At 40.8% G+C, this 288,358-nt stretch overlaps 4 protein-coding genes and 2 non-coding genes across 16 annotated transcripts; 1 reads left to right on the top strand and 5 right to left on the bottom strand.

Annotated features, from left to right (window-relative positions):
* Positions 1-151,045: 151,045 nt before the first annotated feature.
* Positions 151,046-157,033, bottom strand: Noc4l (nucleolar complex associated 4 homolog). The gene is given in 17 exon segments (XM_041648669.1): positions 151,046-152,344; positions 152,432-152,545; positions 152,764-152,846; positions 152,937-153,097; positions 153,209-153,319; positions 153,494-153,554; positions 153,792-153,903; positions 153,990-154,040; positions 154,331-154,365; positions 154,484-154,583; positions 154,684-154,833; positions 155,471-155,578; positions 156,097-156,203; positions 156,637-156,757; positions 156,840-156,890; positions 156,892-156,985; positions 157,029-157,033. Coding segments are annotated over 17 exon segments (1,584 nt in total). The 3' UTR covers positions 151,046-152,224.
* On the top strand, positions 157,026-164,716 carry Ddx51 (DEAD-box helicase 51). Of its 4 annotated transcripts, none has more exons than XM_041648233.1 (15): positions 157,027-157,354; positions 157,448-157,581; positions 158,188-158,338; positions 158,601-158,746; positions 158,826-158,897; positions 159,056-159,162; positions 159,278-159,386; positions 159,476-159,621; positions 159,725-159,920; positions 160,001-160,116; positions 160,196-160,312; positions 160,458-160,559; positions 160,718-160,781; positions 160,879-161,013; positions 164,463-164,716. In XM_041648233.1, exons 1-15 carry the CDS (start codon positions 157,072-157,074, stop codon positions 164,511-164,513), a joined length of 1,929 nt encoding a protein of 642 aa, XP_041504167.1. In that variant the 5' UTR covers positions 157,027-157,071; the 3' UTR covers positions 164,514-164,716. The 4 variants fall into 4 exon arrangements, with proteins under 4 accessions (XP_041504165.1, XP_041504167.1, XP_041504166.1 ...); XM_041648234.1 differs by lacking the exon at positions 164,463-164,716 and adding an exon at positions 161,216-161,736 and having other exon boundaries at positions 157,028-157,354; XM_041648231.1 differs by having other exon boundaries at positions 157,026-157,581.
* Positions 164,712-267,699, bottom strand: Ep400 (E1A binding protein p400). 7 transcript variants are annotated; one of them, XM_041648224.1, is made up of 54 exons: positions 267,574-267,699; positions 258,647-260,013; positions 257,041-257,151; positions 245,477-245,567; positions 243,653-243,760; positions 242,758-243,143; positions 239,153-239,449; positions 237,965-238,150; positions 234,651-234,791; positions 233,863-233,941; positions 232,327-232,376; positions 231,757-231,814; positions 229,463-229,552; positions 227,093-227,200; positions 225,949-226,139; positions 225,586-225,763; positions 221,759-221,895; positions 219,676-219,845; positions 218,978-219,152; positions 218,735-218,871; positions 215,629-215,815; positions 211,132-211,298; positions 209,673-209,842; positions 208,508-208,750; positions 206,741-206,905; positions 205,345-205,503; positions 204,064-204,158; positions 203,352-203,623; positions 201,537-201,739; positions 201,241-201,410; positions 199,542-199,738; positions 195,547-195,658; positions 195,094-195,237; positions 188,249-188,407; positions 187,973-188,056; positions 187,433-187,570; positions 187,135-187,179; positions 186,895-187,048; positions 186,243-186,484; positions 185,929-186,102; positions 183,341-183,477; positions 183,163-183,219; positions 180,466-180,544; positions 180,003-180,353; positions 178,372-178,417; positions 178,187-178,296; positions 176,524-176,731; positions 176,200-176,411; positions 174,272-174,493; positions 171,956-172,151; positions 171,364-171,488; positions 170,743-170,889; positions 166,962-167,039; positions 164,712-166,462 (listed from the first exon to the last, which is right to left on the bottom strand). In XM_041648224.1, the coding sequence occupies exons 2-54, from the start codon at positions 259,976-259,978 to the stop codon at positions 166,190-166,192; spliced, it is 9,546 nt and encodes a 3,181-aa protein (XP_041504158.1). In that variant the 5' UTR covers positions 259,979-260,013; positions 267,574-267,699; the 3' UTR covers positions 164,712-166,189. The 7 variants fall into 7 exon arrangements, with proteins under 7 accessions (XP_041504158.1, XP_041504161.1, XP_041504159.1 ...); XM_041648227.1 differs by lacking the exon at positions 208,508-208,750; XM_041648225.1 differs by lacking the exon at positions 257,041-257,151.
* LOC121446681 lies at positions 199,953-200,085 on the bottom strand. The gene has a single exon (XR_005974112.1). It is a non-coding gene; the product is annotated as a small nucleolar RNA SNORA49 (small nucleolar RNA).
* On the bottom strand, positions 235,663-235,764 carry LOC121446666. The gene has a single exon (XR_005974099.1). It is a non-coding gene; the product is annotated as a U6 spliceosomal RNA (small nuclear RNA).
* A 3,637-nt stretch (positions 267,700-271,336) lies between the features above and the next one.
* Positions 271,337-283,690, bottom strand: Pus1 (pseudouridine synthase 1). 2 transcript variants are annotated; one of them, XM_041648468.1, is made up of 6 exons: positions 283,613-283,690; positions 282,768-282,978; positions 279,949-280,086; positions 276,918-277,020; positions 272,049-272,740; positions 271,337-271,628 (listed from the first exon to the last, which is right to left on the bottom strand). In XM_041648468.1, the coding sequence occupies exons 2-6, from the start codon at positions 282,966-282,968 to the stop codon at positions 271,581-271,583; spliced, it is 1,182 nt and encodes a 393-aa protein (XP_041504402.1). In that variant the 5' UTR covers positions 282,969-282,978; positions 283,613-283,690; the 3' UTR covers positions 271,337-271,580. The 2 variants fall into 2 exon arrangements, with proteins under 2 accessions (XP_041504402.1, XP_041504401.1); XM_041648467.1 differs by having other exon boundaries at positions 283,326-283,654.
* Between the last annotated feature and the right edge of the window lie 4,668 nt (positions 283,691-288,358).

Raw genomic sequence — 288,358 nt, 5'->3', positions numbered from 1 at the left:
AAGTCTTGGAGAGATTAGGGATACAAGGGTCATACCTAAATATAATAAAAGCTATATACAGCAAGCCGACAGCTAACATCAAATTAAATGGAGAGAAACTCAAAGCCATCCCACTTAACTCAGGAACACGACAAGGCTGTCCACTCTCCCCATACCTCTTCAATATAGTGCTTGAAGTTCTAGCAATAGCAATAAGACAACATAATGGAATCAAGGGGATTCGAATTGGAAAGGAAGAAGTTAAACTTTCGTTATTTGCAGATGATATGATAGTGTACATAAGCGACCCCAAAAACTCCACCAAAGAACTCCTACAGCTGATAAACAGCTTTAGTAATGTGGCAGGATACAAGATCAACTCCAAAAAATCAGTCGCCCTCTTATACACAAAGGATATGGAAGCAGAGAGAGAAATCAGAGAAGCTTCACCATTCACAATAGCCAAAAACAGCATAAAATATCTTGGGGTACATCTAACCAAGGAAGTGAAAGATCTATTTGACAAGAACTTTAAGGCATTGAAGAAAGAAATTGAAGAGGATACCAAAAAATGGATGGACCTCCCTTGCTCTTGGATAGGGAGGATCAACATAGTAAAAATGGCAATTCTACCAAAGGCTATTTATAGATTCAATGCAATCCCCATCAAGATCCCATCAAAATTCTTCACAGATCTGGAGAGGACAATAATCAACTTTATATGGAAAAACAAAAAACCCAGGATAGCCAAAACAATCCTATACAATAAAGGATCTTCTGGAGGCATTACCATCCCTGACTTCAAACTCTATTACAGAGCTACAGTAATGAAAACAGTGTGGTACTGGCATAAAAACAGAGAAGTCGACCAATGGAATCGTATAGAAGACCCGGATTTTATCCCACAAACCTATGAACACCTGATTTTCGATAAAGGAGCTAAAAGTATAAAATGGAAGAAAGAAAGCATCTTCAACAAATGGTGCTGGCACAACTGGATGTCATCTTGTAGAAGAATGAAAATAGACCCTTATCTATCACCGTGCACAAAACTCAAGTCCAAATGGATTAAAGACCTCAATATCAGCCCGAACACACTGAACCTGATAGAAGAGAAAGTGGGAAGTACCCTACAGGAGCTGGGCACAGGAGATCGCTTCCTATGTATAACCCCAGAAGCACAGACATTAAGAGCAACATTGAATAAATGGGACCTACTAAAACTGAGAAGCTTCTGCAAAGCAAAGGACACTGTCACTAAGACACAAAGGCAACCTACTGACTGGGAGAAGATCTTCACCAACCCCGCAACAGACAAAGGTCTGATCTCCAAAATATATAGAGAACTCAAGAAACTAGACTTTAAAATGCTAATTAACCCAATTAAAAAATGGGGCACTGAACTGAACAGAGAATTCTCAGCAGAGGAAGTTCAAATGGCCAAAAGACACTTAAAGTCGTGCTCAACTTCCTTAGCAATCAGGGAAATGCAAATCAAAACAACTTTGAGATATCATCTTACACCTGTCAGAATGGCTAAAGTCAAAAACACCAAGGATAACCTTTGCTGGAGAGGCTGTGGAGGAACGGGTACCCTCATCCATTGCTGGTGGGAATGCCATCTTGTGCAACCACTGTGGAAGTCAGTGTTTCGGTTTCTCAGGAAATTCGGGATCAACTTACCCCTGGACCCAGCAATACCACTCCTGGGAATATACCCAAGAGATGCTCTATCATATGACAAAAGCATTTGTTCAACTATGTTCATAGCAGTATTATTTGTAATAGCCAGAACCTGGAAACAACCTAGATGCCCTTCAATGGAAGAATGGATGAAGAAAGTATGGAATATATACACGCTAGAGTACTACGCTGCGGTAAAAAACAATGACTTCTCGAATTTTGCAGGCAAATGGATGGAAATAGAAAACACTATCCTGAGTGAGGTGTCCCAGACCCAAAAAGATGAACATGGGATGTACTCGCTCATAATTGGTTTCTAGCCATAAATTAGGGCCACGGAGTCTACAATAGGTGAACCTAAAGAAGCTAAGTAAGAAGGTGAACCCAAGGAAAAACATATAGTTATCCTCTTGGCTAAGGGAAGTAGACCCAATTGCCGGGGAGAAAATTAGGATCTTGGGGGTGGGGTGGGATGGGGGTAAGGGGAGATGGGGAGAGAAAAGGTAGAAGGGAAGGAGGGGGGACTTGGGGAATCAGGAGAATTGGGATAAAGGAAAGGTGGATAGGGGAGCACGGAACCACAATTCTTAGTTAAGGGAACCACTTTAGGGTGAGCAAGAGATTTGACCCTAGAGGGGCTCCCAAGTGCCCAACATGAGGTTCCCAGTTAGTTCCTTGGGTAGCTGAGGATTGGGAACCTGAAATGACCCTATCCGAGAACAATACTGACGAATATCTTGCATATCATCATAGAACCTTCATCTGGTGATGGATGGAGACAGAGACAGAGACCCACACTGGAGCACTGGACTGAGCTCCCAAGGTCCCAATGAGGAGCAGAAGGAGGGAGAACATGAGCAAAGAAGTCGGGACCACGAGGCGTGCACCCACCCACTGAGACAGTGGAGCTGATCTACTGGGAGCTCACCAAGGCCAGCTGGACTGTGACCGAAAAAGCATGGGATAAAACCGGACTCTCTGAACATGGCGAACAATGAGGGCTGATTAGACGCCAAGGACAATGGCACGGGGTTTTGATCCTACTTAATGTGCTGGCTTTGTGGAAGCCTAGCCAGTTTGGATGTTCACCTTCCTAGATATGGACGGAGGGGGGAGGACCTAGGACTTACCACAGGGCAGGGAACCTGGACTGCTCTGTGGACTGGAGAGGGAGGGGGAGAGGAGTGGGGGGAGGGGTAGAAGGGTGGGAGGAGGGGGAGAAGGGTGGGAGGAGGGGGAGGGAAATGGGAGGCTGGGAGGAGGTGGAAACTTGCTTTTTATGTTTTTTTTCTTCTTTTCTTAATAAAAAAAAATTATTAAAAAAAAAAAAAGAAAACACACCAGTTTCTAACAGTATGTTATATGTAGTCACAAACTTGGCTATAGGAATGTTTTTATCTGTTTTATTATACTTTTTCATAGGCCTTGATGCTAAAAGTGAAGCTTGTCAGCGTTTTTTTCGAGATGTTTTAACTGTATCTTTTACCAAAATACTTATGGATGAGGCACTGAGTGGATGGAAATTTGAAATTCATGTGAGTTTTGTAAAAGGGAGATTTGGTTTTGTATAATGATTTCTATGAGTCTGTTTGAAAAATATTATTGGTAATAATAATAAAGTATCAACTTTAAAAAAAAAAACATTTTCACAGAATACAGAGTGACATCCCACATCATGTATTCCTTTCTGGCTACTATGAAGATATATCCACAGACTCATTGAGGTTATCAGCAGAATTCATTCCCATGTGGCAGTAGGACAGAGATTCTCACTTCCTTACTGTTAGTGAATACTGTCATTGTTAAGAAATGTTTGCATTTCTAGATACTCCCTAGTCTTTTTCAATCACTGGTAAAACCAGGAATAGCACATTAAGTCTTTATCAGACCTTAGATTTCCCTTACCTCCTCATCAACCACATCGCTCTTCTTCTGCCCTCTTCTACCATAGCTCGTGTCTTCTTTTCTTGTTCAACAGCTTATGGGATTATACCATGTACACATCAGTAATGTAAGATATACTCTACGTGAAAGCTGCTGAGTAGAAACCTTAATTTGCAAATCCCCTCATACTAGCACCAGGATTGGTGTTTAACTTCATGTCCATGAGACAAGAATGAGAATGGTTGGGATATACCTTTAGAATTCTTTCAGTAATAGCTAATACATTCTAAGAAATACATTTCTTTTTTTTTAAAGAGGTCCTTAGGCAAAGGTTATAGCTACCTATAATAAACGGTGCTTATATTACTAAAATGAAAATAAGATATAGATTGCATGTATAGTACAAGGATTAAATGAGATAATATAAGGTTTTTAGCTCAGCTACTAGTAATAGATATTTTTTATCTTTGTCTCTTAAGCGTAAATTCCCTGTCCTCAAGGTAGGAAAGACTTGTATTCTTCTATGGATCTGTATCATTTCCACCTCTTTCTGAACACAGTCTTGGGGAGATTATCAGCAAAAACTTCAGCCCATTCCTGGACATTTGTTGAGTACAGTACCTTATCCAGGCAACAGAAATCCTTATGGAATCTGAATCTTGGGAGGAATAATTCAAGCACTAATTGCTTGAATTATACTACCTGACCTATTGCCAGAAGTGACACATGAAGCTGTGCATATGTAAAAGAGCTTTCACTTCCCCAAAATGTTTCGAACTGCAGAGTATTGCTGAAAGAAATAAAGACAAGCTAAAGTAAAAAAAAAAAGTGTATGGATTTCATTAAATGCATTTTTGAGAAACGCACAAGTGTTTTTCTGAAAGGAGAAGCCGTTGTTTGAGATTTGTCAAAGTATTGTCAGAAGTGAGAACAGTGTTCCTGTTCTCTGTCGAATCTTTATTTCGAAAGATAATCATGTTCTTTTGAAAGTGTATGAATTTCAAGAAATGCTTCTGTGAGAAACGCACATGTGTTTCTCTGAAAAGAGAGGCCGTTGTTAGAAGTGAGAACAGTGTTCCTGTTCTCTGTGGAACCTTTACTTCCAAAGATAATCATGTTCTTTGGAAAATGTATGAATTTCATGAAATGCTTTTGTGAGAAACGTACATGAGTTTCTCTGAAAGGAGAAGCCGTTGTTTGAGATTTTTCAAAGTATTGTCAGAAGTGAGTAGAGTCTTTATTTCGAAAGATAATCATGTTCTTTGGAAAGTGTATGAATTTCATGAAATGCTTTTGTGAGAAACGCACAAGTGTTTTTCTGAAAAGAGAAGCCGTTATTGGAGATTTGTCAAATCATTGTCAGAAGTGAGAACAGTGTTCCTGGTCTCTGTAGAATCTTTACTTCAAAAGATAATCATGTTCTTTGGAAAGTGTATGAATTTGATGAACTGCTTTTGTGAGAAACGCACATGTGCTTCTCCGAAAAGAGAAGCCGTTGTGATATGTCAACATATTGTTAGAATTGAGAAGTGTTCCTGTTCTCTGTGGTAGCTTTACTGTGAAGGATAATTACGTTCTATATAAAGTGTATGAATTTCATGAAATGCTATTTTTAGAAATGCACACGAGTTTCTACGAAAGAAGAAGCCGTTGTTTGAGTTGTGTCAGAAGTGATAACAGTGTTCCTGTTCTCTGTAGAAAGTTTTCTTCGAAAGATAATGATGTTCTTTGGAAAGTGTATGAATTTGATGAACTGCTTTTGTTAGAAACGCACATGTGTTTCTCTGAAAAGCGAAGCCGTTGTGTGCTATATGTCAAAGTAGTGTTAGAAGTGTGAACAGTGTTCCTGTTCTCTGTAGACACTTTACGTCCAACGATAATCATGTTCCTTGGAAAATGTATGAATTTCTTGAAATACATTTGTGAGAAACGTACACTTGTTTCTCTGAAAAAAGAAGCCATTGTTTAAGATTTGTCAAAGTATTGTCAGAAGTGAGAACAGTGTTCCTGTTCGCTGGAGAATCTTTATTTCGAAAGATAATCACGTTCTTTGGAAAATGTATGAATTTCAAGTAATGCTTCTGTGAGAAACGCACATGTGTTTCTCTGAAAAGAGAAGACGTTGTTTGCTATATGTCAAAGTAGTGTTTGAAGTGAGTACAGTGTTCCGTATCACTGTAGAAGGTTTACTGTGAAAGACAATCACGTTCTTTTGAAAGTGTATGAATTTCATGAAATGCTTTGTGAGAAACGTACATGAGTTTCTCTGAAAGGAGAAGCCGTTGTTTGAGATTTTTCAAAGTATTGTCAGAAGTGTGTAGAGTTTTTATTTCGAAAGATAATCATGTTCTTTGGAAAGTGTATGAATTTCAAGAAATGCTTCTGTGATATACACACGTGTTTCTCAAATGAGAGGTTTTGCTATTCACTGCAGACGCTTTACTTTGAACGAGAATCATCTTCTTTGAAAGTGTATGGATTTCAGGAAATGCATTTTTGAGAAACGCACAAGTGTTTTTCTGAAAGGAGAAGCCATTGTTTGAGATTTGTCAAAGTATTGTCAGAAGTGAGAACAGTGTTCCTGTTCTCTGTCGAATCTTTATTTCGAAAGATAATCATGTTCTTTTGAAAGTGTATGAATTTCAAGAAATGCTTCTGTGAGAAACGCACATGTGTTTCTCTGAAAAGAGAGGCCGTTGTCAAAGTATTGTTAGAAGTGAGAACAGTGTTCCTGTTCTCTGTGGAACCTTTACTTCCAAAGATAATCATGTTCTTTGGAAAATGTATGAATTTCATGAAATGCTTTTGTGAGAAACGTACATGAGTTTCTCTGAAAGGAGAAGCCGTTGTTTGAGATTTTTCAAAGTATTGTCAGAAGTGTGTAGAGTCTTTATTTCGAAAGATAATCATGTTCTTTGGAAAGTGTATGAATTTCAAGAAATGCTTCTGTGAGAAACGCACATGTGTTTCTCTGAAAAGAGAAGACGTTGTTTGCTATTTGTCAAAGTATTGTTAGAAGTGAGAACAGTGTTCCTGTTCTCTGAGAACCTTTACTTCGAAAGATAATCATGTTCTTTTGAAAGTGTATGAATTTCATGAAATGCTTTTGTGAGAAACGCACAAGTGTTTTTCTGAAAAGGGAAGCCGTTATTGGAGATTTGTCAAATCATTGTCAGAAGTGAGAACAGTGTTCCTGTTCTCTGTAGAATCTTTACTTCAAAAGATAATCATGTTCTTTGGAAAGTGTATGAATTTGATGAACTGCTTTTGTGAGAAACGCACATGTGCTTCTCCGAAAAGAGAAGCCGTTGTGATATGTCAACGTATTGTTAGAATTGAGAAGTGTTCCTGTTCTCTGTGGTAGCTTTACTGTGAAGGATAATTACGTTCTATATAAAGTGTATGAATTTCATGAAATGCTATTTTTAGAAATGCACACGAGTTTCTACGAAAGAAGAAGCCGTTGTTTGAGTTGTGTCAGAAGTGATAACAGTGTTCCTGTTCTCTGTAGAAAGTTTTCTTCGAAAGATAATGATGTTCTTTGGAAAGTGTATGAATTTCAAGAAATGCTTTTGTGAGAAAGGCACATGTGTTTCTCTGAAAAGTGAAGCCGTTGTTTGAGATTTGTCAAAGTAGTGTTAGAAGAGTGTTCCTGTCCTCTGTAGAACCTTTACTTCGAAATATAATCATGTTCTTTGGAAAGTGTATGAATTTGATGAACTGCTTTTGTGAGAAACGCACATGTGTTTCTCTGAAAAGCGAAGCCGTTGTTTGCTATATGTCAAAGTAGTGTTAGAAGTGTGAACAGTGTTCCTGTTCTCTGTAGACACTTTACGTCCAACGATAATCATGTTCCTTGGAAAATGTATGAATTTCTTGAAATACATTTGTGAGAAACGTACACTAGTTTCTCTGAAAAAAGAAGCCATTGTTTAAGATTTGTCAAAGTATTGTCAGAAGTGAGAACAGTGTTCCTGTTCGCTGGAGAATCTTTATTTCGAAAGATAATCACGTTCTTTGGAAAGTGTATGAATTTCAAGTAATGCTTCTGTGAGAAACGCACATGTGTTTCTCTGAAAAGAGAAGACGTTGTTTGCTATATGTCAAAGTAGTGTTTGAAGTGAGTACAGTGTTCCGTATCACTGTAGAAGGTTTACTGTGAAAGACAATCACGTTCTTTTGAAAGTGTATGAATTTCATGAAATGCTTTTGTGATATACACACGTGTTTCTCAAATGAGAAGTTTTGCTATTCACTGCAGACGCTTTACTTTGAACGAGAATCATCTTCTTTGAAAGTGTATGGATTTCAGGAAATGCATTTTTGAGAAACGCACAAGTGTTTTTCTGAAAGGAGAAGCCGTTGTTTGAGATTTGTCAAAGTATTGTCAGAAGTGAGAACAGTGTTCCTGTTCTCTGTCGAATCTTTATTTCGAAAGATAATCATGTTCTTTTGAAAGTGTATGAATTTGATGAACTGCTTTTGTAAGAAACGCACATGTGTTTCTCTGAAAAGCGAAGCCGTTTTTTGCTATATGTCAAAGTAGTGTTAGACGTGTGAACAGTGTTCCTGTTCTCTGTAGACCCTTTACGTCCAACGATAATCATGTTCCTTGGAAAATGTATGAATTTCTTGAAATACATTTGTGAGAAACGTACACTAGTTTCTCTGAAAGGAGAAGCCGTTGTTTAAGATTTGTCAAAGTATTGTCAGAAGTGAGAACAGTGTTCCTGTTCGCTGGAGAATCTTTATTTCGAAAGATAATCACGTTCTTTGGAAAGTGTATGAATTTCAAGAAATGCTTCTGTGAGAAACGCACATGTGTTTCTCTGAAAAGAGAAGACGTTGTTTGCTATTTGTCAAAGTATTGTTAGAAGTGAGAACAGTGTTCCTGTTCTCTGTGGAACCTTTACTTCCAAAGATAATCATGTTCTTTGGAAAATGTATGAATTTCATGAAATGCTTTTGTGAGAAACGTACATGAGTTTCTCTGAAAGGAGAAGCCGTTGTTTGAGATTTTTCAAAGTATTGTCAGAAGTGTGTAGAGTCTTTATTTCGAAAGATAATCATGTTCTTTGGAAAGTGTATGAATTTCAAGAAATGCTTCTGTGAGAAACGCACATGTGTTTCTCTGAAAAGAGAAGACGTTGTTTGCTATTTGTCAAAGTATTGTTAGAAGTGAGAACAGTGTTCCTGTTCTCTGAGAACCTTTACTTCGAAAGATAATCATGTTATTTTGAAAGTGTATGAATTTCATGAAATGCTTTTGTGAGAAACGCACAAGTGTTTTTCTGAAAAGGGAAGCCGTTATTGGAGATTTGTCAAATCATTGTCAGAAGTGAGAACAGTGTTCCTGTTCTCTGTAGAATCTTTACTTCAAAAGATAATCATGTTCTTTGGAAAGTGTATGAATTTGATGAACTGCTTTTGTGAGAAACGCACATGTGTTTCTCTGAGAAGTGAAGCCGTTGTTTGAGACTTGTCAAAGTAGTGTTAGAACAGTGTTCCTGTCCTCTGTAGAACCTTTACTTCGAAATATAATCATGTTCTTTGGAAAGTGTATGAATTTGATGAACTGCTTTTGTGAGAAACTCACATGTTCTTCTCCGAAAAGAGAAGCCGTTGTGATATGTCAACGTATTGTTAGAATTGAGAAGTGTTCCTGTTCTCTGTGGTACCTTTACTGTGAAGGATAATTACGTTCTATATAAAGTGTATGAATTTCATGAAATGCTATTTTTAGAAATGCACACGAGTTTCTACGAAAGAAGAAGCCGTTGTTTGAGTTGTGTCAGAAGTGATAACAGTGTTCCTGTTCTCTGTAGAAAGGTTTCTTCGAAAGATAATGATGTTCTTTGGAAAGTGTATGAATTTCAAGAAATGCTTTTGTGAGAAACGCACATGTGTTACTCTGAAAAGTGAAGCCGTTGTTTGAGATTTGTCAAAGTAGTGTTAGAACAGTGTTCCTGTCCTCTGTAGAACCTTTACTTCGGAATATAATCATGTTCTTTGGAAAGTGTATGAATTTGATGAACTGCTTTTGTAAGAAACGCACATGTGTTTCTCTGAAAAGCGAAGCCGTTGTTTGCTATATGTCAAAGTAGTGTTAGACGTGTGAACAGTGTTCCTGTTCTCTGTAGACCCTTTACGTCCAACGATAATCATGTTCCTTGGAAAATGTATGAATTTCTTGAAATACATTTGTGAGAAACGTACACTAGTTTCTCTGAAAAAAGAAGCCGTTGTTTAAGATTTGTCAAAGTATTGTCAGAAGTGAGAACAGTGTTCCTGTTCGCTGGAGAATCTTTATTTCGAAAGATAATCACGTTCTTTGGAAAGTGTATGAATTTCAAGTAATGCTTCTGTGAGAAACGCACATGTGTTTCTCTGAAAAGAGAAGACGTTGTTTGCTATATGTCAAAGTAGTGTTTGAAGTGAGTACAGTGTTCCGTATCACTGTAGAAGGTTTACTGTGAAAGACAATCACGTTCTTTTGAAAGTGTATGAATTTCATGAAATGCTTTTGTGATATACACACGTGTTTCTCAAATGAGAAGTTTTGCTATTCACTGCAGACGCTTTACTTTGAACGAGAATCATCTTCTTTGAAAGTGTATGGATTTCAGAAAATGCATTTTTGAGAAACGCACAAGTGTTTTTCTGAAAGGAGAAGCCGTTGTTTGAGATTTGTCAAAGTATTGTCAGAAGTGAGAACAGTGTTCCTGTTCTCTGTCGAATCTTTATTTCGAAAGATAATCATGTTCTTTTGAAAGTGTATGAATTTGATGAACTGCTTTTGTAAGAAACGCACATGTGTTTCTCTGAAAAGCGAAGCCGTTGTTTGCTATATGTCAAAGTAGTGTTAGACGTGTGAACAGTGTTCCTGTTCTCTGTAGACCCTTTACGTCCAACGATAATCATGTTCCTTGGAAAATGTATGAATTTCTTGAAATACATTTGTGAGAAACGTACACTAGTTTCTCTGAAAAGAGAAGACGTTGTTTAAGATTTGTCAAAGTATTGTCAGAAGTGCGAACAGTGTTCCTGTTCGCTGGAGAATCTTTATTTCGAAAGATAATCACGTTCTTTGGAAAGTGTATGAATTTCAAGAAATGCTTCTGTGAGAAACGCACATGTGTTTCTCTGAAAAGAGAAGACGTTGTTTGCTATTTGTCAAAGTATTGTTAGAAGTGAGAACAGTGTTCCTGTTCTCTGTGGAACCTTTACTTCCAAAGATAATCATGTTCTTTGGAAAATGTATGAATTTCATGAAATGCTTTTGTGAGAAACGTACATGAGTTTCTCTGAAAGGAGAAGCTGTTGTTTGAGATTTTTCAAAGTATTGTCAGAAGTGTGTAGAGTCTTTATTTCGAAAGATAATCATGTTCTTTGGAAAGTGTATGAATTTCAAGAAATGCTTCTGTGAGAAACGCACATGTGTTTCTCTGAAAAGAGAAGACGTTGTTTGCTATTTGTCAAAGTATTGTTAGAAGTGAGAACAGTGTTCCTGTTCTCTGAGAACCTTTACTTCGAAAGATAATCATGTTCTTTTGAAAGTGTATGAATTTCATGAAATGCTTTTGTGAGAAACGCACAAGTGTTTTTCTGAAAAGGGAAGCCGTTATTGGAGATTTGTCAAATCATTGTCAGAAGTGAGAACAGTGTTCCTGTTCTCTGTAGAATCTTTACTTCAAAAGATAATCATGTTCTTTGGAAAGTGTATGAATTTGATGAACTGCTTTTGTGAGAAACGCACATGTGCTTCTCCGAAAAGAGAAGCCGTTGTGATATGTCAACGTATTGTTAGAATTGAGAAGTGTTCCTGTTCTCTGTGGTAGCTTTACTGTGAAGGATAATTACGTTCTATATAAAGTGTATGAATTTCATGAAATGCTTTTGTGATATACACACGTGTTTCTCAAATGAGGAGTTTTGCTATTCACTGCAGACGCTTTACTTTGAACGAGAATCATCTTCTTTGAAAGTGTATGGATGGTGGCCTGCCTGCACCAAGCGGGGTAGGCGCTTTGTCTGCGAGCTGCCCAACCAGCACGGAGGCCTGATCTTTCGGCGCCAGGAGACCCAGCATTGGGGTGAGTTTCTGGCCCACGGCGCCAGCCTGGGACGGGGAGCTCGGGGGTTTCTTGGCCCCCTGTCCTGCTTGGGCTCTCTGCAGGGCCTCTACTCCCCGGGTGCTGCCTCTTTCTTCCTGGCCCACCCAGCTTCTGTCCAGAGCCCTCCCCACTTCGCCCCCAATGCCCTCTTTTGGCGCGTGGCATCGCCCAGCCCAGCCTATCTGGGCGCTGAGCCCGAGCACCCGGGGCTCCCGGGGGGCAGCAGTTCCTTTGTTTCTGTGGCCTGCCTGCACCAAGCGGGGTAGGCGCTTTGTCTGCGAGCTGCCCAACCAGCACGGAGGCCTGATCTTTCGGCGCCAGGAGACCCAGCATTGGGGTGAGTTTCTGGCCCACGGCGCCAGCCTGGGACGGGGAGCTCGGGGGTTTCTTGGCCCCCTGTCCTGCTTGGGCTCTCTGCTGCCTCTTTCTTCCTGGCCCACCCAGCTTCCGTCCAGAGCCCTCCCCACTTCGCCCCCACTGCCCTCTTTTGGCGCGTGGCATCGCCCAGCCCAGCCTATCTGGGCGCTGAGTCCGAGTACCTGGGGCTCCCGGGGGGCAGCAGTTCCTTTGTTTCTGTGGCCTGCCTGCACCAAGCGGGGTAGGCGCTTTGTCTGCGAGCTGCCCAACCAGCACGGAGGCCTGATCTTTCGGCGCCAGGAGACCCAGCATTGGGGTGAGTTTCTGGCCCACGGCGCCAGCCTTGGACGGGGAGCTCGGGGGTTTCTTGGCCCCCTGTCCTGCTTGGGCTTTCTGCAGGGCCTCTACTCCCCGGGTGCTGCCTCTTTCTTCCTGGCCCACCCAGCTTCCGTCCAGAGCCCTCCCTACTTCGCCCCCACTGCCCTCTTTTGGCGCGTGGCATCGCCCAGCCCAGCCTATCTGGGCGCTGAGTCCGAGTACCCGGGGCTCCCGGGGGGCAGCAGTTCCTTTGTTTCTGTGGCCTGCCTGCACCAAGCGGGGTAGGCGCTTTGTCTGCGAGCTGCCCAACCAGCACGGAGGCCTGATCTTTCGGCGCCAGGAGACCCAGCATTGGGGTGAGTTTCTGGCCCATGGCGCCAGCCTGGGACGGGGAGCTCGGGGGTTTCTTGGCCCCCTGTCCTGCTTGGGCTTTCTGCAGGGCCTCTACTCCCCGGGTGCTGCCTCTTTCTTCCTGGCCCACCCAGCTTCCGTCCAGAGCCCTCCCCACTTCGCCCCCAATGCCCTCTTTTGGCGCGTGGCATCGCCCAGCCCAGCCTATCTGGGCGCTGAGTCCGAGTACCCGCGGCTCCCGGGGGGCAGCAGTTCCTTTGTTTCTGTGGCCTGCCTGCACCAAGCGGGGTAGGCGCTTTGTCTGTGAGCTGCCCAACCAGCACGGAGGCCTGATCTTTCGGCGCCAGGAGACCCAGCATTGGGGTGAGTTTCTGGCCCACGGCGCCAGCCTGGGACAGGGAGCTCGGGGGTTTCTTGGCCCCCTGTCCTGCTTGGGCTCTCTGCAGGGCCTCTACTCCCCGGGTGCTGCCTCTTTCTTCCTGGCCCACCCAGCTTCCGTCCAGAGCCCTCCCCACTTCGCCCCCACTGCCCTCTTTAGGCGCGTGGCATCACCCAGCCCAGCCTATCTGGGCGCAGGGTCCGAGTGTCCGGGGCTCCCGGGCGGGCAGCAGTTCCTTTGTTTCTGTGGCCTGCCTGCACCAAGCGGGGTAGGCGCTTTGTCTGCGAGCTGCCCAACCAGCATGGAGGCCTGATCTTTCGGCGCCAGGAGACCCAGCATTGGGAGAGCCAACATTGGGGAGAGTCAGCGTTTGGTAGGCAAGGAGACCTAATCCGGTAAAAGAAGATCCATAGGGAGCATTTGGAAGAAGAGATGGGCCGACGTCAAGGCAAGAATTCGCCCAACAAGCTGAAAAGCAACATGAAGCTACCAGAAACAAGCGACCTCACAACGGGAGGACAAGAACCCCTTAATCAAGAGGAAGGAGAAAAGATTGACTTCATGAAAGTGATTGACACCCTTAAACAGCATGTAAAAAACGCCCTTATAGAAATGGATGAGAAATATAACAGAAAGTTTGAAGAATTGAATAAATCAGTGAATGATACCCTAGAAAACCAAGGAAAAACAATCAAACAGATAATGGAAACAGTTCAAGACCTGAAAACTGAAATGGAGGCAAAGAAGAAAACACAAACAGAGGGCCGTCTGGACATGGAAAATCTAGGTAAACGAATAGAGACTACAGAAACAAGCATAACCAGCAGAATACAAGAGATAGAAGAAAGACTCTCAGATTCTGAAGATACCATAGAGAAAATAAACACACTGATCAAAGAAAACAGCAAGGCCAACAAACTCTCATCACAAAACATTCAGGAAATATGGGACACAATAAAAAGACCAAACCTAAGAATAATAGGAGTAGAAGAAGGAGAAGAAGGGCAGCTCAATGGTCCAGAAAATCTATTTAATAAAATTATAGAAGAAAACTTTCCCAACCTAAGGAAAGATTTTCCTATGAAGGTGCAAGAAGCATACAGAACACCGAATAGGCTGGATCAAAAAAAAACATCCCCTCGCCATATAATTATCAAAACACAAAGCATACAGAATAAGGAAAGAATATTAAGAGCTGCAAAGGAAAAAGGCCAAATTACTTATAAAGGTAAACCTATCAGACTTACACCTGACTTCTCCATGGAAACCATGAAAGCCAGAAGGTCCTGGATAGATGTACTGCAGAAACTGAGAGACCATGGGTGCAAGCCCAGATTACTATACCCAGCCAAGCTTTCATTCACTATAAATGGAGAAAATGAAATTTTCCAGGATAAAAACAAATTTAAACAATACGCAGCCACAAATCCAGCCTTACAGAAAGTAATTGAAGGAAAATCACTAACCAAGGAGTCCAACAATGACCACAATAACTCAGACATCTAGAGACCCTTCACCAACACAAAACAAAGAAGGGAAACACACAAACTCTACGACTAAAAAAAAATGACCGGAGTTAACAACCACTGGTCATTAATATCACTTAATGTCAATGGACTCAACTCACCTATAAAAAGGCACAGGCTAAGAGATTGGATAAGAAAACAGGATCCAACATTCTGCTGTTTACAAGAAACACACCTCAACCACAAAGACAGGCACCTACTCAGAGTAAAGGGCTGGGAAAAGGCCTATCAAGCAAATGGACCTAAGAAACAGGCAGGTGTGGCCATACTAATCTCTAACAAAGTTGACTTTAAACTTAAATCAATCAGAAGAGATGGAGAGGGGCATTTTATACTCATAACAGGAACAGTTCATCAGGATGAAGTCTCAATCCTGAACATCTATGCCCCTAATATAAAAGCACCCACGTACATAAAAGAAACATTGCTAAAATTCAAGGCAGCCATCAAACCACACACACTAATAGTAGGAGACTTCAACACTCCTCTCTCACCAATGGACAGGTCAATCAGACAGGAACCTAACAGAGAAATAAGAGAATTAGTGGAGGTAATGAATCAAATGGACTTAACAGACATCTATAGAACATTCCATCCAAATAGGAAAGAATATACCTTCTTCTCTGCAGCTCATGGAACCTTCTCGAAAATCGACCACATAGTCGGTAACAAAGCAAACATCCACAGTTACAAAAAAATATTAGTAACCACCTGTGTCTTATCAGATCACCATGGATTAAAGTTAGAATTCAACAATAATGCTACCCCCAGAAAGCATACAAAGTCATGGAAACTGAACAGTCAACTATTGAACCATAGCTGGATTAAGGAAGAAATAAAGAAAGAAATTAAAGTCTTCCTGGAATTCAATGAAAATAAAGAAACAACATACTCAAACTTATGGGACACTATGAAAGCAGTCCTAAGAGGAAAGTTCATAGCACTAAGTGCCCACTTAAAGAAAACAGAGAAAGCTCACATTGGAGACTTAACAGCCCACCTGAAAGCTCTAGAAAAAAAAGAAGCAGACTCACCTAGGAGGAGTAGAAGACTGGAAATAATCAAAATGAGGGCTGAAATCAACAAAATAGAAACACAGAAAACAATACAAAAAATCAATGAAACAAAAAGCTGGTTCCTGGAGAAAATCAACAAGATTGACAAACCCCTATCCAAACTAATCAAACGGCAGAGAGAGAATTTGCAAATTAATAAGATCAGAAATGAAAAGGGGGACATAACCACAGACACAGAGGAAATTCAGAGAATCATTAGATCTTACTACAAAAGCCTATATGCCACAAAATTGGAAAATGTAAAGGAAATGGATACTTTTTTAGATAAATATCATATACCAAAGTTAAATCAGGACCTGGTGAACAATCTAAATAGACCTGTTAGTCGCGAAGAATTAGAAGAGGTTATCAAAAACCTCCCTACCAAAAAAAGCCCAGGACCAGATGGTTTCAATGCGGAATTCTACCAGATCTTCCAAGAAGATCTAATACCTATACTCCTTAATGTATTCCACAAGATAGAAACAGAAGGGTCATTACCAAACTCCTTTTATGAAGCCACAATTACTCTGATACCAAAACCACTCAAAGACTCAACCAGGAAAGAGAACTACAGGCCAATCTCACTCATGAATATCGACGCAAAAATCCTCAACAAAATACTGGCAAATCGAATCCAAGAACACATCCGAAAAATTATCCATTATGATCAAGTAGGCTTCATTCCTGAGATGCAGGGCTGGTTCAACATACGAAAATCTATCAATGTAATCCAGCATATAAATAAACTGAAAGAAAAAAACCATATGATCATTTCATTAGATGCTGAAAAAGCATTTGACAAAATTCAACATCCATTTATGTTAAAAGTCTTGGAGAGATTAGGGATACAAGGGTCATACCTAAATATAATAAAAGCTATATACAGCAAGCCGACAGCTAACATCAAATTAAATGGAGAGAAACTCAAAGCCATCCCACTTAACTCAGGAACACGACAAGGCTGTCCACTCTCCCCATACCTCTTCAATATAGTGCTTGAAGTTCTAGCAATAGCAATAAGACAACATAATGGAATCAAGGGGATTCGAATTGGAAAGGAAGAAGTTAAACTTTCGTTATTTGCAGATGATATGATAGTGTACATAAGCGACCCCAAAAACTCCACCAAAGAACTCCTACAGCTGATAAACAGCTTTAGTAATGTGGCAGGATACAAGATCAACTCCAAAAAATCAGTCGCCCTCTTATACACAAAGGATATGGAAGCAGAGAGGGAAATCAGAGAAGCTTCACCATTCACAATAGCCAAAAACAGCATAAAATATCTTGGGGTACATCTAACCAAGGAAGTGAAAGATCTATTTGACAAGAACTTTAAGGCATTGAAGAAAGAAATTGAAGAGGATACCAAAAAATGGATGGACCTCCCTTGCTCTTGGATAGGGAGGATCAACATAGTAAAAATGGCAATTCTACCAAAGGCTATTTATAGATTCAATGCAATCCCCATCAAGATCCCATCAAAATTCTTCACAGATCTGGAGAGGACAATAATCAACTTTATATGGAAAAACAAAAAACCCAGGATAGCCAAAACAATCCTATACAATAAAGGATCTTCTGGAGGCATTACCATCCCTGACTTCAAACTCTATTACAGAGCTACAGTAATGAAAACAGTGTGGTACTGGCATAAAAACAGAGAAGTCGACCAATGGAATCGTATAGAAGACCCGGATTTTATCCCACAAACCTATGAACACCTGATTTTCGATAAAGGAGCTAAAAGTATAAAATGGAAGAAAGAAAGCATCTTCAACAAATGGTGCTGGCACAACTGGATGTCATCTTGTAGAAGAATGAAAATAGACCCTTATCTATCACCGTGCACAAAACTCAAGTCCAAATGGATTAAAGACCTCAATATCAGCCCGAACACACTGAACCTGATAGAAGAGAAAGTGGGAAGTACCCTACAGGAGCTGGGCACAGGAGATCGCTTCCTATGTATAACCCCAGAAGCACAGACATTAAGAGCAACATTGAATAAATGGGACCTACTAAAACTGAGAAGCTTCTGCAAAGCAAAGGACACTGTCACTAAGACACAAAGGCAACCTACTGACTGGGAGAAGATCTTCACCAACCCCGCAACAGACAAAGGTCTGATCTCCAAAATATATAGAGAACTCAAGAAACTAGACTTTAAAATGCTAATTAACCCAATTAAAAAATGGGGCACTGAACTGAACAGAGAATTCTCAGCAGAGGACGTTCAAATGGCCAAAAGACACTTAAAGTCGTGCTCAACTTCCTTAGCAATCAGGGAAATGCAAATCAAAACAACTTTGAGATATCATCTTACACCTGTCAGAATGGCTAAAGTCAAAAACACCAAGGATAACCTTTGCTGGAGAGGCTGTGGAGGAACGGGTACCCTCATCCATTGCTGGTGGGAATGCCATCTTGTGCAACCACTGTGGAAGTCAGTGTTTCGGTTTCTCAGGAAATTCGGGATCAACTTACCCCTGGACCCAGCAATACCACTCCTGGGAATATACCCAAGAGATGCTCTATCATATGACAAAAGCATTTGTTCAACTATGTTCATAGCAGTATTATTTGTAATAGCCAGAACCTGGAAACAACCTAGATGCCCTTCAATGGAAGAATGGATGAAGAAAGTATGGAATATATACACGCTAGAGTACTACGCTGCGGTAAAAAACAATGACTTCTCGAATTTTGCAGGCAAATGGATGGAAATAGAAAACACTATCCTGAGTGAGGTGTCCCAGACCCAAAAAGATGAACATGGGATGTACTCGCTCATAATTGGTTTCTAGCCATAAATTAGGGCCACGGAGTCTACAATAGGTGAACCTAAAGAAGCTAAGTAAGAAGGTGAACCCAAGGAAAAACATATAGTTATCCTCTTGGCTAAGGGAAGTAGACCCAATTGCCGGGGAGAAAATTAGGATCTTGGGGGTGGGGTGGGATGGGGGTAAGGGGAGATGGGGAGAGAAAAGGTAGAAGGGAAGGAGGGGGGACTTGGGGAATCAGGAGAATTGGGATAAAGGAAAGGTGGATAGGGGAGCACGGAACCACAATTCTTAGTTAAGGGAACCACTTTAGGGTGAGCAAGAGATTTGACCCTAGAGGGGCTCCCAAGTGCCCAACATGAGGTTCCCAGTTAGTTCCTTGGGTAGCTGAGGATTGGGAACCTGAAATGACCCTATCCGAGAACAATACTGACGAATATCTTGCATATCATCATAGAACCTTCATCTGGTGATGGATGGAGACAGAGACAGAGACCCACACTGGAGCACTGGACTGAGCTCCCAAGGTCCCAATGAGGAGCAGAAGGAGGGAGAACATGAGCAAAGAAGTCGGGACCACGAGGCGTGCACCCACCCACTGAGACAGTGGAGCTGATCTACTGGGAGCTCACCAAGGCCAGCTGGACTGTGACCGAAAAAGCATGGGATAAAACCGGACTCTCTGAACATGGCGAACAATGAGGGCTGATTAGACGCCAAGGACAATGGCACGGGGTTTTGATCCTACTTAATGTGCTGGCTTTGTGGAAGCCTAGCCAGTTTGGATGTTCACCTTCCTAGATATGGACGGAGGGGGGAGGACCTAGGACTTACCACAGGGCAGGGAACCTGGACTGCTCTGTGGACTGGAGAGGGAGGGGGAGAGGAGTGGGGGGAGGGGTAGAAGGGTGGGAGGAGGGGGAGAAGGGTGGGAGGAGGGGGAGGGAAATGGGAGGCTGGGAGGAGGTGGAAACTTGCTTTTTATGTTTTTTTTCTTCTTTTCTTAATAAAAAAAAATTATTAAAAAAAAAAAAGAAAACACACCAGTTTCTAACAGTATGTTATATGTAGTCACAAACTTGGCTATAGGAATGTTTTTATCTGTTTTATTATACTTTTTCATAGGCCTTGATGCTAAAAGTGAAGCTTGTCAGCGTTTTTTTCGAGATGTTTTAACTGTATCTTTTACCAAAATACTTATGGATGAGGCACTGAGTGGATGGAAATTTGAAATTCATGTGAGTTTTGTAAAAGGGAGATTTGGTTTTGTATAATGATTTCTATGAGTCTGTTTGAAAAATATTATTGGTAATAATAATAAAGTATCAACTTTAAAAAAAAAACATTTTCACAGAATACAGAGTGACATCCCACATCATGTATTCCTTTCTGGCTACTATGAAGATATATCCACAGACTCATTGAGGTTATCAGCAGAATTCATTCCCATGTGGCAGTAGGACAGAGATTCTCACTTCCTTACTGTTAGTGAATACTGTCATTGTTAAGAAATGTTTGCATTTCTAGATACTCCCTAGTCTTTTTCAATCACTGGTAAAACCAGGAATAGCACATTAAGTCTTTATCAGACCTTAGATTTCCCTTACCTCCTCATCAACCACATCGCTCTTCTTCTGCCCTCTTCTACCATAGCTCGTGTCTTCTTTTCTTGTTCAACAGCTTATGGGATTATACCATGTACACATCAGTAATGTAAGATATACTCTACGTGAAAGCTGCTGAGTAGAAACCTTAATTTGCAAATCCCCTCATACTAGCACCAGGATTGGTGTTTAACTTCATGTCCATGAGACAAGAATGAGAATGGTTGGGATATACCTTTAGAATTCTTTCAGTCATAGCTAATACATTCTAAGAAATACATTTCTTTTTTTTAAAAGAGGTCCTTAGGCAAAGGTTATAGCTACCTATAATAAACGGTGCTTATATTACTAAAATGAAAATAAGATATAGATTGCATGTATAGTACAAGGATTAAATGAGATAATATAAGGTTTTTAGCTCAGCTACTAGTAATAGATATTTTTTATCTTTGTCTCTTAAGCGTAAATTCCCTGTCCTCAAGGTAGGAAAGACTTGTATTCTTCTATGGATCTGTATCATTTCCACCTCTTTCTGAACACAGTCTTGGGGAGATTATCAGCAAAAACTTCAGCCCATTCCTGGACATTTGTTGAGTACAGTACCTTATCCAGGCAACAGAAATCCTTATGGAATCTGAATCTTGGGAGGAATAATTCAAGCACTAATTGCTTGAATTATACTACCTGACATATTGCCAGAAGTGACACATGAAGCTGTGCATATGTAAAAGAGCTTTCACTTCCCCAAAATGTTTCGAACTGCAGAGTATTGCTGAAAGAAATAAAGACAAGCTAAAGTAAAAAAAAAAAGTGTATGGATTTCATTAAATGCATTTTTGAGAAACGCACAAGTGTTTTTCTGAAAGGAGAAGCCGTTGTTTGAGATTTGTCAAAGTATTGTCAGAAGTGAGAACAGTGTTCCTGTTCTCTGTCGAATCTTTATTTCGAAAGATAATCATGTTCTTTTGAAAGTGTATGAATTTCAAGAAATGCTTCTGTGAGAAACGCACATGTGTTTCTCTGAAAAGAGAGGCCGTTGTTAGAAGTGAGAACAGTGTTCCTGTTCTCTGTGGAACCTTTACTTCCAAAGATAATCATGTTCTTTGGAAAATGTATGAATTTCATGAAATGCTTTTGTGAGAAACGTACATGAGTTTCTCTGAAAGGAGAAGCCGTTGTTTGAGATTTTTCAAAGTATTGTCAGAAGTGAGTAGAGTCTTTATTTCGAAAGATAATCATGTTCTTTGGAAAGTGTATGAATTTCATGAAATGCTTTTGTGAGAAACGCACAAGTGTTTTTCTGAAAAGAGAAGCCGTTATTGGAGATTTGTCAAATCATTGTCAGAAGTGAGAACAGTGTTCCTGGTCTCTGTAGAATCTTTACTTCAAAAGATAATCATGTTCTTTGGAAAGTGTATGAATTTGATGAACTGCTTTTGTGAGAAACGCACATGTGCTTCTCCGAAAAGAGAAGCCGTTGTGATATGTCAACATATTGTTAGAATTGAGAAGTGTTCCTGTTCTCTGTGGTAGCTTTACTGTGAAGGATAATTACGTTCTATATAAAGTGTATGAATTTCATGAAATGCTATTTTTAGAAATGCACACGACTTTCTACGAAAGAAGAAGCCGTTGTTTGAGTTGTGTCAGAAGTGATAACAGTGTTCCTGTTCTCTGTAGAAAGTTTTCTTCGAAAGATAATGATGTTCTTTGGAAAGTGTATGAATTTGATGAACTGCTTTTGTTAGAAACGCACATGTGTTTCTCTGAAAAGCGAAGCCGTTGTGTGCTATATGTCAAAGTAGTGTTAGAAGTGTGAACAGTGTTCCTGTTCTCTGTAGACACTTTACGTCCAACGATAATCATGTTCCTTGGAAAATGTATGAATTTCTTGAAATACATTTGTGAGAAACGTACACTTGTTTCTCTGAAAAAAGAAGCCGTTGTTTAAGATTTGTCAAAGTATTGTCAGAAGTGAGAACAGTGTTCCTGTTCGCTGGAGAATCTTTATTTCGAAAGATAATCACGTTCTTTGGAAAATGTATGAATTTCAAGTAATGCTTCTGTGAGAAACGCACATGTGTTTCTCTGAAAAGAGAAGACGTTGTTTGCTATATGTCAAAGTAGTGTTTGAAGTGAGTACAGTGTTCCGTATCACTGTAGAAGGTTTACTGTGAAAGACAATCACGTTCTTTTGAAAGTGTATGAATTTCATGAAATGCTTTGTGAGAAACGTACATGAGTTTCTCTGAAAGGAGAATCCGTTGTTTGAGATTTTTCAAAGTATTGTCAGAAGTGTGTAGAGTCTTTATTTCGAAAGATAATCATGTTCTTTGGAAAGTGTATGAATTTCAAGAAATGCTTCTGTGATATACACACGTGTTTCTCAAATGAGAGGTTTTGCTATTCACTGCAGACGCTTTACTTTGAACGAGAATCATCTTCTTTGAAAGTGTATGGATTTCAGGAAATGCATTTTTGAGAAACGCACAAGTGTTTTTCTGAAAGGAGAAGCCATTGTTTGAGATTTGTCAAAGTATTGTCAGAAGTGAGAACAGTGTTCCTGTTCTCTGTCGAATCTTTATTTCGAAAGATAATCATGTTCTTTTGAAAGTGTATGAATTTCAAGAAATGCTTCTGTGAGAAACGCACATGTGTTTCTCTGAAAAGAGAGGCCGTTGTCAAAGTATTGTTAGAAGTGAGAACAGTGTTCCTGTTCTCTGTGGAACCTTTACTTCCAAAGATAATCATGTTCTTTGGAAAATGTATGAATTTCATGAAATGCTTTTGTGAGAAACGTACATGAGTTTCTCTGAAAGGAGAAGCCGTTGTTTGAGATTTTTCAAAGTATTGTCAGAAGTGTGTAGAGTCTTTATTTCGAAAGATAATCATGTTCTTTGGAAAGTGTATGAATTTCAAGAAATGCTTCTGTGAGAAACGCACATGTGTTTCTCTGAAAAGAGAAGACGTTGTTTGCTATTTGTCAAAGTATTGTTAGAAGTGAGAACAGTGTTCCTGTTCTCTGAGAACCTTTACTTCGAAAGATAATCATGTTCTTTTGAAAGTGTATGAATTTCATGAAATGCTTTTGTGAGAAACGCACAAGTGTTTTTCTGAAAAGGGAAGCCGTTATTGGAGATTTGTCAAATCATTGTCAGAAGTGAGAACAGTGTTCCTGTTCTCTGTAGAATCTTTACTTCAAAAGATAATCATGTTCTTTGGAAAGTGTATGAATTTGATGAACTGCTTTTGGGAGAAACGCACATGTGCTTCTCCGAAAAGAGAAGCCGTTGTGATATGTCAACGTATTGTTAGAATTGAGAAGTGTTCCTGTTCTCTGTGGTAGCTTTACTGTGAAGGATAATTACGTTCTATATAAAGTGTATGAATTTCATGAAATGCTATTTTTAGAAATGCACACGAGTTTCTACGAAAGAAGAAGCCGTTGTTTGAGTTGTGTCAGAAGTGATAACAGTGTTCCTGTTCTCTGTAGAAAGTTTTCTTCGAAAGATAATGATGTTCTTTGGAAAGTGTATGAATTTCAAGAAATGCTTTTGTGAGAAACGCACATGTGTTTCTCTGAAAAGTGAAGCCGTTGTTTGAGATTTGTCAAAGTAGTGTTAGAACAGTGTTCCTGTCCTCTGTAGAACCTTTACTTCGGAATATAATCATGTTCTTTGGAAAGTGTATGAATTTGATGAACTGCTTTTGTAAGAAACGCACATGTGTTCCTCTGAAAAGCGAAGCCCTTGTTTGCTATATGTCAAAGTAGTGTTAGACGTGTGAACAGTGTTCCTGTTCTCTGTAGACCCTTTACGTCCAACGATAATCATGTTCCTTGGAAAATGTATGAATTTCTTGAAATACATTTGTGAGAAACGTACACTAGTTTCTCTGAAAAAAGAAGCCGTTGTTTAAGATTTGTCAAAGTATTGTCAGAAGTGAGAACAGTGTTCCTGTTCGCTGGAGAATCTTTATTTCGAAAGATAATCACGTTCTTTGGAAAGTGTATGAATTTCAAGTAATGCTTCTGTGAGAAACGCACATGTGTTTCTCTGAAAAGAGAAGACGTTGTTTGCTATATGTCAAAGTAGTGTTTGAAGTGAGTACAGTGTTCCGTATCACTGTAGAAGGTTTACTGTGAAAGACAATCACGTTCTTTTGAAAGTGTATGAATTTCATGAAATGCTTTTGTGATATACACACGTGTTTCTCAAATGAGAAGTTTTGCTATTCACTGCAGACGCTTTACTTTGAACGAGAATCATCTTCTTTGAAAGTGTATGGATTTCAGGAAATGCATTTTTGAGAAACGCACAAGTGTTTTTCTGAAAGGAGAAGCCGTTGTTTGAGATTTGTCAAAGTATTGTCAGAAGTGAGAACAGTGTTCCTGTTCTCTCTCGAATCTTTATTTCGAAAGATAATCATGTTCTTTTGAAAGTGTATGAATTTCAAGAAATGCTTCTGTGAGAAACGCACATGTGTTTCTCTGAAAAGAGAGGCCGTTGTCAAAGTATTGTTAGAAGTGAGAACAGTGTTCCTGTTCTCTGTGGAACCTTTACTTCCAAAGATAATCATGTTCTTTGGAAAATGTATGAATTTCATGAAATGCTTTTGTGAGAAACGTACATGAGTTTCTCTGAAAGGAGAAGCCGTTGTTTGAGATTTTTCAAAGTATTGTCAGAAGTGTGTAGAGTCTTTATTTCGAAAGATAATCATGTTCTTTGGAAAGTGTATGAATTTCAAGAAATGCTTCTGTGAGAAACGCACATGTGTTTCTCTGAAAAGAGAAGACGTTGTTTGCTATTTGTCAAAGTATTGTTAGAAGTGAGAACAGTGTTCCTGTTCTCTGAGAACCTTTACTTCGAAAGATAATCATGTTCTTTTGAAAGTGTATGAATTTCATGAAATGCTTTTGTGAGAAACGCACAAGTGTTTTTCTGAAAAGGGAAGCCGTTATTGGAGATTTGTCAAATCATTGTCAGAAGTGAGAACAGTGTTCCTGTTCTCTGGAGAATCTTTACTTCAAAAGATAATCATGTTCTTTGGAAAGTGTATGAATTTGATGAACTGCTTTTGTGAGAAACGCACATGTGTTTCTCTGAGAAGTGAAGCCGTTGTTTGAGACTTGTCAAAGTAGTGTTAGAACAGTGTTCCTGTCCTCTGTAGAACCTTTACTTTGAAATATAATCATGTTCTTTGGAATGTGTATGAATTTGATGAACTGCTTTTGTGAGAAACTCACATGTGCTTCTCCGAAAAGAGAAGCCGTTGTGATATGTCAACGTATTGTTAGAATTGAGAAGTGTTCCTGTTCTCTGTGGTAGCTTTACTGTGAAGGATAATTACGTTCTATATAAAGTGTATGAATTTCATGAAATGCTATTTTTAGAAATGTACACGAGTTTCTACGAAAGAAGAAGCCGTTGTTTGAGTTGTGTCAGAAGTGATAACAGTGTTCCTGTTCTCTGTAGAAAGTTTTCTTCGAAAGATAATGATGTTCTTTGGAAAGTGTATGAATTTCAAGAAATGCTTTTGTGAGAAACGCACATGTGTTTCTCTGAAAAGTGAAGCCGTTGTTTGAGATTTGTCAAAGTAGTGTTAGAACAGTGTTCCTGTCCTCTGTAGAACCTTTACTTCGGAATATAATCATGTTCTTTGGAAAGTGTATGAATTTGATGAACTGCTTTTGTAAGAAACGCACATGTGTTTCTCTGAAAAGCGAAACCGTTGTTTGCTATATGTCAAAGTAGTGTTAGACGTGTGAACAGTGTTCCTGTTCTCTGTAGACACTTTACGTCCAACGATAATCATGTTCCTTGGAAAATGTATGAATTTCTTGAAATACATTTGTGAGAAACGTACACTAGTTTCTCTGAAAAAAGAAGCCGTTGTTTAAGATTTGTCAAAGTATTGTCAGAAGTGAGAACAGTGTTCCTGTTCGCTGGAGAATCTTTATTTCGAAAGATAATCACGTTCTTTGGAAAGTGTATGAATTTCAAGTAATGCTTCTGTGAGAAACGCACATGTGTTTCTCTGAAAAGAGAAGACGTTGTTTGCTATATGTCAAAGTAGTGTTTGAAGTGAGTACAGTGTTCCATATCACTGTAGAAGGTTTACTGTGAAAGACAATCACGTTCTTTTGAAAGTGTATGAATTTCATGAAATGCTTTTGTGATATACACACGTGTTTCTCAAATGAGAAGTTTTGCTATTCACTGCAGACGCTTTACTTTGAACGAGAATCATCTTCTTTGAAAGTGTATGGATTTCAGGAAATGCATTTTTGAGAAACGCACAAGTGTTTTTCTGAAAGGAGAAGCCGTTGTTTGAGATTTGTCAAAGTATTGTCAGAAGTGAGAACAGTGTTCCTGTTCTCTGTCGAATCTTTATTTCGAAAGATAATCATGTTCTTTTGAAAGTGTATGAATTTGATGAACTGCTTTTGTAAGAAACGCACATGTGTTTCTCTGAAAAGCGAAGCCGTTGTTTGCTATATGTCAAAGTAGTGTTAGACGTGTGAACAGTGTTGCTGTTCTCTGTAGACCCTTTACGTCCAATGATAATCATGTTCCTTGGAAAATGTATGAATTTCTTGAAATACATTTGTGAGAAACGTACACTAGTTTCTCTGAAAAAAGAAGCCGTTGTTTAAGATTTGTCAAAGTATTGTCAGAAGTGAGAACAGTGTTCCTGTTCGCTGGAAAATCTTTATTTCGAAAGATAATCACGTTCTTTGGAAAGTGTATGAATTTCAAGAAATGCTTCTGTGAGAAACGCACATGTGTTTCTCTGAAAAGAGAAGACGTTGTTTGCTATTTGTCAAAGTATTGTTAGAAGTGAGAACAGTGTTCCTGTTCTCTGTGGAACCTTTACTTCCAAAGATAATCATGTTCTTTGGAAAATGTATGAATTTCATGAAATGCTTTTGTGAGAAACGTACATGAGTTTCTCTGAAAGGAGAAGCCGTTGTTTGAGATTTTTCAAAGTATTGTCAGAAGTGTGTAGAGTCTTTATTTCGAAAGATAATCATGTTCTTTGGAAAGTGTATGAATTTCAAGAAATGCTTCTGTGAGAAACGCACATGTGTTTCTCTGAAAAGAGAAGACGTTGTTTGCTATTTGTCAAAGTATTGTTAGAAGTGAGAACAGTGTTCCTGTTCTCTGAGAACCTTTACTTCGAAAGATAATCATGTTCTTTTGAAAGTGTATGAATTTCATGAAATGCTTTTGTGAGAAACGCACAAGTGTTTTTCTGAAAAGGGAAGCCGTTATTGGAGATTTGTCAAATCATTGTCAGAAGTGAGAACAGTGTTCCTGTTCTCTGGAGAATCTTTACTTCAAAAGATAATCATGTTCTTTGGAAAGTGTATGAATTTGATGAACTGCTTTTGTGAGAAACGCACATGTGTTTCTCTGAGAAGTGAAGCCGTTGTTTGAGACTTGTCAAAGTAGTGTTAGAACAGTGTTCCTGTCCTCTGTAGAACCTTTACTTCGAAATATAATCATGTTCTTTGGAAAGTGTATGAATTTGATGAACTGCTTTTGTGAGAAACTCACATGTGCTTCTCCGAAAAGAGAAGCCGTTGTGATATGTCAACGTATTGTTAGAATTGAGAAGTGTTCCTGTTCTCTGTGGTAGCTTTACTGTGAAGGATAATTACGTTCTATATAAAGTGTATGAATTTCATGAAATGCTATTTTTAGAAATGTACACGAGTTTCTACGAAAGAAGAAGCCGTTGTTTGAGTTGTGTCAGAAGTGATAACAGTGTTCCTGTTCTCTGTAGAAAGTTTTCTTCGAAAGATAATGATGTTCTTTGGAAAGTGTATGAATTTCAAGAAATGCTTTTGTGAGAAACGCAAATGTGTTTCTCTGAAAAGTGAAGCCGTTGTTTGAGATTTGTCAAAGTAGTGTTAGAACAGTGTTCCTGTCCTCTGTAGAACCTTTACTTCGGAATATAATCATGTTCTTTGGAAAGTGTATGAATTTGATGAACTGCTTTTGTAAGAAACGCACATGTGTTTCTCTGAAAAGCGAAACCGTTGTTTGCTATATGTCAAAGTAGTGTTAGACGTGTGAACAGTGTTCCTGTTCTCTGTAGATACTTTACGTCCAACGATAATCATGTTCCTTGGAAAATGTATGAATTTCTTGAAATACATTTGTGAGAAACGTACACTAGTTTCTCTGAAAAAAGAAGCCGTTGTTTAAGATTTGTCAAAGTATTGTCAGAAGTGAGAACAGTGTTCCTGTTCGCTGGAGAATCTTTATTTCGAAAGATAATCACGTTCTTTGGAAAATGTATGAATTTCAAGTAATGCTTCTGTGAGAAACGCACATGTGTTTCTCTGAAAAGAGAAGACGTTGTTTGCTATATGTCAAAGTAGTGTTTGAAGTGAGTACAGTGTTCCGTATCACTGTAGAAGGTTTACTGTGAAAGACAATCACGTTCTTTTGAAAGTGTATGAATTTCATGAAATGCTTTTGTGATATACACACGTGTTTCTCAAATGAGAAGTTTTGCTATTCACTGCAGACGCTTTACTTTGAACGAGAATCATCTTCTTTGAAAGTGTATGGATTTCAGGAAATGCATTTTTGAGAAACGCACAAGTGTTTTTCTGAAAGGAGAAGCCGTTGTTTGAGATTTGTCAAAGTATTGTCAGAAGTGAGAACAGTGTTCCTGTTCTCTGTCGAATCTTTATTTCGAAAGATAATCATGTTCTTTTGAAAGTGTATGAATTTGATGAACTGCTTTTGTAAGAAACGCACATGTGTTTCTCTGAAAAGCGAAGCCGTTGTTTGCTATATGTCAAAGTAGTGTTAGACGTGTGAACAGTGTTGCTGTTCTCTGTAGACCCTTTACGTCCAATGATAATCATGTTCCTTGGAAAATGTATGAATTTCTTGAAATACATTTGTGAGAAACGTACACTAGTTTCTCTGAAAAAAGAAGCCGTTGTTTAAGATTTGTCAAAGTATTGTCAGAAGTGAGAACAGTGTTCCTGTTCGCTGGAAAATCTTTATTTCGAAAGATAATCACGTTCTTTGGAAAGTGTATGAATTTCAAGAAATGCTTCTGTGAGAAACGCACATGTGTTTCTCTGAAAAGAGAAGACGTTGTTTGCTATTTGTCAAAGTATTGTTAGAAGTGAGAACAGTGTTCCTGTTCTCTGTGGAACCTTTACTTCCAAAGATAATCATGTTCTTTGGAAAATGTATGAATTTCATGAAATGCTTTTGTGAGAAACGTACATGAGTTTCTCTGAAAGGAGAAGCCGTTGTTTGAGATTTTTCAAAGTATTGTCAGAAGTGTGTAGAGTCTTTATTTCGAAAGATAATCATGTTCTTTGGAAAGTGTATGAATTTCAAGAAATGCTTCTGTGAGAAACGCACATGTGTTTCTCTGAAAAGAGAAGACGTTGTTTGCTATTTGTCAAAGTATTGTTAGAAGTGAGAACAGTGTTCCTGTTCTCTGAGAACCTTTACTTCGAAAGATAATCATGTTCTTTTGAAAGTGTATGAATTTCATGAAATGCTTTTGTGAGAAACGCACAAGTGTTTTTCTGAAAACGGAAGCCGTTATTGGAGATTTGTCAAATCATTGTCAGAAGTGAGAACAGTGTTCCTGTTCTCTGTAGAATCTTTACTTCAAAAGATAATCATGTTCTTTGGAAAGTGTATGAATTTGATGAACTGCTTTTGTGAGAAACGCACATGTGCTTCTCCGAAAAGAGAAGCCGTTGTGATATGTCAACGTATTGTTAGAATTGAGAAGTGTTCCTGTTCTCTGTGGTAGCTTTACTGTGAAGGATAATTACGTTCTATATAAAGTGTATGAATTTCATGAAATGCTTTTGTGATATACACACGTGTTTCTCAAATGAGAAGTTTTGCTATTTACTGCAGACGCTTTACTTTGAACGAGAATCATCTTCTTTGAAAGTGTATGGATGGTGGCCTGCCTGCACCAAGCGGGGTAGGCGCTTTGTCTGCGAGCTGCCCAACCAGCACGGAGGCCTGATCTTTCGGCGCCAGGAGACCCAGCATTGGGGTGAGTTTCTGGCCCACGGCGCCAGCCTTGGACGGGGAGCTCGGGGGTTTCTTGGCCCCCTGTCCTGCTTGGGCTTTCTGCAGGGCCTCTACTCCCCGGGTGCTGCCTCTTTCTTCCTGGCCCACCCAGCTTCCGTCCAGAGCCCTCCCCACTTCACCCCCACTGCCCTCTTTTGGCGCGTGGCATCGCCCAGCCCAGCCTATCTGGGCGCTGAGTCCGAGTACCCGGGGCTCCCGGGGGGCAGCAGTTCCTTTGTTTCTGTGGCCTGCCTGCACCAAGCGGGGTAGGCGCTTTGTCTGCGAGCTGCCCAACCAGCACGGAGGCCTGATCTTTCGGCGCCAGGAGACCCAGCATTGGGGTGAGTTTCTGGCCCACGGCGCCAGCCTTGGACGGGGAGCTCGGGGGTTTCTTGGCCCCCTGTCCTGCTTGGGCTTTCTGCAGGGCCTCTACTCCCCGGGTGCTGCCTCTTTCTTCCTGGCCCACCCAGCTTCCGTCCAGAGCCCTCCCCACTTCGCCCCCACTGCCCTCTTTTGGCGCGTGGCATCGCCCAGCCCAGCCTATCTGGGCGCTGAGTCCGAGTACCCGGGGCTCCCGGGGGGCAGCAGTTCCTTTGTTTCTGTGGCCTGCCTGCACAAAGCGGGGTAGGCGCTTTGTCTGCGAGCTGCCCAACCAGCACGGAGGCCTGATCTTTCGGCGCCAGGAGACCCAGCATTGGGGTGAGTTTCTGGCCCACGGCGCCAGCCTGGGACAGGGAGCTCGGGGGTTTCTTGGCCCCCTGTCCTGCTTGGGCTCTCTGCAGGGCCTCTACTCCCCGGGTGCTGCCTCTTTCTTCCTGGCCCACCCAGCTTCCGTCCAGAGCCCTCCCCACTTCGCCCCCACTGCCCTCTTTAGGCGCGTGGCATCACCCAGCCCAGCCTATCTGGGCGCAGGGTCCGAGTGTCCGGGGCTCCCGGGCGGGCAGCAGTTCCTTTGTTTCTGTGGCCTGCCTGCACCAAGCGGGGTAGGCGCTTTGTCTGCGAGCTGCCCAACCAGCATGGAGGCCTGATCTTTCGGCGCCAGGAGACCCAGCATTGGGAGAGCCAACATTGGGGAGAGTCAGCGTTTGGTAGGCAAGGAGACCTAATCCGGTAAAAGAAGATCCATAGGGAGCATTTGGAAGAAGAGATGGGCCGACGTCAAGGCAAGAATTCGCCCAACAAGCTGAAAAGCAACATGAAGCTACCAGAAACAAGCGACCTCACAACGGGAGGACAAGAACCCCTTAATCAAGAGGAAGGAGAAAAGATTGACTTCATGAAAGTGATTGACACCCTTAAACAGCATGTAAAAAACGCCCTTATAGAAATGGATGAGAAATATAACAGAAAGTTTGAAGAATTGAATAAATCAGTGAATGATACCCTAGAAAACCAAGGAAAAACAATCAAACAGATAATGGAAACAGTTCAAGACCTGAAAACTGAAATGGAGGCAAAGAAGAAAACACAAACAGAGGGCCGTCTGGACATGGAAAATCTAGGTAAACGAATAGAGACTACAGAAACAAGCATAACCAGCAGAATACAAGAGATAGAAGAAAGACTCTCAGATTCTGAAGATACCATAGAGAAAATAAACACACTGATCAAAGAAAACAGCAAGGCCAACAAACTCTCATCACAAAACATTCAGGAAATATGGGACACAATAAAAAGACCAAACCTAAGAATAATAGGAGTAGAAGAAGGAGAAGAAGGGCAGCTCAATGGTCCAGAAAATCTATTTAATAAAATTATAGAAGAAAACTTTCCCAACCTAAGGAAAGATTTTCCTATGAAGGTGCAAGAAGCATACAGAACACCGAATAGGCTGGATCAAAAAAAAACATCCCCTCGCCATATAATTATCAAAACACAAAGCATACAGAATAAGGAAAGAATATTAAGAGCTGCAAAGGAAAAAGGCCAAATTACTTATAAAGGTAAACCTATCAGACTTACACCTGACTTCTCCATGGAAACCATGAAAGCCAGAAGGTCCTGGATAGATGTACTGCAGAAACTGAGAGACCATGGGTGCAAGCCCAGATTACTATACCCAGCCAAGCTTTCATTCACTATAAATGGAGAAAATGAAATTTTCCAGGATAAAAACAAATTTAAACAATACGCAGCCACAAATCCAGCCTTACAGAAAGTAATTGAAGGAAAATCACTAACCAAGGAGTCCAACAATGACCACAATAACTCAGACATCTAGAGACCCTTCACCAACACAAAACAAAGAAGGGAAACACACAAACTCTACGACTAAAAAAAAATGACCGGAGTTAACAACCACTGGTCATTAATATCACTTAATGTCAATGGACTCAACTCACCTATAAAAAGGCACAGGCTAAGAGATTGGATAAGAAAACAGGATCCAACATTCTGCTGTTTACAAGAAACACACCTCAACCACAAAGACAGGCACCTACTCAGAGTAAAGGGCTGGGAAAAGGCCTATCAAGCAAATGGACCTAAGAAACAGGCAGGTGTGGCCATACTAATCTCTAACAAAGTTGACTTTAAACTTAAATCAATCAGAAGAGATGGAGAGGGGCATTTTATACTCATAACAGGAACAGTTCATCAGGATGAAGTCTCAATCCTGAACATCTATGCCCCTAATATAAAAGCACCCACGTACATAAAAGAAACATTGCTAAAATTCAAGGCAGCCATCAAACCACACACACTAATAGTAGGAGACTTCAACACTCCTCTCTCACCAATGGACAGGTCAATCAGACAGGAACCTAACAGAGAAATAAGAGAATTAGTGGAGGTAATGAATCAAATGGACTTAACAGACATCTATAGAACATTCCATCCAAATAGGAAAGAATATACCTTCTTCTCTGCAGCTCATGGAACCTTCTCGAAAATCGACCACATAGTCGGTAACAAAGCAAACATCCACAGTTACAAAAAAATATTAGTAACCACCTGTGTCTTATCAGATCACCATGGATTAAAGTTAGAATTCAACAATAATGCTACCCCCAGAAAGCATACAAAGTCATGGAAACTGAACAGTCAACTATTGAACCATAGCTGGATTAAGGAAGAAATAAAGAAAGAAATTAAAGTCTTCCTGGAATTCAATGAAAATAAAGAAACAACATACTCAAACTTATGGGACACTATGAAAGCAGTCCTAAGAGGAAAGTTCATAGCACTAAGTGCCCACTTAAAGAAAACAGAGAAAGCTCACATTGGAGACTTAACAGCCCACCTGAAAGCTCTAGAAAAAAAAGAAGCAGACTCACCTAGGAGGAGTAGAAGACTGGAAATAATCAAAATGAGGGCTGAAATCAACAAAATAGAAACACAGAAAACAATACAAAAAATCAATGAAACAAAAAGCTGGTTCCTGGAGAAAATCAACAAGATTGACAAACCCCTATCCAAACTAATCAAACGGCAGAGAGAGAATTTGCAAATTAATAAGATCAGAAATGAAAAGGGGGACATAACCACAGACACAGAGGAAATTCAGAGAATCATTAGATCTTACTACAAAAGCCTATATGCCACAAAATTGGAAAATGTAAAGGAAATGGATACTTTTTTAGATAAATATCATATACCAAAGTTAAATCAGGACCTGGTGAACAATCTAAATAGACCTGTTAGTCGCGAAGAATTAGAAGAGGTTATCAAAAACCTCCCTACCAAAAAAAGCCCAGGACCAGATGGTTTCAATGCGGAATTCTACCAGATCTTCCAAGAAGATCTAATACCTATACTCCTTAATGTATTCCACAAGATAGAAACAGAAGGGTCATTACCAAACTCCTTTTATGAAGCCACAATTACTCTGATACCAAAACCACTCAAAGACTCAACCAGGAAAGAGAACTACAGGCCAATCTCACTCATGAATATCGACGCAAAAATCCTCAACAAAATACTGGCAAATCGAATCCAAGAACACATCCGAAAAATTATCCATTATGATCAAGTAGGCTTCATTCCTGAGATGCAGGGCTGGTTCAACATACGAAAATCTATCAATGTAATCCAGCATATAAATAAACTGAAAGAAAAAAACCATATGATCATTTCATTAGATGCTGAAAAAGCATTTGACAAAATTCAACATCCATTTATGTTAAAAGTCTTGGAGAGATTAGGGATACAAGGGTCATACCTAAATATAATAAAAGCTATATACAGCAAGCCGACAGCTAACATCAAATTAAATGGAGAGAAACTCAAAGCCATCCCACTTAACTCAGGAACACGACAAGGCTGTCCACTCTCCCCATACCTCTTCAATATAGTGCTTGAAGTTCTAGCAATAGCAATAAGACAACATAATGGAATCAAGGGGATTCGAATTGGAAAGGAAGAAGTTAAACTTTCGTTATTTGCAGATGATATGATAGTGTACATAAGCGACCCCAAAAACTCCACCAAAGAACTCCTACAGCTGATAAACAGCTTTAGTAATGTGGCAGGATACAAGATCAACTCCAAAAAATCAGTCGCCCTCTTATACACAAAGGATATGGAAGCAGAGAGAGAAATCAGAGAAGCTTCACCATTCACAATAGCCAAAAACAGCATAAAATATCTTGGGGTACATCTAACCAAGGAAGTGAAAGATCTATTTGACAAGAACTTTAAGGCATTGAAGAAAGAAATTGAAGAGGATACCAAAAAATGGATGGACCTCCCTTGCTCTTGGATAGGGAGGATCAACATAGTAAAAATGGCAATTCTACCAAAGGCTATTTATAGATTCAATGCAATCCCCATCAAGATCCCATCAAAATTCTTCACAGATCTGGAGAGGACAATAATCAACTTTATATGGAAAAACAAAAAACCCAGGATAGCCAAAACAATCCTATACAATAAAGGATCTTCTGGAGGCATTACCATCCCTGACTTCAAACTCTATTACAGAGCTACAGTAATGAAAACAGTGTGGTACTGGCATAAAAACAGAGAAGTCGACCAATGGAATCGTATAGAAGACCCGGATTTTATCCCACAAACCTATGAACACCTGATTTTCGATAAAGGAGCTAAAAGTATAAAATGGAAGAAAGAAAGCATCTTCAACAAATGGTGCTGGCACAACTGGATGTCATCTTGTAGAAGAATGAAAATAGACCCTTATCTATCACCGTGCACAAAACTCAAGTCCAAATGGATTAAAGACCTCAATATCAGCCCGAACACACTGAACCTGATAGAAGAGAAAGTGGGAAGTACCCTACAGGAGCTGGGCACAGGAGATCGCTTCCTATGTATAACCCCAGAAGCACAGACATTAAGAGCAACATTGAATAAATGGGACCTACTAAAACTGAGAAGCTTCTGCAAAGCAAAGGACACTGTCACTAAGACACAAAGGCAACCTACTGACTGGGAGAAGATCTTCACCAACCCCGCAACAGACAAAGGTCTGATCTCCAAAATATATAGAGAACTCAAGAAACTAGACTTTAAAATGCTAATTAACCCAATTAAAAAATGGGGCACTGAACTGAACAGAGAATTCTCAGCAGAGGAAGTTCAAATGGCCAAAAGACACTTAAAGTCGTGCTCAACTTCCTTAGCAATCAGGGAAATGCAAATCAAAACAACTTTGAGATATCATCTTACACCTGTCAGAATGGCTAAAGTCAAAAACACCAAGGATAACCTTTGCTGGAGAGGCTGTGGAGGAACGGGTACCCTCATCCATTGCTGGTGGGAATGCCATCTTGTGCAACCACTGTGGAAGTCAGTGTTTCGGTTTCTCAGGAAATTCGGGATCAACTTACCCCTGGACCCAGCAATACCACTCCTGGGAATATACCCAAGAGATGCTCTATCATATGACAAAAGCATTTGTTCAACTATGTTCATAGCAGTATTATTTGTAATAGCCAGAACCTGGAAACAACCTAGATGCCCTTCAATGGAAGAATGGATGAAGAAAGTATGGAATATATACACGCTAGAGTACTACGCTGCGGTAAAAAACAATGACTTCTCGAATTTTGCAGGCAAATGGATGGAAATAGAAAACACTATCCTGAGTGAGGTGTCCCAGACCCAAAAAGATGAACATGGGATGTACTCGCTCATAATTGGTTTCTAGCCATAAATTAGGGCCACGGAGTCTACAATAGGTGAACCTAAAGAAGCTAAGTAAGAAGGTGAACCCAAGGAAAAACATATAGTTATCCTCTTGGCTAAGGGAAGTAGACCCAATTGCCGGGGAGAAAATTAGGATCTTGGGGGTGGGGTGGGATGGGGGTAAGGGGAGATGGGGAGAGAAAAGGTAGAAGGGAAGGAGGGGGGACTTGGGGAATCAGGAGAATTGGGATAAAGGAAAGGTGGATAGGGGAGCACGGAACCACAATTCTTAGTTAAGGGAACCACTTTAGGGTGAGCAAGAGATTTGACCCTAGAGGGGCTCCCAAGTGCCCAACATGAGGTTCCCAGTTAGTTCCTTGGGTAGCTGAGGATTGGGAACCTGAAATGACCCTATCCGAGAACAATACTGACGAATATCTTGCATATCATCATAGAACCTTCATCTGGTGATGGATGGAGACAGAGACAGAGACCCACACTGGAGCACTGGACTGAGCTCCCAAGGTCCCAATGAGGAGCAGAAGGAGGGAGAACATGAGCAAAGAAGTCGGGACCACGAGGCGTGCACCCACCCACTGAGACAGTGGAGCTGATCTACTGGGAGCTCACCAAGGCCAGCTGGACTGTGACCGAAAAAGCATGGGATAAAACCGGACTCTCTGAACATGGCGAACAATGAGGGCTGATTAGACGCCAAGGACAATGGCACGGGGTTTTGATCCTACTTAATGTGCTGGCTTTGTGGAAGCCTAGCCAGTTTGGATGTTCACCTTCCTAGATATGGACGGAGGGGGGAGGACCTAGGACTTACCACAGGGCAGGGAACCTGGACTGCTCTGTGGACTGGAGAGGGAGGGGGAGAGGAGTGGGGGGAGGGGTAGAAGGGTGGGAGGAGGGGGAGAAGGGTGGGAGGAGGGGGAGGGAAATGGGAGGCTGGGAGGAGGTGGAAACTTGCTTTTTATGTTTTTTTTCTTCTTTTCCTAATAAAAAAAAATTATTAAAAAAAAAAAAGAAAACACACCAGTTTCTAACAGTATGTTATATGTAGTCACAAACTTGGCTATAGGAATGTTTTTATCTGTTTTATTATACTTTTTCATAGGCCTTGATGCTAAAAGTGAAGCTTGTCAGCGTTTTTTTCGAGATGTTTTAACTGTATCTTTTACCAAAATACTTATGGATGAGGCACTGAGTGGATGGAAATTTGAAATTCATGTGAGTTTTGTAAAAGGGAGATTTGGTTTTGTATAATGATTTCTATGAGTCTGTTTGAAAAATATTATTGGTAATAATAATAAAGTATCAACTTTAAAAAAAAAAACATTTTCACAGAATACAGAGTGACATCCCACATCATGTATTCCTTTCTGGCTACTATGAAGATATATCCACAGACTCATTGAGGTTATCAGCAGAATTCATTCCCATGTGGCAGTAGGACAGAGATTCTCACTTCCTTACTGTTAGTGAATACTGTCATTGTTAAGAAATGTTTGCATTTCTAGATACTCCCTAGTCTTTTTCAATCACTGGTAAAACCAGGAATAGCACATTAAGTCTTTATCAGACCTTAGATTTCCCTTACCTCCTCATCAACCACATCGCTCTTCTTCTGCCCTCTTCTACCATAGCTCGTGTCTTCTTTTCTTGTTCAACAGCTTATGGGATTATACCATGTACACATCAGTAATGTAAGATATACTCTACGTGAAAGCTGCTGAGTAGAAACCTTAATTTGCAAATCCCCTCATACTAGCACCAGGATTGGTGTTTAACTTCATGTCCATGAGACAAGAATGAGAATGGTTGGGATATACCTTTAGAATTCTTTCAGTCATAGCTAATACATTCTAAGAAATACATTTCTTTTTTTTAAAAGAGGTCCTTAGGCAAAGGTTATAGCTACCTATAATAAACGGTGCTTATATTACTAAAATGAAAATAAGATATAGATTGCATGTATAGTACAAGGATTAAATGAGATAATATAAGGTTTTTAGCTCAGCTACTAGTAATAGATATTTTTTATCTTTGTCTCTTAAGCGTAAATTCCCTGTCCTCAAGGTAGGAAAGACTTGTATTCTTCTATGGATCTGTATCATTTCCACCTCTTTCTGAACACAGTCTTGGGGAGATTATCAGCAAAAACTTCAGCCCATTCCTGAACATTTGTTGAGTACAGTACCTTATCCAGGCAACAGAAATCCTTATGGAATCTGAATCTTGGGAGGAATAATTCAAGCACTAATTGCTTGAATTATACTACCTGACATATTGCCAGAAGTGACACATGAAGCTGTGCATATGTAAAAGAGCTTTCACTTCCCCAAAATGTTTCGAACTGCAGAGTATTGCTGAAAGAAATAAAGACAAGCTAAAGTAAAAAAAAAAAGTGTATGGATTTCATTAAATGCATTTTTGAGAAACGCACAAGTGTTTTTCTGAAAGGAGAAGCCGTTGTTTGAGATTTGTCAAAGTATTGTCAGAAGTGAGAACAGTGTTCCTGTTCTCTGTCGAATCTTTATTTCGAAAGATAATCATGTTCTTTTGAAAGTGTATGAATTTCAAGAAATGCTTCTGTGAGAAACGCACATGTGTTTCTCTGAAAAGAGAGGCCGTTGTTAGAAGTGAGAACAGTGTTCCTGTTCTCTGTGGAACCTTTACTTCCAAAGATAATCATGTTCTTTGGAAAATGTATGAATTTCATGAAATGCTTTTGTGAGAAACGTACATGAGTTTCTCTGAAAGGAGAAGCCGTTGTTTGAGATTTTTCAAAGTATTGTCAGAAGTGAGTAGAGTCTTTATTTCGAAAGATAATCATGTTCTTTGGAAAGTGTATGAATTTCATGAAATGCTTTTGTGAGAAACGCACAAGTGTTTTTCTGAAAAGAGAAGCCGTTATTGGAGATTTGTCAAATCATTGTCAGAAGTGAGAACAGTGTTCCTGGTCTCTGTAGAATCTTTACTTCAAAAGATAATCATGTTCTTTGGAAAGTGTATGAATTTGATGAACTGCTTTTGTGAGAAACGCACATGTGCTTCTCCGAAAAGAGAAGCCGTTGTGATATGTCAACATATTGTTAGAATTGAGAAGTGTTCCTGTTCTCTGTGGTAGCTTTACTGTGAAGGATAATTACGTTCTATATAAAGTGTATGAATTTCATGAAATGCTATTTTTAGAAATGCACACGAGTTTCTACGAAAGAAGAAGCCGTTGTTTGAGTTGTGTCAGAAGTGATAACAGTGTTCCTGTTCTCTGTAGAAAGTTTTCTTCGAAAGATAATGATGTTCTTTGGAAAGTGTATGAATTTGATGAACTGCTTTTGTTAGAAACGCACATGTGTTTCTCTGAAAAGCGAAGCAGTTGTGTGCTATATGTCAAAGTAGTGTTAGAAGTGTGAACAGTGTTCCTGTTCTCTGTAGACACTTTACGTCCAACGATAATCATGTTCCTTGGAAAATGTATGAATTTCTTGAAATACATTTGTGAGAAACGTACACTTGTTTCTCTGAAAAAAGAAGCCGTTGTTTAAGATTTGTCAAAGTATTGTCAGAAGTGAGAACAGTGTTCCTGTTCGCTGGAGAATCTTCATTTCGAAAGATAATCACGTTCTTTGGAAAATGTATGAATTTCAAGTAATGCTTCTGTGAGAAACGCACATGTGTTTCTCTGAAAAGAGAAGACGTTGTTTGCTATATGTCAAAGTAGTGTTTGAAGTGAGTACAGTGTTCCGTATCACTGTAGAAGGTTTACTGTGAAAGACAATCACGTTCTTTTGAAAGTGTATGAATTTCATGAAATGCTTTGTGAGAAACGTACATGAGTTTCTCTGAAAGGAGAAGCCGTTGTTTGAGATTTTTCAAAGTATGGTCAGAAGTGTGTAGAGTCTTTATTTCGAAAGATAATCATGTTCTTTGGAAAGTGTATGAATTTCAAGAAATGCTTCTGTGATATACACACGTGTTTCTCAAATGAGAGGTTTTGCTATTCACTGCAGACGCTTTACTTTGAACGAGAATCATCTTCTTTGAAAGTGTATGGATTTAAGGAAATGCATTTTTGAGAAACGCACAAGTGTTTTTCTGAAAGGAGAAGCCGTTGTTTGAGATTTGTCAAAGTATTGTCAGAAGTGAGAACAGTGTTCCTGTTCTCTGTCGAATCATTATTTCAAAAGATAATCATGTTCTTTTGAAAGTGTATGAATTTCAAGAAATGCTTCTGTGAGAAACGCACATGTGTTTCTCTGAAAAGAGAGGCCGTTGTCAAAGTATTGGTAGAAGTGAGAACAGTGTTCCTGTTCTCTGTGTAACCTTTACTTTCAAAGATAATCATGTTCTTCGGAAAATGTATGAATTTCATGAAATGCTTTTGTGAGAAACATACATGAGTTTCTCTGAAAGGAGAAGCCGTTGTTTGAGATTTTTCAAAGTATTGTCAGAAGTGTGTAGAGTCTTTACTTCGAAAGATAATCATGTTCTTTGGAAAGTGTATGAATTTCAAGAAATGCTTCTGTGAGAAACGCACATGTGTTTCTCTGAAAAGAGAGGCCGTTGTCAAAGTATTGTTAGAAGTGAGAACAGTGTTCCTGTTCTCTGTGGAACCTTTACTTCCAAAGATAATCATGTTCTTTGGAAAATGTATGAATTTCATGAAATGCTTTTGTGAGAAACGTACATGAGTTTCTCTGAAAGGAGAAGCCGTTGTTTGAGATTTTTCAAAGTATTGTCAGAAGTGTGTATAGTCTTTATTTCGAAAGATAATCATGTTCTTTGGAAAGTGTATGAATTTCAAGAAATGCTTCTGTGAGAAACGCACATGTGTTTCTCTGAAAAGAGAAGACTTTATTGGAGATTTGTCAAATCATTGTCAGAAGTGAGAACAGTGTTCCTGTTCTCTGTAGAATCTTTACTTCAAAAGATAATCATGTTCTTTGGAAAGTGTATGAATTTGATGAACTGCTTTTGTGAGAAACGCACATGTGCTTCTCCGAAAAGAGAAGCCGTTGTGATATGTCAACGTATTGTTAGAATTGAGAAGTGTTCCTGTTCTTTGTGGTAGCTTTACTGTGAAGGATAATTACGTTCTATATAAAGTGTATGAATTTCATGAAATGCTATTTTTAGAAATGCACATGAGTTTCTACGAAAGAAGAAGCCGTTGTTTGAGTTGTGTCAGAAGTGATAACAGTGTTCCTGTTCTCTGTAGAAAGTTTTCTTCGAAAGATAGTGATGTTCTTTGGAAAGTGTATGAATTTCAAGAAATGCTTTTGTGAGAAACGCACATGTGTTTCTCTGAAAAGTGAAGCCGTTGTTTGAGATTTGTTAAAGTAGTGTTAGAACAGTGTTCCTGTCCTCTGTAGAACCTTTACTTAGAAATATAATCATGTTCTTTGGAAAGTGTATGAATTTGATGAACGGCTTTTGTGAGAAACGCACATGTGTTTCTCTGAAAAGCGAAGCCGTTGTTTGCTATATGTCAAAGTAGTGTTAGAAGTGTGAACAGTGTTCCTGTTCTCTGTAGACACTTTACGTCCAACGATAATCATGTTCCTTGGAAAATGTATGAATTTCTTGAAATACTTTTGTGAAAAATATACATGAGTTTCTCCGAAAGGGAAAGCCGTTGTTTGAGATTTGTCAAAGTATTGTCAGAAGTGAGAACTGTGTTCCTGTTCGCTGGAGAATCTTTATTTCGAAAGATAATCACGTTCTTTGGAAAGTGTATGAATGTCATGTAATGCTTCTGTGAGAAACGCACATGTGTTTCTCTGAAAAGAGAAGACGTTGTTTGCTATATGTCAAAGTATTGTTTGAAGTGTGTACAGTGTTCCGTTTCACTGTAGAAGGTTTACTGTGAAAGATAATCACGTTCTTTTGAGAGTGTATGAATTCCATGAAATGCTTTTGTGACATACACACGTGTTTCTAAAATGAGAAGTTTTGCTATTCACTGCAGACGCTTTACTTTGAACGAGAATCATCTTCTTTGAAAGTGTATGGATTTCAGGAAATGCATTTTTGAGAAACGCACAAGTGTTTTTCTGAAAGGAGAAGCCGTTGTTTGAGATTTGACAAAGTATTGTCAGAAGTGAGAACAGTGTTCCTGTTCTCTGTCGAATCTTTATTTCGAAAGATAATCATGTTCTTTTGAAAGTGTATGAATTTCAAGAAATGCTTCTGTGAGAAACGCACATGTGTTTCTCTGAAAAGAGAGGCCGTTGTCAAAGTATTGTTAGAAGTGAGAACAGTGTTCCTGTTCTCTGTGGAACCTTTACTTCCAAAGATAATCATGTTCTTCGGAAAATGTATGAATTTCATGAAATGCTTTTGTGAGAAACGTACATGTGTTTCTCTGAAAGGAGAAGCCGTTGTTTGAGATTTTTCAAAGTATTGTCAGAAGTGTGTAGAGTCTTTATTTCAAAAGATAATCATGTTCTTTGGAAAGTGTATGAATTTCAAGAAATGCTTCTGTGAGAAACGCACATGTGTTTCTCTGAAAAGAGAAGACGTTGTTTGCTATTAGTCAAAGTATTGTTAGAAGTGAGAACAGTGTTCCTGTTCTCTGAGAACCTTTACTTCGAAAGATAATCATGTTCTTTTGAAAGTGTATGAATTTCATGAAATGCTTTTGTGAGAAACGCACAAGTGTTTTTCTGAAAAGAGAAGCCGTTATTGGAGATTTGTCAAATAATTGTCAGAAGTGAGAACAGTGTTCCTGTTCTCTGTAGAATCTTTACTTCAAAAGATAATCATGTTCTTTGGAAAGTGTATGAATTTGATGAACTGCTTTTGTGAGAAACGCACATGTGCTTCTCCGAAAAGAGAAGCCGTTGTGATATGTCAACGTATTGTTAGAATTGAGAAGTGTTCCTGTTCTCTGTGGTAGCTTTACTGTGAAGGATAATTACGTACTATATAAAGTGTATGAATTTCATGAAATGCTATTTTTAGAAATGCACACGAGTTTCTACGAAAGAAGAAGCCGTTGTTTGAGTTGTGTCAGAAGTGATAACAGTGTTCCTGTTCTCTGTAGAAAGTTTTCTTCGAAAGATAATGATGTTCTTCGGAAAATGTATGAATTTCATGAAATGCTTTTGTGAGAAACGTACATGAGTTTCTCTGAAAGGAGAAGCCGTTGTTTGAGATTTTTCAAAGTATTGTCAGAAGTGTGTAGAGTCTTTACTTCGAAAGATAATCATGTTCTTTGGAAAGTGTATGAATTTCAAGAAATGCTTCTGTGAGAAACGCACATGTGTTTCTCTGAAAAGAGAGGCCGTTGTCAAAGTATTGTTAGAAGTGAGAACAGTGTTCCTGTTCTCTGTGGAACCTTTACTTCCAAAGATAATCATGTTCTTTGGAAAATGTATGAATTTCATGAAATGCTTTTGTGAGAAACGTACATGAGTTTCTCTGAAAGGAGAAGCCGTTGTTTGAGATTTTTCAAAGTATTGTCAGAAGTGTGTATAGTCTTTATTTCGAAAGATAATCATGTTCTTTGGAAAGTGTATGAATTTCAAGAAATGCTTCTGTGAGAAACGCACATGTGTTTCTCTGAAAAGAGAAGACTTTATTGGAGATTTGTCAAATCATTGTCAGAAGTGAGAACAGTGTTCCTGTTCTCTGTAGAATCTTTACTTCAAAAGATAATCATGTTCTTTGGAAAGTGTATGAATTTGATGAACTGCTTTTGTGAGAAACGCACATGTGCTTCTCCGAAAAGAGAAGCCGTTGTGATATGTCAACGTATTGTTAGAATTGAGAAGTGTTCCTGTTCTTTGTGGTAGCTTTACTGTGAAGGATAATTACGTTCTATATAAAGTGTATGAATTTCATGAAATGCTATTTTTAGAAATGCACATGAGTTTCTACGAAAGAAGAAGCCGTTGTTTGAGTTGTGTCAGAAGTGATAACAGTGTTCCTGTTCTCTGTAGAAAGTTTTCTTCGAAAGATAGTGATGTTCTTTGGAAAGTGTATGAATTTCAAGAAATGCTTTTGTGAGAAACGCACATGTGTTTCTCTGAAAAGTGAAGCCGTTGTTTGAGATTTGTTAAAGTAGTGTTAGAACAGTGTTCCTGTCCTCTGTAGAACCTTTACATAGAAATATAATCATGTTCTTTGGAAAGTGTATGAATTTGATGAACTGCTTTTGTGAGAAACGCACATGTGTTTCTCTGAAAAGCGAAGCCGTTGTTTGCTATATGTCAAAGTAGTGTTAGAAGTGTGAATAGTGTTCCTGTTCTCTGTAGACACTTTACGTCCAACGATAATCATGTTCCTTGGAAAATGTATGAATTTCTTGAAATACTTTTGTGAAAAATATACATGAGTTTCTCCGAAAGGGAAAGCCGTTGTTTGAGATTTGTCAAAGTATTGTCAGAAGTGAGAACTGTGTTCCTGTTCTCTGGAGAATCTTTATTTCGAAAGATAATCACGTTCTTTGGAAAGTGTATGAATGTCAAGTAATGCTTCTGTGAGAAACGCACATGTGTTTCTCTGAAAAGAGAAGACGTTGTTTGCTATATGTCAAAGTATTGTTTGAAGTGTGTACAGTGTTCCGTTTCACTGTAGAAGGTTTACTGTGAAAGATAATCACGTTCTTTTGAGAGTGTATGAATTCCATGAAATGCTTTTGTGACATACACACGTGTTTCTAAAATGAGAAGTTTTGCTATTCACTGCAGACGCTTTACTTTGAACGAGAATCATCTTCTTTGAAAGTGTATGGTTTTCAGGAAATGCATTTTTGAGAAACGCACAAGTGTTTTTCTGAAAGGAGAAGCCGTTGTTTGAGATTTGTCAAAGTATTGTCAGAAGTGAGAACAGTGTTCCTGTTCTCTGTCGAATCTTTATTTCGAAAGATAATCATGTTCTTTTGAAAGTGTATGAATTTCAAGAAATGCTTCTGTGAGAAACGCACATGTGTTTCTCTGAAAAGAGAGGCCGTTGTCAAAGTATTGTTAGAAGTGAGAACAGTGTTCCTGTTCTCTGTGGAACCTTTACTTCCAAAGATAATCATGTTCTTCGGAAAATGTATGAATTTCATGAAATGCTTTTGTGAGAAACGTACATGTGTTTCTCTGAAAGGAGAAGCCGTTGTTTGAGATTTTTCAAAGTATTGTCAGAAGTGTGTAGAGTCTTTATTTCAAAAGATAATCATGTTCTTTGGAAAGTGTATGAATTTCAAGAAATGCTTCTGTGAGAAACGCACATGTGTTTCTCTGAAAAGAGAAGACGTTGTTTGCTATTAGTCAAAGTATTGTTAGAAGTGAGAACAGTGTTCCTGTTCTCTGAGAACCTTTACTTCGAAAGATAATCATGTTCTTTTGAAAGTGTATGAATTTCATGAAATGCTTTTGTGAGAAACGCACAAGTGTTTTTCTGAAAAGAGAAGCCGTTATTGGAGATTTGTCAAATCATTGTCAGAAGTGAGAACAGTGTTCCTGTTCTCTGTAGAATCTTTACTTCAAAAGATAATCATGTTCTTTGGAAAGTGTATGAATTTGATGAACTGCTTTTGTGAGAAACGCACATGTGCTTCTCCGAAAAGAGAAGCCGTTGTGATATGTCAACGTATTGTTAGAATTGAGAAGTGTTCCTGTTCTCTGTGGTAGCTTTACTGTGAAGGATAATTACGTTCTATATAAAGTGTATGAATTTCATGAAATGCTATTTTTAGAAATGCACACGAGTTTCTACGAAAGAAGAAGCCGTTGTTTGAGTTGTGTCAGAAGTGATAACAGTGTTCCTGTTCTCTGTAGAAAGTTTTCTTCGAAAGATAATGATGTTCTTTGGAAAGTGTATGAATTTCAAGAAATGCTTTTGTGAGAAACGCACATGTGTTTCTCTGAAAAGTCAAGCCGTTGTTTGAGATTTGTCAAAGTAGTGTTAGAACAGTGTTCGTGTCCTCTGTAGAAACTTTACTTCGAAATATAATCATGTTCTTTGGAAAGTGTATGAATTTGATGAACGGCTTTTGTGAGAAACGCACATGTGTTTCTCTGAAAAGCGAAGCCGTTGTTTGCTATATGTCAAAGTAGTGTTAGACGTGTGAACAGTGTTCCTGTTCTCTGTAGACACTTTACGTCCAACGATAATCATGTTCCTTGGAAAATGTATGAATTTCTTGAAATACATTTGTGAGAAACGTACACTAGTTTCTCTGAAAAAAGAAGCCGTTGTTTAAGATTTGTCAAAGTATTGTCAGAAGTGAGAACAGTGTTCCTGTTCGCTGGAGAATCTTTATTTCGAAAGATAATCATGTTCTTTGGAAAGTGTATGAATTTCAAGAAATGCTTCTGTGAGAAACGCACATGTGTTTCTCTGAAAAGAGAAGACATTGTTTGCTATATGTCAAAGTAGTGTTTGAAGTGAGTACAGTGTTCCGTATCACTGTAGAAGGTTTACTGTGAAAGACAATCACTTTCTTTTGAAAGTGTATGAATTTCATGAAATGCTTTTGTGATATACACACGTGTTTCTCAAATGAGAAGTTTTGCTATTCACTGCAGACGCTTTACTTTGAACGAGAATCATCTTCTTTGAAAGTGTATGGATTTCAGGAAATGCATTTTTGAGAAACGCACAAGTGTTTTTCTGAAAGGAGAAGCCGTTGTCAAAGTATTGTTAGAAGTGAGAACAGTGTTCCTGTTCTCTGTGGAACCTTTACTTCCAAAGATAATCATGTTCTTTGGAAAATGTATGAATTTCATGAAATGCTTTTGTGAGAAACGTACATGAGTTTCTCTGAAAGGAGAAGCTGTTGTTTGAGATTTTTCAAAGTATTGTCAGAAGTGTGTAGAGTCTTTATTTCGAAAGATTATCATGTTCTTTGGAAAGTGTATGAATTTCAAGAAATGCTTCTGTGAGAAACGCACATGTGTTTCTCTGAAAAGAGAAGACGTTGTTTGCTATTTGTCAAAGTATTGTTAGAAGTGAGAACAGTGTTCCTGTTCTCTGAGAACCTTTACTTCGAAAGATAATCATGTTCTTTTGAAAGTGTATGAATTTCATGAAATACTTTTGTAAGAAACGCACAAGTGTTTTTCTGAAAAGAGAAGCCGTTATTGGAGATTTGTCAAGTCATTGTCAGAAGTGAGAACAGTGTTCCTGTTCTCTGTAGAATCTTTACTTCAAAAGATAATCATGTTCTTTGGAAAGTGTATGAATTTGATGAACTGCTTTTGTGAGAAACGCACATGTGCTTCTCAGAAAAGAGAAGCCGTTGTGATATGTCAACGTATTGTTAGAATTGAGAAGTGTTCCTGTTCTCTGTGGTAGCTTTACTGTGAAGGATAATTACGTTCTATATAAAGTGTATGAATTTCATGAAATGCTTTTGTGATATACACACGTGTTTCTCAAATGAGAAGTTTTGCTATTCACTGCAGACGCTTTACTTTGAACGAGAATCATCGTCTTTGAAAGTGTATGGATTTCAGGAAATGCATTTTTGAGAAACGCACAAGTGTTTTTCTGAAAGGAGAAGCCGTTGTTTGAGATTTGTCAAAGTATTGTCAGAAGTGAGAACAGTGTTCCTGTTCTCTGTCGAATCATTATTTCAAAAGATAATCATGTTCTTTTGAAAGTGTATGAATTTCAAGAAATGCTTCTGTGAGAAACGCACATGTGTTTCTCTGAAAAGAGAGGCCGTTGTCAAAGTATTGTTAGAAGTGAGAACAGTGTTCCTGTTCTCTGTGGAACCTTTACTTCCAAAGATAATCATGTTCTTCGGAAAATGTATGAATTTCATGAAATGCTTTTGTGAGAAACATACATGAGTTTCTGTGAAAGGAGAAGCCGTTGTTTGAGATTTTTCAAAGTATTGTCAGAAGTGTGTAGAGTCTTTACTTCGAAAGATAATCATGTTCTTTGGAAAGTGTATGAATTTCAAGAAATGCTTCTGTGAGAAACGCACATGTGTTTCTCTGAAAAGAGAGGCCGTTGTCAAAGTATTGTTAGAAGTGAGAACAGTGTTCCTGTTCTCTGTGGAACCTTTACTTCCAAAGATAATCATGTTCTTTGGAAAATGTATGAATTTCATGAAATGCTTTTGTGAGAAACGTACATGAGTTTCTCTGAAAGGAGAAGCCGTTGTTTGAGATTTTTCAAAGTATTGTCAGAAGTGTGTATAGTCTTTATTTCGAAAGATAATCATGTTCTTTGGAAAGTGTATGAATTTCAAGAAATGCTTCTGTGAGAAACGCACATGTGTTTCTCTGAAAAGAGAAGACTTTATTGGAGATTTGTCAAATCATTGTCAGAAGTGAGAATAGTGTTCCTGTTCTCTGTAGAATCTTTACTTCAAAAGATAATCATGTTCTTTGGAAAGTGTATGAATTTGATGAACTGCTTTTGTGAGAAACGCACATGTGCTTCTCCGAAAAGAGAAGCCGTTGTGATATGTCAACGTATTGTTAGAATTGAGAAGTGTTCCTGTTCTTTGTGGTAGCTTTACTGTGAAGGATAATTACGTTCTATATAAAGTGTATGAATTTCATGAAATGCTATTTTTAGAAATGCACATGAGTTTCTACGAAAGAAGAAGCCGTTGTTTGAGTTGTGTCAGAAGTGATAACAGTGTTCCTGTTCTCTGTAGAAAGTTTTCTTCGAAAGATAGTGATGTTCTTTGGAAAGTGTATGAATTTCAAGAAATACTTTTGTGAGAAACGCACATGTGTTTCTCTGAAAAGTGAAGCCGTTGTTTGAGATTTGTTAAAGTAGTGTTAGAACAGTGTTCCTGTCCTCTGTAGAACCTTTACTTAGAAATATAATCATGTTCTTTGGAAAGTGTATGAATTTGATGAACTACTTTTGTGAGAAACGCACATGTGTTTCTCTGAAAAGCGAAGCCGTTTTTTGCTATATGTCAAAGTAGTGTTAGAAGTGTGAATAGTGTTCCTGTTCTCTGTAGACACTTTACGTCCAACGATAATCATGTTCCTTGGAAAATGTATGAATTTCTTGAAATACTTTTGTGAAAAATATACATGAGTTTCTCCGGAAGGGAAAGCCGTTGTTTGAGATTTGTCAAAGTATTGTCAGAAGTGAGAACTGTGTTCCTGTTCGCTGGAGAATCTTTATTTCGAAAGATAATCACGTTCTTTGGAAAGTGTATGAATGTCAAGTAATGCTTCTGTGAGAAACGCACATGTGTTTCTCTGAAAAGAGAAGACGTTGTTTGCTATATGTCAAAGTTTTGTTTGAAGTGTGTACAGTGTTCCGTTTCACTGTAGAAGGTTTACTGTGAAAGATAATCACGTTCTTTTGAGAGTGTATGAATTCCATGAAATGCTTTTGTGACATACACACGTGTTTCTAAAATGAGAAGTTTTGCTATTCACTGCAGACGCTTTACTTTGAACGAGAATCATCTTCTTTGAAAGTGTATGGATTTCAGGAAATGCATTTTTGAGAAACGCACAAGTGTTTTTCTGAAAGGAGAAGCCGTTGTTTGAGATTTGTCAAAGTATTGTCAGAAGTGAGAACAGTGTTCCTGTTCTCTGTCGAATCTTTATTTCGAAAGATAATCATGTTCTTTTGAAAGTGTATGAATTTCAAGAAATGCTTCTGTGAGAAACGCACATGTGTTTCTCTGAAAAGAGAGGCCGTTGTCAAAGTATTGTTAGAAGTGAGAACAGTGTTCCTGTTCTCTGTGGAACCTTTACTTCCAAAGATAATCATGTTCTTCGGAAAATGTATGAATTTCATGAAATGCTTTTGTGAGAAACGTACATGTGTTTCTCTGAAAAAAGAAGCCGTTGTTTGAGATTTTTCAAAGTATTGTCAGAAGTGTGTAGAGTCTTTATTTCGAAAGATTATCATGTTCTTTGGAAAGTGTATGAATTTCAAGAAATGCTTCTGTGAGAAACGCACATGTGTTTCTCTGAAAAGAGAAGACGTTGTTTGCTATTTGTCAAAGTATTGTTAGAAGTGAGAACAGTGTTCCTGTTCTCTGAGAACCTTTACTTCGAAAGATAATCATGTTCTTTTGAAAGTGTATGAATTTCATGAAATACTTTTGTAAGAAACGCACAAGTGTTTTTCTGAAAAGAGAAGCCGTTATTGGAGATTTGTCAAGTCATTGTCAGAAGTGAGAACAGTGTTCCTGTTCTCTGTAGAATCTTTACTTCAAAAGATAATCATGTTCTTTGGAAAGTGTATGAATTTGATGAACTGCTTTTGTGAGAAACGCACATGTGCTTCTCCGAAAAGAGAAGCCGTTGTGATATGTCAACGTATTGTTAGAATTGAGAAGTGTTCCTGTTCTCTGTGGTAGCTTTACTGTGAAGGATAATTACGTTCTATATAAAGTGTATGAATTTCATGAAATGCTTTTGTGATATACACACGTGTTTCTCAAATGAGAAGTTTTGCTATTCACTGCAGACGCTTTACTTTGAACGAGAATCATCGTCTTTGAAAGTGTATGGATTTCAGGAAATGCATTTTTGAGAAACGCACAAGTGTTTTTCTGAAAGGAGAAGCCGTTGTTTGAGATTTGTCAAAGTATTGTCAGAAGTGAGAACAGTGTTCCTGTTCTCTGTCGAATCATTATTTCAAAAGATAATCATGTTCTTTTGAAAGTGTATGAATTTCAAGAAATGCTTCTGTGAGAAACGCACATGTGTTTCTCTGAAAAGAGAGGCCGTTGTCAAAGTATTGTTAGAAGTGAGAACAGTGTTCCTGTTCTCTGTGGAACCTTTACTTCCAAAGATAATCATGTTCTTCGGAAAATGTATGAATTTCATGAAATGCTTTTGTGAGAAACGTACATGAGTTTCTCTGAAAGGAGAAGCCGTTGTTTGAGATTTTTCAAAGTATTGTCAGAAGTGTGTAGAGTCTTTACTTCGAAAGATAATCATGTTCTTTGGAAAGTGTATGAATTTCAAGAAATGCTTCTGTGAGAAACGCACATGTGTTTCTCTGAAAAGAGAGGCCGTTGTCAAAGTATTGTTAGAAGTGAGAACAGTGTTCCTGTTCTCTGTGGAACCTTTACTTCCAAAGATAATCATGTTCTTTGGAAAATGTATGAATTTCATGAAATGCTTTTGTGAGAAACGTACATGAGTTTCTCTGAAAGGAGAAGCCGTTGTTTGAGATTTTTCAAAGTATTGTCAGAAGTGTGTATAGTCTTTATTTCGAAAGATAATCATGTTCTTTGGAAAGTGTATGAATTTCAAGAAATGCTTCTGTGAGAAACGCACATGTGTTTCTCTGAAAAGAGAAGACGTTGTTTGCTATTAGTCAAAGTATTGTTAGAAGTGAGAACAGTGTTCCTGTTCTCTGAGAACCTTTACTTCGAAAGATAATCATGTTCTTTTGAAAGTGTATGAATTTCATGAAATGCTTTTGTGAGAAACGCACAAGTGTTTTTCTGAAAAGAGAAGCCGTTATTGGAGATTTGTCAAATCATTGTCAGAAGTGAGAACAGTGTTCCTGTTCTCTGTAGAATCTTTACTTCAAAAGATAATCATGTTCTTTGGAAAGTGTATGAATTTGATGAACTGCTTTTGTGAGAAACGCACATGTGCTTCTCCGAAAAGAGAAGCCGTTGTGATATGTCAACGTATTGTTAGAATTGAGAAGTGTTCCTGTTCTCTGTGGTAGCTTTACTGTGAAGGATAATTACGTACTATATAAAGTGTATGAATTTCATGAAATGCTATTTTTAGAAATGCACACGAGTTTCTACGAAAGAAGAAGCCGTTGTTTGAGTTGTGTCAGAAGTGATAACAGTGTTCCTGTTCTCTGTAGAAAGTTTTCTTCGAAAGATAATGATGTTCTTTGGAAAGTGTATGAATTTCAAGAAATGCTTTTGTGAGAAACGCACATGTGTTTCTCTGAAAAGTCAAGCCGTTGTTTGAGATTTGTCAAAGTAGTGTTAGAACAGTGTTCGTGTCCTCTGTAGAAACTTTACTTCGAAATATAATCATGTTCTTTGGAAAGTGTATGAATTTGATGAACGGCTTTTGTGAGAAACGCACATGTGTTTCTCTGAAAAGCGAAGCCGTTGTTTGCTATATGTCAAAGTAGTGTTAGACGTGTGAACAGTGTTCCTGTTCTCTGTAGACACTTTACGTCCAACGATAATCATGTTCCTTGGAAAATGTATGAATTTCTTGAAATACATTTGTGAGAAACGTACACTAGTTTCTCTGAAAAAAGAAGCCGTTGTTTAAGATTTGTCAAAGTATTGTCAGAAGTGAGAACAGTGTTCCTGTTCGCTGGAGAATCTTTATTTCGAAAGATAATCATGTTCTTTGGAAAGTGTATGAATTTCAAGAAATGCTTCTGTGAGAAACGCACATGTGTTTCTCTGAAAAGAGAAGACGTTGTTTGCTATATGTCAAAGTAGTGTTTGAAGTGAGTACAGTGTTCCGTATCACTGTAGAAGGTTTACTGTGAAAGACAATCACTTTCTTTTGAAAGTGTATGAATTTCATGAAATGCTTTTGTGATATACACACGTGTTTCTCAAATGAGAAGTTTTGCTATTCACTGCAGACGCTTTACTTTGAACGAGAATCATCTTCTTTGAAAGTGTATGGATTTCAGGAAATGCATTTTTGAGAAACGCACAAGTGTTTTTCTGAAAGGAGAAGCCGTTGTCAAAGTATTGTTAGAAGTGAGAACAGTGTTCCTGTTCTCTGTGGAACCTTTACTTCCAAAGATAATCATGTTCTTTGGAAAATGTATGAATTTCATGAAATGCTTTTGTGAGAAACGTACATGAGTTTCTCTGAAAGGAGAAGCTGTTGTTTGAGATTTTTCAAAGTATTGTCAGAAGTGTGTAGAGTCTTTATTTCGAAAGATTATCATGTTCTTTGGAAAGTGTATGAATTTCAAGAAATGCTTCTGTGAGAAACGCACATGTGTTTCTCTGAAAAGAGAAGACGTTGTTTGCTATTTGTCAAAGTATTGTTAGAAGTGAGAACAGTGTTCCTGTTCTCTGAGAACCTTTACTTCGAAAGATAATCATGTTCTTTTGAAAGTATATGAATTTCATGAAATGCTTTTGTGAGAAATGCACAAGTGTTTTTCTGAAAAGAGAAGCCGTTATTGGAGATTTGTCAAATCATTGTCAGAAGTGAGAACAGTGTTCTTGTTCTCTGTAGAATCTTTACTTCAAAAGATAATCATGTTCTTTGGAAAGTGTATGAATTTGATGAACTGCTTTTGTGAGAAACGCACATGTGCTTCTCCGAAAAGAGAAGCCGTTGTGATATGTCAACGTATTGTTAGAATTGAGAAGTGTTCCTGTTCTCTGTGGTAGCTTTACTGTGAAGGATAATTACGTTCTATATAAAGTGTATGAATTTCATGAAATGCTTTTGTGATATACACACGTGTTTCTCAAATGAGAAGTTTTGCTATTCACTGCAGACGCTTTACTTTGAACGAGAATCATCTTCTTTGAAAGTGTATGGATTTCAGGAAATGCATTTTTGAGAAACGCACAAGTGTTTTTCTGAAAGGAGAAGCCGTTGTTTGAGATTTGTCAAAGTATTGTCAGAAGTGAGAACAGTGTTCCTGTTCTCTGTCGAATCTTTATTTCGAAAGATAATCATGTTCTTTTGAAAGTGTATGAATTTCAAGAAATGCTTCTGTGAGAAACGCACATGTGTTTCTCTGAAAAGAGAGGCCGTTGTCAAAGTATTGTTAGAAGTGAGAACAGTGTTCCTGTTCTCTGTGGAACCTTTACTTCCAAAGATAATCATGTTCTTCGGAAAATGTATGAATTTCATGAAATGCTTTTGTGAGAAACGTACATGTGTTTCTCTGAAAGGAGAAGCCGTTGTTTGAGATTTTTCAAAGTATTGTCAGAAGTGTGTAGAGTCTTTATTTCGAAAGATAATCATGTTCTTTGGAAAGTGTATGAATTTCAAGAAATGCTTCTGTGAGAAACGCACATGTGTTTCTCTGAAAAGAGAAGACGTTGTTTGCTATTTGTCAAAGTATTGTTAGAAGTGAGAACAGTGTTCCTGTTCTCTGAGAACCTTTACTTCGAAAGATAATCATGTTCTTTTGAAAGTGTATGAATTTCAAGAAATGCTTCTGTGAGAAACGCACATGTGTTTCTCTGAAAAGAGAGGCCGTTGTTAGAAGTGAGAACAGTGTTCCTGTTCTCTGTGGAACCTTTACTTCGAAAGATAATCATGTTCTTTTGAAAGTGTATGAATTTCATGAAATGCTTTTGTGAGAAACGCACAAGTGTTTTTCTGAAAAGAGAAGCCGTTATTGGAGATTTGTCAAATCATTGTCAGAAGTGAGAACAGTGTTCCTGTTCTCTGTAGAATCTTTACTTCAAAAGATAATCATGTTCTTTGGAAAGTGTATGAATTTGATGAACTGCTTTTGTGAGAAACGCACATGTGCTTCTCCGAAAAGAGAAGCCGTTGTGATATGTCAACGTATTGTTAGAATTGAGAAGTGTTCCTGTTCTCTGTGGTAGCTTTACTGTGAAGGATAATTACGTACTATATAAAGTGTATGAATTTCATGAAATGCTATTTTTAGAAATGCACACGAGTTTCTACGAAAGAAGAAGCCGTTGTTTGAGTTGTGTCAGAAGTGATAACAGTGTTCCTGTTCTCTGTAGAAAGTTTTCTTCGAAAGATAATGATGTTCTTTGGAAAGTGTATGAATTTCAAGAAATGCTTTTGTGAGAAACGCACATGTGTTTCTCTGAAAAGTCAAGCCGTTGTTTGAGATTTGTCAAAGTAGTGTTAGAACAGTGTTCGTGTCCTCTGTAGAAAGTTTACTTCGAAATATGATCATGTTCTTTGGAAAGTGTATGAATTTGATGAACGGCTTTTGTGAGAAACGCACATGTGTTTCTCTGAAAAGCGAAGCCGTTGTTTGCTATATGTCAAAGTAGTGTTAGACGTGTGAACAGTGTTCCTGTTCTCTGTAGACACTTTACGTCCAACGATAATCATGTTCCTTGGAAAATGTATGAATTTCTTGAAATACATTTGTGAGAAACGTACACTAGTTTCTCTGAAAAAAGAAGCCGTTGTTTAAGATTTGTCAAAGTATTGTCAGAAGTGAGAACAGTGTTCCTGTTCGCTGGAGAATCTTTATTTCGAAAGATAATCATGTTCTTTGGAAAGTGTATGAATTTCAAGAAATGCTTCTGTGAGAAACGCACATGTGTTTCTCTGAAAAGAGAAGACGTTGTTTGCTATATGTCAAAGTAGTGTTTGAAGTGAGTACAGTGTTCCGTATCACTGTAGAAGGTTTACTGTGAAAGACAATCACTTTCTTTTGAAAGTGTATGAATTTCATGAAATGCTTTTGTGATATACACACGTGTTTCTCAAATGAGAAGTTTTGCTATTCACTGCAGACGCTTTACTTTGAACGAGAATCATCTTCTTTGAAAGTGTATGGATTTCAGGAAATGCATTTTTGAGAAACGCACAAGTGTTTTTCTGAAAGGAGAAGCCGTTGTCAAAGTATTGTTAGAAGTGAGAACAGTGTTCCTGTTCTCTGTGGAACCTTTACTTCCAAAGATAATCATGTTCTTTGGAAAATGTATGAATTTCATGAAATGCTTTTGTGAGAAACGTACATGAGTTTCTCTGAAAGGAGAAGCTGTTGTTTGAGATTTTTCAAAGTATTGTCAGAAGTGTGTAGAGTCTTTATTTCGAAAGATTATCATGTTCTTTGGAAAGTGTATGAATTTCAAGAAATGCTTCTGTGAGAAACGCACATGTGTTTCTCTGAAAAGAGAAGACGTTGTTTGCTATTTGTCAAAGTATTGTTAGAAGTGAGAACAGTGTTCCTGTTCTCTGAGAACCTTTACTTCGAAAGATAATCATGTTCTTTTGAAAGTATATGAATTTCATGAAATGCTTTTGTGAGAAACGCACAAGTGTTTTTCTGAAAAGAGAAGCCGTTATTGGAGATTTGTCAAATCATTGTCAGAAGTGAGAACAGTGTTCCTGTTCTCTGTAGAATCTTTACTTCAAAAGATAATCATGTTCTTTGGAAAGTGTATGAATTTGATGAACTGCTTTTGTGAGAAACGCACATGTGCTTCTCCGAAAAGAGAAGCCGTTGTGATATGTCAACGTATTGTTAGAATTGAGAAGTGTTCCTGTTCTCTGTGGTAGCTTTACTGTGAAGGATAATTACGTTCTATATAAAGTGTATGAATTTCATGAAATGCTTTTGTGATATACACACGTGTTTCTCAAATGAGAAGTTTTGCTATTCACTGCAGACGCTTTACTTTGAACGAGAATCATCTTCTTTGAAAGTGTATGGATTTCAGGAAATGCATTTTTGAGAAACGCACAAGTGTTTTTCTGAAAGGAGAAGCCGTTGTTTGAGATTTGTCAAAGTATTGTCAGAAGTTAGAACAGTGTTCCTGTTCTCTGTCGAATCTTTATTTCGAAAGATAATCATGTTCTTTTGAAAGTGTATGAATTTCAAGAAATGCTTCTGTGAGAAACGCACATGTGTTTCTCTGAAAAGAGAGGCCGTTGTCAAAGTATTGTTAGAAGTGAGAACAGTGTTCCTGTTCTCTGTGGAACCTTTACTTCCAAAGATAATCATGTTCTTCGGAAAATGTATGAATTTCATGAAATGCTTTTGTGAGAAACGTACATGTGTTTCTCTGAAAGGAGAAGCCGTTGTTTGAGATTTTTCAAAGTATTGTCAGAAGTGTGTAGAGTCTTTATTTCGAAAGATAATCATGTTCTTTGGAAAGTGTATGAATTTCAAGAAATGCTTCTGTGAGAAACGCACATGTGTTTCTCTGAAAAGAGAAGACGTTGTTTGCTATTTGTCAAAGTATTGTTAGAAGTGAGAACAGTGTTCCTGTTCTCTGAGAACCTTTACTTCGAAAGATAATCATGTTCTTTTGAAAGTGTATGAATTTCATGAAATGCTTTTGTGAGAAACGCACAAGTGTTTTTCTGAAAAGAGAAGCCGTTATTGGAGATTTGTCAAATCATTGTCAGAAGTGAGAACAGTGTTCCTGTTCTCTGTAGAATCTTTACTTCAAAAGATAATCATGTTCTTTGGAAAGTGTATGAATTTGATGAACTGCTTTTGTGAGAAACGCACATGTGCTTCTCCGAAAAGAGAAGCCGTTGTGATATGTCAACGTATTGTTAGAATTGAGAAGTGTTCCTGTTCTCTGTGGTAGCTTTACTGTGAAGGATAATTACGTACTATATAAAGTGTATGAATTTCATGAAATGCTTTTGTGATATACACACGTGTTTCTCAAATGAGAAGTTTTGCTATTCACTGCAGACGCTTTACTTTGAACGAGAATCATCGTCTTTGAAAGTGTATGGATTTCAGGAAATGCATTTTTGAGAAACGCACAAGTGTTTTTCTGAAAGGAGAAGCCGTTGTTTGAGATTTGTCAAAGTATTGTCAGAAGTGAGAACAGTGTTCCTGTTCTCTGTCGAATCATTATTTCAAAAGATAATCATGTTCTTTTGAAAGTGTATGAATTTCAAGAAATGCTTCTGTGAGAAACGCACATGTGTTTCTCTGAAAAGAGAGGCCGTTGTCAAAGTATTGTTAGAAGTGAGAACAGTGTTCCTGTTCTCTGTGGAACCTTTACTTCCAAAGATAATCATGTTCTTCGGAAAATGTATGAATTTCATGAAATGCTTTTGTGAGAAACATACATGAGTTTCTGTGAAAGGAGAAGCCGTTGTTTGAGATTTTTCAAAGTATTGTCAGAAGTGTGTAGAGTCTTTACTTCGAAAGATAATCATGTTCTTTGGAAAGTGTATGAATTTCAAGAAATGCTTCTGTGAGAAACGCACATGTGTTTCTCTGAAAAGAGAGGCCGTTGTCAAAGTATTGTTAGAAGTGAGAGCAGTGTTCCTGTTCTCTGTGGAACCTTTACTTCCAAAGATAATCATGTTCTTTGGAAAATGTATGAATTTCATGAAATGCTTTTGTGAGAAACGTGCATGAGTTTCTCTGAAAGGAGAAGCCGTTGTTTGAGATTTTTCAAAGTATTGTCAGAAGTGTGTATAGTCTTTATTTCAAAAGATAATCATGTTCTTTGGAAAGTGTATGAATTTCAAGAAATGCTTCTGTGAGAAACGCACATGTGTTTCTCTGAAAAGAGAGGCCGTTGTCAAAGTATTGTTAGAAGTGAGAACAGTGTTCCTGTTCTCTGTGGAACCTTTACTTACAAAGATAATCATGTTCTTCGGAAAATGTATGAATTTCATGAAATGCTTTTGTGAGAAACATACATGAGTTTCTCTGAAAGGAGAAGCCGTTGTTTGAGATTTTTCAAAGTATTGTCAGAAGTGTGTAGAGTCTTTACTTCGAAAGATAATCATGTTCTTTGGAAAGTGTATGAATTTCAAGAAATGCTTCTGTGAGAAACGCACATGTGTTTCTCTGAAAAGAGAGGCCGTTGTCAAAGTATTGTTAGAAGTGAGAGCAGTGTTCCTGTTCTCTGTGGAACCTTTACTTCCAAAGATAATCATGTTCTTTGGAAAATGTATGAATTTCATGAAATGCTTTTGTGAGAAACGTACATGAGTTTCTCTGAAAGGAGAAGCCGTTGTTTGAGATTTTTCAAAGTATTGTCAGAAGTGTGTATAGTCTTTATTTCGAAAGATAATCATGTTCTTTGGAAAGTGTATGAATTTCAAGAAATGCTTCTGTGAGAAACGCACATGTGTTTCTCTGAAAAGAGAAGACTTTATTGGAGATTTGTCAAATCATTGTCAGAAGTGAGAACAGTGTTCCTGTTCTCTGTAGAATCTTTACTTCAAAAGATAATCATGTTCTTTGGAAAGTGTATGAATTTGATGAACTGCTTTTGTGAGAAACGCACATGTGCTTCTCCGAAAAGAGAAGCCGTTGTGATATGTCAACGTATTGTTAGAATTGAGAAGTGTTCCTGTTCTTTGTGGTAGCTTTACTGTGAAGGATAATTACGTTCTATATAAAGTGTATGAATTTCATGAAATGCTATTTTTAGAAATGCACATGAGTTTCTACGAAAGAAGAAGCCGTTGTTTGAGTTGTGTCAGAAGTGATAACAGTGTTCCTGTTCTCTGTAGAAAGTTTTCTTCGAAAGATAGTGATGTTCTTTGGAAAGTGTATGAATTTCAAGAAATGCTTTTGTGAGAAACGCACATGTGTTTCTCTGAAAAGTGAAGCCGTTGTTTGAGATTTGTTAAAGTAGTGTTAGAACAGTGTTCCTGTCCTCTGTAGAACCTTTACTTAGAAATATAATCATGTTCTTTGGAAAGTGTATGAATTTGATGAACTGCTTTTGTGAGAAACGCACATGTGTTTCTCTGAAAAGCGAAGCCGTTGTTTGCTATATGTCAAAGTAGTGTTAGAAGTGTGAATAGTGTTCCTGTTCTCTGTAGACACTTTACGTCCAACGATAATCATGTTCCTTGGAAAATGTATGAATTTCTTGAAATACTTTTGTGAAAAATATACATGAGTTTCTCCGAAAGGGAAAGCCGTTGTTTGAGATTTGTCAAAGTATTGTCAGAAGTGAGAACTGTGTTCCTGTTCGCTGGAGAATCTTTATTTCGAAAGATAATCACGTTCTTTGGAAAGTGTATGAATGTCAAGTAATGCTTCTGTGAGAAACGCACATGTGTTTCTCTGAAAAGAGAAGACGTTGTTTGCTATATGTCAAAGTATTGTTTGAAGTGTGTACAGTGTTCCGTTTCACTGTAGAAGGTTTACTGTGAAAGATAATCACGTTCTTTTGAGAGTGTATGAATTCCATGAAATGCTTTTGTGACATACACACGTGTTTCTAAAATGAGAAGTTTTGCTATTCACTGCAGACGCTTTACTTTGAACGAGAATCATCTTCTTTGAAAGTGTATGGATTTCAGGAAATGCATTTTTGAGAAACGCACAAGTGTTTTTCTGAAAGGAGAAGCCGTTGTTTGAGATTTGTCAAAGTATTGTCAGAAGTGAGAACAGTGTTCCTGTTCTCTGTCGAATCTTTATTTCGAAAGATAATCATGTTCTTTTGAAAGTGTATGAATTTCAAGAAATGCTTCTGTGAGAAACGCACATGTGTTTCTCTGAAAAGAGAGGCCGTTGTCAAAGTATTGTTAGAAGTGAGAACAGTGTTCCTGTTCTCTGTGGAACCTTTACTTCCAAAGATAATCATGTTCTTCGGAAAATGTATGAATTTCATGAAATGCTTTTGTGAGAAACGTACATGAGTTTCTCTGAAAGGAGAAGCCGTTGTTTGAGATTTTTCAAAGTATTGTCAGAAGTGTGTAGAGTCTTTATTTCGAAAGATTATCATGTTCTTTGGAAAGTGTATGAATTTCAAGAAATGCTTCTGTGAGAAACGCACATGTGTTTCTCTGAAAAGAGAAGACGTTGTTTGCTATTTGTCAAAGTATTGTTAGAAGTGAGAACAGTGTTCCTGTTCTCTGAGAACCTTTACTTCGAAAGATAATCATGTTCTTTTGAAAGTGTATGAATTTCATGAAATACTTTTGTAAGAAACGCACAAGTGTTTTTCTGAAAAGAGAAGCCGTTATTGGAGATTTGTCAAGTCATTGTCAGAAGTAAGAACAGTGTTCCTGTTCTCTGTAGAATCTTTACTTCAAAAGATAATCATGTTCTTTGGAAAGTGTATGAATTTGATGAACTGCTTTTGTGAGAAACGCACATGTGCTTCTCCGAAAAGAGAAGCCGTTGTGATATGTCAACGTATTGTTAGAATTGAGAAGTGTTCCTGTTCTCTGTGGTAGCTTTACTGTGAAGGATAATTACGTTCTATATAAAGTGTATGAATTTCATGAAATGCTTTTGTGATATACACACGTGTTTCTCAAATGAGAAGTTTTGCTATTCACTGCAGACGCTTTACTTTGAACGAGAATCATCGTCTTTGAAAGTGTATGGATTTCAGGAAATGCATTTTTGAGAAACGCACAAGTGTTTTTCTGAAAGGAGAAGCCGTTGTTTGAGATTTGTCAAAGTATTGTCAGAAGTGAGAACAGTGTTCCTGTTCTCTGTCGAATCATTATTTCAAAAGATAATCATGTTCTTTTGAAAGTGTATGAATTTCAAGAAATGCTTCTGTGAGAAACGCACATGTGTTTCTCTGAAAAGAGAGGCCGTTGTCAAAGTATTGTTAGAAGTGAGAACAGTGTTCCTGTTCTCTGTGGAACCTTTACTTCCAAAGATAATCATGTTCTTCGGAAAATGTATGAATTTCATGAAATGCTTTTGTGAGAAACGTACATGAGTTTCTCTGAAAGGAGAAGCCGTTGTTTGAGATTTTTCAAAGTATTGTCAGAAGTGTGTAGAGTCTTTACTTCGAAAGATAATCATGTTCTTTGGAAAGTGTATGAATTTCAAGAAATGCTTCTGTGAGAAACGCACATGTGTTTCTCTGAAAAGAGAGGCCTTGTCAAAGTATTGTTAGAAGTGAGAACAGTGTTCCTGTTCTCTGTGGAACCTTTACTTCCAAAGATAATCATGTTCTTTGGAAAATGTATGAATTTCATGAAATGCTTTTGTGAGAAACGTACATGAGTTTCTCTGAAAGGAGAAGCCGTTGATTGAGATTTTTCAAAGTATTGTCAGAAGTGTGTATAGTCTTTATTTCGAAAGATAATCATGTTCTTTGGAAAGTGTATGAATTTCAAGAAATGCTTCTGTGAGAAACGCACATGTGTTTCTCTGAAAAGAGAGGCCGTTGTCAAAGTATTGTTAGAAGTGAGAACAGTGTTCCTGTTCTCTGTGGAACCTTTACTTCCAAAGATAATCATGTTCTTTGGAAAATGTATGAATTTCATGAAATGCTTTTGTGAGAAACGTACATGAGTTTCTCTGAAAGGAGAAGCCGTTGTTTGAGATTTTTCAAAGTATTGTCAGAAGTGTGTATAGTCTTTATTTCGAAAGATAATCATGTTCTTTGGAAAGTGTATGAATTTCAAGAAATGCTTCTGTGAGAAACGCACATGTGTTTCTCTGAAAAGAGAAGACGTTGTTTGCTATTAGTCAAAGTATTGTTAGAAGTGAGAACAGTGTTCCTGTTCTCTGAGAACCTTTACTTCGAAAGATAATCATGTTCTTTTGAAAGTGTATGAATTTCATGAAATGCTTTTGTGAGAAACGCACAAGTGTTTTTCTGAAAAGAGAAGCCGTTATTGGAGATTTGTCAAATCATTGTCAGAAGTGAGAACAGTGTTCCTGTTCTCTGTAGAATCTTTACTTCAAAAGATAATCATGTTCTTTGGAAAGTGTATGAATTTGATGAACTGCTTTTGTGAGAAACGCACATGTGCTTCTCCGAAAAGAGAAGCCGTTGTGATATGTCAACGTATTGTTAGAATTGAGAAGTGTTCCTGTTCTCTGTGGTAGCTTTACTGTGAAGGATAATTACGTACTATATAAAGTGTATGAATTTCATGAAATGCTATTTTTAGAAATGCACACGAGTTTCTACGAAAGAAGAAGCCGTTGTTTGAGTTGTGTCAGAAGTGATAACAGTGTTCCTGTTCTCTGTAGAAAGTTTTCTTCGAAAGATAATGATGTTCTTTGGAAAGTGTATGAATTTCAAGAAATGCTTTTGTGAGAAACGCACATGTGTTTCTCTGAAAAGTCAAGCCGTTGTTTGAGATTTGTCAAAGTAGTGTTAGAACAGTGTTCGTGTCCTCTGTAGAAACTTTACTTCGAAATATAATCATGTTCTTTGGAAAGTGTATGAATTTGATGAACGGCTTTTGTGAGAAACGCACATGTGTTTCTCTGAAAAGCGAAGCCGTTGTTTGCTATATGTCAAAGTAGTGTTAGACGTGTGAACAGTGTTCCTGTTCTCTGTAGACACTTTACGTCCAACGATAATCATGTTCCTTGGAAAATGTATGAATTTCTTGAAATACATTTGTGAGAAACGTACACTAGTTTCTCTGAAAAAAGAAGCCGTTGTTTAAGATTTGTCAAAGTATTGTCAGAAGTGAGAACAGTGTTCCTGTTCGCTGGAGAATCTTTATTTCGAAAGATAATCATGTTCTTTGGAAAGTGTATGAATTTCAAGAAATGCTTCTGTGAGAAACGCACATGTGTTTCTCTGAAAAGAGAAGACGTTGTTTGCTATATGTCAAAGTAGTGTTTGAAGTGAGTACAGTGTTCCGTATCACTGTAGAAGGTTTACTGTGAAAGACAATCACTTTCTTTTGAAAGTGTATGAATTTCATGAAATGCTTTTGTGATATACACACGTGTTTCTCAAATGAGAAGTTTTGCTATTCACTGCAGACGCTTTACTTTGAACGAGAATCATCTTCTTTGAAAGTGTATGGATTTCAGGAAATGCATTTTTGAGAAACGCACAAGTGTTTTTCTGAAAGGAGAAGCCATTGTCAAAGTATTGTTAGAAGTGAGAACAGTGTTCCTGTTCTCTGTGGAACCTTTACTTCCAAAGATAATCATGTTCTTTGGAAAATGTATGAATTTCATGAAATGCTTTTGTGAGAAACGTACATGAGTTTCTCTGAAAGGAGAAGCTGTTGTTTGAGATTTTTCAAAGTATTGTCAGAAGTGTGTAGAGTCTTTATTTCGAAAGATTATCATGTTCTTTGGAAAGTGTATGAATTTCAAGAAATGCTTCTGTGAGAAACGCACATGTGTTTCTCTGAAAAGAGAAGACGTTGTTTGCTATTTGTCAAAGTATTGTTAGAAGTGAGAACAGTGTTCCTGTTCTCTGAGAACCTTTACTTCGAAAGATAATCATGTTCTTTTGAAAGTATATGAATTTCATGAAATGCTTTTGTGAGAAACGCACAAGTGTTTTTCTGAAAAGAGAAGCCGTTATTGGAGATTTGTCAAATCATTGTCAGAAGTGAGAACAGTGTTCCTGTTCTCTGTAGAATCTTTACTTCAAAAGATAATCATGTTCTTTGGAAAGTGTATGAATTTGATGAACTGCTTTTGTGAGAAACGCACATGTGCTTCTCCGAAAAGAGAAGCCGTTGTGATATGTCAACGTATTGTTAGAATTGAGAAGTGTTCCTGTTCTCTGTGGTAGCTTTACTTTGAAGGATAATTACGTTCTATATAAAGTGTATGAATTTCATGAAATGCTTTTGTGATATACACACGTGTTTCTCAAATGAGAAGTTTTGCTATTCACTGCAGACGCTTTACTTTGAACGAGAATCATCTTCTTTGAAAGTGTATGGATTTCAGGAAATGCATTTTTGAGAAACGCACAAGTGTTTTTCTGAAAGGAGAAGCCGTTGTTTGAGATTTGTCAAAGTATTGTCAGAAGTGAGAACAGTGTTCCTGTTCTCTGTCGAATCTTTATTTCGAAAGATAATCATGTTCTTTTGAAAGTGTATGAATTTCAAGAAATGCTTCTGTGAGAAACGCACATGTGTTTCTCTGAAAAGAGAGGCCGTTGTCAAAGTATTGTTAGAAGTGAGAACAGTGTTCCTGTTCTCTGTGGAACCTTTACTTCCAAAGATAATCATGTTCTTCGGAAAATGTATGAATTTCATGAAATGCTTTTGTGAGAAACGTACATGTGTTTCTCTGAAAGGAGAAGCCGTTGTTTGAGATTTTTCAAAGTATTGTCAGAAGCGTGTAGAGTCTTTATTTCAAAAGATAATCATGTTCTTTGGAAAGTGTATGAATTTCAAGAAATGCTTCTGTGAGAAACGCACATGTGTTTCTCTGAAAAGAGAAGACGTTGTTTGCTATTTTTCAAAGTATTGTTAGAAGTGAGAACAGTGTTCCTGTTCTCTGAGAACCTTTACTTCGAAAGATAATCATGTTCTTTTGAAAGTGTATGAATTTCATGAAATGCTTTTGTGAGAAACGCACAAGTGTTTTTCTGAAAAGAGAAGCCGTTATTGGAGATTTGTCAAATCATTGTCAGAAGTGAGAACAGTGTTCCTGTTCTCTGTAGAATCTTTACTTCAAAAGATAATCATGTTCTTTGGAAAGTGTATGAATTTGATGAACTGCTTTTGTGAGAAACGCACATGTGCTTCTCCGAAAAGAGAAGCCGTTGTGATATGTCAACGTATTGTTAGAATTGAGAAGTGTTCCTGTTCTCTGTGGTAGCTTTACTGTGAAGGATAATTACGTACTATATAAAGTGTATGAATTTCATGAAATGCTATTTTTAGAAATGCACACGAGTTTCTACGAAAGAAGAAGCCGTTGTTTGAGTTGTGTCAGAAGTGATAACAGTGTTCCTGTTCTCTGTAGAAAGTTTTCTTCGAAAGATAATGATGTTCTTTGGAAAGTGTATGAATTTCAAGAAATGCTTTTGTGAGAAACGCACATGTGTTTCTCTGAAAAGTCAAGCCGTTGTTTGAGATTTGTCAAAGTAGTGTTAGAACAGTGTTCGTGTCCTCTGTAGAAACTTTACTTCGAAATATAATCATGTTCTTTGGAAAGTGTATGAATTTGATGAACGGCTTTTGTGAGAAACGCACATGTGTTTCTCTGAAAAGCGAAGCCGTTGTTTGCTATATGTCAAAGTAGTGTTAGACGTGTGAACAGTGTTCCTGTTCTCTGTAGACACTTTACGTCCAACGATAATCATGTTCCTTGGAAAATGTATGAATTTCTTGAAATACATTTGTGAGAAACGTACACTAGTTTCTCTGAAAAAAGAAGCCGTTGTTTAAGATTTGTCAAAGTATTGTCAGAAGTGAGAACAGTGTTCCTGTTCGCTGGAGAATCTTTATTTCGAAAGATAATCATGTTCTTTGGAAAGTGTATGAATTTCAAGAAATGCTTCTGTGAGAAACGCACATGTGTTTCTCTGAAAAGAGAAGACGTTGTTTGCTATATGTCAAAGTAGTGTTTGAAGTGAGTACAGTGTTCCGTATCACTGTAGAAGGTTTACTGTGAAAGACAATCACTTTCTTTTGAAAGTGTATGAATTTCATGAAATGCTTTTGTGATATACACACGTGTTTCTCAAATGAGAAGTTTTGCTATTCACTGCAGACGCTTTACTTTGAACGAGAATCATCTTCTTTGAAAGTGTATGGATTTCAGGAAATGCATTTTTGAGAAACGCACAAGTGTTTTTCTGAAAGGAGAAGCCGTTGTCAAAGTATTGTTAGAAGTGAGAACAGTGTTCCTGTTCTCTGTGGAACCTTTACTTCCAAAGATAATCATGTTCTTTGGAAAATGTATGAATTTCATGAAATGCTTTTGTAAGAAACGTACATGAGTTTCTCTGAAAGGAGAAGCTGTTGTTTGAGATTTTTCAAAGTATTGTCAGAAGTGTGTAGAGTCTTTATTTCGAAAGATTATCATGTTCTTTGGAAAGTGTATGAATTTCAAGAAATGCTTCTGTGAGAAACGCACATGTGTTTCTCTGAAAAGAGAAGACGTTGTTTGCTATTTGTCAAAGTATTGTTAGAAGTGAGAACAGTGTTCCTGTTCTCTGAGAACCTTTACTTCGAAAGATAATCATGTTCTTTTGAAAGTATATGAATTTCATGAAATGCTTTTGTGAGAAACGCACAAGTGTTTTTCTGAAAAGAGAAGCCGTTATTGGAGATTTGTCAAATCATTGTCAGAAGTGAGAACAGTGTTCCTGTTCTCTGTAGAATCTTTACTTCAAAAGATAATCATGTTCTTTGGAAAGTGTATGAATTTGATGAACTGCTTTTGTGAGAAACGCACATGTGCTTCTCCGAAAAGAGAAGCCGTTGTGATATGTCAACGTATTGTTAGAATTGAGAAGTGTTCCTGTTCTCTGTGGTAGCTTTACTGTGAAGGATAATTACGTTCTATATAAAGTGTATGAATTTCATGAAATGCTTTTGTGATATACACACGTGTTTCTCAAATGAGAAGTTTTGCTATTCACTGCAGACGCTTTACTTTGAACGAGAATCATCTTCTTTGAAAGTGTATGGATTTCAGGAAATGCATTTTTGAGAAACGCACAAGTGTTTTTCTGAAAGGAGAAGCCGTTGTTTGAGATTTGTCAAAGTATTGTCAAAAGTGAGAACAGTGTTCCTGTTCTCTGTCGAATCTTTATTTCGAAAGATAATCATGTTCTTTTGAAAGTGTATGAATTTCAAGAAATGCTTCTGTGAGAAACGCACATGTGTTTCTCTGAAAAGAGAGGCCGTTGTCAAAGTATTGTTAGAAGTGAGAACAGTGTTCCTGTTCTCTGTGGAACCTTTACTTCCAAAGATAATCATGTTCTTTGGAAAATGTATGAATTTCATGAAATGCTTTTGTGAGAAACGTACATGAGTTTCTCTGAAAGGAGAAGCCGTTGTTTGAGATTTTTCAAAGTATTGTCAGAAGTGTGTATAGTCTTTATTTCGAAAGATAATCATGTTCTTTGGAAAGTGTATGAATTTCAAGAAATGCTTCTGTGAGAAACGCACATGTGTTTCTCTGAAAAGAGAAGACGTTGTTTGCTATTAGTCAAAGTATTGTTAGAAGTGAGAACAGTGTTCCTGTTCTCTGAGAACCTTTACTTCGAAAGATAATCATGTTCTTTTGAAAGTGTATGAATTTGATGAACTGCTTTTGTGAGAAACGCACATGTGCTTCTCCGAAAAGAGAAGCCGTTGTGATATGTCAACGTATTGTTAGAATTGAGAAGTGTTCCTGTTCTCTGTGGTAGCTTTACTGTGAAGGATAATTACGTACTATATAAAGTGTATGAATTTCATGAAATGCTATTTTTAGAAATGCACACGAGTTTCTACGAAAGAAGAAGCCGTTGTTTGAGTTGTGTCAGAAGTGATAACAGTGTTCCTGTTCTCTGTAGAAAGTTTTCTTCGAAAGATAATGATGTTCTTTGGAAAGTGTATGAATTTCAAGAAATGCTTTTGTGAGAAACGCACATGTGTTTCTCTGAAAAGTCAAGCCGTTGTTTGAGATTTGTCAAAGTAGTGTTAGAACAGTGTTCGTGTCCTCTGTAGAAAGTTTACTTCGAAATATAATCATGTTCTTTGGAAAGTGTATGAATTTGATGAACGGCTTTTGTGAGAAACGCACATGTGTTTCTCTGAAAAGCGAAGCCGTTGTTTGCTATATGTCAAAGTAGTGTTAGACGTGTGAACAGTGTTCCTGTTCTCTGTAGACACTTTACGTCCAACGATAATCATGTTCCTTGGAAAATGTATGAATTTCTTGAAATACATTTGTGAGAAACGTACACTAGTTTCTCTGAAAAAAGAAGCCGTTGTTTAAGATTTGTCAAAGTATTGTCAGAAGTGAGAACAGTGTTCCTGTTCGCTGGAGAATCTTTATTTCGAAAGATAATCATGTTCTTTGGAAAGTGTATGAATTTCAAGAAATGCTTCTGTGAGAAACGCACATGTGTTTCTCTGAAAAGAGAAGACGTTGTTTGCTATATGTCAAAGTAGTGTTTGAAGTGAGTACAGTGTTCCGTATCACTGTAGAAGGTTTACTGTGAAAGACAATCACTTTCTTTTGAAAGTGTATGAATTTCATGAAATGCTTTTGTGATATACACACGTGTTTCTCAAATGAGAAGTTTTGCTATTCACTGCAGACGCTTTACTTTGAACGAGAATCATCTTCTTTGAAAGTGTATGGATTTCAGGAAATGCATTTTTGAGAAACGCACAAGTGTTTTTCTGAAAGGAGAAGCCGTTGTCAAAGTATTGTTAGAAGTGAGAACAGTGTTCCTGTTCTCTGTGGAACCTTTACTTCCAAAGATAATCATGTTCTTTGGAAAATGTATGAATTTCATGAAATGCTTTTGTGAGAAACGTACATGAGTTTCTCTGAAAGGAGAAGCTGTTGTTTGAGATTTTTCAAAGTATTGTCAGAAGTGTGTAGAGTCTTTATTTCGAAAGATTATCATGTTCTTTGGAAAGTGTATGAATTTCAAGAAATGCTTCTGTGAGAAACGCACATGTGTTTCTCTGAAAAGAGAAGACGTTGTTTGCTATTTGTCAAAGTATTGTTAGAAGTGAGAACAGTGTTCCTGTTCTCTGAGAACCTTTACTTCGAAAGATAATCATGTTCTTTTGAAAGTATATGAATTTCATGAAATGCTTTTGTGAGAAATGCACAAGTGTTTTTCTGAAAAGAGAAGCCGTTATTGGAGATTTGTCAAATCATTGTCAGAAGTGAGAACAGTGTTCTTGTTCTCTGTAGAATCTTTACTTCAAAAGATAATCATGTTCTTTGGAAAGTGTATGAATTTGATGAACTGCTTTTGTGAGAAACGCACATGTGCTTCTCCGAAAAGAGAAGCCGTTGTGATATGTCAACGTATTGTTAGAATTGAGAAGTGTTCCTGTTCTCTGTGGTAGCTTTACTGTGAAGGATAATTACGTTCTATATAAAGTGTATGAATTTCATGAAATGCTTTTGTGATATACACACGTGTTTCTCAAATGAGAAGTTTTGCTATTCACTGCAGACGCTTTACTTTGAACGAGAATCATCTTCTTTGAAAGTGTATGGATTTCAGGAAATGCATTTTTGAGAAACGCACAAGTGTTTTTCTGAAAGGAGAAGCCGTTGTTTGAGATTTGTCAAAGTATTGTCAGAAGTGAGAACAGTGTTCCTGTTCTCTGTCGAATCTTTATTTCGAAAGATAATCATGTTCTTTTGAAAGTGTATGAATTTCAAGAAATGCTTCTGTGAGAAACGCACATGTGTTTCTCTGAAAAGAGAGGCCGTTGTCAAAGTATTGTTAGAAGTGAGAACAGTGTTCCTGTTCTCTGTGGAACCTTTACTTCCAAAGATAATCATGTTCTTCGGAAAATGTATGAATTTCATGAAATGCTTTTGTGAGAAACGTACATGTGTTTCTCTGAAAGGAGAAGCCGTTGTTTGAGATTTTTCAAAGTATTGTCAGAAGTGTGTAGAGTCTTTATTTCGAAAGATAATCATGTTCTTTGGAAAGTGTATGAATTTCAAGAAATGCTTCTGTGAGAAACGCACATGTGTTTCTCTGAAAAGAGAAGACGTTGTTTGCTATTTGTCAAAGTATTGTTAGAAGTGAGAACAGTGTTCCTGTTCTCTGAGAACCTTTACTTCGAAAGATAATCATGTTCTTTTGAAAGTGTATGAATTTCAAGAAATGCTTCTGTGAGAAACGCACATGTGTTTCTCTGAAAAGAGAGGCCGTTGTTAGAAGTGAGAACAGTGTTCCTGTTCTCTGTGGAACCTTTACTTCGAAAGATAATCATGTTCTTTTGAAAGTGTATGAATTTCATGAAATGCTTTTGTGAGAAACGCACAAGTGTTTTTCTGAAAAGAGAAGCCGTTATTGGAGATTTGTCAAATCATTGTCAGAAGTGAGAACAGTGTTCCTGTTCTCTGTAGAATCTTTACTTCAAAAGATAATCATGTTCTTTGGAAAGTGTATGAATTTGATGAACTGCTTTTGTGAGAAACGCACATGTGCTTCTCCGAAAAGAGAAGCCGTTGTGATATGTCAACGTATTGTTAGAATTGAGAAGTGTTCCTGTTCTCTGTGGTAGCTTTACTGTGAAGGATAATTACGTACTATATAAAGTGTATGAATTTCATGAAATGCTATTTTTAGAAATGCACACGAGTTTCTACGAAAGAAGAAGCCGTTGTTTGAGTTGTGTCAGAAGTGATAACAGTGTTCCTGTTCTCTGTAGAAAGTTTTCTTCGAAAGATAATGATGTTCTTTGGAAAGTGTATGAATTTCAAGAAATGCTTTTGTGAGAAACGCACATGTGTTTCTCTGAAAAGTCAAGCCGTTGTTTGAGATTTGTCAAAGTAGTGTTAGAACAGTGTTCGTGTCCTCTGTAGAAAGTTTACTTCGAAATATGATCATGTTCTTTGGAAAGTGTATGAATTTGATGAACGGCTTTTGTGAGAAACGCACATGTGTTTCTCTGAAAAGCGAAGCCGTTGTTTGCTATATGTCAAAGTAGTGTTAGACGTGTGAACAGTGTTCCTGTTCTCTGTAGACACTTTACGTCCAACGATAATCATGTTCCTTGGAAAATGTATGAATTTCTTGAAATACATTTGTGAGAAACGTACACTAGTTTCTCTGAAAAAAGAAGCCGTTGTTTAAGATTTGTCAAAGTATTGTCAGAAGTGAGAACAGTGTTCCTGTTCGCTGGAGAATCTTTATTTCGAAAGATAATCATGTTCTTTGGAAAGTGTATGAATTTCAAGAAATGCTTCTGTGAGAAACGCACATGTGTTTCTCTGAAAAGAGAAGACGTTGTTTGCTATATGTCAAAGTAGTGTTTGAAGTGAGTACAGTGTTCCGTATCACTGTAGAAGGTTTACTGTGAAAGACAATCACTTTCTTTTGAAAGTGTATGAATTTCATGAAATGCTTTTGTGATATACACACGTGTTTCTCAAATGAGAAGTTTTGCTATTCACTGCAGACGCTTTACTTTGAACGAGAATCATCTTCTTTGAAAGTGTATGGATTTCAGGAAATGCATTTTTGAGAAACGCACAAGTGTTTTTCTGAAAGGAGAAGCCGTTGTCAAAGTATTGTCAGAAGTGAGAACAGTGTTCCTGTTCTCTGTGGAACCTTTACTTCCAAAGATAATCATGTTCTTTGGAAAATGTATGAATTTCATGAAATGCTTTTGTGAGAAACGTACATGAGTTTCTCTGAAAGGAGAAGCCGTTGTTTGAGATTTTTCAAAGTATTGTCAGAAGTGTGTAGAGTCTTTATTTCGAAAGATTATCATGTTCTTTGGAAAGTGTATGAATTTCAAGAAATGCTTCTGTGAGAAACGCACATGTGTTTCTCTGAAAAGAGAAGACGTTGTTTGCTATTTGTCAAAGTATTGTTAGAAGTGAGAACAGTGTTCCTGTTCTCTGAGAACCTTTACTTCGAAAGATAATCATGTTCTTTTGAAAGTATATGAATTTCATGAAATGCTTTTGTGAGAAACGCACAAGTGTTTTTCTGAAAAGAGAAGCCGTTATTGGAGATTTGTCAAATCATTGTCAGAAGTGAGAACAGTGTTCCTGTTCTCTGTAGAATCTTTACTTCAAAAGATAATCATGTTCTTTGGAAAGTGTATGAATTTGATGAACTGCTTTTGTGAGAAACGCACATGTGCTTCTCCGAAAAGAGAAGCCGTTGTGATATGTCAACGTATTGTTAGAATTGAGAAGTGTTCCTGTTCTCTGTGGTAGCTTTACTGTGAAGGATAATTACGTTCTATATAAAGTGTATGAATTTCATGAAATGCTTTTGTGATATACACACGTGTTTCTCAAATGAGAAGTTTTGCTATTCACTGCAGACGCTTTACTTTGAACGAGAATCATCTTCTTTGAAAGTGTATGGATTTCAGGAAATGCATTTTTGAGAAACGCACAAGTGTTTTTCTGAAAGGAGAAGCCGTTGTTTGAGATTTGTCAAAGTATTGTCAGAAGTGAGAACAGTGTTCCTGTTCTCTGTCGAATCTTTATTTCGAAAGATAATCATGTTCTTTTGAAAGTGTATGAATTTCAAGAAATGCTTCTGTGAGAAACGCACATGTGTTTCTCTGAAAAGAGAGGCCGTTGTCAAAGTATTGTTAGAAGTGAGAACAGTGTTCCTGTTCTCTGTGGAACCTTTACTTCCAAAGATAATCATGTTCTTCGGAAAATGTATGAATTTCATGAAATGCTTTTGTGAGAAACGTACATGTGTTTCTCTGAAAGGAGAAGCCGTTGTTTGAGATTTTTCAAAGTATTGTCAGAAGTGTGTAGAGTCTTTATTTCGAAAGATAATCATGTTCTTTGGAAAGTGTATGAATTTCAAGAAATGCTTCTGTGAGAAACGCACATGTGTTTCTCTGAAAAGAGAAGACGTTGTTTGCTATTTGTCAAAGTATTGTTAGAAGTGAGAACAGTGTTCCTGTTCTCTGAGAACCTTTACTTCGAAAGATAATCATGTTCTTTTGAAAGTGTATGAATTTCAAGAAATGCTTCTGTGAGAAACGCACATGTGTTTCTCTGAAAAGAGAGGCCGTTGTTAGAAGTGAGAACAGTGTTCCTGTTCTCTGTGGAACCTTTACTTCGAAAGATAATCATGTTCTTTTGAAAGTGTATGAATTTCATGAAATGCTTTTGTGAGAAACGCACAAGTGTTTTTCTGAAAAGAGAAGCCGTTATTGGAGATTTGTCAAATCATTGTCAGAAGTGAGAACAGTGTTCCTGTTCTCTGTAGAATCTTTACTTCAAAAGATAATCATGTTCTTTGGAAAGTGTATGAATTTGATGAACTGCTTTTGTGAGAAACGCACATGTGCTTCTCCGAAAAGAGAAGCCGTTGTGATATGTCAACGTATTGTTAGAATTGAGAAGTGTTCCTGTTCTCTGTGGTAGCTTTACTGTGAAGGATAATTACGTACTATATAAAGTGTATGAATTTCATGAAATGCTATTTTTAGAAATGCACACGAGTTTCTACGAAAGAAGAAGCCGTTGTTTGAGTTGTGTCAGAAGTGATAACAGTGTTCCTGTTCTCTGTAGAAAGTTTTCTTCGAAAGATAATGATGTTCTTTGGAAAGTGTATGAATTTCAAGAAATGCTTTTGTGAGAAACGCACATGTGTTTCTCTGAAAAGTCAAGCCGTTGTTTGAGATTTGTCAAAGTAGTGTTAGAACAGTGTTCGTGTCCTCTGTAGAAAGTTTACTTCGAAATATGATCATGTTCTTTGGAAAGTGTATGAATTTGATGAACGGCTTTTGTGAGAAACGCACATGTGTTTCTCTGAAAAGCGAAGCCGTTGTTTGCTATATGTCAAAGTAGTGTTAGACGTGTGAACAGTGTTCCTGTTCTCTGTAGACACTTTACGTCCAACGATAATCATGTTCCTTGGAAAATGTATGAATTTCTTGAAATACATTTGTGAGAAACGTACACTAGTTTCTCTGAAAAAAGAAGCCGTTGTTTAAGATTTGTCAAAGTATTGTCAGAAGTGAGAACAGTGTTCCTGTTCGCTGGAGAATCTTTATTTCGAAAGATAATCATGTTCTTTGGAAAGTGTATGAATTTCAAGAAATGCTTCTGTGAGAAACGCACATGTGTTTCTCTGAAAAGAGAAGACGTTGTTTGCTATATGTCAAAGTAGTGTTTGAAGTGAGTACAGTGTTCCGTATCACTGTAGAAGGTTTACTGTGAAAGACAATCACTTTCTTTTGAAAGTGTATGAATTTCATGAAATGCTTTTGTGATATACACACGTGTTTCTCAAATGAGAAGTTTTGCTATTCACTGCAGACGCTTTACTTTGAACGAGAATCATCTTCTTTGAAAGTGTATGGATTTCAGGAAATGCATTTTTGAGAAACGCACAAGTGTTTTTCTGAAAGGAGAAGCCGTTGTCAAAGTATTGTCAGAAGTGAGAACAGTGTTCCTGTTCTCTGTGGAACCTTTACTTCCAAAGATAATCATGTTCTTTGGAAAATGTATGAATTTCATGAAATGCTTTTGTGAGAAACGTACATGAGTTTCTCTGAAAGGAGAAGCCGTTGTTTGAGATTTTTCAAAGTATTGTCAGAAGTGTGTAGAGTCTTTATTTCGAAAGATTATCATGTTCTTTGGAAAGTGTATGAATTTCAAGAAATGCTTCTGTGAGAAACGCACATGTGTTTCTCTGAAAAGAGAAGACGTTGTTTGCTATTTGTCAAAGTATTGTTAGAAGTGAGAACAGTGTTCCTGTTCTCTGAGAACCTTTACTTCGAAAGATAATCATGTTCTTTTGAAAGTATATGAATTTCATGAAATGCTTTTGTGAGAAACGCACAAGTGTTTTTCTGAAAAGAGAAGCCGTTATTGGAGATTTGTCAAATCATTGTCAGAAGTGAGAACAGTGTTCCTGTTCTCTGTAGAATCTTTACTTCAAAAGATAATCATGTTCTTTGGAAAGTGTATGAATTTGATGAACTGCTTTTGTGAGAAACGCACATGTGCTTCTCCGAAAAGAGAAGCCGTTGTGATATGTCAACGTATTGTTAGAATTGAGAAGTGTTCCTGTTCTCTGTGGTAGCTTTACTGTGAAGGATAATTACGTTCTATATAAAGTGTATGAATTTCATGAAATGCTTTTGTGATATACACACGTGTTTCTCAAATGAGAAGTTTTGCTATTCACTGCAGACGCTTTACTTTGAACGAGAATCATCTTCTTTGAAAGTGTATGGATTTCAGGAAATGCATTTTTGAGAAACGCACAAGTGTTTTTCTGAAAGGAGAAGCCGTTGTTTGAGATTTGTCAAAGTATTGTCAGAAGTGAGAACAGTGTTCCTGTTCTCTGTCGAATCTTTATTTCGAAAGATAATCATGTTCTTTTGAAAGTGTATGAATTTCAAGAAATGCTTCTGTGAGAAACGCACATGTGTTTCTCTGAAAAGAGAGGCCGTTGTCAAAGTATTGTTAGAAGTGAGAACAGTGTTCCTGTTCTCTGTGGAACCTTTACTTCCAAAGATAATCATGTTCTTCGGAAAATGTATGAATTTCATGAAATGCTTTTGTGAGAAACGTACATGTGTTTCTCTGAAAGGAGAAGCCGTTGTTTGAGATTTTTCAAAGTATTGTCAGAAGTGTGTAGAGTCTTTATTTCGAAAGATAATCATGTTCTTTGGAAAGTGTATGAATTTCAAGAAATGCTTCTGTGAGAAACGCACATGTGTTTCTCTGAAAAGAGAAGACGTTGTTTGCTATTTGTCAAAGTATTGTTAGAAGTGAGAACAGTGTTCCTGTTCTCTGAGAACCTTTACTTCGAAAGATAATCATGTTCTTTTGAAAGTGTATGAATTTCATGAAATGCTTTTGTGAGAAACGCACAAGTGTTTTTCTGAAAAGAGAAGCCGTTATTGGAGATTTGTCAAATCATTGTCAGAAGTGAGAACAGTGTTCCTGTTCTCTGTAGAATCTTTACTTCAAAAGATAATCATGTTCTTTGGAAAGTGTATGAATTTGATGAACTGCTTTTGTGAGAAACGCACATGTGCTTCTCCGAAAAGAGAAGCCGTTGTGATATGTCAACGTATTGTTAGAATTGAGAAGTGTTCCTGTTCTCTGTGGTAGCTTTACTGTGAAGGATAATTACGTTCTATATAAAGTGTATGAATTTCATGAAATGCTTTTGTGATATACACACGTGTTTCTCAAATGAGAAGTTTTGCTATTCACTGCAGACGCTTTACTTTGAACGAGAATCATCTTCTTTGAAAGTGTATGGATTTCAGGAAATGCATTTTTGAGAAACGCACAAGTGTTTTTCTGAAAGGAGAAGCCGTTGTTTGAGATTTGTCAAAGTATTGTCAGAAGTGAGAACAGTGTTCCTGTTCTCTGTCGAATCTTTATTTCGAAAGATAATCATGTTCTTTGGAAAGTGTATGAATTTCAAGAAATGCTTCTGTGAGAAACGCACATGTGTTTCTCTGAAAAGAGAAGACTTTGTTTGCTATTTGTCAAAGTATTGTTAGAAGTGAGAACAGTGTTCCTGTTCTCTGAGAACCTTTACTTCGAAAGATAATCATGTTCTTTTGAAAGTATATGAATTTCATGAAATGCTTTTGTGAGAAACGCACAAGTGTTTTTCTGAAAAGAGAAGCCGTTATTGGAGATTTGTCAAATCATTGTCAGAAGTGAGAACAGTGTTCCTGTTCTCTGTAGAATCTTTACTTCAAAAGATAATCATGTTCTTTGGAAAGTGTATGAATTTGATGAACTGCTTTTGTGAGAAACGCACATGTGCTTCTCCGAAAAGAGAAGCTGTTGTGATATGTCAACGTATTGTTAGAATTGAGAAGTGTTCCTGTTCTCTGTGGTAGCTTTACTGTGAAGGATAATTACGTTCTATATAAAGTGTATGAATTTCATGAAATGCTTTTGTGATATACACACGTGTTTCTCAAATGAGAAGTTTTGCTATTCACTGCAGACGCTTTACTTTGAACGAGAATCATCTTCTTTGAAAGTGTATGGATTTCAGGAAATGCATTTTTGAGAAACGCACAAGTGTTTTTCTGAAAGGAGAAGCCGTTGTTTGAGATTTGTCAAAGTATTGTCAGAAGTGAGAACAGTGTTCCTGTTCTCTGTCGAATCTTTATTTCGAAAGATAATCATGTTCTTTTGAAAGTGTATGAATTTCAAGAAATGCTTCTGTGAGAAACGCACATGTGTTTCTCTGAAAAGAGAGGCCGTTGTCAAAGTATTGTTAGAAGTGAGAACAGTGTTCCTGTTCTCTGTGGAACCTTTACTTCCAAAGATAATCATGTTCTTCGGAAAATGTATGAATTTCATGAAATGCTTTTGTGAGAAACGTACATGTGTTTCTCTGAAAGGAGAAGCCGTTGTTTGAGATTTTTCAAAGTATTGTCAGAAGTGTGTAGAGTCTTTATTTCGAAAGATAATCATGTTCTTTGGAAAGTGTATGAATTTCAAGAAATGCTTCTGTGAGAAACGCACATGTGTTTCTCTGAAAAGAGAAGACGTTGTTTGCTATTTGTCAAAGTATTGTTAGAAGTGAGAACAGTGTTCCTGTTCTCTGAGAACCTTTACTTCGAAAGATAATCATGTTCTTTTGAAAGTGTATGAATTTCATGAAATGCTTTTGTGAGAAACGCACAAGTGTTTTTCTGAAAAGAGAAGCCGTTATTGGAGATTTGTCAAATCATTGTCAGAAGTGAGAACAGTGTTCCTGTTCTCTGTAGAATCTTTACTTCAAAAGATAATCATGTTCTTTGGAAAGTGTATGAATTTGATGAACTGCTTTTGTGAGAAACGCACATGTGCTTCTCCGAAAAGAGAAGCCGTTGTGATATGTCAACGTATTGTTAGAATTGAGAAGTGTTCCTGTTCTCTGTGGTAGCTTTACTGTGAAGGATAATTACGTACTATATAAAGTGTATGAATTTCATGAAATGCTATTTTTAGAAATGCACACGAGTTTCTACGAAAGAAGAAGCCGTTGTTTGAGTTGTGTCAGAAGTGATAACAGTGTTCCTGTTCTCTGTAGAAAGTTTTCTTCGAAAGATAATGATGTTCTTTGGAAAGTGTATGAATTTCAAGAAATGCTTTTGTGAGAAACGCACATGTGTTTCTCTGAAAAGTCAAGCCGTTGTTTGAGATTTGTCAAAGTAGTGTTAGAACAGTGTTCGTGTCCTCTGTAGAAAGTTTACTTCGAAATATGATCATGTTCTTTGGAAAGTGTATGAATTTGATGAACGGCTTTTGTGAGAAACGCACATGTGTTTCTCTGAAAAGCGAAGCCGTTGTTTGCTATATGTCAAAGTAGTGTTAGACGTGTGAACAGTGTTCCTGTTCTCTGTAGACACTTTACGTCCAACGATAATCATGTTCCTTGGAAAATGTATGAATTTCTTGAAATACATTTGTGAGAAACGTACACTAGTTTCTCTGAAAAAAGAAGCCGTTGTTTAAGATTTGTCAAAGTATTGTCAGAAGTGAGAACAGTGTTCCTGTTCGCTGGAGAATCTTTATTTCGAAAGATAATCATGTTCTTTGGAAAGTGTATGAATTTCAAGAAATGCTTCTGTGAGAAACGCACATGTGTTTCTCTGAAAAGAGAAGACGTTGTTTGCTATATGTCAAAGTAGTGTTTGAAGTGAGTACAGTGTTCCGTATCACTGTAGAAGGTTTACTGTGAAAGACAATCACTTTCTTTTGAAAGTGTATGAATTTCATGAAATGCTTTTGTGATATACACACGTGTTTCTCAAATGAGAAGTTTTGCTATTCACTGCAGACGCTTTACTTTGAACGAGAATCATCTTCTTTGAAAGTGTATGGATTTCAGGAAATGCATTTTTGAGAAACGCACAAGTGTTTTTCTGAAAGGAGAAGCCGTTGTTTGAGATTTGTCAAAGTATTGTCAGAAGTGAGAACAGTGTTCCTGTTCTCTGTCGAATCTTTATTTCGAAAGATAATCATGTTCTTTGGAAAGTGTATGAATTTCAAGAAATGCTTCTGTGAGAAACGCACATGTGTTTCTCTGAAAAGAGAAGACGTTGTTTGCTATTTGTCAAAGTATTGTTAGAAGTGAGAACAGTGTTCCTGTTCTCTGAGAACCTTTACTTCGAAAGATAATCATGTTCTTTTGAAAGTATATGAATTTCATGAAATGCTTTTGTGAGAAACGCACAAGTGTTTTTCTGAAAAGAGAAGCCGTTATTGGAGATTTGTCAAATCATTGTCAGAAGTGAGAACAGTGTTCCTGTTCTCTGTAGAATCTTTACTTCAAAAGATAATCATGTTCTTTGGAAAGTGTATGAATTTGATGAACTGCTTTTGTGAGAAACGCACATGTGCTTCTCCGAAAAGAGAAGCCGTTGTGATATGTCAACGTATTGTTAGAATTGAGAAGTGTTCCTGTTCTCTGTGGTAGCTTTACTGTGAAGGATAATTACGTTCTATATAAAGTGTATGAATTTCATGAAATGCTTTTGTGATATACACACGTGTTTCTCAAATGAGAAGTTTTGCTATTCACTGCAGACGCTTTACTTTGAACGAGAATCATCTTCTTTGAAAGTGTATGGATTTCAGGAAATGCATTTTTGAGAAACGCACAAGTGTTTTTCTGAAAGGAGAAGCCGTTGTTTGAGATTTGTCAAAGTATTGTCAGAAGTGAGAACAGTGTTCCTGTTCTCTGTCGAATCTTTATTTCGAAAGATAATCATGTTCTTTTGAAAGTGTATGAATTTCAAGAAATGCTTCTGTGAGAAACGCACATGTGTTTCTCTGAAAAGAGAGGCCGTTGTCAAAGTATTGTTAGAAGTGAGAACAGTGTTCCTGTTCTCTGTGGAACCTTTACTTCCAAAGATAATCATGTTCTTCGGAAAATGTATGAATTTCATGAAATGCTTTTGTGAGAAACGTACATGAGTTTCTCTGAAAGGAGAAGCCGTTGTTTGAGATTTTTCAAAGTATTGTCAGAAGTGTGTAGAGTCTTTATTTCGAAAGATAATCATGTTCTTTGGAAAGTGTATGAATTTCAAGAAATGCTTCTGTGAGAAACGCACATGTGTTTCTCTGAAAAGAGAAGACGTTGTTTGCTATTTGTCAAAGTATTGTTAGAAGTGAGAACAGTGTTCCTGTTCTCTGAGAACCTTTACTTCGAAAGATAATCATGTTCTTTTGAAAGTGTATGAATTTCATGAAATGCTTTTGTGAGAAACGCACAAGTGTTTTTCTGAAAAGAGAAGCCGTTATTGGAGATTTGTCAAATCATTGTCAGAAGTGAGAACAGTGTTCCTGTTCTCTGTAGAATCTTTACTTCAAAAGATAATCATGTTCTTTGGAAAGTGTATGAATTTGATGAACTGCTTTTGTGAGAAACGCACATGTGCTTCTCCGAAAAGAGAAGCCGTTGTGATATGTCAACGTATTGTTAGAATTGAGAAGTGTTCCTGTTCTCTGTGGTAGCTTTACTGTGAAGGATAATTACGTACTATATAAAGTGTATGAATTTCATGAAATGCTATTTTTAGAAATGCACACGAGTTTCTACGAAAGAAGAAGCCGTTGTTTGAGTTGTGTCAGAAGTGATAACAGTGTTCCTGTTCTCTGTAGAAAGTTTTCTTCGAAAGATAATGATGTTCTTTGGAAAGTGTATGAATTTCAAGAAATGCTTTTGTGAGAAACGCACATGTGTTTCTCTGAAAAGTCAAGCCGTTGTTTGAGATTTGTCAAAGTAGTGTTAGAACAGTGTTCGTGTCCTCTGTAGAAAGTTTACTTCGAAATATGATCATGTTCTTTGGAAAGTGTATGAATTTGATGAACGGCTTTTGTGAGAAACGCACATGTGTTTCTCTGAAAAGCGAAGCCGTTGTTTGCTATATGTCAAAGTAGTGTTAGACGTGTGAACAGTGTTCCTGTTCTCTGTAGACACTTTACGTCCAACGATAATCATGTTCCTTGGAAAATGTATGAATTTCTTGAAATACATTTGTGAGAAACGTACACTAGTTTCTCTGAAAAAAGAAGCCGTTGTTTAAGATTTGTCAAAGTATTGTCAGAAGTGAGAACAGTGTTCCTGTTCGCTGGAGAATCTTTATTTCGAAAGATAATCATGTTCTTTGGAAAGTGTATGAATTTCAAGAAATGCTTCTGTGAGAAACGCACATGTGTTTCTCTGAAAAGAGAAGACGTTGTTTGCTATATGTCAAAGTAGTGTTTGAAGTGAGTACAGTGTTCCGTATCACTGTAGAAGGTTTACTGTGAAAGACAATCACTTTCTTTTGAAAGTGTAGGAATTTCATGAAATGCTTTTGTGATATACACACGTGTTTCTCAAATGAGAAGTTTTGCTATTCACTGCAGACGCTTTACTTTGAACGAGAATCATCTTCTTTGAAAGTGTATGGATTTCAGGAAATGCATTTTTGAGAAACGCACAAGTGTTTTTCTGAAAGGAGAAGCCGTTGTTTGAGATTTGTCAAAGTATTGTCAGAAGTGAGAACAGTGTTCCTGTTCTCTGTCGAATCTTTATTTCGAAAGATAATCATGTTCTTTGGAAAGTGTATGAATTTCAAGAAATGCTTCTGTGAGAAACGCACATGTGTTTCTCTGAAAAGAGAAGACGTTGTTTGCTATTTGTCAAAGTATTGTTAGAAGTGAGAACAGTGTTCCTGTTCTCTGAGAACCTTTACTTCGAAAGATAATCATGTTCTTTTGAAAGTATATGAATTTCATGAAATGCTTTTGTGAGAAACGCACAAGTGTTTTTCTGAAAAGAGAAGCCGTTATTGGAGATTTGTCAAATCATTGTCAGAAGTGAGAACAGTGTTCCTGTTCTCTGTAGAATCTTTACTTCAAAAGATAATCATGTTCTTTGGAAAGTGTATGAATTTGATGAACTGCTTTTGTGAGAAACGCACATGTGCTTCTCCGAAAAGAGAAGCCGTTGTGATATGTCAACGTATTGTTAGAATTGAGAAGTGTTCCTGTTCTCTGTGGTAGCTTTACTGTGAAGGATAATTACGTTCTATATAAAGTGTATGAATTTCATGAAATGCTTTTGTGATATACACACGTGTTTCTCAAATGAGAAGTTTTGCTATTCACTGCAGACGCTTTACTTTGAACGAGAATCATCTTCTTTGAAAGTGTATGGATTTCAGGAAATGCATTTTTGAGAAACGCACAAGTGTTTTTCTGAAAGGAGAAGCCGTTGTTTGAGATTTGTCAAAGTATTGTCAGAAGTGAGAACAGTGTTCCTGTTCTCTGTGGAACCTTTACTTCCAAAGATAATCATGTTCTTTGGAAAATGTATGAATTTCATGAAATGCTTTTGTGAGAAACGTACATGAGTTTCTCTGAAAGGAGAAGCTGTTGTTTGAGATTTTTCAAAGTATTGTCAGAAGTGTGTAGAGTCTTTATTTCGAAAGATTATCATGTTCTTTGGAAAGTGTATGAATTTCAAGAAATGCTTCTGTGAGAAAGGCACATGTGTTTCTCTGAAAAGAGAAGACGTTGTTTGCTATTTGTCAAAGTATTGTTAGAAGTGAGAACAGTGTTCCTGTTCTCTGAGAACCTTTACTTCGAAAGATAATCATGTTCTTTTGAAAGTATATGAATTTCATGAAATGCTTTTGTGAGAAACGCACAAGTGTTTTTCTGAAAAGAGAAGCCGTTATTGGAGATTTGTCAAATCATTGTCAGAAGTGAGAACAGTGTTCCTGTTCTCTGTAGAATCTTTACTTCAAAAGATAATCATGTTCTTTGGAAAGTGTATGAATTTGATGAACTGCTTTTGTGAGAAACGCACATGTGCTTCTCCGAAAAGAGAAGCCGTTGTGATATGTCAACGTATTGTTAGAATTGAGAAGTGTTCCTGTTCTCTGTGGTAGCTTTACTGTGAAGGATAATTACGTTCTATATAAAGTGTATGAATTTCATGAAATGCTTTTGTGATATACACACGTGTTTCTCAAATGAGAAGTTTTGCTATTCACTGCAGACGCTTTACTTTGAACGAGAATCATCTTCTTTGAAAGTGTATGGATTTCAGGAAATGCATTTTTGAGAAACGCACAAGTGTTTTTCTGAAAGGAGAAGCCGTTGTTTGAGATTTGTCAAAGTATTGTCAGAAGTGAGAACAGTGTTCCTGTTCTCTGTCGAATCTTTATTTCGAAAGATAATCATGTTCTTTTGAAAGTGTATGAATTTCAAGAAATGCTTCTGTGAGAAACGCACATGTGTTTCTCTGAAAAGAGAGGCCGTTGTCAAAGTATTGTTAGAAGTGAGAACAGTGTTCCTGTTCTCTGTGGAACCTTTACTTCCAAAGATAATCATGTTCTTCGGAAAATGTATGAATTTCATGAAATGCTTTTGTGAGAAACGTACATGTGTTTCTCTGAAAGGAGAAGCCGTTGTTTGAGATTTTTCAAAGTATTGTCAGAAGTGTGTAGAGTCTTTATTTCGAAAGATAATCATGTTCTTTGGAAAGTGTATGAATTTCAAGAAATGCTTCTGTGAGAAACGCACATGTGTTTCTCTGAAAAGAGAAGACGTTGTTTGCTATTTGTCAAAGTATTGTTAGAAGTGAGAACAGTGTTCCTGTTCTCTGAGAACCTTTACTTCGAAAGATAATCATGTTCTTTTGAAAGTGTATGAATTTCATGAAATGCTTTTGTGAGAAACGCACAAGTGTTTTTCTGAAAAGAGAAGCCGTTATTGGAGATTTGTCAAATCATTGTCAGAAGTGAGAACAGTGTTCCTGTTCTCTGTAGAATCTTTACTTCAAAAGATAATCATGTTCTTTGGAAAGTGTATGAATTTGATGAACTGCTTTTGTGAGAAACGCACATGTGCTTCTCCGAAAAGAGAAGCCGTTGTGATATGTCAACGTATTGTTAGAATTGAGAAGTGTTCCTGTTCTCTGTGGTAGCTTTACTGTGAAGGATAATTACGTACTATATAAAGTGTATGAATTTCATGAAATGCTATTTTTAGAAATGCACACGAGTTTCTACGAAAGAAGAAGCCGTTGTTTGAGTTGTGTCAGAAGTGATAACAGTGTTCCTGTTCTCTGTAGAAAGTTTTCTTCGAAAGATAATGATGTTCTTTGGAAAGTGTATGAATTTCAAGAAATGCTTTTGTGAGAAACGCACATGTGTTTCTCTGAAAAGTCAAGCCGTTGTTTGAGATTTGTCAAAGTAGTGTTAGAACAGTGTTCGTGTCCTCTGTAGAAAGTTTACTTCGAAATATGATCATGTTCTTTGGAAAGTGTATGAATTTGATGAACGGCTTTTGTGAGAAACGCACATGTGTTTCTCTGAAAAGCGAAGCCGTTGTTTGCTATATGTCAAAGTAGTGTTAGACGTGTGAACAGTGTTCCTGTTCTCTGTAGACACTTTACGTCCAACGATAATCATGTTCCTTGGAAAATGTATGAATTTCTTGAAATACATTTGTGAGAAACGTACACTAGTTTCTCTGAAAAAAGAAGCCGTTGTTTAAGATTTGTCAAAGTATTGTCAGAAGTGAGAACAGTGTTCCTGTTCGCTGGAGAATCTTTATTTCGAAAGATAATCATGTTCTTTGGAAAGTGTATGAATTTCAAGAAATGCTTCTGTGAGAAACGCACATGTGTTTCTCTGAAAAGAGAAGACGTTGTTTGCTATATGTCAAAGTAGTGTTTGAAGTGAGTACAGTGTTCCGTATCACTGTAGAAGGTTTACTGTGAAAGACAATCACTTTCTTTTGAAAGTGTAGGAATTTCATGAAATGCTTTTGTGATATACACACGTGTGTCTCAAATGAGAAGTTTTGCTATTCACTGCAGACGCTTTACTTTGAACGAGAATCATCTTCTTTGAAAGTGTATGGATTTCAGGAAATGCATTTTTGAGAAACGCACAAGTGTTTTTCTGAAAGGAGAAGCCGTTGTTTGAGATTTGTCAAAGTATTGTCAGAAGTGAGAACAGTGTTCCTGTTCTCTGTCGAATCTTTATTTCGAAAGATAATCATGTTCTTTGGAAAGTGTATGAATTTCAAGAAATGCTTCTGTGAGAAACGCACATGTGTTTCTCTGAAAAGAGAAGACGTTGTTTGCTATTTGTCAAAGTATTGTTAGAAGTGAGAACAGTGTTCCTGTTCTCTGAGAACCTTTACTTCGAAAGATAATCATGTTCTTTTGAAAGTATATGAATTTCATGAAATGCTTTTGTGAGAAACGCACAAGTGTTTTTCTGAAAAGAGAAGCCGTTATTGGAGATTTGTCAAATCATTGTCAGAAGTGAGAACAGTGTTCCTGTTCTCTGTAGAATCTTTACTTCAAAAGATAATCATGTTCTTTGGAAAGTGTATGAATTTGATGAACTGCTTTTGTGAGAAACGCACATGTGCTTCTCCGAAAAGAGAAGCCGTTGTGATATGTCAACGTATTGTTAGAATTGAGAAGTGTTCCTGTTCTCTGTGGTAGCTTTACTGTGAAGGATAATTACGTTCTATATAAAGTGTATGAATTTCATGAAATGCTTTTGTGATATACACACATGTTTCTCAAATGAGAAGTTTTGCTATTCACTGCAGACGCTTTACTTTGAACGAGAATCATCTTCTTTGAAAGTGTATGGATTTCAGGAAATGCATTTTTGAGAAACGCACAAGTGTTTTTCTGAAAGGAGAAGCCGTTGTTTGAGATTTGTCAAAGTATTGTCAGAAGTGAGAACAGTGTTCCTGTTCTCTGTCGAATCTTTATTTCGAAAGATAATCATGTTCTTTTGAAAGTGTATGAATTTCAAGAAATGCTTCTGTGAGAAACGCACATGTGTTTCTCTGAAAAGAGAGGCCGTTGTCAAAGTATTGTTAGAAGTGAGAACAGTGTTCCTGTTCTCTGTGGAACCTTTACTTCCAAAGATAATCATGTTCTTCGGAAAATGTATGAATTTCATGAAATGCTTTTGTGAGAAACGTACATGAGTTTCTCTGAAAGGAGAAGCCGTTGTTTGAGATTTTTCAAAGTATTGTCAGAAGTGTGTAGAGTCTTTATTTCGAAAGATAATCATGTTCTTTGGAAAGTGTATGAATTTCAAGAAATGCTTCTGTGAGAAACGCACATGTGTTTCTCTGAAAAGAGAAGACGTTGTTTGCTATTTGTCAAAGTATTGTTAGAAGTGAGAACAGTGTTCCTGTTCTCTGAGAACCTTTACTTCGAAAGATAATCATGTTCTTTTGAAAGTGTATGAATTTCATGAAATGCTTTTGTGAGAAACGCACAAGTGTTTTTCTGAAAAGAGAAGCCGTTATTGGAGATTTGTCAAATCATTGTCAGAAGTGAGAACAGTGTTCCTGTTCTCTGTAGAATCTTTACTTCAAAAGATAATCATGTTCTTTGGAAAGTGTATGAATTTGATGAACTGCTTTTGTGAGAAACGCACATGTGCTTCTCCGAAAAGAGAAGCCGTTGTGATATGTCAACGTATTGTTAGAATTGAGAAGTGTTCCTGTTCTCTGTGGTAGCTTTACTGTGAAGGATAATTACGTACTATATAAAGTGTATGAATTTCATGAAATGCTATTTTTAGAAATGCACACGAGTTTCTACGAAAGAAGAAGCCGTTGTTTGAGTTGTGTCAGAAGTGATAACAGTGTTCCTGTTCTCTGTAGAAAGTTTTCTTCGAAAGATAATGATGTTCTTTGGAAAGTGTATGAATTTCAAGAAATGCTTTTGTGAGAAACGCACATGTGTTTCTCTGAAAAGTCAAGCCGTTGTTTGAGATTTGTCAAAGTAGTGTTAGAACAGTGTTCGTGTCCTCTGTAGAAAGTTTACTTCGAAATATGATCATGTTCTTTGGAAAGTGTATGAATTTGATGAACGGCTTTTGTGAGAAACGCACATGTGTTTCTCTGAAAAGCGAAGCCGTTGTTTGCTATATGTCAAAGTAGTGTTAGACGTGTGAACAGTGTTCCTGTTCTCTGTAGACACTTTACGTCCAACGATAATCATGTTCCTTGGAAAATGTATGAATTTCTTGAAATACATTTGTGAGAAACGTACACTAGTTTCTCTGAAAAAAGAAGCCGTTGTTTAAGATTTGTCAAAGTATTGTCAGAAGTGAGAACAGTGTTCCTGTTCGCTGGAGAATCTTTATTTCGAAAGATAATCATGTTCTTTGGAAAGTGTATGAATTTCAAGAAATGCTTCTGTGAGAAACGCACATGTGTTTCTCTGAAAAGAGAAGACGTTGTTTGCTATATGTCAAAGTAGTGTTTGAAGTGAGTACAGTGTTCCGTATCACTGTAGAAGGTTTACTGTGAAAGACAATCACTTTCTTTTGAAAGTGTAGGAATTTCATGAAATGCTTTTGTGATATACACACGTGTTTCTCAAATGAGAAGTTTTGCTATTCACTGCAGACGCTTTACTTTGAACGAGAATCATCTTCTTTGAAAGTGTATGGATTTCAGGAAATGCATTTTTGAGAAACGCACAAGTGTTTTTCTGAAAGGAGAAGCCGTTGTCAAAGTATTGTTAGAAGTGAGAACAGTGTTCCTGTTCTCTGTGGAACCTTTACTTCCAAAGATAATCATGTTCTTTGGAAAATGTATGAATTTCATGAAATGCTTTTGTGAGAAACGTACATGAGTTTCTCTGAAAGGAGAAGCTGTTGTTTGAGATTTTTCAAAGTATTGTCAGAAGTGTGTAGAGTCTTTATTTCGAAAGATTATCATGTTCTTTGGAAAGTGTATGAATTTCAAGAAATGCTTCTGTGAGAAACGCACATGTGTTTCTCTGAAAAGAGAAGACGTTGTTTGCTATTTGTCAAAGTATTGTTAGAAGTGAGAACAGTGTTCCTGTTCTCTGAGAACCTTTACTTCGAAAGATAATCATGTTCTTTTGAAAGTATATGAATTTCATGAAATGCTTTTGTGAGAAACGCACAAGTGTTTTTCTGAAAAGAGAAGCCGTTATTGGAGATTTGTCAAATCATTGTCAGAAGTGAGAACAGTGTTCCTGTTCTCTGTAGAATCTTTACTTCAAAAGATAATCATGTTCTTTGGAAAGTGTATGAATTTGATGAACTGCTTTTGTGAGAAACGCACATGTGCTTCTCCGAAAAGAGAAGCCGTTGTGATATGTCAACGTATTGTTAGAATTGAGAAGTGTTCCTGTTCTCTGTGGTAGCTTTACTGTGAAGGATAATTACGTTCTATATAAAGTGTATGAATTTCATGAAATGCTTTTGTGATATACACACGTGTTTCTCAAATGAGAAGTTTTGCTATTCACTGCAGACGCTTTACTTTGAACGAGAATCATCTTCTTTGAAAGTGTATGGATTTCAGGAAATGCATTTTTGAGAAACGCACAAGTGTTTTTCTGAAAGGAGAAGCCGTTGTTTGAGATTTGTCAAAGTATTGTCAGAAGTGAGAACAGTGTTCCTGTTCTCTGTCGAATCTTTATTTCGAAAGATAATCATGTTCTTTTGAAAGTGTATGAATTTCAAGAAATGCTTCTGTGAGAAACGCACATGTGTTTCTCTGAAAAGAGAGGCCGTTGTCAAAGTATTGTTAGAAGTGAGAACAGTGTTCCTGTTCTCTGTGGAACCTTTACTTCCAAAGATAATCATGTTCTTCGGAAAATGTATGAATTTCATGAAATGCTTTTGTGAGAAACGTACATGTGTTTCTCTGAAAGGAGAAGCCGTTGTTTGAGATTTTTCAAAGTATTGTCAGAAGTGTGTAGAGTCTTTATTTCGAAAGATAATCATGTTCTTTGGAAAGTGTATGAATTTCAAGAAATGCTTCTGTGAGAAACGCACATGTGTTTCTCTGAAAAGAGAAGACGTTGTTTGCTATTTGTCAAAGTATTGTTAGAAGTGAGAACAGTGTTCCTGTTCTCTGAGAACCTTTACTTCGAAAGATAATCATGTTCTTTTGAAAGTGTATGAATTTCATGAAATGCTTTTGTGAGAAACGCACAAGTGTTTTTCTGAAAAGAGAAGCCGTTATTGGAGATTTGTCAAATCATTGTCAGAAGTGAGAACAGTGTTCCTGTTCTCTGTAGAATCTTTACTTCAAAAGATAATCATGTTCTTTGGAAAGTGTATGAATTTGATGAACTGCTTTTGTGAGAAACGCACATGTGCTTCTCCGAAAAGAGAAGCCGTTGTGATATGTCAACGTATTGTTAGAATTGAGAAGTGTTCCTGTTCTCTGTGGTAGCTTTACTGTGAAGGATAATTACGTTCTATATAAAGTGTATGAATTTCATGAAATGCTTTTGTGATATACACACGTGTTTCTCAAATGAGAAGTTTTGCTATTCACTGCAGACGCTTTACTTTGAACGAGAATCATCTTCTTTGAAAGTGTATGGATTTCAGGAAATGCATTTTTGAGAAACGCACAAGTGTTTTTCTGAAAGGAGAAGCCGTTGTTTGAGATTTGTCAAAGTATTGTCAGAAGTGAGAACAGTGTTCCTGTTCTCTGTCGAATCTTTATTTCGAAAGATAATCATGTTCTTTTGAAAGTGTATGAATTTCAAGAAATGCTTCTGTGAGAAACGCACATGTGTTTCTCTGAAAAGAGAGGCCGTTGTCAAAGTATTGTTAGAAGTGAGAACAGTGTTCCTGTTCTCTGTGGAACCTTTACTTCCAAAGATAATCATGTTCTTCGGAAAATGTATGAATTTCATGAAATGCTTTTGTGAGAAACGTACATGTGTTTCTCTGAAAGGAGAAGCCGTTGTTTGAGATTTTTCAAAGTATTGTCAGAAGTGTGTAGAGTCTTTATTTCGAAAGATAATCATGTTCTTTGGAAAGTGTATGAATTTCAAGAAATGCTTCTGTGAGAAACGCACATGTGTTTCTCTGAAAAGAGAAGACGTTGTTTGCTATTTGTCAAAGTATTGTTAGAAGTGAGAACAGTGTTCCTGTTCTCTGAGAACCTTTACTTCGAAAGATAATCATGTTCTTTTGAAAGTGTATGAATTTCATGAAATGCTTTTGTGAGAAACGCACAAGTGTTTTTCTGAAAAGAGAAGCCGTTATTGGAGATTTGTCAAATCATTGTCAGAAGTGAGAACAGTGTTCCTGTTCTCTGTAGAATCTTTACTTCAAAAGATAATCATGTTCTTTGGAAAGTGTATGAATTTGATGAACTGCTTTTGTGAGAAACGCACATGTGCTTCTCCGAAAAGAGAAGCCGTTGTGATATGTCAACGTATTGTTAGAATTGAGAAGTGTTCCTGTTCTCTGTGGTAGCTTTACTGTGAAGGATAATTACGTACTATATAAAGTGTATGAATTTCATGAAATGCTATTTTTAGAAATGCACACGAGTTTCTACGAAAGAAGAAGCCGTTGTTTGAGTTGTGTCAGAAGTGATAACAGTGTTCCTGTTCTCTGTAGAAAGTTTTCTTCGAAAGATAATGATGTTCTTTGGAAAGTGTATGAATTTCAAGAAATGCTTTTGTGAGAAACGCACATGTGTTTCTCTGAAAAGTCAAGCCGTTGTTTGAGATTTGTCAAAGTAGTGTTAGAACAGTGTTCGTGTCCTCTGTAGAAAGTTTACTTCGAAATATGATCATGTTCTTTGGAAAGTGTATGAATTTGATGAACGGCTTTTGTGAGAAACGCACATGTGTTTCTCTGAAAAGCGAAGCCGTTGTTTGCTATATGTCAAAGTAGTGTTAGACGTGTGAACAGTGTTCCTGTTCTCTGTAGACACTTTACGTCCAACGATAATCATGTTCCTTGGAAAATGTATGAATTTCTTGAAATACATTTGTGAGAAACGTACACTAGTTTCTCTGAAAAAAGAAGCCGTTGTTTAAGATTTGTCAAAGTATTGTCAGAAGTGAGAACAGTGTTCCTGTTCGCTGGAGAATCTTTATTTCGAAAGATAATCATGTTCTTTGGAAAGTGTATGAATTTCAAGAAATGCTTCTGTGAGAAACGCACATGTGTTTCTCTGAAAAGAGAAGACGTTGTTTGCTATATGTCAAAGTAGTGTTTGAAGTGAGTACAGTGTTCCGTATCACTGTAGAAGGTTTACTGTGAAAGACAATCACTTTCTTTTGAAAGTGTATGAATTTCATGAAATGCTTTTGTGATATACACACGTGTTTCTCAAATGAGAAGTTTTGCTATTCACTGCAGACGCTTTACTTTGAACGAGAATCATCTTCTTTGAAAGTGTATGGATTTCAGGAAATGCATTTTTGAGAAACGCACAAGTGTTTTTCTGAAAGGAGAAGCCGTTGTCAAAGTATTGTTAGAAGTGAGAACAGTGTTCCTGTTCTCTGTGGAACCTTTACTTCCAAAGATAATCATGTTCTTTGGAAAATGTATGAATTTCATGAAATGCTTTTGTGAGAAACGTACATGAGTTTCTCTGAAAGGAGAAGCTGTTGTTTGAGATTTTTCAAAGTATTGTCAGAAGTGTGTAGAGTCTTTATTTCGAAAGATTATCATGTTCTTTGGAAAGTGTATGAATTTCAAGAAATGCTTCTGTGAGAAAGGCACATGTGTTTCTCTGAAAAGAGAAGACGTTGTTTGCTATTTGTCAAAGTATTGTTAGAAGTGAGAACAGTGTTCCTGTTCTCTGAGAACCTTTACTTCGAAAGATAATCATGTTCTTTTGAAAGTATATGAATTTCATGAAATGCTTTTGTGAGAAACGCACAAGTGTTTTTCTGAAAAGAGAAGCCGTTATTGGAGATTTGTCAAATCATTGTCAGAAGTGAGAACAGTGTTCCTGTTCTCTGTAGAATCTTTACTTCAAAAGATAATCATGTTCTTTGGAAAGTGTATGAATTTGATGAACTGCTTTTGTGAGAAACGCACATGTGCTTCTCCGAAAAGAGAAGCCGTTGTGATATGTCAACGTATTGTTAGAATTGAGAAGTGTTCCTGTTCTCTGTGGTAGCTTTACTGTGAAGGATAATTACGTTCTATATAAAGTGTATGAATTTCATGAAATGCTTTTGTGATATACACACGTGTTTCTCAAATGAGAAGTTTTGCTATTCACTGCAGACGCTTTACTTTGAACGAGAATCATCTTCTTTGAAAGTGTATGGATTTCAGGAAATGCATTATTGAGAAACGCACAAGTGTTTTTCTGAAAGGAGAAGCCGTTGTTTGAGATTTGTCAAAGTATTGTCAGAAGTGAGAACAGTGTTCCTGTTCTCTGTCGAATCTTTATTTCGAAAGATAATCATGTTCTTTTGAAAGTGTATGAATTTCAAGAAATGCTTCTGTGAGAAACGCACATGTGTTTCTCTGAAAAGAGAGGCCGTTGTCAAAGTATTGTTAGAAGTGAGAACAGTGTTCCTGTTTTCTGTGGAACCTTTACTTCCAAAGATAATCATGTTCTTCGGAAAATGTATGAATTTCATGAAATGCTTTTGTGAGAAACGTACATGTGTTTCTCTGAAAGGAGAAGCCGTTGTTTGAGATTTTTCAAAGTATTGTCAGAAGTGTGTAGAGTCTTTATTTCGAAAGATAATCATGTTCTTTGGAAAGTGTATGAATTTCAAGAAATGCTTCTGTGAGAAACGCACATGTGTTTCTCTGAAAAGAGAAGACGTTGTTTGCTATTTGTCAAAGTATTGTTAGAAGTGAGAACAGTGTTCCTGTTCTCTGAGAACCTTTACTTCGAAAGATAATCATGTTCTTTTGAAAGTGTATGAATTTCATGAAATGCTTTTGTGAGAAACGCACAAGTGTTTTTCTGAAAAGAGAAGCCGTTATTGGAGATTTGTCAAATCATTGTCAGAAGTGAGAACAGTGTTCCTGTTCTCTGTAGAATCTTTACTTCAAAAGATAATCATGTTCTTTGGAAAGTGTATGAATTTGATGAACTGCTTTTGTGAGAAACGCACATGTGCTTCTCCGAAAAGAGAAGCCGTTGTGATATGTCAACGTATTGTTAGAATTGAGAAGTGTTCCTGTTCTCTGTGGTAGCTTTACTGTGAAGGATAATTACGTACTATATAAAGTGTATGAATTTCATGAAATGCTTCTGTGAGAAACGCACATGTGTTTCTCTGAAAGGAGAGGTCGTTGTCAAAGTATTGTTAGAAGTGTGAACAGTGTTCCTGTTCTCTGGGGAACCTTTACTTCCAAAGATAATCATGTTCTTTGGAAAATGTATGAATTTCATGAAATGCTTTTGTGAGAAACGTACATGAGTTTCTCTGAAAGGAGAAGCCGTTGTTTGAGATTTTTCAAAGTATTGTCAGAAGTGTGTAGAGTCTTTATTTCGAAAGATAATCATGTTCTTTGGAAAGTGTATGAATTTCAAGAAATGCTTCTGTGAGAAACGCACATGTGTTTCTCTGAAAAGAGAAGACGTTATTGGAGATTTGTCAAATCATTGTCAGAAGTGAGAACAGTGTTCCTGTTCTCTGTAGAATCTTTTCTTCAAAAGATAATCATGTTCTCTGGAAAGTGTATGAATTTGATGAACTGCTTTTGTGAGAAACGCACATGTGCTTCTCCGAAAAGAGAAGCCGTTGTGATATGTCAACGTATTGTTAGAATTGAGAAGTGTTCCTGTTCTCTGTGGTAGCTTTACTGTGAAGGATAATTACGTTCTATATAAAGTGTATGAATTTCATGAAATGCTATTTTTAGAAATGCACATGATTTTCTACGAAAGAAGAAGCCGTTGTTTGAGTTGTGTCAGAAGTGATAACAGTGTTCCTGTTCTCTGTAGAAAGTTTTCTTTGAAAGATAATGATGTTCTTTGGAAAGTGTATGAATTTCAAGAAATGCTTTTGTGAGAAACGCACATGTGTTTCTCTGAAAAGTGAAGCCGTTGTTTGAGATTTGTTAAAGTAGTGTTAGAACAGTGTTCCTGTCCTCTGTAGAACTTTTACTTAGAAATATAATCATGTTCTTTGGAAAGTGTTTGAATTTGATGAACTGCTTTTGTGAGAAACACACATGTGTTTCTCTGAAAAGCGAAGCCGTTGTTTGCTATATGTCAAAGTAGTGTTAGAAGTGTGAACAGTGTTCCTGTTCTCTGTAGACACTTTACGTCCAACGATAATCATGTTCCTTGGAAAATGTATGAATTTCTTGAAATACTTTTGTGAGAAATGTACATGAGTTTCTCCGAAAGGGAAAGCCGTTGTTTGAGATTTGTCAAAGTATTGTCAGAAGTGAGAACTGTGTTCCTGTTCTCTGGAGAATCTTTATTTCGAAAGATAATAACGTTCTTTGGAAAGTGTATAAATGTCAAGTAATGCTTCTGTGAGAAACGCACATGTGTTTCTCTGAAAAGAGAAGACGTTGTTTGCTATATGTCAAACTATTGTTTGAAGTGTGTACAGTGTTCCGTTTCACTGTAGAAGGTTTACTGTGAAACATAATCACGTTCTTTTGAAAGTGTATGAATTCCATGAAATGCTTTTGTGATATACACACCTGTTTCTAAAATGAGAAGTTTTGCTATTCACTGCAGACGCTGTACTTTGAACGAGAATCATCTTCTTTGAAAGAGTATGGATTTCATGAAATGCTTTTTTTTCCGAAACGCACATGTGTTTCTCTGAAAATAGAAGCCGTTGTCAAAGTATTGTTAGAAGTGAGAACAGTGTTCCTGTTCTCTGTGGAACCTTTACTTCCAAAGATAATCATGTTCTTTGGAAAATGTATGAATTTCATGAAATGCTTTTGTGAGAAACGTACATGAGTTTCTCTGAAAGGAGAAGGTGTTGTTTGAGATTTTTCAAAGTATTGTCAGAAGTGTGTAGAGTCTTTATTTCGAAAGATTATCATGTTCTTTGGAAATTGTATGAATTTCAAGAAATGCTTCTGTGAGAAACGCACATGTGTTTCTCTGAAAAGAGAAGACGTTGTTTGCTATTTGTCAAAGTATTGTTAGAAGTGAGAACAGTGTTCCTGTTCTCTGAGAACCTTTACTTCGAAAGATAATCATGTTCTTTTGAAAGTGTATGAATTTCATGAAATGCTTTTGTAAGAAACGCACAAGTGTTTTTCTGAAAAGAGAAGCCGTTATTGGAGATTTGTCAAATCATTGTCAGAAGTGAGAACAGTGTTCCTGTTCTCTGTAGAATCTTTACTTCAAAAGATAATCATGTTCTTTGGAAAGTGTATGAATTTGATGAACTGCTTTTGTGAGAAACGCACATGTGCTTCTCCGAAAAGAGAAGCCGTTGTGATATGTCAACGTATTGTTAGAATTGAGAAGTGTTCCTGTTCTCTGTGGTAGCTTTACTGTGAAGGATAATTACGTTCTATATAAAGTGTATGAATTTCATGAAATGCTATTTTTAGAAATGCACACGAGTTTCTACGAAAGAAGAAGCCGTTGTTTGAGTTGTGTCAGAAGTGATAACAGTGTTCCTGTTCTCTGTAGAAAGTTTTCTTCGAAAGATAATGATGTTCCTTGGAAAGTGTATGAATTTCAAGAAATGCTTTTGTGAGAAACGCACATGTGTTTCTCTGAAAAGTCAAGCCGTTGTTTGAGATTTGTCAAAGTAGTGTTAGAACAGTGTTCGTGTCCTCTGTAGAAACTTTACTTCGAAATATAATCATGTTCTTTGGAAAGTGTATGAATTTGATGAACGGCTTTTGTGAGAAACGCACATGTGTTTCTCTGAAAAGCGAAGCCGTTGTTTGCTATATGTCAAAGTAGTGTTAGACGTGTGAACAGTGTTCCTGTTCTCTGTAGACACTTTACGTCCAACGATAATCATGTTCCTTGGAAAATGTATGAATTTCTTGAAATACATTTGTGAGAAACGTACACTAGTTTCTCTGAAAAAAGAAGCCGTTGTTTAAGATTTGTCAAAGTATTGTCAGAAGTGAGAACAGTGTTACTGTTCGCTGGAGAATCTTTATTTCGAAAGATAATCATGTTCTTTGGAAAGTGTATGAATTTCAAGAAATGCTTCTGTGAGAAACGCACATGTGTTTCTCTGAAAAGAGAAGACGTTGTTTGCTATATGTCAAAGTAGTGTTTGAAGTGAGTACAGTGTTCCGTATCACTGTAGAAGGTTTACTGTGAAAGACAATCACTTTCTTTTGAAAGTGTATGAATTTCATGAAATGCTTTTGTGATATACACACGTGTTTCTCAAATGAGAAGTTTTGCTATTCACTGCAGACGCTTTACTTTGAACGAGAATCATCTTCTTTGAAAGTGTATGGATTTCAGGAAATGCATTTTTGAGAAACGCACAAGTGTTTTTCTGAAAGGAGAAGCCGTTGTTTGAGATTTGTCAAAGTATTGTCAGAAGTGAGAACAGTGTTCCTGTTCTCTGTCGAATCTTTATTTCGAAAGATAATCATGTTCTTTTGAAAGTGTATGAATTTCAAGAAATGCTTCTGTGAGAAACGCACATGTGTTTCTCTGAAAAGAGTAGCCGTTGTTTGGTAAATGTCAAAGTATTGTTAGAAGTGAGTACAGTGTTCCTTTTCACTGTAGAAGGGTTACTGTGAAAGATAAACACGTTCTTTTGAAAGTGTATGAATTTCATGAAATGCTTTTGTGAGAAACGCACAAGTGTTTTTCTGAAAGGAGAAGCCGTTATTGGAGATTTGTCAAATCATCGTCAGAAGTGAGAACAGTGTTCCTGTTCTCTGTAGAATCTTTACTTCAAAAGATAATCATGTTCTTTGGAAAGTGTATGAATTTGATGAACTGCTTTTGTGAGAAACGCACATGTGTTTCTCCGAAAAGAGAAGCCGTTGTGATATGTCAACGTATTGTTAGAATTGAGAAGTGTTCCTGTTCTCTGTGGTAGCTTTACTGTGAAGGATAATTACGTTCTATATAAAGTGTATGAATTTCATGAAATGCTTTTGTGATATACACACGTGTTTCTCAAATGAGAAGTTTTGCTATTCACTGCAGACGCTTTACTTTGAACGAGAATCATCTTCTTTGAAAGTGTATGGATTTCATTAAATGCATTTTTGAGAAACGCACAAGTGTTTTTCTGAAAGGAGAAGCCGTTGTTTGAGATTTGTCAAAGTATTGTCAGAAGTGAGAACAGTGTTCCTGTTCTCTGTCGAATCTTTATTTCGAAAGATAATCATGTTCTTTTGAAAGTGTATGAATTTCAAGAAATGCTTCTGTGAGAAACGCACATGTGTTTCTCTGAAAAGAGAGGTCGTTGTCAAAATATTGTTAGAAGTGTGAACAGTGTTCCTGTTCTCTGTGGAACCTTTACTTCCAAAGATAATCATGTTCTTTGGAAAATGTATGAATTTCATGAAATGCTTTTGTGAGAAACGTACATGAGTTTCTCTGAAAGGAGAAGCCATTGTTTGAGATTTTTCAAAGTATTGTCAGAAGTGTGTAGAGTCTTTATTTCGAAAGATAATCATGTTCTTTGGAAAGTGTATGAATTTCAAGAAATGCTTCTGTGAGAAACGCACATGTGTTTCTCTGAAAAGAGAAGACGTTATTGGAGATTTGTCAAATCATTGTTAGAATTGAGAAGTGTTCCTGTTCTCTGTGGTAGCTTTACTGTGAAGGATAATTACGTTCTATATAAAGTGTATGAATTTCATGAAATGCTATTTTTAGAAATGCACATGAGTTTCTACGAAAGAAGAAGCCGTTGTTTGAGTTGTGTCAGAAGTGATAACAGTGTTCCTGTTCTCTGTAGAAAGTTTTCTTTGGGGGGCTGGAGAGATGGCTCAGTGGTTAAGGGCACTGCCTGCTCTTCCAAAGGAACTGAGTTCAATTCCCGGCAACCACATGGTGGCTCACAACCATCTGTAATGAGGTCTGGTGCCCTCTTCTGGCCTGCAGGGATACACACAGATAGAATATTGTATACATAATAAATAAATAAATAAATAAATAAATAAATAAATAAATAAATATTTAAAAAAAAAAAAAAAAAAGAAAGTTTTCTTTGAAAGATAGTGATGTTCTTTGGAAAGTGTATGAATTTCAAGGAATGCTTTTGTGAGAAACGCACATGTGTTTCTCTGAAAAGTGAAGCCGTTGTTTGAGATTTGTTAAAGTAGTGTTAGAACAGTGTTCCTGTCCTCTGTAGAACTTTTACTTAGAAATATAATCATGTTCTTTGGAAAGTGTATGAATTTGATGAACTGCTTTTGTGAGAAACGCACATGTGTTTCTCTGAAAAGCGAAGCCGTTGTTTGCTATATGTCAAAGTAGTGTTAGAAGTGTGAACAGTGTTCCTGTTCTCTGTAGACACTTTACGTCCAACGATAATCATGTTCCTTGGAAAATGTATGAATTTCTTGAAATACTTTTGTGAGAAATGTACATGAGTTTCTCCGAAAGGGAAAGCCATTGTTTGAGATTTGTCAAAGTATTGTCAGAAGTGAGAACTGTGTTCCTGTTCTCTGGAGAATCTTTATTTCGAAAGATAATCACGTTCTTTGGAAAGTGTATAAATGTCAAGTAATGCTTCTGTGAGAAACGCACATGTGTTTCTCTGAAAAGAGAAGACGTTGTTTGCTATATGTCAAAGTATTGTTTGAAGTGTGTACAGTGTTCCGTTTCACTGTAGAAGGTTTACTGTGAAACATAATCACGTTCATTTGAAAGTGTGTGAATTCCATGAAATGCTTTTGTGATATACACACGTGTTTCTAAAATGAGAAGTTTTGCTATTCACTGCAGACGCTTTACTTTGAACGAGAATCATCTTCTTTGAAAGTGTATGGATTTCATGAAATGCTTTTTTTTCCGAAACGCACATGTGTTTCTCTGAAAAGAGAAGCCGTTGTCAAAGTATTGTTAGAAGTGAGAACAGTGTTCCTGTTCTCTGTGGAACCTTTACTTCCAAAGATAATCATGTTCTTTGGAAAATGTATGAATTTCATGAAATGCTTTTGTGAGAAACGTACATGAGTTTCTCTGAAAGGAGAAGCTGTTGTTTGAGATTTTTCAAAGTATTGTCAGAAGTGTGTAGAGTCTTTATTTCGAAAGATTATCATGTTCTTTGGAAAGTGTATGAATTTCAAGAAATGCTTCTGTGAGAAACGCACATGTGTTTCTCTGAAAAGAGAAGACGTTGTTTGCTATTTGTCAAAGTATTGTTTGAAGTGTGTACAGTGTTCCGTTTCACTGTAGAAGGTTTACTGTGAAACATAATCACGTTCATTTGAAAGTGTGTGAATTCCATGTAATGCTTTTGTGATATACACACGTGTTTCTAAAATGAGAAGTTTTGCTATTCACTGCAGACGCTTTACTTTGAACGAGAATCATCTTCTTTGAAAGTGTATGGATTTCATGAAATGCTTTTTTTTCCGAAACGCACATGTGTTTCTCTGAAAAGAGAAGCCGTTGTCAAAGTATTGTTAGAAGTGAGAACAGTGTTCCTGTTCTCTGTGGAACCTTTACTTCCAAAGATAATCATGTTCTTTGGAAAATGTATGAATCATGAAATGCTTTTGTGAGAAACGTACATGAGTTTCTCTGAAAGGAGAAGCTGTTGTTTGAGATTTTTCAAAGTATTGTCAGAAGTGTGTAGAGTCTTTATTTCGAAAGATTATCATGTTCTTTGGAAAGTGTATGAATTTCAAGAAATGCTTCTGTGAGAAACGCACATGTGTTTCTCTGAAAAGAGAAGACGTTGTTTGCTATTTGTCAAAGTATTGTTAGAAGTGAGAACAGTGTTCCTGTTCTCTGAGAACCTTTACTTCGAAAGATAATCATGTTCTTTTGAAAGTGTAGGAATTTCATGAAATGCTTTTGTAAGAAACGCACAAGTGTTTTTCTGAAAAGAGAAGCCGTTATTGGAGATTTGTCAAATCATTGTCAGAAGTGAGAACAGTGTTCCTGTTCTCTGTAGAATCTTTACTTCAAAAGATAATCATGTTCTTTGGAAAGTGTATGAATTTGATGAACTGCTTTTGTGAGAAACGCACATGTGCTTCTCCGAAAAGAGAAGCCGTTGTGATATGTCAACGTATTGTTAGAATTGAGAAGTGTTCCTGTTCTCTGTGGTAGCTTTACTGTGAAGGATAATTACGTTCTATATAAAGTGTATGAATTTCATGAAATGCTTTTGTGATATACACACGTGTTTCTCAAATGAGAAGTTTTGCTATTCACTGCAGACGCTTTACTTTGAACGAGAATCATCTTCTTTGAAAGTGTATGGATTTCAGGAAATGCATTTTTGAGAAACGCACAAGTGTTTTTCTGAAAGGAGAAGCCGTTGTCAAAGTATTGTTAGAAGTGAGAACAGTGTTCCTGTTCTCTGTGGAACCTTTACTTCCAAAGATAATCATGTTCTTTGGAAAATGTATGAATTTCATGAAATGCTTTTGTGAGAAACGTACATGAGTTTCTCTGAAAGGAGAAGCTGTTGTTTGAGATTTTTCAAAGTATTGTCAGAAGTGTGTAGAGTCTTTATTTCGAAAGATTATCATGTTCTTTGGAAAGTGTATGAATTTCAAGAAATGCTTCTGTGAGAAACGCACATGTGTTTCTCTGAAAAGAGAAGACGTTGTTTGCTATTTGTCAAAGTATTGTTAGAAGTGAGAACAGTGTTCCTGTTCTCTGAGAACCTTTACTTCGAAAGATAATCATGTTCTTTTGAAAGTGTAGGAATTTCATGAAATGCTTTTGTAAGAAACGCACAAGTGTTTTTCTGAAAGGAGAAGCCGTTGTTTGAGATTTGTCAAAGTATTGTCAGAAGTGAGAACAGTGTTCCTGTCTCTGTCGAATCTTTATTTCGAAAGATAATCATGTTCTTTTGAAAGTGTATGAATTTCAAGAAATGCTTCTGTGAGAAACGCACATGTGTTTCTCTGAAAAGAGAGGCCGTTGTCAAAGTATTGTTAGAAGTGAGAACAGTGTTCCTGTTCTCTGTGGAACCTTTACTTCCAAAGATAATCATGTTCTTCGGAAAATGTATGAATTTCATGAAATGCTTTTGTGAGAAACGTACATGAGTTTCTCTGAAAGGAGAAGCCGTTGTTTGAGATTTTTCAAAGTATTGTCAGAAGTGTGTAGAGTCTTTATTTCGAAAGATTATCATGTTCTTTGGAAAGTGTATGAATTTCAAGAAATGCTTCTGTGAGAAACGCACATGTGTTTCTCTGAAAAGAGAAGACGTTATTGGAGATTTGTCAAATCATTGTCAGAAGTGAGAACAGTGTTCCTGTTCTCTGTAGAATCTTTTCTTCAAAAGATAATCATGTTCTTTGGAAAGTGTATGAATTTGATGAACTGCTTTTGTGAGAAACGCACATGTGCTTCTCCGAAAAGAGAAGCCGTTGTGATATGTCAACGTATTGTTAGAATTGAGAAGTGTTCCTGTTCTCTGTGGTAGCTTTACTGTGAAGGATAATTACGTTCTATATAAAGTGTATGAATTTCATGAAATGCTATTTTTAGAAATGCACATGAGTTTCTACGAAAGAAGAAGCCGTTGTTTGAGTTGTGTCAGAAGTGATAACAGTGTTCCTGTTCTCTGTAGAAAGTTTTCTTTGAAAGATAGTGATGTTCTTTGGAAAGTGTATGAATTTCAAGGAATGCTTTTGTGAGAAACGCACATGTGTTTCTCTGAAAAGTGAAGCCGTTGTTTGAGATTTGTTAAAGTAGTGTTAGAACAGTGTTCCTGTCCTCTGTAGAACTTTTACTTAGAAATATAATCATGTTCTTTGGAAAGTGTATGAATTTGATGAACTGCTTTTGTGAGAAACGCACATGTGTTTCTCTGAAAAGCGAAGCCGTTGTTTGCTATATGTCAAAGTAGTGTTAGAAGTGTGAACAGTGTTCCTGTTCTCTGTAGACACTTTACGTCCAACGATAATCATGTTCCTTGGAAAATGTATGAATTTCTTGAAATACTTTTGTGAGAAATGTACATGAGTTTCTCCGAAAGGGAAAGCCATTGTTTGAGATTTGTCAAAGTATTGTCAGAAGTGAGAACTGTGTTCCTGTTCTCTGGAGAATCTTTATTTCGAAAGATAATCACGTTCTTTGGAAAGTGTATAAATGTCAAGTAATGCTTCTGTGAGAAACGCACATGTGTTTCTCTGAAAAGAGAAGACGTTGTTTGCTATATGTCAAAGTATTGTTTGAAGTGTGTACAGTGTTCCGTTTCACTGTAGAAGGTTTACTGTGAAACATAATCACGTTCATTTGAAAGTGTGTGAATTCCATGAAATGCTTTTGTGATATACACACGTGTTTCTAAAATGAGAAGTTTTGCTATTCACTGCAGACGCTTTACTTTGAACGAGAATCATCTTCTTTGAAAGTGTATGGATTTCATGAAATGCTTTTTTTTCCGAAACGCACATGTGTTTCTCTGAAAAGAGAAGCCGTTGTCAAAGTATTGTTAGAAGTGAGAACAGTGTTCCTGTTCTCTGTGGAACCTTTACTTCCAAAGATAATCATGTTCTTTGGAAAATGTATGAATTTCATGAAATGCTTTTGTGAGAAACGTACATGAGTTTCTCTGAAAGGAGAAGCTGTTGTTTGAGATTTTTCAAAGTATTGTCAGAAGTGTGTAGAGTCTTTATTTCGAAAGATTATCATGTTCTTTGGAAAGTGTATGAATTTCAAGAAATGCTTCTGTGAGAAACGCACATGTGTTTCTCTGAAAAGAGAAGACGTTGTTTGCTATTTGTCAAAGTATTGTTAGAAGTGAGAACAGTGTTCCTGTTCTCTGAGAACCTTTACTTCGAAAGATAATCATGTTCTTTTGAAAGTGTAGGAATGTTGTAGTACGGAGCGGCGGGCTGTGTCCCGCCACCCGGCTAGCTTTACCCGAAATAATTACACGGAAACTGTATTCTTTTAAACACTGCCTGACCCATTAGTTTCAGTTTCTTATTGGCTAGCTTTTACATATTGATCTAACCCATTTCTATTAATCTGTGTAGCCCACGAGCTGGCTTACCAGGAATGATCTTAACCTGCGTCTGTCTGGAGTGGGAGAACCATGGTGACTCCCTGACTCAGCTTCTTTCTCCCAGCATTCCGTTCTGTTTACTCCGCCTACCTAAGGGTTGGCCTATCAAATGGGTCTAGGCAGTTTCTTTATTAATAAGAAATCACTCCCACATCATTTCCCCTTTTTCTGTTTAAACAAAAAAGAAAGGCTTGAACTTTAACATAGTAAAATTACATATAGCAAAACAGTTATCAATCAAGAATTACAGTTACAATATATCTATCTTATCTTTTATCATAACTAAGGAAAACTATAACTATCTATTCATTCTTCAACTCCATCAAAGACTCCAGAAGGATATAATACTACCTAAGTAAACAAGAAATAAGAAAACTCTAGAAATGACAGAGACATCTTGCTGCCTGGACAGTCACCCAAAGTTCTTTTGTATGGTTGGGGCATCCATCTTCAGCCTTCAGGCCCAAAGTATCCAGCAGACATTTCCATGAAGCAGGAAATTCCAAAGACAGTTTAGTCATTATCTGTTGTGTCCTGTAGAATGTCTCGCAGACTCTTTCATGAGTCATGAACCCCAAAAGACCGTCTCACCTTTAGGCAAGTTCAGCAGTCCTCTCTCTGCGGGTTCTCTTTGTCCAGTTTATGCAACAGTCCAGGCAAGAACAGTTTCTTGCCCAAATGGCTATCAAACTCCATAAGGAGCCTCTTCAATGCCCATCTTCCTCTCGAAGTAGATTGGTGCTGCCAGGAGCAGACGTGTCTCATTGTCATGAAAAGTCCTAAGTTATTAAAATATTTTAAATGCCATATTCTGTAGCCTTTGAGTGATATGAAGAATGCCTATCTGAAATATATCTCTATATATCTAGAAAATCTAAATAACATGACTACAAACTTGACTATTATAATTATCCATCAACAACCTATATTTCCTAATTATACATTACATTTTAAAAATGAACTACACAATCACACCTTATTCAAGATCAAAAATACATATACATATAACAAAATTGACCTTAAAACCCATACCAATGCAAATTATTCATACCTATATCATATCCCCCTTTAAATGTAAAAGAACATTTATAAACAATATTTTGGGAACATGGGCGCAGTTTTTCTCTCCAAACTGCTTCCTGCTGAATGGGGGCGTCGTTAATCAGATCATTTAGGGTGTAACCTGTGTGCCAGGTTTATCTCAGTTGCCAGTTGAGTGAAGTAATTTTTTGAGGATGTTCACAACAACCTTTCAGGAGGGCGTGGTCTATCATACCAAATTGTAATAGAAGAAATCCACAGGGTCTGGTCCTCTGTGAAAACAAAAGAAGACCCTCTCCAAAGCATCATATTCTTAAACCAAAATTTTGAAATCGTAATACCCTTATATCCATTCTGGTTTAGCTTAGCAACCCATGTAATGAAATGTCTCTCTGTACTTAGCTCCTTCATAGTCAAAAATTTTAAAGAAAACATAATGTACATAATCCAGACTCTCTGTGAATTTTCCATTTTTATGTGGCTTATTTTTCTTTATTTCTTTTAATCTCTTAACTATCTGTACTCTGTCTCTTTAAAGACTTTACCCTTTTTTTAAGACATTTATTTTATTCTCAATATTCTTATTCTTCTCTCTCTCAAGCCTATGTACATTCATCCAACAATGTGATCCACTGAGGTCTGTTATGTCTGAATCTGTTTTATTGTGAATCTGTAATATTTTTACTATCCAGGAGCATTTCTTAAAATGTTAAGCAGTTCTTAAAAACTTAAGTTGCACCATGTACAGGTAATACGGTACCGCCTGTGTCCTGCCCAGTTGAAACCTTAAATGCGCTGTTTTTATGGTAATTACGGTAGTCTCTGCCTGAGACCAGCACAGTTCAGCATGGCAGAGCTGAGCCAAGCCGCTCCTGCCTCAGAGCCATTTGGTGCCCCTGAGCCACACACAGTTTCAGGCACACAGTAGTCCACATTGCCATCAAGCAAGCCGTAGAGCTTTACTCCAAATGCTCCATTCAAAAGCTCTGTCTCCCACAGGAGCCAGACAGAGATTGCAATGGCGGCACAGCCCAGAAAGCCGGCATTTTAAAACAGCCAGTTTTTTCCTGCTGCTGAGTCAGGACAATTTGTTTGCGGCACACAACCCACAAACAGCAAAAAGCTGTCTTAAATTCTCTCTCTCTCCTTTTTAAGCCCTCTCAGGTTTTACGTGGAGTTCATTAGCATGTTGGGCGCCACTCTGTTGTAGTACGGAGCGGCGGGCTGTGTCCCGCCACCCGGCTAGCTTTACCCGAAATAATTACACGGAAACTGTATTCTTTTAAACACTGCCTGACCCATTAGTTTCAGTTTCTTATTGGCTAGCTTTTACATATTGATCTAACCCATTTCTATTAATCTGTGTAGCCCACGAGCTGGCTTACCAGGAATGATCTTAACCTGCGTCTGTCTGGAGTGGGAGAACCATGGTGACTCCCTGACTCAGCTTCTTTCTCCCAGCATTCCGTTCTGTTTACTCCGCCTACCTAAGGGTTGGCCTATCAAATGGGTCTAGGCAGTTTCTTTATTAATAAGAAATCACTCCCACATCATAGGAATTTCATGAAATGCTTTTGTAAGAAACGCACAAGTGTTTTTCTGAAAAGAGAAGCCGTTATTGGAGATTTGTCAAATCATTGTCAGAAGTGAGAACAGTGTTCCTGTTCTCTGTAGAATCTTTACTTCAAAAGATAATCATGTTCTTTGGAAAGTGTATGAATTTGATGAACTGCTTTTGTGAGAAACGCACATGTGCTTCTCCGAAAAGAGAAGCCGTTGTGATATGTCAACGTATTGTTAGAATTGAGAAGTGTTCCTGTTCTCTGTGGTAGCTTTACTGTGAAGGATAATTACGTTCTATATAAAGTGTATGAATTTCATGAAATGCTTTTGTGATATACACACGTGTTTCTCAAATGAGAAGTTTTGCTATTCACTGCAGACGCTTTACTTTGAACGAGAATCATCTTCTTTGAAAGTGTATGGATTTCAGGAAATGCATTTTTGAGAAACGCACAAGTGTTTTTCTGAAAGGAGAAGCTGTTGTCAAAGTATTGTTAGAAGTGAGAACAGTGTTCCTGTTCTCTGTGGAACCTTTACTTCCAAAGATAATCATGTTCTTTGGAAAATGTATGAATTTCATGAAATGCTTTTGTGAGAAACGTACATGAGTTTCTCTGAAAGGAGAAGCTGTTGTTTGAGATTTTTCAAAGTATTGTCAGAAGTGTGTAGAGTCTTTATTTCGAAAGATTATCATGTTCTTTGGAAAGTGTATGAATTTCAAGAAATGCTTCTGTGAGAAACGCACATGTGTTTCTCTGAAAAGAGAAGACGTTGTTTGCTATTTGTCAAAGTATTGTTAGAAGTGAGAACAGTGTTCCTGTTCTCTGAGAACCTTTACTTCGAAAGATAATCATGTTCTTTTGAAAGTGTAGGAATTTCATGAAATGCTTTTGTAAGAAACGCACAAGTGTTTTTCTGAAAAGAGAAGCCGTTATTGGAGATTTGTCAAATCATTGTCAGAAGTGAGAACAGTGTTCCTGTTCTCTGTAGAATCTTTACTTCAAAAGATAATCATGTTCTTTGGAAAGTGTATGAATTTGATGAACTGCTTTTGTGAGAAACGCACATGTGCTTCTCCGAAAAGAGAAGCCGTTGTGATATGTCAACGTATTGTTAGAATTGAGAAGTGTTCCTGTTCTCTGTGGTAGCTTTACTGTGAAGGATAATTACGTTCTATATAAAGTGTATGAATTTCATGAAATGCTTTTGTGATATACACACGTGTTTCTCAAATGAGAAGTTTTGCTATTCACTGATGACGCTTTACTTTGAACGAGAATCATCTTCTTTGAGAGTGTATGGATTTCATGAAATGCTCTTTTTTAGAAACGCACAAGTGTTTTTCTGAAAGGAGAAGCCGTTGTTTGAGATTTGTCAAAGTATTGTCAGAAGTGAGAACAGTGTTTCTGTTCTCTGTAGAATCTTTATTTCGAAAGATAATCATGTTCTTTGGAAAGTGTATGAATTTCAAGAAATGCTTCTGTGAGAAACGCACATGTGTTCCTCTGAAAATAGAAGCCGTTGTCAAAGTATTGTTAGAAGTGAGAACAGTGTTCCTGTTCTCTGTGGAACTTTTACTTCCAAAGATAATCATGTCTTTGGAAAATGTATGAATTTAATGAAATGCTTTTGTGAGAAACGTCCATGAGTTTCTCCAAAAGGAGAAGCCGTTGTTTGAGATTTGTCAAAGTATTGTCAGAAGTGAGAACAGTGTTCCTGTTCTCTGTAGAATCTTTATTTCGAAAGATAATCATGTTCTTTGGAAAGTGTATGAATTTGATGAACTGCTTTTGTGAGAAACGCACAAGTGTTTTTCTGAAAAGAGAAGCCGTTATTGGAGATTTGTCAAATCATTGTCAGAAGTGAGAACAGTGTTCCTGTTCTCTGTAGAATCTTTACTTCAAAAGATAATCATGTTCTTTGGAAAGTGTATGAATTTGATGAACTGCTTTTGTGAGAAACGCACATGTGCTTCTCCGAAAAGAGAAGCCGTTGTGATATGTCAACGTATTGTTAGAATTGAGAAGTGTTCCTGTTCTCTGTGGTAGCTTTACTGTGAAGGATAATTACGTTCTATATAAAGTGTATGAATTTCATGAAATGCTTTTGTGATATACACACGTGTTTCTCAAATGAGAAGTTTTGCTATTCACTGCAGACGCTTTACTTTGAACGAGAATCATCTTCTTTGAAAGTGTATGGATTTCAGGAAATGCATTTTTGAGAAACGCACAAGTGTTTTTCTGAAAGGAGAAGCTGTTGTCAAAGTATTGTTAGAAGTGAGAACAGTGTTCCTGTTCTCTGTGGAACCTTTACTTCCAAAGATAATCATGTTCTTTGGAAAATGTATGAATTTCATGAAATGCTTTTGTGAGAAACGTACATGAGTTTCTCTGAAAGGAGAAGCTGTTGTTTGAGATTTTTCAAAGTATTGTCAGAAGTGTGTAGAGTCTTTATTTCGAAAGATTATCATGTTCTTTGGAAAGTGTATGAATTTCAAGAAATGCTTCTGTGAGAAACGCACATGTGTTTCTCTGAAAAGAGAAGACGTTGTTTGCTATTTGTCAAAGTATTGTTAGAAGTGAGAACAGTGTTCCTGTTCTCTGAGAACCTTTACTTCGAAAGATAATCATGTTCTTTTGAAAGTGTAGGAATTTCATGAAATGCTTTTGTAAGAAACGCACAAGTGTTTTTCTGAAAAGAGAAGCCGTTATTGGAGATTTGTCAAATCATTGTCAGAAGTGAGAACAGTGTTCCTGTTCTCTGTAGAATCTTTACTTCAAAAGATAATCATGTTCTTTGGAAAGTGTATGAATTTGATGAACTGCTTTTGTGAGAAACGCACATGTGCTTCTCCGAAAAGAGAAGCCGTTGTGATATGTCAACGTATTGTTAGAATTGAGAAGTGTTCCTGTTCTCTGTGGTAGCTTTACTGTGAAGGATAATTACGTTCTATATAAAGTGTATGAATTTCATGAAATGCTTTTGTGATATACACACGTGTTTCTCAAATGAGAAGTTTTGCTATTCACTGATGACGCTTTACTTTGAACGAGAATCATCTTCTTTGAGAGTGTATGGATTTCATGAAATGCTCTTTTTTAGAAACGCACAAGTGTTTTTCTGAAAGGAGAAGCCGTTGTTTGAGATTTGTCAAAGTATTGTCAGAAGTGAGAACAGTGTTTCTGTTCTCTGTAGAATCTTTATTTCGAAAGATAATCATGTTCTTTGGAAAGTGTATGAATTTCAAGAAATGCTTCTGTGAGAAACGCACATGTGTTCCTCTGAAAATAGAAGCCGTTGTCAAAGTATTGTTAGAAGTGAGAACAGTGTTCCTGTTCTCTGTGGAACTTTTACTTCCAAAGATAATCATGTCTTTGGAAAATGTATGAATTTAATGAAATGCTTTTGTGAGAAACGTCCATGAGTTTCTCCAAAAGGAGAAGCCGTTGTTTGAGATTTGTCAAAGTATTGTCAGAAGTGAGAACAGTGTTCCTGTTCTCTGTAGAATCTTTATTTCGAAAGATAATCATGTTCTTTGGAAAGTGTATGAATTTGATGAACTGCTTTTGTGAGAAACGCACATGTGTTTCTCTGAAAAGCGAAGCCGTTGTTTGCTATATGTCAAAGTAGTGTTAGAAGTGTGAACAGTGTTCCTGTTCTCTGTAGACACTTTACGTCCAACGATAATCATGTTCTTTGGAAAACGTATGAATTTCTTGAAATACTTTTGTGAGAAATGTACATGAGTTTCTCCGAAAGGGAAAGCCGTTGTTTGAGATTTGTCAAAGTATTGTCAGAAGTGAGAACAGTGTTCCTCTTCTCTGAAGAATCTTTATTTCGAAAGATAATCACGTTCTTTGGAAAGTGTATGAATTTCAAGTAATGCTTCTGTGAGAAACGCACAAGTGTTTCTCTGAAAAGAGAAGACGTTGTTTGCTATATGTCAAAGTATTGTTTGAAGTGAGTACAGTGTTCCATTTCACTGTAGAAGGTTTACTGTGAAAGATAATCACGTTCTTTTGAAAGTGTATGAATTTAATGAAATGCTTTTGTGATATAAACACGTGTTTCTCAAATGAGAAGTTTTGCTATTCACTGCAGACGCTACACTTTGAAAGAGAATCATCTTCTTTGAAAGTGTATGGATTTCAGGAAATGCATTTTTGAGAAACGCACAAGTGTTTTTCAGAAAGGAGAAGCCGTTATTTGAGAATTGTCAAAGCATTGTCAGAAGTGAGAACAGTGTTCCTGTTCTCTGTAGAATCTTTACTTCGAAAGATAATCATGTCCTTGGGAAAGTGTATGAATTTGATGAACTGCTTTTGTGAAAAACGCTCATGTGTTTCTGCGAAAAGAGAAGCCGTTGTGATATGTCAAGGTATTGTTAGAATTGAGAAGTGTTCCTCTTCTCTGTGGTAGCTTTACTGTGAAGGATAATTACGTTCTAAATAAAGTGTATGAATTTCATGAAATGCTATTTTTAGAAATGCACATGAGTTTCTACGAAAGAAGAAGCCGTTGTTTGAGTTGTGTCAGAAGTGATAACAGTGTTCCTGTTCTCTGTATAAAGTTTTCTTCGAAAGATAATGATGTTCTTTGGAAAGTGTATGAATTTCAAGAAATGCTTTTGTGAGAAACGCACATGTGTTTCTCTGAAAAGTGAAGCCGTTGTTTGCGATTTGTCAAAGTAGTGTTAGAACAGTGTTCCTGTCCTCTGTAGATCCTTTACTTCGAAATATAATCATGTTCTTTGGAAAGTGTATGAATTTGATGAACTGCTTTTGTGAGAAACGCACATGTGTTTCTCTGAAATGCGAAGCCGTTGTTTGCTATATGTCAAAGTAGTGTTAGAAGTGTGAACAGTGTTCCTGTTCTCTGTAGACACTTTACGTCCAACGATAATCATGTTCCTTGGAAAATGTATGAATTTCTTGAAATACTTTTGTGAGAAATGTACATGAGTTTCTCCGAAAGGGAAAGCCATTGTTTGAGATTTGTCAAAGTATTGTCAGAAGTGAGAACTGTGTTCCTGTTCTCTGGAGAATCTTTATTTCGAAAGATAATCACGTTCTTTGGAAAGTGTATAAATGTCAAGTAATGCTTCTGTGAGAAACGCACATGTGTTTCTCTGAAAAGAGAAGACGTTGTTTGCTATATGTCAAAGTATTGTTTGAAGTGTGTACAGTGTTCCGTTTCACTGTAGAAGGTTTACAGTGAAACATAATCACGTTCATTTGAAAGTGTGTGAATTCCATGAAATGCTTTTGTGATATACACACGTGTTTCTAAAATGAGAAGTTTTGCTATTCACTGCAGACGCTTTACTTTGAACGAGAATCATCTTCTTTGAAAGTGTATGGATTTCATGAAATGCTTTTTTTTCCGAAACGCACATGTGTTTCTCTGAAAAGAGAAGCCGTTGTCAAAGTATTGTTAGAAGTGAGAACAGTGTTCCTGTTCTCTGTGGAACCTTTACTTCCAAAGATAATCATGTTCTTTGGAAAATGTATGAATTTCATGAAATGCTTTTGTGAGAAACGTACATGAGTTTCTCTGAAAGGAGAAGCTGTTGTTTGAGATTTTTCAAAGTATTGTCAGAAGTGTGTAGAGTCTTTATTTCGAAAGATTATCATGTTCTTTGGAAAGTGTATGAATTTCAAGAAATGCTTCTGTGAGAAACGCACATGTGTTTCTCTGAAAAGAGAAGACGTTGTTTGCTATTTGTCAAAGTATTGTTAGAAGTGAGAACAGTGTTCCTGTTCTCTGAGAACCTTTACTTCGAAAGATAATCATGTTCTTTTGAAAGTGTAGGAATGTTGTAGTACGGAGCGGCGGGCTGTGTCCCGCCACCCGGCTAGCTTTACCCGAAATAATTACACGGAAACTGTATTCTTTTAAACACTGCCTGACCCATTAGTTTCAGTTTCTTATTGGCTAGCTTTTACATATTGATCTAACCCATTTCTATTAATCTGTGTAGCCCACGAGCTGGCTTACCAGGAATGATCTTAACCTGCGTCTGTCTGGAGTGGGAGAACCATGGTGACTCCCTGACTCAGCTTCTTTCTCCCAGCATTCCGTTCTGTTTACTCCGCCTACCTAAGGGTTGGCCTATCAAATGGGTCTAGGCAGTTTCTTTATTAATAAGAAATCACTCCCACATCATTTCCCCTTTTTCTGTTTAAACAAAAAAGAAAGGCTTGAACTTTAACATAGTAAAATTACATATAGCAAAACAGTTATCAATCAAGAATTACAGTTACAATATATCTATCTTATCTTTTATCATAACTAAGGAAAACTATAACTATCTATTCATTCTTCAACTCCATCAAAGACTCCAGAAGGATATAATACTACCTAAGTAAACAAGAAATAAGAAAACTCTAGAAATGACAGAGACATCTTGCTGCCTGGACAGTCACCCAAAGTTCTTTTGTATGGTTGGGGCATCCATCTTCAGCCTTCAGGCCCAAAGTATCCAGCAGACATTTCCATGAAGCAGGAAATTCCAAAGACAGTTTAGTCATTATCTGTTGTGTCCTGTAGAATGTCTCGCAGACTCTTTCATGAGTCATGAACCCCAAAAGACCGTCTCACCTTTAGGCAAGTTCAGCAGTCCTCTCTCTGCGGGTTCTCTTTGTCCAGTTTATGCAACAGTCCAGGCAAGAACAGTTTCTTGCCCAAATGGCTATCAAACTCCATAAGGAGCCTCTTCAATGCCCATCTTCCTCTCGAAGTAGATTGGTGCTGCCAGGAGCAGACGTGTCTCATTGTCATGAAAAGTCCTAAGTTATTAAAATATTTTAAATGCCATATTCTGTAGCCTTTGAGTGATATGAAGAATGCCTATCTGAAATATATCTCTATATATCTAGAAAATCTAAATAACATGACTACAAACTTGACTATTATAATTATCCATCAACAACCTATATTTCCTAATTATACATTACATTTTAAAAATGAACTACACAATCACACCTTATTCAAGATCAAAAATACATATACATATAACAAAATTGACCTTAAAACCCATACCAATGCAAATTATTCATACCTATATCATATCCCCCTTTAAATGTAAAAGAACATTTATAAACAATATTTTGGGAACATGGGCGCAGTTTTTCTCTCCAAACTGCTTCCTGCTGAATGGGGGCGTCGTTAATCAGATCATTTAGGGTGTAACCTGTGTGCCAGGTTTATCTCAGTTGCCAGTTGAGTGAAGTAATTTTTTGAGGATGTTCACAACAACCTTTCAGGAGGGCGTGGTCTATCATACCAAATTGTAATAGAAGAAATCCACAGGGTCTGGTCCTCTGTGAAAACAAAAGAAGACCCTCTCCAAAGCATCATATTCTTAAACCAAAATTTTGAAATCGTAATACCCTTATATCCATTCTGGTTTAGCTTAGCAACCCATGTAATGAAATGTCTCTCTGTACTTAGCTCCTTCATAGTCAAAAATTTTAAAGAAAACATAATGTACATAATCCAGACTCTCTGTGAATTTTCCATTTTTATGTGGCTTATTTTTCTTTATTTCTTTTAATCTCTTAACTATCTGTACTCTGTCTCTTTAAAGACTTTACCCTTTTTTTAAGACATTTATTTTATTCTCAATATTCTTATTCTTCTCTCTCTCAAGCCTATGTACATTCATCCAACAATGTGATCCACTGAGGTCTGTTATGTCTGAATCTGTTTTATTGTGAATCTGTAATATTTTTACTATCCAGGAGCATTTCTTAAAATGTTAAGCAGTTCTTAAAAACTTAAGTTGCACCATGTACAGGTAATACGGTACCGCCTGTGTCCTGCCCAGTTGAAACCTTAAATGCGCTGTTTTTATGGTAATTACGGTAGTCTCTGCCTGAGACCAGCACAGTTCAGCATGGCAGAGCTGAGCCAAGCCGCTCCTGCCTCAGAGCCATTTGGTGCCCCTGAGCCACACACAGTTTCAGGCACACAGTAGTCCACATTGCCATCAAGCAAGCCGTAGAGCTTTACTCCAAATGCTCCATTCAAAAGCTCTGTCTCCCACAGGAGCCAGACAGAGATTGCAATGGCGGCACAGCCCAGAAAGCCGGCATTTTAAAACAGCCAGTTTTTTCCTGCTGCTGAGTCAGGACAATTTGTTTGCGGCACACAACCCACAAACAGCAAAAAGCTGTCTTAAATTCTCTCTCTCTCCTTTTTAAGCCCTCTCAGGTTTTACGTGGAGTTCATTAGCATGTTGGGCGCCACTCTGTTGTAGTACGGAGCGGCGGGCTGTGTCCCGCCACCCGGCTAGCTTTACCCGAAATAATTACACGGAAACTGTATTCTTTTAAACACTGCCTGACCCATTAGTTTCAGTTTCTTATTGGCTAGCTTTTACATATTGATCTAACCCATTTCTATTAATCTGTGTAGCCCACGAGCTGGCTTACCAGGAATGATCTTAACCTGCGTCTGTCTGGAGTGGGAGAACCATGGTGACTCCCTGACTCAGCTTCTTTCTCCCAGCATTCCGTTCTGTTTACTCCGCCTACCTAAGGGTTGGCCTATCAAATGGGTCTAGGCAGTTTCTTTATTAATAAGAAATCACTCCCACATCATAGGAATTTCATGAAATGCTTTTGTAAGAAACGCACAAGTGTTTTTCTGAAAAGAGAAGCCGTTATTGGAGATTTGTCAAATCATTGTCAGAAGTGAGAACAGTGTTCCTGTTCTCTGTAGAATCTTTACTTCAAAAGATAATCATGTTCTTTGGAAAGTGTATGAATTTGATGAACTGCTTTTGTGAGAAACGCACATGTGCTTCTCCGAAAAGAGAAGCCGTTGTGATATGTCAACGTATTGTTAGAATTGAGAAGTGTTCCTGTTCTCTGTGGTAGCTTTACTGTGAAGGATAATTACGTTCTATATAAAGTGTATGAATTTCATGAAATGCTTTTGTGATATACACACGTGTTTCTCAAATGAGAAGTTTTGCTATTCACTGCAGACGCTTTACTTTGAACGAGAATCATCTTCTTTGAAAGTGTATGGATTTCAGGAAATGCATTTTTGAGAAACGCACAAGTGTTTTTCTGAAAGGAGAAGCTGTTGTCAAAGTATTGTTAGAAGTGAGAACAGTGTTCCTGTTCTCTGTGGAACCTTTACTTCCAAAGATAATCATGTTCTTTGGAAAATGTATGAATTTCATGAAATGCTTTTGTGAGAAACGTACATGAGTTTCTCTGAAAGGAGAAGCTGTTGTTTGAGATTTTTCAAAGTATTGTCAGAAGTGTGTAGAGTCTTTATTTCGAAAGATTATCATGTTCTTTGGAAAGTGTATGAATTTCAAGAAATGCTTCTGTGAGAAACGCACATGTGTTTCTCTGAAAAGAGAAGACGTTGTTTGCTATTTGTCAAAGTATTGTTAGAAGTGAGAACAGTGTTCCTGTTCTCTGAGAACCTTTACTTCGAAAGATAATCATGTTCTTTTGAAAGTGTAGGAATTTCATGAAATGCTTTTGTAAGAAACGCACAAGTGTTTTTCTGAAAAGAGAAGCCGTTATTGGAGATTTGTCAAATCATTGTCAGAAGTGAGAACAGTGTTCCTGTTCTCTGTAGAATCTTTACTTCAAAAGATAATCATGTTCTTTGGAAAGTGTATGAATTTGATGAACTGCTTTTGTGAGAAACGCACATGTGCTTCTCCGAAAAGAGAAGCCGTTGTGATATGTCAACGTATTGTTAGAATTGAGAAGTGTTCCTGTTCTCTGTGGTAGCTTTACTGTGAAGGATAATTACGTTCTATATAAAGTGTATGAATTTCATGAAATGCTTTTGTGATATACACACGTGTTTCTCAAATGAGAAGTTTTGCTATTCACTGATGACGCTTTACTTTGAACGAGAATCATCTTCTTTGAGAGTGTATGGATTTCATGAAATGCTCTTTTTTAGAAACGCACAAGTGTTTTTCTGAAAGGAGAAGCCGTTGTTTGAGATTTGTCAAAGTATTGTCAGAAGTGAGAACAGTGTTTCTGTTCTCTGTAGAATCTTTATTTCGAAAGATAATCATGTTCTTTGGAAAGTGTATGAATTTCAAGAAATGCTTCTGTGAGAAACGCACATGTGTTCCTCTGAAAATAGAAGCCGTTGTCAAAGTATTGTTAGAAGTGAGAACAGTGTTCCTGTTCTCTGTGGAACTTTTACTTCCAAAGATAATCATGTCTTTGGAAAATGTATGAATTTAATGAAATGCTTTTGTGAGAAACGTCCATGAGTTTCTCCAAAAGGAGAAGCCGTTGTTTGAGATTTGTCAAAGTATTGTCAGAAGTGAGAACAGTGTTCCTGTTCTCTGTAGAATCTTTATTTCGAAAGATAATCATGTTCTTTGGAAAGTGTATGAATTTGATGAACTGCTTTTGTGAGAAACGCACATGTGTTTCTCTGAAAAGCGAAGCCGTTGTTTGCTATATGTCAAAGTAGTGTTAGAAGTGTGAACAGTGTTCCTGTTCTCTGTAGACACTTTACGTCCAACGATAATCATGTTCTTTGGAAAACGTATGAATTTCTTGAAATACTTTTGTGAGAAATGTACATGAGTTTCTCCGAAAGGGAAAGCCGTTGTTTGAGATTTGTCAAAGTATTGTCAGAAGTGAGAACAGTGTTCCTCTTCTCTGAAGAATCTTTATTTCGAAAGATAATCACGTTCTTTGGAAAGTGTATGAATTTCAAGTAATGCTTCTGTGAGAAACGCACAAGTGTTTCTCTGAAAAGAGAAGACGTTGTTTGCTATATGTCAAAGTATTGTTTGAAGTGAGTACAGTGTTCCATTTCACTGTAGAAGGTTTACTGTGAAAGATAATCACGTTCTTTTGAAAGTGTATGAATTTAATGAAATGCTTTTGTGATATAAACACGTGTTTCTCAAATGAGAAGTTTTGCTATTCACTGCAGACGCTACACTTTGAAAGAGAATCATCTTCTTTGAAAGTGTATGGATTTCAGGAAATGCATTTTTGAGAAACGCACAAGTGTTTTTCAGAAAGGAGAAGCCGTTATTTGAGAATTGTCAAAGCATTGTCAGAAGTGAGAACAGTGTTCCTGTTCTCTGTAGAATCTTTACTTCGAAAGATAATCATGTCCTTGGGAAAGTGTATGAATTTGATGAACTGCTTTTGTGAAAAACGCTCATGTGTTTCTGCGAAAAGAGAAGCCGTTGTGATATGTCAAGGTATTGTTAGAATTGAGAAGTGTTCCTGTTCTCTGTGGTAGCTTTACTGTGAAGGATAATTACGTTCTAAATAAAGTGTATGAATTTCATGAAATGCTATTTTTAGAAATGCACATGAGTTTCTACGAAAGAAGAAGCCGTTGTTTGAGTTGTGTCAGAAGTGATAACAGTGTTCCTGTTCTCTGTATAAAGTTTTCTTCGAAAGATAATGATGTTCTTTGGAAAGTGTATGAATTTCAAGAAATGCTTTTGTGAGAAACGCACATGTGTTTCTCTGAAAAGTCAAGCCGTTGTTTGCGATTTGTCAAAGTAGTGTTAGAACAGTGTTCCTGTCCTCTGTAGATCCTTTACTTCGAAATATAATCATGTTCTTTGGAAAGTGTATGAATTTGATGAACTGCTTTTGTGAGAAACGCACATGTGTTTCTCTGAAATGCGAAGCCGTTGTTTGCTATATGTCAAAGTAGTGTTAGAAGTGTGAACAGTGTTCCTGTTCTCTGTAGACACTTTACGTCCAACGATAATCATGTTCCTTGGAAAATGTATGAATTTCTTGAAATACTTTTGTGAGAAATATACATGAGTTTCTCCGAAAGGGAAAGCCGTTGTTTGAGATTTGTCAAAGTATTGTCAGAAGTGAGAACAGTGTTCCTGTTCTCTGGAGAATCTTTATTTCGAAAGATAATCACGTTCTTTGGAAAGTGTATGAATTTCAAGTAATGCTTCTGTGAGAAACGCACATGTGTTTCTCTGAAAAGAGAAGACGTTGTTTGCTATATGTCAAAGTAGTGTTTGAAGTGAGTACAGTGTTCCCGTTCACTGTAGAAGGTTTACTGTGAAAGATAATCACGTTCTTTTGAAAGTGTATGAATTTCATGAAATGCTTTTGTGAGAAATGCACATGTGTTTCTCTGAAAAGTGAAGCCGTTGTTTGAGATTTTTCAAAGTAGTGTTAGAACAGTGTTCCTGTCCTCTGTAGAACCTTTACTTCAAAATATAATCATGTTCTTTGGAAAGTGTATGAATTTCAAGAAATGCTTCTGCGAGAAACGCACATGTGTTTCTCTGAAAAGAGAAGCCGTTGTCAAAGTATTGTTAGAAGAGAGAACAGTGTTCCTGTTCTCTGTGGAACCTTTACTTCCAAAGATAATCATGTTCTTTAGAAAATGTATGAATTTCATGAAATGCTTTTGTGAGAAATGTACATGAGTTTCTCCGAAAGGAGAAGCCGTTGTTTGAGATTTGTCAAAGTATTGTCAGAAGTGAGAACAGTGTTCCTGTGCTCTGTAGAATCTTTATTTCGAAAGATAATCATGTTCTTTGGAAAGTGTATGAATTTCAAGAAATGCTTCTGTGAGAAACGCACATGGGTTTGTCTAAAAAGAGAAGACGTTGTTTGCTATATATCAAAGTATTGTTAGAAGTGAGAAGAGTGTTCCTGTTCTCTGTAGAACCTTTACTTCGAAAGATAATCATGTTCTTTTGAAAGTGTATGAATTTCATGAAATGCTTTTGTGATATACACACGTGTTACTCAAATGAGAAGTTTTGCTATTCAATGCAGACGCTACACTTTGAAAGAGAATCATCTTCTTTGAAAGTGTATGGATTTCAGGAAATGCATTTTTGAGAAACGCACAAGTGTTTTTCAGAAAGGAGAAGCCGTTATTTGAGAATTGTCAAAGCATTGTCAGAAGTGAGAACAGTGTTCCTGTTCTCTGTAGAATCTTTACTTCGAAAGATAATCATGTCCTTGGGAAAGTGTATGAATTTGATGAACTGCTTTTGTGAAAAACGCTCATGTGTTTCTGCGAAAAGAGAAGCCGTTGTGATATGTCAAGGTATTGTTAGAATTGAGAAGTGTTCCTGTTCTCTGTGGTAGCTTTACTGTGAAGGATAATTACGTTCTAAATAAAGTGTATGAATTTCATGAAATGCTATTTTTAGAAATGCACATGAGTTTCTACGAAAGAAGAAGCCGTTGTTTGAGTTGTGTCAGAAGTGATAACAGTGTTCCTGTTCTCTGTATAAAGTTTTCTTCGAAAGATAATGATGTTCTTTGGAAAGTGTATGAATTTCAAGAAATGCTTTTGTGAGAAACGCACATGTGTTTCTCTGAAAAGTGAAGCCGTTGTTTGCGATTTGTCAAAGTAGTGTTAGAACAGTGTTCCTGTCCTCTGTAGATCCTTTACTTCGAAATATAATCATGTTCTTTGGAAAGTGTATGAATTTGATGAACTGCTTTTGTGAGAAACGCACATGTGTTTCTCTGAAATGCGAAGCCGTTGTTTGCTATATGTCAAAGTAGTGTTAGAAGTGTGAACAGTGTTCCTGTTCTCTGTAGACACTTTACGTCCAACGATAATCATGTTCCTTGGAAAATGTATGAATTTCTTGAAATACTTTTGTGAGAAATATACATGAGTTTCTCCGAAAGGGAAAGCCGTTGTTTGAGATTTGTCAAAGTATTGTCAGAAGTGAGAACAGTGTTCCTGTTCTCTGGAGAATCTTTATTTCGAAAGATAATCACGTTCTTTGGAAAGTGTATGAATTTCAAGTAATGCTTCTGTGAGAAACGCACATGTGTTTCTCTGAAAAGAGAAGACGTTGTTTGCTATATGTCAAAGTAGTGTTTGAAGTGAGTACAGTGTTCCCGTTCACTGTAGAAGGTTTACTGTGAAAGATAATCACGTTCTTTTGAAAGTGTATGAATTTCATGAAATGCTTTTGTGAGAAATGCACATGTGTTTCTCTGAAAAGTGAAGCCGTTGTTTGAGATTTTTCAAAGTAGTGTTAGAACAGTGTTCCTGTCCTCTGTAGAACCTTTACTTCAAAATATAATCATGTTCTTTGGAAAGTGTATGAATTTCAAGAAATGCTTCTGCGAGAAACGCACATGTGTTTCTCTGAAAAGAGAAGCCGTTGTCAAAGTATTGTTAGAAGAGAGAACAGTGTTCCTGTTCTCTGTGGAACCTTTACTTCCAAAGATAATCATGTTCTTTAGAAAATGTATGAATTTCATGAAATGCTTTTGTGAGAAATGTACATGAGTTTCTCCGAAAGGAGAAGCCGTTGTTTGAGATTTGTCAAAGTATTGTCAGAAGTGAGAACAGTGTTCCTGTGCTCTGTAGAATCTTTATTTCGAAAGATAATCATGTTCTTTGGAAAGTGTATGAATTTCAAGAAATGCTTCTGTGAGAAACGCACATGGGTTTGTCTAAAAAGAGAAGACGTTGTTTGCTATATATCAAAGCATTGTTAGAAGTGAGAAGAGTGTTCCTGTTCTCTGTAGAACCTTTACTTCGAAAGATAATCATGTTCTTTTGAAAGTGTATGAATTTCATGAAATGCTTTTGTGATATACACACGTGTTACTCAAATGAGAAGTTTTGCTATTCAATGCAGACGCTACACTTTGAAAGAGAATCATCTTCTTTGAAAGTGTATGGATTTCAGGAAATGCATTTTTGAGAAACGCACAAGTGTTTTTCTGAAAGGAGAAGCCGTTATTTGAGATTTGTCAAAGCATTGTCAGAAGTGAGAACAGTGTTCCTGTTCTCTGTAGAATATTTACTTCGAAAGATAATCATGTTCTTTGGAAAGTGTATGAATTTGATGAACTGCTTTTGTGAGAAACGCACATGTGTTTCTCCGAAAAGAGAAGCCGTTGTGATATGTCAACGTATTGTTAGAATTGAGAAGTGTTCCTGTTCTCTGTAGACCCTTTACGTCCAACGATAATCATGTTCCTTGGAAAATGTATGAATTTCTTGAAATACTTTTGTGAGAAACGTACACTAGTTCCTCCGAAACAAAGAAGCCGTTGTTTAAGATTTGTCAAAGTATTGTCAGAAGTGAGAACAGTGTTCCTGTTCTCTGGAGAATCTTTATTTCCAAAGATAATCATGTTCTTTGGAAAGTGTATGAAATTAAAGAAATGCTTCTGTGAGAAACGCCCATGTGTTTCTCTGAAAAGAGAAGACGTTGTTTGCTATATATCAAAGTATTGTTAGAAGTGAGAACAGTGTTCCTGTTCTCTGTAGAACCTTTACTTCGAAAGATAATCATGTTCTTTTGAAACTGTATGAATTTCATGAAATGCTTTTGTGAGAAACGTACACTAGTTCCTCGGAAACAAAGAAGCCGTTGTTTAAGATTTGTCAAAGTATTGTCAGAAGTGAGAACAGTGTTCCTGTTCTCTGGAGAATCTTTATTTCGAAAGATAATCACGTTCTTTGGAAAGTGTATGAATTTCAAGTAATGCTTCTGTGAGAAACGCACATGTGTTTCTCTGAAAAGAGAAGACGTTGTTTGCTATATGTCAAAGGAGTGTTTGAAGTGAGTACAGTGTTCCGTTTCACTGTAGAAGGTTTACTGTGAAAGATAATCACGTTCTTTTGAATGTGTATGAATTTCATGAAATGCTTTTGTGAGAAATGCACATGTGTTTCTCTGAAAAGTGAAGCCGTTGTTTGAGATTTTTCAAAGTAGTGTTAGAACAGTGTTCCTGTCCTCTGTAGAACCTTTACTTCAAAATATAATCATGTTCTTTGGAAAGTGTATGAATTTCAAGAAATGCTTCTGCGAGAAACGCACATGTGTTTCTCTGAAAAGAGAAGCCGTTGTCAAAGTATTGTTAGAAGAGAGAACAGTGTTCCTGTTCTCTGTGGAACCTTTACTTCCAAAGATAATCATGTTCTTAAGAAAATGTATGAATTTCATGAAATGCTTTTGTGAGAAATGTACATGAGTTTCTCCGAAAGGAGAAGCCGTTGTTTGAGATTTGTCAAAGTATTGTCAGAAGTGAGAACTTGAAATGTTTTTGTGATATACACATGTGTTTCTCAAAGGAGAAGTTTTGCTATTCACTGCAGACGCTTTACTTTGAACGAGAATCATCTTCTTTGAAAGTGTATGGATTTCAGGAAATGCATTTTTGAGAAACGCACAAGTGTTTTTCTGAAAGGAGAAGCCGTTGTTTGAGATTTGTCAAAGTATTGTCAGAAGTGAGAACAGTGTTCCTGTTCTCTGTCGAATCTTTATTTCGAAAGATAATCATGTTCTTTTGAAAGTGTATGAATTTCAAGAAATGCTTCTGTGAGAAACGCACATGTGTTTCTCTGAAAAGAGAGGCCGTTGTCAAAGTATTGTTAGAAGTGAGAACAGTGTTCCTGTTCTCTGTGGAACCTTTACTTCCAAAGATAATCATGTTCTTTGGAAAATGTATGAATTTCATGAAATGCTTTTGTGAGAAACGTACATGAGTTTCTCTGAAAGGAGAAGCCGTTGTTTGAGATTTTTCAAAGTATTGTCAGAAGTGTGTAGAGTCTTTATTTCGAAAGATAATCATGTTCTTTGGAAAGTGTATGAATTTCAAGAAATGCTTCTGTGAGAAACGCACATGTGTTTCTCTGAAAAGAGAAGACGTTGTTTGCTATTTGTCAAAGTATTGTTAGAAGTGAGAACAGTGTTCCTGTTCTCTGAGAACCTTTACTTCGAAAGATAATCATGTTCTTTTGAAAGTGTATGAATTTCATGAAATGCTTTTGTGAGAAACGCACAAGTGTTTTTCTGAAAAGGGAAGCCGTTATTGGAGATTTGTCAAATCATTGTCAGAAGTGAGAACAGTGTTCCTGTTCTCTGTAGAATCTTTACTTCAAAAGATAATCATGTTCTTTGGAAAGTGTATGAATTTGATGAACTGCTTTTGTGAGAAACGCACATGTGTTTCTCTGAGAAGTGAAGCCGTTGTTTGAGACTTGTCAAAGTAGTGTTAGAACAGTGTTCCTGTCCTCTGTAGAACCTTTACTTCGAAATATAATCATGTTCTTTGGAAAGTGTATGAATTTGATGAACTGCTTTTGTGAGAAACTCACATGTGCTTCTCCGAAAAGAGAAGCCGTTGTGATATGTCAACGTATTGTTAGAATTGAGAAGTGTTCCTGTTCTCTGTGGTAGCTTTACTGTGAAGGATAATTACGTTCTATATAAAGTGTATGAATTTCATGAAATGCTATTTTTAGAAATGCACACGAGTTTCTACGAAAGAAGAAGCCGTTGTTTGAGTTGTGTCAGAAGTGATAACAGTGTTCCTGTTCTCTGTAGAAAGTTTTCTTCGAAAGATAATGATGTTCTTTGGAAAGTGTATGAATTTCAAGAAATGCTTTTGTGAGAAACGCACATGTGTTTCTCTGAAAAGTGAAGCCGTTGTTTGAGATTTGTCAAAGTAGTGTTAGAACAGTGTTCCTGTCCTCTGTAGAACCTTTACTTCGGAATATAATCATGTTCTTTGGAAAGTGTATGAATTTGATGAACTGCTTTTGTAAGAAACGCACATGTGTTTCTCTGAAAAGCGAAGCCGTTGTTTGCTATATGTCAAAGTAGTGTTAGACGTGTGAACAGTGTTCCTGTTCTCTGTAGACCCTTTACGTCCAACGATAATCATGTTCCTTGGAAAATGTATGAATTTCTTGAAATACATTTGTGAGAAACGTACACTAGTTTCTCTGAAAAAAGAAGCCGTTGTTTAAGATTTGTCAAAGTATTGTCAGAAGTGAGAACAGTGTTCCTGTTCGCTGGAGAATCTTTATTTCGAAAGATAATCACGTTCTTTGGAAAGTGTATGAATTTCAAGTAATGCTTCTGTGAGAAACGCACATGTGTTTCTCTGAAAAGAGAAGACGTTGTTTGCTATTTGTCAAAGTATTGTTAGAAGTGAGAACAGTGTTCCTGTTCTCTGTAGAATCTTTACTTCAAAAGATAATCATGTTCTTTGGAAAGTGTATGAATTTGATGAACTGCTTTTGTGAGAAACGCACATGTGCTTCTCCGAAAAGAGAAGCCGTTGTGATATGTCAACGTATTGTTAGAATTGAGAAGTGTTCCTGTTCTCTGTGGTAGCTTTACTGTGAAGGATAATTACGTTCTATATAAAGTGTATGAATTTCATGAAATGCTTTTGTGATATACACACGTGTTTCTCAAATGAGAAGTTTTGCTATTCACTGCAGACGCTTTACTTTGAACGAGAATCATCTTCTTTGAAAGTGTATGGATGGTGGCCTGCCTGCACCAAGCGGGGTAGGCTCTTTGTCTGCGAGCTGCCCAACCAGCACGGAGGCCTGATCTTTCGGCGCCAGGAGACCCAGCATTGGGGTGAGTTTCTGGCCCACGGCGCCAGCCTGGGACGGGGAGCTCGGGGGTTTCTTTGCACCCTGTCCTGCTTGGGCTCTCTGCTGCCTCTTTCTTCCTGGCCCACCCAGCTTCCGTCCAGAGCCCTCCCCACTTCGCCCCCACTGCCCTCTTTTGGCGCGTGGCATCGCCCAGCCCAGCCTATCTGGGCGCTGAGTCCGAGTACCCGGGGCTCCCGGGGGGCAGCAGTTCCTTTGTTTCTGTGGCTTGCCTGCACCAAGCGGTGTAGGCGCTTTGTCTGCGAGCTGCCCAACCAGCACGGAGGCCTGATCTTTCGGCGCCAGGAGACCCAGCATTGGGGTGAGTTTCTGGCCCACGGCGCCAGCCTGGGACGGGGAGCTCGGGGGTTTCTTGGCCCCCTGTCCTGCTTGGGCTCTCTGCTGCCTCTTTCTTCCTGGCCCACCCAGCTTCCGTCCAGAGCCCTCCCCACTTCACCCCCACTGTCCTCTTTTGGCGCGTAGCATCGCCCAGCCCAGCCTATCTGGGCGCTGGGTCCGAGTACCCGGGGCTCCCGGGCGGGCAGCAGTTCCTTTGTTTCTGTGGCCTGCCTGCACCAAGCGGGGTAGGCGCTTTGTCTGCGGGCTGCCCAACCAGCACAGAGGCCTGATCTTTCGGCGCCAGGAGACCCAGCATTGGGGTGAGTTTCTGGCCCACGGCGCCAGCCTGGGACGGGGAGCTCGGGGGTTTCTTGGCCCGCTGTCCTGCTTGGGCTCTCTGCTGCCTCTTTCTTCCTGGCCCACCCAGCTTCCGTCCAGAGCCCTCCCCACTTCGCCCCCACTGCCCTCTTTAGGCGCGTGGCATCGCCCAGCCCAGCCTATCTGGGCGCAGGGTCCGAGTATCCGGGGCTCCCGGGCGGACAGCAGTTCCTTTGTTTCTGTGGCCTGCCTGCACCAAGCGGGGTAGGCGCTTTGTCTGCGAGCTGCCCAACCAGCACGGAGGCCTGATCTTTCGGCGCCAGGAGACCCAGCATTGGGGAGACCCAGCATTGGGAGAGCCAACATTGGGGAGAGACAGCGTTTGGTAGGCAAGGAGACCTAATCCGCTAAAAGAAGATCCATAGGGAGCATTTGGAAGAAGAGATGGGCCGACGTCAAGGCAAGAATTCGCCCAACAAGCTGAAAAGCAACATGAAGCTACCAGAAACAAGCGACCTCACAACGGGAGGACAAGAACCCCTTAATCAAGAGGAAGGAGAAAAGATTGACTTCATGAAAGTGATTGACACCCTTAAACAGCATGTAAAAAACGCCCTTATAGAAATGGATGAGAAATATAACAGAAAGTTTGAAGAATTGAATAAATCAGTGAATGATACCCTAGAAAACCAAGGAAAAACAATCAAACAGATAATGGAAACAGTTCAAGACCTGAAAACTGAAATGGAGGCAAAGAAGAAAACACAAACAGAGGGCCGTCTGGACATGGAAAATCTAGGTAAACGAATAGAGACTACAGAAACAAGCATAACCAGCAGAATACAAGAGATAGAAGAAAGACTCTCGGATTCTGAAGATACCATAGAGAAAATAAACACACTGATCAAAGAAAACAGCAAGTCCAACAAACTCTCATCACAAAACATTCAGGAAATATGGGACACAATAAAAAGACCAAACCTAAGAATAATAGGAGTAGAAGAAGGAGAAGAAGGGCAGCTCAATGGTCCAGAAAATCTATTTAATAAAATTATAGAAGAAAACTTTCCCAACCTAAGGAAAGATTTTCCTATGAAGGTGCAAGAAGCATACAGAACACCGAATAGGCTGGATCAAAAAAAAACATCCCCTCGCCATATAATTATCAAAACACAAAGCATACAGAATAAGGAAAGAATATTAAGAGCTGCAAAGGAAAAAGGCCAAATTACTTATAAAGGTAAACCTATCAGACTTACACCTGACTTCTCCATGGAAACCATGAAAGCCAGAAGGTCCTGGATAGATGTACTGCAGAAACTGAGAGACCATGGGTGCAAGCCCAGATTACTATACCCAGCCAAGCTTTCATTCACTATAAATGGAGAAAATAAAATTTTCCAGGATAAAAACAAATTTAAACAATACGCAGCCACAAATCCAGCCTTACAGAAAGTAATTGAAGGAAAATCACTAACCAAAGAGTCCAACAATGACCACAATACCTCAGACATCTAGAGACCCTTCACCAACACAAAACAAAGAAGGGAAACACACAAACTCTACGACTAAAAAAAAATGACCGGAGTTAACAACCACTGGTCATTAATATCACTTAATGTCAATGGACTCAACTCACCTATAAAAAGGCACAGGCTAAGAGATTGGATAAGAAAACAGGATCCAACATTCTGCTGTTTACAAGAAACACACCTCAACCACAAAGACAGGCACCTACTCAGAGTAAAGGGCTGGGAAAAGGCCTATCAAGCAAATGGTCCTAAGAAACAGGCAGGTGTGGCCATACTAATCTCTAACAAAGTTGACTTTAAACTTAAATCAATCAGAAGAGATGGAGAGGGGCATTTTATACTCATAACAGGAACAGTTCATCAGGATGAAGTCTCAATCCTGAACATCTATGCCCCTAATATAAAAGCACCCACGTACATAAAAGAAACATTGCTAAAATTCAAGGCAGACATCAAACCGCACACACTAATAGTAGGAGACTTCAACACTCCTCTCTCACCAATGGACAGGTCAATCAGACAGGAACCTAACAGAGAAATAAGAGAATTAGTGGAGGTAATGAATCAAATGGACTTAACAGACATCTATAGAACATTCCATCCAAATAGGAAAGAATATACCTTCTTCTCTGCAGCTCATGGAACCTTCTCGAAAATCGACCACATAGTCGGTAACAAAGCAAACATCCACAGTTACAAAAAAATATTAGTAACCACCTGTGTCTTATCAGATCACCATGGATTAAAGTTAGAATTCAACAATAATGCTACCCCCAGAAAGCATACAAAGTCATGGAAACTGAACAGTCAACTATTGAACCATAGCTGGATTAAGGAAGAAATAAAGAAAGAAATTAAAGTCTTCCTGGAATTCAATGAAAATAAAGAAACAACATACTCAAACTTATGGGACACTATGAAAGCAGTCCTAAGAGGAAAGTTCATAGCACTAAGTGCCCACTTAAAGAAAACAGAGAAAGCTCACATTGGAGACTTAACAGCCCACCTGAAAGCTCTAGAAAAAAAAGAAGCAGACTCACCTAGGAGGAGTAGAAGACTGGAAATAATCAAAATGAGGGCTGAAATCAACAAAATAGAAACACAGAAAACAATACAAAAAATCAATGAAACAAAAAGCTGGTTCCTGGAGAAAATCAACAAGATTGACAAACCACTATCCAAGCTAATCAAACGGCAGAGAGAGAATTTGCAAATTAATAAGATCAGAAATGAAAAGGGGGACATAACCACAGACACAGAGGAAATTCAGAGAATCATTAGATCTTACTACAAAAGCCTATATGCCACAAAATTGGAAAATGTAAAGGAAATGGATACTTTTTTAGATAAATATCATATACCAAAGTTAAATCAGGACCTGGTGAACAATCTAAATAGACCTGTTAGTCGCGAAGAATTAGAAGAGGTTATCAAAAACCTCCCTACCAAAAAAAGCCCAGGACCAGATGGTTTCAATGCGGAATTCTACCAGATCCTCCAAGAAGATCTAATACCTATACTCCTTAATGTATTCCACAAGATAGAAACAGAAGGGTCATTACCAAACTCCTTTTATGAAGCCACAATTACTCTGATACCAAAACCACTCAAAGACTCAACCAGGAAAGAGAACTACAGGCCAATCTCACTCATGAATATCGACGCAAAAATCCTCAACAAAATACTGGCAAATCGAATCCAAGAACACATCCGAAAAATTATCCATTATGATCAAGTAGGCTTCATTCCTGAGATGCAGGGCTGGTTCAACATACGAAAATCTATCAATGTAATCCAGCATATAAATAAACTGAAAGAAAAAAACCATATGATCATTTCATTAGATGCTGAAAAAGCATTTGACAAAATTCAACATCCATTTATGTTAAAAGTCTTGGAGAGATTAGGGATACAAGGGTCATACCTAAATATAATAAAAGCTATATACAGCAAGCCGACAGCTAACATCAAATTAAACGGAGAGAAACTCAAAGCCATCCCACTTAACTCAGGAACACGACAAGGCTGTCCACTCTCCCCATACCTCTTCAATATAGTGCTTGAAGTTCTAGCAATAGCAATAAGACAACATAATGGGATCAAGGGGATTCGAATTGGAAAGGAAGAAGTTAAACTTTCGTTATTTGCAGATGATATGATAGTGTACATAAGCGACCCCAAAAACTCCACCAAAGAACTCCTACAGCTGATAAACAGCTTTAGTAATGTGGCAGGATACAAGATCAACTCCAAAAAATCAGTCGCCCTCTAATACACAAAGGATATGGAAGCAGAGAGGGAAATCAGAGAAGCTTCACCATTCACAATAGCCAAAAACAGCATAAAATATCTTGGGGTACATCTAACCAAGGAAGTGAAAGATCTATTTGACAAGAACTTTAAGGCATTGAAGAAAGAAATTGAAGAGGATACCAAAAAATGGATGGACCTCCCTTGCTCTTGGATTGGGAGGATCAACATAGTAAAAATGGCAATTCTACCAAAGGCTATTTATAGATTCAATGCAATCCCCATCAAGATCCCATCAAAATTCTTCACAGATCTGGAGAGAACAATAATCAACTTTATATGGAAAAACAAAAAACCCAGGATAGCCAAAACAATCCTATACAATAAAGGATCTTCTGGAGGCATTACCATCCCTGACTTCAAACTCTATTACAGAGCTACAGTAATGAAAACAGTGTGGTACTGGCATAAAAACAGAGAAGTCGACCAATGGAATCGTATAGAAGACCCGGATTTTATCCCACAAACCTATGAACACCTGATTTTCGATAAAGGAGCTAAAAGTATAAAATGGAAGAAAGAAAGCATCTTCAACAAATGGTGCTGGCACAACTGGAAGTCATCTTGTAGAAGAATGAAAATAGACCCTTATCTATCACCGTGCACAAAACTCAAGTCCAAATGGATTAAAGACCTCAATATCAGCCCGAACACACTGAACCTGATAGAAGAGAAAGTGGGAAGTACCCTACAGGAGCTGGGCACAGGAGATCGCTTCCTATGTATAACCCCAGAAGCACAGACATTAAGGGCAACATTGAATAAATGGGACCTACTTAAACTGAGAAGCTTCTGTAAAGCAAAGGACATAGTCAATAAGACACAAAGGCAACCTACTGATTGGGAGAAGATCTTCACCAACCCCACAACAGACAAAGGTCTGATCTCCAAAATATATAGAGAACTAAAGAAACTAGACTTTAAAATGCTAATTAACCCAATTAAAAAATGGGGCACTGAATTGAACAGAGAATTCTCAGCAGAGGAAGTTCAAATGGCCAAAAGACACTTAAAGTCGTGCTCAACTTCCTTAGCAATCAGGGAAATGCAAATCAAAACGACTTTGAGATATCATCTTACACCTGTCAGAATGGCTAAAGTCAAAAACACCAAGGATAACCTTTGCTGGAGAGGCTGTGGAGGAACGGGTACCCTCATCCATTGCTGGTGGGAATGCCATCTTGTGCAACCACTGTGGAAGTCAGTGTTTCGGTTTCTCAGGAAATTCGGGATCAACTTACCCCTGGACCCAGCAATACCACTCCTGGGAATATACCCAAGAGATGCTCTATCATATGACAAAAGCATTTGTTCAACTATGTTCATAGCAGTATTATTTGTAATAGCCAGAACCTGGAAACAACCTAGATGCCCTTCAATGGAAGAATGGATGAAGAAAGTATGGAATATATACACGCTAGAGTACTACGCTGCGGTAAAAAACAATGACTTCTCGAATTTTGCAGGCAAATGGATGGAAATAGAAAACACTATCCTGAGTGAGGTGTCCCAGACCCAAAAAGATGAACATGGGATGTACTCGCTCATAATTGGTTTCTAGCCATAAATTAGGGCCACGGAGTCTACAATAGGTGATCCTAAAGAAGCTAAGTAAGAAGGTGAACCCAAGGAAAAACATATAGTTATCCTCTTGGCTAAGGGATTTAGACCCAATTGCCGGGGAGAAAATTAGGATCTTGGGGGTGGGGTGGGATGGGGGTAAGGGGAGATGGGGAGAGAAAAGGTAGAAGGGAAGGAGGGGGGACTTGGGGAATCAGGAGAATTGGGATAAAGGAAAGGTGGATAGGGGAGCACGGAACCACAATTCTTAGTTAAGGGAACCACTTTAGGGTGAGCAAGAGATTTGACCCTAGAGGGGCTCCCAAGTGCCCAACATGAGGTTCCCAGTTAGTTCCTTGGGTAGCTGAGGATTGGGAACCTGAAATGACCCTATCCTAGAGCAATACTGACGAATATCTTGCATATCATCATAGAACCTTCATCTGGTGATGGATGGAGACAGAGACAGAGACCCACACTGGAGCACTGGACTGAGCTCCCAAGGTCCCAATGAGGAGCAGAAGGAGGGAGAACATGAGCAAAGAAGTCGGGACCACGAGGCGTGCACCCACCCACTGAGACAGTGGAGCTGATCTACTGGGAGCTCACCAAGGCCAGCTGGACTGTGACCGAAAAAGCATGGGATAAAACCGGACTCTCTGAACATGGCGAACAATGAGGGCTGATGAGACGCCAAGGACAATGGCACGGGGTTTTGATCCTACTTAATGTGCTGGCTTTGTGGAAGCCTAGCCAGTTTGGATGTTCACCTTCCTAGATATGGACGGAGGGGGGAGGACCTAGGACTTACCACAGGGCAGGGAACCTGGACTGCTCTGTGGACTGGAGAGGGAGGGGGAGAGGAGTGGGGGAAGGGTAGAAGGGTGGGAGGAGGGGGAGAAGGGTGGGAGGAGGGGGAGGGAAATGGGAGGCTGGGAGGAGGTGGAAACTTGTTTTTTGTTTATGTTTTTTTTCTTCTTTTCTTAATAAAAAAAAATTATTAAAAAAAAAAAGAAATTAAAGAAATGCTTCTGTGAGAAATGCCCATGTGTTTCTCTGAAAAGAGAAGACGTTGTTTGCTATATATCAAAGTATTGTTAAAAGTGAGAACAGTGTTCCTGTTTTCTGTAGAACCTTTACTTCGAAAGATAATCATGTTCTTTTGAAACTGTATGAATTTCATGAAATGCTTTTTTGAGAAACGCACATGTGTTTCTCTGAAAAGCGAAGCCGTTGTTTGCTATATGTCAAAGTAGTGTTAGAAGTGAAAACAGTGTTCCTCTTCTCTGTAGACCCATTACTTCCAACGATAATCATGTTCCTTGGAAAATGTATGACTTTCATGAAATGCTTTTGTGAGAAATGTACATGAGTTTCTCCGAAAGGGAAAGCCGTTGTTTGAGATTTGTCAAAGTATTGTCAGAAGTGAGAAGAGTGTTCCTGTTCTCTGGAGAATCTTTATTTCGAAAGATAATCACGTTCTTTGGAAAGTGTATGAATTTCAAGTAATGCTTCTGTGAGAAACGCACAAGTGTTTCTCTGAAAAGAGAAGACATTGTTTGCTATATGTCAAAGTAGTGTTTGAAGTGAGTACAGTGTTCCGTTTCACTGTAGAAGGTTTACTGTGAAAGATAATCACGTTCTTTTGAAAGTGTATGAATTTCATGAAATGCTTTTGTGATATACACACGTGTTTCTCAAATGAGAAGTTTTGCTATTCACTGCAGACGCTTTAATTTGAACGAGAATCATCTTCCTTGAAAGTGTATAGATTTCATGAAATGCTATTTTTTAGAAACACACAAGTGTTTTTCTGAAAGGAGAAGCCGTTGTTTGAGATTTGTCAAAGTATTGTCAGAAGTGAGAACAGTGTTCCTGTTCTCTGTAGAATCTTTATTTCGAAAGATGATCATGTTCTTTGGAAAGTGTATGAATTTCAAGAAATGCTTCTGTGAGAAACGCACATGTGTTTCTCTGAAAAGAGAAGCCGTTGTTTGAGATTTGTCAAAGTAGTGTTAGAACAGTGTTCCTGTCCTCTGTAGAAATTTACTTCGAAATATAATCATGTTCTTTGGAAAGTGTATGAATTTGATGAACTGCTTTTGTGAGAAACGCACATGTGTTTCTCTGAAATGCGAAGCCATGGTTTGCTATATGTCAAAGTAGTGTTAGAAGTGAAAACAGTGTTCCTGTTCTCTGTAGAACCATTACTTCCAACGATAATCGAACTTGGAAAATGTATGAATTTCATGAAATGCTTTTGTGAGAAATGTACATGAGTTTCTCCGAAAGGGAAAGCCGTTGTTTGAGATTTGTCAAAGTATTGTCAGAAGTGAGAACAGTGTTCCTGTTCGCTGGAGAATCTTTATTTCGAATGATAATCACGTTCTTTGGAAAGTGTATGAATTTCAAGTAATGCTTCTGTGAGAAACGCACATGTGTTTCTCTGAAAAGAGAAGACATTGTTTGCTATATGTCAAAGTAGTGTTTGAAGTGAGTACAGTGTTCCGTTTCACTGTAGAAGGTTTACTGTGAAAGATAATCACGTTCTTTTGAAAGTGTATGAATTTCATGAAATGCTTTTGTGATATACACACGTGTTACTCAAATGAGAAGTTTTGCTATTCACTGCAGATGCTACACTTTGAAAGAGAATCATCTTCTTTAAAAGTGTATGGATTTCAGGAAATGCATTTTTGAGAAACGCACAAGTGTTTTTCTGAAAGGAGAAGCCGTTATTTGAGATTTGTCAAAGCATTGTCAGAAGTGAAAACAGTGTTCCTGTTCTCTGTAGAATATTTACTTCGAAAGATAATCATGTTCTTTGGAAAGTGCATGAATTTGATGAACTGCTTTTGTGAGAAACGCACATGTGTTTCTCCGAAAAGAGAAGCCGTTGTGATATGTCAACGTATTTTTAGAATTGAGAAGTGTTCCTGTTCTCTGTAGACCCTTTACGTCCAACGATAATCATGTTCCTTGGAAAATGTATGAATTTCTTGAAATACTTTTGTGAGAAACGTACACTAGTTCCTCCGAAACAAAGAAGCCGTTGTTTAAGATTTGTCAAAGTATTGTCAAAAGTGAGAACAGTGTTCCTGTTCTCTGGAGAATCTTTATTTCGAAAGATAATCACGTTCTTTGGAAAGTGTATGAATTTCAAGTAATGCTTCTGTGAGAAACGCACATGTGTTTCTCTGAAAAGAGAAGACGTTGTTTGCTATATGTCAAAGATGTGTTTGAAGTGAGTACAGTGTTCCGTTTCACTGTAGAAGGTTTACTGTGAAAGATAATCACGTTCTTTTGAAAGTGTATGAATTTCATGAAATGCTTTTGTGAGAAATGCACATGTGTTTCTCTGAAAAGTGAAGCCATTGTTTGAGATTTGTCAAAGTAGTGTTAGAACAGTGTTCCTGTCCTCTGTAGAACCTTTACTTCAAAATATAATCATGTTCTTTGGAAAGTGTATGAATTTCAAGAAATGCTTCTGCGAGAAACGCACATGTGTTTCTCTGAAAAGAGAAGCCATTGTCAAAGTATTGTTAGAAGAGAGAACAGTGTTCCTGTTCTCTGTGGAACCTTTACTTCCAAAGATAATCATGTTCTTTAGAAAATGTATGAATTTCATGAAATGCTTTTGTGAGAAATGTACATGAGTTTCTGTGAAAGGAGAAGCCGTTGTTTGAGATTTGTCAAAGTATTGTCAGAAGTGAGAACATGAAATGTTTTTGTGATATACACATGTGTTTCTCAAAGGAGAAGTTTTGCTATTCACTGCAGACGCTTTACTTTGAACGAGAATCATCTTCTTTGAAAGTGTATGGATTTCATGAAATGCTTTTTTTATTAACGCCCATGTGTTTCTCTGAAAAGAGAAGACGTTGTTTGCTAAATATCAAAGTATTGTTAGAAGTGAGAACAGTGTTCCTGTTCTCTGTAGAATCTTTATTTCGAAAGATAATCATGTTCTTTGGAAAGTGTATGAATTTCAAGAAATGCTTTTGTGAGAAACGCACATGGTTTCTCTGAAAAGTGAAGCCGTTCTTTGAGATTTGTCAAAGTAGTGTTAGAACAGTGTTCCTGTCCTCTGTAGAACCTTTACTTCGAAATATAATCATGTTCTTTGGAAAGTGTATGAATTTGATGAACTGCTTTTGTGAGAAACGCACATGTGTTTCTCTGAAAAGGAAGCCGTTGTTTGCTATATGTCAAAGTAGTGTTAGAAATGTGAACAGTGTTCCTGTCCTCTGTAGAACCTTTATTTCGAAATATACTCATGTTATAAGTCAAAGTAGTGTTAGAAGTGTGAGCAGTGTTCCTGTTCTCTGTAGACCCTTTACGTCCAATGATAATCATGTTCCTTGGAAAATGTATCAATTTCTTGAAATACTTTTGTGAGAAACGTACACTAGTTTCTCCGAAAATAGAAGCCGTTGTTTAAGATTTGTCAAAGTATTGTCAGAAGTGAGAACAGTGTTCCTGTTCTCTGGAGAATCTTTATTTCGAAAGATAATCATGTTCTTTGGAAAGTGTATGAAATTAAAGAAATGCTTCTGTGAGAAACGCCCATGTGTTTCTCTGAAAAGAGAAGACGTTGTTTGCTATATATCAAAGTATTGTTAGAAGTGAGAACAGTGTTCCTGTTCTCTGTAGAACCTTTACTTCGAAAGATAATCATGTTCTTTTGAAACTGTATGAATTTCATGAAATGCTTCTGTGAGAAACGCCCATGTCTTTCTCTGAAAAGAGAAGACGTTGTTTGCTATATATCAAAGTATTGTTAGAAGTGAGAACAGTGTTCCTGTTCTCTGTAGAACCTTTACTTCGAAAGATAATCATGTTCTTTGAAACTGTATGAATTTCATGAAATGCTTTTGTGAGAAACGTACACTAGTTCCTCCGAAACAAAGAAGCCGTTGTTTAAGATTTGTCAAAGTATTGTCAGAAGTGAGAAGAGTGTTCCTGTTCTCTGGAGAATCTTTATTTGGAAAGATAATCACGTTCTTTGGAAAGTGTATGAATTTCAAGTAATGCTTCTGTGAGAAACGCACAAGTGTTTCTCTGAAAAGAGAAGACATTGTTTGCTATATGTCCAAGTAGTGTTTGAAGTGAGTACAGTGTTCCGTTTCACTGTAGAAGGTTTACTGTGAAAGATAATCACGTTCTTTTGAAAGTGTATGAATTTCATGAAATGCTTTTGTGATATACACACGTGTTTCTCAAATGAGAAGTTTTGCTATTCACTGCAGATGCTTTAATTTGAACGAGAATCATCTTCTTTGAAAGTGTATGAATTTCAAGAAATGCTTTTGTGAGAAATGCACATGTGTTTCTCTGAAAAGTGAAGCCTTTGTTTGAGATTTGTCAAAGTAGTGTTAGAACAGTGTTCCTGTCCTCTGTAGAACCTTTACTTCAAAATATAATCATGTTCTTTGGAAAGTGTATGAATTTCAAGAAATGCTTCTGCGAGAAACGCACATGTGTTTCTCTGAAAAGAGAAGCCGTTGTCAAAGTATTGTTAGAAGAGAGAACAGTGTTCCTGTTCTCTGTGGAACCTTTACTTCCAAAGATAATCATGTTCTTTAGAAAATGTATGAATTTCATGAAATGCTTTTGTGAGAAATGTACATGAGTTTCTCCGATAAGAGAAGACGTTGTTTGCTATATATCAAAGTATTGTTAGAAGTGAGAACAGTGTTCCTGTTCTCTGTAGAACCTTTACTTCGAAAGATAATCATGCTCTTTTGAAAGTGAATGAATTTCATGAAATGCTTTTGTGATATACACACGTGTTACTCAAATGAGAAGTTTTGCTATTCAATGCAGACGCTACACTTTGAAAGAGAATCATCTTCTTTGAAAGTGTATGGATTTCAGGAAATGCATTTTTGAGAAACACACAAGTGTTTTTCTGAAAGGAGAAGCCGTTATTTGAGATTTGTCAAAGCATTGTCAGAAGTGAGAATAGTGTTCCTGTTCTCTGTAGAATATTTACTTCGAAAGATAATCATGTTCTTTGGAAAGTGTATGAATTTGATGAACTGCTTTTGTGAGAAACGCACATGTGTTTCTCCGAAAAGAGAAGCCGTTGTGATAAGTCAACGTATTTTTAGAATTGAGAAGTGTTCCTGTTCTCTGTAGACCCTTTACGTCCAACGATAATCATGTTCCTTGGAAAATGTATCAATTTCTTGAAATACTTTTGTGAGAAACGTACACTAGTTCCTCCGAAACAAAGAAGCCGTTGTTTAAGATTTGTCAAAGTATTGTCAGAAGTGAGGACAGTGTTCCTGTTCTCTGGAGAATCTTTATTTCCAAAGATAATCATGTTCTTTGGAAAGTGTATGAAATTAAAGAAATGCTTCTGTGAGAAACGCCCATGTGTTTCTCTGAAAAGAGAAGACGTTGTTTGCTATATATCAAAGTATTGTTAGAAGTGAGAACAGTGTTCCTGTTCTCTGTAGAACCTTTACTTCGAAAGATAATCATGTTCTTTTGAAACTGTATGAATTTCATGAAATGCTTTTGTGAGAAACGTACACTAGTTCCTCCGAAACAAAGAAGCCGTTGTTTAAGATTTGTCAAAGTATTGTCAGAAGTGAGAACAGTGTTCCTGTTCTCTGGAGAATCTTTATTTCGAAAGATAATCACGTTCTTTGGAAAGTGTATGAATTTCAAGTAATGCTTCTGTGAGAAACGCACATGTGTTTCTCTGAAAAGAGAAGACGTTGTTTGCTATATGTCAAAGTAGTGTTTGAAGTGAGTACAGTGTTCCGTTTCACTGTAGAAGGTTTACTGTGAAAGATAATCACGTTCTTTTGAAAGTGTATGAATTTCATGAAATGCTTTTGTGAGAAATGCACATGTGTTTCTCTGAAAAGTGAAGCCGTTGTTTGAGATTTGTCAAAGTAGTGTTAGAACAGTGTTCCTGTCCTCTGTAGAACCTTTACTTCAAAATATAATCATGTTCTTTGGAAAGTGTATGAATTTCAAGAAATGCTTCTGCGAGAAATGCACATGTGTTTCTCTGAAAAGAGAAGCCGTTGTCAAAGTATTGTTAGAAGAGAGAACAGTGTTCCTGTTCTCTGTGGAACCTTTACTTCCAAAGATAATCATGTTCTTTAGAAAATGTATGAATTTCATGAAATGCTTTTGTGAGAAATGTACATGAGTTTCTCCGAATGGAGAAGCCGTTGTTTGAGATTTGTCAAAGTATTGTCAGAAGTGAGAACATGAAATGTTTTTGTGATATACACATGTGTTTCTCAAATGAGAAGTTTTGCTATTCACTGCAGACGCTTTACTTTGAACGAGAATCATCTTCTTTGAAAGTGTATGGATTTCATGAAATGCTTTTTTTATTAACGCCCATGTGTTTCTCTGAAAAGAGAAGACGTTGTTTGCTAAATATCAAAGTATTGTTAGAAGTGAGAACAGTGTTCCTGTTCTCTGTAGAATATTTATTTCGAAAGATAATCATGTTCTTTGGAAAGTGTATGAATTTCAAGAAATGCTTTTGTGAGAAACGCACATGGTTTCTCTGAAAAGTGAAGCCGTTCTTTGAGATTTGTCAAAGTAGTGTTAGAACAGTGTTCCTGTCCTCTGTAGAACCTTTACTTCGAAATATAATCATGTTCTTTGGAAAGTGTATGAATTTGATGAACTGCTTTTGTGAGAAACGCACATGTGTTTCTCTGAAAAGGAAGCCGTTGTTTGCTATATGTCAAAGTAGTGTTAGAAATGTGAACAGTGTTCCTGTCCTCTGTAAAACCTTTACTTCGAAATATACTCATGTTATAAGTCAAAGTAGTGTTAGAAGTGTGAGCAGTGTTCCTGTTCTCTGTAGACCCTTTACGTCCAATGATAATCATGTTCCTTGGAAAATGTATCAATTTCTTGAAATACTTTTGTGAGAAACGTACACTAGTTTCTCCGAAAATAGAAGTCGTTGTTTAAGATTTGTCAAAGTATTGTCAGAAGTGAGAACAGTGTTCCTGTTCTCTGGAGAATCTTTATTTCGAAAGATAATCATGTTCTTTGGAAAGTGTATGAAATTAAAGAAATGCTTCTGTGAGAAACGCCCATGTGTTTCTCTGAAAAGAGAAGACGTTGTTTGCTATATATCAAAGTATTGTTAGAAGTGAGAACAGTGTTCCTGTTCTCTGTAGAACCTTTACTTCGAAAGATAATCATGTTCTTTTGAAACTGTATGAATTTCATGAAATGCTTTTGTGAGAAACGCACATGTGTTTCTCTGAAAAGCGAAGCCGTTGTTTGCTATATGTCAAAGTAGTGTTAGAAGTGAAAACAGTGTTCCTCTTCTCTGTAGACCCATTACTTCCAACGATAATCATGTTCCTTGGAAAATGTATGACTTTCATGAAATGCTTTTGTGAGAAATGTACATGAGTTTCTCCGAAAGGGAAAGCCGTTGTTTGAGATTTGTCAAAGTATTGTCAGAAGTGAGAAGAGTGTTCCTGTTCTCTGGAGAATCTTTATTTGGAAAGATAATCACGTTCTTTGGAAAGTGTATGAATTTCAAGTAATGCTTCTGTGAGAAACGCACAAGTGTTTCTCTGAAAAGAGAAGACATTGTTTGCTATATGTCAAAGTAGTGTTTGAAGTGAGTACAGTGTTCCGTTTCACTGTAGAAGGTTTACTGTGAAAGATAATCACGTTCTTTTGAAAGTGTATGAATTTCATGAAATGCTTTTGTGATATACACACGTGTTTCTCAAATGAGAAGTTTTGCTATTCACTGCAGACGCTTTACTTTGAACGAGAATCATCTTCTTTGAAAGTGTTTGGATTTCATGTAATGCTTTTTTTTAGAAACACACAAGTGTTTTTCTGAAAGGAGAAGCCGTTGTTTGAGATTTGTCAAAGTATTGTCAGAAGTGAGAACAGTGTTCCTGTTCTCTGTAGAATCTTTATTTCGAAAGATAATCAGGTTCTTTGGAAAGTGTATTAATTTCAAGAAATGCTTCTGTGAGAAACGCACATGTATTTCTCTGAAAAGAGAAGCCGTTGTTTGAGATTTGTCAAAGTAGTGTTAGAAGAGTGTTCCTGTCCTCTGTAGAAACTTTACTTCGAAATATAATCATGTTCTTTGGAAAGTGTATGAATTTGATGAACTGCTTTTGTGAGAAACGCACATGTGTTTCTCTGAAATGCGAAGCCATGGTTTGCTATATGTCAAAGTAGTGTTAGAAGTGAAAACAGTGTTCCTGTTCTCTGTAGAACCATTACTTCCAACGATAATCGAACTTGGAAAATGTATGAATTTCATGAAATGCTTTTGTGAGAAATGTACATGAGTTTCTCCGAAAGGGAAAGCCGTTGTTTGAGATTTGTCAAAGTATTGTCAGAAGTGAGAACAGTGTTCCTGTTCTCTGGAGAATCTTTATTTCGTAAGATAATCACGTTCTTTGGAAAGTGTATGAATTTCAAGTAATGCTTCTGTGAGAAACGCACATGTGTTTCTCTGAAAAGAGAAGACGTTGTTTGCTATATGTCAAAGTAGTGTTTGAAGTGAGTACAGTGTTCCGTTTAACTGTAGAAGGTTTACTGTGAAAGATAATCACGTTCTTTTGAAAGTGTATGAATTTCATGAAATGCTTTTGTGATATACACACGTGTTTCTCAAATGAGAAGTTTTGCTATTCACTGCAGACACTACACTTTGAAAGAGAATCATCTTCTTTGAAAGTGTATGGATTTCAGGAAATGCATTTTTGAGAAACGCACAAGTGTTTTTCTGAAAGGAGAAGCCGTTATTTGAGATTTGTCAAAGCATTGTCAGAAGTGAGAACAGTGTTCCTGTTCTCTGTAGAATATTTACTTCGAAAGATAATCATGTTCTTTGGAAAGTGTATGAATTTGATGAACTGCTTTTGTGAGAAACACACATGTGTTTCTCCGAAAAGAGAAGCCGTTGTGATATGTCAACGTATTGTTAGAATTGAGAAGTGTTCCTGTTCTATACACAAAGGATAGAGAAGCAGAGGGAGAAACAAGAGAAACTTCTTATTTCCCAACAGCGACAAACAGCATAAAGTATCTTGAAGTCACCATAACCGATAATGAAAAATCCATTTGATAAGACTTTAAGGCTCCGCCGGGCGGTGGTGGCGCACGCCTTTAATCCCAGCACTCGGGAGGCAGAGGCAGGCGGATCTCTGTGAGTTGGAGACCAGCCTGGTCTACAGAGCTAATTCCAGGACAGGCTCGGAAGCCACAGAGAAACCCTGTCTCGAAAAACCAAAAAAAACCAAAAAAAAAAAAAAAAAAAAAAAAAAGACTTTAAGGCTTTGAAGAAAACCTGAAAAGGACCCAAAAATATTGAAAAATCTCCCAAGGTCTTGGAGGAATAGGATCAACAAATATGGGAGCTACAGCAATGGCGATCTATAAATTTGATACATTACCCATGAAAACGTAAAATAATTTTTTACAGACCTTGAGAAAACAACAATATTCAACTTTATAAAATAAAAAACCAAAAAATTTCTTTTTTTTTTTTTTTGAAAAACAGGGGAAAATACTCACAGTGAATTTTTTGGGGGGGGAATGTGTGCGTCGTATTCCTGGATAATTCCTACTGGTTGGGGGCACGGATCATCTTATAGGGACCCCAAGAAAATTTAGGATTATTTCCTTTGAAACTCAGGATGAACCCACAGCCTCTCGTTTTCAGAAGCAAATTCTCTTCTCCAGAGTAACATTGCTTTTGAATTTCATTCGAGGTATTTCAAAAATCACCCACTGTGACAGTGGAACTGATCTATTGGGAGCTCACCAAGACCAGCGGGACTGGGACTGAATAAGCATGGGATGAAACCCGACTTTCTGAACGTGGAGGACAATGAAGGCTGATGAGAAGCCAAGGTCAATGGCACTAGGTCTCGATCCTAATACATGAACTGGCTTTGTGGGAGCCTAGCCTGTTTGGATGCTCACCTTGCAGGACAGGGAATCTGGACTGCTCTTCATTCTCGAGAGGGAGGGGGAATGGAGTGGGGGGAGGGGGAAGGGAGTGGGGAGAGGGGGCGATGTGTGCGAGGAGGGGGAGGGAAATGGGAAATTTTTTTGCAACAACTAAAAAAAAAATAAAATAAGCAAAACAAAAAAAAAATAAAATGAACATGTATGTGATTGTCTTAGTTAGGGTTTTTGTTGTTGTGAAGAGACACCATGACCACAGTAACTCTTATAAAGAAAATGTTTAATTGGGGTGGCTTACTTAGTTTCAGAGGTTCAGTCCATTATCATCATGGTGAACATGGCAGCATGCAGGCAGACATGGGGCTGACTATATCTTGGCTTGCAGGTAACAGGAAGTTGACTGAGCATAGGAATTCTCAAAGCCTGCCCCCACAGTGACATATTTCCTTCAACAAGGTCATACCTACTCCTATAGAGCCATACCCCCTAATAGTGCCACTACCTATGAGGGAAATCAAATTACATTTAAATTACCACATTTCAATCCCTGGCTTCCATAAAATTGTAACAATTTCATAATGCAAAATTCATTTAGTCTAACTTCCCATAGTCTGTCACAGTCTCAACAATGTTTAAAAGTCCAAAGTTCAAAGTCTCCTCTGAGATTCATTCAATCTCTTAACTGTAATCACTTATAAAATTAAAATTAAAAATGATCACATACTTCCAACACATAATGGCACAGGATATGCATTACCATTCCCAAATATGGGGAAGGTAGTGCACTGAGGAAATGCTGGACCAAAGCAAGAAAGAAAGCAAGCAGGGAAAATTCCAAATTCTGCATCTTTATGTCTGATGTCAAAATGATCTTCAGATCCCCAGCTCCATCCAGCTTTGTTGACTGCAACACACTTCTTTCTCTTGGGCTGGTTCCACTCTCAGCAGATACCCCACAACTCTCGCATCTCCAACATCTTGGGGTCTCCAGGGCAATCCAGGCTTCAGCTTCATAGCTTCACAAAATGGCCTCTCTAGGCCTCCATTCAGTGACAATGCTGACACTTGCCTGGCCACAATGGTTTTCATCGGATGTGGCGGCAAATTACGTAACCCATTTCTTCTACCCTTAACTCTAAAGTTAGCACCACATGGTGGAAGCTGACAAGTTTTTCTGCTTGCTAGGCCTGGAACATGGCTTTCCCATTCAATTACATTTTTACCAGCTTTCTGTTTTTCACTACCTAAGATTGGCTGTCCTGAAACTGGATCTCTAGACCAGGCTAACCTGAAACTCAGAGATCAGCCAGCCTCTGCCTTCCCAGTGCTGAGAATAAAGGCTTGCCCCACCACTCCTGGTTCTAAACTTTTTTCTAGTTCCTTTTCACAAGTTGAAAATTCAGCTGGGTGGGATCTTGCTCTGAGGTCATCACTCTCTCTATTCCATTTCTTAATCCATTTATCTTGATTGCACTTTCTGATGGTCTTTCTCTCCTCAAAATTTACATTTTGTAAATCACCCTGATCAGCTTGCTCCTTTTAATTATAAAACTTTATTAGAGTTACCACAAATAACCACTTAACAGTGTCTATACCAAGTTGAGATTTTGAGATTTCTTTGGCCAAAGGAATTAATCCAAACCACTTCACTTTAGCCTCAGGCAGACCCTTCAGACAAAGGCAAAAGTCAGCCACTTTCTTCACTGAAATATCACAAGACCAATCTATAGGCCACATACTAACATTCTTCTCCTCTGAAACCTCTTGATCACCACAGTTCATCAAATCATGTTCAGAAACCCTGTCTTCCATGATAGTATGGTCTATTAAGCAGTACTTAAAGCATTCCACTGCTTTCCTAACCCAAACTCCCAAAGTCCATATTTCTCTAAACAAAGCACGGTCAGTCCTATTCCCGCAATATCCCAGTCCCTTGTATCAACTTCTATCTCAGAGTTTATTGCTGTGAAGAGACACTATGACAGCAGTAACTCTTATAAAAACAACATTTGATTTGAGAATTACAGGCCTATCTCGCTCATGAATATCAAGGCAAAAATTCTCAACAAAATACTGGCAAACCGAATCCAAGAACACATTAGAAAAATTATCCATTATGATCAAGTAGGCTTCATCCCAGGGATGCAGGGCTGGTTCAACATACGCAAATCTATCAATGTAGTCCATCATATAAATAAACTGAAAGAAAAAACCATATGATCATTTCATTAGATGCTGAAAAAGCATTTGACAAAATTCAACACCCCTTTATGATAAAGGTCTTGGAGAGATTAGGGATACAAGGGTCATACCTAACTATAATAAAAGCCATTTATAGCAAGCCGACAGCTAACATCAAATTAAATGGAGAGAAACTCAAAGCCATCCCACTAAAATCAGGAACACTACAAAGATGTCCACTCTCTCCATACCTTTTCAATATAGTGCTTGAAGTTCTAGCAATAGCAATAAGACAACATAAGGGGATCAAAGGGATTCGAATTGGAAAGGAAGAAGTTAAACTTTCATTATTTGCAGATGATATGATAGTGTACATGAGCGACCCCAAAAACTCCAGCAAAGAACTCCTACAGTTGATAAACACCTTTAGTAGCGTGGCAGGATACAAGATCAATTCCAAAAACTCAGTTGCCCTTCTATACACAAAGGATAAGGAAGCAGAGAGGGTAATCAAAGAAGCATCACCTTTCATGATAGCCACAAATAGCATAAAATATCTTGGGGTAACTCTAACCAAGGATGTGAAGGATCTATTTGACAAGAACTTTAAGTCCTTGAAGAAAGAAATTGAGGAGGAGGATACCAGAAAATGGAAGGACCTCCCTTGCTCTTGGATTGGGAAGATCAACATAGTAAAAATGGCAATTCTACCAAGGGCAATTTATAGATTCAATGCAATCCCCATTAAAATCCCATCGAAATTCTTCACAGATCTTGAGAGGCCATTAATCAACTTTATATGGAAAAACAAAAAACCCAGGATAGCCAAAACAATCTTATACATTACCATCCCTGACTTCAAACTCTATTACAGAGCTACAGTATTAACAACAGCTTGGTATTGGCATAAAAACAGAGAAGCCAATCAATGGAATAGAGTAGAAGACCCAGATTTTATGTCACAAACCTATGAACACCCGATTTTTGATAAAGGAGCTAAAAGTATTCAATGGAAGAAAGATAGCATCTTCAACAAATGGTGCTGGCAGAACTGGTTGTCAACCTGTAGAAGAATGAAAATAGATCCATATCTATCGCCATGCAAAAAACTCAAGTCCAAATGGATTAAAGACCTCAATATCAGGCTGAACACACTGAACCTGATAGAAGAGAAAGTGGGAAGTACTCTACAACATATGGGCACAGGAGACCACTTCCTACGCATATCCCCAGCAGCACAGACATTAAGGGCCTCATTGAATAAATGGGACCTCCTGAGACTTAAAAGCTTCTGTAAAGCAAAGGACACTGTCACCAGGACAAAAAGGCAACCCACTGACTGGGAGAAGATCTTCACCAACCCTGCAACAAAGGTCTGATTTCCAAAATATATAAAGAACTCAAGAAACTAGACTTTAAAATGCTAGTTAACCCAATTAGAAAATGGGGCACTGAACTGAACAGAGAATTCTCAACAGAAGAAGTTCAAATGGCCAAGACACTTAAGGTCATGCTCAACCTCCTTAGCAATCAGGGAAATGCAAATCAAAACAACTTTGAGATACCATCTTACACCTGTCAGAATGGCTAAAATCAAAAACAACAATGATAGCCTTTGCTGGAGAGGTTGTGGAGGAAGGGGTACACTTATCCATTGCTGGTGGGAATACAAACTTGTGCAACCACTATCGAAAGCAGTGTGGCAGTTTCTCAAGAAATTTGGGATCAACCTACCCCAGGACCCAACAATACCACTCTTGGGAATATACCCAAGAGATGCCCTATCATAATACAAAAGTATTTGTTCAACTATGTTCATAGCAGCATTATTTGTAATAGCCAGAACCTGGAAACAACCTAGATGCCCTTCCATGGAAGAATGGATGAAGAAAGTGTGGAATATATACACATTAGAGTACTACTCAGTGGTAAAAAAACAATGACTTCTTGAATTTTGAATGCAAATGGATAGAAATAGAAAACATTATCCTGAGTGAGATAACCCAGACCCAAAAAGATGAACATGGGATGTACTCACTCATAATTGGTTTTTGGTCATAAATATAGGACAGTGAGCCTATATTTCGCGATCCTAGAGAAGCTAAATAAGAAGGTGAACACAAAGAAAAACATATAGTTATCCCACTGGATATTGGAAGTAGTCAAGATTGCTGGGCAAATATTTGGGAACTGAGGGGGGGGGTATGGGGGAACGGGGAGAGAAAAGTGAGAAGGGGAGCATAGGGAGAACTTGGGGGAGTGGGATGGTTGGGATAATGGAAGGTTAGATATGGGAGCAGGGAAGTATATATCTTAATTAAGGGAGCCATTTTAGGGTTGGCAAGAGCCTTGACTCTAGAGGGGTTCCCAGGTGTTCAGAGAGATGTCCCCAGCTAAGTCCTTGGGCAGCTGAGGAGAGAGAGCCTGAAATGGCCTGATCCTATAGCCATACTAACGAATATCTTGCATATCACCATAGAACCTTCATCTGGCGATGGATGGAGATAGACACAGAGACCCACAATGGAGCAATGGACTGAGCTCCCAAGGTCCAAATGAGGAGGAGAAGGAGGGAGAACATGGGCAAGGAACTCAAGACCGCAAGGGGGGGGGCACCCACCCACTGAGACGGTGGGGCTGATCTATTAGGAGCTCACCAAGGCCAGCTGGACTGGGACTGAAAATGCATGGGAAAAAACCGGGCTCACTGAATATGGTGGACAACAAGGGCTGCTGATAAGCCAAGGACAATGGCACTGAGTTTTGACCCTACTGCATGTACTGGCCTTGTGGGAGCCTAGCCGGTTTGGATGCTCACCTTCCTAGACCCAGATGGAGGGGGGGAGGACCTTGGACTGCCCACAGGGCAGGGAACCCTCACTGCTCTTCGGACTGGAGAGGGAGGGGAGGAGAGTGGGGAGTGGGGGGAGGGGGAGGGAAAAGGGAGGCGGGGAGGAGGTGGAAATTTTTAATTAAAAAAAAATTTAATTAAAAAAAGTTGAATATTTAAATATCTTTTTAGTTTAGCTTTTTTCTGTTTTAATGAAAGCAATGTTTTAAATAGAAATAATCAATAAAAATGAAAAAAAAGACTAGACATGTCTCATAACAACAATCTTTCTTCTTATTCTAAACCTGGTTAAAAGCTTTACACATAGATCTTTACTACCGAGCGCAACCTCAGTGTAAAAGGAACCAGACCTATCTACTTGATTGATAGGTGAAATCTTAGCTTTTTAACACTTGTCCATTAATATATTTTGGTTTGGTAAAATAACTTTCTTTTAGACACAGAATAGACAAGAAAACAATCACAAGTGTATTATTTCTGACCCTTTTCTTCATTGATCATGTATATAGAGTATTGTATTTGCTTTTGAAATAGCTTCATGTTAAGATTTCATTGAATTTGAACTACTTTATACAAACATTAAATTGCAAGATGCAGTTTAAACAAAAAAGAAAAGAAAATTTCCACCTCCTCCCCTCCTTCCACTTCCCTCCCTCTCCAGTCCAAGGAGCAGTCAGGGTTCCCTACCCTATGGGAAGTCCAAGGTCCTCCCCACTCCCCCCAGGTCCAGGAAGGTGAGCATCCAAACAGACTAGGCTCCCACAAAGCCTGTCCATGCAGTAGAATCAAAACCCAGTGCCACTGTCCTTGGCTTCTCAGTCAGCCTCCAGCGTCAGCCACATTCAGAGAGTCCGGTTTGACCACATGGAACTAGCTCTTGTAGCCCAGGCTGTCCTCGAACTCACAGAGATCCGCCTGCCTCTGCCTTCCTCCTGAGTGCTGGAATTAAAGGTGTGCACCACCAGGGCCCAGTTTAGGAATGCTGTTTTTATGTATATAAAAGGTGTTATAAAGGAATCCATGGCTAAAGTTAGGGAAAAACTGGTTAGACAGGAAAAGGATCACAAGGCCAGTCAAGGGTGATTCAAATCCTGGTTTAATCCATAATCCTGGCACTCCTCCTTAATTTCCACCGTCACCACCCTGCTGCGCCCACTCCTTATTCTGGTTATGCTACTGACTTTCAGGCCTTGTATTTTTTTTTATTGGTTTTTATTAAGTTTTACATTTTTCTCTGCCCCCCTCTCTTCCTTTCCCCTCCCCTTCAACCCTCTCCCATGGGCCCTATGCTCCCAATTTACTCAAGAGATCTTGTCTTTCTCTACTTCCCTTGTAGATTAGATCCATGTATGTCTCTCTTAGAGTCCTCATTGTTGTCTAAATTCTCTAGGATTGTGATTTGTAGGCTAGTTTTCTTTGCTTTATGTTTAAAAACCACTTATGAATGAGTACATTGGGCCTTGTATTTTAAACAAATTAATATAGTTTGTAAAAGAGAGACTGGGGGAAATTCAAATCCAGTATCAGTTCCTCCCCCAGGAGCCTGGGGAAACCATAGAGCTTGAGAGAATCCCATGATGGGAACTCTCAGGAACCAGACCCCATCTTAAAGATGGGACTTCTTTTATTGTACTCTGTGTAGCTTTGGAGCCTGTCCTGGAACTCGCTCTGTAGACTGGGCTGGCCTCAAATCACAGAGATCTACCTGCCTCCAAGTGCTGGGATTAAAGGCAGATATCTCTTAAGGCAAATGATGACCTAGAACTGACCGAATGTGCTGCAAAGGCCGATTAAGGTGTGAGATAGTAAAATTTAACGAGGACCAGATGTCTCCGAAAACCTGCCCTGGCAGAAACCTTGTCAGTGATTTGTTTCTTTGTTAGGGTTTTTGAGCCCAAAAACTGACCAATGGTTTCAGAAATTTTCTTATTCTGTATTCCCACGGCCCAATCCTAAATCATAGAGATATGTACTTCCTTAACTGCAGCACTTCCCCCTTATTTTTTAAAAAAGAAAACAAAATTTTTTCATTTTACATACTAACTCCAGTTCCCACTCTCTCCCCTCCTCTCGTTCCCTCCACCTTTCCCCCACTCCACCCCCCATCCACTCTCCAGAAGGCACACTGCTCCAAGGAAGGACCAAGGCCCTCCCCATTATATCCAAGTTGAGCAAGGTATTCATCCAAAGAGAACGGGTTCCAAAAAGCCAGTACAAGCAGCAGGGACAAATCCTGGTCTTACTGCCAGTGGCCCCAGTCTACCCCAGTCATACAACTGTCACCCACATTCAGAGGGTCTAGCTTGGTCCTATGCTGGTTCCTTCCCTGTCTGGCCAGAGTTGGTGAGCTCCCATTAGCTCAGGTAAGCCATTTTCAGTGGGTGTACCCATCATGATCTTGACCTCTTCGCTCATGTCCTCACTCCTCTGAAGTAATAAGGGCGGCGGCGGGTCTGCATCCCCAACACCCCAGCCGCCTGCCCGGCTAGCTTATGCCCCGAAATAATTACACAGACACTGTATTCTTTTAATCACTGCTTGGCCCTTTAGCCCTAGCCCTTACTGGCTAATCCTGTTATCCCGATCAACCCATCTCTAATAATCTGTGAGAACCAGTCTTACCGGGAAGATTCTAGCCTAGTCCATCCTGGGTCGGAGCTTCATAGCGTGCGTCTGCCCAGGAGCCAGGAGCATGGCATCTCTCCCAGGCGTCTACTCCCGAGAGCAGAGCTGTGGAGTCTGACCTCACTTCCTCTTCCTCCCAGCGTTTTGTTCTGTTTACTCCACCTACCTATGTCCTAACCAATAAAATGGGCCATGGCAGTGCCTTTATTAGCCAATGACCTTCCTCCATCACTCTTCAACTTCCTCCACTACTCTTCAACTGGATATTTTGATTGAGGTAGCCATTATGGGGCTAGCAAGAAACCTGGCACTAGAGAAATGCCCAGGAATCCACAAGGATGACTCCAGATAAGACCCTAAGCAATGATGGAGAGGGTGCCTGAACTGGCCTTGCCCTGTAGTCAAATTTGACGACTATCTTAAATGTCACCATTTGATGTGGAGACAAGGGCAGAGACCTGCAGCAGAGCACCAGGCTGAGCTCCTACAGCACTTCCCCTTTAAAAGCTGATCTCTTCCTGAGCTGGTGGCCGACCCTACTGCCTTCTTACCCATTGTGTTGGTGTGCTGGAGGCTTGTAAATAAAGACCCTTTTACATTTACATTGGAAACTGGCTTCATAGATTTATTTTGGGGTTCCAAAATGTGGGCACAACAGTACGTGAATCCTAAATATTGGGCTCTGAGTTATTTATACTGTTAACTTTTGCTTTGCTCAGAATGTGACTGTGCTCTGGTTCTTCCATCTTGAAGTAAAAAAGTGCTTTTGCAGAAGCCCACAGTTAAAAGAGATTTTAAAGCTTTCTTAAAAAGAGATCTTGGAGTTTTACAGAGAATTTGGATTTTGTTGTTGCTGTTGTTATTGTCTTGTTTTTTTTTTTGTTTTTTGTTTTGTTTTCTATTTTATTTTATTTTTTTTAGAGAGCCACATGCATCAAACTTGGTAGGTAGTCACAGATTTCTCTGTGCACCTCTGGCTGTCCTGGAACTCCCTCAGTAGACCAGGCTGGCATCCACCTCACAAAGATCTGCCTGCCTCTGCCTCCCTCCGATGGGCTTAAGGGTGCACTACCACCGCCTATTGAGACTGCTTATTTTTGAAGAGACAACTTTTAACGGGTTTTAATTTGTAAGGCTGTGGGAATTTCTAAGTCTGTAAAATATCTTATATTGTGATATCTTTATTAACGTGTTCATCTTAAGGATGAACAGTGATGCGTTTGTGTGTCGAGTTGACAAGAAGTCAACTGTACTGGCTGGTTTTATGTTTACTTGACACAAGCTAGAGGCATCAAAAAGGGAGCCCTCAAATTAAAAAAAAAAATGGATCCATAAGATCCAGCTGTGCATTTTCATTATTGATAGGGGAAGGCTTAGCACATTGTGGGTGGGGCGATCTCTGGGCTGGTGGATCTGGATTCTATAAGCAGGCTCATCTGTGGATGGTGGTGGCACACACCTTTAACACCACACTAGAGAGGCAGAGGTAGGTGGATCTTTGTGAATTCAGGGCCAGCCTGGTCTACAGAGCGAGTTCCAGAACAACCAAGGCTACCTCCATAGTCTCTACCATAAGTTCCTGCCATTTGAGTTCCTGTCCTACTTCCTTTGATGAACAATGTTATAAGCCAAACAAACCCTTTCCTCCCTAAGGTGCTTTGGTCATGAGAGTCAACACAGCAATAGAAACCCTAAAACACCTTATCACCAATGCTATGTAGGTGGTAGTGGGGCCAGTGCCATTTAAAGCCAGAACCTCTCCTCCTGCCTCTTGCAATTGACTCTCCAGCCAAACCTGACTGAATACTAGAAGGGACATCCCCAATTCATACCGATGGCTGGTGTGCATGGGTGCCAAACCAGAATGGGCAGGTAGCAGCAATACGAATGAAAATAAGCACCATGTGACTGGCAAAGGAACCATACGGATAACAATATGGGAACTTTGGTCAGTAACAACCTATACTGACAGTTGGGCCTGACTTTATGATGACCCAGTGGTAAAGGAAAAGCCATCAGGTGATTGGGCAACCACTTTAAGGGCAACAGTGGGCAGGAGAAAATTAAGAGCTGGAGTCCCTGGTAGTTTATGTACAACATCTACCTTCTGAGACCCCCAGGGAAATGAGAAACATACCTTTACCAAGGCAAGAGCCACAGGAGCCAGCAGAGGATGGGATGGAAAATACCAAATGCTGGCATACTGGTAAAACCCTCCAACATTCAGCACGCTATCCAGTCCTGTGAGGCTTGCTCCCAGTTTTGGCCCCTGTGCATAGATGCAATGGCAGAATCCATGTGTGAGATCTGCCTGATAAGGGACTGCCAGTCAGTGAGTGTGTATGTCCTCACTTGTGTAGACACCACCACAGGCCTTTCCCTGCAAGCAAGCAACATGTGAGGTGGCCCAAAAGAGCCTGACCCAACTAGATGTTATACACATTGCCCACAGAGAACTAAGCACAGAGAGGGACGACTCACAACTGTAGTCACTAACATGGGGTAGCTGCCTTCCAGGAGACTCCTCTGTCTCCTCCTGGGCAGCTTGCTCACTCCCATACCTTCCGTTCTATGTGATCCACAGAAGCTTGGCCTCAGGAAGTTCTGGGCATCCCACAGAGCTTCCAGGGTCCTCTTGCTGATCCCAACCATCTCACCCTCATAGCTCAGTTCCACCTGTGGAGTACCACCAAGTCCACATTCCAAACAGAGCTTGAATAATGGGGTAATTTAGAGAAATGGTGTGGCCAGCAGAAATGCCCTCAGGCAGGAACCAGAATGACTGGAGGAGAGCAAAAATGTGGCTAAGGCAATGACATATGGAAGCCAGTCCTGTGTTCCCAAATCTGCACATGACAAACAAATCCACCCACCATCATTTCTGTCAAAGCCTTACAAGTCATGCACAGTAGGGCCTACTGGCCAATCCCTTGCAAATGGGTTCACACAGATTCCAAACAGCCAAACTGGGAGTAGAAACAGGACAGTATACTCATCTGCTTGAATCACTACAGATCCGAGACATCTCTTTGAACAACCTTCAGATGAAACTGATAGAAACTAGACTCTCTAGTGGTAAAGAGCAAGTAGACTTACAGCAGCCCAGAAGATTGGGGCAGATCTGTGTCCCCAGGACACCACTTGGGTACCCTGCCTCACATGAGTCTAAACTAAGCACAGATGGATATAGCAGGGCTGCCCTATTACAAAATGGGCCCAGTGCTCCTGTGCCACCTTCCCAGGATCCCTGTGGAAGTATCCAAGCCCTCTGTCCTGTCCTCCAGGCTACAAGAAAGGCAGAGGACTCTGGCAGACCCTGCCTGCCTAGCAGGGAAGAAACTTGGCCCAAAGATTCCAACTCTGCCCAAGACCCGACTGGCCAGATATACTCCCTTTAAAAAAAAAAAAAAAAAAAAACATTTATTTGAACGCAGACATGGTGGTGGACCTTGTACCTCAGCACCAGGGAAGCTGAGCCAGGGGGACCACAAGTTACAGGCCAGCCTGGGTTACAAAGTGAGTCTGTTTCAGACACAAAAAGAAAATTCTTAGGAGATGAGGCCAGGTCAGGTGAGAGTGAAGAACTGGGTGCAGAGGTGATCCTGTCGGCCCAGCAGGCCTTTGGATGGGATAAACCCCAGGGGCACTGACCCAGGTGCCTTCTTCTTCAGGTCCTGCTCAAAGATCTGCAAAGGACAGACAATGGGTGGCATTGGGCTGGATGCAGTAGTCCCCGTGGCCTGCACCCCAACAGCCCTGTGCACAGCTCTCACCTCATAAGCAGTAAGTTCCAGGAGTGGCGCAATGCTGACCTCAGGGACAGATAGCACCTGGTTGATGACCCCGGCAGCTCTGGATACCTCAGGATGGTAGTGCTGCTGAAGAGTCTAGGAGCAAGTTAGAGTGATGTCAGAAACCTCATGACATAGCAGCAGGGCCTTAGAATGGAGCTTGAAGCCCTGAGCCAGTGTGGGGTCACCAGCAACCGAGTATCTTAGCATACGCTGGCATGGTGCCCTGTGTGACCAAGATCTCTAGGGGCTGCTGGAGATGTGTCAGTGGAGACTCAAATGCCTTCTAGAAGCTGGACAGGCAGATGACTCACCTGCAGCTCCCACAAGCAGCTCTCCAAGGCATGGCTCCTGGCTGAGTCCTTCTCTACTGGGTCATATGGATCAGCATCTAGCTCTACAAACAGGATCAAGATTCCATTTGCCACCTGGCCTTTTGGACCACAGGAGCCACGGTGTGCCATGATGCCCAGCTACTCACACTCACCAATGTCCTGTGGACGATGCACCATAACTCGGCAGGCAGAGTGTCTATGCAACAGGTTGCAGATAAAGGGCAGGACCATAAGAAGGGCCTCAGGAGGTGTTGTTAAGGCCAGCCGGGCCAGGCGTTTGGCAAAGGCAGCCATCAGGTAGGCGGGGAGGTGGCTGGGAGGGAAACAGGTATGAGAAAACAGGTCCCCAAACATCCTTCCACTGCCTCCCTAACCAGAACTATAGCCCCCACAGACCATGGAGCTGGATATTCCCAAAACTCACGAGGAGGAAAGGAAGAGGTCGGCCAAGTGAAAGAACCGGGCTCGGTACTTGACGTGAAAGATGGATGGATCCAGGAGGCCATAGAGCTTTTGATAGAAATCAGGGTATTCCCTGAGGGAGGGAGCAGAGAGGACACAGGAGGTGAACTGGTTAAAGGGACAGAACCCCCCAGGTAAGCAAGGCTCCTCCTCTTGCACCTCTTCTGCATTAACCTCCCAGGTGAGCAACAAAGGCCTTTGAGAGAAAACTAGACAGCAGACCAGAGTGGTCCTATTTGGTACTCACAGGTTATGCTTATGGATTAGGATGAAAAGCCCATTCAAGGCCAGGAGGCTGATGGCACCACCTGCAGAAACACAGGAAGACGTGAGGCTACCTACACCTTGCTCACCCTGGGCCTGAGTAGGTAAGGGAGGAGTGGGCATAGATGCAGGTGGCCAGCCTATAGAGAGACTGACTACCTACGGTCACATGCAGGAAGGTTATGGGAGTTTAGCTCAGATCTGTCAGGCAGGAGATGGCAGCTGGGCCCATGCACAGTGAGTGCCCCTTGTCGAATAACCTAAGTGGAAGTCCCACTCACCCACATCACAAGCGCTTGTGAGGAAGTCAATCATGAGGGTGGGCTGAGCCAGGTGGGGCAGGATGGAGTCATGCATAGCCACTAGTACCTTCTTGTAGAGGCTGAGGGGCAGCTGTAGAGATCATGGCAGTCACGGAGCTGCTTCCCTTGCCCCCACTGCCCACAATAAAACCAGGGGCTTCACCCACCACACTCTACCTTATGTTTAAGGAACCCAAGCCACATCTCCTGGAAAGCTTTTCTGTGCTCCTTCAACGGGACCAGGCAATGTGTGTATCCTGATAAACCCCAGACCCACCCAGTCCTTCTGTAGTCAACTGTGGGCCTTTGACCCTGAAAGACCCAGGCCAGTCTGTGATGCCAAGTCTCAGCACAAGGAGAGACAAAGAACAGAGGGGCACAGGATTCAGGTCTGAAGCTGGTTATAGTAATACATAAAAGTGGCATCACTTGAGACAATGGAGTACATGCTATTACCTATAACTGCCCAGAGAGGAGGCCATGCCAAGGAAGGTCTTCAGTCTCTGAAAGCATCTCACCTTCAAGTGAATGACCTTCCACTTGTCTGACATCTCTGAAATCACAGCAAAAAGGGGAAGACAATGGCTAGCCAGGCTGAGAGGCCTGGATCTCTCCAGGAGCCCTCCTACCAGGGTCAGGCTCCAGTGGGCCTTAACCTGCTCAGAACTCACGTGTGTGCTTCACAGAGAACTTGGTAAGGTCATGCTCTTAGAGGGGCAGGTTCACAGCAGACAGCAACATGAAGGCATTGTTCCAGAAGGTGGGTGACACCTGCAGAAAGCCTAGCCTGAGCAATTGTCCAGGCTGCTGCCATCTACTTGCCTCCCTGAGGCACTACGGCATAGGATGGTGATGGAACCCAGCTTTTTACCTCAGATTGCTGGCTGGTGGCTTGGGCTACAGTGCTTGTGGCCGCCTGCATTGTGTGGTACCGAATATCATCATATTCCAAGTATTCGCAGAACTGGGAGATAAGCAGGCTGTGGTCATCCTCGGATGTGAGCAGGCCTCCTACCACTGCCTGGGGAGAAAGACAGGGTGAATGACTCTCTTCCACAAAATGGTCCTAGCATGGTCAAGAAGGATGTCACCATCCATCAAGCTCCACACCACCAGGCCGTCTGCCATTTCCTCTCCAATTCACAAGACAGAATATAGTGATATTTCATTTGCATTTCAATAAAGTTTGCCTGGAGATCAGAGAGTAAAACATCCCCACTGGTCAGCCTTACAGACTAGACAGTGGTGACACATACCTTTAGTCCTAGAAGCTATATTAGTTTGCCATCCAAACTGGTCGGAAGTAGTGCACATCTTTAGTTCCAGCACTAGAGAGGAATATAGGAGGCGAGGAGACAGCTCTCAGTCTCGTTCTGAGGATTCCTGGAGGCAGCATCACCATTTCAGAATGAGGTAGAGGTAAAAGCCAGTGGCTGGCTATTTTGCTTTTATGAACTTCAGGCTGAATGCCAATATCTGTCTCTGGGTTTTTATTAACTGTGCTACAACAGAGACCTGTAAGCAGTAAGCCTTGCTTAGTTCCCAGGTCAAAGCAAGACAGGAACATAATATGTCCCAGCTATCTGTTCAGGAAACTAACTCACGAAACCATCTTAGGCTTGGCCACCACAGTCTTCCAGATCCCACTAAGGCCTTACCCTGAAGAGTGGGCGGGGGAAGAGGTAGTAACTTTCCCACTGGGGCTTCTCCAGGGGTTTCGCTCCTTCCAGCTGCACAAACTTCATGAGTGTCTTGAGGGCCAGCTCCTGGGAAGCAGAGAAAGAGTAACCATGATGTCCCCATCTAGATGGCCTCCCAGAGTTCACCTAGCCTCAGGGTCGCTCCCAAACAGGCTTTGGCCAGGGTCAAGAAGTAGGAGAGAAAGGAGACCACATCTTACCTTGCTCCGTGTTACATGTATGTGATGATGGTGACAGTGACATGCTCTTGTTGACTTGGGACAGAACTTATAACAGAAGTTGGCCTGAGGCAAGCTGGGCTTGCAGGGGAAGCCACCTAACTGCTCTCTCATCAAGCAATTTTGGAGATACCACACCAAACATGACAATATGCAAAGCAGATACGGTGCCCAGAACTAGGGTTACAGACACCACATCTTCAGAGCCAGATAAATCATACCACAAATACCATACCGTAAATCTTTGTGGAAGAAAAAAGAGCAATGAAGACATGTAACTTCTCTTAAACAGGAAGAGAGGTGTTCACAAAAGCAGCCCCTACACCTGTGCTTTAGAGAAGCTGGGCCAAGGACTTCAAGACTCACCTTGACTTGGAAGGAGGGATAGGTCAGGAGCTCCTCCAGGCGATTACAGCAGCTGTGATAGCGGTGTCGCATCCAAACTTTGTATTTGTGTGTGGCTCCCTGGGATCCTGAGAACATAGGAGAGCTAACTCCCACTGATGTTTGTGTCCCATCCCACCTTCCCAAGGTCTCCCATCTTCAGTTGTGAACCTATATCCAGACCAGGCCTTGGAAAAGACCATTTCTGATCTCTGCAAACTGGGACTAGATATTAAAATACAGTTCTTCTCACTTTGCCTCAAGATCTGGATCTCCCAAACACTAGGGCAGTGACAGCACCAAACTTTGAAGTGGCACAATTAAAACCCCGGGGGAAAAAGTTGCTAGTATACGAGTTCGTGTAGGCCTGGCAAGTACACGGATCTCACTTTCTGAGCCACAATGGACTGAGTCCTTCTACAGGGCCCAGGCTTGGCGTGTTCTTCCTGGTGTCATTTAAGAAGGCGGGTCCCGTTGGGGCGGCCTGGAGGACAGCACCCCAGCCCCTCCAGGTCACTTTACCTGCCAGGACCCCGTCCTCGCGTGGCAGCGAGCCCACGAAGAGCTCTTCCCGCTCCAGCAAGGTACCGAAGAGTCGGCTGCACGTACGCACTCCTTCCTGGATATCCTCAGGGTCCTCGGACTGAGGCGGGAGGTCAGAAAGGGTGACGCTGGGCCCAGCTGTGCCTCCCGTTTGCCGCCCCAGGGCCGCCCCCGCTGCTCACCAGAAGTACAGCCAGGATGTCAAACACCGCGTTGGCCTGACCACGTGCTAAAACTCGTTAGCACCGCCTGTAGTAGACGGCCAAGCTCCCCACGGGAGCCGGCCGAAGCCAGGAGACGACCCAGGCCGCCGCGAGGGACTACCGAGCTTGGTCGCGCCTGTGACGTCTGCGATGGCTCGGTCTGGTCACGTCATCAGGGAGCGCCGAGGAAGAGCGACGGCGTGCTGCGACTATGGCTCTATTCCACGTAGCGCGGTACGCAGGCCCGGAGGCTTCCGGACTGGGGGATGCAGAGGTAGAGGCGGGTAGCCGGGCACGAGTGCTGCTCGAGCGGCTGCAGAACCGAGCTCGTGAGCGGCGGCAGCAGGAACCGAAGCCTGAACCCGCCGGGGAGGCCGCGGAAGCGGCAGGCAGGCGGCGTCGACGGCCCCGGCGGCGGCGTGGCTGCTCTGTGGCTCAGAGCCCGGAGGCTCCTAGGGCGAAGCGGCAGAAAGCCGACTACAGTGTGCATGCAGGTGGGCCATGTGGCCGAGATGTGGACGGGGCTTGGAGGCTTTTTCCTGGGTGCGCTGCGGGGTTTATGTTCCCTCTGTTGTTGTGTCGCGCAGGGAGAGGCGAAGAGTCGCCTGGAGAGCTCAACACCGACTTAGAGGACTCAGGTGAGAAGCCCCCAGAGGAGGCCCCGAGACCCCCGGCTCCAGGGCCTGTGTTGGGGGACTTTGCAAGAAGGAAGACACTGAAGGTGAGTGAGTCTGGCCGCCCGCCCGCTACTCTTCAACTTTATCGGGGCGGGGTGGGGATGTTGCTTGTGCGTTTTGTTTTGTTTTTGCCCTTACGTGGCCCTAACTATAGAATGGCGGGAGGCTTATAGAGTTCCATAGGGTATGTGTGGACACTCTTGAAACTGAAGTCCACAGACGTGTAAGACCTATTGGACACTGGTGTGTCTGGCGGCCCCCGCAGAAACATTTCTGGCCGTAGTGAGGCAATTGCTGGTCTGGGCATCTTGTCCGAAGACTGCCAAGAATGGGTGGTGGTGAAGGGTTGAGGAGAGACTAAGTCAGCTCTTGCATCAGGGTTGACTGCTCCATGTGAGTTTTGCTCCCTTTCTTAGCTCCCCTTGCTGACCCTAAAATGAGAGTCAGGGTGGCTTAAGGAAACCTGCCCTGCTAATACGTTCTTCACCCTGCTAATGTTTGCCCTCGTTTTCCAGCACTTACTCTCCCTAGGTGCCTCTATAGAAGCTGCTGTTAGGGTCTCTTCTGTTGTTCCTAGTTTCTGATAACTGGTGTTGCTCCATGAGCCTGAAGGGCTCTGCAGAACTCTTGTGGTTTTTTTACTCTTTTAGGTCCAGCCTTTCCTGCCAGCATGGCTGGCAAAGCCAAGCTGTGTCAAGAAGAGCGTCACTGAGGATCTTACTCCTATCGAAGACATCCATGAGGTTCACCCTGACTTGCAGAAGCAGCTGAGGGCTAATGGCATCTCTTCCTACTTTCCAGGTCCTTCAGCCCTGCGCAGATGATGGGGTGAACTCCCCAAGGCAGCCTTCCCTGGGCTGTCAGGGCTCCAATATAAGGGCTGTGGTTTAGGGGTACCTACTTCACACTGGATCAGTGAGCTTCTGCATCCTTGGGCTCAGGTTCCTGATGATTATCTTAGGTCTTATCCAATCCAGGTGCCATCTTTGGCCAGGAGATCTCCTGGGTGACATGGTATATCCTAGCATATAATTCACCTGTTCCTTTTCTTCCTTCGTTACAGTCCAGGCAGCTGTGATTCCTGCCCTCTTGGAGAGTGCAGATAGTGGGTTTCTAGTAGGCAGAGGTGGATACCAACCTAGTGACCTCTGTGTGTCTGCCCCAACGGGCAGTGGGAAAACACTGGCATTTGTTGTCCCTGTGGTACAAGTGAGTATCAGAGTACACATTTCTAGCAAGAGCACAGCAGGGAGGGTCCTGGTGGCACAGATCATTTCTGTCCCTGCAGGCCCTGCTGCATCGAGTGGTCTGCCACATCCGTGCACTGGTTGTGCTTCCTACTAAGGAGCTGGCCCAACAGGTATGCCCCTCTGTATCCAGAAGTCTGTATCCCCAGCCTTAGTTGCCCTGCTGGATGTACACGGTACTTATCCCTTGACCACCTGTGTTAAACTCAAGAGTCTTTGTCATAGCAGGGACCACCGTCTATTTTAGACCAGTGACAGACTGCTTTTGCAGGTGAGCAAAGTATTCAACATCTACACGGATACCACACCTCTGCGGGTTGCTTTGGTGACTGGACAGAAGTCACTGGCCAAGGAGCAGGAGAGCCTTGTCCAGAAGACGTAGGTGTGCCAGGTGGTGGGCTCTGCAGTTGTCCTTTGATTAGGGCAGTGTTAGTGCTTTACATGTGAGGCTTTGCTGTTAGATGGCCCTTCTTTGAGTCTTTCTGGTTTGTAGGGTAGATGGTTACCGATGCCTGGCTGATATTGTGGTGGCCACACCTGGCCGCCTGGTGGACCACATTGACCAGACCCCAGGATTCAGCCTCCAGCAGCTCCGCTTCCTGGTAGGCCACCTTCTGGACACTTGGGTCCCTGAGCTGGGGTGATGTCATTGGGGAGTCTTCAGTTGACCCTTGGTTCCTGTCTGCTGTAGATCATTGATGAGGCTGACCGGATGATAGACAGCATGCACCAGTCCTGGCTGCCCAGAGTGGTGGCAGCAGCCTTCTACAGTGCAGGCCCCTCAGGCTCCTGTGCCCTACTCCAGAGGACACAGCCCCAGGCTGTGACTGCTGCCAGGTATCCTGCTGCTCCCTTTCTCAGCTCCCCTTGCTCGCCCTAAAATAGCAGTCAGAGTGGCTTGAGGAAGGAATCCTGTCCTAACACGCCCTTGGTTTTCCAGCACTTGCTCTCCCCAGATGCCTCTACAGAAGTTACTGTTCTCAGCCACACTGACCCAGAACCCTGAGAAACTGCAGCGGCTTGGCCTCTACCAGCCAAGGCTTTTTTCCACAAAGCTGGGACACAGTGGCCCTAAAGACACAGTTGAGATGGATGGAAACTTTGGAGGGAAGTACACCTTCCCTGTGGGGCTCACGGTAAGCAAGTAGGGCATGTGGGGCAAGTTGGTGCCTAGGCCCAGGGCTTCTGGCTAGCACCTGCTGTCCATTTCCCACAGCACCACTATGTACCCTGTAAGCTCAGCTCGAAGCCACTTATTGTCTTACACCTGGTCCTTGGGATGAACTTCTCAAGGGCCCTTTGCTTCACTAACTCTCGAGAGAATTCCCACAGGTAAGCTGAACCAAGGCGGGGTATAGCTAATACAGACTAGATCCTGGCACCAGCTGGCTTCTATTTCTTACCTACCCAGGCTCTTCCTGTTAACACAAGCCTTTGGGGGTGTGAGTGTGGCTGAATTCTCCTCCCGCTATGGACCTGGCCAAAGGAAAAAAATCTTGAAGCAGTTTGAACAGGGAAAGATCCAGCTGTGAGTCCATGGAAAACAGACAGGACCTGACTGTGTTGTGGTGGGGTGCTCCTGGGTTAGCTGGCTCCCAAGAGAGCAGAGAGGGTACACATGTTGACTGCTGAGTGTTTCTGGCCCTCTGAGCCCTGTACCCATGTCTCCTCAGCCTTATCAGTACAGATGCTACTGCTCGAGGCATCGACGTGCAGGGTGTGGAGCTGGTGATCAACTATGATGCCCCCCAGTACCTACGAACTTATGTGCATAGGTAAAGTCTAGTCAGCAGTGGCTGCTGTGGGGCTTATGAGCTCTTGGCCATTATATGTGGGATCTTGCATCGTGGTTTGTGTGCTGTGTGGCCAAGAGAGCAGGTGTCCGATTAGGTCTCCAGGGTTAGGGCCAGAAAACACTTATGCTTGGTTTCAGGGTTGGGAGAACAGCCCGAGCTGGAAAAACAGGCCAGGCCTTCACACTTCTCCTGAAAGTGCAGGTAAGACCATGTAGTTCCCAGCAGATGTCATGGGTAAATGCATGCTACTGCAAATGGCATTTGTTCCCACCCTGTCCATGAAACCCCTTCCCTTTAGGAAAGGAAGTTCCTCCAGATGGTATCAGAAGCTGGGGTGCCTGAGGTGGCACACCATGAGATCCCCAGGGAGCTCCTGCAGCCCTTGGTCCCTCATTACGAGATGGCCTTGTCTCAGCTGGAGAAGATTGTCAAGGTGAGTGCTTTTGGACCCAGGTGGGGCTTTTGCAAATCCAGCTCAGCTCTGGTAATGTCATCACACATTCTAGGAAAGGGAGGTAAGTAGGAAGCAGCCTCATGCCATGGGACATGCCTCCTGAACACAGTGCCAGTAGTGTCCCAGTTGTAGGGCAAGGGCTCTGTAGACAGCAGGTAAGGATGATCCCTTTTCTCCACAGGAAGAGCAAAAGCTGAAGATGGCCTAGATGGGAGCAAAAGCCCAGGGGGAACATCCTGCTGAAATGAATGTTGTGTTTAAGCAAAAGATACGGTTCCTTGGGGTTCCACTAGAAACAACCCTTCCCTGCAAGCACCATGGTCATCTTGGGCTAGGCAACCTAGATGTTGGCTTGGTCCTGAAAAGTAATGGCCCTTGGTTTGTACAGCTGGGGTCCAACTGTCTTTGGAAGTAAGCTCAGGTAAAGCTGAAGGGTGCCTTCAGGAATGTGATGAAAAACTATGGTCAGCCTTATGGTGACAGCAGATTAAAGTGTGCCTAGCATTAGCATTTCATGTCTACAGAGAGACTATGGTGAGCCTGTCCCAGACAAGTCACTGAAGCCCAGGAATAGGCTGGTTTAAGATGTTTCCATGGCTACTAGCCTTCAAGATGGTACCCACATAAGCAGGAGAGTGCTTGCCTGAACATAGTCAAAGAGACTGCTTTTTGTAAAATATTAAATAAATAAAAAGAAAAATCTATAGCATTAAGATAAACTGTTTTCATTTATATTTAAAAAAATGGATAACTTGAACTCATGCCAATTTCCTGATAGCTTCAACACGCTAATACCCCTCTAATTCAGGACACCTAGGCTAGCTCAAGAAAGCAACACAGGCCGCTGGCACCATCCTCAGGCCCTTGCTGACTCTAGGATTTTGCTCATGAGATTAATTTAGAATCTCCTAGCAGCTAGTCTGAGAGTCAGACTTCCATTTGATTGTTGACATTACTAATGCTTTGAACATCTTATACAATGAAATGAAATCTCCTCCACTCATCTCCGCACCCACCTAAGTCCGAAGTTTTTTGTTGTTCTTTTTAAACCTACTGAATTGATTTTGTTGTTTACTCAAAAGTGCCTACAAGGGCCGGGCGGTGGTGGCGCACGCCTTTAATCCCAGCACTTGGGAGGCAGAGGCAGGCGGATCTCTGTGAGTTCGAGGCCAGCCTGGTCTACAAGAGCTAGTTCCAGGACAGGCTCCAAAGCTACAGAGAAACCCTGTCTCGAAAAACTAAAAAAAGTGCCTACAAGGGCTCACAGGACAAAGAAAACTGACTTCCAGTAGTTCTTCCTCAGCTACTGGTAGAATTGTGCATGCTGTCATATTGTTCTCTTGTGTCTGGAAAAAAGCTTTCCTTTAAATTATGCACCACCTTATTCTGCCTCCATGTATGCCTGAAGTCACCAGATCTCACTATATAAATGGCTGTGATACACAATGTGATTGCCGGGAATAGAACTCAGGACCTCTGGAAGAGCCCACCTCTGGCTCTTCACTTTTCTCTGTACCCTCTTCCTAGGAGAGAGGGATGGAATGTCCCCTTTAGGGCCCAACACTCCACACAGTCTCTTACTTTGTACCAGCTGAGCAGCTGCCATCTAGTGCAGTCAGCTTCTATGATGAGAGCTGAGAGGTACACTTAATCTATGGGTATGGGAATATCATCAAAAGTCATTTTAACAGTATGCTCATTAACAGAATAATAGTATTTGTTTTTCGAGCCCATAACCTGTCTAACCACAGGTTCTTGGCCCCATTAACAGTACCTAATATGGGTTCTAGCACATGGGGCAGGCCTTTGATCCAATCAGAAAGTGGGTGAGAGCCTAGAGATTAGTAACTGAGCATTTTCTGTGATGCAGAGGTTTGGTTTCTAGTACCTACATGATAGCCGCCTGCGATTCCAGTTAAAGAAGCTCTGATGCCCTCCAAGGGCACCAGACACACATGGCAAACAGACAGAAGGGGGAAAAAAAGTAAGAAACTGCTTTTAAGAAAGCAGTTGGTGCCTGGCCTGGGAAAACACACCTTTAATCCCAGCACATGGGAGGCTAGACCAAGGGGATCTCTGAATTTAAGGCCAGCCTGGTCTACAGAGCCAAGTTCCAGGACAGCCAGGGCTACACAGAGAAGCCTGTCCTTTTTTAAAACAGTTGCCACTATCACACTACCAGTGAGCCATCTTGTCAGACTAGTCATTGTGCTCACAGGATTCCAGTAAGGAAGCAGCATCAAGGTTGAGTATAAGCTTTAAGTGTGTGGCATCTTGTCTTATGTCAAGTTCTGTTCTGAAGGGTAACCAAGAACATTGGCAATGGTCTGCAGTGTTTGGGGGTCCTCAAAAGGGGAACCCATTCCTGGTTCAGGGGTTATTTGCTAGCATGTGTTATCTAGTTGGGATTTTGAGCTTCCCCCGCCCCAACATAGAGTAACTTCATTTAAACTAGTATGTATATATTAGAATGTGTCTATAGAAGGTTTCCAATATAGCTTTTTCAAAAGTATTATTGGTGACAAAGTTAATACATCTTGAAGTTACTTAAGACTGCTATCCTACTGTGTGTCAAACTGTTTTACTGTAATCTTAGGTACTCTTCATGCCCTGACCCAGATAATGCACATGTATCATTTTTTTTTTAAAGCAGCAAATAAAGACTTGGAAGCAACTTACCAAAATCTACCATAAAGATAGATTGGTTGATAAATAATTACGTCTGTTATCTGGGTCAGTTGGGCTTGATTGGACCCAGTGACTTTTCCCTTGTGAAACTCAGCTAAAGATTTCTATAAAGTATTCCCCGTGGGTGCTTGCTTTGCTGTCAATAAAGACAGAGTGAAGCTCTTTGTGAGCTCCATACAATGTGTGGTGGGTAAAATGACTTGGTAGGCAGGTAGGCAAGATGAATGAGTTTGGGGTCAGCCTTAGGGTTGTGCAGTGGGTAGGGATAGGCAGGAAAGTGAGTCCTTTTTCCCCATTCCCCGTCTGAAAACCCCTGGCTAACTTTATCCCCCTTGCCTCTCTGCTGGGGATTAAGAGTGTGTACCACTACACCTTGCTTGAGGTCCATTTTTATGGACAGTGTCAGAAATGATCACATCTACTATCTTGATCAAGATCAGCACTCGAGCCGGGAGGTGGTGGCGCACGCCTTTAATCCCAGCACTCGGGAGGCAGAGGCAGGCGGATCTCTCTGAGTTCGAGACCAGCCTGGTCTACAAGAGCTAGTTCCATGAAGGTGGTGGACACACCATGGGACCAGCCAGGGAGGGCCACCTGGGATCTGCTTGCGTGAGGCTGGGTATGAGCTGAACCCCCAAGGCCTTTCAGAAAGGAAGCAGTGTGAAGGCTCACTTTTGCATGACAGTTCTAAGTAGAAATCAAAACATTATTTTTCTGTTGTTTTTCTACTTACTTCCTAGTGCCTGAAGAGGGGCTCAACTTGCAGTCCTTTTGGCACTGTGAAGTCCTGAAGCAGACACAGCACCCATGGTGGAAAGCTGCACAGGAACCCAGGTGTCAGAGTAGCTTCAAGGCCAAGGAACTAAAGAGGAAGACCTTGAACATGCAAGCCCTGCATTGCTTTGGAGCAATACATACACAGAAGGCTTTGTTTTCTAACCAACACATCCTTACTCCAAACACTGGTCATGAAAGACAAAACAAGGATGTAGAAAGGTCACTTTTATTAGCCTCTGCTTGTAGGACATCAAAACCCTATTCAAATACAAATGTTTGTGTTTACAAAGTATTTACAATTTCAGTCCTGTTTATTACATTTTTTAAAAAAAAGAAAACAACAGCTATCTGGTTGAAAAATGGATGAAAGTAACTGCCAAAAATGAAGACCCTGCCTCTTGCTCCCACCAACCACCTGGCTTGGGCACACTGAAGTATGCTGCCACAACAGTGGGAAGGATGGAGAAAAAGGTGAGTGCAACATTGACCAAGGACCCCCACTGAGCTCAGTTCTGCCTGAGGACTATGGGGAGCCAGATACCCAGGAACCTCCCAAGGGCTATTCTTCCCCTAACACAGCACACACTAAGCCAAAACAATGGGTTTTTGCTTGTAGGACAGGTTTGTGGTTCAGAAAATATTAAACCTCTTCTGGTTTTTCAACACCTAATTGCTACTTTTATCCCAAATTTCACATTATGAGCTCAAAAGTGAGTTCTAGGTGGGCTTCAGGATGTATTGTCACATTCTTGCCCACACAGTACACAAAAAGTGGGATGGACATGACAGGGAAGAACAATACAACTCCTGTCTTCAAGGCTGCAGTGCTGACAGCATAGACCTCACAGACTTAACTTCCAGGCTTCAGCACTAATGTGGAACATGGGCCTTCGACTCTGGCAGGTAAGAAGGCACAGTCAGCCTGTTATGCCCAAGAATGCCATACAAGTCACCTTACAGTGGTAAGAAGAGTGAACTTAGGACTGAACTTTCATTCCAACCCTTTCTCCTTCAATTGCAGGCCTGTCACTGCAACAGCTGTTTAAATCCATGAAGAGCTGCTGGGGTGGCACAACAGCAATGCCTTCCAGACTAGACCAGGACAACAATAAGGGAACCTGGGTATCAACTGCACCAGGCTGCCCTATACATGTAACCCACACTAGCTTCTCACAAGAATACTGTAAAGGATCTCAGTACAGTGTGTATAAACACAAACTTGGCTATACAGAAATGGTGTCAGTCCCAGAGCCTCATTCAAAGGAAAGCCACTGCCCACTGGTGCAAGATGGGTGCTCATAAATGCAAGCTAGGACCTCACTGGCATATTGAGTGAAAGCTCTGGAAAGAGGGGTGGGGGTGGGGGCATCTGATGGTCTGCCCTTGTCTCCTACATCTCCCTGAACATTCAATGAGCTGGACCCTGCTGTAGGACATGCTGCCCCTACCACATAACTGAGTAGTGTACACTACAGAAGAAACTAAAGGGCTTTTCAAAAGACTGATGTGGACATTGCCCACACAGTGAAACCATCAAAGACTGCAACTGTCGCTTTTTCAGTTAGTCACACTCAGGAGAAAGTCAAATCACTTTGGCCAACCTAGGTACCAGCAGATCCCGGAGTCCAAAAACAGTAGAACATTCTACTAAGATAAGACAGCCTTGCCATAGTACCAACCAGTTTCCTTCCTATTGGCATGGAGGCTTGGTGGGTGTCTTCAGCCTCACAGCAGGGACTCGCATCTGTAGTTTGGGCTGCTGGCTTGGGCTGTCAGAGCTGGTTGGAAGCTGTGCTGGGGCTGGACCACCAGGGGTCTGCAGTGAGGCAGAGGCTGTAGTGACCACCTGCTGCTGAAGGAGCTTCTGCTGCACCACTTGGGCTGTGGCAGTCACCGTTGGGATCATCTGTACCTGTTGCCCTGCTGCTGTTGCCTGTGTGAGTGTCACTGTCTGTGGAGAAGCCTGAGCCAAGATGAGATCACAGGTCACTGGAGAACAGCCCTGGCAATGCTGTCCCTCTAACAGAGAACTATCACATACACCTAGTAGCCTCAGCAAAAGAGCAAAGGATGTAGACCAATGTACGGGGGTTAGTTGATTTTTTTTTTAAGTTCATGGGCAGCTTTAAAAATAACGTCACCACTTTAATCAAATACTACTGCACTGAAAGTAAAAAAAACCAGAGGGTTCTGGTTCAGAAAGGGGTGTTTTCACTTCCAGCTTCTCTCCCAGAAGCTGTGATCCTGTCTTGTGGAACATTAGAAAGGTACCTGCTGAGAGCAGGTTGGAGCACAGGTCTGGTTTTTCCTTGGAAATTCCCCCTCTTCAGTAGGTCATTTTTCCCAAAAGCTCATGTTTTTGTGTGAATTATGAAAGCCAAAAGTAATTCTCTAATCACTAGTATTCTGCTTCTGAAACACATTTTCCCCCCCAGCACCCTCCAGGTCTCTGTGCACTCTACCTGTTGAGAAGCTGATGCAACCTGCTGGATGCTGGCCACAGGTGTTTGTTGTTGTACAACTTGAGGAAGTTTTGCAACCTTTGACAAAACAAGGCAAGCATAGGATTCAAAATACATGCACAAATATCTTTCTCTGCTTTTAAGCAAACAAATAATGGCAGGTAACATGGAGAAACAATCTCAAGTATGCCCACCAGGATCCTAGGAGGTTAAAGAGCAACTGACTCACTTTCAGAAGCAATCCATTTAATAACTCAAAATTCTTGGTTCACATTTTAACTTTTCCTTGGGATTGATTATACATGAATTAGATTTGGCAGTGAACTGCACCCTTATCTGAGTTCTTAATGACACCAGATAAAGGTTTTGTATAGAGGCAAGCCCAGTGGGCCAGGTCTTACCAGGAGAGACACCAAAATTTCTCAGTGGTTTCATCCATCATAACTCACGTTCTATAAAGCAAAACTTTCTGCCCTGTGTTCACTTCCTGTTGTGTTCACTTCTTTTTTTTTTATTTATTTATTTATTATGTATACAATATTCTTTCTGCGTGTATGCCTGAAGGCCAGAAGAGGGCACCAGACCTCATTACAGATGGTTATGAGCCACCATGTGGTTGCTGGGAATTGAACTCAGGACCTTTGGTAGAGCACGCAATGCTCTTAACAACTGAGCCATCTCTCCAGCCCCCTGTGTTCACTTCTTGCTGTTGTCAAAACTGAACAATGCTGAAGCTGTAGCTCAGTAATGAAACTTGTGCAGCATGCATGTAGCCCTAGGTTGAATTCTTAGAATCATGAAAGCTACAAAAGTTCCACACACACTGAAGTATGGTAGTTCACACCAGACTACCTGAGCAGAAGGATGGTAAGTTTGAGGTCAGCCTGGGCAAGGCCAGCCTAAGCAATAGTGAAACTTATCAAGCTAGCTAACTATTCTTTAGTCAGACTTCTGTAACCTCAAGCCTGCACAAAGGAGACCCTAAAGCCTATGGAAGCAATGATCATTAGTATGGAATTTAAGAGTGTGAGAGCACTCACACAGTTAATAATTTAAAAAAAAAAATTAACAGCTCAAGCCAGAAGATAGAAATGTAAACACAGGGGAAGTTGACAAAATCCTACACCAATCAAGAAGCTATTTGCTGGGAAAGAGAAAATCCAGGTTCTTCAATTCAATGTCATGGGTATACTAAACACACTCCAGGACAGACCCAATGCCCAGAAATAATTGGCCAAATGGATTCCATGTTTTTTAGTATGCATTTTGAGAGACAGAACATATGAATGAAGTAGGCTTTCTGTCTAGGGATCTGGGAGGAGTTGTATATAACAGGGGAAAGAATATGATCAAAATATAATTAAGAAATTTTCATTAAAGTATTATGCATTGAAAATACAAAATGATATAAACAGCTTTTGTTAAGAGAACAAGGTTGTGTACAAAATTACCATTATCTACAAGAAACATTTATATTTTATTTTCTTTGGTTTTTTTTGGAGACAGGGTCTCCATGTGGCCCTGGCTGTCTTGGAACAAACTGTAAACCAGAGAAGCCTTGAATTTAGAGATTCATCTGCCTCCTGAATGCTGGGATTAATAGTGTGCACCACCACGCCCAGCCCATATTTAAATTATTGTGGAGCAGCATTTAAAAATCAGTCTTTACCTAAAGATAAAGTCTGTTTAAGAATACAGACTGTGATGTGGGAGTGATTTCTTTCTAATCTGTTGCTTTCATTGGTTAATTAATAAAGAAACTGCCTAGGCCCATTTGATAGGCCAACCCTTAGGTGGGTGGAGTAAACAGAACAGAATGCTGGGAGAAAAGGTGAGTCAGTCAGTCGCCATGATTCTCCCACCCGACACAGCCGCAGGTTAAGATCTTCCCTGGTAAACCACCTCGTGGGCTACACAGATTATTAGAAATGGGTTAGATCAATATGTAAGAGCTAGCCAAGCCGGGCGGTGGTGGCGCACGTCTTTAATCCCAGCACTCGGGAGGCAGAGGCAGGCGGATCTCTGTGAGTTCGAGACCAGCCTGGTCTACAAGAGCTAGTTCCAGGACAGGCTCCAAAACCACAGAGAAACCCTGTCTCGAAAAAAACCAAAAAAAAAAAAAAAAAAGAGCTAGCCAATAAGAGGCTGGAACTAATGGGCCAGGCAGTGTTTAAAAGAATACAGTTTCCGTGTAATTATTTCAGATAAAGCTAGCCGTGCAGCGGCTGGGTGCCAGGAACGTAGCCAGCCGCCCTTATTTCAACAAGACTGTTTGCAAACAGCAGAGCTGCAGCACTGGCTCAGTGACTGAGAGCTCATACGGAAGACCTAGCTTTCATTCCCACGCCTACATAGCCGCTCATATCTGCTAGCTGCTTGGGAGGCCGAGACAGGAAGCTCACAAGTTCCTGGTCTACCTGGCCTACAAAAGGAGTTCAAAATTGTCTAGCAACTCAGCAAAACTTTCTAAATTAATTTTTTTTTACAAGGCTGGAGATGTGGCTCAGCAGCAGAGCATACTTATATAAGGTTTTGGGATTAATACCCAATACCACAATAAATACATTTAACATAATTTATAAGGCCCTTTAGGTATACATAACAGAAGATGTATTCTCCTGGTGGCTTAGAAGCTAAGATCATAGACTACCAACTCTTTTACTACTGAATCCATGCAGTTCTAACAGTGGTTGGAATCCAAAATCATCAAAACAGTCCTAAAGGACAGAGCAGAAGAACATGCCTGCCAGAGACCCAAGTGGCACAATTATTAAACAGGGCATGATGGAACACACAGGAGGAATCCACAGGATAGAGTGGAAGTAGGATGGACATTTTTTAATAAGCAGCCTTGAAAATAAAATAACAGGCATTCACACAGATTTCATCAAGGCCCTCTTTGGATTAAATAGCTAAGTGAGAAAGCAAAATCATGAAGCTACAACCTCTGGGGTGGGTTTCTTTTTGTTTCATGTATGTGTGTGCCTGTGCATATTGAGTGCAGGTACTATAGAGGCAAGAAAGAAGGGACTGGGTCTCCTAAGCTGGAGTTACACAGAGACAGCATTTCTTTTTGTAGCTTTGGAGACTTTTCTGGTCCAGAGCCATTCCAACTCTGTAGATCAGGCAGGCCTCAAACTCCCAGAGATCCAGCTGCCCCTGCCTCCCCAGTGCTGGGATTACAGGCGTGCTCCACCCGGCTCCAGGACAGACTTTAGTCAGTATCCAGCCTGGCAGACAACTTGACAGGATGTCAGCGGAGACTTGAAAGTCAAAAACCAGGAAAAGATGAAACCTCATCATTACCCGGAACACAAGCTAATAAAGTACCCAAGTTTCTCCTGTTCCCACCCCAGACAGGGAGCTCTGGAATCCAGGTGGACCTGCACAAACAAACCCACAGCCAGGCAATGACACTGCATATCTGTGACAAGAGTGGCCAGGACTACTTAGGGACCATCTGTGCGCTTGCACACACAATTAGTCAGTCAGTCTCTGTCTCTCTCTCACACACACACCATCTGTGTACATGTACACACAGTCAGTCTCCCATATACACACACACTTAACACATGAACACACAAAAGAAGTTGGTATAACAACAGCATAAGTCTGAGACCTCACTCATGAGACTCCCCTATGTTCTGAAAGGCTCCATGCCTACTAACCAGAAAGGGCCCTGCAGAAAAGGTCAAGCACTGGTTAGCCACACTGGCTGGGTGCTGGTACTCTTCCACAGGCCCTACCATCTGCACTGAGTTGCACACAGCAGCATGCTTACCTGGATTTGCGTCTGCACCTGCTGAGTCCCAGCCAGTTTCTGGGCCTGGGAGATGGGTGTGGTCAGAAACTGGGTTTTAAGGGCTGGCTGGGCAGCATAGGTGACTTTCTGCTGTGGGCCCTGAGCAGTGATCTGTTGGGTGGTTAGCTGAAGAAAAGACACCAGAGGATCAGAGCCAGGTGAAACCAGGTTCCTTATTTAAACCCTCAACAGATGCCAAGAGTCTTCACCATTTGGCCTCTTCACAGCACTTCTTAGACAACAAGGTCAAGACCATCCCAAGATACTGACATTGCCCTACCTTTCTTCCATAGGGGTGGTACCACCAGTAAACACACTAAGTACAGAAGGCAGTGTTCCTTGCCCTGAACTCACAGTCCCCGTGAATTCCACATGAAGAGCCATTCCTGCTTTTTTAATCTTTTCTAGTCCCTTCCATACCTGGCATCCAGCTGGATTCTACCCACCCTATCATCATCCCTTACATCTCAAAAAGAAAAACAAGGGACACTGACCATACTAGCAACCCTGCCCTTGTAAGGCTTGTAGCCCGTTTACTTTGGACCCTCCTCCCCAGCAAAAACCTGCACTCAAATAAAACTTCACACAAAGAACCCATACCTTCTGCTGGACGGCAGCCTGGCCCTGGGCAACTTGTGGCTGGATGGCCTTCTGCTGCTGGACTGCTTGCTGCTTGAGCTTCAGCAATTGTTGGACATGTACAGGTTGGGCCACGACAGTCTGCCCTATAAGAATAGGGTCAGTTAGGTCCTGGCAAGGGTTCCCTGTTTATCCAGGTTCTGTTCAGAAAAGAATAAATCCTAGAATTGTACTAAGGCAAATTAAACAGTGTGGTGTTTTGTTTGTTATTTTTTTCTTTTGAGGCAGTTTCTCTGTGTGACCCTAGCTGTTTTTGAACTCAGATCTGCCTAACTCTGCCTCCCACGTGCTGGGATTAAAGGTGTGCACTACCACTGCCAGTTTCTATTTCATAAATGACAAACAAGAGAAATGTCAGAATGTTAATGGTTAAACTAAGAGCCAGAACTTGGGACTTGGAAAACTAAGAGAATTTACACTAAGCCCTAGAACTAAATGTGTAAAGCAGGTGTTAAGACAGAGCAAGGCAGTGACCATCTCCAACAGAAAAGGCTCCCTGTATACCACATGGCCACCTGAGAAAGGCATACAGCAAGAAGCTGCAGGAAGGTACCTGCTGTTTTTTGTGGCTGTCCAATTGCCACGCTGATCCCTGCAACGTTCATAGGCAGGGTCGTGACCCCCGGCGAGGAGACCACAGCTGCTGGGACAGATACCACTGGAGGCTTTGCCAAGGCCACCTGAGCAGGCTGGGGTGTCTGAGTTTGCATCTGCCCTTGTGCCTGCAGCTGAGAAGTAGGGACCCGGGTCTAAACAGTGAAAATAACAGGAGAATCCAGAGAAATTCAGACATTGTGTGTCCTTTTCTTTCCTACTTTTTAAAAAATATTTTCTTGACCAGAGGCCAAGAGAGTTACACAGACAGAGGAAGGGGGCAGTAACCTAGAGGAGAATCTCCAGGACTTTTGCTTGTCGCTAACAGACACATGCAGACAGGATCTGTACAAGACTTTTGTGCTTGTCTGCCCCACTGCCATGGTTCTGGTGTTCTTAAGATTCCAAACACTCATTTCTGCTCCTCACTCTGTGCCACTTACTCTCCCCCACATCACTCTTCCACCACACCCTTCTCTCCAAGATCACTGCCATAACCGCCTATCTGAAAACACAATCAAGGCAACCCAATTAATTCTACAGTTTTCCACAAGCATTCTTCTCCCTAAATTACATTTTACAAAAGGCAAATGAAAATGAGTCAATTACCAAACACACATAAAAATAAAAAGAAACCTAGAAAGGAAAAGCTACCCACAGTCCTAACGTGCCCACAGACATGGGATTGAAACTGACATTCAGCCTGCTTAGCATTTGTTCTATCAGTGCAAAAATGCAACAGTAGAATGAGTCCCGGGGTTCTGTTGCCTCTTCCCTTGACAGCTGGCACTCTCCAAGTTGCCTGAAGAAAGGTTAACCTTGATTGTCAACCTGACTGGATTTAGAACTGCCCAGGAGACAACTCTCTGGGAAAGTATGTAAGGAGGCTGTAGAGCAGAGGGGAAGACCCACCTCAGTGTGAACTGGGAGCCCAGACTGTACAGGCAAAAGGAGCAGCAAAGTCTGACAAGCATTGGCATTTGCCTCTGCTTCCTGAGTGTAGAGGCCATGTCACCTGTCTCCTCTTTTTCACACTGCCACAACTTCCCGCCATGATAAACAAAAGTAACGAATCCAGTTGCTAACCCACCTTTTAGGTCCATTTAGTGAACATTTAGTCATTTGATCTCGTTACCACTGACAAAAGCTTTGTAAACAGCCCCACTATTTCTGCAGGAGACGAGTACTATTGTATTAACTAGCATGTAAGGTTTGTGGCCTAATTACAATCTGCTCTGCAACAGCCCATTAAGCTCCTATCTACTAGCTGTTACCACTCTCCTGACTCAGTTTGTAAACACAGTCACAACAGGCTTGCATTTTTTGTTTTGATTTTTTAAATAAGTTACCCTCAGATTCCCTCTTTGGTGGAGGGGGCCTCTCACTAAGACCTATACAAAGAGCGGAGCTCAAGTACCTGGGACCCCAGTCCTAGCACAAGCTACAGTTGCCAAGTAAAGGATCTGAGCAGGTAATTAGCCCATGTGCCACAGTTCCTTCACTTGTTAAAGATAGCTCATAATACAAAACACCAGGAAACTGGTACAGAGCTCCTAGGGAAGCACGGGTGGGCAAGCCTCCAACAGGCACTCATCACTGGCTGTTGTGATACAGAAGACCCACAGCACATTGACCGCAGTGTGTGCATATCCTCAGACATCACTATCTTGCTATGTTCCTTCCTTCAAACCCTCAAAGGCTCTCCCTGCTGCCAAGTGGTCACTATTTAGCTGGCCATGGAACCTGGGGTGCCTGCAACATCAGCTGTTCTGTGTTCTAGCCATACTGAGATTGCCCCTACCCTTCCTCTGCAAAGAGGACAGTCAGTAAGCTGTGCCTACTCCTCACTATTCACCTTCTGTTATCCCCAACCATTCAGTCCCTAACAGGCCTGGTGACACTCTGCTGGTTCTGTAAGCAGTGCTAGCACAACTTGCCAAAAGTCTAGTATCTCATCATCCTCTGTAAGGACCAAATCTTCTGCTTCAAATCTAAGTCTGCCACAAGACCTAACATGATCCTGAGCAAGCAACAGAAGCAGGTGTCTGCTGAGACGGTTCAGCAGGTTAAGGTGCTTGTTGTACAAGCCTAGAAATCGGAGTTTAATCTCTGTAACTCATGTAACAATGGAAGAAGACCACCAACTCTACAAAGTTGTTCAACCTCACCACACATGCATGTGCACTCCCGGCCACAATTTAAAAAACAACCCCAAAAAACTTTCAGTAAATGCAAAGATGGTATTTGGACAATAAATATATAAACTGGAACTTACAAGCCGGGCCACCTGGAGGTTGGCCACAGTGGTGCCCGTGAGCAAAGCTCCAGGCCGTGGGGCTGTGACTGAGGTAAGCTGAGGACTCTGTTGCTGCTGTGGGGGCTGTGGTGTCTGCACTTGCACTTGTGCTGGCTGCTGTGGGGGACCTTGCTGGGCCTGCGGTGGTGGGGGCTGTGGTGGCAGCTGCATCTTCTGTTTCTGCATCTTGATGATATGTTCCTGAAACCCAAATAAGGTATGTTCTCTGCATGCACCAACCATAAGCCCCCCTTATGATTACATGTACAGAATGTAAACCATCCCCAAAACCAACTGTGTACTGAATGAAAATGAGCACTTCACCGGGCAGTGGTGGCGCACACCTTTAATCCCAGCACTCGGGAGGCAGAGGTAGGCGCATCTCTGTGAGTTCGAAGCCAGCCTGGTCTACAAGAGCTAGTTCCAGGACAGGCTCCAAAAGCTACAGAGAAACCCTGTCTCAAAAAACAAACAAAAAAGAAAAAAAAATCAGCACTTCACAGAAGTGGGGACAGCAACTTTGACAGATCACTAAGGTCACAGCAAGGTTTCCAAGTTCTTATTTCTCATGAGTCAATTTAAATAAAGAATAATGACTTTGTAACCACACTCCATCAATAGTAATAACTTGGCAATAAACCTTATGAAGATAACAAGATAATGAGCTGGGCATGATTACTCAAATTTACAATTAATAGCACAATGGAAGTAAAGAGGAAAGGACCAGGTGTTCAAGGCCAACATCAGTTACGTGATATTACCTGACTCAAAAACAGAAGTTATCAAGACACTAGTTCAAAAGACAAAAACAAAAAAGGCACCCCACCCCCTTCCCACAAATGTATGAGCTGTTCATAACTATTAGATCTCTCTGGATATATCAGAAATGACAATGGATTTGAAACTGAATTAGGAGAATGTGGGTTAAAAAAAAAACAAAGGAACAAGAGGGTGAGCAGGACTCCTGCAGCTGGGCTGGGTGAGAAATGCTGACTGGAGCAATCTCAATGCTATCAGACAATTTTCCCCTGCTGGCCTTAGAGTAGTGAGAACAATTACTCTGGTTTACTGGAAGAAAAGGTGCTGTATAATTAAGCAGCCACATCCTTGGGGGGCTTTGGAGCCCTAAAACATAATCTCTGAATGAGGAACTGAATGTCATAATTTGTGGCATTTCAAATGATTTAAGGTATGTGTAGTAGCCACAGACAGCTAGGTAGTTTTCATCTGAGGTATCTTACCACCACCTCTCAAAGAGAACGAAACTCACTCTGGAGGTCCCAATAGAATACTGACAAAAGACACACGGGACCACCGACTCATCTCTGGGTCCTTCCCAAGCTTCACAGAGGTGGCCTCACCTCAGCTCTAGTGAGTCAAGCCTCTGATCAGCAGCTCACAATGGCAGACCCAGCAATCAGTCTACTCACATTGCATCTGTTTTTCTGGTTCCTTTTAATGCTGCATTTGTTGCAAGGACATAACAATTCCCTTCTAAAGTAAATACACTAGCACCAAAGACAACAAGACAACAGACTGGCAAAACGAGGAACAACAATTTTCAAACAAGCAGCAAAGAAAAGCATACTTTGACCTAGCTACTCCAGAAGAGGAGCACTGAGGGATCATCTTCACACTATCCTCCCAGAAAGGTGCAGACAAGCTTTTTAGTTCTCTGGAAAATGAGCTGTGGTAATACAATGCTTGGAGATGTACCTGCTGGCAGGAAGCTAAGGTTTCCTAATGCTTCTTAGAAGAATGAGTCACACTTACTAGATGAAAAATTGTGTTAAATACAAAAAAGCAGGCTCTCTAACCTAACGACAATGATAGATTTTTGTAAAACAGGCTCTGAACTGCAGACAAGTCAGATATGCCTGTGATGTTATGGTGAAGGATATGCTCACCGGTGCCAGCTTGCCCACGGCTTTGATCTGTGCAGGAGACTGGGCCTGGCCCTGGAGCTGTGGAACTTGAACCTGGGAGGTCTGCTGCTGCTGCTGTTGCTGCTGCTGCTGCTGTTGCTGCTGCTGTTGCTGCTGCTGCTGCTGTTGCTGCCTAAGAAGCTGGAAGTGGGCAGCAGGAGTGATGGTTTTTCCAGGAAGCTGAACTCCTGTGGCTATAAAGAGGTTGACTTGTTAGACCATGGCATCTTCAGCAGTCCTGGATAATACCTGCAAGCTGAAGCTCTAATAGTAGATACTAGCTCAGGGAAACACCAAGTCTCTCACCTTGGGACACTTGGGTCACTAAAGACCGGGTTGGGGTCTGCACTGGAGTCAGGTTGGTAGTGACCACAGCTGAGGCTGTCACGGAAGTGACTGCCCGAACACCCTGAGTTGTTGTCATGGACACCAGGTCAGTGGTGGCAGTAGCTGGGGAACCAACTGCTCGTTGCTGGGTATGGACCACTTGAGCAGAAGCAGAACCTCCGGATGTCTAGAAAGGTAACACAGGAATGTTATCATAGGACTTGGGGTAGCTGCCAAGCCAAGGAAGTGTGAATTCAGCTAGGCATGGTGGTACATTCCTTTAATCCTGGCACTCGGGAGGCAGGGGAGGGAGGGAAGAAAAAAGAAAAGAAAAAAAGAAAAGAAAAAAAGAAAAGAAAAGAGACAAGAGTGAATCATACAACAAGTTTAGCGGCTTAGTATGGCTCCTCAACCGTTCTGGCGCTATCTGGTGAGGCCGTCCATTCCAATCCCTCCTAGCTTCCCTTGGCGCTATCTGGTGAGGCCGTCCATTCCAATCCCTCCTAGCTTCCCTTGGCGCTATCTGGTGAGGCAGTCCATTCCAATCCCTCCTAGCTTCCCTTGGCGCTATCTGGTGAGGCAGTCCATTCCAATCCCTCCGAGCTTCCCTTGGCATGTTCAACAAACCCACTGGTTACAGACAAGTATGTATATCTATGTAGTTCTGTACCCTCTCCAACTCCATCCATTTGTGTGTCTACCTACAGTTTATCAGAGAAACAACACCTTCATAGAAAACATATTCTCTAAACCCCAGCATAAGAGCTTTGAAATATCACTTCTTATACAGGAGACAGGCTGCCTCTGGGTATCAGAATATGAATTCTAATACAATGTGTTTTATTCTGACTATGAGCTATGAAAGGAAAGCAGGGGGCTGACATTAGAAACCTGATCGCCGGGCAGTGTTGGCCCACACCTTTAATCCAGCACTTGGGAGGCAGAGGCAGGCAGAGCTCTGTGAGTTCAAGGCCAGCCTGGTCTACAAGAGCTAGTTCCAGGACAGGCTCCAAACCCACAGAGAAACCTTGTCTCGAAAAACCACACACACGAAAGAAAGAAAGAAAGAAAGAAAGAAAGAAAGAAAGAAAGAGAAAAAAAAAAAAAGAAACCTTCTGATCACATTTTCTGTGTTATGCCACAGAGGGTGTTTCCTTTCCTCCTAGGGGATCATCTTCCCCAAGCTAACCTCTACCTTTATGCTTGTGATGGCTCTCTCTCCTGCCCAGCTGCCTTCACTCCAGGCAGCCAGCTTGCTTGCTCCCTTTACATGGCACTGTGCTCCATTGTGCTCCACACTCCAGCACAGCACTCTACCAAGGTAACCACCTCATCTCTGCTTCCCACTAGTACACTGAGGCACAGTTAAGGGGCACCCAGGTCAAAGGGACTGGCTGCTGTTTCTTCATATACCACCTCTCCCTCTCTGAAAACTTGTCCTATGAGGAAAATCACTCTTCCCTAATAATACAAAAGAGGACAGTTTCTTAACACCTGAGGATTCCCTAACTGATCAGCTACTTCTTTTATAAAATTCAAACTAGACCAGTTATTTTTTTTCATCTGTGCAACATTCAAAGAGCAAATAATCTTCCCAAAATACAAGTCATAGTAAAAGCTCTCTGAACATGGAACAACTCACAGTCAAAGTTCCAGGAGCCACAGGTGATGCCAAACGCTTGTTAATGGACTGGAAGGTAGCAGCGGGAACACCCGCTATTGTGTTCACAAGCACGTTTCCACTCACAGTGCCTAAAGAGGAGGATGTAGGTGAGGCCGGAGGAGAAACACTGAGCTCCATTTCCAAGCCCTCTGCACCCTCCTTACCTGTTGGGATGCTTGTTCCAGTGACTGATGTCTTAATGGTTCCTGCCTATTGAAAATAGAAATTCAGGTTAACTTCAGGTCATTAATTTCAGGTCAGGCCTTATGCTGCACAAACTCTCCAAAAGCCATTACCATCAGTCAATGCAAATTCCTGAGCTTCAGACTCTAGCCTGGTCCTCCGCACCTGGGTTATTACAAGGTTGCCTTCCCCTTTCCATGCTGCCCCTCACCCCATGCACTACCTCCAGACTGTGCCCACCACCACCACATTAACGACATGCAAGACTCTGTGCTGGCTGCTTCCATCCTTCTCATGAATGCCTTCCTGTCATTCAGGCTTCAACTTTCAAATGTCACCTCTTCAGCAAGAATCTTCTTGCCGGGCTGGAGAGATGGCTCAGTGGTTAAGAGCACTGCCAGCTCTTCCAAAGGTCCTGAGTTCAATTCCCAGCAACCACTTGATGGTTCACAACCACCTGAAATGAGATCTGGTGCCCTCTTCTGCCCTGCAGGCATGCAGACCACTGTATACTTAATAAATTAATTAAATAAATACCTTTTAAAAATCCATTTAAAAAAAAAAGAATCTTCTTGCCAGCTAACCACTGTCCAGGCTCTTCCTGTGGTCATTACTCTATTCTACATAGGAACGTGAACTTCAGTGGACAGGAGATACTGCTTATCAGTCTTTCTGTCAATGTTCCCACACCATACAGGCTTAGTAAATGTATCATCTCAGTGAAGAAAGAATGATCCCCAACCACATTAAAAACAAAAAACAAAAAAACAAAAAAAAAGAACCTAACACAGTTCAATGTAATGATTCAGAGTCTGAGAAGATCTTGGTAAGGTGCTTGCTTTGCACGTATTAAAATCTAAGTTTGACTCCTAGCACCCATATAAAAACCCAGAAGTAGTGTGTATGCTTATAATCCTTGTACTGGTAAAGTGTACACAAGGATCTCTGTGGTTCAACAGACAGCCTACTTAGCCAACTCTGCAAGCCCTGGGTGAAGGATCATCTCAAAAAATAAAGTGGACGGCTCCTGAGAAAACCACCCAAACCAGCACTCATGTGCACTTTTACGCCTGGCTGACAGCCTCAAGTGTTATCCATTGGCACAGAGTCTGCTCTCTTCAATGTCTGTGTAATGAGCATCACAGACAATGAACTCAAGTACAGATGTCAACGAGTATGTCCTTCAGGGTCATAACTCTGAATTTCCTTTGGATATTTGTGTACTTATGGCCTGAAAACATGAGTGGGCACAGGTGGGGCATCATTTTTGCTACACTTGCAATAAATGAAGGGAGCAAGCTCATCGGTGTTATTCTACAGAATCCAGCATCTTATTTTTGAGTCACAGTTTTACTGCTCAGGCTGGACTTATACTCAAGATCTTCCTGTTGTGATCCCCCTTAAGCTTGGATTAAAAGTATATGCAACTACACCCAACTTTAGAACCCAGGTTCTCCTTAGTACCAAAAAGTGGCTTTACCCTCCCAACCCAGTGAGGCTCGGTCACGAGCCTTGGAGGATGGCACAGTCAATAAAAACACAGGCTCCCCCAGGGAGCACCGCGTGTTCTTGCAGGGGGTGGTCTAGAGACTGTGGGCTTAGAGGCTCTCACCAATACAGCAGCACTTCCCACAGTTGTCATTGTTGGTTGCCCCTTTGACTGTGTCTGCACAGGCTGGGGCTGGGCCTGGACCTGGGGCTGGGACTGGACAGCAGGCTGTCCTGCTGGTGGCTGGCTGCCTGTTGCCTGTGGCTGTGGCAGTGGTGGTGGTGGCTGCTGTGGAGGTGGTGGGGGTTGCTGCTGCTGATGCTGCTGTTGCTGCTGTTGCTGCTGCTGCTGCTGCTGCTGCTGCTGCTGTTGCTGCTGTTGCTGCTGTTGCTGCTGCTGTTGCTGCTGCTGTTGCTGCGGAGGGGGTGGCTGCGTCACAGGTGGCTGCTGTGCCTTCTGCTGATCAGCCAAAGCCTAGATGGGTCAGACAGAAAGAGAAGCTGCTAAAGGAGCTGGACCCAGCCCGGGGTGACAGCACATCACAGCAGCAAGTTTCTGAGAGGACCCAAAGTCCAGGGCACCATACCTTTTTCTCTTTTGCAATTCGCTCTGCACGGAGAGATGCAACTTGAATAGGAGGCAGTGGTTTGTCATAGTTGATTCCACTGAAAGGTAAAAAGTTCTCTTATCTACAGCTTAGGTTACATATATCAGCCATGATCAAAAATATTACTTGGAAAATTCTAGAAACAATTCATTAGTATTTTGTCCTTTGTTTTTTTTTTTATTGCGAAAAGAAGAAAAAAAAACATAAACAAAAAACAAGTTTCCACCTCCTCCCAGCCTCCCATTTCCCTTCCCCTCCTCCCACCCTTCTCCCCCTCCCCCCACTCCTCTCCCCCTCCCTCTCCAGTCCACAGAGCAGTCCGGGTTCCTTTGTTTTTTAAACAGATTTTTTAACTATGTGTAGGTATCTGAGCTTATGCACATGAATACAGGTGTCTATGGAGGCCAGAAGATTCCAGGGAGCTGAAGTAACAGGTAACAGGTGGTTGTGAACCATCTGACATGGGTGCTAGAAACCAAACTCTTAGCTGCTGAGTCTTATCTCTAGTCTCACAAGTCACTGGTTTGAAACTACATATTGTCCTCAATAGTTTGATGAAAACAGGCACTGTCCCATTCATTCCAGCTCAGGACGGAATGAGCTGTGTTTTGGTCCGGGGAGTCCATACTGTATACACTACTTATATACACTACTCATTCTGTCATAGTCTCAGCTACCAGACTGACTATATTTCAGGCTTGTGTTAAAAACAAACAGCCAGGCGTGGTGGCACATGCCTTTAATCCCAGCACTGGGAGGCAGAGGCAGGAAGTTTGAGGCCAGCTTGGTCTACAAAAAAGTTCCAGGACAGTTAGGGCTGTTACAAAGAGAAACCCTATTCTGAAAAACAAAGCAAAAACAAACAACAAACAAACAAACAAACAAAAACCAAATGAAACCTGACTTGACTTAATAATACAAAAAAAAGTGTAATGTTGGGAATGTGTAGATACCAAGAAGAAGTCAAGTAATGCTTAAGTGAAAGGTTTTTACTACAGAAACAAAACAATACACAGAGGTAGTGGCTTCTCCTCAGTCTGGAGGCTGAGGCCTGAGGCCAGAGGATTACCACAAAGTTCAAGGCCAGCCTGTGTTAAGGCCTAGTCTCAAAAAGAAAGCAAATACAAACAAAACCGCCAGGATACAAGACATTCAGTGCTTTCTGTAATTTTAAGAATTTACTATCAGGCAGCACTTCATGAACTCTCTGGGTCTGCTCAGAAATACCTCCACAAGTCTTCCACTGCTTACCAGAGAACCTAGAGCCTGCCCAAAGCTACACCACAACCCTGGACAAACACTACCCCACCTCTTACCCCCCACTAAATCCTTTTACTAGCACTCCAGAGCAGAAGTTAGGTCATCACCCAGTTAAATTACATGATAGGCCAGAGTGACCTCATTAATACCCATATCTAGCCCTTCAGTACAGTCTGTTTTTACCTATATAGGTCTGGTGGCTCTGATTCTCTTGTCCTCAAGCTTCCTCTCCAGGCCCAGCTCACATCCCACCTTCCCAGGGAGGTGACTAAATGCCCCCTACACTGGCACCTGAAATTACTCTTCCCAAGCCCCAAAGAGCCTCCTTTATGTCCTGTACACAGCCATCTGCGAAAAGCCTTTCCTCCCTCTTTCATGCTACATAGACCTCTGGAAGGCATGCCAGCACCATTCATATGCACTGTGTGCCATGGCCGCCTTTGACCTACTAACATACACTAGCTTGATCAACCAACTCATCACACTCCACCCAATCTGCTGCAGAGGTACATATAACACATGAGTAATACAGGGCACCTCTGAAGGTAATCCCTACGGCAAAAACACAAAGAACAAAAAACAGCAAAGCAGGGCTGGGCTTCAACATAATGGCCCAGCCCCAGGAGATGGGAAACCATGAGGTGAAAAACCCATGTCACAAGGTGCACTGCTAAAGGAAGCATAGCAGTGCTATTGGGCTCTCAGCAAATGTGTCATGAGTTGACTATTTGGCAAGGACCACTCCCATAGCTATGTGACAAGGAGACACACAGCAAAACAAAAAAGGAAGGGCTGGAGAGGAAGCAACCAGTGTGCACGTGGGCAGTGATGCAAACAGAGAGGCAGCTGTTTCACCAGACCAGACTTCCTCTCTAAGAGTTCATCCAGAGAACAAACAAACAACCACTGCCAGTATCCAGGCCAGAGCTCAACGCCAAAGAGAATGGTCACTTTCTCCCATCTTCCCATTTCACAATCCATCCACTAATTAATTTTTCATTTATTGAATAACCAAGTACACTCACCTCTAAACTAAATAACCTTTTATGGTACAACCAACAAGAATTGTACCTGCAGGGCAGAAGAGCCTGAGGAAGAAAGTTCTTTGCAATCATTTTCTTAGCGTTGGAACATATTTGCTATCCCAGAGAACAAAGCCTCTGCCAAAAAGCAAAAGGAGATGATGGCTCCTTACAAATGCAGAACATGACTCTCATGTATCTTGGCTGGCTGGCTGGCTGGCTGGCTGGCTGGCTGGCAGAGGCTACCGCACACACACTTAAAGGCAAAGACCTCAACATTTCTCAAGTACAGAGCATGTACCACCATCATAGCCAAAGCTTAGATCATACTGCCTCACACTACTGTTCTAAACTCATTTCGAATGTAAAAACTGTGTCCGCTCCATAGAAGTACCTTTCTGCCAGCACAGAGGCATGCTTAGGGTTTTTCTGAAAGGGATTCATTCCAAGCCTGCAATAAAAACAAGGGAATGGTTACCAACAGGAAGACAACATAGTCAAGAAAAAGTCTTGAGCACTAGCTTCTCAGCTGCTGCAATCACAGTAAGAGGATGAAAGCCCAGGGAACATACAGAGGCTTGATGGGGGGGCTTCTCTTGCCAGCTGTCATTTTCATCAGGTCGAAGTGGCTTGTGTACAGCTGGGTGTGAGTGGCATTCTCATCCTGGGCATAAATCTGGCTTGTGCGGAGTGGACGGTTGTTCTTACTCTGAAACAAAATTGATAGGAGCTCAAGTTTAGACCATCAGCATGACACACAACTACTCTGGAAACAACATTTTCTGAATTAGAAGCCTGTGGCTAAGATCCAGTGGCTGCACCCAAGTCCCATTCCCTTTCTTTCTTTTTGGGATAACATAATAAGACAACAGTTGCAACAGGGAAATGCAATCATTTGCTGGTAGCTGGCAATACTCCCCAATTCTTAGAACTTTGCTCAGTTGAGCCTCCCTTTCACTGAGGAAAGAAATGTTGCACAAAATATTCAGGGTCACACTCCGGAGTTAACACACAGCAGGTAACAGGGTGTTGAGTCTAATACCCTGGACAAATGAGGCAGTGGTAATTCAATAGATACCTTCTACCCATACTGGACAGTGAGGTAGCAGAGATGTCTAAAACTGCATTCCTTGGGGCTGTGACATCATTTGTACCTAGTGATCCTTTCTGCTTAGAAATGCCATAGACAATTCAACAGTTGTCTACTTATTACCAAGACATCTTAACCCCCTCAGATACAGAAAGTCCAGAGACAGTCGTGCAAGGTCAGAGGTCAGGGACAAGAGTTCACAACCCCAACTAGCCCAGGACTCTCTCTGTCCCTCAGTATCTCTAAACCCTGACCAACCCTATTATCACAGTCAGTAATGTATACCCAGTATAGTTATGATATAGTTAGGCAAATACACACATGTACACATCTGTTGCTGGAGGAATGCCTTAAGTTCAGAAGAGAATGCCAAGGAAAGTCAGAACTAAAAAATGAACGTGCACGGTTACATGGAACTGCTTCTTCAACATTCTCCTATATAAAAACAACAACAACAACAACACTAAGCAAAGGGAGAAGGGAGAGTAAGAGCTAGTGAGTCACACCCACCACCAGAGTGAAGGCAAGACAAGGCCAAAGGCAGGAAAGACACGTGTTCAACAACAAGCCCTGGATGGTTCTAGCTATGAACAACAGCGCCAGGGCTAAGGACAGTGTGCTTATTGGCATCTAGCCAGCATGTCACAGGCCTCAACAGGGTGTGAGCAACAGGGAGGCTCTGATGTCCCTGAGGGGCTCAGTGAGTCACTTGTGTGGTTCCTTCAGATGAAGAAGCAAAGCCTCTATGCATAGGAATAAAAGGCACTTGAAAAAACCCTAAGTGCTGTATTTCTGTTACTACAGTCTGGGCTCAATCTGAATCTCACTGTGTTCCTGTTCACAGGCACTTACAGAAAGCTTTCCATCTCATTCAGAACACCTCCTCGTACCTTATAAATATTTTGTGCCTTTTTCTTTGGATTAGCTTCACAAATCAGCTATAAGAGAAGAAAATATTTTAGCTTTATTTTTTTCAATATTAAGGTAATGGCTGTTATAATTATTAAATGCTTCCAGAAAATAAAGAGTGAATGTGAGACTTTAGGAAGTTTTATGGTACAGGTACCACAGAATGGTATCATGAGGAAGGCTTGCTTTTTTATGGGGGAAAAAAAAAAGCAAACAAATGCTTTGTTCTGAAATGAGTGTTTTAGAAATGATAAGAGATGGTTCAAAGAGTGGTCACAGAAGTGAGGTGAGTGTGGCGACCTCATCCTGAGGGCACATGTGGCTCTTAACACCAAAGACATTTCACAAACTGTACCAAAATAAGAACTAGATGCCTATCTTGCCAACATCGCTGTTGCTCCTATGCTAATGAGCATACTGATGTGTTCAGAAAGGCAGTGTTCTCTGCACACCTGCCTTGGCATCGGGGCTGAACATTTGTAAACGCTGGTGTGACATGGCCTGGGGATACTGTACAGAAAAAACTAGCTGTCAAGTGACAAGAGAGAGAGAGAGAGAGAGAGAGAGAGAGAGAGAGAGAGAGAACACGAGCTGTGTAAAGAGAGCCAAATGGAGAAATAGAAACAGACAAACGCAAAGCAGATGAGGAAAAGCCAAGAAGAGGCCTACATGTCCCTGAGCAGCCATACCAACTCATTTGGGTTGAGGATGCAAACCATAGCTGGCTTCTTAAATCAAAAATACAATGGTTTGTCTATACTATAAATACTTTCAATGCTCAAAGTTAACCCACAAACAGAGACATGAAAAGCAGCACAGAAAGCATGAGCAGACTCTTCTTTAAGTTAGATGGTAACGAGTCAAAGAAGAGTTCTTCCCTTACTCATCTGAAACCTGAATGGCACAGTTTTCTAGACTGCAGCAACAGCAAAGGCTGGCATCTGGTTCATATGCTAACACCAAACATGATCAAGGGTAAGGTGATTGACTCTCTACTAATGTCCATTACGTGCCAGGTACTGTGTTGATGTAGGCCTCACTGATCAAGAAGGCTGACTTCACCAGTCTACAGGGACAACTACATTACCCAGCAATACACAGCAAGACCTGGCCACTGAAGAGGCCAATTCTTCCCAGGAAGACCAAGGGGTACAAGCTCACCTTCCCTTCCTCTCTGGGAATGATGACATTCTCATAACGATTCCGGCACTGCTTGGAAGACCGGTAGATTCGGCTGCAGGAGTTGACAACATCACTGACAAGGTCCCAGTTAGGAGTGTGAGCAGGTGACACAATCGTGAGGTTCAAGGGCAGCTCAAGTAATTGCTTTACAGCCTGGAGGACAAGGTTTCAGAGCAAATAGGTCAACGTACATTCAAATGCCAAAGACACACCGCAAAGCACTATGAATCACCAATGTGGGGGAGCAAACAAACCATGGGAATGCTCAACCCAAGGACAACAAAGCCATTTACCTGTAGCAGGGCCCAGTCTTCACCAATGAGCCAGTCGGGACTGTCTTGGGCAGGTTCCCCCGAGGACTTGACATAGGTAGGCAGAGGCTTGGCAAAAGGTGCCTGCTGTTTTAGTAGCAGGTTCTTCTTTTGCTCCTTGCCTTCACGTCGGATTTTCAACATGCCTGGTGTCGCCCGGTCAAACAAGGATCGTGGCGGGACAACTGCCTCACCATGCCGCTGCTTCTTCTTCCTCCCTGCAGCTAAATGGGGCAGAGTTCAGTAAAACAGGACACTCAGAGATTTTCTCACCAGTGGAGTGAAAAAAAGGGAAGAAGGTACACAAGAGGCATGTAGACTGATGGGCTAATGGAAACAACTGCTAACGTAAAATCACTTTCTCGAGTTTACTATTTGTCTGTTTTGGGGTTTCAAAACAGTCTATTTATTTAGCACAGGCTGGCCATCAACATTTATGATCCTTCTGCCTCAGCATCCCACATGCTGGGAATGTAGGTATATGCTATGGTGCTTAGGCTCCTAGTGGTTTTGTAGTACTAACTACTGTAACTATCAAGGCTCCTTCCCTGAAATGGGAAGAGCCGGAAACATGGTACAAAAGACAATGGCTGAGTCACTTCTCCCATTCCAGCAGAGAGAGAGAGGTACATACCTGACGGATCTGTTTTGTGTCTCTTGCGCTCCTTCCTCACATAAACAGGAGGCAGCTTAGCTTCTGGGATGGGTGTGGTCTCATACATGAGACACATAACCGAGTCAATGTAGATGTCATTGTCATCCTGAGGAGGTGTGGGTGGTGTCCAGAGCTGCACAGAGAAAGCAGGTTCTGTAAATTACCAAGCGATGGGAAGGTTGGCCTTTGCTCAGGCATTCAGGGAGAGGGGTCATGTACCGGCATGACTTCTGTCTGTCCATCAGCATCTTCATAGACATATTCCTATGGAACATAAACAAGTTTAAAATATAACAAAGGCTTTACACCTCATGCTACATGCCACAAATCACATATTTTCATCAATATTCAAGCATGATTGTGAATTTAAAAACTGTGTTTTAAAATAGTATGAAAAAAACCTGTGTTTTATTTAAATCCTGAAAATACCATTCACTGAGGATTAAGTCATTATCAGTTAAGACCTCAAAGTGTCAGAACAGCAGTCAGGTGAGAATGGACCTGAGTGCTAGTTTACCATGCTGTAGGCGTCTTCCCGAGTGTAGGTGAGAAGCTCTGCCTCCTCCTGCTCAAGCTGCAACTGGGCCTCCCTTTCCTGCAGGGCTCTAGCATTGCGGAATTCCCAGTCCCTCACTGATGCCATCACCAAATCCTGCTAAGAAAATACAGGGGAAAAGAACTTTCAAGATCAGAGGAGGCAGGTTGCTTCTTCCTAGTACTCAACTCCCCCAGCCACTGTACACACACAGTAGAGTCCTATCTCCCCAAAGGGATGTCTCAGTTCTTACTGATGTACGTGCTCTACCTCTCCACATTTAACCCTGTATCAACTCCAAGCTACTTCAAGTCAAATGCAATGACATCAAAGTGCAAAGCAGGTGCTCCAGCTGCCTGAACAGGGCTTGGGAGACCTCAGTCTCAGTGCGGCCTGCACTGCCAGGGTTTGGCTTCATCCCTTAAATTTCATGGAGTGGAGTCACAGTCACTGCAAATCAAATTCAGCACTGAAATTTTTTACTTTTAATATATTAAACTGACCAAAACTTGATTCTCTTACCTCATTGTTTCTCTCTTTTTCTTGTTCAATGGTCATATGGAACAATTCCAAGTAATTCAATGCATATTTTTCAATTGGTGTAAGCTATTTCAAAGATACATTTTTTAAAAACAGAGTTAGTAGCAATTTAATAAAGATCAATAATATTCCTCATAAAATCCTCTCATGGACATTTAATTTAAAAAGTAACTGTTCTTAGTCACAGCAAATAAAACATATTTTACAAAAGGGTTCAAATGCTGAAATTCTTAGCTTAAAAAAAAAAAATCCCCAAACCTGTTCCATAAAATCAGCCAGCTCCTCCAGCTGGGATGGCTCCTCATCATATCTAGAGCCGTCTGAGTCTGAGGGCACAACTACAGTGCTGGATCCAGGCATGGCTTCCTCTGTAGACCTCTGGGTGTCTTCCTCCAGATACTCAATACTCTTGAGGGCCTAAAGGGAGTGTGCACTGAGACTTGGTTGTGGACTTGGCAAACAAAGGAGTTTGTAATGTTAAAGTAGATACTTGTACTGTAAGCAACCAGTAAGCCTCCAGAGGCACTTCCCTTCTTTTACAATTTTCATACACATGCTCACACATTCCAGTGATAAGAGATATGGATGGATCTAAAACTTTTAAAATTACTATCAAGATAGGTGGAAAAGCTTCATGGAAAAACAAAACAACTGACATGGGTTACAGATGGTAACATGACAAAAGAAACAGGGAAAATGAGGTCATCAATAATTACAGACTCTAAGAATGAGAAGGGACCATGTGGTTTTATCTCACACCTAGTATATGGTACTAACCATAGGGACACAGGGAAAACAAAACAGAGACCTAGTTAGAGTCCAAATAAGTCCATTAAAAACAAAACAAAACAAAAAAACAAAAAAAAAACTGTAGCAAAGGTGCTCAGAACACACAGGACAGCTGACTTTATTAGAATAAGAGGCATGTATATTAAAAAGCTGCCACTGTTCACCTCCTAAGTGCTGGAAGTACATCATGGCTGGGAATGTGAAAAGAGGTGCTCACATGTGAGACAATATAGCTATGCTTTAAAAAAAAAATCATAAACCATGCAACCAGTTCTCACAGTATTTGACAAAACCTGCAGTTTAAAAGATGACCATTGATGTGGGAGTGATTTCTTTCTAATCTGTTGCTTTCATTGGTTAATTAATAAAGAAACTGCCTAGGCCCATTTGATAGGCCAACCCTTAGGTGGGTGGAGTAAACAGAACAGAATGCTGGGAGAAAGAAAGCTGAGTCAAGAGAGTCGCCATGATTCTCCTACCGGACATAGACACAGGTTAAGATCTTCCCTGGTAAGACACCAAGTGGTGTTACAGGGATATTAGAAATGGGTTAGATGGATATGTAAGAGCTAGCCAATAAGAGGCTGGAACTAATGGGCCAGGCAGTGTTTAAAAGAATACAATTTCCGTGTAATTATTTCGGGTATAAAGCTAGCCGTGCGGGCGGCTGGGTGACGGGACACAGCCCCACTGCTCCTACTACAACAGAGTGGCGCCCGACATGATGGTCTAAATCCACTTAAAAACCTGAGAAGGCTTAAAAATAAGGGAGAGAGAGTTTAACACAGATTTTTGCTGTTTGTTGATGGCATGCTGTAGAGAGATTTCCTGATTCAACAACAGCAGCAGAAAAAACACTGCGTCATTTGAAAGCGCAGTTTCTTGGGGCTGTGCCGCCAATGCAAACTCTGGCTTTAAAGCATTTCAATGGCTTTTATGGGACTGGATGTATCTGTTCCCGCTTGGGATCGGAAGGAGAGTGTTCTGAGACCGTGAGCGCTCCCCGCCTGCATCTGGGCAGAATCAGGCTTAGGCAGGCGGAAGAGCATGGCGGATTCCTGCTGCCATACAGAGGCATGTTTTCAGACTGCGCAGTGCTCTGCGTGTCAGATTTGGCTGTAACTTGGATGAAAAGAATTTCTGTGCTGCAGGCTCAGTCTCAGAATTAAAGTGCTGAGTGCCGCTCCCACCTGGCGGCCCCAGAGCTAGCACAAAATGGTATGTCCTCCATTTTGAAATTTTCCTGACTCAGCAGCAGGAAAAAACTGGCTGTTTTAAAATGCTGGCTTTCTGGGTTGTGCCGCCATTGCGATCTCTGTCTGGCTCCTGCGGGAGACAGAGCTTTTGAATAAAAGCACATTTGGAGTAAAGTGCTACGATTTGTTTGATGGCAACTAGACTCGCTGTGTGCCTAAAAGGGGGACATTGCGTGCCGCAGCTCAGAGGCACAAGCAGCTCTGCCATGCTAGTGGTGCAATATGCAAGGATCAGAGGCATGAGCGGCTCCACCATGTTGGACTGGGCAGGGCAAGCAGGCAGTACCTGTTTTTGACCTAGGAATGTCACAGCTTAGATTCTTAAGCGCTTAATGATTTAAAGGCGCAAAACAAAGTGCTCCTGAATAGTAAAAAAAAAAATTACAGATTCACAATAAAACAGATTGTTGGATGAATGTACGTAGGCTTGGGAGAGAAAAAAATATATATAAAAAATAAAGTTAATGTCTTAAAAAAAGGGTAAAGTCTTTAAAGAGACAGAATACAGATAGTTAAGAGATTAAAAAAATAAAGAAAAATAAGCCACGTAAAAATGGAAAATTCACAGAGAGTCTGGATTATATACATTGTGTTTTCTTTAAAATTTTTGACTGTAAAGGAGCTAAATACAGAGAGACATTTCATTACATGGGCTGCCAAGCTAAACCAGAATGGATATAAGGGCATTACGATTTCAAAATTTGGGTCTAAGAATATGATGCTTTGGAGAGGGTCTTCTTTTGTTTTCACAGAGGACCAGACCCTATGGATTAATTCTATCCCCATATGGTATGATAGACCACGACCTCCCGAAAAGTTGCTGTAAACACCCTCAAAAAATTACTTCACTCAACTGCCAACTGAGATAAACCTGGCACACAGGTTACACCCTAAATGATCTGATTAACAGCGCCCCCATTCAGCAGAAAACAGTTTGGAGAGAAAAAACTGCACCCATGTTCCCAAAATATTGTTTATAAATGTTCTATTACATTTAAAGGGGGAAATGATATAGGTATGAATAATTTGCACTGGTATGGATTTTAAGGTCAATTTTATTATATGTATATGTATTTCTTGATCTTGATTAAGGTATTGTGATTGTGTAGTTCATTTAAAAATGTACTGTATAATTAAGAAATATAGGTTGTTAATGGATAATCATCGATAATAGTCAAGTTTGTAATCATGTTACTTAGATTTTCTAGATATATAGAGATATATTTCAGATAGGCATTCTTCATATCTCTCAAAGGCTGCAGAATATGGCATTTAAAATATTTTAATAACTTAGGGTTTTTCATGACAATGAGACACGTCTGCTCCTGGCAATACCAATCTACTTCAAGAGGAAGATGGGCATCGAAGAGGCTCCTTATGGAGTTGGTTAGCCATTTGGGCAAGAAACTGCACTTGCCTGGACTGATGCATAAACTGGACACAGAGAACCCGCAGAGAGAGGACTGCTGAACTTGCCTAAAGGTGAGATGGTCTTTCGGGGTTCCTGATTCATGAAAGAGTTTGCGAGACATTCTGCAGGATACAGAAGAAAGTGACTGAACTGTCTTTGGAATTTCCTGCTTCGTGGAGGTGTGTGCTGGATACTATGGACCTGTAGGCCGAAGATGAATGCCCCAACGGTACAGAGGAACTTTGGGTGACTGTCCAGGCAGCGAGATGTCTCTGTCGTTTCTAGAGTTTGGATTTCTTATTTGCTTAGGTAATATTATATCCTTCTGGAGTCTTTGATGGAGTTGAAGAATGGATAGTTATAGTTTTCCTTAGTTATGATAAAAGATAAAATAGATATAAATATTGTAACTGTAATTCTTGCTTGATAACTGTTTTGCTATATGTAATTTTACTATGTTAAAATGAAAACCTTTTTTATTTAAACAGAAAAAGGGGAAATGATGTGGGAGTGATTTCTTTCTAATCTGTTGCTTTCATTGGTTAATTAATAAAGAAGCTGCCTAGGCCCATTTGATAGGCCAACCCTTAGGTGGGTGGAGTAAACAGAACAGAATGCTGGGAGAAAGAAAGCTGAGTCAAGGCAGTCAACATGATTCTCCCACTCCAGACAGACGCAGGTTAAGATCTTCCCTGGTAAGCCACCTCGTGGGCTACACACATTATTAGAAATGGGCTAGTCCAGGTGCGAGAGTTAGCCGAGAAGAGGCTAGATATAATGGGCCAAGCAGTGTTTAAAAAAATACAGTTTCTGTGTAATTATTTCAGGTATAAAGCTAGCCGTGCAGGTGGCCGGATGGCAGGGACGCAGCCCCGCCGCTCATACTACAACAGACCATACTGCACTAGACCCACAAAAAACATATCCAGAAGACAATAAAGGAAAGCACCATGGTAACCTGGAGAACCTTTGAAGCTGGATACAGAAAGCCCTGATGATGACAACAGATGTAGGAACTGCTGTGGGATAATGACCTTGTATACTGTGAACTCACATTCATATTGGTTTAATAAATGCTGACTGGCCAGTAGCCAGGCAGGAAGTATAGGCAGGGTGATCAGACTAGGAGAATTCTGGAAAGAGGAAAGGCAGAGAGTCAGTCACCAGCCAGGTACAGAGGAGGCAAGATGAGAATGCCTTACTGAGAAAAGGTACCAAGTCATGTGGCTAACATAGATAAAAATTATGGGTTAGTTTAAGTTGTAAGAGCTAGTTAGTATTAAGCCTGAACAACAGGCCAAACAGTTTATAATTAATATAAGTCTCTGTGTATTTTCTTGGGACTGAACGGCTGTGGGACTGCATGGGACAGAAACTTCTGTCTACAAAGAATCTCTGTTTAGCAAGATAAAGAACAATGGTAGGGATGCCCTGAGTCGGTAAGATATGAAGTACACAGAAGTAGAAAAAAGAGAAAAACAAAACAATCTTCAACAAAGGAGAGACAGTAAGATGGTTCAGCAGGTAAAGGTTTGTGCTGCCAAGATTTATGATCTGAGTTCAATCCCCAGAACCCACATGGTGGAAGGGGGAATCTGACTCATGCAAGCTATTCTCTAACCTACACCAACGCCCCCCCACCCACCCACTATAAGTAAAAGAATCAACTGGAGCAGGAAACCAACCAATCCCTTAGCACCTTGACTCTGAACTCAGAGCTGTCCTATTGCGGCTCTAAGTATAGCCTGGCTTCCTGATATGTCAGGATATCTTTGCAGCTCCAGAGTTGTAACACCCACACTCCCCTACACACATACACACACACACTAACGTTAGAAGATAATGGCTGAAGAGATGGTTAAAGAGGACTGAGTTCAGTTCCCAATGCCAATAACTGGGTGGTTCACAACACCTGTAACTGATTCCCTTTCCTGGTCTCTGCAGTCACCTGCACGTTCGTGCACACGCGCGCGCACACACACACCTCTAGGATCCAAAAAACTTGACCAGGCAATTAAAAGAAAATTATCCAGGGGCTGGGGTGAGGTTCAGTGGTACAGGTTTACATGATGCCTCCCTCGGGTTTCATCCCCAGCACTAGGGCAAAGGAAAAGACCTTCATGGGCAGCAAACTCATGAAAAGGTGTACTCAACAGCAAAATACAAAATAAAGCTATCCCATGAGACTATCAGTCTAAGAGCGAGGCCAGGCAGTGCTCAACAGCTGCAGCACTCAGACACCACTGAGCTCTATCCACTAGTCATATATTCAGGATATGCTGGCCAGAGACCCCACTTCAAGGCCTTACATTCAGTAGGAATGCATGTACTTGCTTATATGAGACACTGCAAAAGTATACTTCAAAACAGGTCAGATGAACAATGTAGTGAATTCATAAATATCGCTCTCCAGAATGGAGCCAGATAACATTAAGGCCACGTGAAAAGAGCAGAATTCCATTCATATCCAGCTCAAGATAGGCAAATGCAGTAAGACATCAAAAGAGTAGTCTCTTCTGAAAGAGAGTGGCTAAAGGAAGAAAGAGGGATTTTCTCAGTAGTTTCACTTTTAGGACCAGAAAGTAGTTGGTAAAGACAAGCTATAAGAGCATGAAGTACAGGCCAATAGCAGACCAGGGCGCTGCCACACACCATCATCCATGGCCTTTGCAGAAGAGCAAGTAACAAGACAGTGGTCACCACCCTAGTCCATGTGACAGCTTCCATGGGGAGGACAGTCAAAAAGGGCATGGAGAGCAGGATCTACAGAGGAAGGAACCCCATCCCTTCACTTGAAGCTGTGGTAAAGAAGAGATACTTAGCAAACAGGGGCCAAGTCTTGGAGTAAAGAGAGCCTTGGTCAAGCCAGGAGGGAGGACATTTAAGTATCCCTAACAGGTGTCTGCTATGTTCCTATACAGATGGCCACTGCACAGGACCCATGTGTGCAACTCCAAATCTTCCAGTGCCTGCATTGCAACAGTAATATCCCTCATATGAATTAAAACATTGCACCCTAAAAAGGCACCAACATGAGAAATGCTAAGAGAGACATTCTAGGGCCTCATCTAAGTCTTCACAATCAGCTGTACATTTTTTTTTTTTTTGATTTTTCGAGACAGGGTTTCTCCGTAGCTTTTGGTTCCTGTCCTGGAACTAGCTCTTGTAGACCAGGCTGGCCTCGAACTCACAGAGATCCGCCTGCCTCTGCCTCCCGAGTGCTAGGATTAAAGGCGTGCGCCACCACCGCCCGGCTCAGCTGTACATTTTAAAGAAACAGTAAATTCAACACAGGTGAACACGATTTCTAGTGTTTGGTGGCCACATGGGACTGGTGGTTCTTTGAGTCAGGGGAGTAAGAAATAAGACAGCTCAACACAAAAAATCAAATATTGCTCAGAAAGTCCTGATGGAAAGAAAGAAGACAGTGGCTGGCATCTTCTCTATTCCCTTGATATTTCTTTACAGTTGAGACAGAGGAGGAAGGAAGGCAGAAAGGCTGCAGGATCAAGGGTGGGGAGAATCAAGTAAGAGTAAGTACGGAGAACTCAGAAGATATGACCATATTGTGAAAGCACACATAGTCAAGACTCAAACAGACCATTCATTGTTAAACAAGTCTTACGGAGGAACATCTATCTCCTCACCTCTATGAAAGGTCTTGCAATCTTGGGTGCAATGGTTTCACTGACAGATGGTTCCTGAGAAAGCACCACAAATTCTTCAGCTTTCACAGGAAAACCAGCATCATCCATGGGCGAGTAAACTTCAAACAGCTCCTGGATAGTTCGCTGAACACAAGCAATGAGCACAATCACTTCTAGGACAGACCCACTCCTGTACCTGACCTGAGCCTTGGGCAGCATAAAGCCCACCAGAGAATCATTCCTCATTAGTGAAGTGAAATCAAAATAAAACAATTCTGTTCACTGTGGCATTCTTCACTGAGTAAAGTAGGGAGGTGAGACAGGGTTCCCCTGTGTAGACCAGGCTGATTTTAAAAGTCTCAGCCTCCTGCCTCAGCCTCCTAAGTGTTGAGCTACAGTCCTGCACTACCATGACCAGTTAGTTATTGCGGATTCCTAACAAATGAGAGCTACCTGCGTTAAGAATGCCATGGAGTAGTCATTTCCCTGAGCAGCCACTTCACGGATCAAATCTTTAGTTCCATTTTTCAACAATTTCTCTTCAATAGAATTGCCACTGACAAGCCTACAAAAGAAAAGAGGGAAAAAATGTGTATGTATACGTGTACAGATGAAACAACAGTTAAGTCACCTAGAAACATGCCAATACCAGGTACAGGCGTCCAGATGGTAAGCAGAGAAGCAAGAGATGTCTCACATGCTAATCAAGACCTATTAAGTCAGTGTCTGTCAAACTCTCTCCAATTTCAACTCTAATGAGCTCTGAAGTCTGTGGTGCATCCCTCTGCTCGCCAATGTTTCTCCCACCATATCCAACCTAGACATGTCTCACTGAGTCCTGCACTCATCCCCACTGTCTATCCTCTGACACAAGCAGAATGATTCTGACTTCCCAGTGAGAGACTATTTTTTTAAAATGTTCTGAATCTTTTTTTAAAAAAATATTTATTTATTTATTTATACAATTTTCTGTCTGTGTGTATGTCTGCAGGCCAGAAGAGGGCACCAGACCTCATTACAGATGGTTGTGAACCACCATGTGGTTGCCGGGTATTGAACTCAGGACCTTTGGAAGGGCAGGCAACGCTCTTAACCCCTGAGCCATCTCTCTAGCCCCTGTCTCCTACAAATTGCTAGGTCAACAGAGTGCTGTGGGTGTTGTCCCCACTTAACAAACAATGGAATAGTCTCAGGGTAGTACCCCAAGCAGGCCCTATCATCCAGTCTATTCCCTCCCCCTCCTCCCTCTCATTCTTCGAGACAGGGCTTCTCTGTAGCTTTGGAGCCTGTCTTGGAACTCACTCAGTAAACCAGGCTGGCCTTGAACTCACAGACTGCCTCTCCCTCTGGGATTAAAGGCATGCACCACCACTACCACCCGGCTTGCTTGCTTGCCTTCTTTTCTTTCTGTCTGTCTTTCTTTCTTCCTTTCTTCTTTTTTTTTGGTTCAGTCTATTATATTCTAATTCACTGCTTTGTTTTAAAACATAGTTTTTAAGCATTTTTTATATGTGGGTATTCTGCCTGTATATCATTTGCATGCCTGGTGCCCGTGAAGGCCAGAGAGTGGCACTATAGCACTGGATTCACTGAGACTGGAGTCACAGACAGTTGGTGAGCTACTATGTGGGTGCTAGGGCCTCTGAAGAGCAGCCATCTCTCCAATTCTGCTTACATGCTTTTAGGATACTAAATGCTAAAAGTCAAGAAAGTTTAAACTACTTTAACAAAAATTTCCACAGGGATAAAAAGAACAAATGAGAATTTTCCAAGAGAAAAAAAAAAACCTCTAAATAGGGAGCATAGAAAAAAGTGACCAATTGAGGCCTGGAGAGATGGCTCAACAATCAAAAGCACCGACTGCTCTTCCAGAGGATCTTGGTTCAATTTCCAGCATCCATATGGCAACCTGTCTGTAACTCCAGTTTCAGGGGCTCCGACACCCATGGCAAAACAGCAGTGCACATAAAATAATAAAATATCTTTAAAAAAAAAAGTCACCTATCAAGAAGCACTGCTGTTTCATCAAAGCAGGTTCAGTATGCACAGTCTGATTATGTATGAGCATGAGGAATGAAAAAGCAGCCAGATGCTAATCCATGAGATTAGCACCAAAACAATTCTATTTCTGCCTACCTTTGGTTTATAAACACACCAACACTCTTCATGCACAAAACAAGATGGTACCACCTTAACACATGTAAAATAGCACATACACTAAGTTAGTTGGGTTTTGTGATAAGGTATCACTGTGTAGCCCAGGCTAGCTTCAAACTCATGATCTTCCTGTCTAAGCCTCCTGAATGCTGGGATTGTTAGTGTGAGCCACCATGTCTAGTATGAGAAACATTTTTTAAAAAAATAACAGAGAGAGAGAGAGAGAGAACATAAGCACACAGGCATGTATGTGCCACAACTCATGTGTGGAAGTCAGAGAAAAACTTGTTATCACAACTGTTATCACTATTGTCAGTAATAGTGACAACTCTCCCTCTACCCTGTAGGTCCTGGAGATTGAGTTCAGGTCATCAGGCCTGGTGGCAAATACTTTAGTCAGTTGAGTTATCACATGGGCCTTGTAAGTGACTTTTTTATAGATATATTGTACAATGTGGTCCTCAAAACAAAATAAGCAGCCATCTTCATCATATCAGCTGTGCCTGCTTGCAAGAAAACACCACTGAGTGGACCTATTGACTGCTGAGGTTCTCTCAGAAAGATGGACTGGGGAAGGGTCACAGGACTCTTATCTTTGTATGTGATTCTGCACTAACTGTGGAGGGGCTAGAGTATAGACCCAGAGAAGATGGCAAGAAGAGATTCTATCTATGCAGCTATACAGAAGTTGCCATTTATTCTAGGGTGCAGCTGCTGCCTTGAGGTTCATTTAAGAAACCACACAAGCTCTGTTAGTAAGCCCAATAAACTAACTGCAATGCTTCCCAAGTTAAGCTTTAGTGGCATCAAACTTAGGCTTGCCTTCAGGACCTTCCTTATAAGGAGGTAGATGGTAAGGAATTTGTGCAATACATGTTTTTATCATTGTCTTTCCAACCCCTTCCTCTAGGCAGCCAATGCAAAGGCTATTTTAGCAAAATGCTTTTAGCCTGGGTATACCTTGACAGGCCTTTGATGTGTATAGCATGAAGTAAATCCTGTCAGCTTTGCTAAGAAGCATGAAGAAGGTCCCTGTGAATATGCTTTCCTTTTGTCTGCAACGGGTGTATGGCTATACCCTAATGAGTATTCCCCATTCTTGCTGCAATGAACAACCTTACGCTATGGGGTAGTCAGGATAAAGGACACAGCATTTTAATTTCAACAAGTCTTCTCATGCTGCTTTAGAAGAGTGAGGCCCTCCCTGTGCCCCATGGACATGGCAGCTTCCATTAGTAGACTCAGCTTCTCTTTGATATGCTGCCTGTCTGCAGGCCTGGAGAGACATTTCATACTGAACCACAGTATCATGCTGCCCCACAGTGAACTGCATCGTTTTCAGTCTGTGACTCTTGGAATTGACTATTCATACTCCTAGACCCTCTCTAGTTCCACTTTTAAATAAAACTGACCTGGCCTTTGCCTTAAGAACTGAAAGCCATTTCCTTAAATCTATCATTTACCTGTTTATTATAGTTTTCTTTCTTTTTTTTCTTTAAGATTTATTTATCTATTATGTACATAGTGTTCTGCCTGCATATATTCCTGCAAGCCAAAAGAGGGCGCCAGATCTCATTACAGATTGTTGTGAGCCACCATGTAACTGCTGGGAATTGAACTCAGGACCTGTAGAAGGGCGGCCAGTGCTCTTAACCTCTGAGCCATCTCTCCAGTCCTTATTATATTTTTCTCCAATACTCAACCTAGAGCCCATTCCTTTTGCCTATCTAGACTATGCTGTGTTCCTAAGCAGAAAACAGTGACCCAGCACCATTCTCTCACTTAGACCAACTAAGTAAAGGGTCCAGCACACTCACACATTAGAATACCAAATAACAACCAGAAATTTAAAAGTAGGCCATGGGCCCTTCAGTCTTCCCAATTAGTTGTAAATGGCCAGTTACAATTTAAATGCTTGAAGATGGACATATCGCAAGTCTTTCAACAGATACTTTGTATTTTATAATTCTTAGAACAACACAAATATAAACTGTGCTCTCCAGTTATTCTAAAAATGATGCAACATGTGAGCAATGAACACCAGTAAGCCAATAACCAGGCCTAAGCCACACAACTGATTACAAATTCAAGTAAATGTCAAGTACAGCGACAAGACAAAATAACAGCACTAAAACATGTCTAAAAGGAAAGTAAACTTTGCAGTTATGTAGGAATTTGTAAAGTTCAACTGCAGCATATTTATTACATCTGGCTCTACTCAATTCCTACACCCAGACCTTGTACAAAGTTCATTATGTGCACTTCTATGAGCTGGCCAAGATTGTCATCACCTGTATATATGGATGTCCTTGCACCTCCCAATTCTATCACACCATTCCTGGGCCTTGGCATCCATAACTGGATTTAGGTCATTGTCATAAAACACCACGGTGTCAGCCTCCACAAGATTTATGCCAGTGGCACGGCTATGGGTAGAGAGAAGGGCACAGAAAATCCGCCTGTCTCTGTTGAAACTCCTCATCAGCTCCTGAGAGGAAACAAAGTACTCAAATAAACATTTCTGGAGAACATTGGAAGACCACTGACACTTTGGATGATCTGTTTTATAACAGTCTCATTTGTCCCATGGATAACATCTTACCCTGGATGCATGCAGTTCCTTCTGTCCATAAGCATCTGCGTGTGATATTTAGACAATATAGGTGTCATATACATAAGATGTCATGCCTTATCTGGTACTTTCTGTCAGCCCAATCTGTAGGCCCCACAAGAAAGCAGAGTCTTGCTAGGGAGGGAGCTGTGCTTTCTCCTCTATCCTCAGGCAATGCCAGGGCACTCTACAGGCAAGAAGCCCCTGGAGTAAGGCTGAGGAAGTACAACAAGATCTCTCTAATCACTTGGGACAATGAATTGTACATAATGAAAACATGAGTACTTTTTTTTCTTAAATTATTTCCATGCCAAAACAGAACTAAAAGTTGACCAATCATCTTCGTTCAAATAACAACCCAATTTTCTATACTATTACCAATAAAACAGGCTCTTTTCTATTTGCATCTAAGCTGTGTAGGAATCTCATATTTGCTATGTAACAAAAAGAGGATAACTCGAGCCTTGTGCAGCACCCTATCTTTTTTGCACTAAGGACTCCTTGTACTCAGGCTTGTATTGAGAAACTTCTGGTTCTAGTTTGTCACATGGAGCTGTGAAGACAATTTGTGGTTCACTGTCAAGGCACAGACCTTCTTGTGTACTCTCTTCGGCTAAATGCTGAGCAGTCACTCTGTTACTGATCACAGCCTATCATGTGCAATTCTACAGTGAACAGTTTTATGTGCCAATCATGCAGTGAGGCATTCTTGCTGTTGTGTGGAAATCTTGGATAGGGACCACTAGATCAAGTGTCTATCTCTCTCTGAGGCTGGCAATCATGCTGCTTTCTAAAGTTATACTAAAGAGGCTCCTACCAGCACTGTCTATTAACCAAATGTTAAAAATGGGCAAATATGGCAAGTAAAACATGGATATACTTTTCAATTCGTATTTCTTTGGAAGTTAGTCTAAAGAGCATTCATATCTTTGCTACATAGCCACCTCTTAAAAGTATGTCAGTACTAACCCAATATGACTACAGATTACCCCTATTTATGTGTTCTGAGACATGCTTGTTTAGCGGGAGGGGGAACAAAACATCAGGAAAAGAGTCAGTTTGAGCAGGGCGGTGGTGGCGCACGCCTTTAATCCCAGCACTCGGGAGGCAGAGGCAGGTGGATCTCTGTGAGTTCGAGGCCAGCCTGGTCTACAAGAGCTAGTTCCAGGACAAGAACCAAAAGCTACGGAGAAACCCTGTCTCGAAAATCCAAAAAAAAAAAAAAAAAAAAAAAAAAAAAAGAGTCAGTTTGGAGCTTAGATATGCTCTAAATGCTAGAAGGGATATGGGACACTGATCTCACAGCTGTAGGAAGTGAGGCTTGAATCCCATGATTCAGGGTCACACCATGCAATCACCATGACAGGAAGATTATTTACCTGCCGTTGTTCACTGTTGGCATTTTCATCAATCCGTACATAGGTGAGATAATGGAAGTTCAAGAACATCTCTAAAATGTCCAGCATAAGAACCATCTGAGATAAAATTAATACTCGACGTCCTTCAGATTTCAGTTTCTGTAGCAGGATTGCTAAAGCTTCTAACTTCCCTAAAAAGAGGAAGAAAGGAAGGAAGGAAGGAAGGAAGGAAGGAAGGAAGGAAGGAAGGGAGTCTGATAATCCAGAATATGAAGTGTATGTCACTTCATAACCCATGACAACAGGGTCTGTCATACCTGAGTCGAACTGTACCAGCCTCAGCTCTGGGAACTGCAATGAGCGCAGTGCTGTCAGCTGCTGCAGCTGCCGGTGGTAGGGGCGGGTATGTTCTCTCAGGCACTGCCTCAGAGCTCGCAACCTGCTGCTATACAGTGACGGTGGCCTCGCCACCCACAGGGAGGGTGGCGTAGCCACTACTGGAGGAATCACACAGGCTACCCTGAGGAGCAGAAATCATGTGTGGTTATTATGTGCCAACCCTGTAGCCTCTGGCAGCAGCAGTGAGGCTTCTGGCCAAGGACAGAACCCTCTGACAGTGTGTATTGCCAGACAAAAGAAGTCTAAGCTCCTGATTCTATCACTACAAGGTAGCATAATCTTTCATATTTAAATGACACCACTCCAAGAAACTTCCATCAGGACAGATCTAAATGATTTGGGTCTCTTGGGACAAAAGTAAATTGTCTCTGGATGCAAACCTTCTAAATGCTGCAGGTACATGTAACTGAGAGGGGCCAGACTCAGAATATGCTGCAAATAGACAGAACAGCAGTGCCATGGCCAACTTGACACTACCCGCTAAACTCCAGTCAGCTACACCAGAAAACCTTCCCCTGGGCATTAGCCAAAACTCAGTTTTAAATTTTATTTATTTACTTACTTTTAATATTTTTTTATTTTATTTAGATGGGGTAAAATAACTCTGGCTGGCCTAGAGCTCCCTCTGTCTCTCAAGCGCTGGAATTACAGGTGTGCACTATCATGCCCAGCTACTTTTATTTTTAGTTATGTTTATACATATGTGTCTATGTATGGGTTTGTACATATGCATGCAGTGCCTTTAGAGACCAGAAGACGTCAGATCTCCTGGAACTTGAAGCACTTGTGAACTCCTTAACATGGGGGCTAGGAACCAAACTGAGTCCTCTATAGAAGTAATATGGGCTCTTAACTTCTTAAATTGTCTCTCCAGTCCCTGAAGCTGGGTCCCAAGTACATTTCCACTGAAGTGGTCCTCTGTGATGTATAAAGACAACCAGCATTTTAAAGATAAACAAAGGCATGAGAACAAATGGCTGCAAATCTAGCACACAACCTGGGAAGCCCTGAAATAGGAAGGGTTCCCTGCCCTTTCCTTCACTAATTCATTGATCTGAGACCTGAAAGGCAGGCTCTGAACACTGAACTCAGGCACTGGGTAACAGGGCCTTCCTTTGGACAGGGATTAACAACATAGCTCAGTCAAAGAAAATGAGCCAGAAGTTGAGCCTGGAGAGCAGGGCCAGGGCATACAGAAACTCGTATAGAGGGTCAATAGTCTAAACAGAAGCAGAAATATCAAGGCCTAGCAGGAATAGTGTGATGACAGTGGCACCCAGCCCACTAGCACTGGTCTACTAACTTGTTCTGAATTCTGTTCTTCAATGTCCCCAAGTAGCATATGGCTAGTTTTCTAAAAGAGCTAGCTAATAGCCCAATAACCAGGTTCTCTTGTCCCAAAGACAGAGATCCAAAACCATTTCAAACCCCCAAGAAACTCAAAAGGACAACTTGGGGGAAAGCAATAGAAATAAGAACATTAAAAATATATAAAATTTAAAAAAGTCCAAAGAATGAAGTACTACAGGATGTGGTGACTCACACCAGCACTTGAGAGGAGGAGGCAGGAGCATCAGCAGTTCAAGGAAAGTCTAGGCCAGTTACATGGAACTGGAAGCCAACCTGTGCTACCTGAGAACCAAAATTAAAAGAAGAAAATTGCTTATGTGTAGCAGAGTAAAAGAACAAAAAAATAAAGGATAAAAAATATTTACCTGCATACACTAACTCACCTGTCAAGAACATCTTGAAGAGATTCTTGACATTGATCCAATATCACAACCAGATCACCTTTACTTTTTGAGGGTGACATGTAACAGTTTGCTACTCTGGCACCTGTCCCAAGGTTGCTATCTAAAGACCAGCACAAAAGCCTCTTCCTTCTAGCAGGCAGGGAACAAATCCTCAGCAAGTCTCTGCCATACACTGGAGCTTGGGAACAGCGCCGCTCATTGACAAAATGCATGTGATCCAAGCGTTCCTTCAAAAGTCTGCTTTTTTCCTCCTTGATCACATCAGAAAAAAAAATGACAAAAGAAAAGTTACTTGAGAAACAACCAGACAAAATCATTTCACTAAACACTTTGGGAACTATTATGCACACATTCATTTCAACATCCATGGCCTACTTCTATGGACTACAAGCAGAAAAAAATAAAGAGGCAGAGAGCTTTCTCTCTCCTCCTCCCAAGATAGTTAACATTTATAACAGAGGAAAAGACAAGACAAAGGGGATGAAGACCTTGATGTCTGCAATTAAAAGACCCAGGTCAATTTCTTTCATTGGGAATGAGTGTTAAATCAAGGCTCTAATTCAAAGAGCATGTGCATCTTTGAAATTCATTGAAAAGGACCCACGGGAATCTTGGCTGCCACAGAAAAGACCCTGAAACTGCCTGCCTCAACACTGTGCATTTCTCACCATGGCCCTGATCTAAGCCTTACCTGGGTGGGCCCTGCAGCAGGAGAAGCTGGTTTGGAAGCCAGCCCAGGTTCTCCAACAGTCATAGCGCTCACTGCTACTCGACCCGGAACACCAACTACAAATGTAAAAGCAAACAGCTGAAGGGAATGAGTTTAATGCTAGAACACTTGCTTGGAATGCTTGAGGAGCACCATCCCTAACAACCTTACACTCCCTACCCCCAAAAGAAAGAAACAGACAGGAAAACCAATATGTTTTTCATTCAAAAAGGTGGACTGCCAGGCCAAGGTTAGTTCCTGAAATCCCAAGAATATAAAAGGAGCTGGATCTAAGCATCTAGTGCATCAAAGCCACGTCTAGAACTGGAGTGAGGACTGTTCTGAAATAGACAGATCACATACCTGTCCCTGCCCAAGCCAGCCTCATATCCTCCTTTGTCCTACACTGGTGAAAAACTACAGGTCATCAGCAAATAGTGAGTAATAGCTCCTTGCTTGCCCATGAATCAAACCCACCCACCAGTTCTAATATACTGAGCACATCCAGGCAAGGGTTGGGACTTAGAGAAGTGGGCAGAAAAAAGGACAGAAGCTGGAACCCAGCAGCATTTGGGCAACAGCCAGCTAGAGCAGTGTGCAAAGCCTGCACCAAGCACTCTACTCTCAGGGAGCTCTAGGCAAAGTTACTAAACATTTTGTGCATCCTAAGTTTTCTTTGTGTGTGTGTGTGTGTACACATACATACACATACATATATTATATATAGTATATATACATATAATATGAACATATAATATATAATAAAGTTTTATTTTATTAATATACATTATATATAATTATGCATATATATATATATATATATATATATGCCTTAAAAGTATCAGTGTTTTGCCTTCATGTATACTGTGTTCCACATGTGTGGCTGGTGCCTGCAGAGGTCAGAAGAGGGTGACAGATCCCCTGAGTCACAGATGTGAGCCACCATGTGGGTGCAAGGAAACAAACCCAAGTCCGCTGCAAATCAACAAACGCTCTTAACTGATGAACCAACTCTCTGACCTCCACAGTTTTTTATTGGAAACCCTCCACAGTAGGGTTTGGTCATATTCAACTAGTACATTTGGGAGCAAAAGAAATAAGCAAAGCTGATGCCATGACATGTGTGGAAACCGGACTATCACAAATAAGGTTTTGACATACAAGAAGGCCCATGGCCTGAGGTGCATGACTCCTCCCAGTCATTGCAAAGAAAAATCAGAAAGACGTTCTCACCAAGCTCTCCTCCTGTTCAGAATACCCTACCTTGTGGGGTCAAGGGCGCGGGGGTAGGGCCACTGGTTGGGGGCTTGCTTCCCAGGGCGCCATGCACAGCGCCTGCCTGAGACACGGTCTGCATCACCACAGGGCCAGGGGCTCGCAGATAGGGTTGCCCAGGGGCTGACACGATCTGGAGTACACTACCTGCAATCACACGTCCACCAGGAGCATCAGTAACAGGTGTGTACACAGTGACACGCTAGCCACTTCCAAATGGTACAGTATACTGCACACACACATCACATTTACATGAGTAAACATATCCACAGCTCAGTAACTCTGATGAAGGAGGGAAAAGTTTGAAAATCCCAGAGACAGAAAACCAGTTTGCTTTATACCACATCAAAAAAAGACCACTAACCCTGCACATATCCAGGCACAAACCCAATGAGAACCACAGCTGTCCTAAGGCTGTGAAGGTCACAGAAACACTCCCAGACCCATGCAGCTATTGCCAACAGGATGAAAAACTACCAGAAAGAGCCCAGGTGCTCATGATGACTCTGTAACTTTTCTATTATGTTATTACCAAATGTGTGACAAGAAAACCAAATAAACCACCAACTACATTCATAGATAGCCCTGTGGAGATAGGCATTGAAGTGCCATGACAGTCATCCAGCAGAATTCAGGGTAGAGTCTTCTGAAGCTGCTGGGCCGGTGTGCAGGGAGACTAGTACTGCCATAGATCCCTGTGAAATCTTAACCTGAAGGTAAGCAGCCAATCATCACCTGGTGCTGGATGTAGCTAAAGAAGCTGCAACTATTGTTACGTATCACTCAAGATTAATTTTAAGGAACTACTCAAATTTCACTACCTCCATTTCTTTGAAAGCAGTAACTACAGATTCTTAGCACAAGGTATGAGAGCTTTGGATCCCAGAGTTAAAATTAAAACTTGAATCTGGCACAAATCTTGAAGTCTCAGCTATGAGACTGAGGCAGGAGATGGCTTGATCTCAGAAGTCACAGGTCAGTCTGGACAACATAGTAAGAATCCAACTGACAGGTAGATGGGTAGGTAGAACATTTCCCCTACATAAATTGCCAGTCTTTTGGCACACTCATATTAGAAAGCAACAAATATTTCTACTCTGACTTACAAAAGAGAAAACTTTTCAAAGAGAAGATGGTACTGATAAAAACAAACAAACAAAAAGCCAAGAAAAATAAAAAGAGTATCACTTATTTAGAGCACTGCCAAAGTGACTCAATAATGCTATCTCATCGTTCCTTAATAAGCCCTGATGTGAGACTTGTCACCATCACTTCTGGATGAAGAACCTGAAAGTCAGTGGCCAAGTTACCCTGCCACCCAGACAGGTTCTCAAGTGCATATCTCTGTCCTTCTCAACATGAGTATCAGCTGGTTGTCTCTTACCTTGTAACTGTAGAGGCTGGCCTGCTGTTAGCTGCCGCAATTGGCTATGTGACAAGGTAAACTTGTTCCCCTGAAACTGCAGTGTCACAGGTGTCTCTGGCTGGGCAACACGGCTCTGTGGCCCTGCAATGGATGCCAGTTGAGCTATTTTCACTACTTCCCCACCTGTTAAAACACAGAAGAAAAGCTGAACTAACATCACGTGGAGTGAAGTTACTGACCATTATACAGCAATCACTTTCTATATATAATGATTGCCTATACTATGCTCAAGTGTTTTCAAAAAACTAGTTAGGTATTGCTTTCTATCATTTTAAAAAAAAGTTATTTTAAGACAAAAGAAAAATACTATTAAATATCAGACTTTAGTGGTTAATCTACTTAATCACAACTGGTAAGGACTTTTAGTATCAACTCATCAAACTATTAAGGAAACTTTTACTTTTCTCTACAAGTAATAAAAGGAGAAAACCAGTAAATATAAAATATATCAGAGGTCTATTTGTATTAAATTGGAAAATCTTCAGAGGACTTACAAAATTTGAAAAAGTACGTGTCCAGCAAATAAGATCGTATCATCAACATAAAACAACAAATTTTAATTGCACATGCTTCTAAGTCTAGGAAAGCTTAAGTAAGTAAGTCAGATATAAAACTCTTAAGTTTACACTAATTCAATTGAGCTCAGAGAATTTGATATTTCAGAGCAAATGATCAGAAACTTAAAGGTTTTATCCAACAAATGCTATCCAAGTTCAAATGCTCCTCTCCCAAGAAAACCCATGTCAGGGTTAGTATAAAAGTACCATAAGGAGAACAGTTAGTAAAAGACTACCAAACTACCTGAAGATGCCTTGCACACAAAATAACTGTGTACAAGGAAGGGGAAATGAGAATCAGAGATAGATGTACACACAGACACGTAAATCTCCCATCAGCACTCTTAGATAGGTAAAGCCAGTTGAAACACTCATTCCACACACTACATGTAAGGCCTCCCATACTAATGTAACTCTCATTACCTACAGAAACATGAGGTACACGCAGCTTTCTCCTTTCATGTGACTGTCTAGGGCAACCACTCCTCACTGCTGGCCAGAGAAGAGATTCCCAGTCTTTCCTGAGGCTTTTCCCTCCCTTCCCAGTTTTCCAAAAAGGCCTCAATGTGACTCTGCTACATTATAAATAAGAAACATTTTATGATCTATAATACTTTAAGTTGGCATAATTCCCATATAGGCTGGATACTGGTCTATAGAAGATCTGGAAATCTGCCAATCCCATTGCTGGCAGTACAAAATTCTTAGTTAAGAAAAAATTAGTTAACAATTAGCTGTTTTAGTCACTGAATTGTTGAGAAATGTCTCTGTTGAGGAAGAATTCGTGCCAAGTTTAAACTTGGAAACATGTGAGAACCAAAAACTAGCAGTACCTAGACACCTAGAGCTAGTTCATGCAGTCTCACCACTTGTCCCCCAGTGGACCCCGGCACCGCGGGAAGAGAACTAAGGCTAAGGCTAAATGAAGGGGCTAGCCCTGAACACCAGTGCAGCACAGGAGGAGAAGAGTAGAACAGAGCAGGGCCCTGGACAATGACCTCTGGCAAGGCCCCACCATGACAGGCATCACGTGACAGGCATCACGCTCCAGGCCTGGATTGAGGGACAGACAGAGGCAGTGGACAGCAAAGGCTCTTCAGACATCCCGTGTTCCTGACACACTGCTCCAAGGCAGTGAGATCAGACTCTGGACAGTAAGGCCACTTACTGGGCAAGCGGGCCTGTGCCTGCGAGGTAAGCACCAGCCGCTGGGGCGGTGCACTCTGCCCGGCCACCAGCGAGGGGGCCTGGGGCGGGGGCAGGGGTGGGCCTGGGGTGGAGGCCTGGACAGCGGTCTGAGCCCGCAGTTTCGAAGGATGGGCTGGGCCTGTTGCTGTGCTGGAGGTCGAGGTGGGTTGGTGTCGAGGCGCACCGACGGAAGCCTGAGAGTTCTGAAACGGGGCTGCTGCTGCTGCAATCAATAAGGTTGTTTTGTGCAAAGCTGTTAGAGGTTCTTCATAACACGCAGTATTTTACAACCGAATGTTAAGGAAATTACATAAACATTATTTCACAGTTTCTCAAATGAGAAGCCCACTCTTAGGAAACAAAAAAGGAGGAGCTTGTACAGTCCTTGGGTTAAGAGAAACTTAAGGCTCTGTCTGTTGTCAATCACTAAAGCTCCCTGTAAGCTGACAGAACACACAGGGCAAACACCTTGAACTAAACAGGGCTGTCAAATGCTCTCAGCTATTAGGAAGCACGGCAAACACACAGAAGCACCCTCTCTCTGCACTACAGAAACCTTTGCACTGCTGTTTTCAGATGAGGCTAAGACCACTTCTAGGACTTTCCCTGTCCCCTTACCAAGGAAACTAAAACAATAGCACCAAATGCAACAGGAAGATTCAGAACTTTCCTGAACAACCTTGACATACTTTAAGAGAACACTTTGTAGAGGTTGCCCACCTGCTCAGCTAAGGTGAACTTTCTTCTATAGGGAAAACCCAGAACAGAAAACAAATCTCTACAACCAGGCACAGTGTTGCATGCCTGTAAATCCCAGTATTCAGGGGACTGGAAGCAGAGAGATTGTGAATTCTAGACTATCCTGGGCTACATAGTAAGAGCCTGTCTCAAAAAAAAAGAAAGAAGAGAAAAGAAAAAAGGGAGGGAGGGAAGGAGGGAGGGAGGGAGGGAGGGAGGGAGGGAGGGAGGAAGGGAGGGAGGGAGGGAAAGTCTTCAATTCATCAGGATCTGTAGGTGGCACTTTCACAGGCCCTTGGAGGTTTCCAGGCCCTACAGCAGTGGCTATAACACTCAGTAGGCCAGGAACAGGGTGGCAGGAACTTTCCCACAGTCTTCTATAAAAGAGAGCTGATTATGTAAGATACCTTTTGCATCTGGGTTGGCAGAAAAAGTAGCAATCGGTGGCCGTCCTCGAACCTGGCCCTGTGGGGCAGCAGTGGCTGCATTGGCGGTTGCCATCCGAGGTGGATGTGTGCTGGGGAATGCCACGGTACGACCCTCGGGCTTCTGGCCATACTGCACAGGCTGAAATAACCTAGATGCCCATTGGCCCAAGCAGAAGACACAAACATCACCACATCGCAGATAGCATGGGTTCTAGAGGACTGCCCCTAAGAGACCAGCTGGGAAGGCAAGTTAAAGAGGCATAGAGCAGGAACAAGGTAGCTCCAAATAACAGTTGGCAAGAAGCTTGTGTCCAACATGTGGAACCACTGACAAACTCTGGACTCAAAGGTCAACATCTCAATCAGTAATATAAGAATACTGTTTAATCTCAACTATTAGGAATATGTCGAAGTATGTAAAGAGAAAAACACCTCTGGCATATAACATCTAACTACAGTTTAAAGCAACAGCAATCAAATTCTCTACTAGTACATGTGACAAGACAGCTTATGAAATGGACAGAAATAACAGGAGCTGGAAAGGTACACAAAGTGCCCAACTAAGCAGCTGATTCTAGTTTGATCATAGAGGTAAGAGTTCTCTGACCTAGAAAATGGAAGGACAAACAAGAAGCCAGTCATAGAAACCTTTTAACAAAGCCCAGGTAAGTACAAGTAGAAGGCCTTGTCTGTAATGGCTATAGGCTTCCTATATGGGTCTGTCAGGCTTGAGCTGAACTGCTAAGGATGGCAAGCAGATCACAGTCCCAAGGAAGTCTGAAAATGAACTTGAAAATGGGTTTCTGATCTGTACAAATGTCCTCTTTATTTCTAAAATAATAAATATTTTCTTGTTTTCCTTTTTCACCCAGGCACAGGATTTTGCTTCCTTTTCACCACTGGGTTTGGTCTGTTCAGAAGCATTTACATCCTGATTTCATCACTTACCTCTCCCTGCCTCATGACCTCTCTCACTCCAAATCATCATTTATATTGTAGTATCACTTGTAAGAGTCTTACAAGTCTCTTACAAGCCCCATGTCTGCCCTTGTTCTGGCCCATAAACATACTCTATACTCTTCCCAATCAGTCGTCTGACCTTGCCATGACAGACACTGACTAGTCAGACAGCAGACTGTTCTCAGCCCTATCATTTCCCCAAATCCTAAAGTTTACTCTATTAAACATAAACAAGAGAAGTGACTCTCAGGATTTACTGCCTCTATTTGAGTATCTTGTTAATGTAGTTGTGTTCACTGAAACCAGGGACATATGAGACATTCTCAAGAGCACAGCTTTTCTCATCACCACTGACTAAGGTAAGCTAGAGGAAGGGATTGCTTATGGTCCAGGCACTTGATCTTTCAACAAGCAGAACATCCTTGGAATAGTGAACATGACAGATGAACCACATGCTGCTTCTAACCAATCCACGTACCTGCTGGCCTTGAGCTTCATGGCTGCTGGCCGGGCTGTCGGAGGTGGTGAAGCAAAGACTTCCTCCATGAGTTTTCGAGTCACCTTTTTCTTACACAGTAATTCAGCCTCATAGCGAGCAATTTTATTTTCTAGCCCAATGAGATCAAATATAGAAAGATCGGTTTCCTAAGGAGAAATGAAAAAAAAAAAGAAAGAAACATTCTGTAATAGGTGGCAGATGAAAATATCTGACCAAGAGTCAAGACCTGTTACAAGGTAAGAGTCAGTTGAGGAAGCTATTTCACATGGTAAGCCAAGCTGTCTCATGCTTGGGCTAGGTAAGATCACATCTCCTCAGAGGGCCAGATTTCCTTTTCATAATGGGACAACAGCTGTTTTTTCTTTCCCCAGTGTCATATGAACAAAGATATTGAGAGACAACCTGGAACTGCAGAGGAACATATGCAACCACTCATAACCTGAATAGTCTGGAGACAAACAGCAGTCTTCCCCAGGAGGGCAAGCGTAGCTCCATTTGCTGATCAGTGTGTGGAGCAACTCCTGTAAGGCTACTGTAAAGGCTACTCAGTGCTAGACAGAGTGGAACCAATCAGACTGAAGTGGGAGTCCCCTCTGTATGCTGTGATTACCATTAATGAATAAAGAAACTGCTTGGGACCTATAGCAGGGCAGAACTTAGCTAGGCAGGGAAAACTAAACTGAATGCTGGGAGGAAGAAGGCAGAGAGAGGGAGAGGCCATGTAGCCCCACCAGAGACAGACGCCAAAACTTTACCCAGTAAACCACAGCCCCGTGGTGATACACAGATTAATAGAAAGGGCTAAATTAATATGTAAGAGTTAGCCAATAAGAAGCCAACCAGTGATTTAAATAATATAGTTTCTGTGTGATTATTTTGGGGCTGAGCAGCCTAGAACTAACAAGTGGTCCCCCCACAACAAATTGGTGCGCCAATGTGGGTAACTACATCCACATAAAAACCTGAGAAAACCTGGAAAGGAATTCTAGACCCTAAAAAACAAAGTTTAGCCACATTTATTTTCCCAAAAGGGCTTTGCTTGTTGGTGGCATGCTGTGGCTCCTTTAAGAGAGGTTTTCCTGATTCAGTGGTAGCAGAAAAAAGCCACACCATTATGAAATGCAGGCTTTCTGGGCTGTGCTGCCAGCGTGACCTCTGGCTCTTTCAGAAGGCCAAGCATTTAAATGGGGTTTGTGAACAGAGTACTACAACTTGCTTAATGGCAACATAGACTGGCTGTGTACCTAAAAATGGGGCTGTGAGCATGGCTCTCAGAGGTAGCAAACAGCTCCACCATGCTGGGCTGGGTGAAGTAAACAGACAGTGCCGTAATTCCCCTAGTAATGGTGCTGCTTACGTTCATAAGAAGGGTTTAGCATTTTAAGAAACACTTCTGGTAAAAAAGTAATTACAGATACACAATAAAGACAAATTCAGATGAAAAAGACCTCTAAATTAGAAACTAGAAACAGTGTGTTTTTAAAATGTACATAAGCCTGGGAGAGAGAAGAAAAAGAGTATAGAGAGTTATAAAAAGAAGTAAATGGTTGGGCTGGAGAGATGACTCAGAGGTTAAGAGCACTGGCTGATCTTCTGGAGGTCCTGAGTTCAATTCCCAGCAACCACATGGTGGCTCACAACCATCTGTAATGAGATCTGGTGCCCTCTTCTGGCCTGCAGGCATACAAGGAGGCTGAACACTGTGTACACAATAAATAAATAAATCTCTAAAAAAAAAAAAAAAAGTAAATGGTTTATAAAAAAATATAAAAAAGCCTTTAAAGAGACAGAGTACAGTCATAGATTAAAGGAATAAAGATAATAAAATAAATATTAAACTTGCAGAAAAAGTAATAGAGTAATAAAAATAAGCCACATAAAGATGGAATGTACATAGAAGGTCTGGATTATGTATTGTGTTTTCTCTGAATTTTTGACTGTGAAGGAGCTAAGTAATCAAAGTATATACTTTAAACGTCTCTTGTCTTCAAAATTTGGGTCCAAGAATATGTTGCTTTGGAAAAGCGGTTCTCCCTTTGTTTCCACGGAGGATGAGAACCTGTGGAATACTTCCAGACTGGTGTGGTTTGATGCACCAAGATCCCCTGAAAAGTCGCCATGAACACCCCCAAAAATTATTTGGGCAGCAAAAAGCAGGTAGCAGTAAGGAAAGAACTATGTATCCCATATACCCAAATATTGTTTATAAATGTTTGTTTACATTTAAAGGAGGATATGCTATAGAGATTTACACTGGCATGACTCTTGGTTTGTTGATACAAATTTAAGGTCAATTTTGTGTTATATATATACATACACATACATATATATATATTTCTGCTCTTGATTAGAAATATAGGTTAGTAGATAATCATGTATAATAATCAAACTTGTAGTCATGTTAGATTTTCTAGATGTACAGAGATATATTTCAGATGGATAAGCACTCTTCAAACCTTTCAGAGACTACAGAATATGGCATTTAAAATGTTTTAAAATTTAGAACTTTTCATGACAATGAGACACATCTGCTCCTGCTTCAAGAGGAAGATGGGCATCAAAGAGGCTACTCATAGAGTTTGCTAGCCATTTGGGCAAGTAACTGCCCTTGCCTAGACTGCTTGAAGGTATGCTGTGTGAACTAACATGCAGGACCCACAGAAAAATGACTGCTGAAGTTTCCTAAAGGTGAGACAGTCCTTCAGGGTTCCTGCTTCATGACATTCTGCCAGGCATTCTGCAGGACATGAAGAAAGTGACTGACAAACTGTCAATATAGGCAGAACTGTCTTTGAAATTTCCCGCTTCATGGAAAAGTCTGTCACGTTAGAGGCTGAAGATAGATGCCCCAACAATACAGAAGAACTTTGGGTGACTGTTCACACAGCAAGATGTCTCTGTCAATTCTAGAGTTTTGGAAGTTGCTTGCAATGCACTTCCTGTTTGCTTAAATAATATTATATCCTTCTAGAGTCTTTGATGGAGTTGAAGAATTTATAGTTACACTTTCCCTTAGTTGTGATAAAAGATAAAGTAACTATAAATACTGTAACTGTAATTCTTGCTTGATACCTGTTTCGTTATATGTAATTTTACTATGTTAAAGTTAAAACCTTCCTTTTTATTTAAACAGAAAAGGGGAGATGATGTGGGAGTTCCCTCTGTATGCTGTAATTACCATTAATGAATAAAGAAACTGCTTTGAACCTATAGCAGGGCAGAATTTAGCTAGGCGGAGAAAACTAAACTGAATGCTAGGAGGAAGAAAGCAGAGAGAGGGAGAAGCCATGTTGTCCTGCCGGAGAGAGATGCCAATTTTCATAAGCCACAGTCACGTGGCCATACACAGATTAACAGAAATGGGTTAAATAAGTATGTAAGAGTTAGCCAATAAGAAGCTATAGCTAATGGGCCAACCAGTGATTTAAATAATATAGTTTCTGTGTGATTACTTTGGGGCTGAGCAGCTGAGAACTAACAAGATTTATGGTCCTGACAAGAGCAAGTATCCCGCTTTCCGTGGCACCACTAATATGTATTTCTTGGAATTTAAGATAACAAGAAAGCAGCAATACATTGAAGAGGATGAATGACAAACAAAAAGAGGGTCATGGAAACCCTCACATTGCTAGGGCAAATCAAGTGGTTCAGCTGGCAGTTCCTTTTTTTTTAATATTTATTTATTTATTATGTATACAATATTTTCTGCCTGTGTATATGCCTGCAGGCCACAAGAGGGCACCCAACCCCATTACAGATGGTTGTGAGCCACCATGTGGTTGCTGGGAATTGAACTCAGGACCCTTGGAAGAGCAGACAATGTTCTTAACCTCTGAGCCATCTCTCCAGCCCCCAAGCTGGCAGCTCTTTAAAGAAGTAGACGGAAAAGCTATGTAAGCCAGGAGTCCGGCCTGAAGTGGACTCACAAGAACAATGAAATCCAAACTATAGGAATGTTCTCATCAGCAATACTAATAGCAAGAAGTGAAAATTGCCTAATGAAAGAACAAACAAAATGTGGCCTTTCACAACAGAATGCTACCCAGCCCTTAAAGGGAACGGCATCCTGACGTACTGCAATGAGGATGAACCTTGAAAATACTCTAAGTGTGAAAGAATCCAGATAAAATTCTGTGAGCTATGCAAAGCCAGATAAGCCCACAGACAGAAACGAGACAGAAAGAGCTAGGACAGTGGTTCTCAACCTGTGTGCATCCTCAACAACCCTCTCACAGATGTCACCTAAGACCATTGGAAAACACAGATATTTACATTACGATTCATAACAGTAGCAAAATTACAGTTATGAAGTAGCAACAAAAATAATTTTATGGTTGGGGGTCACAACTTGAGACACTGTACATTAGTAAGGTTGAGAGAAGAAGAGTTGGAAAGAAATCAATATAACCATGTGGATTTTATCTAGAAAGTAAGTACTAGAAGTCCTGTGCTACTTTTCTAAATCCCCTCTCTTACCTTCCAGAACTCTCTCTCCAGAACTCTGAGAATTAGAGAGGCTGACCGATACTGCAGAGAGCCTGCTGCATAGGAGGAGCCTGGTACCCGTGGCTCTACCAGCCCAGGATGGTTACAGATCCGCTGTAGCCGTGTCAAAACACTCAAGACACTGACAAAGTGTCCACTCTTCAGAGCTTCCTGGGTCCTGCTCATAGAGAAGAGGCAAGAGTTCAGTGTCAAGGGCAAATGTATGTTCATCGTTCAGTCTCATCATCAGTTACTTCCTTAATTTCAGAAACATAGGAACTAACAAGATTTCCCAAGACAGTGAATTAGTCATATTGCACATTCAAGTCTACATTCCTACACAGGTCTCTACTAATTCACTCCAGAGATCCAGAGACAAAGGGTTAGTACAAGCCAAATCTCAAGGAAGACTGTTCCTTTGTAAAAGGACCATCTTTCAATAATATCACGATCACTTATCCTGAGGAGTAGAAGCACTCAAGGTATGGATTGACATGTAAAAAGAACCAGTTAAGTCAGAAGGTGGGATCAGAATACCCCAGAAAGCACATCCCCTGGTCCTACAAGGAGAGTGCACAGATGAGATGGTAAGCAGGCTTCAAGCCAAGCCCTGCTGTAGTATCAGAGATCCACAAGGCACACCAGGATCAGGGAACTGCAGTATGGAATAAAGCTCTTGAACGAGGAAGGGGGCTCCCAAGTCAGGTAATGAAGAATGGCATCTGGAGAGCTTGAGAGAGGGATGTAGAACCACAGTGAGATGCCTGCAGGCTCCAAACCCAAGCAACTTATCAAAAAGGTGCCTAGAAAGAACTGGGCTCAGGAAGTAGCCTGAGCTCCTCGTGAGAAGTGCCAGTCTTAGTTACTCGGGAACAACTTAGGTATACAACAGAGAACAGTGGGAATCCTGAGAAACATTGCCAAAAGGAAATTTCACAGTAAACCTAACTTGGACAACAGGAAAGCCAGACACAGCCAGCCCTGAGTCCTGTGATAAAAGTCTCTGCACAGTGCTAGGCACAAAACCAGAATAATAAACAAGACAGACTATTCATCTAGCTTAAAAGAATAAATAGAAGTGGAATGTGATATTTTAAAACAGTTGCCAAGTTTGGCTTCGAGTGGGCTAAGACTGGGATCTACTTCCCTGAGTCTAAGAATGATATATGCTTCCAGAGAAAGGGCAGGTGTGTGTGTGTGTGTTGGGGGGGGGGGGAGGGCGTATGTACAGACAGGAGCAGAAATGAAGCTGCCTCAGAAAACCAGAAGCCACAAGAGAACCTGAATGTGTCTGATTTAGTGTTTCTATGCATCTGGACAGTGTAATATAGAAATGAGGGCCCTACCTCAGGTTTTTGTCTGGCCGTCTAAGCACCTAATTGTATCTAGAAACCTGGTTCCCCATTGCAAAAAATGGGACCAAGATGCACAAAGGCTTAACACACTAGCCCTTGAATTGTGGCTCACAGAGGAGGAAGGAAACATGGAAAAGTCTCACTGTTATCCTCTTCAGAGCAGGTGTCACAGAACCAGAAAAAGATCATTTAGACAGCTGTTCTAGATCCAATGCTATGACCTCTGACATTTTCACAAAAGATGACATCACTCCCAAACACAAGCACCTCACTATCCAGCTGGAAAAGTCACATATCAACCTAAATTCCCTGAACAATGATTTGTTAGAACTCCTAATGGAGGGCAATCTAAGTCATTTAAGGATAACTGAGACATATTTCTCCTGCCTGCTGGCACCTGACCTCCAGAGAAGCTCCCCACTTCCCACAAAATTACCTCTCACTAGCTAGAACTAGTGTATCACTAAGGTCAAAAAAAGAAAATGTCAATATCTTGCTGAAACATCAACATGGCCAAGTATTTTCTGCTCAAGTAGCTTACAGTGTTTGGAGGGTTGATACAGTGAGTACTTTGAGCGAGCATTCCCTGCTCCTCTTCAGCATTAGATGATAAGCTGAGTGTCTCATTACTAATTCAGCTTGGCGAAGACTTCCTGGGAAACAGCCTATAAATGAGCAGCCATTCACTTTTATACTCGGTCCCAAGATTTCCAGTAAGCCTTTTAAATATGGTGCAGCAATGCCAAATCATTTCTTGAAGGCATCAAGGAAGCCACAGGCTACTCCAAGAACTTTAGACAGTTATTACTTTTTCGTAGAGACTCACATATACCCTGTGCTCAGCAAACAAAAAGTGGCAGGAGGCTGACCAGGTTCTACGTGTCCATCATGAATGGGCCTTGTGCCCCACTGCCTTCCTGGTACAGCCTACACCCAAAGCTGTCTTGTATGCACTTGCCTTAGCTAAGGCCTCCATCTACAGCTAAGGCAAGTGCATACAAGACAGCTTTGAGTATGCCTTAACCACAGCACCATGTTCCTACCCAGAGTGGGAAACCTGTGAGCCAGGTGAGTGAGACTAGCCTAATGGATATGGACTAGGTCCACAGATGAGACCTATCATATGAGGTCACAGTAAAAACACATGTAGCTCTTCTCAGCTGTTTTGAGTTGAAAGAGTACTATTTAAGTCCTGAAAACTCCAAGTCTAAAATTAAAATCCGTTTGAACTTTATTTCCACAGTTCTTGAATTTGTTTTAGACATAAGACACCAGAGAGCACAAAAGAATCAAAGCAGCCATGGAGAGGATTCAGAGGATAAAAGTTGAGCCCACTAAATGACATTTAGGGCTACCAGGCAAGAGTTGGGAGACGACCTATTCAGGTCACAGGATTCTGTAACATGACATGGAAACTATGCCCTGGTTACCTTCCAGAAAGACCATACTGACCCGGTAGAGCAGTAGCTACTTTTAAAGAGTAAGCTGGTCAACCAGTTGAGTTCACACTGACCACCAAAGCTTATGTAACGAGCAGCAGGCAGCAGAACAGACATCAAGCTACACAAATGGCAGATGTGAAGATAAAACGTATCTAAAGGCAGAATAAGCAAGAATGTTAAGAGGGGATGTTCTGGAGACGGCAGAGCTCCTGGTTGACTCAATTATAGGCATACTCACTGAAGCAACAGGGTGCATCTGCTTTTCATTGCTGAGGGGCAGGTGGGCAAAGCAGCACTTACCTAGGCTGTAGGATGACATCCTCATATAAGGCCTTCTGCCGACTGGAAAGGCGGCACTTCAGAACATGCTCATACTTCCTGGTCAGCTGTTTCTCCACATCTCTCTTTGTTCTCCTCAAAATAAATGGCTGTGTGACCTGAAGAAAATAACAACCATTTTCTCCCCAAATAATGCCATGGTATATTTAGCAGAAGGCAAATATGCTTTAAATGAGTCAGCTGCAGTCACCAAAGCAAACATACCCTGTGTAATCTTATGACCATTTTGTGATAGTAATCCTGGTTTTCCTCATTGGGAGCTTTCAGGGGGAAGCTCAGGTAAGGCCTGGAGATTCCAGGAATGAGAAAGTGTACCATGGTCCAGAGCTCCAGGAAAGTGTTATGCAGAGGCACGTCGATCAGAAGCAGGCGCTGCTGGCTACAAACAAAACGGAACAATGTTTGAACTCTGAAACACACAAGGAGGCTACATAACTCTTCTCCTTGGCAATGTGTGGAGGAAAGTGAAGACAGCAACTATACATATGCCTTCAAGAATGGACAGGCACAGTAGGACACACAGCACTTGGAGAAAGGGGTGGAATCAGAGGCAGGCAGACTTCTAAATACAAAGGCTAGCCTGGTTTACATACAGAGTCCAGGCTAGCCACAACTTTATAGTAAGACCCTGTCTCAAAAGAAAAGGACTGACAAAGGAACTCTGTCTCAGGTCCAACATGCTATGACAAAGAAATTAATTTACTAAATTAATTACTTAATTTACTAAATTACTAATTTACTAAATTAATTAATTACTAAATTAATTTACTAAATTAATTTAGTAATTAATTAATTAACTAAATTAATATATGTATACAATGATTCAAGTTTAAGAATCTTTAGGTAAGAACAAAGAACACTTGGAGATTTGGAAAGGACAGAACACTTGAGTGAGGTCAGACCTCTGCAGCTTGAAGATGGCTTCCCAGTGCCGCTCAGTCATGCCCTTCACCCGCTGCATTTCATCAATGACAAGGCATTTCCAGTGCACCCTTGAGAAAGCAGTGTAGCCCCTGAAGAACTGCTTATAGGACGTGATGCAGATGTGGAAGCTGTTGGGCTCAGTCCACTCCTGCAATACAGAAAGAAGCCCCCTGTCTTCCCTGAAACCATCTGAAGAGCACTGCTGGGCAATCACTCAGACAAGCTACACACATCACCAGCAATCCGACCTATTCTTCATAACAACTACACAAGAAAAAGTTCAAGGCATTCGTATTCTTCTCTGTTCTTCTAGAACCTTTCAATGACAAATTAGGCTGCTTTAAAAGACATAGAAATTTTCACTGGGAAAACAGATTACCATAGACAATTCTGGTTTTTATAGTGTATAATCTAAACAAGGAAGGTAAGAAATGCAGATGTCTACATGGCAACTAACTGCAACAAGATATTTAAAGCAAGTGTAGAATGGAATATGGTCTAATGCATCCCCTCTAAAACTATGGTGAACTGGATTCCCACTGTGGCAATATTAAGAGTTGGACCTTCTCAGTCCCTAAGTATAAGTCAGAGCTTTATGGAAAGGTAGCAAAGATCCAAGTGAAACCATTCTGCATTTCTGCCTTCCCCCAAGTAAGCACACAACAAGAAAAGTGTCATCTTGGATGATGAAAACAAGCCCTTGACAGATGTCAAACCTATCTGAAACTTGGCCTTAAGACTTCCAATCTCTAGAACTTCAAGCAATACATTTCTGCTCTTTATAATTATCTTCTCTGTGGTGTTTTTTGGAGGAGGTTGTTTTGCTTTGTATTTTTAACAGCAGGAGAAAAAGACCAAGACAGATTGTAAAAGAGGAAATGTACCTAAAGACCCACCCTTAATAAATTTTACTTGACGTAGTGTCTTAATCCTGAGCCAAAATTTCAAATAATGGAAACTGATCTATACACACTCACTTGGGTCCTGGCACTATTAAGTATTAGGGGCCAAAGGAAACTTCTATCTGTCACAAATATTCCTGTGAATAATCCACAGAAACTATTAAGAACTCGGGAGAACTCACACACTCCATTAAGCTTGTGAAAATTAGCACAGTCTTGAGGCAGGAAGCACTGCACACTCTCTCCAGACAAGAACTCATTTCTGAACTATTTTCCTTACATTACTGGGAACTGAACTCAGTCCACACATGCCAAGAAAACACTCTACTACCTATGCAGCCCAGAGGGCAAATGGGGCCTAAAGTCTAAGCATCTTTCACCCAGGGAACTGGGTGTCCACCCTGTGTCCTCTATGTTTCTAAGGACTCAAATTCTAGAACCACATATATATCTGGTAGCTTACAAATAAATGTTATTGGGGTTGGAGAGATGGCTCAGAGGTTAAGAACACTGGCTACTTTTCTAGAGATCCTGAGTTCAATTTCCCAGCAACCACATGGTGGCTCACAACCATCTATAATAAGATCTAGTGCCCTCTTCTGGTCTGCAGTGCAGGTGTACAGGCAGGTAGAACACTGTATAGTAAACAAGTAAAAATGAAAAAAAATGTCAGTGATACAAATAATCACATTAAGCAGCATGTAAAGTACTCACATGGCTGAAGCAGGAAGATCGAATGGTTGAAGGCAGCCTGAGCTACATAAGGAGATTCTATGTTAAGAAAAATTAAGATGTCTAGCTTTATTTCAAGCTTAATTATTATTGTGGGACATGTGTGGGACATGTGTGAGATATGTCTGTGTAGGCATGTGTGCACCACAACACACATGTAGGGGTCAGAGGAGAACTTTATGGAGTTGGTTTTCTCTTTAAAACCTTGAGACAGCTTTTAATGATCAAAATTAGGTTGTCAGACTTGTACAGCAAGTTCTTTTATCTGTTGTGCCATCTCTTCAGCCACTGTATATCGTATTTAAAAGATGCTTAGCTAAGGGTGTTCACTGGCACACCTCTTGTCTAGAATATGTGAAACTTGGGCGGATCCCCAGCAATGCAAAATAAACTAAGAGAGAGGGTGGTAGAAGTTGGGTGGCAGTACCTGTCTCTTTGCTTTGAGTTCTCTGTGGCTGCCAACATAAGAAAGAGTTTTGAGGCCAGGACACCAGCGTTTCAACTCAAGTTCCCACTTGAGTATGTTACAACTCCTCATGACAACAAGATGAGGGCCCCAATTACCTATAAAATAAAATAAAAAGATATGTGAGATCCAGGTACCTAAAGCTGAGTTTGATTAGCTTATTAAGTATGTGGCCCATGGGGAAAAGCGAATACCAAGGAAACAAAAACTATCCTCCAGCATAGATACACTGCCCAGAATAGGGGCAGGTGCATCCCTGCTGCACTGTAACAGGGACAGGCTCTCCAGAAACAGTGATGAAAAGAACAGACAAAAAGAAAACCAGGATCCACTGACTATATGAACTTTTATCATGAGCCAGAGAAAAAAACTCTTGTCTGTTCCAGGTGTAGTGGTGCATGCCTTTAATCCCAGCAGAGGCAGGCAGAGTTTTATGAGTTCTAGGTCAGCCAAAACTGGACAGTGTGACCTTATCTTAAGAAACAAACTACTAACAACAAAAAAAGAACTTCTGTCTATGGCAAACAACAATCCAAAACAAGACAGCTCCTGACGTTGGACCTCAGACCCTGATTGAACCTTCCCAGTAGCAAATGACCTGCAATCCAGACAGACTCCTTAGGCACTTCGAGGTAGAGAAATATCCAACGGACCCAGTGATCAAACTTAGTCTGAAAACAGCATTTTACAAGTCAGAAGGTGTAACCCAGAAAACAAACTTCAATTTCTGTGTCATAAATGAAATGAATACAATTAAGGGTCAAAGACAGAAATAGCTGATTTAAAGTAATGCTACACTTCACCTATCTGTGGCCACTGCTGAAGCATCCCTGCTGATTCTGAAAAGAAAGTGTTCAAGAGAAAACCACCATTTCAACAGAAGTTTCAAAGAAAAAAAATCAGAAGTCAATAAACATTTTTGTCCTTTTGGTGGTTAGTGCTAAGGATCAAGGCAGGATCTATCTAAACAACAGGTCAGAGAGACAGCTCTTCCAGAGACCTAAGTTTGATTCCCAGCACATACAATCAGGCCGCTCCAGAAAGATCTAACGCCTCTGGCCTTGATAGGTACCCATACACAAACACACACACCTACACACAGAGACCAACATATACATAATTTAAAAATTAAAATTCAATCTTTAAACTCTAAACATACAACCTTACAAGTAAGGAAACATGACCAAACCCAAAATGGCTTTCTCTAGTAAAACAGGGTTAAAAACCTGGAGTGGGAGAGCACTGCTGTTCTTGCACAGGACCTAGGTTTGGTTCCCAGCACCCACAAGGCAGCTCATAGATGATTTTAACTCCAGTTCCAGGAGAGTCAATGCCTCTTCTGGCCTCTATGGGCACCAGGCATCCATGTGCTATATAGACATTCATATACGTAAAACATATAAAAAATTAGTAATGGGTAGAACTAAGCATGTGGAACACTAGAAAAGCCTTGCCTAGCACACACGAGGCCCTGAATTCAATCCCCAGCATGGAAGGAAGGAAGGAGGGAGGGAGGGAGGGAGGGAGGGAGGGAGGGAGGGAAGGAGGGAAGGAGGGAAGGAGGGAAGGGAGTTAGTTGGAAAGGTAGCTAAGAGGACACGCTGTTCTTGCAGAGAACCAGAGTTCAGTTCCTAGCTCCCATGTCAGGTGGCTCACAACCACCTGCAACTCCAGTTCCAAGGGATCCAACACTCTTTTCTGGTCTTCAAACACAGACAGAGACACATAACAATAAGTCTTTAAGAAGAAAAAAAGGCCCAGGTAATGGTGGCAAACACCTTTAATTCCAGCACTCGGAAGGTAGAAGCAGGAGAATCTCTGTGAGTTCGAGTCTAGTCTAGTCTACAGATTAATTCCAGTAAAGTCTCCTGTCTCGAAAACTTAAAAAAAAAAAAAAAAAAAAAAAAGGGCAGCCGGGCGGTGGAGGCACACACCTTTAATCCAAGCACTTCGGATGCAGAGGCAGGCAGATCTCTGAGTTTGAGGTCTTGAGGTCAGCCTGGTCTACAAACTGAGTTTCAGAACAGCCAAGGATACACAGAAACCCTGTCTCAAAAAGCAAACAAACAAAGAAAAATGGAGGGAGGGAGGGAGGGAGGGAGGGAGGGAGGGAAGATGAAAGGTGAGGGCCAGAGAGATAGATGGCTCAGAGGTTAGGAGCACTGGCTGCTCTTCCAGAGTTCCTGAATTCAATTCCCAATAACCATATGGTGGCTCACAACCATCCACAATGAGATGTGGTGTCCCCTTTGTACACCAGACTCCATATATCCTATCCCTTCTGACATCAGTAGCTGTTAGCAAAGTGGACAAGCCCTCCTAACCTAGGCCTGTAATGACACTATCCTCTGGCTGAAACAGTCACATGTGCACAAAGACTTCCACCCTCCTTCCATATGGACATTTACCACCTTTCCAACCGTACCTATCTACTGCACTATCTCTGAGTGTACCACTGCATTCCAGCCCCACACCCATGGCTCTAGTTCCCTGGTTCCCTCACATACAGTGTGATGGACTTCCTTGTCCTGCCTAAAACTCCTGCAGGTTCACCTACTCATTCCCCTCACAACTAACAATATGAACACTCCTACTTTAGAAAGACAATCACTTCTAACTACATAGTACCATAGTAAAACTCAAAATTTTAGTAACACACAGTTAATCATTGTCTTAAATGTTAACTGTGAAATTCGAGAAATAAAGAATTCATAAATTTTAATTTGCACACCATTCTAAGCATATTCTGAGAAATGGGGCAATCCCTTTGTCTATTCTATCCACACTGTACATGCCACCTGCTCAATAGCACCTGGTAGAAACACTGGTTATTAGATCCAGGGCTTGTTCAAGTGACACTTAGTAACAGTCCTAATGAGGAAGAATAGAGAAGCTGGCACTTTGAGCATGCCAAAAAAGACACTTTTATATGCTTACTTTCAGTTAAGTTCTGAACTTCAAATGAAACATAGTATGGTTCAGGATTTCAGCACCCACGGGGGTATTATCTAATGAACATGTCTCCTGAAGATAGCGTAGACTTGTAAATATAGTAAAACATTTAACACCCTTTCCCCTTAAACAATAAAAAAGGCAGAGTGCTTTTTGTCCCATCTTGAATTAACAATTATATATGTGCATCTACTTTAAAATACATTTAAGCCATGGTGATACCAGCTGGGCATGGTGGTACAAGCCTTTCATACCAGAACTTGAGGCAGAGACAAATGGTGAGGGCACTTGCCACTGAGCCTGTAGACCTGAATTCAATCTCTGGGTCCCACATAGTAGAAGCAGAGAACAGACTCTACAAGCTGTCCTCTGATCTTGACAAATGGCCGCATATAATATGGACATACACATAAAGAAAGAGAGGAGAGGGAGGGAGGATGGATGAATGGACTGATGGATGGACGGACTGTGGGCCTGAGAAGCAGCTTAGCAGTGAAGAGTGAAGAGCTCTTCCAAGGACCTGAATCTGGTTCTCAGTGCCCACATCACATGACTCACAACTACCTCTGCAATGTTCCCATGGGCAACAAAATCCACAGGGCATACATTCACACAGACAAACACACATAGACAAAAAGAAATAAGAATAAAAACTAATTATATAATTAAACTTTTTAATACAAAGGGCAAATAACAATAAAAACCCAATACAAGAATGATAAGTCAGGTCAATTTTTCCTGCAACATGGCAAGGACCTACTCTGAGCAGAAGAGACTGAAAAGGTCTTCTCCCTCAGATCCAACACTCTGCTGGTGGAAAACTGAGAGACTCTTACCTTCATTACAGGCAAGGTGAGCAAAGAAAGCAATGATCTGCACAGTTTTCCCGAGCCCAGCTTCATCAGCTAATATGCCATTGAGATTCTTCCGGTATAGCTTGGCCAACCAGTCAAGTCCTATCTTCTGATAGTCTCGGAGAGCACCATACAGCAAAGATGGAGCACTAAACTTCACCTACAGTGACAGACAGACCAGTTAAGGAATGACTAAGCAATTAGCACACCTTCTCAGAGCCTAAATCTAGAGGCTGTATAACACACCTATACAGTCCCTAATGATTTACAGAACAGAAGAACAGCAATTATCTTTTCTAGCAATTTTCTATGGAGCCTGTTGGGAGGCAGAAAAGATTTCCTCACCGCAGTTGTGACCCGGGCACTGCCCTTAGGGAGGACAGCTTCCGCCACAGCAGTAACTTCTGTGATGTCCTTGGTGTTAGATTTTCCAATGCTCATTCTCTCTGCAGCTTTAAACTGATCCATGATGAAGAGTGAGTCAATGAGAACTGAATCCCTCCGGCTCTCCCTGTCACCAGGACAGTCTTCCACATCTAGAAAAACAATGAAACAGAACTAGAACTGCTGTGGGTTTTAGGAGCCTAAACATAGAAAGAACGGGGTAGAGGGGAGGAACGAACGACAAGAAAGAATACAGAATAATTGATACATTTTTTTTCATTGCAATCCATTTTATACATCCACAATAACATGAATAATTCTTAGGAAACACCACAATCAACTATATCTGGGACTCAAAGCATAATCTGCCCCAACAGCCTGGTGGTCAGGAAATGTCTCTGTTGATTGGGAGCCAATAACATGGACAGACAAGAATCTGAGGTTTAATGATCTCCCTTCTACTACCATCAAAAAGAGGAAAAATTAGAAACATCACACAAGTTTGGAAACAAGGAAGAAGTCTTTGTATCTGACCCTAGGTCTTGCTGCAGAAGGGGACTGTAAAAGGCCCTGAATTCTACAGGAGACCCTCTAACAACTGACACATGTCCTCACATCTTATATCTACCTAATAAAAGCAAAAGAATTAGAATGACTGTCTGGAATGCCTAATAAGTAAAACCAACCACTAAAAGCCTTCAAGTTAATAAGCAAGCACAGCAGAGTCCAGAAAAACAAGACAATGCTTAGGCTCATAAACCACAACACACATCTAGAAAAAATTTTTCTAGATCCTCCACAGTTTACCCAGTGCTCTGGTAAAGATAGCACGTTAATAAGTAAAAACCTCAGAGTTTAAAACTTATTCAATTGGGAAACTGCATATAAAATATACTTCTTTTTTTTCTTGGCTCAAATTCACTTGTTCTTTGTTTACAGTTACAACACAGGTTTTATCCTATCCAAAGCCCAAAGTTCCTGCCATAATTAACATGAACTGAAGAACCTGTCCTTGGGTCCAATACCACCAATTTCTTACATCTTATTTTACATATTTATTTTGGCTTTCATTTTAAACCTGAATTCTTTAACACTAAAAACATACCCTCTTCCCCGCTTGACTCCTCATGATCAGGTTCAGGTTGCGGCCACTGAAAATTTGGCAAAAAGGCACCTTCATACAATTTCATCAAATCAATTAAGGGCAATTCAGCTGGAAAGGATGGCAGAGAGAAACAAGATCATTTTATAACAACTGCCACTTAGCTGTAAAGAAAAAAAAGCACTCAGAAAGGTAGAGCAAAAAGACTGGATAGGTAAAACAGCTGATACAGGCTAGCATGGCTTATCCAAAATGCCTAAAACTAGACATATTCTTATCTCTTGATTTTCTGGATTGGAGACTATCTATAACTTGTCAACTGAGCACACATATGAAAATCTACTATCAAAAATACTCTGAAATCTGAAACTTCAGAACACCATTTCTTTACTACTCAAAAAGTTTTGGATTTGGTCAGGCGGTTCTGGCACACACCTTTAATCCCAGGACTCAGGAGGCAGATCTCTATGAGTTCAAGGTCAGCCTGGTCTATAGAGTTCCAGACAAGACAGGCTCCAAGGCTACACAGAAAAACCCTGTCTTAAAAACCCAGAAAAAAAAAAGTTTTGGATTTTAAAGCATTTTTGAATTCTGGATTTTTAGATTAGGAATTTATAACCTGCAAATTCTAAAAGCACATTTCTTTTCTCTGAAAATAACTTATACAGAGTCTAAATATTTTTTTCAGTTAAATTTATATTAACATTTTTAGATATTTTTTGGTTTTGTTCTGGGTTTTTTGTTGGTTTTTTTTTTGTTTTTTGTTTTTTTTTTGAGACAGGGTTTCTCTTTGTAGCTTTAGAGACTGTCTAAGAACTCACTCTGTAGGCCAGGCTGGCCCCCAACTCACAGATCCACCTGCCTCTGCCTCCTAAGAGATGAAAGGCATGTTTCACCATGACCAGCAACAAATATGATTTTTTTTAATTAAAAGTTTTTTTTTTTAAATCAGACACTATTGAAAGCCATTCTCATGACCAAAGTATAATTTATGTCCCCTGGGGTAGAGAAAAGGCTCAGCAGTTAAGAGTACTTGATGCTTTTCTATACAGAAGCTCAGTTTCTAGTATCTATCTCAGACAGGTCACAATCCATAATTCCAGCTTCAGAAAATTCAATGCCTCTCTGGTCACTTGAACTCATGCACATACTCACAGGCAGACACACATATACACATAATTAAAAATAATGAAAACAAAACAAGAATTTGTATCCAGAATATATAAGTAAGTCAATTAAGAAGAAAACTTAGCAGTCAAATGAGCCAGACATGAGAAAATGCACTTCACTGTCAGCCACCAGGGGGCTCTATCTTTATCACCAGCTCCAAGGCTGATAAAGCATGTAGCTTGGCACAGACATGTATATGCTACATGATTCTGCAAGCTGACCATGTTCCATACCTGAGCCTTTTTAGAGACATATGTGTACAAACACCACAGAACAGAATACCAACAACAGTACTGCTGGAATCAAAGTAACCAAAGACATATTTATGTGTGAAACAGTGTGTAGAGTTAAGGTGTTGACAGCAATATCCAACAATATATCTGAAACTACTGGGCAGAACCACTGGACAGGAATATCAAGCCACACCGTACAAAACCACTGTGAAGGAATTCTGTTTCTGTCTCAACAGTGGCTAGGGAGACTCACAGAGATGGGAGAGGAGAGTTCAGAAAGTGAGCCACAAAAAGTCTTACGTCAGTTGTGATCACCAGAACAGAAGTAATTCAACAGCAGAGATAGGTTTCCTTGAATTTGGCAGCACTATGCTATTGCAAAATATTTGTTCAACTATGCAATGATGTGTTGCATTTGTTTAACTATGTAAAGATGTGCTGCATTTGTTTATGCTGCAGAATATTTACTTAACTATGTAAAGATGTGTTGCTGTTTTACCTTGCCTATGTAAGATTGGTCTAATAAAAAATTGAACAGCCAATAGTGAGGGAGGAGGTATAGGTGGAACTTCCAGGCAGGGAGAGTAAAAAGGAGGAGGAACTTAGGTTGGGGAAAGAAAGAAAAAAAGATGATAGGGAGATGCCAGGCACCAGGCAGACTTTGAAGAAACAGAAGCAGGACATACAGAATGAAAGAAAGGTAAAAAGTTCAATGGCAAAACAGATGAATAGAAACAGGTTCAATTAAGTTAAAAGAGCTAGTGGGACAAGCCTAAACTAAGGCCAAGCATTCATAATTAATAGTAAGTCTCCATGTCTCTATTTGGAAGCGCGCTGGCGGTCCAAAGAAAATGATAACTACACTATGCCCCATGTACTACTGTCATTTGTGTCTGACATTATTTTCAAATGCTCCTGTGTCTATTTAATATTTAATGAAAGTATTTTCAGTAAAGTAGTGACAGCCTACCTTCTTTGGCCAGATGACAAAGTTCTGTGTGGTGGTCAACTAGCCCTTCCTGTGCTTCCTCCTCTTCAATGGTCTCTTCTTCATCTTCCACTAAAATGGTTATCATCAGAGGTCAGGGACATGCAAAAAACCTTACTTAAGTTTTCAGTAACACTAAATATTATTAGGCTTCAAAACTGTATTATAGTTATTAAAGAAACTGAATATAAATTCTTAAAATTTTCAGGCTGATTCCAGAAAACAACTGTTAAACAAGCAACAAACAGGAAATGGTTTCCTTTCACTTCAGCATGTTTCTTCAATATGCAATAGACCTCACACTAGCTCAGAATGCTGGTAAAGTTCCCACCCAGTACAAAGCCCACCGCAGACAAACTACATGCATACTTCCTGGGATGCATGCTTTCTAGGAACTCATCTCTGCCTACTACAAGAAGGGCAACAACCCAGACCAAATGTGTGCCCTCCCTTAGCAATCCTGTGCTTCAAAAGCCATTAACTGAGACCAGCTATTACTTTTCAACCCTAAATTCTCAGAGGTAAGAGGGCTGGCCAGAAGAGCTGAACGTCCTCAGCAGCAGTTCTTTAGGGGCTTCTTCTCATCCGCACTAGTAGATGACCCATCTCTTCCAGAATACGTGTGCATATGTGCACACACACACACATGCACATACTCTGTCTACTATCTGTAGTCCATCCCCAAATTCCTCACTTGTTCACTATAAAACTTCTACCATTCACCAAAGTTGACAAGGCAAAAGATACCACATCTACAGGCCCAGGACACAGCTAGTCCTAGAAATGAACAGCCTGCTGCAACCTTACAAGACAAGCTAGACCTATGTTGGAATTTCATTCTGCCACTTCTCCTGAACTTGCTTAACAAATGAACTGGCTTAGGAGAAAGAATAGTGAAAAGGTGTGGTTGGCCATGCTGACATCACAACTGAGGACAGCCTGTGACAATTTAAGGTGACAACATTGTCAGATATCTATCAAGCAAAGCAGTTCCTAATGAGTCTAATTCCCTAAACTGACCCACTACCTAACAAGGGGATGCCTCCAAATCAGCCAGATAGTCACATTTATAGTCTACAAAGAAAATCATCTAAAATCACTAGACATGGCTAGATGCCACCCCAAAACATCTATTCCTCAATGCTTTCTCAGTCATCACATGTACTGCTAGCTGCACTGATGACTGTGTCCTAGCCTCCCAATATCAGCAGGTAGTCAAGGAGAGAAAGACAAGTACTTAGCCTAAATCCTTCCAAGAGGACCCTTGTTTGGCTGGAGGCACCAGCATTGCTCCTGACCTCTACCTTTCTCCAGCTTCAGTGCCAACAGTCAGAGTTGTGTGGGAGGAGATAAAGAGGGACCATCTCCCAGGAAAATAGCTAAAAGAAGAGACAGAAGACTAGGACAGAGGAACAAATGGGAGAAACAAGAGCACTTTGAAGAATACCAAGTTGCTATGTCAAAGCAGGGCAATGGAACCCAAGCTCCTACTTCTGGTGAGTCACTGTCACTCATTTCTTTATCTTCTGGTGTGAAACAATCCTGACAGCTACCACACTAATAACCTGTTCAAACTCTCCCAAACAAGAATCAACCCCATACTAAAACCTCAAACTGGAAGTTTACACACTGCCAGTCAAGCCAGTTATTGTGCTCCTGAGACCAATGGGACCTCACTCATCTAGCATCTGCTACATACACGGTCATGTGTTTTCTCTAATACCTTATTTCTGCTTCCTTCCTCTATTCTTACAACTGAGAACCAGGCTATCTGTTTGCAAACAAGTCAGAAGCCATGAACACAGGCTGATCTCAAGTCACTCACACTTATTACATCTGTGTTCTACCTTGAACCAAGTGCCAACATTTAAACATGACAGGTACTCCTCCTAAATATCCCAGCCTGGTGACTGTGGTAGGCAGTGAGCATGTCTTCCTTCAAAAGGTACATCTCCACTAATGTACTAAGGTCAGAAAAAGACCTGGCCCTGAATCATCTCTGTGTATCCCTAAGGATCTCCAAATGCACCTAGGTTTCCAGAGATCACAAAATAAGACACCACCAAATTGCTACAGAAACACTCCATATGTCATCTGGAGATACCAAAGGTCACTCTTTTTACTCAAAGACTCCTGGATAAATAAAAAATAAACTTTTAACCCATTTAAAATAATAAGACCATGGTCAAAGTCAGCACAGCTGAAAATATGACAATACAGAATGCACATCCTGCTAGAGATCAAGTCCTAAAGCATCAGGGGAATAGGGAACAGACCTTCATCATCAGTCAAAGATGTGCTAGCTTTTCTTTTCCTTCCAGATAGTCCTAGATCCTGAAACAGAGTAAAAATCACAAATGTGAGATGTAATATCACAGAGTAAGATGTCAAGGTGGAAGTGTCTATTTAACAGATGTCCACTGGACAGCATCAAGGAATTTGCTGGGCAATCATGACATAAACACCAAGGAGAAGGAGTGAGGATATAGATCCTTAATTACTGTATACAACTTCATCCTCTCAAATTCGCAAATTCATATCCCAAGTGAAACTACAGCTATTTTAAGTGCCACTATATTTTTGTTGTTGTTGTTGTTGTGTTTTTCAAAACAGAGTTTCTCTGTGAAGCCTCTGTCCTGGAACTCACTCTGTAGACCAGGCTGGCTTCAAACTCACAGAGATCCGCCTGTCTCTGCCTCCTGAGTGCTGAAATCAAAGGTGTGCACCATCACCACCCAATGCCACTGTATTTTCAAAGTGGACTAATTTCATACCCTACTAACTTCTCTAGGAAATATAACAAGCCCACACTTTGTGTCAGAGAGCAAAAATAACCCTGTACTTACCAGAGCATGTTCTGGTGATGTATCAAATATCTTTAATCTGGACTCTTTCCCTAAAGACACAAAAAATATAGTATTATCACCAAACCTGTGGCAAGATGATGCTTTTTAACTCCCTAAGTACTGTCTACTTATCCGAGCTGAGTCCTATGGCTATCAACAATCAAAGACAGGGAGTACAAATTCCACCACCTCCCCTGCACAGTAAACCCATTCCTTTTAGTAACCCAGAACAACTGTTTTCATCTTGTGGTTCTTTCTTTTCTTCTCTCTCTCCCTTTTTTTTTTTTTAATGTTTTTTTGAGTCAAGGTCTAGCTGAGTTCGGGCTGCCTTCAAATTCACACACCCCTACCTCTACCTGCTAAGCGTTGGGATTCAAATTAGTGCCACTTTGTCTAGCTCTCAGTTTACAATTCTACAACTTTAGTAATGGCCACCTCTCAGTCTGCTCCGTCACCAAAAATATAAAAGGTATGAGGGCTCCTGGAACATCCTAAGGACTAGAGAAGACAGTAAGTGCCACTCGTGTTGGTGTCTCACATGTACCTAAGTATTCAATTACTGGGGGAAAAAAAAAAACTGAGATACAGAAATATCTCAGTAGTGCAAAGGCTAACCCAATTCCCAAAGGGCCCTATGCCTGACAGATAAATCAGTTGGTCTCTTTACCGTCCAGAAACAGGACTTCAATTATGAAAACATTCAGAGTCGACCAACTCTGGGTTACTGACACATAGTGGAAAGAGCAAAGGCGCTGAGATGAAGAACGAAACTGTTGCTGGGCCTGGTGGTGTACACCTTTTCATCCCAGCACTCGGGTGCTAGAGAATAACCTTTCCTCCTGAATTTCAGGCCCACAAGGGCAACAGAGGGAGATCCTACCCTCTCCCCACAACACTCCTTTGTGTATGTGTGTATGTGTGTGCACAAAATAAAACAAGCAGAACAAATGTATGCAAATGGTCTCCTAGCCAATGAACTCTCTAGCCAAAACCAGGAAGGTGAACACAATATAAAAAAATGTGAAGCCTATGTGTACATATCCTATAAGTTAAATGCTAGGCCTTACAAATGTTCTATCTAGACCTCAGAAATCTCTATATCTGAGATTCATTCATTAAGACTAGCTTTAAAAGCTTGGCAAGATGGCTCAAAGGGCAAAAACACCTACCATCAAGCCTGATCATCTAAGTCCAGTCCCCCAAACTCATGATAAAAAACAAACCAAGTCTCACAAATTGTACTTAGACCTCCATAGGCATGTGGTGGCACACATTCACTCATACATATACAAAATGAATATGTAAATCTTTGAAAATATTTTAAAACTATAGGAGGACCAGAAAGATAGGTCAAACCAGTAAATCCCCTTTCTGCCAAGCCTGATGGTCTGAGTTTGATCCTTAGGACCCACATGACAGGAGAGAACCACCTCTAGAAAGTTGATCTCTGACCGTCTCACATGCCATGGTGCACATGTGTCTTCCCCAATCCCACACTAAATAAATAAATGTAATAAAAAAGTTTCAATATCATACCTCTTCTGGAAACTTTCTGTAAATTTAAGGCCTTTTTCCTTTTCTCTTCTAATTCTACTTGTAGTTTTATTTCTACAACCTAAATGTAAAAAAAATATATATATGAGTAAATAAGCAAGTCATTATGGACGTAAACTGTGCAATTCCGCACATAGCACATTAAACTCACACAATACTCGTTCACAATACTTAAGGAAAAAAACTCAGTTTGGTGCTCTCCTCTTTGTTTTGTATCCTAGTCTATTCTGCTCAAATTCTATTAGGCAGTAAAAAAATCTCAGTTCTTAAAAAAGTGTGTAGATGGGAGCAGGTATCCTGAGACACTGCCTTCCACAGCCAAAGCACACCAACAACTACTTGACAGGCCTTCACTATATGTTCATTTCAAAGCTGCCACAGCTGCAAAGGTAAACAAAACAAAGTGGTGAGAACAGGATCATGCTAAACCTTGCAAAAGACTAACAAACACAGAGTGGCAAGTGAGCACAAAGTCTCGGGGTGCACACACATGAATGTTGAAGCTCCTAAGACTCTGTCCCCTGGCACACAGCCTCACAGTTTGGACACATTTGATTTTTTTGGATTCTTGTTTTTACTATAAAAGTTAAAGCCAAAAGCATACATGAGGAATCAAACTGTTTTCTTCTTTCTAGAGATATGACACACGTTTTCTGGTTGGTGACAGTAAACCAAAGATGACAGGTAACCACAAAAACTGTCTACTGCACTGCCCCTCTCCCCAAGCTGAGCTGATTTTCTTTTTAGATCCTACTAATTCCAGCATTTACCTGTTCAATGTTTGACCAAAAACATTCTATTTCACGGGCAGTGGTGGCAGCGATGCGTCTCAGCCTGCTCTGCTCTTCCTTCTGCCCTCTTTCCTCGCCAAGTTTCTTTTCCTCGTGATGACGGGCTACAGTTCTGACAAGCTGGGGAAAAAAGTTCAACAGTTTGTTGTACTCAGGCTGGTAAGATGGGTCAGCAAGTAGAGACACTTGGTACCAAGCTTAACAAGTTGAGATTGGTTCCTCAAGAGCCATGTGAAATGGAAGAGTCAACTCCCAAAAGTTGTTCCCTGACCTCCACATGAATGTGCACACCTATATGAAAAAAATAAAGAGTTGGGGGGGGGACAATAAAAAGAGCTCTATGCTATGCCAAGAGAAAAGGGAAATAAGGGGGGAAAAAAATTAAGACTTCTCAGCCTAGCCTAGCCTAGCAGTAGTGGAGCACATCTTTAATCCCAGCACTCAGAGGCAGAGGCAGGAGGATCACAATTTCAAGACCAGCCTGTTCCACAAAGAGTAACCATACCACAAAAAACAAAGCCACACATAATTCACTGATAGGTGCCCTCCTAGGCTCTTAGGTCTGCTAGATGAAAACATGGCTAAAAGCAAATAAATGCTGTCATTTTTTTACCTGACTTTTCTAGAACTTTATCTTACTATTTACATCTATTTTTCTCACATATGAAACTACATTTCTACTATATGACACTACAACCTTTTTTCCCTGTTTCATGTGATTAATATCTTCACATTCAACAAATACACAACATGCCTAATGGGCCATTGAGTATTTCATTGCATGAATGCAGCTAAATGTTCCTACATATGGAGATTGTTGGGTTGAGATAACTCACATTTTTCCCTAAACAAAAATAATGTTTATTTTCTTATTTTTGAGGTAGGGTTTTGCTGACAAGTTTTTTGGGGGTTTTTGTTTTTTGTTTTTGTTTTTTTAACAGTAGAGTAAGTGTGTGCATATGTAGGTAGGTGCATGTGAGTGTTAATGCTCTAAAATATGGGACACTTCATGAATCTGAGTGTCATTCTCGCACAGGGCCATAATAATCTTCTCTGTATTTTATAATATGTGTTACTGAAGCAAGTAATAATTGTTTATTCTTTTTTTTTTCTTTTTGATTTTTGAGATGGTTTCTCTGTGTAACAGCCCTTTCTGTCCTGGAACTCGCTTTGTAGGCAAGAATGTCTCCAAATCTGCCTTCTGAGTAGTGGGCTTAAAGGTGTACAATAGCCAATAGGCAAGGATTTTTTTTTAATTATTTTTATGTGTATGAATATTTTGCTTGCCTATATATGCAGTGCCTAAAGAGGCAAGAAAACATCAGATCCTCTGGAAATAAATTATAAATAGTTATGAACCACCATGAGGGTGGGTGCTGGGAATCAAATTAGGGTCCTCTGAAAGAGCAACCAGTACTTTTAGTATACCTGAGTTATTGATGTGGGAGTGATTTCTTATTAATAAAGAAACTGCCTAGGCCCATTTGATAGGCCAACCCTTAGGTGGGTGGAGTAAACAGGATACTGGGAGAAAGAAGCTGAGTGAGTCGCCATGATTCTCACTCCCGACACAGCCGCAGGTTAAGATCTTCTCCGGTAAGCCACCTCGTGGGCTACACAGATTATTAGAAATGGGTTAGGTCAATATGAAAGAGCTAGCCAATAGGAGGCTGGAACTAATGGGCCAGGAAGTGTTTAAAAGAATACAATTTCCGGGGCTGGAGAGATGGCTCAGCGGTTAAGAGCACTGACTGCTCTTCCAGAGGACCCGGGTTCGATTCCCAGCACCCACATGGCAGCTCACAACTGTCTGAAAATGCAGTTCCATGAGATCTGACACCTTCACACCAACGAACATAATAAAGTTAAATAAATAAAAAAAAGTTAAAAAAAAAAAAAAAAAAAAGAATACAATTTCCGTGTAATTATTTCGGGGCATAAGCTAGCCATGTGGGCGGCCGGGTGCCGGGGACACAGCCCCGCTGCTCATATTACAACAAGTTATTAGCACTGAAACTGACTTTTTTTTTTTTTTTTTTTTGGTTTTTCAAGACAGGGTTTCTCTGTAGTTTCAGAGCCTGTCCTGGAACTCACTCTTTAGACCAGGCTGGCCTTGAACTCACATAGATCCACCTGCCTCTGCCTCCCTCCCTGGTGCTGAGATTAGAGGCTTACGTCACCACCGCCTTGCTCCTTTTTGTTGTTAAGATGTCTATGTATATACCTTTTTTGTTGTTGTTGTTTTTCGCAGGGTCTCAGATTGGTCTCAAATGTGCTATGAGCCAAAGATGATTTTGAACTTCTTATTCTCCTACCTCCACCCCCCAAGTCTTAGAATTCCAAATTATAAGTGTATACCACCACACCTGTGTTATAAATGCTGGCAATCAAACCCAAGAACTTCAGGTATGTTAGACAAACACTCTGCCAAGTGAACTACATCTCAATCTGAAGATTTCAATTTATTTTAGGAGACAAGGTTTTACTATATAGCTCTGGCTGACCTGAAACTCACAAAATAGATCAGGCTGGCTTTGAAGTCACGGAGTTCTACCTGCCTCTGCCTCCCAAAAACAGGGATTAAGGTTGTGACCTACCATATCTGGCTTAAGATTTTACTGTAAAGAATTTTTTTCATGTGCTTGCATGTTTTCCCTGAATGTATATATGTGTACCTGTGGGTGTCTGTTACCCTCAGAGCCAGAGGAAAGTGTCAGAATCCCTTAAACTTGAGTTATAGATGGTTTGGGTACCCATGTGGATTTGGGAACTGAACCCAAGTCCTCTAAAAGAGCAACAAATGCTCTTAACCACTGAACCATCTCTCCAGGCCAATTTTAGATATCATTCTGTGTTCCCAATGAAAATACTCTATGTACTTGCCTGTATCAGCTCCAAAAAGTAACTCATTCAACACAGAGCACATACCAATAATCACTGTCTACCTCACCTGAGATAGAAAAAGCACTCAACTACAATGAGACCAGGCACTAGTGTCTCACCAATACTCTCATGGCTTCCTTGAAAGCTCTCCTTGAAGCTGGTGTTTGTTTCTCCCTGTCCCAGTGAGAAGGAAGGGTAGATGTAGGCTTAATGTGCAGAGCTGACCCCTCACTAATTAATGCCTATGAATTCTGTGCTGTTCTTCAGCCTACCTACCCTACCCCACCAGCCAGTGCCTCCTGAGTGCTAGGAGTAAGGTCATGTGACACCACCATTTAAGGTATGTGCCTGGCTCACAGCAATTTAAATCTCAACTACTCCAAAAGGCACAAAGCATGTGTCAAACCTACCTTCTTAGCAGCAGCCAACTTCCACCTCCGCTCCTGGGCAAAGTCTGTGGCCATCCACTGCATCTCTTCCAGCAGGTAGTCCCAATGAGATTTAGGGCGTGGAGCTTCTTGAAGCTTTGGCAGCCGCCTTAGGGACCACAAGCCTTCCTTCCTTAAATCTGCTATTCGCTGATGGATCTGGTTTTCCTGTAAGGAACATGGATGTGGGGGGTAAGGGTCAGCATGTAATTAAATGTACTCTGCTAAACCCTACTGTGTCAAGCTCAGGAACTGAAAGAGAGAGACTCAAAGAGGTCACCGTTCAAGGTAAGTGTTCACACAGGTTAAGTGGCTCTAGAAGAATACCATAGAGTCAGATTCTCTCAGACACCATCAAGGAAGCCAAGCAGTAGTGATCCTGCTGTCTCTAAAGAGCAAAATAAAATGGCCCAGATGTAAACTCAGTAGTAAAGCAACAACCTAGCATCCCAAGACCCTGGGTTCAAGCCCCGAGAGCCACCAGAAAAAGAAGAAAAAAGTTAGAATGAAACCAAAAGGACCAATGTTTACACCAAAAAATCAGTGTGTACAAGGGAAACAACAATGCCAGGAATTTGCTTTACAACAACTAGGAAGAAGAAAAATAAATAAATAAATAAAGACTAGCCACAGAGCTAACATCAAACTAGACAAAGAGAAGCACTTAGTTTATGTCAATCAAATATAATGTGTGCTTCTTTAAACTCCTGATAAAACTGAACAAAACAGTCCTCCAAAAAGAACTAAGTACTACGTGCTGGGCATTGCCTCTTGAGGATGTGGCTCCTGCCACTCCTGCCTGACTCCCACCTTCAGCCATGACTGGACAAAAATCAGTCCACCATGGTCAACTTCACCACAAGGCAAAGACGTCCACGAGTCTACTTTGTGCAGAAAAGGCTGCATTATTTAGTCCCAGTCCTGGTTTCTAATGATCATAAACCAAGTACTCAGTTCTAAACTATCACAGCCTTTAAATAATGAAATATATATCACAAACCAGAATACAAGATGAATTCTGGCTATTTTGTATGATGACATAAGTCTTTATTTTGTTCAGTTACTCTCTTAGTCAAGCTGGGAGCAAGATCTCCCAAACCCAGGCTAGCCTAGAAAACAAGAAGATTCTCCCAAACAAATAGGCTCTGTACTTTGCCTGGGCACACTTACCAGTGTTATCTGTTCGGCCAGCTTATCCTGAGAACCATCCTGGGATGAGGTTGCATTCTGAGCAGGACTCTGTGGCTTGTGGGGAGCTGACACTGCTGCCCCTGGAGACCGGGAAGTGATGGGAGACAGAGCCTTGCTGGTAGCAGTAGAGGGTCTGTTCACTGGTGAAGAACGAGCAGACGAGGGTCCAGGGCCTGAGCCACTCACAGGTACAAGGGATGAGGAAGAGGAGGAAGTGGGCAGAGACCGCTGGCAGGGCTGGGCAGAGTCCAGGGAGGGCCTGGTCGATGCCACTGTCTAGTGGGCAGAAGACAAGTGAACCAGGGTCAGGACAAGGCTTCCACAGGTTCAGAGTGCCCAAACGGCAGAGAACTCAGTCAACACAAGCCAGCACAGTCAATGCCTTCCTCTCTATGGCAACACATGCACACAAAATTAATCCTATCACAAACCACAACTTGGAAGCACAGGTTAGATGATGTCCAATAAATTGTTGTACTGCAAAGAACCTAACAAAAGCTCCATTATAAATTGTATATTATCTCAGAGCTCATGGAAGCTTTCTTCTTCTTCGGGTTTTTTCTCTTACTTTTAAAAGGTAATTTAATTTTTTTTCCCTTAAAAAAAAACAACAAAAAACAAAAAACAAAACAAAACCTTGATTATAAAGCCTAAGTATCTTCCTGCTTCAGCCTTCTGAGGGCTGGGGTTACAGATACGCACCATCATATGCAGGTTTTATTCCTTGCATGTTTGGAAGGTGGTGCTGTTTTCTTAATTTCTTGTAATAATTTTGGATCTGATTGGCAAGTTTTATTTTTTTCATTTATGCAGAACTAAAATTTGTATTATATAAGGAAGGAAAGGCAGTTGCTTTGATCATGAAGGCACATCTTTTTTTAAAGATTTATTTTTTTATTATATATGCAATATTCTGCCTGCATGCAACCCTGTGGGCCAGAAGAGGGCACCATTACAGATGATCATTACAGATAGTTATGAGCCACCATGTGGTTGCTGGGAATTGAACTCAGGACCTCTGGAAGAGCAGACAGTGCTCTTATCCTCTGAAGCCCTCTCACCAGAGCCTTGTGTTATATTTTCATGTAACAATATCACTCAAATGTCAAATGAGCTTATTATTTTTATGTATACTATTTAGAGACAAGATCTCAATATTGTAGCTTAAGCTGTCCTTGAACTCTCCATTCTCCTGCCTCAACCTCTGGAGTGCCAGGATTATAGGCCAGTACCACCAAGTCCCAGCTTGGCTTCTTGCATCTTTTTAACAAATCCAAGTATGTCTTTTATTGCAGGAAGGCTAGAGAGATAGGAAACCTTTCTGTACTGTCCAGAAGCCATTCTCACGAAAGGGGCCTCAACCCCAACAAGTCTGTGTGAAGTTCTCCTAGGAGCCCAGAGAGGAGGTCACTTAGAAAGAGGTGAAGGGCAAGGCTAGATTGGCAGGAAGGCCAGTCAGGCCCACAATCCTAAAATGTTAACAATGACTCCCACAGGTGTCTACCTCAGGGGCCCAGAAGTCACAGTAGGTACATACATAAAGAAATAAAGCTTTATTCGAATATAGTCACCTCATAAATTATCTGCAGCTATGTTTTCAGGAACAAAGCTAAGGGACTGACAGAGCAGAATGGCCTGCAAAGCCAAAAGATTCTCCTATGGCCCTTTACAGAAAACAGGGGCTAATCCCAGCCCAACTCATCAGAAACAAGGGTCTCTCCCATCAAACTGAAGATTGATCTGTGGGCCTCAGACAAGTCTACTTAACTTTCTTTTCACTTTTGCAACGGGATCTAAGTTGGCCAAGACAGCCTTGAACATGCAATCATCCTGCCTCAACCTCCCAAGTAGCTGGAATTACAGACCTGTGTTACGAGGTCTAACTAGTAATGAGTTTCTATAGATTTATGGTTTCTTTTTTTTTTTAAGATTTTAAATTATTTGCATGTGTATGTGTCTCTGTGTGGGTATGTATGCACACTTGGGTATAGGGAAGACCCTTAGAAGTCACAAGAGGATGTCAGAACCTCTGGGACTGGTCTTACAAGGGGTCATAAATCACCCAATGTGGATGTTGGGAACTGAACTCAGGCCCTCTGCAAGAGTAGTAGTATGTGCTCTTAGCCTCTGAGTCATCTCTCCAACCCCGGACAGCTTCTTAAAAGCCATTTACCATAGCTGATCCTTTGTTTGTTTGTTTGTTTGCTTTTGTTGTTGTTATTTTTTCCAGACAGGGTTTCTCTGTGTAGCACTGGCTGTCCTAGCTGATCCACTTAACAACAAAGGCAGGAAACAAAGGTAAAAACCACAATGCTGCTCTAAGGGAGGACTGTGGCTGCAAAAGAAGGACGATCACTCTCTAGAGAGCAAAGCCTGGTGTAATGGTGTGCGCCTTTAATCCCAGCATTTAGGAGAGGGAGGCAGGTGAGTTCAAGGCCAGCCTGGTCTACTGAGTTGAGTTCCAGTACAGCCAGGATTGTTGTACAGAGAAACCCTGTCTTGGAGGGGGAAAAAAAGAGAGAGAAAGCCATGGGGACAGAGTCTAGTGGTCCTGGGGGCAATCACCTTCCTTCCCTAACCAAGTGTGTGGGAAGTTTCCATACATGCCTGCCTCAAAGCTCTAGAATGACCCAAGATACTTGCCACTAAGATGATAACATGTCAAGTTTTTAACCTTATGGCTTGAACTTCTCATGAAATGGGAGTAGCAAATTCCACTGCACAAAGTTATTGGATAGAGAAATTACTACCAGTGACATTCCCACCACAGCACATGGTCGTCAGTATAGATTGTTCTTCCTTTTCTGTGTCCATCTGTTTTAAGCCTTTGCTGTAAATCCTAACTGGAACTCAAACTCTTCTGAGAAGCTCCCTTATTAATGAGAGAAGTGACAGCAGAGGGGCCCAGTACTCGCTGTCTCCCATCTATGCGCTAAAGCTGGTGTACCTGCCATGCTGCACAGTCTCAATGGACTTCAGGAGTGGGAGAAAGCACTCACAAACCCACATAGGTGTAAAGTCAGTGAGGAGAAGTGGCATCCTCAACACTAGAACAGGCACAGTGCCATCACACTGGTGGAATTCATCATATTAAAAAAAAAGGAAAAGGAGGCCTCAAAGGAGGAAGCCTAGCTGATGGTGAAGATCATAGCTTCACCCTTGAACAAAGCTGGAGTCAACTCTAAATTATCACTTCATTGATGTCTCTTTGGGTCAATCCCACAATTTTTAAAACTGGTAAAATTGATCACCACATAAGGTTTCCCAGAGGACCAAATGGGATGACAAGTACAACATGCTCCAAATATCATGAGACTTAACAGGTCGAGGCTCCTCTACTAAAAGCAACAATAATAATGATTTTCTATTACTTTAACGATTGTTATACAGAGCCAAATAGAATTAATTTGCAACTGCTACAATAACCAACTGTGCTAAGGAAGGCAAGTAAAGCTGCTTCAAGGAATGTGCTGGTTCAGTGCAGACCATACTACCAAATACCTAAACTGCAGGCCATCTTTGCAGACCGCTTCCTCTTTTCTTCTGCACCTCACTAGTCAAAACAGCCAATGTCCACAGAGTACCTGGGTCTGGGAAGAAAGCTGAGAGGTCTGCATCTGTGCCTTCCCGGTCATCGGAACATGGAGGGTCGGCTGGGCAGGCTGTGGAGAAGGAGCAGCAAGCTGGCTAGGCAGGGGGGCAGGGATGGGGGCATTCAGCTGTGGAGTCTTCACTGAGATTTGGAGCTGAGTTGGAGTTTCCACCATCTGTGACTGCTGTGAAAACTGTAAGGTGGAAGAGAGAGCTGTGGCTGGGACAGTGGCTGGGGGCAGCCTTGCAGGGAGCTGTGGTGGTGGGGTGTGCAAACTGGCGGCATTCTGCACAGGAGGCCCTGTGGAAGGGTCATACTGCTGTTGGCTCTGCTTCTGTCCAGTGAGTTGTGTAGCCTGAGGAGTTGGGGGCATCCCTCCTGCAAAATAAAAAAATAAATAAAAACCCAAAGCAATAATCTCAGTGCACAGCAGCTTCCACCAAGTGACTCACAAGGACTCAGACTGGACATCCTGCTGCTCACATGAGAACTTTTAACACTCAAAATGGTAGTGTCCTAGAGCAGACCTAAGGTCAGAATGAGCACACAAAGAAGGAAAGAATGCACCCAACTATTGCAAGTTAGTACTAAGCAAAACGAGCATCCAATAACCACAGGGCACCTGACAGCAGTAGGAATAAGGACACAGAGATAAAATCACTTGGAAGTACAATGTGGAGATGCGTGACTCCTACTAGAAGGGCAAGAACCTATCGCTAGGGGCTTTCTCATACTGAATTGACTGAGATGCAGAAACACGTCCCCACATGGGAAATTCTATGTCCAGTACAGTCCCTTAACTGCATGGTCCCAATGTGGGCCGGGCTCTAGGTTTTGGGCATTCCCTCATGACAAACTAAGAGTGCTGCTCTACTGCTGGGTCTTACCTTGGACTGTCGGCATTAACTGCTGCAGAGGGACTCCTGCATTCACCCCTGGATGCTGGAAAACTACCCCTGGATGACCCACTTCAAGACGAGGTCTCTTAGACTGCTCTAGAATCATTTTCAAGAAAGGTGTCGTTTCATGTAAAAATAAAACCACAGAAATAGTAGGAAAAAAAACAAATGTAAATGTTTTTATAGTCTTTGAAAAGGGAAGCCCTCCTACGCTATAAGGGACAAGACTGACACAGTTCCATTAAAAATCTGAAAGTACAAAGAAAAGCATCATACAAAGGTCAAAGGACAAGCAACACATGACTGGCAGAGGCTCACTTCATCATTCTCAAAGCACTCACAAGTAACATGAGAAGTTTCAATGACAAGGACAATTGACAGAGAACATCAATGGCAAGCCAGGGACAGGTTCACAAACGGTTAATGAGCAATAAAAGAAAAGCTCCTGTGCACCCTTACTCAGAATCAGACATCCACATCCAAACAAGAGGTGTGACTTCAGCCTCAGGTAGGACTACCAAACATTAAAAGATTTATCAAAATAAGGAAACTGGACAGAGAAAGACAGAAACTGGACATGCCTACTCGCGGGCAGGCTGAGAGCAGCACCACACATCACTCTTCTGGACCTGGCAGCTCCTTCAGATCAGCTACCAAATATATCAAATGAACATTTCAGACTATACGTCAAGTCTCTGCTCATTCTGGCAGAAAATCAAAACAAAACAAAAACCAAAAAAGTATAGTAATAAACATGGAAGACTAGCAAAGAGTGATAAAAATCAGCCATCTGCCAGGCGGTGGTGGTGCATGTCTTAATAATCCCAGCACTTGGTAAGCAAAGGCAGGCAGATCTCTGAGTTTAAAGCCAGCCTGGTCTACAAAGTGAGTTCCAGGACAGCCAGGGCTATACAGGGAAACCGTGTCTCAAAAAAGCCAAAAAAAAAAAAGTCATTTGTCCAAAGCCATGTGTAGTGTGGCACACACCTGTAAACCCAACATTGGAATGCCAGAAGTGGGAGGTTTTCTCCACGTTCAAGGACAGCCTGAGCTACATGAAGAGTTCCAGGCCAGTCAGATCTCATGATAGAGTATCTTTGAAAGAAAAAAAATTCATCCACATAGTGAAACATGGTGAAGATACTGGAAGATTCAGATGCATTGCCTGGGAAAGTGACCTATTAAGGTTACTTTTTTTAAAAGTAACTCTTTGTGTTTACGTCTTAGTTTTTTTCAGAATAACTCAAACATATAAAAATTTTAAGTATACACTGAAGAATGTCTGTGATAATCACAACCTACTGACAGTGACCCCCTGCTGGGACTGCAGAAGAAGCAGGCATCAAGGCAGAGGCAGCTATGTGTCACCTTCCGAACTACCTGTGCCTCTCACATTAAAAAGAGAAAAAAGTGCCAGACAGTGGTGGCACACACTATTAATCCCAGTGCTGGTGAGGCAGGGGCAGGAGGATTTCTATGAATTTTAAGCCAGCCAATGCTACATTGAGAAACCCTGTCTTTAAGAAAAAATTTTGGGGAGAGGGAGAAAAAGGGGCACGGTAATTTAAAAAATAGCTTCCGAAGGTGATTATGCAGTTCCAACAGTGAGTCATACCGGCTGTTTAAGTTTCGGAAAGCAGATGGAATGTGCAGAATTAATGAAGTTTCTAATTCCAATACAAATAAAAACTTATGCAAATATTTTAGCTGATAATAACCAAAAGAAAAATTAACTTAAAAAGTAGAAATTAAGTTCTTTAGAAACATGTGGCAACTAAACCACCACTGCATTGTTGGCCACACCGGGCATACCTGTAGATGGCATCACCTGCTGCCTCTTAAAGGGGTCGGCTTCTGTGGCACTGCCAGCCCCCACCACGAGACTCCCAGTCAGAGCTTGGTGCTAAAAAAATGAAAAGCAGTAAGATTCTTATTGTTATAGCCATCAGAAGAACGACACACACTACACCACCATATCTATTCCAAACACTGACCTCTCTCCCTTTAATAAAGAGGCTGCTACTACCTACCCATCATCTTTAAATACACATATATAATGTATATTAGAAATACTGTAAGATTCTAACTTACCTCTTAGGAGAAAAAAAAAGGACTGGTAAAGACCTATTATTCTGGTTTTAAATGGAATTTCAAATCATCACCAATCTACAAAACTAGTTTTAAGTACTGGCTGACAACAAAAGAGCTGGTCAAGACCTAGGAAACCTTACTTTTAGTTGTGAGGCTACAGCTTGGTTGACCTACATTCATACTACCTGGTCCAATTTCACACCAAAAAAATTAGTAACAAAGGGAAAAATACAGGTGCCTTCCTACTGGGGATCAAACCTAATAAACAACAATCTATCCAGAATCTTCAAGATGATGTTTTTTGATTACCACCCCCATCTCTCTCTCTGTGTATATATAAACAAATATGTAGTCATATATTTTTCATTTGCATATACACATACACAGATGTGTGTCTACATATATATCTATGTATGTGTATATACAAATGAAATATGTTACTTAAATAAGGCTTAAATAAAGCAGAGGAACTCAATCTGTATGAGTTTTATGGTTTTAACTAGGTGCATATGACATTATAGAGAAGGCAGAACTATGAGGACACAAGATAGTCAGTGGTTACAAGGAGTGGGTGGGAGGGATGGGTAGAATGCAGCACATTTTATATGATCATGGCAGTCTAAACCTGTATTTAGCACTGAAACAAGAGGGAGCCCCAGTGTATACTACAAACTCTGGATGACAATAATGTCCACGCAGGAACAGTTAAACAAGTGAACCCCTGTGGGCAATGTCGACAGAAGTCAGGTTACACATGTGGGAAGACAGGGAAAAGGGGATTTAGATCATCTCTGTACCTTATTTCTGTTCTGCTATAAATCAAAAGCTGCCCTAAAATAAATAGTCAAGCTTGGTGTACACATCTTTAATCCTAACAATCACAAGGCAGAGGCAGGTAGATCACTGAGTTGATGCCAGCCTAGTCTACATAGTGAGTTCTAGGCCAGCCAGGGATACACAGTGAGGCCGTGATACACAGTGAGGCCTTATTTAAAAACAATTTTTAGAAGACCTTTAAACTAAGAGGAGAAACTCCTACCTATAACGCCAGCACCCAGGAAGCAGAAGCAAAAGGATCTATCTAAGTTGGAGGCCAGCTAGGGATACATAATGAGACTCTCTCATTAAAAAACAAACAAAACAAAAACAAAAAAAGATAAAAAACTATAAAAGCATAATTTCATGAAAAGCTATTGACATGTCACTTCACAAAAAGAGCAATGAACTGAATCTTGGTCAGCAAAGACTTCTCCATCTGAGCACTACCCCTGCCATCTAAGCACGTCCCTAACAGCAGCACTGCCCAGTAGATAGAGGTTATGGGATTTATCTCTAAAAGATTTGGTTCTTCCAATTTAAACACCAAAGTTACGGGTGCTAATCAAAAGACTATGTGCATGAACTACTGAACTAAGTGCCTCGAGGCCTAGAAAGAGACAGGGTTTGGCCCCTGTAGCCCACACTACAGAATATAGGTTCACCAATAACAGGAGGCACAGTGAACACAGAGGTGCCCTGTTCATATTTAATACAGACAGGCGGAAGAGAGAGAGCAGGAGATCGAGTGTGCTGGCTAGTCTCATGTCAACTTAACATAAGCTAGAGTTATCTGAAAGGAGGGAACCTCAACTAAGAAATGCATCTATAGCCGGGCGGTGGTGGCGCACGCCTTTAATCCCAGCACTCGGGAGGCAGAGGCAGGCGGATCTCTGAGAGTTCGAGGCCAGACTGGTCTACAAGAGCTAGTTCCAGGACAGGCTCCAAAGCCACAGAGAAACCCTGTCTCGAAAAACCAAAAAAAAAAAAGAGCAGTAGTGGTACAGGCCTTTAATCACAGAACCTAAAAGGCAGAAGCAGGCTGATCTCTGAGTTCCAGGACAGCCAGAGCTGTATACAAAGAAACACTGTCTTGAAAAACCAAAAAAGAAAAGAAGAGGAAGAAGAAAGAAAGAAAGGAGGAAGGGAGACAAGCAAGCAAGCCTTTGTAAATCCAGCAGTAACTAAAATTAAAAAAAAAAGATCTAGTAGCTGTAGGGTTTTTTCGTAATTAGTGATTGACAGGGAGGCCCAGCCCACTGTGGGTGATGCCATCCCTGGGCTGGTGATACTGGGTTCTGTAAGAAACCAGGCTAAACAAGTAACGAGTAAGTAACACCTTCCAAGGTCTCTGCAATCAACCCCAGCATCCAGGTTCCTGTTCTGTTAAAAGTTTCTATCCTGACTTCCTTTAGTAATGGGCTACAATGTGGAAGTGTAAGCCAAATAAACCCCTTCCTCCTCAATTTGCTTTTTGGTCATAGTGTTTCATTGAAGCAATAGAAACTCTAACTATGACAAAGAAGGAAGAAATAAAGGAATGATCTGAAAAATCAAAACAATGGCTTCTCTGTGAATGGGATTATAGATAACTTGTAATTCATGTATGTGCACTTTTCTTAGTTTTCCAAATACTGTGAAATAAATGAGTATCACATTTATTCTTTAGTAAAAAGATAAATGGCTGGCATCCAGGAGCGACTAAGTACTCTCTATTAGATGAAACATTCTCCAAATAACCATAGCTCCAGGTGAAACACCAGAACAAAGAAGAGGTAGCAGGTGCTAGAGAAGGAAAAGAAGTCTCGCAAGTTTCCCAAAGTTGGCAGGCGGCATGAAGGTGGTCCCCAAGCTACACTCAGTGGAAGGAGGACAGGGAGAGCAGAGACTGCGGGACATAGGAGTCCTGTTTACCCTGCCTAGGTATGACTGGCAGAGATACTAGGAGTCTGACTGACCACCAACCACATTCAAAAAGGCAGCGTACAAAGGTCAAGATAAGAAACTAAAATTTAGTGCCACCTTTCTTAAAGGAGAGCAAAATGTGCAGCTGCAACGCAGTAGCCAGGAATGGTAGGCTGAGTCCTAACACTCAGGAGAGTGAGGCAGGGGGACTGCAAATACAAGGCCAACCTGAACTGCATGAAGAAACCCTGTCTTGATTTTTTTTGTTTTTCTAGACAAGGTTTCTCTGTGTGGCCTTGGTTATCCTGGAACTTGCTTTGGAGACCTGGCTGAAAACTCTGCTTGTTTTTTTGTTTGTTTTTTTTTTTTTTAAAAAAAAAAAGTCAGGTACACACCTTTAATCCCAGTACTTGGGAGGCAGAGACAAGTGAATCTCAGTGAATTCAATACCAACCTGGTCTACAGAATGAGTTCCAGGACAGCCAGGACTGTTACACAGAGAAACCCTGTCTAAAAAAAAAAAAAAAAAAAAAAAAGCAAAAAAACAAACCACAACAACATTAGCTACGAAGCAGTTAGATGACTCAGCAGGTGACAATGCTTACCACCAAGTCTGATAACCTGAGTTGGATCCCTGATACATACATGGGAGAAAGGGAGAAATCAAGTTCCCTAAGTTGTTCTCTGATCTACGTATTTATGCCATGTACTGTACTCCCACACATACACAATCAGTCAGCCAATAATGTAGCTTACAGAGAATCTAACTCAAAATAATTGCTGCCTACACAAGGAGAAAGAACCTGAAGCTTCTAAAGTCAAATTTCTCTACTTTAAATAAGCAATGAAATGGCTAAATGGCTAGACCACAGCTTCTAAGACTGATGCTGTCACTAAAGGTAGAATGGGGACAAGGAAGAAGAGAGAAACCTTTCTGAGTGCCTTTAAAAACATATCTATTAGTGGAAGAGACTCAATAACCTCTTATCTCTTAATTCAAAGTTTTCTGACACCAGATTTGGTATGGACAACACAAATACAAAGCCTACCTAAGATTTCTTTTCAAAAGTATGTACAGTGGTGCTGGAGGGATGTCTCCATGGTTAAAAGCATTTTCTGTTCTTGTAGAGGACTAGCGTTCAGGTCCCAGCACCTACAAGGTGGCTAACAAGCTCTAGTCCCAGTGATTCCAATGCTCTCTTCTGTTCTCACAAGCACCAGAATTAATACAATACACATACATACATGCAAGTAAAACACTCATGTGTACAAAATAAAAATCTTAAAAAACAAAAAGAGCTAGACTTGGTGGCACAGCCTTTTAAAAATCTCAGCACTGGGGGCTGGAGAGATGGCTCAGTGGTTAAGAGCATTGCCTGCTCTTCCAAAGGTACTGAGTTCAATTCCCAGCAACCACATGGTGGCTCACAACCATCTGTAAAGAGGTCTGGCACTCTCTTCTGGCCTTCAGGCATACAGACAGAATATTGTATACACAATAAATAAATAAATAAATATTTAAAAAAAAATCTCAGCACTTGGGAGGCAGTCTACGAGTCTGAGGCCAACCAGGTTTACACAGTGAGACCTGACTCAAAATAAGGAAAAATAATAATAAAATTCATTTTAAAAAAACTATGTACAATAAAACAGGTTATGATCCCATTTTATGAGAGACAGCTCAGAGGTTAAAAGCACTGGCTGCTCTTCCAAAGGTCCTGAGTTCATTTCCCAACAACCACATCCATTCCAGCTCACAACCATCTGTATTGCCCTCTTCTGGCCTGCAGAAATACATAGAGGCAAAACACTGTGTACATAATAAATAAATAAATCTTTTTTAAAATCCCATTCATGGCTGGGCGATGGTGGCGCACGCCTTTAATCCCAGCACTCGGAAGGCAGAGATTCGCGGATCTCTGTGAGTTCAAGGCCAGCCTGGTCTAGAGCTAGTTCCAGGACAGGAACCAAAAGCTACGGAGAAACCCTGTCTCGAAAAATTCAAATAAATAAATAAATAAATAAATAAATAAAATCCCATTCATGCTTAATAAACTTTCAATTATACACATTAAAACATGAACACATTCATAATATAATACAGAAAACAATGGCTGGGGTAGGCTACAAAGGTGGTCACATAGAACTACTCCACATCAAGAGAGCAGTAAGACCCTCCTCTGCAGATCTGGAAATCGCTGGGTTACAGAAAGCTCTAGATCTGTACTCTGATTAACACAACATTAGCTGCAAACAACAAAATCCATCCTGAAATTGTTTTTAGAATGCTTAGTGTAACATCAGGACAAGATATGAGAACAGGAAGGCTGACATATTCTGGTATGGTATCCATCAATATCCTTGGCTAAACATGATGTAGCATATGTCAGGCCCTATAAGCTAACCCTCTCTGACTCACAAATGCTACACTCCTAAGAGTACTTTCCTAGCGGGAACAGAAAGTCCAAACCTGAACACCAGCTGAATGAACTACAGCTCTCAAACTGATGGAATATGAACAATTGCTTATAAGCACTACCATGAAGGAGCAAGCCATGTAACGCTAGCAGTTTGGAAGCATTGGATGCTGCAGTTCAAGGTCAGTTGTTCTGACTCCCACATGTGCATGTGACTTTAATTAATCATATCATTTAAATGGGTATCAAATACTGAATAACCCATTCCAATTTTCTGTATATTTGAATTTTTAAAATATACCACTGAAAAGGAAAATTAAGAAAGTCACTGCATAGCATTTAACATACCATTAATAGGATTGAGGATGTGGTTCAAAGTGTACAAACCTAAATGGCCTGAGCCTGATCCCCATAATCCACAGAAAAAGTAAGATATAGTGGTGTCCATCTGTAATCCCAGCATTTCCATGGTGAGATGAGAGGTAACCATAAAACAGTTAACTCCCACCGGACATAATCGTGCACACCTTTAATCCCAGGACTAGGGGGACAGAAGCAGGGATCCAGGCCAGCCTAGTCTACATAACAAGTTTCAGACTAGACAGGTTTCACAGTAAGACCTTATCTCAAAAAAATTAAAGTTGTCCTCTGACCTACACACACACACACACACACACACACACTGAATAAACAAACAGATTTAAAGAGCTAGGTGGTTCATGCCTTTAATTTAATCCCAGGACTTGAGAAGCAGATGTAGTTTAAAGCGTAGACTACACTAGTCTCAAATTTGCAACAATGCCCCTGCCTCCTGATTCCTAAGTGCTAGAATTACAGAAATGAACCAGCACACATAGCACAGTAGATGAATCTTAAACATTCTGTGCCATGAAGGTATAGGGACTAATCAAAGTTACACTAGAGCCAGCTTGAACAGACCTCAGGCAGTCAATTACAAATATCCTAAGAATCAAAATAAATGAGAGCTGTGGAAAGGGGTTGGATAGTTGTTTGGCAAGCAAAGAGACCTCAGGGTGAAAAAAGCAGACACAGTGACCACCATATGTGGGTTATACCAGAGTGTGAGCCTGTTGACACTCAACAAGCTCTTCACACTGACATAAAGTGTTCTACAATTTAGACTCAAGAGAAAGCATAAATCACATTAATAAACATAGAAGCATCACCTGACAAAATTTAATATTCATTGATGAAGAAATTTCCCAAGCCTGAAAAAAAGACAACTACAAACTGATGGCTCCCACCCTCATCCTACAGAGAAGGACCTAAGAACAACACTGTCTGGGTTTCCACTACTGTAAGACACTACCACACTGAAGTCCTGATAGTACAGCATAGCACTGCAAAGAATAAAGAAAGAATTAAGACTCCAGGTTAGAGAGATGATGCAGTGACTAAGAGGTGACTGCTTTTCCAGAGGACTGGGGTTCAATTCCCAGCACCTATATGGCGGCTCATAACCATACGAACTCCAGTTCCAGGGAGATCTGATGCCCTCTTCTGACCTTCATGGCCATTGCATGCACATGGTACACAGATACACATGCAGGCAAAACACATAAAATAAATCTTTTTTTTTAACTTTTTTTTTATTGAGAAAAGAGAAAAAAAAAACAAATTTCCTCCTCCTCCCAGCCTCCCACCTCCCTCCCCCTCCTCCCACCCCTCTCCCCCTCCCCCCACTCCTAAAAAGAATTAGAAAGAGTTAAATTTTCTATTTGTAGACATGATTCTCTATGCATAAAACCCCATGACATCCATGACAAAGCTCTAAAAACAAATTAATGAGTTTAGCAAGGATGCAGAATATAGGTTAAAATAGTCACCTGTATTTCTGTTTGCAATGAACAGCTAGGAACTGATTTTAAATACGCTCTATAACAACAAAAAATAATATGCTTAAATATAAATCTATCAAGTTAGACACAACATTAGCATGCTGAAAATTACAAAGCACCAATGAAGGGAACCAAAGGCCTACTGCATGGAGAAGAGTCACAGTAAAGAACTGAAGGACAGTACAGTACGGCTATCAGTTCTTCCCCAACTGGTTTTAACAGATGCAATGCAATCCCTGTCAAACCCAAACAAAATATCAAGTCTATTCTGAAACCTATAGGAAAAGGGATAGGAAATACAAGGACCAAAACAAAACAACAAAGAAAATAGAACCAAGGTGAGAATTTATACGGTACCTGGGCCAGTGAGATGGCTCAGTGGGTCACAGTGTCTGTGACCAAGCCTGATGACCAAAACTGACCACCTAAACTCATCTTCGGGATTATGGTGGAAGAAAAGAACAAGTAACCCTCTGGTGTGCAAATGCCTGAATACAAACAGAGAGAGAGTCCTGACACTAGAAAATCAAACATTCATATGTAATAAACTATCACCCACAAACATCTGTCACACCACACAGATCTTCACTGAAATGGATTATAGGCCTAAATGTCAAATTACTGAACTTCTAGGCAGAAACAGAGATCTCTATGACTTGAATTCTTAGAAATGATATCAGAAGTACAAGTACAGTATGTTACTTCTCAGCCTTTTGGCTGAGATCAAGTACAAGCACTATTAAAAAAATGTAAAACGTCATTAAAATTTTTAATCATTGCTCTGAAAGTGGTGATAGTGAAGAAAAAAATGTACGGGGCATTGGTGGTGCACGCCTTTAATCCCAGTACTTGGGAGCCAGAAGCAGACAGATCTCTGAGTTCGAAGCCAGCCTGGTCTACAAGAGCAAGTTCCAGGACAGGCTTCAAAGTTACAGAAAAACCCTGTCTTGAAACAAAAAAAAAAAAAAAAAAAAAAAAAAGAAGGAAAGAAAAAGAAAAAAATGCAACTAACACTGTTGTACCAAAAATTTGATATCTGTATCATGCAAAAAGAAAACTTATTCAACAACAAACCAATAACTAAATGAAAAAGAAAGGAGCAATATCTAACACTTCACCAAAAAGACCTCCAACAAACACAGAAAAGATACTCAAGATCATCAGGCTGAAAACTGTCTCATACCTGTCACTGCCTGGAGAAGGTCTATTCTCACACTATTACTGAGAACACAAAACCACACAGAAAAAAAAGGTTTTGTCCTCGCCTATAAAACTGAGCATACACTCCAGAGAGGACCCAATAATCTGACTGAGTCTCACAGGTATTCATGTAGATGAAATGAACACCAATGTACACATAAAATGTTATCTGTAAACAATTACAGCAGTTTTGTTTGGGAATCCCTAAAACAGAAATCCTTACTACCCATCAAAGACAAAAGGGTGAAACTGCTCTCTGAGGACACCACCAGGAGACAACAATCTAACTTGTAAGCATAGTGAGGCCAGAGAAACTTCTTAGTGCTTTAAAGGTTTGCAGAGAGCACAGGTGTCTGCTCACAACCATCCAACTCCAGCTTCAAAAGATCTGATGCCAGAGGCACCAGGCACAAGTGGCATATAGAAAGTCAACCTAATAGGAATTTTTAAACATACCAGATTCTCCATGCTGAGAATGGAGCATGCCTGCCAAGAAGTGAGATAGAGAGGAAGACAACCTGGGTATGCTTCCTTCCTCCTAGGAAAGAATGGGTTAAACCATCTCACTACAAACTTTGCAACCTTTGATTCAATAAAGTATGAAGGTTGCCACAGCCATGATGGAGAAAAATTAAGTTCTTTTCTCTAGTTTGGCCAAACTGTAAACAAATCTGCTTCCCTTTACCAAGTTCTACTTCCTAATTTCTTTTGGAATACAGGGAACCTGTGAAGACAAGTTATGAACCAAGTATCAGGAAGCAGTATCAGTATTCAGCAATCAGAAGAAAGGTACTCCAAGAGCACTTGTCAGAGGACATCAAAGGTAAGGATATGTAAGAATGCATAAGGGACTGTTCAGCAGAAACAAAACTTTTTTTAGCAGTGTTGGGAAGTACACAACTCTATAGTTTTCAACATTCACACTACAGACCAAAGAAAAGTGAATGTTACTAAATGTTAAGTAAACCAACCAAAGAAGCACTTAAAGTGTCATGTAACTCACTGGTTAAAATGAATGTATGTAACAAGAAGTGAATACCTAATAAATGAAGAAGGAATATGAGAAAGAGAAATCCCACTTAGGAGCTGATGTGGAAGAGGGAAAAGGGCCAGGATTTTTTTTTTTTAAAGATTTATTTATTCTACAGAGAAACCCTGTCTCGAAAAATCAAAAAAAATTATTATGTATATTATGTATAGTGTTTTGTCTGTATATATGCTTGCAGGCCAGAAGAGGGCACCAGTTCTCATTACAGATGGCTGTGAGCCACCATGTGGGTGCTGGGAATTGAACTCAGATCCTCTGGAAGAGCAGTCAGTGCTCTTAACCTCTCAGCCATCTCTCCAGCCCATTAAGACCTTATCTTTAAAAAAATAAAAATAAAAAAAACAGCAAGTCTTAGTGATTCACAACTATAATCCTACCAACACTTGGGAGAGAAAGGTAAGAGAACTGCTATAAATTTGAGGTCGGCCTGAGCTACAGCAGAAGTTCCAAATAAGCCTGGGGTAGAGTAAAAGCTCTGCCACAAAAAGAAAGAGAAGAAGAAAAAGGCAAAAACAAACAAACTATTTAATTAAATCAAAAGGATTAAGGTGGACGTGATGAGGCACGCCTTTAATCCCAGTACTCAGGAAGCAGAGGCAGGAGAATCTCTGTGAGTTTGAGGCCAGCTTGGTCTATAAATCGAGTTCCAGGACAGTCAGGGCTGTCACACAAAGAAACCCTGTCTCAGAAAAAAAAAGAAGAAAAGAAAAGAAGAAAAGGGAGAGACGGGGGGAATCCACTGTGGGTCTTTATAGTAGTAACCAATTCAGAGTGATTTATCATTAGAGAAATGTTTGAAATAATGGGTTAGAGGACATTTACAAAAATTATATCCTTATCATTTACAGAAGGGAAATTCATGTCTATTGAACAGACCTAGTGAACACCACCTCAGATGCTTCAAGTTAACATCACCAGTCAGGACTAGGCAACACCATGGCCTGGTGACAAGCTACATTAAGATGGGCACACTGTCACTTCTGTAGCATTCCTTCAACATCTACCTGACTTGAACATGGTAGATAATAGGGTATGTCGAGCAATCCCATACAATAGAACATTCCACAAAATAACTGGTCTGTGTGCTTCAAAACATCATCATCACAAAAGACCAAGAAGCCAGTCTAGCTTAAAGAAAGCTTGAGAGGCATAACAAGTAAGGAATATGGATCTCCTGGATGAGGTCCAGGGCTAGGAGAAAAACTACAAAGGATCTCTGGAGGACCAGAGATGGAATCTGAATTTCAACTTCCAGTCATAGGCATTTCCTGACTTGGAGGACCTGCTCTTTTCTACGAGCTGAACCATTTAGGGATAAGGGTCATAATTCCATATGGTACTGCATAATCGCGAGAATGAAATGCAAACAGCAGTGAATCATAAAAGGTACAAGGGCTTCCTGTATGACTATATATAATATATATATGACTATAGCAAATTTCATGTTTAAAATTCTGTTAAAATTAAAAACAAAACAAAAATATCACCAAGGAAAAAAACTGCTTTCAGAAGCCAGCACACTCTCTCCAAAGTACCTAGAATTTAGCTTATGTGTGAATCCCAGGGTCACGAATGCATTCTGTTCTCCTCTACTAAGAAATCTCAGTTCTGATACTCTATAGGTGATTCGCACCAGCATTTCTTCCAGCTAAGGAAAATACCTACTATGTCTTTTCCACTTCTGTTTTGCACTATTTTTCAAAATACAGGTAAAAGACACAAGAAAGAACAAACATTAAACACAGCACACAAGGAACCCTAAGCATACAGTAACAGGACTTTGAATATTAGAGGACATGCACACTACAAGCGACCACCACATTGCAGGTTACAGAAAACAATGCAGTAAGGTCCGTGTTGTCAATTCATTCATGCAACAGAATTTCAGAACTGTATATGCAGAAAGACTTTTACTGTTCAAAATAAGAAACGGGCTCTGGAAAAAAAATGCCAAAGAGCAAATAGTAAATTGAAGGTTAAAATATCTGGATGAAAGAAACGTTTGGGATGAGACTACAATTTAGAACCATCAAAGAGTACCTGAAACAGTTGCTGCTGGGATGAAAAAGCAGCAGAAACATTTGGCGGAAGCTGGGTTGCTATAGCAACAGGAGTCCCAGTCTGCCCATCCTTGCCTGTCACAACCTTTACCTGAGAGAAATATTTTGAGAAAAAAAGGTAACATAATTTTTAAGACTGCTCAAAATTATTAGAATTTCATTGCTGACAGCTCACTAATTTTGGTGCTTAAAAACAGAGTGTTTTTTTGCATCGAATCCAATAAAGGAACACTGAGCTAACTGACAGGTTCATAGCATAACAATCTAACAGCTGCCAATCTTCAGAATTCCAGTCTAGATCACAGGCAACATTTTAAATTCTGCAACTTCCAACTGTAAAATGAGAATGGCAGACACTCGGGTATCAGTGTCCCACAGCTGGTTTCTTGAAAGATCTGCACAGCTATAATGTTCTGTAGCCTACCACATTGATCACACAGCGAAATTGTCTTTAGCAGAAGCTGTGGGAGGTTGTGTTTCTTCAAAAGTACAGATAAGGAGGCACAGCTCACAGACAACATCGGTAACAGACACAAAGAAAACTCAGTTTCATTGTTCCATGGCACTAGTGGTGGTCTCCAAAATCATTGAGACCTTCTAAATAACAAAAATGGTTCAGCCTACGTTCAGTGTTGAAGAAGACACAGATGGCAAAGCCACACAGAAACATCCACAGATGTAGTGAGGACTCTGGAGCAAAGGCAAACTTTTGCTCACCAAAAGCAGGTTTCATTGCCAAAGGGCTGACAGCATTTTAAATTATTTTAGCTCTATCATAAAACAAAATAAGTTCCACCGACATAATAAACACTACACAAGACAAAGGTACAAAAGACAGTGCATCACAGTACAGGCCACTAAGACCCCAGCATACCTCAGAGAACTGCGGAACTGCTGTGCTGTTAGGGGGGGATTTACTGTGCAGCATTCTAGAAACCCAAAAACAAACTGTCTATAAAAGCTTCTGTCTCAAGTATCACTCCATAGATGATTTCAAAGTGTGAGCTTAAAATAAGATCTCACATCTAACACTACATCTAAAACCTAAAAAATAAAATTTCTTATAGTTGTTTGATATTATCTATACTTAAATTGTGAACAACCCACACAAAATACACCTAGTGACTTACTTGTTTAAAAACCTTGTTTTTATGGACAGACCTACATAAACATATAGTGAAACCAGGAAGACAGGGGAGAAGAACTAAGCCTCACTGAACCAGGAGAACCTTTCCTGTGGGTTGCCAGAGGACTGCCAACAGTATCATGTTGGCCAAGGACCACATACACAGAAGTGAGAAGCCTAGATAGCACTAGCTGAGCTCTCTGCCCAGGATGGGTTCTGGTTCTCAGTGACAACACCTGACTCGGAGAAGGCATCAGTCACAAACAGTCCATCTTCCCCACAGACAGCTAACTCTTCCTCTACATGAAGGAAGAAGAAAAGCACACACTTTATTCCTCTTCGGATCCTATGCCACTCAAACCTATATTACCCCGTTACTCACACACCTTCAGTCTACTGTTGCACACCATCTATTTTGCTTTATATATAGCCTTTCAAGACTACTCAACTGTTGTCTTACCTCATCATTGATAACTTCAGATTTCTCTTCCTCTTCCTCCTCTTCCTCTTCCTCTTCAATATCCAAATCATTCTGCCTAAGATATGCTTGTAAAGGGGCATAATGCTTCTTTTTAAAAGCCAAGAAATCCATCATGTTGCCCTGAAGATGTTGCAAGAAGAACAGTTCAATTAAGTACTCCTTGAAGATCTCCTTAAGTGCCTCCATCTCCTTGTAGTGGTAGTCCAGGCACTGCTTTCTCATTTGTGCCATCTCCTGGGAGGCTGGAGGGATCTCCTCCAACTTCTTGGGAGCCTTCTTCATTCCTGAGCTTCCCATAGACGTGAGAGGCACACTGGAAAGGCCTGGAGGCATGGTGGTTCTGGATGGGCTGGTTGGCGGCGGTGGGGATGTCATCCCAAATGCTGAAGGCCCCCCAACACTAGGGAGCAGCACACCTGGTGTCCTTTCAAACCCCAGAGATCTGTTCAGTGGCTGCCCCTGAAGCACCTGCTGCTGTTGCTGTATCAACTGGCCCTGAATAATGCTGCTGATCTGGGGTGGCAGGCTGGCCGTGGTGATGTGGTTCGGGCTGGAAAGAGGTTGCAACCCAGTGCCTCCTGCAGCTGCAGGGCTCTGAGGCCCCAGATGGTGAATGGTGCCTCCTGACTGTGCATGAGGTTGTGAGAGTCTCCGTTCTCGGACAGTGATGGGAGCTCCTGAATGCTGGAGTTGAACCTGGGCTCCCTGGGTCATCTGGGTCAAGCCTGGTGCCTCCTGAAATACAAAGTGACCACCACTTGAGGGGCTCAAGCTGATCTGCCTCACAAGCACACTGGCATCCACAAAGCCTCCAGTGGGGCTGCTGTTGCAAATGCCCAGTCCAGGGCCTGGGGCACCTGCACGAACATTCTGCAGGGCTTGCCCTGGCCCAGGGCTAGGCTGTGTGGGGCTCTGAGTCTGGACCTGCTGTGACAGGGGAGAAGTAACTTGAATGTATGATGGAGACCCATGCTCAAAGCGCCTCTGCTGTGCACCAAACTGAAAACCTGGCGAGGTGGGGTTGGGCAGTGGCAGAGGGGCCAGTGTAATCTGCTGGTTCCCTCCTACAACAGAGCCAACATTCTGTAGTGTGATGTTCACATTTTGCCCAGCCACAGGACTTCTGCTCATAAGCTGCTGAATCTGGTACCCAGGGGATTGGGGCGCAGATGGGCTGGCTGATGGAGCGAAAGGCGCTGCAGGCGATGGGGATAAGTTAGGATGGGCTGGCTGCTCCTCTTCACTCCCAGTGAAAGACCTAGACCTCTGTAGCTGATGCTGGACATTCTGAGAACCACTGCCATGGTGCATTATCACCTCCCTTTTCTATCCAATGTAATATTCCCCTGGAAAAAATAGAAATTAAAATCAAGACATTGGAAGGCAAATACAATATTTGATTACCACTTAATACAATTTCCACTCAGCAGCACTGAAATGATACTTGAACATATGTTACCATGGGTCTGATTCAAACTAGAGCTCTTTTCATTACTTTATATAAAAGAACAGGTGGCCACTTACAACTTAGAACTCCCTTCCCCATCTCCTTTTCTCCACCCAAGATTCCAAAGGAAAGATGGTCAGGGAGGGAGGGTGCCCTAGCCCCTGCCTCATATAGAAGTAAAAAGCCAAGAAGTTGGTAAGTCACTTAAGAAAGAACTATGAAATAAGAACTATGGTACTACACAGCACATTCAGCCCAAAGGGACAGTGGCTACTTTGTAAATGACCCTGTGAGCTCTGCCACAGTGATGTGGGATGCTCTTCTCCATGCTGTGAATATGTTTTATTACCACTGGTTAATAAAGAAGCTGATTTCGCCAACAGCCAGGCAGAATAGAGCCAGGTGGGAAATCCAAGCAGAGATAAAGGGAAAAAGAAGGTGGAATCAGGCGAAAAGCTAGCAGTCACTGGGGAAACAAAATGTGAGGTAACAAACCATGAGCCTCGTAGAAAAATATAAAATAAAAGAAATGGGTTAATTTAGGTTAATTTTAAGTTATAAAAGCTAGTTAGAGCCGGGCGATGGTGGCGCACACCTTTAATCTCAGCACTCGGGAGGCAAAGGCAGAAGGATCTCTGTGAGTTCAAGGCCAGCCTGGTTTACAAGAGCTAGTTCCAAAGCTACAGAGAAACCCTGTCTTGAAAAACCAAAAAAAAAAAAAAAAAAAAAGAGAGAGAGAGAGAGAGAGCTAGTTAGTAATAAGCCTAAGCTAACAGACCAAACAGTTTGTAATTAATATTAGGCCTCAGAATGGTTATTTGAGAAATGGAAGGTAGAAGAGAAACCTCTAGTTACACCACAGTACCAAAGAACCTTTCTCCTCTGTAAGTGGCTCAAAGTGGCTCTTGGGATTCACTAGTTTAGCCAGGGCTTATATGCTAAATAACTACATCTGCCTCCCAAGAACAGACCAGAGTAGTTATACTGTTGATCCAAAGAAGCAAGCTGAGGGCAAAGAATATGTTCCCATTAAGAAACCACGAGTCCCTTCAAGCTCAAGTCAACACTGTCATTACCTTGGTGAGGAAAGCACAACGGGTGATGACTATACATGCCTTCAGTGAGTGGCAGTCTCCCAGTCAACTATGTATGGCAACCATGTACATACAGTGTAACCAAAAAAAAAAAAAAGGCTAAGCAGAGAAGGCTTCAGTGATAAAAGAGCAGAAGAAACTTGGGGAGGAAAGAAAGCTTCGGAAGAAACGAGAAGACAAAGCAGGAAAGCACAGTCTAGGTATCAGACCATCAGAGCTGCCTATTCTCCACCATGGTGGACTGCAAAGAACTTCTGGAGGCATCACAATCCCTGACTTCAAACTCTACTACAGAGCTGCAATACTGAAAACAGTCTGGTATTGGCATAAGAACAGACATGAGAACCAATGGAACCGAATAGAAGTCCCGGATATGGGGCTGGAGAGATGGCTCAGTAGTTAAGAGCTTCTCTTCCAAAGGTCCTGAGTTCAATTCCCAGCAACCACATGGTGGCTCACAAACATCTGTAATAAGATCTGGCGCCCTCCTCTGGCATGTGGGCATACACGGAGGCAGAATGTTAAATTTCTTAAAAAAAAAAAAAAAAAGAAGACCTGGATATCAATCCACACATCTTCAAACACCTGTTCTTTGATAAAGAGGCAAAAAAATATCAAATGGAAAAAAGAAAGATATTTAACCCTGTCTCGAAAAACCAAAAAAGAGAGAGAGAGAGAGAGAGAGAGAGAGAGAGAAAGATATTTAACAAGTGGTGCTGGCATAACTGAATATCAACATGTAGAAAAATGAAAATATACCCATATCTATCACCATGCACAGAACTCAAGTCCAAATGGAGTAAAGACCTCGATATAAGGCCAGCCACACTGAACCTTATAGAAGAGAAAGTGGGAAGTACACTTGAATGCATTGGCACAGGGAATCACTTCCTAAATATAACCCCAGCAGCAAAGACACTGAGAGAAACAATCAATAAATGGGACTTCCTGAAACTGAAAAGCTTCTGTAAAGCAAAGGACACGGTCAACAAGACAAAACGACAGCCTACAGAGTGGGAAAAGATCTTCACTAACCCCACATCAGAGAGAGGTCTGATCTCCAAAATATACAAAGAAATTGGACACCAAAAGATCACATAATTCAATATAAAAATGGAGTACAGACCTAAACAGAGAACTCTCAACAGAGGAATCTAAAATGGCTGAAAGACACTTAAGGAAATGTTCAACATCCTTAGTCATCAGAGAAATGCAAATCAAAACAACTCTGAGATTCCATCTTACAACTGTAAGAATGGCCAAGATCAAAAACACTGATGACAACTTATGCTGGAGAGGTTGTGGGGAAAGGGAAACACTTCTGCATTGCTGGTGGGAATGCAAGCTGGTACAACCCCTTTGGATGTCAGTGAGGTGATTTCCCAGAAAATTAGGAAACAACCTTCCTCAAGACCCAGTAATACCACTTTTGGGTATATATTCAAAGGATGCTCAATCGTGCCACAAGGACATGTGCCCAACTATGTTCATAGCAGCATTGTTTGTCGTAGCCAGAACCTGGAAACAACCTAAATGCCCCTCAACCGAAGAATGGATTAGAAAAATGTGGTACATTTACACAATGGAGTACTACACAGCAGAAAAAAATAATGACAGCTTGAATTTTGCAGGAAAATGGATGGAGCTAGAAAACATTATTTTGTGTGAGGTAACCCAGACACAGAAATATGATTATCACATGTACTCACTCATAGGTAGTTTTTAAACATAAAGCAAAGAAAGCCAGTCTACAAACCACAATCCCAGAGAACTTAGACAACAATGAGGACACTAAGAGAGACTTACATAGATCTAATCTACATGGGAAGTAGAAAGTAGAAAAAGACAAGATCTCCTCAGTAAATTGGGAGCATGGGGACCTTGGGGGAGGATTTGGGGGTAGAGACAGGGAGGGGAGCAGAGAAAAATGTAGAGCTCAATAAATATCAAATGTAAAAAATATAAAAAAATAGCCGGGCGGTGGTGGCGCACGCCTTTAATCCCAGCACTCGGGAGGCAGAGGCAGGCGGATCTCTGTGAGTTCGAGGCCAGCCTGGTCTACAAGAGCTAGTGCCAGGACAGGCTCCAAAGCTACAGAGAAACCCTGTTTCGAAAAACTAAAAAATAAAATAAAATAAAATAAAATAAAAAATGTATAAAAAAACACTTGATTCTGGTTGTTCTTTCAGAGGACCCAGGTTTAATTCCCAGCATCCACATGGCAGCTCACAACTGTCCCGACATCCTTGACAAAACATCAATGCACATCAAATTAAAAGAAGGAAAAAAAAGAACAAAACAAAATCTCAGAATGTCAAAATAACAAAACAAAGGAGCAGAAAGAAGTTCCTCCACGTACAGGAATCCATAATCTGGATGTGGGACCATGCCCATGATCCCAGCTATCAGGAGGCCAGAGCAAAGTGGCTGTGAATGCAAGGCAGCTCCAAAGAGAGTGCCCCAGCTTCAGGAACAAAGGAAAACAAGTCACAAACCAGCAGAAAGACACAGATAAAGTTATAAAGACACATTAAGAAAACCCAAACTCGCCGGGCGGTGGTGGCGCACGCCTTTAATCCCAGCACTCGGGAGGCAGAGGCAGGCGGATCTCTGTGAGTTCGAGACCAGCCTGGTCTACAGAGCTAGTTCCAGGACAGGCTCCAAAACCACAGAGAAACCCTGTCTCGAAAAACCAAAAAAAAAAAAAAAAAAAAAAAACCCAAACTCATCAAAATGCATGTATCAAATAATTAAACATTTTTACCAGCTAGAGTTCTACACTAAATGTAGAAAACATAAAATAGAAATCCAGAAAATGTATTCCTGAAGGAAATTCAATTTTGTAATTCCCAAAAACAATAAAGTTGTAACTGAGCAGTAGCAGGATTTGAGAGGATTTCGGGTTAGGGAGATAGTTTAGTAGGTAAAGTACTTGCTGCACAAACAAGAGGACCTGACTTTCAAGTCCCAAGACCCATGTAAAAGAAGGACACGGTAGAGCTTGTCTGTAATCCCCAGGCTCCTACACTGAAATGGGAAACAGAGACAGGAAAATGTCCAGGTCCCAGGCCACCTAGCCTGGTATACATAGGTTTGAAAACACCCTATTTCAAACAAGTAGAAGGCAAAACCAACACTAGACCACCTCTAACCACCACATGAGCATCCACACATATATACAAGAGAGCGCACACTCAGTGAGAAAACTCAGTGAGAGTCAGAACCCAGATGCAGATCAAGTCCCAGAAGCAGAGCAGTGGCATCTAGACTAAAACGGCCTTGTATCACCCAATCACTGAGATCCAGCCACACACAACGTACTCTACTCTCTCCCAACAAAGTACCCTTACATTTCAAAATTCTCTTTCACACAAATGTAGGTACCTTCACTGAGAACCCCAATGCTCAAGAACCCTTTCCATTCCCAAATAAGTCATTTGACAGACACCAAAAACTAATTAGCTCTACCTACAGGTATTATAAAACAACATTCAATGTTTAAGCATAAGGGTTAGGGATATTACTTAATAATTGAGTGTTTGCTTAGCATGAGTAGGACCCTCAGATTGATCCTCAGTACCTACACATTCAGAAAGACTGTTTAATCTTTTATATTATTAAAAATGATGCTTGTCAGGCGGTGGTGGCGCACACCTTTAATCCCAGCACTCGAGAGGCAGAGGCAGGCGGATCTCTGTGAGTTCGAGGCCAGCCTGGTCTACAAGAGCTAGTGCCAGGACAGGCTCCAAAGCTACAGAGAAACCCTGTCTCGAAAAACTAAAAAATTAAAAATAAAAATAAAAATGATGCTTTCAGCCAAGTATGGTGGCACAAGCCTACAATAGAAACATTAAGAAGACAGAAGCAGAAGAATCACGAGTTCAAGCCCAGACAGGTCTACATATTATTCAAGGACAGCCATTGCTAATGAACTGGAAAAAAAAAAGACAATATTTTCACTTGTTTGCTTTTTAACAATCTCAAGAAACTCATGGACAGGAGCTGGACAGATGGCTCAGCAGTTAAGAGCACTGGCAGCTCTTCCAGAGGACCTAGGTTCAATTCCCATCACCACCATGGTGACTTACAATCCTCTGTAACTCCAGGTCCAAGGTAAATGATTCCCTCTTCTAGCCTCTGTGGATACCAGGCAATCAAGAGGTACAGAGATATACATGTAAGCAAAACACCTATACACATAAAATAAAAAGGGTCAAAGAAAGTCAGGCAGTGGTGGCGCACGCCTTTAATCCCAGCACTCGAGGAGGCACAGGCAGGCAGATCTCTGTGAGTGCAAGGCCAGCCTAGTCTACACAGCAAGTTCCAGGACAGGATCTGAAGCTACACAGAGAAACCCTGTCTGGGGAGAGGAGCTGAAGAGACAGCTCAGGGATCAAGAGTACATGATGCTCTTCCAGAGGATCAGAGTTTGAATTCCAGCACCAACATTGGGTAGCTCACAAGCACCAAAAAATCAGATACTCTCTTGTCTCTGCATACACATGAACACACACAAATTAAAAAAAAAAAAAGAAAGAAAGAAAGAGAAAGAAAAAAAGGTCCACGGACAACCAGATCAAAGACTTCAGAAACAGCGGTACCTAATCAGTGGGGAGGAGATGCCCAAAAGCCCAAGGAAAGGTGCTACAGAGAAAAAGAAGCAAATGGTGACAGGAAGCACACAAAAATTCTCTCCCACCCTGGAATACAAGGTAGCTAAGAACTTAAAAGGTCAACTGGAGGGGAGCACTAAGACAAGGAAAGGTTACTAGGTAGATAAGAATAAGGCAGCCAGAAAACAACTCACTCCGTGAGTGGGTCACAAAGAACAACCAAAAACAGAGGTCACAACATCAACAAATGCCTCACTGGGACAACAGTACCAAGCAATATTATGAGGCAGCTATTGTACAATTGAACGATCATGGTACCTCCACAGTTTAAGACACAAAGCTTTACATAATCAATCCCAACCATTTTTTAAAGTTAGAAGAACAGAACAAGGGACAATAAAGACACTTTGGGTATTAAACTGTCTGAGTTATAAACATGGGGGGAGTACACCTTTAATCCATTACAAGTCAGGTAGCAAAGGCAGGCAGATCTCTAAGATAGAGGCCCACCTGTTCCAGGCCACCCAGAACTACTCAATGAGACCATGCCTTTAAAAAATAAAAAATGAAGGGGGGGGGGGACCCGAACTGGGCACTGCGGCAGGTACCTACACTCCCAGCTACTCACGAGACTGAGGTAGGAGCCGGGCGGTCCTGGCGCAAGCCTTTAATTCTAGCACTTGAAAAGAGACAGGCGGATCTCTGTAAGTTCGAGGCCAGCATGGTCTACAGAGCGAGTTCCAGGTCAGTCAATGCTACACAGAGAAATCATGTCTCGAAAAACCAGAGAGGGAGACTGAGGTAGGAAGATAACCTGAGCCCAGGGTCGGTCAGAGGCCCGCCTGGGACACAAAAGTAAGGTTCACCTCGAAAAAAAAAGTAAGTATAACAGCCGGGTATGATGGCTCACACCTATATCGCCAGTACTGTGGCAGTCAGCTGGACTTCTAACAGGCCAGATAGGGCTACTTAGCGAGTTCCATACAGACTAACTCGGACTTCCATGAGACTTTTTCTCAGAAAATCTAAATATGTAAACAGAAAATTTAAAGTTTCCAGAACATTCATAGCGTACAAATGCCACAAACAAAAAATGTACAAGAACCACGGATCTTTGTGAGCTCAAGGACAGCCTGGTCTAAATAGCAAGTATAAAGGCCAGCCAGAGCTACGTGGTAATACTGTCTTAAAAAAAAGAAAGAAAGAAAGAAAAAAGAACCGTTTTGTCACGCGTAAAATCCAGAATTCACAGAACGCAAACATCCTGCCAGGGATGAGCGCAACCCCCAAAAGTCGTGGTGCTCCCAGATACTAGATCTGGGGACAGACCTGCGGAGACAGAGGCCCGGAGGCTGATGGTGTACCTCGGGGACCCGGCCCGGCAATCTCCCCGGTCCCTGGCGCTCTTTCCGCTCTACCTTAGGTCCCAGCTCTGCGCCTCGAAAGCCGAGCACCGCAGACCAACGGTGAGGCGGGCGTTAAGAGCCCCGCCTTCCCGACCGCTCCGCACAGGCCGCGCGCCTGCCGAGAACCCGGCTCGCGGGAGTGCAGACGAGGAAAAGGCCTTCCAGAGGTCGGACGAGCGCCAAGCCCGACCACCGGTACCTCTCCGCGCCGCTCGGCCCCGCGGCCCCGCCCGCCCACGACAAAGCACCGCCGCGGCCTGGGCCTGACGAGCGCACGCAGCAGCACCGCTGAAGGCGACCGCCCGGCACGCCACCTCCGCCAGCTGCCTACAGCCCGGCCTCTCACCCCGCTGTCGCCGTTCAGGTCACCCTACACCTCGAGCTCCGCTCCGCCGCGTCCGGACAGCCCGCAGGCTCGAGCGCGCCGCAGCCGCTCGACGTATCCGGGTCCACCGGCGCAGGAAGCAGCGGCGCCGGGGCTACGGCAAGCGGAGAGGGACTAGCAGCACCTGTCCTGCAACGCCCGTCACAGCCGTGCGAGGTCGCCTGAAGTTAAAACGCTCCCGTTGGCGGAGGCAAGGGGCGGGGCTGTATCCAGGCTGCGCGTTGGACGGGTCTGGGGCGGAATCCAGAGAGCTGAGGACTCCCCCAGAGTCGCCTCTGATGGCCTCAGCCACGCGACTTGCGACCGCTTGGTCCTTACGAGGAGGAGAGTGCGCGCAAGCAGGTGCCTGCGGGCCGGGGCGTGGCCTTGTCCGAGAGGGGCAGAGCCTGATGTCTTCCTCCCTCTTCCCCTCCCTTCCCAACCCCCCAGTTACGCTGCCTGGTTAGGAAAAGTTCGGCGGACGTAATCGAGTCCTCTAGGTCGTAGCCACGTCTTTCTGGGGACCAGGGGACTAGCCCGAAGGCCTAAAACACGAGTATCGCTGTAGTTCATAGAAAGAAAGCTGAAATGAGGTGAGCGGAAGTGTGGAAACTAGAAACATTAGAAAGCAGAGAAATGATAACTACGACCAAGCTGAGGTAGAATTGCTGTGCAAGTTTGGGACCGACCTGGACCAGCAAAGTGGGGGGGGGGGGGGATCCTTTAAGCAGGGTTTCTCCTGTGTAACAACCCTGGCTGTTCTGGAGCTCACTTTGTAGACCAGGCTGGCCTCGGACTCGCAGAGATCCGCCTGCCTCTGCCTCCCTAGTGGAGTAACATTATTTTTAAAAGGCAGCATTTTTAAAAATATTTACTTATTTATTTATTATGTATACAATATTCTGTCTGCGTGTATGCCTGCAGGCCAGAAGAGGGCACCAGACCTCATTACAGATGGTTGTGAGCCACTATGCAGTTGCTGGGGAATTGAACTCAGGACCTTTGGAAGAGCAGGCTATGCTCCTAATCGCTGAGCCATCTCTGCAGCCCCAACACAGCACTTTTTTAAAGACTGCATTTTTAAAACACTTTTTTAAAAATAAAAAGAAAATAGCAAAGCATGGTGGCACAAGTCGGTAATCCAGTAGTTTTCAACTTGTGGGTAGCTACCCCTTTGGAGTAGCATAAGATATTTTGTATATCAGATATTTACATTATGATTCATAAAAGTAGCAAAATTACAGTTATGAAGCAGCAATGAAAATAATGTTATGGTTGGGATCACCACCACATAAAGAACTGTATGAAAGGGTCTCAGCTTAGGAAGCTTAGAACCACTGAAGTGTAATGCTAGCACTTGAGTCTAAAGCAGGAAGATCTGGGATTCAGGGCTAGCTCATCCACACAGCATGTTCGAGGCTGTCCTGGAATACATAAGACCCTGTCTCATAAAAACATGTGGGAAATGTGTTAGAAGGAAAGGGTCCAGAGGGAGCTGTAGGAGGGAAGGGAAAAGGAAGGTGACTGTGATCAAAATATACATGCATGCCCTCAGCCCCCCATTGAGTGCAGTCCGAATGAGCCCTGGTCATATTGACAACTGGAGCCATTACTACAGTATTAAAGCTAATTAAGAAATCCAGAGGTACTCAAGCACACTCAATCCTTTCCATCTAAAAACCCTTCCTTCTCCCCTTCATTGATAGGAGTTACTTTGCAGAAACAAGTTTTAATCAAGTAGGAGTCAGTTTAAGATGTCATAGTTATAATTTTTTACACTGAAGGGTCATATTTACATTGTTTTTTTTTGTCTATTGGTGAAAGTTATTTTAGGAAATGTTTCGTCTCTATGAACATTCATTCATTCATTCACTCAGTACTCATTTGTTTATCTACTCCTTACTCCAAGTACTAAAACTGGTTTGAAAAAGATATATATATATATATATATATATATATATATATATATATATATGGCAGCTGAAAAAATGGCTTATCAGTTAAGAGCATTTGGGGCTCTTCAGGACCTGAATTCCGTGCCCATAACCCACATCAGGTGGTCCACAACCATTTGTAACAAGCTCCAAGAGCTCTGACCCCCCTCTTCTGGCCTCCATCGGCATTCACATACATATGGCATACACACAAACAAATAAATAATAGAATAATTTAAAAACCTAACAAAGGGGACCGACCGAGCACTACTGCTCTTGCAGAAGACCAGAGTTAGGTTCCTAGCACTCACATCAGGGAACTTACATGTATATACACACATACACACACACAATCAGGGAACTTGCATATATATATATATATATATATATATATATATATATATTGTTTGCTTTTTCCAGACAGGGTTTATCTGTAGCCCTGACTGTCCTGGAACTCACTCTGTAAACCAGGCTGGCCTCACACTCAGAGATCTGCCTACCTCTTAAATTAGGTTGTATATGTGTGTCTTATGTGTGAGTATGAGTACATGAATGCAGTGCCATCAGAGACCAGAACATGGACTAAATTGTCTGGAGCTAAAGGTAGAGGCAAATATGGCTGCTCAACCAACAGGGGTGCTGGGAATTGAACATGGGTTCTCTGCAAGGACAGCAGAAGCTGTAACTGCTGAGTCATCTCACCAACCCCTAAAATAAATTTTCTAAAAACTTTTTTAGATTTCTCTATTTTATTCTTTGTGTAGAAATGTTTTGCCTGCCTGCCTGTTGGATCCTCTGGAACTGGAGTTAGAGAGTTGTGAGCCACTATCTGGGTGCTGGGAACCCAGGTCCTCTGCAAGAAAAAATACTCTCAACTGTTAAGACATCTCATCTCACCGTGAACTATATAACTGCTTGCTTGCCATTCCAAACAAATGAAAAACTCGGGCTGTGGGATGAAGACATCTGTGCAGGTCTATGCTGTAGGAAGTACTACAGCTTGTATTTAACCACCTACTGGGAAGCCCTTCTCTCTAGTTCCCCTTGCTCCATTCCCGCCAGCTGCTCTTTTGGATCGCCGTGATTCAACCAGTCAACCGGAGGATTCTGATTTGTGAGTTTACCCCTTAATAAATGACTATTTCTCAATTCTGAGCTAGTGTGGGATTTCTTTTTAGCATCCAACCGCCATAACAGGTCTAAGGGCTGAATCTGCAAAAAATGTAAGGATGTTCTGGAAGGATTCCACTGGGCTAAAGGGGGCACTCCAAGTCTCATGCTGAGGTAGTGGCAGTCAGTGTGCAGTGAGGAGGGATACGCTCCAAACCCAAGCTCTGAACAGCCAGGTGGAAGTTAGGCTTCCAAATCTGTGTTAGAGTCTCAGGGACAGAATGGATAAGAGTGTCCTGAGGTCAGAACATGGAAGACCCCAAGCTCCATTTCACAGCTCCACAGCTCCACTGCTCAGGTGGAAACCACCACCTGCTGAGGAGGCTGCTGAAGCACAGCCCCCCTGGGGGTCTCTCCATAGCCCAAGAACAAGCAGTATGGAATCACAGCCAAGAGCTCACATTACCAAGGTAGCCACTTCAAAACAGGATAGAAAATGAGGGTATGAGTAGCCATTGGGAGCACACTGCTGGTGGCAGGACACTGCTGGTGGCAGGACATACCACTGCACTGACCTCCATCTACTGCCTGCTGTCAACCACAGCCCCGTGCTATCCTATGTGCCCTTCAGCTGTCCCTAACAGCAGTGTCCCAATCATCTTACAACCAATAAAGAATAATTGAAAATAGAAAAAGAATAATTCACTAAGCAAAACATATTTAATAGGAAAAAAATCACTCTTTTTTTTTTAAAAAAAGTGTCCTTTCATGCTAAGGTGTATATACACAATGCATGGGCTAAGAGGCAGCTGATTCCTAGAATGAGAATTTAATATCCTGAGGTTATGAAGCCAGGCTAAATCCACAAGCTGGCCCAGCATTCTTGGCTTCCATGTCCTGAGAGACTCCAGCCTCAGCCCTCACAGCAGTGGCGCAGCTGTAGCTTCAGTCAGTGTCTCCATCCCCGTCGCTGCCCTCCAGGGAACTGGGGACCTGTAGGAAACGGGGTCAGATAGGTAAAGGACTGTGAGACCCAACTTGTAGGCATGGGGAGAATCCTGGGTACAGTGCCAAGTGCTTGAGCTGAGGGAAGGCCATTGGAGGCACAGAAACAGACTGCAACTGAACGAGCAGCCTGCTGCTCAGCAGCTTCAGCCCAATGCCAGCCAAGCAAGCCTTGCCTAGAGGACAGTTGGGGTATCCTAGGACAACTACTGCTTCAGCCACAGGGTGGGGCAGGAGCTGGAGGTAAGCCCAGTAACGACATAACCCCCATTCCTCCAGAGGCTGTGTGACTTTAGAGACTCTCTGGGGCTCAACTTGCTATCTACAACTAGGGCTGAAGACAAGTGTTTACCCAGTCTATCCAGCCCTAGTATGTACACATACGCACACTATAGACCAGGCTCCTACCTTGGCACCTGTACCAGATGCTCCAAGCGCAGTCGCACTGAAGTTGTGGATAGGGAGAGTGCTAAGCCACTGGGCCATGGACCGCTCATCCCGCTCAGTGCTGACAATGGTAGGATAGATGTATTGTTCCTTGAAAGCAGCCACCTTTCCTTCCTCCTGTGTCCAGTCCAGGGGCTCATGCAGCCCATCGCTGCCAAAGCGCTGATTGTACTTCTCAAAGTGCACCCTCTCCAGGACTAAACCAAGCCCTGGTGCCTTGGGCACATCCACCTTCTCCTCACCCCAGCTGCGCTCCAGCACACTCTCAGGGGCATAACCCTTCACAATGGCTACCACCAAGCCAACCATCTTCCGGATCTGATGCATCATGAAGCTCTGGCCCTTCACCTTGATCACAGCAAATTCCAGGCCCTCTCGTACAAAGGGCTCCTCACAGTACATTTCCAGAATGTAGCGGCGTGCACTGGGCTCTCTTGGCCCTTTCTGTGAAGTGAAGTTGTGGAAGTTGTGGGTGCCCTTGTAGCAGGCCAGAAGCCGGTTGACCTGCTGCAGGGTCTCTGCACTCAAGCGATAACTCTCATCCTGTACATCCCGGTCTTTGTGAGCGAAGGCAAAGGTGGGCAGCATGTAGCAGTAGGTCCTGGCATCACACTTATTCTTGGAGTTGAACCCGCCCGTGACCCTCTTCAATCCTAGAGGGCAGCATTTAAGAAACCCAGGTGAGCAGAAATACTTCCAAGATGGGCCATCCTGATAGCATGATTCTGGCACCACTTGCCCAGGACAGGTACCCAGTTCTGACTCCAAACTCAGAATCTACACAATGCTGAAACCCAAAATGAAACAATCCCAAATGTCAAACCTAAGGGTCTGCCGAAACTGTAGCTGGCAAACGCGCCAGGCTCAGGTTATAAGAATCACGAGCCATCTGAAGGAGGTAGGGAGGACTAGAATGCTAAGTCTTTATACAGATACAGCAGCAGATTTCAACAGCAAGAAATGCTAACTACCGAGCAAAACTGGAGGTTCTCACCTCTAATTGAAGAGCTATTGGCAACTATTGGATGCTGGGCAAAGAAAGTCCACTTTCAGCCGGGCGGTGGTGGCACATGCCTTTAATCCCAGCACTTGGGAGGCAGAGGCAGGCGGATCTCTGTGAGTTCAAGACCAGCCTGGTCTACAGAGCTAGTTCCAGGACAGGCTCCAAAGCCACAGAGAAACCCTGTCTCGAAAAACCAAAAAAAAAAAAAAAAAAAGAAAGTCCATTTTCCTCGGCTAATACAACCCCTGAAAGGTTACCCGTGCTCCAGGACTACATGAATATACATATAAGCAACACTAAGTGGGAGGGAAAAGTGTTAGGGAAGAGGAGAAAAGAACTAGAAGGGTGAGAATGGGGGAAATTTTGATCAAAACATTTTATATGCATGTAAGAAATACCTTTTTTTTTTTTTTTGGTTTTTTTTCGAGACAGGGGTTCTCTGTGGTTTTGGAGCCTGTCCTGGAACTAGCTCTTGTAGACCAGATTGGTCTCGAACTCACAGAGATACTCCTGCCTCTAACTCCCGAGTGCTGGGATTAAAGGCATGCACCACCACCGCCCGGCCAAGAAATTCTCAAACAATTAAAAAAAGACTTGTGCTGAGCACAATGGGAAATGCCTTTAGACCACACTCAAGGAGGTGGAGGCAGGCCTGGTCTATATAGTGAGTTCCAGGATATCCAAGGCTACATAGTGAGTCTCTGTTTCAAGAAACAAAACAAGGCTGGGAGGTGGTAGTACTTTCCTTTAATCCCAGTACTCACGAGGCAGAGGCAGGTAGATAGCTGACAGCCTGGTCTACAGAGTAAATTCCAGGACAGCCAAAGCTGTCTTCAAAACAAAACAAAACAAAAACAAAGAAACAGAAAAACAAAACAAAAATTTAAAAAATTAAAAATCCACCAAAAGGGCTGGAGAGATGGCTCAGAGGTTAAGAGCATTGCTGGCTCTACCAAAGGTCCTGAGTTCAATTCCCAGCAACCACATGGTGGCTCACAACCATCTGTAATGGGGTCTGGTACCCTCTTCTGGCCTGCAGGCATAGACAGAATACTGTATACATAATAAATAAATAAATAAATAAATAAATAAATATTAAAAAAAACACCAAAACAGATTCTGCCCAGGTAATTCATTAAATATTCTTCCTGGACATGAATAGCAAGACAAACCAAAGGTAATCAAAAGTGACATTCAAAGAGTTTATTCTGGAGGATTCTAGAATAAAACTGTCATCATAGGTCAGAAAAAGACCAAACCAAATAAAACTGTACTCTATTGGCCAAGCATGGTAGTACACATCTTATTTATTTACATATTACTCATCTAGATTTTATTTTATTTTTTTTATTTTTTTTTTTTTTTTGGTTTTTCGAGACAGGGTTTCTCTGTGGTTTTGGAGCCTGTCCTGGAACTAGCTCTTGTAGACCAGGCTGGCCTCGAACTCACAGAGATCCGCCTGCCTCTGCCTCCCGAGTGCTGGGATTAAAGGCGTGCGCCACCACCGCCCGGCTATTGATTTTTCTAAAAAAATATTTATTTATTTATTATGTATACAATATTCTTTCTGTGTGTATGCCTGAAGGCCAGAAGAGGGCACCAGACCTCATTACAGATGGTTGTGAACCACCATGTGGTTGCTGGGAATTGAACTCGGGACCTTTGGAAGAGCAGGCAATGCTCTTAACCGCTGAGCCATCTCTCCAGTCCTTGATTTTATTTTTTTTTTAAAGATTTATTTATTTATTATGTATACAACATTCCTTCTATGTATGCTCGCATGCCAGAAGAGGGCACCAGATCTCATTATAGATGGCTGTGAGCCACCATGTGGTTGCTGGGAATTGAACTCAGGACCTCTGGAAGAGCAGTCAGTGCTCTTAACCACTGAGCCATCTCTCCAGCCCCCCCCCTTGATTTTATTTTTGAGACAGAGTTTTACTCGGGCCCAGGATGGACAAGAACTCACTGTTCTCAGCACAGTCTAACACAGCTGACTCTTTTTTTTTTTTTTTTTTTTTTTTTTTTTTTTTTTTTTTTTTTAGGAAGTTGGCTAGGGAGCATAGCTCAGAGACAGAAAATTTGAGTAACTGGTATTAAGTGCTTCAACTCCAGCACTCAGGAAGCAGTTTTCTGTGAGTTCAGGGTCAGCCTGTCTACATAGCAGAGCTCCAGTCCAGCCAGGACTATGCAATGAGACCCTATCTAAAAAGAGAAAGAAAAAAAAAAGGAATAAAGCAAAGAAAACCAGCCCACAAATCACAATCCCAGAGAACCTAGACAACAATTAGGACCCTAAGAGAGACAAGATCTCCTGAGTAAGATCCCTGGGCGCCTGGGGACCTTGGGAAAAGGTTGGAGGAGAGGGGAGAAATAAGGAGGGAAGCCTAGAAAAAATGTAGAGCTCAATAAAAATAAAAATAAGTAAAAAAACAAATAAAAACCTTGACTAGCATGTGCAAGGCCATGGATTTAAGGCCTAGCATTGCCAACAAAAATTAATAATTAAATACAAAGTTTTTTGTTTTTTTTTTTTTTGGTTTTTCGAGACAGGGTTTCTCTGTGGTTTTGGAGCTTGTCCTGGAACTCCCTCTGTAGACCAGGCTGGTCTCAAACTCACAGAGATCCGCCTGCCTCTGCCTCCCGAGTGCTGGGATTAAAGGCGTGCGCCAGCACCGCCCGGCCTAAATACAAAGTTTTTAATCACAGCATTCGCAGGCAGGTCTCTATGGACCCAGGGCCAGCCTAATTTACATCATGTGTTCCATAACATCAGGGTTACGTAAAAAGACCCTGTCTCAAAAAACAAAAAGAAAGCAAGGTGGTGGTGGCGCACGCCTTTAATCTCAGCACTCAGGAGGCAGAGGCAAGTGGATCTCTGTGAGTTTGAGGCCAGCTTGGTCTACAAGAGCTAGTTCCAGAACAGGCTCCAAAACCACAGAGAAACCCTGTCTGGAAAAACAAAAACAACAGAAAAGAAAGTTAATGGGGGGAGAGGGGGGGACACTGGAGAGATGTCTCAGCGGTAGAGAGCCCTGGTTGTTCTTCTAGAGGACTGGAGTCCATTCCCCAGCACCCACATGGCAGATCACAGCTGTCTGTATCCTCAGTTCTAGGGGATCTGACACTCTCATACATACATACATGCAAGCAAAATACCAATGTGTGTATATAAAATAAATAACTCAAAAAAAAAAAAAGAAGTTAAGTTAACAGGGGCTAGAAATATGGCTTGAGGTCTGGTGAGATGGCTCAGTGGTTAAGAGTGCTGCCGCCTACAGTTCAATTCCCAGCAACCACATGGTGGCTCCCAACCATCTGTAGTGAGATCTGGATCTGGATCTGGATCTCTTCTGGCCTGCTGGCACCAGAACACTGTATACATAATAAATAAATAAATAAATCTTTAAGAAAGAAAGAGAGAGGGAGGGAGGGAGGAAGGGAGGAGAGAGAGACAGAGAGAGAGAGAGAGAGAGAGAAAGAAAGAAGGCTTGAAACAAGGATAATCAGGTTCTAAAAATCCATTTACCAGTCCTGCTACAAAGGATCACTGCTGGCCTTGTTTTAGCCATCTGTCTACATGTTCACAACCATCATTTTATGAGAAAAGTATTCACAGACTATCAGAGCTGTATAGCCAAAGGCCACGGAACTGTGCACTCAACTAGCTAATCCTGAGGGAACAACACTGAACATTCCCAGTACCTAACCACCTGCTGAGCATCTACAAGATTCTCCACTTCCTTCCCAAAGGGCTTGGCCAGAGGTAGCAGAGCAAGCATAGCCTCTGACCATGAGGCCACAGGTGCTTGCACAGGGAAGCTTACCCAGAATCCGAATGTGGGATGGAAGGTGGCTATTGATCTTGTCCAGAATGTTGTCAATTAACCACACCTTTAGGGATACTACCTGCCCAGCTGCAGACACACCCTGCAAAGAATACAGAGCAGAGAGGAGAGGTGGGTTAGGAGTCCTCCAGCACAACCCTTACACCCTGGTCCGGAGGCAGAAGAAGCAGCCAACAGTCCAGCTCAGCCACCACAGCCATCTTGTTCTCACTGTGCTTGTTTTTGTTATTTATTTGTTTTGGGTGCTTTGGGGAGTGGGTCTCCCTATGTAACCCTAGCTGGCCTGTAACTCACTATGTATACCAAGCTGAGCTTCCCACAAGCCCTCTCCTCTGCTGGGATGACAATTGCACATAAGTAGGCCCAGTGTTCTTCTCTTGTTTGTTTTAAAACTGAGTCTTGCTATAAAGCCTTGAACTCTGTAGTCTAGGCTATGTTCAAATTTGAAATCCTGCCTCAGACTCACAACTTCTGGGACACTTGTACCGCCATACCTGGTTGTGCTTTCAAGCCTTACCACTCAATCTACACACAACAGGCTCCTTTGGAGGTCAATGCAATCATAAAGACCCAGGCCCAGCCATGTTTTTATATCCCAAGCCTGGGAATGTGATGCAGCCTCTCAAGGTGTGCCCCTAAGTGCCACCATCAACCAGGAACTGATTCCAGGGTAGACACCCAAGCCAATCAGAGACAGAAAGCAGTACTTGACCTTGTGATATGGAATACAAAAGTTAGGCCATCAGCCACAAGCAGCCACTTGCAGGATGAGTCACTGTGGTGAAATGCTTATCATGTGGGTACACAGTGTTGTCCAAGACCTCTCACTTGGGCAGGAGAGATGGCAGAGTAGCTACTAGAACCTGCCCTGCAAGCTTGGTGACCTGATCCCCGGAATCCATGATAGAAATCACTACTCAAAGTTGCCCTCTGACTTCCACGTGTGCACACACATACTCACACACAACAACAACAACAAAGTCTCTGACTTCCACGTGTGCACACACATACTCACACACAACAACAAAGTCTCTGACTTCCACGTGTGCACACACATACTCACACACAACAACAAAGTCTCTGACTTCCACGTGTGCACACACATACTCACACACAACAACAAAGTCTCTGACTTCCACGTGTGCACACACACACTCACACACAACAACAACAAAGTCTCTGACTTCCACGTGTGCACACACACACTCACACACAACAACAACAACAAAGTCTCTGACTTCCACGTGTGCACACACATACACACAACAACAACAACAAAGTCTCTGACTTCCACGTGTGCACACACACACTCACACACCACAACAACAACAAAGTCTCTGACTTCCACGTGTGCACACACACACTCACACACAACAACAAAGTCTCTGACTTCCACGTGTGCACACACATACACACAACAACAACAACAAAGTCTCTGACTTCCACGTGTGCACACACACACTCACACACAACAACAAAGTCTCTGACTTCCACGTGTGCACACACACACTCACACACAACAACAACAAAAAGTCCTAGTGCCCACACAGAAGACACAGATGCTTACACTAACTATATGCTGCAATGAATACATCTTGGCTATACAAATAAGTGATGCAGACTTACCCAGCTCTATGTGAAATCACAGTCATGAGTACAGAGGTGGAGGAAGAAGCAAAGTGCAGGCGAAAGCAAAGGCTATGGGGACAGATCTAAGAAACGCCAGAGGCCAGGAACACTGCTATAAGTTGTTGCACTATAGGCAACATAATTTGTTTCTCCTGGAGTTAGAACTTCTATCACCATCCAATGCCAAAGTCAACCTGTGAGACCTGTCTTGTTTAGAACCAAAACAGCCTGTGTTGGTCTTTGCCCTGGACTGTGGCATCCCGAACTAGTTCTGTTTATTCTGAGCTGTGGCCAATAAATCATGTCTTTTTTAAAATTTTTAATTATATGTATTCTTTTTTTTTAAGATTTATACTTGAATATATGGCTGCTTGACAGAAGAGGACATCAGATGCTTGTGAGCCACCATGTGGTTGCTGGAAATTGAACTCAGGACTTCTGAAAGAGGAGCCCAGCCATACTCTTAACCATTAAGCAATCTCTCCAGGCCCCGTGTGTATTTTTTTTTAATCTTTTTTTTTTAAGATTTATTTATTTATTATGTATACAACATTCTGCCTCGATGTATGCCCGCATTCCAGAGGAGGGCGCCAGATCTCAGTACAGATGGTTGTGAGCCACCATGCGGTTGCTGGGAATTTAACTCAGGACCTCTGGAAGAGCAGCCAGTTCTCTTAACCTCTGAGCCATCTCTCCAGCCCCTGTATTCTTTATAAACATTTTTAATATGTAATTATATGTATAGGTGCCCAAAAATGCCAGAGGCATTGGATCCCCTGGAGTTGGAGTCTACAGAAAGTGTGAGCCACCTGAATTTGCTAGGAACGAAATTCCAGTCCTCTGGAAGAACAGTAAGTGCTCTTAAATGCTAAATCCTCCCCAGAGCAATAAATCATCTCTTTTGTTGTATCAGATTAAAAAAAAAAAATCCAAAATCAAAATTAAGGGGAAAAATTCACCCACCTAAACTAAACAAGTACAATCACCCTAATAATCATATCTACTTTGTGGAGGGGCTATTGTGCATGGCTATAAAGCAAAGACATACCACATGCTGCCTTTGGCCTCGGCCAGAGCTGTGCAAAGGAAGCAAAGGCCAGTGAAGACAGGGTCCTGTTCAGCCCAGCTGGGACCCAGCAGCAAATTAGTAGTCTGTGTTCCGGGCCTCCTGACAACAAAGTGTTCTTTCCCTCTAACACTGGCATGATAGACAAGTGCCACCAACTCAGCCAACCTATATTTTGTTTTTACTTTCTAAGTAAAACAGCACAAACTATGTCACTACTATCAAAATTGCTATCATGCCTCATCGGGCATGAACCCTGGCTAAGATCCCTTCTCACAGGTGACAGTGAAAGCTACAGGCAGATGGGGCACATACCTTGTCTGTGCGAGCACATCGCTGGAAGGACATCTTCCTCATGTCTGTCCCATGGTTTTCAGGGATACAACCTGCCTGGACTAGGGCAGATACCAAATCATCTTCAATGGTCCTGAACTGAGACGACCCCAGATTCCTCTAAAGAAAAAAAATAGACACCCTGTTTTCATGAGTTCTTAGGATATACGTAGGCCAGGAAGCTGAGCATCACTTCTGGAACCAGCACCTTTGAGCCTACCCCAACCACGGTCCAGTGTGTGCGTGAGTGCACAAGCTCAGACATATCAGATACATCCTACCAATCCCCAAAATAAACTGTATCCATGCTCTCAGAGGAAACCTTCCCAAGCCAACAGGCCTGTGAGTACCTCAGCCAAGTTCCCTGCATGAGGAAATCTTCTCAAAGTCTGCTCTCATTACCACGGAAGTCCACCCCTAAATGCACCATGAAGTCAGGGACACTTCCCAAATGACATAAAAAGATTATAACAAAAAAAGACCATAAGCCTCACTCAGCCCTATGAGCCAGGCACCTTTGTCATTTCTGTAATGAGGAAACTGAGGCAAACAGGATCTTACTTGAAAGGCATAAAATTCTTCAGACAGCCCACATTTAAAAATTTCTGGGCTGGAGAGCTGGCTCATAGGTCCTAAGTTCAATTCCCAGTAACCACATGGTGGCTCATAGCCATCTGTAATCTCATTATTATTATCTGATGCCCTCTTCTGATGTGCAAGCAGACATGCAGGCAGAACATTAATAAATCAATCTTAAAAATAAAAAAAAAATAAATAACTTTTCATAATCAGAACTGCCCTCCAAAAAGCGGACTAGTCACCCCAGGAGCAGTGAACAGTCTGTATGTTCTCACCATGTCATAGTCTACGTCAGATTAAAACCACCACTACTACCCACTCTCACAAAATGAGTTTCACTATGAAGCCCATATAGTTTTTTTTGTAGCCCAGACTGTCCTTGAAATTGAAACCCTCCTGCACCAACTTCCTGAATGCCAGGATGATGGGCGATGTGCCAGCGTCCCAGTCAGCCTGTGATCTTTTTAAAAGTAGAACGGGATATGACTTGTGTCACTGCTGTCATTCATTCTCAAAATCACTATTATGCTTGCTCAGACATTTTTCAAAGCTATTGTTTTAGCTGGATGCATCGCAGCAATGAACACCATCCTGTGCATCAGATTAAAGTATTTTGTTGGTGGTGGTTTTTGTCTTGTTTTTCAAGACAGGTTTCTCTGTGTAGCAGACCTGGCTGTCCTAGAACTAAATTTGTAGACCAGGCTGGCCTTGAACTCCCAGAGATCCGCCTGCCTCTGCCTCCCGAGTGCTGGGATTAATGTGTGTGCCACCACCACCTGGCAAATTAAGATTTAAAAAGTGAGGAAAGGGATCAGAGAGATGGCTCAGTGGCTAAGAGCACTGACTGCTCTTCTAGAGAACTGGGTTTGATTCTCAGCACCCTGATAGCAGCTAACAACTGCCTGTCACTCCAGTCCCAAGGGATCCTATGCCATTTTCTAGCCTCTGAGGGCAGTACATGCACACGGTACACAGACATGCATGCAAGCAAACACCCAGATATACAAAATAAAAATAAAGGTTAAAGTTTGTTTTAAAGCTGGGTATGGTGGTACACACCTTTAATCCCAGTACTATTGAGGCAGAAGCAGGTGTATCTCTTTGAGTTCGAGGCCAGCCTCATCTACAGAGCAAGTTCCAGGGCAGCCAGGATGACACAGAGAAACCCTATCTCGAAAAACCAAACAAAACAAATTGTTTTAAGAAAAATTAGAGGGGCTGGGGAGAGATGGCTCAGCAGTTAAGAGCACTGGCTGCCCTTCCAGAAGACCCAGGTTCAATTCCCAGCACCCACATGGCAGCTCACAACTGTCTGTAACTCCAGTTCCAGGGAACCTGACACCTTCACACTGACATACATGCAGGCAAAACACCAGTGAACATAAAGTAAAAATAAATAAATATATGTCTTTTTAAAGAGAAAAATTATGGGGCTGGAGAGATGGCTCAGAGGTTAAAAGCACTGACTGCTTTTCCAGAGGTCCTGAGTTCAATTCCCAGCAACCACATGGTGGCTAACAACCATCTGTAATGAGATCTGGTGCCCTCTTCTGGCCTGCAGGCATACATGGAAGGAATGTTGTACACATAATAAATAAATAAATCTTTTTTTTTAAACATTTTAAACATTTAAACATTTTAAAAAACGTTATACAACATTCTGCCTCCATGTATGCCCACACACCAGAGGAGGGCGCCAGATCTCACTACAGATGGTTGTGAGCTACCATGTGGTTGCTGGGAATTGAACTCAGGACCTCTAGAAGAGCGGACAGTGCTCTTAACCTCTGAGTCATCTCTCCAGTCCAATAAATAAATCTTTAAAAAAAAAAAAGAAAGAAAAATTATAAATGGGAAGTGTTAATAGCAGAGGTGACAAGAAGGACCAAGATTCTTCCCACACTGGTCAGTGCCACTTTCAAAAGGTCAAGTTGGTGGTAGGTACCAGCCTTGCCCCAGCTGCCCCCCAGGATACTGGCCAAGTAGCACCTGCCATCTCTCTGGTCTCCACTCTCAGCACGCCCAAGTACTGTGTAGGTTCCACGCTAATCACAAGACTCACTGCTCCCAAGGTCACATGTGAATAGGCAGAGCTGGCCTAACCATTCGTGAAACACAACCACCCAAGTCTTATATGGAAGACTCTCAGTTTTGCTATTTCCTGAGCATCAGGGAATAGGGGTCGATCCAGGTAGGTGGTGTCTAGGCGCAGCCCTCCTTACCTGCATGCCGTGGTAGCCCTTGCCGGAGTAGGCCATGAGCAGCACAATTTTGCGCTTTGGCAGCTTTCGTGCTGGCTCTTCATCCTCACTGCCCTTGGCCCTCTTGGGAGGATGCTGCGTGTCTTCCCAGACCCAGCCACCTCGGACCTTCCTGTCTTGTTGGTGTGAAGCCAGCGCTGGTGGCACCTTGTTTCCAGCCATAGGGGGCAGGCTGGGAAAACAGGCATGAGTGATCAAGGTGGTAAAAGGATACAAGAACAGAACCTGATGCTCTCTGCCTGCCTCAACGGTCTCTGAAGACCTTGTCTAATGGCAGACCAGTCTGGCTCATCAATGACAAACGACAAAGTGACTGGGGTTGGGAAACAGTGACAACTCAGGGGTAGAGTTTGACGCACAGCTGGACACAAGCAGGCAGCAGAGGCAGACAGCTCAGGGGACTACAAGGTAGCGATGGAGTCTCAAGGTAGAGATAAGACACAGGTAAGTTAAGCAGAGGCAGACAGCCAGGGCAGCAGTGGGAGCTCAGGGCAGAGGCGCCGGTCGCGGAGTCTTTACCCGGGCACGCGCGGGCCAGGGCGCGCCGTCCACCGTCCCCAGGCTCTCAGCAGTGTAGCCCACAGGCGGGGGAAGCCCATGCGCGGCGGGGTGGCGGGCACCGACCCTCGATCTCACGGATCCCTGATGAACTCTGCACCCCAACACCCCTGCCCTATCTTTCTTAGCTCCGGCCCTGGAGCGCTCGTGACCTGTCACCCCACAGACCCTGCCCTCCGCCCGCCGCCTTAGAGACAGCGCAGCCAGCGCGCGTACAGAGCGAGGAATGTCCCGCCGGCCCCACTCACGGCGCCGTGGACCCCCGAAGGCCGACCACGTGGACGAAGGCGGAAGCGGGCAAGCGTTGGAAGGCGGCCGAAGGCGGACAAAAGTCTTTCTGGGACGCGCCTAGTGGGGTGGACCCAGTGGGTGGGGCTTCCCAACCGGGATCCAAACTAGACTAGGCGCAGATTTCGAAAGAAGCCGAAGACTGGCAGCTGCTGTGTCTTGAGAATTAAAACCACTTCATTAAAACGTGCAGGTTAGGAATGCACCAGGGAGCCAATCATCAGATAATAACCGTTAAAGCCCAAATAACCCCAGCACCGTCTCAGTGGTTCTAAGTGGGCTCTTACCTGAAGGCCCAAGGTACCAACCCTGGCACCGGGAGGTCACAGCTACTCTTAATGGTTTTGCGGTGCGCAGACCATCAAGATGTCCCTGTGTTTTTCGTTTCCAGAAGCTGCTCCAATTGCCAGATACTGATGTGTTTAATGGCATGAAACCGTGAGTATCATTCTGTTGTCCTCATGTTACTGATAAAATTGGGCACGGGTTCTGATCCTGGGTCATACAAATAGGTGTCTACATCCAACTACATTTTCCTTTTTGTTGTTGTTTTGTTTTGTTTTGTTTTGGAGACAGGGTTTCTCTGTGTAACAGTCCTGGCTGTCCTGGAACTCGACTTGTAGACCAGGTTTACTGAGATCTACCTGCCTCTGCCTCCCAAGTGCGGGGATTAAAGGCCTGCACCACCACTGCCTAGCCATGTCCTTTTTTTTTTTTTTTTGAATAGGCCTGACCCGCCTGAAACTCACATAGATAGATAGATAGATAGATAGATAGACAGATAGCTGATAGATAGATAGATAGATAGACAGATAGCTGATAGATAGATAGATAGATAGATAATGGATAGATAGAGATAGATAGATAGATAGATAGATAGATGATAGATAGATAGATGATAGATAGAGGATAGATAGAGAGAGAGAGATAGATAGAGAGATAGATAATAGATAGAGACAAATAGATACAGTCATACACACATACACATATAAGCCAGGCAGTGGCCCACACGCCTTTAATCCCACCACTTGAGGGACAGAGGCAGGTGAATCTCTGTGAGTTCAAGGCAAGTCTGTGAGTTACAGGATAACCAGGGCTGCACAGAGAAACACTGTCTAGAACAAAAAAAAAAGATATATATATATATATATATATATATATATATATATATATATATATCTGCCTCCCAAATGCAGGGATTAAAGGCATGCACCACCATACCCACTCAGCTCCTGTCCCCAAACTTTTGGCAACCCTACTCTCTCAACCTTCCAAGTGCTGGGATTACAAGTGTGAATCACCACATCTAATTCCCACGTTCTTATTTTTCTAATTGTGTCAAAGACAAATACACAGCAAGCATGATGCTGGACAAGCAGCCACTGGTGCATAGGCCCCAGTTTCTTCTCTTTGATTTTGTTCCCCATTTTCTGGCTGTCACATTCATCCTGAACATTCTCATCCTCAACTTGCATCCTTTGTCACTCTTTCAGAAATGGTAAATTTCATCAATCTCTGGTTCTTTTCTGCACCCACCTGGCTGACCCAGGATACTTCCCTACTCACACTCTTGGCTTCATTAGACATATAAAGCCACACACAAAGACTTGGGGGACTGGGCTGAACACTTCCGAGAACCATGACTCAGGTGATCAGGGAACCATGTGTACACAGGGGTAAAACATATTCCAGGTAACTAGAGACCAGTACAAAGGCCCTGGGGCAGCTGTGTACCACAGTGTGGCAGACACTCCTCAGTGCGTACGCCTTCCTACCGATAGAGTGGGTAGGGCCAGCAGGATCACTTCCAGAGTCTGCAGTTAGAGAGATCACAGGGATGCCTCATAATAGAAATGGCAGAAACAAAGTCAGAGGCATCAGCGGCCTTATGGGTATGGAAAGAACTTGGCTGTGACCCTATTAAAGTGAGAGCCCACTGGGCTTTGTGGGGCAAGGAGGTCATGGGACCTGGGAGAGAATGGCTAACAGGAAGAGGCAGCTGCACGTGCTGAAGACTTCCAGATAGTTCACTCTGTCCATGTATTGAGGAAGGGCTCCCAAAGAAAGTCCTTCTCAGAACCTGGAATTCTAGTGTCTCTGCACCTGTCTTTACTGCTTAGGTATGACCTCATCCTTTGATATGAGTGTGCCATGGAAGCAACTATACAGGTCCCCAGGTGTAGGAGGCGTGTTTGTATGCTGCTTTCATTGGTTGAATAAAGAGACTGCCTTGGCCTTTTGTTTGTTTGTTTGTTTTGTTTTGAGACAGGATTTCTCTGTAGCTTTGGAGCCTGTCCTGGAACTAGCTCTTGTAGACCAGGCTGGCCTTGGTGAGATCCGCCTGCCTCTGTCTCCCAAGTGCTGGGATTAAAGGTGTGCGCTACCATCACCCAGTCATTCTTTTTTTTTTTTTTTTTTTTTGGTTTTTCAAGACAGGGTTTCTCTGTGGCCTTGGAGCCTGTCCTGGAACTAGCTCCTGTAGACCAGGCTGGTCTCGAACTCACAAAGATCCGCCTGCCTCTGCCTCCCAAGTGCTGGGATTAAAGGCGTGCGCCACCACCGCCCGGCCACCCAGTCATTCTTGAACTTCAGCTAAGAAAGACGGCCGGCTAGAGCAGAGCTTTGAGCAGACTGTACAAATCAAGGTAAGTCGGTAGTAGCATTCTCCTTTGAGTGGGGACCTGTTCAAAGTAAGGTGCATCCTGCCCTCACTCATTAGCTTGCCTTCCCAGTAAGGAAGAGCTCAGCTATGAGGGTGGGACCCCAGGACTGGTGAATGGCATTTTGTTCCCAGGTTGACCAGGAAGGCCTCTGCAAGCCTTTGAAGCCTGAGACAGGAGAGGAGGTGTAGCTGTGGTGGCTGGAGGTCATACCACAGCACAGGGAATCTCTGCCTTCAGTGACAGGTGGACATTGAGGCACTTCAAGAGTAATGTAGCAGAGGTGTATGTAGTAGGAGCGGCAGGGCTGCATTCAGGCCGTCCTGGCTCCCGCATGGCTAGCTTTATCCGAAATACACACAAACTGTATTCATTTAAACACTGCTTGGCCCATTAATTCCAGCCTTTTATTGGCTAGCTCTTACATATTGATCTAACCCATTTCTAATATTCTGTGTAGCACCACTAGGTGCGCTTACCGGGAAAGATTCAGCATGTCTGCCCGGGAGAGGGGAGCATGGCCTCTGAGCTCATTCCTCTTCCTCCCAGCATTCTGTTGTGTTTATTCCTCCCACCTATGTTTTAACCTATGAGGGCCAAGCAGTTTCTTTATTATAATCAACCAATGACCTTCCTCCATCAGGTGTAGCCTACCGTGGCAGAGGTGGAACTGACTGGGAAGTGCACGTGGCATCTTATTGAGGCCTTCACTCCAAGAGTACCGTGGCACCCGAAGGAGATGTAACCTCCTGCATCAGGGGTGGGTTTGGTGGGAAATCTGTACATGTGGTCTTAACTGTGGCCATGCTCTTCTTAGCATATTTCAGAGGCCTTGAACTGTCTGTCTCCTCCTCATCGGATGCCATAGAGATCAGACATGGAAGAGGTAGAGGTGAAGGGGAGGTTACCCATTTATAGGGGAGACAGCAGGTGACCAACAGTCAACAGGGGTGTAAAACTGTGGCAGACCTTTATGTTTCATGCTTAGTTGGGGACTTCTGTGGTTTTTTTAGGCTACAGCTGTATGCCCACATGGTGTCTTTGAATGAGGGATGGAGTTCAGGAGCAGAGTCTTGATTCCGTCTCTTGGGAGGTTGGGGGATCAGCCCTTATGTGGAGGCACTGGAGAACCAAAACAGGAAAATGTGCCTTCCTAACCAGATGGGCAGACAAACACGACAGAAAACACAAAAGGAAAGAAAGGGGTTCCCGATGCTGTGCCGAAAGGACTGAAAACACACAGCATCGAAGAGCTTTGCCACCGAAATACATCATCTTGGGGGCGCTGTCCAGCACCGCAGGTGAGGTGAGGGGAACAACTAGAACCTGTTTGGGTGCCAGATGTTGCTAGGTCCTAAAAGGCTCCCTCAGGGAGGCGGTGAGAAAGCACAGTGTCAATGGCTAGACACAGGGAGTCAGTTAAAGGCAAAAAACCCCAATCAAGCTGAATTAAAGGATATCCAGGTTTAATGGGATTCCTGCGCAGTTTATTTTTTTAAAGATTTATTTATTATGTATACATTCTGCCTCGATGTATGCCCGCACGCCAGAGGGCGCCAAATCTCAGTACAGATGGTTTGGAGCCACCAAGTGCTGCTGAGAATTGAACTCAGGACCTCTGGAAGAGCAGCCTGTGCTCTTAACCTGCAGTCATCTCTCCAGCCCCCACCCCACCCCCACCCCCCGTCCCAGGGGAGCAGTTTAAATAGACTGGGGAAGTGGTCAAGATTTGGCGAGCTACCTTGGCCCTCCTCCAAGGAAGAGGTCAAGGTTGGCGGGCACAGGGGCGGGGCCTCCAAGCCTTATATACTCTTATCCCAGCACCCAGGCTGCATTCTGATCCTTTGATATTGCGTGGTTGCCCCTCATAGGCTAGGCACGATCAGGACCTTTGTCAATACCTGTTGCCAGGCTCTCGGGCCGACTCCAGGTTGGCTCATCTCTCAGACTTACCTTCCTACAGTTCCTTCATTTTCAATTTAAAGGAAAGGGGGCGAACCTGCCTATCAATGGAAAAGCCTAAAAAGGCAAAGGTGGGTACCATTT

This window comes from Microtus oregoni, unplaced genomic scaffold (genome assembly GCF_018167655.1).
Source record: "Microtus oregoni isolate MIOR12 unplaced genomic scaffold, Mior012 000003F_ref0000135, whole genome shotgun sequence".
In the NCBI taxonomy this organism is placed as follows: Eukaryota; Metazoa; Chordata; class Mammalia; order Rodentia; family Cricetidae; genus Microtus; species Microtus oregoni.
This window is presented reverse-complemented; position numbering and strand designations above follow the sequence as displayed.

Excerpts from the sequence above, each read along its gene's own strand:
- Ddx51 (XM_041648231.1), top strand. The coding sequence starts at position 157,072 with ATGGCTCTATTCCACGTAGCGCGGTACGCAGGCCCGGAGGCTTCCGGA. Across the intron at positions 157,582-158,187 it reads CAAGAAGGAAGACACTGAAG|GTCCAGCCTTTCCTGCCAGC; the intron begins GTGAGTGAGTCT and ends TTACTCTTTTAG. Across the intron at positions 160,313-160,457 it reads GAACAGGGAAAGATCCAGCT|CCTTATCAGTACAGATGCTA; the intron begins GTGAGTCCATGG and ends ATGTCTCCTCAG.
- Ep400 (XM_041648224.1), bottom strand. The coding sequence starts at position 259,978 with ATGCACCATGGCAGTGGTTCTCAGAATGTCCAGCATCAGCTACAGAGG. Across the intron at positions 243,144-243,652 it reads GTTAATGCCGACAGTCCAAG|GAGGGATGCCCCCAACTCCT; the intron begins GTAAGACCCAGC and ends TTTATTTTGCAG. Across the intron at positions 227,201-229,462 it reads TTGTCATCTGGCCAAAGAAG|CTGAATTGCCCTTAATTGAT; the intron begins GTAGGCTGTCAC and ends CATCCTTTCCAG.
- Pus1 (XM_041648467.1), bottom strand. The coding sequence starts at position 283,405 with ATGGGCTTCCCCCGCCTGTGGGCTACACTGCTGAGAGCCTGGGGACGG. Across the intron at positions 282,979-283,325 it reads CCTGGCCCGCGCGTGCCCGG|CCTGCCCCCTATGGCTGGAA; the intron begins GTAAAGACTCCG and ends CTGTTTTCCCAG. Across the intron at positions 280,087-282,767 it reads AGGGCTACCACGGCATGCAG|AGGAATCTGGGGTCGTCTCA; the intron begins GTAAGGAGGGCT and ends TTTTTTCTTTAG.